At 44.8% G+C, this 288358-nt stretch overlaps 3 protein-coding genes across 10 annotated transcripts in view; 2 read left to right on the top strand and 1 right to left on the bottom strand.

Annotated features, from left to right (window-relative positions):
* LOC129700731 (kynurenine--oxoglutarate transaminase 3-like) overlaps nucleotides 1-86873 on the top strand; it is a 93873-nt gene extending 7000 nt beyond the window's left edge. For 2 of the 7 annotated variants that reach the window (XM_055641360.1, XM_055641359.1), the window contains exons 2-14: nucleotides 1754-1825; nucleotides 44088-44146; nucleotides 44522-44672; nucleotides 45928-46077; nucleotides 46986-47072; nucleotides 49570-49701; nucleotides 51745-51865; nucleotides 54258-54334; nucleotides 54571-54660; nucleotides 63258-63444; nucleotides 72699-72772; nucleotides 86360-86446; nucleotides 86571-86873. In XM_055641360.1, the coding sequence (XP_055497335.1) occupies nucleotides 44088-44146; nucleotides 44522-44672; nucleotides 45928-46077; nucleotides 46986-47072; nucleotides 49570-49701; nucleotides 51745-51865; nucleotides 54258-54334; nucleotides 54571-54660; nucleotides 63258-63444; nucleotides 72699-72772; nucleotides 86360-86446; nucleotides 86571-86621 (1266 nt within the window). In that variant the 5' untranslated portion in view covers nucleotides 1754-1825 and the 3' untranslated portion in view covers nucleotides 86622-86873. Of the gene's footprint in view, nucleotides 1-1753; nucleotides 1826-17455; nucleotides 17519-27151; nucleotides 27465-35958; nucleotides 36122-44087; nucleotides 44147-44521; nucleotides 44673-45927; nucleotides 46078-46985; nucleotides 47073-49569; nucleotides 49702-51744; nucleotides 51866-54257; nucleotides 54335-54570; nucleotides 54661-63257; nucleotides 63445-72698; nucleotides 72773-86359; nucleotides 86447-86570 lie in introns of those variants that run through there. The other 5 variants (XM_055641357.1, XM_055641356.1, XM_055641362.1 and 2 more) reach the window with 5 other exon arrangements.
* A 12335-nt stretch (nucleotides 86874-99208) lies between these two features.
* Nucleotides 99209-125274, top strand: gtf2b (general transcription factor IIB). The gene is made up of 7 exons (XM_055641352.1): nucleotides 99209-99325; nucleotides 112264-112370; nucleotides 115173-115306; nucleotides 118272-118418; nucleotides 118552-118681; nucleotides 122854-123135; nucleotides 124429-125274. The coding sequence occupies exons 1-7, from the start codon at nucleotides 99309-99311 to the stop codon at nucleotides 124560-124562; spliced, it is 951 nt and encodes a 316-aa protein (XP_055497327.1). The 5' UTR covers nucleotides 99209-99308; the 3' UTR covers nucleotides 124563-125274.
* Nucleotides 125275-140335: 15061 nt separating this feature from the next.
* On the bottom strand, nucleotides 140336-259931 carry LOC129700728 (serine/threonine-protein kinase N2-like). 2 transcript variants are annotated; one of them, XM_055641350.1, is made up of 22 exons: nucleotides 259685-259931; nucleotides 205953-206250; nucleotides 194141-194286; nucleotides 186054-186183; nucleotides 170531-170679; nucleotides 170224-170437; nucleotides 168968-169153; nucleotides 166543-166652; nucleotides 163019-163162; nucleotides 162863-162938; nucleotides 162528-162696; nucleotides 159369-159489; nucleotides 157517-157653; nucleotides 156694-156769; nucleotides 156508-156599; nucleotides 154170-154346; nucleotides 153818-153880; nucleotides 151551-151627; nucleotides 148477-148619; nucleotides 148275-148382; nucleotides 145595-145675; nucleotides 140336-142574 (listed from the first exon to the last, which is right to left on the bottom strand). In XM_055641350.1, the coding sequence occupies exons 1-22, from the start codon at nucleotides 259703-259705 to the stop codon at nucleotides 142371-142373; spliced, it is 2922 nt and encodes a 973-aa protein (XP_055497325.1). In that variant the 5' UTR covers nucleotides 259706-259931; the 3' UTR covers nucleotides 140336-142370. The 2 variants fall into 2 exon arrangements, with proteins under 2 accessions (XP_055497325.1, XP_055497326.1); XM_055641351.1 differs by having other exon boundaries at nucleotides 159393-159489.
* Between the last annotated feature and the right edge of the window lie 28427 nt (nucleotides 259932-288358).

The following is a 288358-nucleotide window of genomic DNA, read 5'->3' as shown; positions in this document are numbered from 1 at the left end:
CTTCGGTAAAATTGTAAAATTGTCCCCAGTGTGTAGGGTAAGGCTCGTGTACATAGAAACATAGAAATTAGGTGCAGGAGTAGGCCATTCGGCCCTTCGATCGAGCCTGCACTGCCATTCAATATGATCATGGCTGATACTGCAGGCCAGCCTGGACCTGGTGGGCTGAAGGGCCTGTTTCCGCACTGTATCACTAAAGTCCAAGAAGTGTATTCTCCAATTTCAGGTAACTAACCCACAAACAGCCCCCTTCCCTTCCACTTTTTCCCCAAAGTTCCTGCCCTCCTTTTTTTCTCCTCCCTCCACACTCCTCTCCCGTGATCCCCAGGTAACCTTCCCCCCCCCATCCCCCCCAACCCCCTCCTCTCCTCTCCCACCATGCCCTGACACCAACGTCACAATTCGCTACTTTTCTCTGCTCAAGTTTCACAATTGGCAACACCTTTTGGGCTCACGGCTGCCTTTTAATCTCTGGCCTTTGTCCAACAAACCTGACTATAAAAAGAAAGCCCCTGCGTGAGTTCAGCTATTACCGGCCGTGCATGACCTGCCCCTCCTCTCTTCCAGCTTTCTCTCCCACCTCCCACTGAAATCAGTCCGAAGAAGGGCGGGCACGGTGGCGCAGCAGTAGAGTTGCTGCCTTAAGCCCCCGTCCCACTTTCACAACCTCTGCCGAGTTTGCCCTTGACTCATACTCGCAGCATGGTCGTCACGAGGTCGTACGAGGTCGTAGGTAGGTCGTGATGCTAGTCGTAGGTACTCCTGGCATCAAGTAGGTCGGGGGCGTTTTTTCAACACGATGAAAAATGTCCACGAGTAAAAAAGGTTGTGAATTAGGTCAGCGCCAGAGACCCGGGTTCGATCCTGACTCCAGGTGCTGTCTGTGCGGTGTTTGTCCGTTCTCCCCGTGACCTGTGTGGATTTTCTCCGGGAGCTCCGGTTTCCTCACACACTCCCAAGGTTTGTCGGTCAATTGGCTTTGGTAAAATTGTATACAGTCCCTAGTTTGTAAGATAGTGCTAGTGTACGGGACGGTCGCTGGTCGGCACGGACTCGGTGGGCAAAGGGCCTGTTTCCACACTGTATCACTGAACTAAACTAACGTTAAACATCTGGCTGCAGTTTCAAATTACAAAGCTCATGGAATGGGAAGCGGGGTGGGGGGGGGGGGGGGGGGGTAATATACTGGGGATGTACACACAAAATGCTGGAGTAACTCAGCAGGACAGGCAGCATCTCTGCAGAGAAGGAATGGGTGACGTTTCGGGTCGAGACCCGTCTTTAAACTGAGAGGCAGGGGAGAGGGAAACGAGAGATTTCGGAGGTACACAGAACAAATGAATGAGAGATATGTAATAAAACAACGATGATCAAGGAAAGGTGGAGCCCACAATGGTCCATTGTTGGCTGTGGGATGTATCTCTGACGCCTAACATCTAAAGTCTAAAGTTGCTTCGTGACCCACTGAGTTACTCCAGCACCTAGTGTCTTTCATAGTGTTTGAACCACCACCTCCGCTCAGTCCGCCTGGCCCTACGCGATCTCCCCGCTTGCCAAACACTCTAACTCCCCCTCCCATTCCCACACTGACCAAAGTCTAAAGGGTCCTGACCCGAAAAGTCACCAATCCATGTTCTCCAGAGATGCTGCCTGACCCGCTGAGCCTGATCCAGCATTTAGTGTCTTCCAAATTACTATTGCTTTGCATTAAAGATTTATAGTGGTTGAAACTATTGTGTTTTCCACATTACAGCACTGAATCGGCATCAAAATAACTTCTAAAGCCCCTGGGATATCTGCTGATGGTCCAAGGAACAAAATTAATGTATGTTTTCTAAGTTTGCCTATTTATAGAGATAATTGTTCTTCCATCTGTGTTTGGCATCAAGGGGTGCTTTGGCATGGATGATTCAAATGATTTAAGAGATTAGATTTTACGACCGATGTACAAACTACCTTTTACGAGGATGTTGGCAGGACTTGAGACGTCTGAGTTATAGGGAGAGGTTGGGCAGGCTAGGACTCTATTCCCTGGAGTGTAGAAGGATAAGGTGAATTATGATCACGAGGGGTTATAGGTCGGGTGAACGCACAGAGTCTTTTACCCAGAGTAGGGAAACCAAAACCCAAAAATCAATGTAGTCTCCAATGGTCCCATTTCGTTCTTGGTGCCCCTCCCCCCCCCCTCCCCCCCTCCCCCCTTATAGTTTGAGTAGTGGAGTAAACACCAACTCCACAATAGCCCGTCCATTCAAGGAGTCATTCCCAAACGATTCTATCTGAGGTCATCCAATCACCACAAAGCGATTACTTTGCGCGAATAATGCTCACAAGTTCACGAGACATAGGAGGAGAACTAAGGCCATTCGGCCCATCGAGTCCACTCCGCCATTCAGTCATGGCTGATCTCTGCCTCCCAATCCCATTTTCCTGCCTTCTCCCCAAAACCCTCGACAATCCGTTCTAATCAAGAATGTGTCTATTTCTGCTTTAAAAAAATATCCACTGATGGCCTCCACAGCCCTCTGTGGCAATGAGTTCCACAGATTAACTACCCTCTCTGACTAAAGAAGTTCCTCCTCACCTCCTTTCTAAAAGTGCGGCCTTTAATTCTGCGGCTATGACCTCTGATCCTAGACTCTTCCACCAGCGGAAGCTTTTAAGACTTTTGCCTCCATCACGGTGAGGAGGTGCCTGGTGAACTCACTGTGGTGGATGTTAATTTGTGTTTATCGTGTGTTTTGTTGTTTATTATTACATGTATGACTGCAGGCAACGTAATTTCGTTCAGGCCGAAGGTCTGAATGACAATAAAGGAATCCAATCCAATCCAATCCAATCCAAGCATCCCCTTTTCCACGTCCACTCTTTCTATGCCTTTCATTACGTGAAATGATTTCCAAGTACATTCGCATGGGGCCAGGCCACCACTGATGTTTCAGGACTGGCACAGGGCCAAGTACAATGGAGGCAAAGTGATGACGCTCGTGGTGTGACCTAGCCTCCACGTTACAGCCGGCTCGACTTCCCATCCCCAGTACAGCTGACACTCCCACAGGTCACCGAGACAGGGCCGGCAGCCGAGAGAGATTAGCGTGGCTGCAGCTTCCCAGCGTGCGGTGGTGAAAGGTTGCGGGCGGGTCCGCTGGGATCACGTGGCCCAACCCCACATCAGACCCTGCACATTTATTTATTCAAGGGACAAAATAAACGAGACAGGAAATGTAGTCGTCAGCGCAACATGGTGTGGACCTCCCGCTTCCTGGTGTACGGGGGGCCGGGGATTACAAGGAAGATATAGCTAGCAGCTGGTTATTCTCAATCCACTGCTCTGTAAAGATGCACATTATCTTGACAACTGCCCTGGTGGGAGGGACGGGGAGAGGGGGAGAGGGGGAGACAGAGACAGGGACAGAGAGATCGAGACAGAGACAGAGACAGAGAGAGAGACAGGGGCAGAGAGAGAGAGAGACAGGAGCAGAGAGAGAGAGAGAGAGAGACAGGGCAGAGATGGAGAGAGGCTGGGAGAGACAGAGAGAGACACAGAGAGAGAGAGACAAACACACACACACAGACAGAGAGAGGGAGATGAAGAGAGAGAGACGGAGAGAGAGAGAGAGAGAGAGAGAGAGAGAGAGAGAGAGAGAGAGAGAGGGAGAAAAAGAAAATTAGAGAGAGGGAGAAAGAGAAATAGAAATGGAGAGGGAAAGAGAGAAAGAGAAGCGGAGAAAGAATTAGATTAGATTAGATTAGTTTGATTTGGGTCAGATTAGACTGTGCTGGCCCACTGAAATACTCTACACAGATCAAGATCATTTGCTTCGTATAATTGCACCTGTGCTTTGATCCAGTTTGATATTTATAATCACGTATCAACAATTATGTCAATGGTTTAGGGGCTGGAGGTTTCAGAATTGCAGCAATGGAAGTTGTGACATCCCTCGCTCCATCTTTGCAAGTGTTATATTCATGAGAAGAGCCAGGTTGTATCTGGTTAAAAACAGATCACAAACTATTCAGAAGGCTAGACCATTGTCTCTGACGGGTGGGATGTGGTCTAATTGGGTTTATAACCGAGGCCAGGCTCAGCATGGAGCGCTCGTTGGGTTTATAACCCAGGCCAGGCTCAGAAGAAGGGATGGTAGACACAAAATGCTGGAGTAACTCAGCGGGCCAGGCAGCTTCTCTGGAGAGAAGGAATGGGTGACGTTTCGGGTCGAGACCCTTCTTCAGTCTGAAGAAACGTACCCTATTCCTTGTCTCCAGAGATGCTGCCTGACCCGCTGAGTTACTCCAGCGTTTTGAGTCCATCTGCAGCATTTGACCCTGTGTGTGTGTGGCGTTATGGAAATGCAAGGCAGGTGAAATAAATGTCAAACCCCTGAAAAGGCCTTGCGCACTTGGGCGTTATTTGCGCGACATTTACGCATCGCGTGCGCGTGGTGATGTGCGCAGAGCGTGCATTATGCGCTCATGACACGTGGTGAGACGCGGTGGGGTAGGCAGTGACGTGCGGTCACGCGCGGCGCCCCAGGATTTTGGGATTCACGAAATCTTCGCGCGTGACGCAGGTGGCGCCCAAATGACGCACAAGTGGGACAGGCCCTTAACATTGCAGACCAGGAGTGAAACACCAGTCACCTGTGTGTGTGTGTGTGTCTGTCAGAACCACTTGATTTATCCTGAAGACAGAGGCAAAAAGCTGGAGTAACTCAGCGGGTCAGGCAACATCTCTGGAGAAAAGGTATAGGTGACTTTTCGGGTGATGAGACCCTTCTTCAGACTGAGAGTCAGGGGAGAGGGAAACGAGAGATATAGAAGACACATGAATGAAATTTATGCAAAAAGCAACTATGATCAAGGAAAGATGGAGCCAGCAATGGTCGATTGTTTCATAGAAACATAGACAATAGGTGCAGGAGTAGGTCATTCAGCCCATCGAGCCAGCACTGACCGCCATTCAATATGATCAAGGCTGATCATCCAAACTCAGTACCCCGTTCCTGCTTTCTCCACATATCCCTAGATTCCGTTAGCCCAAAGAGCTCTCTCTTGAAAACGTCCAGTGAATTGGTCTCCACTGCCTTCTGTGGCAGAGAATTCCACAGGTTCACAACTCTGGGTGAAAAGGTTTTTCCTTATCTCAGTCCTAAATAGCATACACATTATTCTAAAACTGTGACCCCTGCTTCTGGACTCCTCCAACATGGGGAACAATTTTTCCTACATCTGGCCTGTCCGATCCCTTAAGAATGTTATATGTTTCTATAAGGTTCCCTCTCATCCTTCTAAATTCTAGTGAGTTTCGATTTATCCTGGTTGCCTGTAGCAGAAAGGAAAGCTCTTTGAAGATTGAGGGGGGATCTTATAGAAACTTACAAAATTCTTAAAGGGTTGGACAGGCTGGATGCAGGAAGATTGTTCCCGATGTTGGGGAAGTCCAGGACAAGGGGTCACAGTTTAAGGATAAAGGGGAAATCCTTTAGAACCGAGATGAGAAAAACATTTTTTCGCACAGAGAGTGGTGAATCTCTGGAACTCTCTGCCACAGAAGGTAGTTGAGGCCAGTTCATTGGCTATATTTAAAAGGGAGTTAGATGTGGCCCTTGTGGCTAAAGGGATCAGGGGGTATGGAGAGAAGGCAGGTACAGGATACTGAGTTGGATGATCAGCCATGATCATATTGAATGGCGGTGCAGGCTCGAAGGGCCAAATGGCCTACTCCTGCACCTATTTTCTATGTTTCTATGTTTGTGCACCATGGCACCAATTAACCTCTGCTCCACTTACGTCAACTTGGAAGACTGCAGAAAAATATAAATACTTTTTTTCCCCTAATGTAAGGTCATGTACGTCAAATGAATTAAAAATAGCAACTGCAATGACATGAATATTAGTGTTGTTGCACCTGCAGCCTCCGGTTCCACAGCAGGATGCCCCAGTAATTGCAGAGAACGGAGGTGGCCATTGAATACACGCAGTGGGATAATTACTATCAAATGCTCAATATGTCGGGCTGAAATTTCTCCCCTTGCCATGTTGGTTACATTGATTCAAATAAAAGCACAAAAAAAAACGCTGGAGTAACTCAGCAGTTCAGGCAGCATCTTAGTTTAGGAAGGAAGTGCAGATGCTGGTTTACGTCAAAGATAGACACAAAAGGCTGGAGTGACTCAGCGGGACAGGCAGCATCTCCGGAGAGAAGGGATGGGTGACGTTTCGGGTCGAGACCCTTCAGTACGATCCCGACTGCGGGTGCTGTCTGTACGGAGTTTGTACGTTCTCCCCGTGACTGCGTGGGTTTTCTCAGAGATCTTCAGTTTCCTCCCAGACTCCAAAGACGTACAGCTATATAGGTTCATTGGCTTGGTGTAAATGTAATATTGTCCCCAGTGTGTGTAGGATAGTGTTAATATGTGGTCGGTGTGGACCCAGTGGGCCGAAGGGCCTGTTTCCGCGTTATATCTCTAAACTAAACTAAACTCAGCGGGTCAGACAGCATCTCTGGAGAAAAAGAATAGGTGATGTTTCGAGTCGAGACCCTTCTTGAGACTTAGTCAGGGGAGAGAGAAACTGGTATGTTAGCATTCATAACAAAAGGATTTGAGTATAGGAGCAGGGGAGGTTCTACTGCAGTTGTACAGGGTCTTGGTGAGACCACACCTGGAGTATTGCGTACAGTTTTGGTCTCCTAATCTGAGGAAAGACATTCTTGCCATAGAGGGAGTACAGAGAAGGTTCACCAGACTGATTCCTGGGATGTCAGGACTTTCATATGAAGAAAGACTGGATAGACTCGGATTGTACTCGCTAGAATTTAGAAGATTGAGGGGGGATCTTATAGAAACTTACAAAATTCTTAAGCGGTTGGACAGGCTAGATGTAGGAAGATTATTCCCATGGAGAGTGGTGAATCTGTGGAATTCTCTGCCACAGAAGGTAGTTGAGGTCAGTTCATTGGCTATATTTAAGAGGTAGTTAGATGTGGCCCTTGTGGCTAAAGGGATCAGGGGGTATGGAGAGAGGGCAGGTACAGGATACTGAGTTGGATGATCAGCCATGATCATATTGAATGGTGGTGCAGGCTCGAAGGGCCGAATGGCCTACTCCTGCACCTGTTTTCTATGTTTCTATGAAAGATGGACCGATTTGTTCTGTACCTCTTCATACCGCTAGTTTGCCTCTCCCGCGACACTCAGCCCGAAGATGGGTCCCGTCCCGAAACGCCACCTATTTATTTTCTCCGGTGATGCCGCCTGACCCGCTGAGATTATCCAACATTTTGTGCCCATCTTCGGCGTAAACCAGCATCTGCAGTTCCTTCCTACACATTTTTACTTGTAGTTTTATTTTGAGTTTTGAGATACAGCATGGAAGCAGGCCCTCGGGCCCAATGTGTTCATGCCAACCACCGCTCACACCCGCTCACACCCGCTCACACCCGCTCACACTCACTCACACCCGCTCAGTGTTATCCCACTTTCTCATCCACACCCTACAAATCAGGGGGACTTTAGCCGAGGACAATTAACCCGAGTTTTCATTGACCTCTAAATTGGTGCAAATATAATGAATTGATTTCCCAGGAAGTGAAGGATCATTAGACACCAGTGGAGCGTTAATTGGCTGATAGTCATTATTCTCTGGCTGGGCACTAATTAAACTTATGTTTGATTCATATTTAATTAAACGCCACACTATAAAAAGGAAGCGATAACTGCTTGAGGGGGGTGCTGAGGAGATTATGAGCATGTCGCCAGGGCAGATGGTTAAACTATGGGGGGGACTGACCAGGGCTAGTTTGTTTTGGAACTTCGAAGGCTGAGGTATAAATATAACGCATAAAATTACAAGATTTCCATTACAGGAAAGATGCACTTTCCCTCAGCAGAATAATTTAGTAAAAGGGGTAAGAAAGAACTGCAAATGTTGGAAAAATCGAAAGTAGACAAAAATGCTGGACGTCCCGGGGCGAGACCCTTCTTCAGTCTGAAATGAGTTCAAGTGTTCACGTTTAAGTGAATTTATTGTCATGTGTCCCTGTATAGGACAATGAAATTCTTGCTTTGCTTCAGCACACAGAACATAGTAGGCATTTACTACAAAACAGATCAGTGTGTCCATATACCGTAACATAAATATATACACACATGAATAAATAAACTGATAAAGTGCAAATAACAGATAATGGGTTATTAATAATCAGTTTTGTCCGAGCCAGGTTTAATAGCCTGATGGCTGTGGGGAAGTAGCTATTCCTGAACCTGGTTGTTCCATTCTCTCCATAGATGCTGCCTCACCCGCTAAACTCAGCGGGTGAGGCAGCACCTATGGAGAGAAGGAATAGGCGACTTTTCAGACCGGAGAAGGGTCTCGGCCCGAAACGTCGCCTATTTCCTTCTCTCCATAGATGCTGCCTCGCCCACTGAGTTCCTCCAGCATTTTTGTCTAGTTAGTAAAATGGGTCATGTTTTTGAGATAAACAATTCAATCCATGGATTACATGGACGGCACGGTGGCGCAGCGGTAGAGATGCTGCCTTGTAGCGCCGGAGACCCGGGTTCGATCCCGACTACGGGTGCTGTCTGAACGGAGTTTGTACATTCTCCCCGTGACTGCATAGGTTTCCCCTGGGGTGTTTCTGGTCTCCTCCCACACTCCAAAGACGTACAGGTTTGTAGGTTAATTGGGTTTGGTAAAGATTGTAATTTGTCCCTCGTGTGTTGTAGGCTAGTGTATGAGGATCGCTGGTTGGTGCGGGATAAAGGGCATGTTTCTGCGCTGTATCTCTAAATTAAGACATGGATCACTGATGCAGCTGGTAGAGCTGCTGCCTCACAGCGCCGAAGACCTTGGTTCAATCCTGATCTTGGGTACTGACTGTGTGGAGTCTTCTAGCCACACCTGTTTCTTATGATGTCCCAAAGATGTGTGGGTTGGGAATTTAATCATTTGTAGAACATAGAACAGTACAGTATAGGAACAGGCCCTTAAGCTCAAAGTGTCTGCGCCAAACATGATGCTAAATTATACCAATTTCTTCCACCTACACGTGAGCTATATCCCTCCATTCCCTGCAGATCCAGTCCCTATCTGAAAGCCTCCTGAATGCCATTCTCGTATCTGCCTCCACCACGGCACGGTGGCACATCGGTAGATTTGCTGCCTTACAATGCTTGCAGTGACGGAGACCCGGGTTCGATCCTGACTACGGGTGCTGTCTGTACGGAGCTTGTGTTAATAATGACCAAATTAAAGACACTGTGAAATGGAGGATCCCTGCATTTGTAAGATTGGCTTAACCTTTGTCTGTAGAAAGTTACAGGCTGTGAATGGCGCCAGCCAGTCTGAGCCCTAGATTGATATGCAGGATGGAGGAAGATCCAGATGTCTTCCCAATTGATAAAATATATGAGGACTCTGCAAAGAAACTTCAAGGTGTTGTAAATGCATTGCTTTGATTGGATGGCTGCAAAGGAATTGTAAATACTGTTAATAATGTTGCAAAGTGTTTTTACTGCTGTTTGAGGATTGGCTGAAGCGTGAAGCCTTGTTTCATTTTTTTACATTACCTGGGAGAATGTTGCATTATGTGATTAATTGACTTCCTTCCAGAAGCTTCTGCAGAAATATTGTATTTGGACTCTGTAATTGGGTTGGGGAACTGTCAATAATAGAAACATAGAAACGTAGAAATTAGTGCAGGAGTAGGCCATTCGGCCCTTCAAGCCTGCACCGCCATTCAATATGATCATGGCTGATCATCCAACTCAGTATCCCGTACCTGCCTTCTCTCCATACCCCCTGATCCCCTTAGCCACAAGGGCCACATCTAACTCCCTCTTAAATATAGCCAATGAACTGGCCTCAACTACCCTCTGTGGCAGAGAGTTCCAGAGATTCACCACTCTCTGTGTGAAAAAACATCTCGGTTTTAAAGGATTTCCCCCTTATCCTTAAGCTGTGACCCTTGTCCTGGACTTCCCTAACATCGGGAACAATCTTCCTGCATCTAGCCTGTCCAACCCCTTAAGAATTTTGTAAGTTTCTATAAGATCCCCTCTCAATCTCCTAAATTCTAGAGAGTATAAACCAAGGTGGTACTTTAAGAAAGTAAGTAAGTAAGTAAGTAAGTAACTAAGTTTATTGGCCAAGTATTCACATACAAGAAATTTGCCTTGGTGCTCCGCCCACAAATAACAACATGACATACAGTGACAGTTACGAATGACTCAGAAAACACTAAACATTAATAATAATAAAACATCAATGATAAAACACCATTGATCAAGCATGTGAACCAACAAAATACCAGATCAAAGGGAGGCTACAGTTTTTTGGCTGTTGAATAGAGCAACTACTCGTGAATAAAAACTGTTTTTATGTCTGGCTGTGGCAGCTTTGACAGTCCGGAGTCGCCTTCCAGAGGGAAGTGATTCAAAGAGTTTGTGGGCAGGGTGAGAGGGGTCAGAGATGATCTTACCCGCTCGCTTCCTGGCACCTTAATGTAATCGATATGTGTGACTGGCTTGTACGGGGCGCCTATAAAAGTTGAGCTATAAAAGTTAGACCCGACTAGGATCCTTGTCGATCTTCTGGAAGGGCGCTTGGGACTGCGTGACCTATTGGTAGTGTCTGCATGCATGAGGCTGAAGGGTTTGGCCAGGCAGAGACAAGGATCGAACCTGCGGTGGTTTAGGTATGGTATGTTGTTTGTTCAAAAAATAAAATGTATTGGTCCAGTGCTTGACTCAGTGTTTTACTGAACTAGGCTTTAAGAGAATATATTTACATTTGAACGTTCTCCCCGTGACCTGCGTGGGTTTTCTCTGAGTTCTTCGGATTCCTCCCATACTCCAAAGACGTACAAGTATGTCGGTAAATTGGCTTGGTAAATGTAAAAATTGTCCCCAGAGTGTGTAGGATAGTGTTAGTGTGCGTGGATCGCTGGTCGGCACGGACTCGCTGGGCCGAAGGGCCTAATTCTGTGCTGTATCTGCAAAACTAAAACAAAAAACACAAAAAAAGAAATCTCTGGCAGGACTTCCAGGCAACCACTGCTGACTATGTGTGTAAAAGAAATGCCGGCATATCTCTAAATGTTACCCCTCTCACCTTAAAGCTGTGTCCTGTAGTCTTTGACATTTGCACGCTGGGACTGTAAAAAAAAAAAGCGTGACCAATTTTTACAGTCTGAAGAAGGGTCTCGACCCGAAACGTCACCTATTCCTTCGCTCCATAGATGATGCCTCACCCGCAGATGTTCCCAATGTTGGGGAAGTCCAGAACAAGGGGTCACAGTTTAAGGATAAGAGTGAAATATTTTAGGACCGAGATGAGAAAAACATTTTTTTTCACACAGAGAGTGGTGAATCTGTGGAACTCTCTGCCACAGAGGGTAGTTGAGGCCACACAGTTCATTGGCTATATTTAAGAGGGAGTTAGATGTGGCCCTTGTGGCTAAAGGGATCAGGAGGTATGGAGAGAAGGCAGGGACGGGATACTGAGTTGGATGATCAGCCATGATCATATCGAATGGCGGTGCAGGCTCGAAGGGCCGAATGGCCTACTCTTGCACCTATTTTATATGTTTCTATGTTTCTATGTTTCTTCAGCATTTTTGTCTAACCAATTTTTATGGTTACATAAATTGCTTCTGGTTTGTACATGAATGTTATAAAGACATAGATTCATCGAGTGATACAGCGTGGAAACAGGCCCTTTGGTCCAACTTGCCCGCACCGGCCAACATGTTCCAACTACCCCCAGTCCCACCTACCTGCGTTTGGTCCATATCCCTCCAATATCTCTCCAAACCTGTCTTATCCATGAACCTGTCGGATAGTCCCAGCCTAAACTACCTCCTCTGACAGCTTGTTCCATACACCCACCACCCTTGGTGCGAAAAAGTTACCCCTCTGATTCCTATTCAATCCTTTCCCCTACATCTTAAACCTGTGACATCTGGTCCACGATACACCTACTCTGGGCAAGAGACTGTGTTAATCTCTCGCCCAGAGAAAGCGAATGGCATGTTGGCCTTTATAACAAGAGGAATCGAATATAGGAGCAAAGAGGTCCTTCTGCAGTTGTACAGAGCCCTAGTGAGACCACACCTGGAGTATTGTGTGCAGTTTTGGTCCCCTAATTTGAGGAAGGACATTCGTGCTATTGAGGGAGTGTAGCGTAGGTTTATAAGGTTAATTCCCGGGATGGCGGGACTGTCATATGCTCAGAGAATGGACCAGCTGGACTTGTACACTCTGGAGTTTAGAAGGATGAGAGGTGATCTTATTGAAACATATAAGATTGTTAAGGGCTTGGACCCACTAGAGGCAGGAAACATGTTCCCGATGTTGGGGGATTCCAGAACCAGGGGCCACAGTTTAAGAATAAGGAGTAAGCCATTTAGAACGGAGACGAGGAAACACTTTTTCTCACAGAGAGTTGTGAGTCTGTGGAATTCTCTGCCTCAGAGGGCGGTGGAGGCAGGTTCTCTGGATGCTTTCAAGAGAGAGCTAGATAGGGCTCTTAAAAATAGCGGAGTCAGGGGATATGGGGGGAGAAGGCAGGAACGGGGGGTACTGATTGGGGATGATCAGCTATGATCACATTGAATGGCGGTGCTGGCTCGAGGGGCCAAATGGCCTACCCCTGCACCTATTGTCTGTTGTCTATAACATCATCTAAGACCCACACCATCCTGGTCACACACTCATCTCACTGTTGCCATCAGGAAGAAGGTACAGGAGCCTGAAATCTGTAACATCCAGGTTCAGGAACAGCTTCTTCCCTGCAGCCATCGGGCTATTAAATACAACATCAAATAAGCTCTGTACAATAACAGTATTATTATTATTATTGTGTTATTTATTGTGTATATATGGTCTAAGGTCTCTCGACACACTGAACTTCTTTCTTCCATTTTGTATTATGTTTACATACTTTGTTGTGCTGCTGCAAATAAGAATTTCATTGTCCTACCTGGGACACAAGACATTAAAACTCTCTTGACTCCAGGTCCATAGTCAGGATCGAACCTGGGTCCCTGGCGCTCTAAGGCAGCAGCTCTACCGTTCTATTTTGTTTTTCTGCTAAATTGCTTTAGAAGATAAAAGACGATTTAGTGCAATAGCAAAGTACTGGATACAAAACGGACAAGAGTCATAATAGATGGACCTCTTTGAAGAAGTGTAAAAGTTGTGGCATTGCAATTTTGTGACACTTGTTCCCTGTGGAGGAATGACAGGTGCTGCCACCTGCTGTGCAGGTGTTGTAACTAACCAACCATTTACATGTGGGAAGACTCGGGGAGATGCAGCTCCCTGGTGGGAGCACAGGATATGACATGTTCCTGGTTGCCCAAACGCTTTTAATTCCCCTCCCCATTCCCACACTGACCTTTGTGTCCTGGGCCTCCTCCATTGTCAGGGTGAGGCCCATGCGCAAATCGGAGAAACATCCGCTCATATTTTGCTTGGGCAGCTTGCAATCCAGCGGTAGGAATATTGACTTCTCTAAATTCAATTAACCCTTGCTTTCCCTCTCTCCCCGTCCCACCCCACCCTAGTCATTGTACTAGTTTCACTGTTGAGTTCCACTGTCTGTATCCACTCATTATCACCTAGCCCAAAGCCAACAATGGACCATTGTGGGCTCCACATTTTCTTAATCATCAATACTTTTTGCATATCTTTCATTAATTTGTTCCATATCTCTCTATATCAACGTCTATATCTCTCGTTTCCCTTTCCCCCGACTCGCAATCTGAAGAAGGGTCTCAAACCGAAACGTCACCTATTCCTTTCCTCCAGAGATGCTGCCTGACCCGCTGAGTTAGTTAAAACAAATGTAGGTCCCTTGCAGTCAGAAACAGGTGAATTCATCATGGGGAACAAGGACATGGCGGAACAATTGAATAACTACTTTGGTTCCGTCTTCACTAAGGAAGACATAAATAATTTGCCGGAAATAGCAGGGGACCGCGGGTCAAAGGAGTTGGAGGAATTGAGTGAAATCCAGGTTAGCCGGGAAGTGGTGTTGGGTAAATTGAATGGATTAAAGGCCGATAAATCCCCAGGGCCAGATAGGATGCATCCCAGAGTACTTAAGGAAGTAGCTCCAGAAATAGTGGATGCATTAGTAATAATCTTTCAAAACTCTTTAGATTCTGGAGTAGTTCCTGAAGATTGGCGGGTAGCAAACGTAACCCCACTTTTTAAGAAGGGAGGGAGAGAGAAAATGGGGAATTACAGACCAGTTAGTCTAACATCGGTAGTGGGGAAACTGCTAGAGTCAGTTATTAAAGATGGGATAGCAGCACATTTGGAAAGTGGTGAAATCATTGGACAAAGTCAGCATGGATTTACGAAAGGTAAATCATGTCTGACGAATCTTATAGGATTTTTCGAGGATGTAACTAGTAGCGTGGATAGGGGAGAACCAGTGGATGTGATGTATCTGGACTTCCAGAAGGCTTTCGACAAGGTCCCACATAAGAGATTAGTATACAAACTTAAAGCACAAGGCATTGGGGGTTCAGTATTGATGTGGATAGAGAACTGGCTGGCAAACAGGAAACAAAGAGTAGGAGTAAACGGGTCCTTTTCACAATGGCAGGCAGTGACTAGTGGGGTACCGCAAGGCTCAGTGCTGGGGACCCCAGCTATTTACAATATATATTAATGATCTGGATGAGGGAATTGAAGGCAATATCTCCAAGTTTGCGGATGACACTAAGCTGGGGGGCAGTGTTAGCTGTGAGGAGGATGCTAGGAGACTGCAAGGTGACTTGGATAGGCTGGGTGAGTGGGCAAATGTTTGGCAGATGCAGTATAATGTGGATAAATGTGAGGTTATCCATTTTGGTGCAAAAAACGGGAAAGCAGACTATTATCTAAATGGTGGCCGATTGGGAAAGGGGGAGATGCAGCGAGACCTGGGTGTCATGGTACACCAGTCATTGAAGGTAGGCATGCAGGTGCAGCAGGCAGTAAAGAAAGCGCATGGTATGTTAGGTTTCGTTGCAAAAGGATTTGAGTATAAGGAGCAGGAAGGTTCTACTGCAGTTGTACAGGGTCTTGGTGAGACCCACACCTGGAGTATTGCGTACAGTTTTGGTCTCCAAATCTGAGGAAGGACATTATTGCCATAGAGGGAGTGCAGAGACGGTTCACCAGACTGATTCCTGGGATGTCAGGACTGTCTTATGAAGAAAGACTGGATAGACTTGGTTTATACTCTCTAGAATTTAGGAGATTGAGAGGGGATCTTATAGAACCTTACAACATTCTTAAGGGGTTGGACAGGCTAGATGCAGGAAGATTGTTCCCGATGTTAGGGAAGTCGAGGACAAGGGGTCACAGCTTAAGGATAAGGGGGAAATCCTTTAAAAACGAGATGAGGCGAAATTTTTTTTACACAGAGAGGGGTGAATCTCTGGAACTCTCTGCCACCGAGGGGAGTTTAGGCCAGGTCATTGGCTATATTTTAGAGGGGGTTAGATGTGGCCCTTGTTGCCAAGGGGGTCAGAGGGGATGGAGAAAAGGGAGGTACGGGATACTGAGTTGGATGATCCCATGATCATATTGAATGGCGGTGCAGGCTCGAATCGAATGGCCTACTCCTTAACCTAATTTCTATGTTTCTATGTTACTCCAGTATTTTGTGTCCATCTACAGGATATGACTCGTTCTGCAAGCAGCACTCCAAGTTGCCGGAGCCTTGCAAAATGATTATTACTTTCTTTTCACTTACTTGCTTACTTGCTTTTCTTGGTTGTATACATGAATCTGAATTTAGAAGGATGAGAGGATATCTTATTGAAACATATAAGATATTAAGGGTTTGGACATGCTAGAGGCAGGAAACATGTTCCCGGTGTTGGGGGAGTACTGAAGCAGGGGGTCACAGTTTAAGAAAAAGGGGCAAGCCATTTAGAACGGAGATGAGGAAAAACCTTTTCACCCAGAGAGTTGTGAATCTGTGGAATTCTCTGCCTCAGATGTCAATGGAGGCCAATTCTCTGGATGCTTTCAAGAGAGAGTCAAATAGAACTCTTAAAGATAGCGGAGCGAAGGGATATGGGGAGAAGGCAGGTACAGGGTACTGATTTTGGATGATCAGCCAATAGTCACAGTGAATGGGCGGTGCTGACTCGAAGGGCCGAATGGTCTACACCTGCACCTATTGTCTGTTGTTTAAATGTTAGACATCAGGCCATAAAGCACAGAACCAGGCCCATTGGCCCAAATTGTCCATGTTAACCAGGATGCCCCATCTTCGCACACCCTCCCTGCCCTTGATGGGCCGAAAGGCCTCATTCTGCACCAATGTCTCGTGGTCTTAAGTACTTATAATTAGGAGTAAGTGCCTAATTATACCTCTACCACTACCCTGTACCCACCACCATTTGTACGAAAAACTTGCCCCTAACGTACCCCTTAAACTTTTTCCCTCCCACCTTAAACCTATGTCGTCAGGTCCATTAGTTTTAGATACATTACTCTGGTGGGAAATAAACATCATTGTAGATACAAGGAACTGCTGATGCTGATGTCCAAATAAAGTCACAAAGTGCTGGATTAACCCAGCAAGTCAGGCAGCATCTGGGGAAAACATCGATAGGTAATATCCTTACTCGCCAGGTAATTCTCACTATTCATGTTCTCCACAGATGCTGCCTGAACTGCTGAGTTTTTTTTTTGTCAAAACATGAACTTTATTCAGAATAAGAAATATATGCAAAATAAGAACTGTGCAAAAACTCTTCTGACATTCTCCGTGCCGACACATACATCCATTAGCGTTGTATGTAGGAGTGTACACAAACACTATCCTTGTGGGCGGCACGATGGCGTAGGGGTAGAGTTGCTGCCTCACAGTGCCGGAGACCTGGGTTCGATCCTGACCACGGGTGCTGTCTGTACAGAGTTTGTACGTTCTCCACGTGACCCGCGTGGGTTTACTCCGGGTGCTCCAGTTTCCTCCCACACTACAAAGACGTACAGGTTTGTAGGTTAATTGACTTGGTATCATTGCAAATTGTCCCTAGTGTGTGTAGGACGGTGCGGGGATCGCTGGTCGGCGCGGATTCGGTGAGCGGAAGGGCCTGTTTCCGCACTGTATCTCTAAACAATCTCTAAACTAAACTAAACCAGGCAGCCTTGCTACTCATGTGGGCCCCATCTGGGGTGATATCCCTTCCCTTGTTTGAGGGGTCTCTCCACCACACCCTGCCTCCTAATCTCCAGCAGCGGAAGGACCCTAGACTGTTACTCCAGCACTTTGTGTCTTTTCTCTTTTACATCACTGCTTGCTGGGCCATGTGGAGTGGAAGTCAGTAATATTGCAATTCCCTTTGGACTACAGCATGCAAATCTCTTATCTAACCATGCAGACATAAATAGTTAATAATTACTCCCATATTTAAAAAAACCCATTTAAGAACGGATTGCACAGAATGCTGCTCTTCCAAAGTTCATGGCAAGATTGAGGACTGCTTGCTTCCATTACCGAGGTACAAATATATTTCACCTGGAAATAATGGCGTCAAGCAAAGGGCTCGGGTTTGGCAGAGACCCTTAAAAATAGCGTAGGAAGGAATTGCAGATGCTGGTTTAAACCGAAGACAGACACAACAAGCTGCAGGAACTCAGCAGGACAGGCAGCATCTCTGGAGTGAAGGAATCGTCGACGCTTTGGGCCGAGGCTCCTCTTCAGTCAGGGGGTAGGGAAACGAGTGATATAGGCGGTGAGGCTGTTGCAGAACTCCCGTTGGAGTGTGGAGGACAACTTCTTCAAGGGAGGCATTACCTTGAGGAGATTTCGCAGTGGAGCAGACAAGATGTGTGGGAAGAAACTGTGCTCAGGTCAGGCTTAGGCTGGCTCGGTGTTTCGTTGGGGGGGTTGGGGAGCGATGTTACCCGGTTCCTCCCAGACACCCAATGGTTTGCTAAAGCTTTAGGAAGTGACATTTTGTCCGGTGCTTGGTGCAAGATTACATGTTTTATTTTAAATGTTTATATCAGACTAAAAAGCTAATGGAAACAATAAAATGGGAAGCTGGAAAGGATGCAGAGAAGATTTACACAGATTTTGACAGGACTCGAGGGGGCCTGAGCTGCAGGGAGAGGTTGTGCAGGCTGGGACTATTCCTTGGAGTGTAGGAGGATTTTCTTACAGAGGTGTGGAGGATCATGAGAGGAATAGACAGGGTGATTGCGCAGAATCTTTTACCCTGAGTAGGAGAGTCAAGAACCGAAGGACATGGGTTTAAGTTGTGGGGATTGAATAGGAACCTCTTTTACACCACACTTTTACACCAAAGGTGGTAGATATATGGAATGAGCTGTTCGAGGAGTAGTTGAGGCTCTTTCTATCACAATGTTTAAGAAACATTTGGACAGGTATGTGGGTAGAAACATAGAAACATAGAAAATAGGTGCAGGAGTAGGCCATTCGGCCCTTCGAGCCTGCACCACCATTCAATATGATCATGGCTGATCATCCAACTCAGTATCCTGTTCCTGCCTTCTCTCCATACCCCCTGATCCCTTTAGCCACAAGGGCCACATCTAACTCCCTCTTAAATATAGCCAATGAACTGGCCTCAACTACCTTCTGCGGCAGAGAATTCCAGAGATTCACCACTCTCTGTGTGAAAAAAGTTTTCCTCATCTCAGTCCTAAAAGATTTCCCCCTTATCCTTAAACTATGACCCCTTGTTCTGGACTTCCCCAACATCGGGAACAATCTTCCTGCATCTAGCCTGTCCAACCCCTTAAAATTTTTTGTAAGTTTCTATAAGATCCCCCCTTAATCTTCTAAATTCTAGTGAGTACAAACCGAGTCTATCCAGTCTTTCTTCATATGAAAGTCCTGACATCCCAGGAATCAGTCTGGTGAACCTTCTCTGTACTCCCTCTATGGCAATAATGTATTTCCTCAGATATGAGAGGGTTAGAGGGATATGGGCTGAACGCAGGAAGGTGGAACCAATGTAGATGGGGCCTGTTGGTCAACGTGGGCATGTTTGAGCCAAAGGGCCTGTTTGACTCTGAATGACCCCGTTAGACGTTGTATGACTCTATGACTCTAAATTAAAGTTTAGTGGCTAAAATGTAAACTAAATATCAAGTAAATAGAAACAACTCCGCTGGTAAAACGCAGATATCAGGATATCAGAGTGACATGGATGGCAGTCAGTGGAGGGGGAAGGTTGAATGTTTGGAAATAGAACCAGGGTCAAATCTGATGATATGCCAGCGATTCGTCTGAGCAGAGGGGAGGAGGAAGTCATTTGGGAGGTTTTTATGGGAACAGATATACTTTGTTTTATCCTTTCATCGGTTTTGCAGGTAGACTCAGTATTTAATTGCCCATAAATAGAACACAGAGTGCTGGAATAACTCAGCAGGTCAGGAAGCATCTCTGGAGAACATGGGTGGGTGATGTGGAGGAAGGGACTGCAGATGCTGGTTTAAAACCAAAGATAGACACTAAAAGCATGGCGTAACTCAGTTGGTCAGGCAGCATCTCTGCAGAAAAGGAATAGGTGATGTTTCGGGTCGAGACCCTTCTCACAGATTGAGAGTCACGGGACTGTCATATGCAGAGAGAATGGAGCGGCTGGGCTTGTATACTCTGGAGTTTAGAAGGATGAGAGGGAATCTTATTGAAACATATAAGATTATTAAGGGTTTGAACACGCTAGAGGCAGGAAACATGTTCCCGATGTTGGGGGAGTCCAGAATCAGGGCATCTGCAGTTCCCTCCCACCAACAATGTTATTTGGGTGTTCCAGGGTTTTGACCCAGCGATGGTGAAAGAACGGTGATATATTGTCAAGTCAGGATGGTGTGTGACTTGGTGGACAAGTGGGTGTGAAAGTGGGATAACATGGAAATAGTGTGTGGATGATCGATGGCCAGCATGGACTCGGTGGGCCGAAGGGCCTGTCTCCACGCTGTGGTGTTCTCATGCTTCTGCTGCCCTTGTCCTGCTGCCTGGTTAGAGGATGAAGGTTTGGACCTTGCTGTAGAGCTACAGAGAAACAGCGTGGAAACAGGCCCCCTCCGGCCCACCGAGCCCGCGCCGACCAGCGACCATCCCGTTCACTAGCACGATCCGACACACTGGGGATCCCGTGGTCAGGATCGAACCAGGATTTCTGCCGCTTTGCTGGCTCTGCACCTCTGCGCTGATGTTGACAGTGAGGGATTCAGTGATTGCCATAACATTTGATACCTGTGAGGTGAGGGGTCCCAAAGCCCCTGTCCCGCATTCACGACCTCTGCCGGGTTTGCCCTTGACATGCTCGCAGCATGGTCGCCTCGTGGTCGTAGGTCTTCGTAACTCTTCCTCACGCTCGTGAGTGGTCTCTGCGTACTCGTGGCCTCAAGTAGGTCGTGGCGTTTTTCCCAGACTGATCAAAAATGCATGGAAAAAACGGAGACTTTTTACTCGTCAGTAGGTCGTAGTAGGTCGTGATGGTAGGCGTAGGCAGTCGTAAGTCAGTAACTGGCCCGAGAAAAACAAAATGCCAACATGACATCATGTGATATATGATATGCCATTTATTGTCACTATACATGTACAGTGAAACTGAAAGCTGCTCGTACTCAGTGCATACATACAATTTTACACAAAAAACAAGAAACAGAAAAACAAAACAGAAGGGAGATGGGGGGGGGGATAGGTGCACAAATTCTACGGCGCTACATACATATATACATATATACAGATGGAAGTCCGTGTTGGGCGGTGTAGTCAGTGCATGTGTGGATTTGAATTTATGGTAGATATAATTCTCGGGAAGCAGCTATTCCTGAGTCTGTTTGTCCTGGATTTGATGCACCTATAGCGCCTTCCAGAGGGCAGCAGGTCGAACAGTCCAAACGCAGGATGGGAGCCGTCTTTGGTGATCTTCTTTGCCCTGCTAAGGCAGCGGGAGGTGTAGATGTCCATCAGGGAGGGGAGAGGGCAACCAATGATCCTCTGCGCTGTCCTGGTTACCCTCTGAAGCCTCTCCCTGTCTGCCATGGTGCAGCTGCCATACCATGCTGTAATGCAGTATGTCAGCAGGCTCTCGATGGACGAGCGGTAGAAGGTAGAAGGTAAGCAGCAGGTTAGAGTCCAGGTTGTGCTTCCTGAGGACCCTCAGGAAGTGCAGCCGCTGCTGAGCCTTCTTGATGACCGCCGTCGTGTTGTCCGTCCAGGAGATGTCAGCCGCGATATGGACGCCGAGAAACCGGAAGGTGTTGACCCTCTCCACACACTCGCCGTTAATGTGTAGGGGGACTAAGTCGGTGCTGTGCCTCCTGAAGTCGACAATGAGCTCTTTTGTTTTCCTGGTGTTCAGAGCCAGATTGTTTTCTGAGCACCAGGTTGTCAACTTCAGGACTTCCTCTCTGTAGGCTGCCTCGTCTCCCTTTGAAATAAGTCCGACCACAGTAGTGTCGTCAGCAAATTTGACGATGCGGTTGTTGTTGTGGGCCGGACTACAGTCGTAGGTGTAGAGACAGTATAAGAGGGGGCTTAGCACACAGCCCTGTGGGGAAACCGGTACTCAACCTGCGAGTGGAGGAGAGGTGGGGGCCAAGTCTCACAGTCTGGTGACAATGTGATCATTTTCCACTCGTAGCTGGTCGTAGTTGGTCTTAGGTGTGGAAGACTGAGGTCGAGGGGGGTCGTAGGAGGTTGTAGACATAGGCGTAGGAGGTCTTTTACTTCGGTGAGTCAACATGACCGTGACATTTTTTCAACTCATCTAGGGTCTTCTAAACTGGTGGATTAGGTTGTCCATGTGGGACCGGCTCCTGTTGGATTTTTTCTTGTTGTGTGTCATCGTGAAAGGATTATTCCAGGATTCATAGAAACATAGAAAATAGGAGCAGGAGTAGGCCATTTGGCCTGTCGAGCCAGCACCACCATTCAATATCAGTACCCACTCCTGCTTTCTCCCATATCCCTTGATTCCTTCAGACCTAAGAGCTACTGTATATCTAACTCTCTTGAAAACATCCAGCGAATTGGCCTCCACTGCCTTCTGTGGCAGAGAATTCCAGATTCATAACTTTCTGGGTGAAAACATTTTTCCTCATCCCTGTCCTAAATGGCCTACCCCTTATTCTTAAACTGTGACTCCTGGTTCTGGACTCCCCCTACATCCGGAACATTTTTCCTGCATACAGCCTGTCCAATCCCTTAAGAATTGTTTATGTTTCTATAAGATTCCCTCTCATCCCTCTAAACTCCAGTGAATACAAGCCCAGTCGCTCCATTCTTTCATCATATGTCAGTCCCGCCATCCTGGGAATTAACCTGGTGAACCTACGTTGCACTCCCACAACAGCAAGAATGTCCTTGTGTTTAAGAAGGAACTGCAAATGCTGGAGAATCGAAGGTACACAAAAAAGCTGGAGAAACTCAGCGGGTGCAGCAGCATCTATGGAGCGAAGGAAATAGGCGACGTTTCGGGCCGAAACGTTGCCTATTTCCTTCGCTCCATAGATGCTGCTGCACCCGCTGAGTTTCTCCAGCTTTTTTGTGTACCAGCAAGAATGTCCTTTCTTGAATTAGGAGACCAAAACTGCACATGATGCTCCAGGTGTGGTCTCACCAGCACCTTGTACAACTGCAGTAGGACCTCCTTGCTCCAGTTGTACAGAGCCCTGTGCGCAGAGGGGGCATGAGTTGGAATTTCTCTTGTTGTGTTTCATCATGAAAGGATTGTTCCAGGATTTCTGATCTGAAATATGAACAGTTTCTCTTTCCACAGACGCTGACTGACCTGCTGAGTTTTTTTCCAGCATTTTCTGTTTTTATTTCAGATTTCCAGCATCTGCAGTTTAAAAAAACAAGAACATTCTTGAACCATGAAATCTGCGATGGCTAGGATTTGATTGACTTTGATTTTGAAAGATACCAGTGTGGAAACAGGCCCGTTCCCCCACCAAATCCACGTCGATCATTCATCATGGACACAAAATGCTGGAGTAACTCAGCGGGTCAGCAGCATCTCTGGAGAAAAGGAGCAGGGGACGTTTCAGGTCGAGACCCTTCATCGACCCACCCGAAACGTCACCTATTCCTTTTCTCCAGAGATGCTGTCTGACCCGCTGAGTTTACTCCAGCTTTATGTGTGTCTATCTTTGGATTAAACCAGCATCCGCTGTTCCTTCCTACACATACCAATCATTAGAGCCAGGATTTTGCCATAAATGCCATGTTCCTTTTCATGCCTTTTTTTTTAATGATTTCACCAGGATAATGCCTTTTTCACGATCGAGTTGCCTAAATCAGCCTTTTTTTGCCGTTTTGTTAAAAGGTCGTGCTATCTTATCTAGTTGTACCGTGATTATTATTACGTTTTCTATGTTAACACGTTATTATTAATTATATTAACACTTAACATAGTATATCTTACAAGAAAATGTCCATCACTGGGGTGAAACAGGGGCGCCACCGTCGGTCATTCATTTGTTCGTGCCGCTGCCCGCTGGCTCAGTCTTCTCTAAGACCTATTTAAGAAAGAACTGCAGATGCTGGAAAAATCGAAGTTAGACAAAAAATGCTGGAGAAACCAGCGGGTGAGGCAGCATCTATGGAGAGAAGGAATAGGCGACGTTTTGGTTTGAGATCCTTCTTCAGACTGATGGGGGGGTAAAATCCTGGCTTCAGACTGATGTGGGTGGGAGGGGAGGAGGGAGAAGGCAAGGCTATCTAAAATTAGAGAAGTCAATGTTGATATCGCTGGGGTGTAGACTTCCCAAGCGAAATACACAAGCTTGTCTCCTCACCACATTTACTGCTGGCTCCAGTCACAAATCTGAGTTTGAGTGATCTGTGCAAGGCATTCATTGAGGCTGGAATTCCACTGTGGAAATTGGAAAACAAATCTCTCAGAGGTTTTTTCGTTAAATACACAAAGGAACATATACCAAGCGAGTCATCATTACGGAAAAAGTATTTTGACAGCAACTTCAACATTGTTGTGCAGAAAATTAGAGATGAAGTTGCATGCAACAAAATATGAATCTCAATAGACGAGATAACCGATGCTGTGGGGAGATATGTTGGCAATGTGGTCATTGGTACACTGGAGGCAGGTCAACCATCAAAGGAGTATTTGTTGACATCAGAAGTATTGGAGAAGTCAAACAGCTCAACTTTTGCTCAGTTGTTTACATCTTCACTTGCTGTACTTTGGCCAGAAGGTATAAAACACGAGAATGTTCTTCTGTTTGTGACTGATGCAGCTCCATACAAGAATAAAGCTGCTCGTGCTCTTAAAGTTTTATTTCCCAAAATGGCTCAAGGACCATAGAATTGGCAAGCACATATGTCGATCGCCTAGTTTCCAATGTCAAGAAAATCTTCCTCAAAGCACCGTCACGTGTGCAGTTGTTTAAGGAAATGGCACCCGAGATTCCACTACCTCCTCAGCCCGTTTTGTCTGGGTGGGGTACATGGCTCTCTGTTGTACTCTACTATGCTGCAAATGTTGAAAAGATAAAATAAATCGTGCACTGTTTTGAAGAAGAAGAATCTGCCGCAGTCAGGATTGTCAGTGAAATCAAGCAGAAAAAGTCCCTCCATCGCGATCTTGTGTTTATTGCAAACTTCCCTTGAGAAACGTGGCAAAACATTAGTGAATAACTTGCAGGTTTTCAACAAAGTAACTGACGATATTCATAAAAATCCTGGAGATGCAGGTAAAGACACACAAGGAAAATGTGAGAGAGTGATTATAGCTAACAAAGATCTTGAAGAAATACAAAACATAGCTAAAGTTCTCAAAGGTAGTTGTAATGTACAAGATATCGTCGTGAATATAGTCCGTAGCTTGTTTCGGGTATGCACCAGTGACCTCAGCTGAGGTAGAAAGACGTTTTTCACAACTGAAACATATTCTGTCTAACAGATGGCATTGTTTAACACCAGATAATTTGAGAAAAATGCTAGTAGTCATGTGCAACCGGGCAACTTTGTCATTTCATGTACAATATCTATATATTATCATTTTTAACCAAATTTTGGTGGTGGAAATACATGCCTTTTTATATCAATAAATACCTTTTTCGTGCCTTTTTAATAATTTTATTATGTCTTTTTGCCTGCCTATTTCAGTTTTTTAGTGGCTAAACATCCTGACTCTACCAATCATCAATCACCCATTCACACTAGTTCTGTGTTATAATCACCCTTTCCCCACCCCCTCCCTGCACCTGGGGGCAATTTACAGAGGCCTTTTAACCGACAAACACGCACGTCTTTGTGACGTGGGAGGAAACCGGAGCACCTGGAGGAAACCCACGTGATCACAGGGAGAACATGCGATCCTCACACACAGAGCACCTGAGGTCAGGATGGAACCTGGGTCTCTGGCGCTGTGAGGCAGCAGCTCCACCAGCTGCACGGCGATTTCTTGCTCCAAGTAAATGCGAACAGAACAAAATATTTAGTCCATAACACAGCTTTACTGCAACTCTCTCAGAGTTAAACTCAGGCCTCATTCATAAATCAAAGATAAAATGGAAATTGAGTGTTGGTTGACCATATCAATCATAGCACACAAGTCTTTCACCTGGTTGACTTGTTAATATTTGTAGTGGCCATTTGGCCTGTTTTGCATGTCACTGATGATGGTATGTGCCTTTAAATTTTAGACTACCCGTTATATCGTGGGTGGGATTTATGACGTGTTTCTGGGCGTGTTTGGAGCTCAGGTGCTTGCGCAGAAGTCTAGTTTTGAGATTAGTTTGGAGAGACGATGGAGAAGGTCTTCGACTATGTCAATGTTACGGAGACACGAGGAGTTTTGTAATGTTTAACGTTGCAAGTTGGAATTCAAGGAAGATTGCAGGAAGAAACTTGGATGTATCTTGCTGTTTACCATCAACAATAAAGGATTTATTCAACAAAAGACTGTGTGTTGAAGCTTTATGAGTGAAGAAGCTCTGACGGTCTCTGAGGAAGCTTGCGTGCGTATTGAAGATATTCATCTTATCTATTCTCATCCAAACAGCGGCTAGAGAATTCCTTATCTGGAAAGATAAGAAAAATCTGCCGCTGCAATATTGAACTTAAACTTTGATGGCATTTGTAGGTCAAGTAGGAAATATTGGGTGGTATTGTGGTCAGATTGCTTGATATTTACCTAGAACACAGAACAGTACAGGGACAGGCCCTTTGGCCCAAATGTCCAGGTTGAACATGGTGCCAAGTTAAACTAATCTCCTCTATCTACACATGATCCATTATTCCTCCATATTCATGTGAGTTTGTAATCTGGAGAAATTAGTTCAAAAACTCCAATGCAGATTTAGAATTTAAATTAACCAACGTGGAATTAAATTAGAAAAAGTAGCAAATCTCAGTAACTATGACAAGTGTTTAAACCAATTCAGATACTATTATTTTGTTCATTTTATGTATATGTACCTGTACATGTTTATATGTATGTACACACACACACACGTTAGTATGCGTGTGAAGCCGTAGCCCCCCGCGCGTTGGGGGAAACAGACCCAGCGGGTCTGCACTTGGTCTAGTATTCCTCTAAACCTGTCCTATCCATGTACCTGTCTAACGGTTTCTTAAACGTTGCGCCAGTCTCTGCCTCAACGACCTCCCCTGGCAGCTTGTGTGACCTTGTGTGAAAAGGTTATCCCTTGGATTCCTATTAAATCTGATGAATAAATCTTGCGTTGAGAAGGGTTAAAAAAAAAAATACGGGGTTAATTAACGTCGTGTTCACGAGGGCTGCGAGGTAGTGTCTCGTCCGCAGCCGCAGCGACTGGTTCATGCACCAGGAAACAGTAATCTCTTCCTGTGGCACTGTGTGCCAATCACACACAACCCAGCACTGACCCAACACACAGTCCATCACCGACCCAGCTGCAAACAACCCAGCGCCGGCCCAGCTCCACACAGCCCAGCGCCGACCCAGCTGTACACAGCCCAGCGCCGACACAGTTGTACACAGCCCAGTACCGACCCAACACACAACCCAGCGCCGACCCAGCTGTACACAGCCCAGCATCGACCCAGCTCCACACAGCCCAACGCCGTACACAGCCCAGCGCCGACCCAGCTCCACACAGCCCCACACCGTCCACACACACACCCCAGCACCACACATAACCCAGCACCGACCCAGCTGTGCACAGCCCAGCGCCGACACAGCTCCACACAGCCCAGCACCGACACAGCTGTACACAGCCCAGTACCGACCCAACACATAACCCAGCACCCACCCAACTGTGCACAGCCCAGCGCCGACACAGCTCCACACAGCCCAGCGCCGACCGTTGTACACAGCCCAGTACCGACCCAACACACAACCCAGCACCACACATAACCCAGCACCCACCCAACTGTGCACAGCCCAGCGCCGACACAGCTCCACACAGCCCAGCACCGACCCAGCACTGCATTCACGCCGAGGGTCACCGCTCCAGGTAGGAACTCGCCACTCTCGCCCAATATCACAACGTTGCCCTTGTATGTTTCGTCCTTCTCTCCCGGGGGTTGCCAACTTTCTCGCTCCCAAATAAGAGACGGAAGGTCAAAATGCGGGACAAATTCCCGTCGGCAACTCGTTGAGCGACTCGGCCGTGTCTGGGTGAATGATGAGTTGGCCCCGGGTGCTGGACTGCACACAGAGCCCAGCCGGCGGGCCAGCTGAGGAGCTTTGGCCCGGGCGCCGGGGGGGCAAAGTCCGGCACCCCATCCAACTCATGGACCGATGATCGGCCGTGAGAACAAGGGGTGGGTGGTGGTGTCGGCGGTAAGCGAATGTCCGAATGTCGGACAGTCCCCTCCACCCGAGTTGCAGCAGGAAAATACAGGACAAGGGCGGACCGTACTGTATGGGGACAAACCAATTTAGCCCAATATACGGGACAGTTGGCAACCCTATAATCTCCCCCTCCCCAAACCAAAGAGCCAGTAAGCACAGCGCTGTAATACCCCCCCTCCTCCCGTATGTGTCATTTAAACCGGATCTACACTAGAAACATAGAAATTAGGTGCAGGAGTAGGCCATTCGGCCCTTCGAGCCTGCACCGCCATTCAATATGATCATGGCTGATCATCCAACTCAGTATCCTGTACCTGCCTTCTCTCTACACCCCCTGATCCCCTTAGCCACAAGGGCCACATCTAACTCCCTCTTAAATATAGCCAATGAACTGGCCTCGACTACCCTCTGTGGCAGAGAGTTCCAGAGATTCACCACTCTCTTGGCCAAGTGTTCCTTCCTCGCTCCATAGCCTAGTTCACGTTGTTCCCCCCTCCCCTCCTCCTCCTCCTCCCTCCCCCCCCCCCCCTTCCCCCTCCTCTCCCCCCTTCCTCTCCCCCCCCTTATCTCTCCCCCCCCCTCCTCCCCCCTCCTCCTCCCCCCTCCTCTCCTTTCCCCCCCCTTCCTCTCCCCCAGTCCTCCCCCCCCTCCCCCCTCCTTCTCCCCCCCCCCTCCCCTCCCTCTCCCCCCCCCTCTCTCCCCCCCCCCCTCTCCCCCCCCCTCTCCTCCCCTCCCCCCCCCCCTCCCTCCTCCCCCCCTCTCTCCCCCCCTCTCCTCTCCTCCCCCCCCCACTCCTCCCCCTCTCCCCCCCTCCCCCTCTCTCCCCCCTCTCCCCCCCCCCCCCCTTTCTCCCTCTCTCTCCCCCCCTCTCTCTCCCTCCCCCCCCCCCCCTCTCCCCCCCCCTCCCCCCCCCTCCCCCTCCCCTCGCTCTCCCCCTCTCTCGCAACCTCTCCCTCCCCCTCTCCCCCCACCCCTCGCTCCCCCTCTCTCTCCCCTTGCCCTCCCCTTCCCTCGGAATCTCTCCCCCCCCTCTCTCTCCACCACTCGCTCCCCCTCTCTCTCCCCCTTTCCTCTCTCTTCCCCCCTCTCACCCCCCACCTCTCCATTGAGCAGGTATCTGTTAATGAGATTTTACTAAATCAGTGTGCTCCACTGTTGCAAACAACATTTACATTCAATATTTTGAAGGTCACAGCACAGGACAGTGCTTTAGTAAAGGTACAGTGAGCCAAGGGTACAGTGTGTTAAAGGTGCAGTGCTTTAGTAAAGGTACAGTGAGCCAAGGGTACAGTGGGCTAAAGGTACAGTGCTTTTTGTTTATATAATAAAGATGCAGTTTAAAGGACACGAGGGAGCAGCTGTTATGAGTCAGATACCTGCTGATTTCTCCCAGCAGTTTCTATTGTATTATACTGGTATCAGATCCAGGGTAAGGCGGGAGAATGACAGTCAGAGCAGTATACTGTTCTGGATGTCAGATGTGGGAGGTCATGGTGTTAGATGGCCCTCCAGACATCCACATCTGCACCAGGTGCAGCGAGATTGGGCTCCTAAGGGACCGTATTAGGATCCTGGAGCAGCAGCTCGATGACCTCGCTCTGATCAGGGAGAGTGAGGAGGTCATAGAGGGGAGTTATAGAGAGGTGGTCACTCCAAAACCACGGGAGAGAGACATGTGGTTCACGTTAAGGAAGAGCAAGGGGCAGAGGCAGGAACGAGTGAGTACTCCAATGTCGGTACACCTCGCAAATAAGTACTCCTGTTTGAGTACGGATGGGGGTGACAGCCTACCCGGGGGTAGTGACAGCGGACGGGCCTCCAGCACAGAGACCAGCCCTGTTGCTCCAAAAGGTAGGGAAAAAAAGAGGGCAATAGTAATTGGGGACTCTATTGTTAGGGGGTCGGATAGGCGATTCTGTGGACGCAGTCGGGAGACCAGGATGGTGGTCTGCCTCCCTGGTGCCAAGGTCTCGGACGTGTCTCAACGCATCCAAGATATCCTTAAATCAGAGGGAGAGGAGCCTGAGGTCGTGGTACATATAGGTACCAATGACATAGGAAAAAAAAGGGAAGAGGTCCTGAAGGGAGGATTTAGGGAGTTGGGAGGAGAGTTAAGAAAAAGGACCAAAAAGGTAACAATCTCAGGATTACTGCCTGTGCCACGCGACAGTGAGAGTAGGAATGGAGCGAGGTGGAGGATAAATGCGTGGCTGAAAGACTGGTGCAGAGGGCAGGGATTCAAGTTCCTGGATCATTGGGACTTCTTTTGGGGAAGGTGGGACCTGTACAGAAAGGATGGGTTGCACTTGAAACCGAGGGGGACCAATATCCTAGCGGGGAAATTTGCAAAGGCAGCTGGCGAGACTTTAAACTAGAATGGTTGGGGCGAGGGACTCAAATAGCGAAAGGTAGTAGACAGAATGGGAGGCAGGAAGCAGAAATGGGAAGCACTCGGACACAAGAGGAGAAAGAAAAAAAAGGAAATAAACAGAGAATAAGAGACGGGGGTTTTCTTAAATGTGCATATTTTAATGCTAGATAGATAGATAGATTTGGATATGCCATTTATTGTCACTATACATGTACAGTGAAACTGAAAGCTGCTCGTACTCAGTGCATACATACAATTTAGCACAAAAAAACAAGAGACAGAAAACAAAAAACAGAAGGGATTTGGGGGGGGAGGGGGAATAGGTGCACAAATTCTGCGGCGCTACATTCATATATACATATATACAGATGGAAGTCCGTGTTGGGCGGTGTAGTCAGTGCTTGTGTGAATTTGAATTTATAGTAGATATAATTCTCGGAAAGCAACTATTCCTGAGTCTGTTTGTCCTGGATTTGATGCACCTATAGCGCCTTCCAGAGGGCAGCAGGTCGAACAGTCCAAACGCAGGATGGGAGCTGTCTTTGATGATCTTCTTTGCCCTGCTAAGGCAGCGGGAGGTGTAGATGTCCATCAGGGAGGGGAGAGGGCAGCCAATGATCCTCTGCGCTGTCCTGGTTACCCTCTGAAGCCTCTCCCTGTCTGCCATAAGAAAGGTGGATGAGCTTAAAGTCTGGATAGACACCTGGAAGTATGATGTTGTGGCGATCAGTGAAACGTGGTTGCAGGAGGGCTGTGATTGGCAGGAAGAAACTAAAATATTCCAGCTTTCGTGCTTTCAGGTGTGATGAGATTGGAGGAAAAAAGGGGGAGGTGGAGGTTGTTTGGGAAGTGGTTGGGGGACTCTTGTGTATAGTTTGGAGATGGTGCTTTCTGGGGTGAGAGTCAGGGGAGACCAATTGTGTCTTTTGTGCGGAAGGCTTTTAACAGCAGTGCTTCCAGGGGCAGGATAGATTGGATTTTGGGGGTTGTTGCGAGGCTCATCTCGGGATTTATTTGGGTGGAATTGAGAATTGGGAAAGGTGTTTCAGGGTGCAATACTATAGGGGGTGTATTCTGACCGCCAAGGTGTTGAACGAGAGGAACGAGTAATTGGGGAGCAAATATGAGATAGAGCGGGTTGGTTTTGGCCAGGACAAGGGGATAGCAGAGATTAGGGAGATCATTCCAGTGGGAGATTGGGAACTTTCATTAGGATAGATTTGGGTGAAACACATCTGTAAAAGGCTGGATGGGTTGGAGTGTTGTAAAATGTGTGCAGGATAGTTTTTTGCAGAAATACATAGAGGAGATACCTATTAGTAGTAAGCACAAGGGCAGTGGGAGATTTCAACTTTCCACACTGACAGGGGAAACACATTCTGAATGGGCTGGATGGGTTGGAGTTTGTAAAAGGTGTGCAGGATAGTTTTTTGCAGCAATACATAGAGGGCGGAGGTTATGAGACGGGACAGGTGGCGGAGGTGCGTTGGGGAGCACTTTGAGTCCAGTGATCACAATACCATTAGTTTCAATATAATTATGGAGAGGGTCAGAACTGGACCTAGGGTTGAGATTTTTGATTGGAGAAAGGCTAACTTTGATGCGATGAGAGATGATTTAAAAGGAGTGAACTGGGACATTTTGTTTTATGGGAAAGATGTAGAAGAGAAATGGAGGACATTTAAAGGGGAAATTTTAAGAGTACAGAATCTTTATGTTCCTGTTCGGTTGAAAGGAAACAGTAAAAATTGGAAAGAGCCCTGGTTTTCAAGGGAAATTGGACATCTTGTTCGGAAAAAGAGGGAGATCTACAATAATTATAGGCAGCATGAAGTAAATGAGGTGCTTGAGGAGTATAAGGAATGTAAAAAGAATCTTAAGAAAGAAATTAGAAAAGCTAAAAGAAGATATGAGGTTGCTTTGGCAAGTAAGGTGAAAGTAAATCCAAAGGGTTTCTACAGCTATATTAATAGCAAAAGGATAACGAGGGATAAAATTGGTCCATTGGAGAGACAGAGTGGACAGCTATCTGCAGAGCCAAAAGAGATGGGGGAGATATTGAACAACTTTTTTTTTCTTCGGTATTCACCAAGGAGAAGGATATTGAATTATGTGAGGTAAGGGAAACTAGTAGAGTAGCTATGGATACTATGAGGTTCAAAGTAAAAGAAGTACTGACACTTTTGAAAAATATAAAAGTGGATAAGTCTCCAGGTCCTGACAGGATATTCCCTAGGACATTGAGTGAAGTTAGTGTAGAAATAGCCGGGGCTATGACAGAAATATTTCAAATGTCATTAGAAACGGGAATAGTCCCCGAGGATTGGTGTACTGCGCATGTTGTTCCATTGTTTAAAAAGGGTTCTAAGAGTAAACCTAGCAATTATAGACCTGTTAGTTTGACTTCAGTGGTGGGCAAATTAATGGAAAAGATACTTAGAGATAATATATATAAGCATCTAGATAAACAGGGTCTGATTAGGAACAGTCAACATGGATTTGTGCCTGGAAGGTCATGTTTGACTAAACTTCTTGAATTTTTTGAAGAGGTTACTAGGGAAATTGACGAGGGTAAAGCAGTGGATGTTGTCTATATGGACTTTAGTAAGGCCTTTGACAAGGTTCCTCATGGAAGGTTGGTTAAGAAGGTTCAACTGTTGGGTATAAATGCAGGAATAGCAAGATGGATTCAACAGTGGCTGAATGGGAGAAGCCAGAGGGTAATGGTGGATGGCTGTTTATCGGGTTGGAGGCAGGTGACTAGTGGGGTGCCTCGGGGATCTGTGTTGGGTCCTTTGTTGTTTGTCATGTACATCAATGATCTGGATGAAGGTGTGGTAAATTGGATTAGTAAGTGTGCAGATGATACCAAGATAGGGGGTGTTGTGGATAATGAAGAGGATTTCCAAAGTCTACAGAGTGATTTAGGCCATTTGGAAAAATGGGCTGAAAGATGGCAGATGGAGTTTAATGCTGATAAATGTGAGGTGCTACACCTTGGCAGGACAAATCAAAATAGGACGTACATGGTAAATGGTAGGGAATTTGAAGAATACAGTTGAACAGAGGGATCTGGGTATAACCGTGCATAGTTCCTTGAAGGTGGAATCTCATATAGATAGGGTGGTAAAGAAAGCTTTTGGTATGCTAGCCTTTATAAATCAGAGCATTGAGTATAGAAGCTGGGATGCAATGTTAAAATTGTACAAGGCATTGTTGAGGCCAATTCTGGAGTATGGGGTACAATTTTGGTCGCCTAATTATAGGAAGGATGTCAACAAAATAGAGAGGGTACAGAGGAGATTTACTAGAATGTTGCCTGGGTTTCAACAACTAAGTTACAGAGATAGGTTGAATAAGTGAGGTCTTTATTCTCTGGAGCGCAGAAGGTTAAGGGGGGACCTGATAGAGGTCTTTAAAATGATGAGAGGGATAGACAGAGTTGATGTGGACAAGCTTTTCCCTTTGAGAATAGGGAAGATTCAAACAAGAGGACATGACTTCAGAATTAAGGGACAGAAGTTTAGGGGTAATATGAGGGGGAACTTCTTTACGCAGAGAGTGGTAGCGGTGTGGAATGAGCTCCCAGTGGAAGTGGTGGAGGCAGGTTCATTGGTATCATTTAAAAATAAATTGGATAGGCATATGGATGAGAAAGGAATGGAGGGTTATGGTATGAGTGCAGGCAGGTGGGACTAGGGGGGAAAAAAATTTGTTCGCATTCAGATTCAGATTCAGGACTTGTAGGAAATGCATTAACTTGTAGGGCCGCGATGGCCTGTTTCCGTGCTGTAATTGTTATATGGTTATATGTTATATATAGGAACAGGATATTCAGCCCACTATGTCTGTGCCAAAAATATCAAGTTATAATCACCTCTGCCTGCACGTGATGCATTTTCATCCATCCCTTGTATATCCATGTGCCTATCTAAGAGCCTCTGAAATGCTACTATCTCATCTGTCTCCACCACCATCCCTGGCAGTGCTTTCCAGACACCCACCACCCTCTGTCTATACAACGTGGCACACACACTTGGATAGAGTGGATGTGGAGAGGATGTTTTCACTAGTGGGAGAGTCTAGGGCCAGAGGGTACAGCCTCAGAATAAAAGGATGTACCTCCAGAAGGGACACGAGGAGGAATGTCTTTAGTCAGATGGTGGTGAAACTGTGTCTAACAATCGGTCCAGCACTGATTCCTGCAAAACAGGCCTCCAATCTGAAAAGCAACCTTCCATTACTATTGCGTAGGAAGGAACTGCAGATGATGGTTTACACTGAAGATAGACACAGAATGCTGGAGTAACTCAGCGGGACAGGCAGCATCTCTGGATAGAAGGAATGTGCGATGTTTCGGGTCGAGACCCTTCCTCGGATGGAAGTCCGAGCCTGAGGAAGGGTCTCGATCCGAAACATCACCGATTCCTTCTATCCAGAGATGCTGCCTGTCCCACTGAGTTACTCCAGCATTCTGTGTCTATCTCCACTACTGTTGCCTGACTCCGTCTGTATCTAAACGATTTCCTCACCCTGGACCCCATGTGATCTAACCTAGTCATGCCTTGACTTCACCCGCCTCACCTGCCAGCCTGATTGCTCTAAAATATATGCCGTTTTAGTCGATCTGATCTTCCTTGCTCCTCATAAGTTATAGGAGCAGAATTAGGCCATTCGGCCCGTCGAATCTACTCCGCCATTCAATCGTGGCTGATCTATCTTTCCCTCTCAATCCCATTCTCCTGCCTTCACCCCATAACCCCTGACAACCTTACTAATCAAGAATCTGTCACTCTCTGCCTTAAAAATATCCATTGACTTGGCCTCCACAGTCTTCTGTGGCAAATAATTCCACAGATTCACCACCCTCTGATGAAAGAAATTTCTCCTTCCTAAAAGAACGTCCTTTAATTCTGAGGCTGTGGCCTCTAGTCCTAGACTCTCCCACTGGCGGGAGCATTCTCCCCATATCCACTCTATCCAAGCCTATCACTATTCTGTACATTTCAATGAGTTACCCCCACTTCCCCTCCGCCCCCCCCCCCCTCATTCTTCGAAACTCCAACGAGTACAACCTTCTGTGGCAAAGAATTCCACAGATTCACCACCCTCTGACTAAAGAATCTCCTTCTCATCTCCCTTCTATTCTGGGGCTATGGCCACTGGTCCTAGACTCTCCCACTAGTGAAAACATCCTCTCCACATTCACTCTACCCAGGCTTTTCACTATTCGGTAAGTTTCACACCCCCCCCCCCCCCCCCCCCCCCCCCTCACCCTTCACCAAAATAAGGCCCAGTGCCTACAAATGCTGATCATTCCTGCGATCATTCTGGTAGACCTCCTCTGGACCCTCTCCAATGCTAACACATCCTTCCTCAGATATGGGGCCCAGCACGATACCTCCTGCACAATACACAATGCTCCTGCCTCCGCCTGCTTTACCGAGCGGACTTGCTTGCTTTAATATCCACATTTGCTTCAGCTTTCTCTCCTGATGCATGCACTGCCTTGTTGGGATGGACATGGTACAATAGGTCCTGCCTTCCACATTAGGCTGTCAAGTCGTGTGAATACCGCTCGGGAATTTTTTCAGTGCAATCTTTTCTATGCGCGAGGCCCGAATTGTAAACGTTGTCAATCCTTTCCAAAAAAACTGCCGTTCTTAATGACACATTGAACCACATTTGAAGGCAGGGTCTCTGTGTGTTTATTGGGATGGCAATGAAAAGAAATGATGAAGGTGTGAACGTGCGTTGATGTCACCTCTTTACATGTCATCAGGAATCCCCCCAATATCTTCACTTCTAAACTGTAGTCACCATTGAGTTGTTTCTTTGGACTTCCTGCGGCAACCATGTATCGCACTTGTTTGCTGAAATGTCTCAAACCTGCACGGAACCACCTTCCTTCCTCAAGTGCCTGCTCAACGTTTTCTACCTCGACGGTAAGCCATCCTTTGTTTATCGCCAAACGTTGTCCTGTTGATGTTTAACGAGACCTTTCGGGCAGTAGCCAGTATTTTACCTGCTATAAACGGCATTTATTTCTGAAGAAGGGTCTCGACCCGAAACGTCACCCATCCCTCCCTTCAGAGGTGCTGCCTGGCCCGCTGAGTTACTCCAGCTTTTTGGTGTCCATCTTCGGTGTAAGCCAGCATTTCCCTCCCACACACACTATTTCTTCATACATCAGCTATCCTGTTATTCCTCCCTCATGCTACCTCATGCTGAGAATCCACTGCCACTTTGGCATTTTGTAGGTCTCTTGCATTAGATTCATCCTGTCCTGAATTTCAGATGTGCTTTACTGTTTAAACACATATGTTTCAGCACGTTGGGCCATTGTTTAAAGCAATTGTAGCTCTGTACAGTTTAAAGCAACTTTACACAAGAAACTGCAGGTGCGGGTTTAGTAAAAAAAAGACACAACGTGTTGGAGTAACACAGCAGGTCAGGCAGCGTCTCTGGAGAACATGGATAGGCGACGTTTCAGGTTCTGAAGAGGAGTCCCGACCCGAAATGTCGCCCATCCATGTTCCCAGGGGGATGCTGCCTGACTCGCTGAGTTGCTCCAGCACTTTGTGTCTCTTTCTATCTATTCAGGTTGGCGTCAAAGATTACACAACAGACACTAATGTGCCTGTCATCTCTTCAGTCCTGCAGGTAAAACCTTGAAAGTAGAGGCATTGAATCATAGATACAGTGTGGAAACAGGCCCGTTGGCCCTACTTGCCCACACCGGCCAACAATGTCCCAGCTATACTAGCCTGCGCTTGGTCCATAACCCTCCAATCCTGTCCTATTCATGTACCTGTCCAACTGTTTTTTAAACGATGGGATAGTCCCACCTCAACTACCTCCTCTGGCAGCATGTTCCATACACCCACCACCCTTTATGTGAAAAAGTTACCCCTCGGATTCCTTTTAAATCTTTTCCCCTTCACCTTGCACCTATGTCCTCTGGTCCTCGATTCCCCTACTCTGTGCATCTACCCAATCTATTCCTCCCATGGTTTTGTACACCTCTATAAGATCTCCCCTCATCCTCCTGCGTTCCATGGAATAGAGACCCAGCCTACTCAACCTCTCCCTATAGCTCGCACCCTCTAGTCCTGGCAACATCCTTGTAAATCTTTTCTGAACCATTTCAAGCTTGACAATATCTTTCCTAACATGGTGCCCAGAACTGAACACAATATTCTAAATGCAGTCTCACCAACTGCAACATGACATCCGAACTTCTATACTGAATGACTGATGAAGACCAGAGTGTCAAAAGCCTTTTTGACCACCTTATCTACCTGCAACTCGACCTTCAATGAACCATGCACCTGTACTCCTGCTCTACAACACTACCTATAGGCCTACCATTTACTGTGTAAGTCCTGCCCTTGTTCGACATCCCAAAACGCAACACCTCACACTTCTCTGTATTAAATTCCATCAACCATTCCTCCGCCCGCCTGGCCAATCGATCCAGATCCTGCTGCAATCTTTCACAACCATCTTCACTCTCTGCAAAACCGCTAACTTTTGTATCATCAGCAAACTTGCTAATCTTGCCCTGTATGTTCTCATCCAAATCATTGATTATTTGCATACTTCTTGTCTCTGAGATGCGTCGACTGGCATAATGGTTTCAGCCAAACCACTGTGATCATCGCAATGCTCTTTGGAATGACGTGGGATAATAAAAATTGCACTTAAATCTAAATTCTTAAGTCTAAGTGCTTACTACTGTGATCTTAGTCCCACTCGATATTGGAAGCCAGGTTGATGAAATGCTCTGGTAAAACTACATTCGAATTGTCATCCTCTTGGGCGGCACGGTGGCGCAGCGGTAGAGTTGCTGCCTTACAGCACCGGAGACCCGGGTTCGATCCTGAACAAGGGTGCTGTCTGTACGGAGTTTGCACGTTCTCCCCGAGACTGCGTGGGTATTGTCCGGGATCTCCTGGTTCTTCCCACACTCCAAAGACGTACAGGTTTGTAGGTTCATTGGCTTGGTAAAATTGTAAATAGTGCCCAGTGGGCATAGGAAAGCGTTGTGTGCTGGGAGGCTAGTCTGCACGGACTCGGTGGGCCAAAGGGCCTGTTTCCACGTTGTATCGCTAAACTAAAAAAAGTCTATTAGTTATAGGTTTCCTCAAACCACTATCTTCTATACTACTCTTAAAATTAATGATTTAGTTCACTTATAATCCAATCCTATATCATTATTATCTGGCGACACTGTCTTGTAATTGTGCTTTCCTTGCCTTGCCCATCGTGGCTTCTTGGTGCTGACAGATTATGTTCTCCTTCTCAAGTCGTGGTCCTGACCTGTGGTTCTTAGTCCTTTGAATTAGTCCCTTAATTATAAAATACAGGGAATGACAATTTATCTGTTTAAGAAGGAACTGCAGATGCTGGAAAATCGAAGGTACACACAAAAGCTGGAGAAACCAGTTTGAAGAAGGGTTTCGGCCCGAAACATTGCCTATTTCCTTCGCTCCATAGATGCTGTTGCACCCGCTGAGTTTCTCCAGCTTTTTTGTGTACCTATGACAATCTATGGTGCTGCAAATGTGTGGGACAGTACTGAATAATACTGAAAGCGTTTATGATTCAACCCAAGACAGATTTAATTTTATTTTGCCTTGGTGGCTTACGTTATAGTGTTTTGTATCCTCAACAATTCCATCAGCAGTTTAGGTTTGTTTAATGTCACGTTCACCAAGGTACAGTGAAAAGCTTTTGTTGCGCGCTAACCAGTCAGTGGAAGGGAAGGACTACACATGTATACAATAAAGTCACCCACAGTGTACAGATACATCTTCTTCTTCTTGCGAGTGGAACATAAACCAAAGGAATAGTTAGATCTCAAGTCGGGTGTTGAGCAGCCAGGTTGTTGTCTCTGTAGTGTCAATGTCTGCCAGGCCCTGAGCTCCATTTGGTGGGTGGTAGAGTGGGCACCCAGAGATGACATGGTTGGCTGGTTAGATACATGATAAAGGGAATAACGTTTAGTTTAGTGCAAGACAAAGTCTAGTAGCGTCCGATTAAAGGTAGTCCGAGGGTCCCCAGTGAGGTCGATGGAAGATCAGCACCACTCTCTGCTTGTTGCGGGGATGGTTCGGTCGCCCGATAACAGCTGGGATGCAACTGGAGGTGTGCGTTTTCTCACTTCTGCACCTCTTGCCTGATGGCCCCATTCTGAATAGTCTCCCACCCGGCCGTGGTGTTCTGGCCGGCGCGGGATCAGAAATCGGCACAGCTGATCCCTTACGGGGCTTGTGCCTTCAGCTACTGCTGGCTCCCGCAACTTCGCGGTCCTCCCCAGCCAGCTTCACTCGCAGCACTTGTGGACACTATTTTGTTCCGCTTCCCCCCCCCCCTGTGTAAAACAGCGTGGGGACAAACATTACCGCAGAGTAAATTACTTACCTGCAGGTCGCGGTTTCAAACTTACCGCTGCGGGGGAACGCTCCACCCCGCCTGTCGTTTCGCAAGCGTGAAAGCGATATGACACGCATGCATCGTGGCGGGCTTCTTCACGTAGTCACTCACGTGACTCCGAAGTAAAATGTGCTGTTAGTGCCCCCTTAAAACTGTCTCGTGAAGGTGATTTGCCTATGTTGTTGTCTAGTTTATTCCATTCCCTTAAGGTTCTTACAAAGAATGAGTTGTTGTAAATATCTGTCCTGGCGAATGGGGTTTCTATTTGCATATCATTTCTCTTTCTTGTTCTCCTTTCTGTTATGGACAGAACTGCCGTAGATTTGGGAGCAGCAGCAGGAGGAGATTAGCAAGAGATCAGACTCATTGGCTCTAGCCCGAGTGGGAGGAGAGAAGTGAGTCAGAGGGGTGAAAACAGTTGAAAAGTAGAAGCCAAACACAGGCAGACTTTACTCAGAACTGCTCCCACAGTTTGAAGGCCCAGGGTTTAGACTCACATCCCCAGATAACAGCAAAGTAAAGAGAAACCCAATGTGTTTGTTCGGCCTCGGTTCCATAGTCGTACAGATTGCTGGTTTAGACAAGAGTCCGCAACTGTTGATGTAAATTGATGTGTGTCTCATGCAATCTTCTCTCAGGATTAAGTATGAGAACCCTCTATGAAAAAACAGGTGTTGGTCATCTGTAGACTTTGTTTCCAATGGTTGAATTCATTGTCTCACAACCAGGCATAACAACAGTCTGTTTCCGAGGCTGTATAGTGCGGCCATACTTAGTTGTGTTGTTCTGCAGTGTATCTCAGCGATTCAATCAATAATAATGAAACCACGAGGCTATTCCCTTTATGTTGTCCCACAAGGTCCATCAATGAACACTGGTTGTCATCCACACCACCGCTGTATCCATGCGCAGTTGAAATTAAATCCAAGATGGCTGCCATTTTACCGCCACTTCATAGACAGGGTTAAAAACACTAAAGAAACCCCATATCGCGATAAAAAACACCACTAACGTTTGCTGAAAGAGTCAAATAAGTTGAATGTTGCACGGTTGAGTTCGGATGGCTCAGTAATTTCCGAAAAATGTCACTCCGATATAGCCTTCCATATCTGCTGACTGTAGCTTGCTGCTGTGTCACTCAAGGTTTCCGCCTGTACTGTCGGCGGCGAAGTAAGTTCTCCAGTGTCCGCAGGGGGCTCACTCTCCAATATACGGCTGAGTTTCGCCATTAAAAACTAAGTTAAACTTCAGCTAAAAAATGTCAATAACAATATCCACGTTTTCACTGTTGCTTAAAAAGTCCACTTCAGTATTGAAATTAACAAAAATCAACAAAAATTGGTCAAAAATGCGGAGCTCCGCAGAGGCACGTCTAGCACTATTAGACTATTGAGGTGAAAGGGCCTGTTGGGCCTCTTTCCACAATCCATCATGGCAGAGTTACTCCAGCATTCTTTTTTGTGTGTCTTCTGAAGAAGGGTCTCGACCCGAAACGTCGCCCAATTCCTTCTCTCCGGAGATACTGCCCAGTCTGACCCGCTTGGTCACTCCAGCATTTTGTGTCCACCGTTGAAATAAAAAAAACGGCCATAAATAAAAATACCGCATAAGCCGCTTCTCCTCCCCCTCCCCACCAAAAGCCCCGCGGCGTCTCACATGCCACGCCGAGTCCACACCGTAGCAACTACTGCCGGTGGGCGAGAGGGCGAGCTCGACAGCGCAGGAATAGGTGCAGAACAAAGGAGCCAGATAACGTTGAACAACGTATACAAGTATCTATCACTAAAATCAACCTGATCTTTTTCATTAAACCAGTTAATCCAAAGTTTGTTTTCAGTGGGTGATATTAGGACAGAAATATGGATTTGAAACTAAATTTTACACAGGTAAGATGATTTGTTTATGTGAGTGTGCATGGGGCAAATGTTATTAAGCCACTGTGTTAGTATTTCTTTGTCACAGTCATTGTAATTCTTTTTAAATTAAAATGTTTAGTTTAGTTTAGTTTAGAAATACCATGCAGAAACAGGCCCTTCGGCCCACCGGGTCCGTGCCGACCTGCAATCCCCACACACAAACACTATCCTACACACGTTGGGGACAATTTACATTTATACCAAGCCAATTAACCTACAAACCTGTACGTCTTTGGAGTGTGGGAGGAAACCGAACATCTTGGAGAAAACCCACGCAGGTGACGGGGAGAAGGTACTAACTCCGTATAGACAGCACCCGTAGTCGGGATCGAACCCGGGTCTATGGCGCTGCAAGCGCTGTAAGGCAGCAACTAACCCACTGTGCCACCGTGCTGCCCGTGTTTGGATGTTTGTTTTGGAGATACAAATTTGAACCCTTCCCCCCCCCACTTCCATGGCAACTGGAAAATGTACATCTGATTCACCTCAGTGTCGTCGTTTGCTGATCTACTGTATTTAAGTGGATAATTAAGAGTCACTATGGACTCTAGACCAGGGATGGGGAACCTTTTCATGTCGGAAGGTCCGCATTTTTATTAGATTTAATGTAAAAGGGTTTATCCAATAAAGTTTTTGTTATTTTATTTTGTTGAATCTGTGTTTGTGGGGGTATTTTAAATACGTTCACTTTTTAAGATTAAAACCTTTTCTTGTCGGGTCTTTGTTGTCGTTGGGGCTGCATATTAATCCAAAAATAAGCCGGGGATTCTGGTGCCGACTCACCCATATAACCATATAACCATATAACAATTACAGCACGGAAACAGGCCGATCTCGACCCTTCTAGTCCGTGCGGACGAACACATAACCCCCCGGGTCCCCCTGGATACCGCCTCAGGGCTCAGACCATAACCCTCCATTCCCTTCGAGTTGCAATCCATATAAGATCCAATTGGATTTTTAAATGATAAAAACGAACCGCCCCCGCGCGGCTGGAATGGCCGCGGGACTCTGCGAGCGCACGCCCACTCTCTAACACCAAGACCCGTGTGCGACCTCGCACCACCCGGCGTGGCTTTAATGGCCGCCCAAACTTGCCAGCCCTTTACTTTGACTCTGACATGTCATGTCCCCTTGTTTGAAGTTTTTTTGGCCTTCCATCACAGCAATGTGATGGATGTTTTGTAAAATGTCAAATCTGTGTCTATCCCTCTCATCATTTTTGTTTGTTTCTATCAAGTGCCCCCCGGCATTTCGTTTGCGCCCTCCAAAGAATAAAGCAATTAACTTGTTATTGTTTCTCTGTATTTAGTTGCTGAAACCCAGAGTCACTATGGACTAGTAAATCTCCTGGGGTACCTTTCATGTCGGTTGATATCCTTCCTAATAATTAGGCGACCAATAAACCAATTAGATATAGGATTATTTTGTTGAATCTTCTTTTACTCTTTGGTATTTTAAATACGTTCATTTTAAGATTAAAATAACATTAATAAAAGACGAACAAAAACATATTAATAAAAATAAAAGGATTTGTTCTACAACATTTGGATTCATTCAAAAGGCCGCACGTAATGGCCTCGAAGGCAACACCCCTGGTCTAGACTCTGGACTCGTATCATCCAGACCCAGTAAGACTGGTAGCTTTCTTTCCTTTAATAACATTAGTGCAACATCTGTTTCACAGTAACCATTACTGATAGTGAGCTTTTATGTTTAAGTAATAACATAAGATTGGAACTAAATGTAAATTCCCAAGAAATAGAAGCAAATAAGGTTCGGCACGGTGGCGCAGCAGGAGAGTTGCACCAGAGACCCGGGTTCGATCCTGACTACGGGTGCTGTTTGTATGGAGTCCGTGCGTTCTCCTGTATGGATTATTCCCGGGTGCTCTGGTTTCCTCCCGCATTCCAAAGATGTACAGGTTTGTAGGCCAATTGGCACAAATTGTAAAAATAATTTCCCCTAGTGTACAGAATAGTGCCAGTGTGTGGGGATCCCTGGTTGGCTTGGACTCGCTGGGCCAAAGGGCATGTTTCCACGCTATATCTCTCAACTAAACTAAACTAAAATGGCGTAGTTGCCAGCAGCATCCTTGTATCTCTCTCGTTATCACACCTTCCCCAGCCAACAATGGGCCATTGTGGGCTCTGTCGTTCCTGAGGTCACCTGTTGCCGGCCCTGATTTGTTCTGGCCTTTTGTCGCCTCCAGTATTTGCCCCCTCCCCCACCCCCACCTCCACCTACACTTTCAGTCTGAAGAAGGGTCCCGACCAGAAACGTCACCTATTCTTTTTCCCCCGAGATGCTGCTTGAACCGCTGAGTTACTTCAACATTTTGTGTCTATCATCGATATTCCTTGCAGGCACATAAAAATCCATCAACAGGACATTCTGCTTAGATACCAGTAAGTTGTGAAGTATTTTATAACCTTTGGATGTCTTTTGGAAGTATTGAAACGTTATTGACTGCAATATTGTTTTTAAAGGGCTTGTGATGGCCTTGTATCTGCAAAATCAATTAAAAAAAAAAACTGTTTTGATTTTCAACTTATAGATGAGTTTATTCAAGCACAAAAACGCAAAGAGGATTGAAGGGCTGGATAAGAATGTCTGGTAGGTATTAACGTTACAATGTCCCAAAATACACCTCACACATGCTCGGATTAAACTCCATCTGCCATTTCTCCACACATTTCTGTAGCTGTTCTCTATCCCACTGCATAGCTTTGTTTTTTAGTCTTGAGATACAACGCGGAAACAGCCCCTTCGGCCCGAGTCCACACCGACCGCATCAGGCTATTAAACATGACATCAAATAAGCTCTAAACAATAACAGTCTATTACTATTGCACTTTATCTGTGTATTAATGGTCTATGGTATATAGACACACGGGATCGAACACGCGGTCTCTGGCGCAGGTAAGGCGGCAACTCTTCCGCTGCGCCACTGTGCCGCCCTGTTTCTGACAGTGTGCTCTGCTTGTCCAGGGTGGAGTTCACCAAGCTGGCAGCCGAGCCAGGTGTGGTTAATCTCGGGCAGGGGTTCCCGGACCTGCCTCCCCCCTCCTACGTGCGAGAAGCCTTGGCCACGGCAGCGGCGGGAGACAACTTCATGCTGAATCAGTACACCCGAGGCTTTGTAAGTCCTGCTCTCTCTCCGCCCGAGGTGCTTCCGTGAATGCTGCCGAGTTCTGGAATGTCGCACTACGGAATCTGCCGAATGATTCTGAATGCAGGCGGCACGGTGGCGCAGCGGTAGGGTTGCTGGCCTTACAGCGCCAGGTTCCATCCTGACCTCGGGTGCTGTCTGTGTGGAGTTTGCATGCTCTCCCTGTGACCGCGTGGATTTCCGCCAGGTGTTACAGTTTCCTCCGACATCCCGAAATCATCTGGGTTTGTAGTTTTAGTTTTTTGATAATAATAATAATAATAATAATAATAATAATAATAAATTTTATTGTCATTGCACATATATGCAACGAGATTTGGAATGCAGCTTCCATCCGATGTCATAACTTAAATAACTAATAAAATTTAGATTTAGATACCCTGAGAAACATGATTTATAAAAAGGATACAGAATAGAAACTCTGCCCACCGAGTCCATGCCAACCACCGCCCAGCCACACACTACGTCCTACCCCACACACGAGGAACAATTTTACCGAAGCCATTTAACCTACAAACCCACACATCTTTGGAATGTGGAAGGAAACCGGAGCACCCAGAGAAAACCCACGCGGTCACGTGGAGAACGTACAAACTCTGTACGTCCAGTACCCGTGGTCAGGATCGAACCAAGGTTTTTGTTTTTTCCATGTTATTTATGTATATTGTGTTTGCACACACCTTCTTGACTCTTGAATATTCCAAGTTCCCCTCTTTTAGTGGATGGCATCCCATGATTTATATGAATTTTGAAGCATATGAATAATCAATATTTCAAAATGTCCTTCAGATTATTTTAAATTACTCAATTTCAGATTTTTTTCAATATACACAAATAGGTCATCAATTGTTTGTCTCCATTTGGACACCTCGGCAAACACATATCATTGAACGACGTTTCAGGTCACCGACAAATTTGTGGCGTGATGTGGCGGTGACGCAGCGTGATGACGTATGACACGCGGTGTTTATTCAAGTGTCGCTTTTTTTTGTCGCGGCTGGATTTTGACATCTTCAAAATCTTTTGGCGAAACAGATATGATGCGTGAAAAAATCGCCAAGTGGGACAGCCCCTTAAGAATTTCATTATTCTATCTGAGACACATGGCAGTAAAAATGAAAATGAAATGAAATGATGAAATGAAAATGATTGAAATGAAACACTCTGGACACTTGATGCTTCTTTGTACTGGTAACTTGTTACTCCATATTTCTGTTCACACAAGGGTCATCCTCCATTAGTGAAGGCACTCGCTGATTTATACGGTCACGTGTGTGGCCGTTCGATTGATCCATACAAAGATATTGTGGTGACCGTTGGCGGCTACGGCTCTCTCTCACACTCCATACTTGGCCTCGTTGACGAAGGAGATGAGGTAAAGAAGCAATCAGTTTGATTTGTTGTTACACTGCTTTTGACTTCCGCCGACTGGTTAGCACGCAACTAAAGCTATTCCGTACACGTGACAATAAACTATGCTGGAGTGCTGTGTGTTTGCGTGGCCGCTTAACGTCTAGTACCCTCGTGTTCTCATACACTTTACTTTGAATACTTTATTGTCACATGTGGCATTCAGTGCTTGCATTTCCAAGGTATGCAAATAGTGGCCACATAAGGGCACTGCCAAAATTACAAAGTATACACAGCATCTGTGCCAGGTCCCCCCCTTCCCCCCCCTCTCCCCCCCCCCCCCCCCTCCTCTCCCTCACCCCACATGGTCTGTCCTCGCCCGCCGCTCGGCGCCCCCATCGTACACCTCCATAAATTCACCCCTCGTCCTCCTGCGTGCCTAGGAACAAAGTCCTAGCTTGCCCAACCACTCCCGGCAGCTCAGGCCCTCGCGTCCTGGCAACATCCTCGTACATCTTCTCCGCACCCTTTCTAGCTGAATGACATTTTTCCCATTGGTTCGAACCTGACCACACGGGCGCTGTCTGTACGGAGTTTGTACGTTCTCCCCGCGACCTGCGTTGGTTTTCTCCGAGATCTCCGGTTTCCTCCCACGCTCCCAAGATGTACAGGCTTGAAGGCTAACTGGCTTGGTATGAATGTAAATGGTATCGGATATTTAAGTGTGCGGGGATTGCTGGTCGGTACGGACTCGGTGGGCCGAAGGGCCTGTTTTCTGCGCTGTATCTCTCACCTAAAGTAAACTAATGATTCTCTGGATTGGATTGCTCAGTGTTGAGCCGAGGATGTGATGCATGTTTAATGCTGACGCTCATATTCCTGGATATTTCCTTCGATTGCTCGGAACTAATGAAGGTTGTTTTAAAATTTCAGGTGATAATCATTCAGCCATTTTTTGACTGTTATGAGCCAATGGTTAAAATGGCTGGTGGGGTCCCTGTCTTCATCTCCTTAAAACCTGTGAGTATTTCAACAAACTTCAACTAAAATTACCGTCCTTTGAGTTTTGAAGCTATGAATTTCACTCAGTGCATAGCCCCACGGCGGGCCGTGGGCGTACCATCGGAGCCGATTCCTTGCCTGGGATCGACGCTCCAACCGCGGCCTGCGGACTTTAACATCGCGTAGCTCGCAGTCTCTGGAGAGACCCAGTCAGGAGGCTCCAACGAGGCAGAAGGTTCGATTAGACCCGACCCGGGTTAGATCGCCCGACGCGGGTGGGCTGAGATTTCCCCCCCCGCTCCCCCCGATGCAGGAGCCCGCCACCGGCTATGGGAGTCAAGATCGTCCCGCCAACGGAAGAATCAAGGCCCCTGACAAAGAAGGGAAGAGGACAAAGCAGGGAAGAGACTGAACTTTTTCTCGCCTTCCATCACAGTGAGGAATGTAGAGGAGTCACTGTGGTGGATGTTTATGTTAAAATGTATTTAGTGCGTTCTGGTGCTTTTTATTAATATGACTGTACGGCAAATCAAATTCCTCGTATGTTGTAAAACATACTTGGCTAATAAAGTAAGTATGAGTATGAGTATTTACATGAGATGAAATTCCTTGCAAATCTTATGGTGACAGAACTATCTGAACTCTATGATGAAGTTTAGAAGGAAGAGGTGGGGACTTCATTGAAACGTACCGAATAGTGCAAGGGCTGGATAGAGTGGATGTGGAGAGGATGTGTCCACTAGGGGGAGAGTCTAGGACCCGAGGCCATAGCTTCAGAATAAAAGGACGTACCTTTAGGAAGGAGATGAGGAGGAATTTCTTTAGACAGAGGGTGGTGAATCTGTGGAATTCTTTGCCACAGACGGCTGTGGAGGCCAAGTCAATGGATATTTTTAAGGCGGAGATTGACGGATACTTGATGGGTGTCAGGGGGTTATGGGGAGAAGGCAGGAGAATGGGGTTGAGATGGAAAGATAGATCAGCCATGATTGAATGGCAGAGTAGACTTGAGGGGTCAAATGGCCTAGTTCTGCTCCTCGAATTTTTGAACGCATTGTACAAAAGGACACCATTTGGCCCATTGTTTGTATTTCGGCCCCAAAATTGTGCTGTTTATGTAGCTCACACCTCCAAGCTTATGGTTTGCAGTCTTGTAAATTCTAAATCTTTAAAGGCTCCTTGATGAAGCTTCTGAACAGTCCTTTCATAAAATAGATTACTGACCGATTCTGTCTAGCGAAATTTTTTTTTGATGTCAATGCACTTTGTACATTCTCCTTGTCTCTGATCAGGCTGGGAGGGGGGGGGGGGGGGGGGGGTTGCAGGAGAACTATATTATTATTGTTGTTGTTGTTGTTGTTATTATTATTATTATTATTATTATTATTATTAAACTTTATTTCGGACTCAAGGTCCAGACAGGGACAATATTACATTAAATACATTGCATATAAAAACACCATAAATACATATAAAATCTTTTTTTTAAATATATTTTTATTAGAAGCAAACATATTATAAACTTTTCATGTATATCAGTCGTACATTATTAATATTATCAATTGTGGATTGATTCTGATTCTAGTTTTTTTTTATAGATAGGAAGTAAGAAAGAGAGAGGAAAAACCCCCACAAATGTCAAGATAAAAAAAAGAATGGAATGATTTACTAATAATACATCATTGGAGATAGGTATAAAGTATACTTTATACCTATATAAATACTTTATATAAAGTATAACTCTTCATCTAATCTAATACATAAAATCTTAGTATATCACTTATAAAAGCATCATAAATTATAAACAAAAAACACAATACATGATTTAAAATCCAGAATAAAAAGAAAAATCAGTGTCCTACAACGAGACAGCGATACCAGTGTCTCCACAACTGGGATTGGTAGCGTGAAGTGTTAAACCTTACCATATAACCATATAACAATTACAGCATGGAAACAGGCCATCTCGACCCTTCTAGTCCGTGCCGAACACGTATTCTCCCCTAGTCCCATATACCTGCGCTCAGACCATAACCCTCCATTCCTTTCCCGTCCATATAACTATCCAATTTATTTTTAAATGATAAAAACGAACCTGCCTCCACCACCTTCACTGGAAGCTCATTCCACACAGCCACCACTCTCTTACGTTTGACAAGTCTCCGATAATCACATTTTTAGAGTCATTTATCCTACAAATTAAGTTATACATATGATTTCTTAGGATAGCATCTCAAGTACTGACTCCTGCAGCCACAAACATGTTACTAGCAGTACACTATCCAGGTTTCCTTAGCAGTGTTCTCATGGCATCACTATAGGCCACCTTTAGTCTCTGCAAACCTGTCTTTCCGTAGTTCGACCACAGGTACGCAGTGTAGATTCCTGTACCTTGATTTTTGTTTCCCTGCTTGTTGTCCCTGTTAGATTTCTCCCCGGCTAAATATTGTGCTCCATTTCCTCATTGCATTTACCTGGATGAAAACTCCAGTATGTTTTTTTTCTTTTTGTTAAGCCGCAAGAGAGAGCTGTGGGAGATGTGGGCGACAGTGGTGACTGGGTCCTCGACCGAGATGAACTTGCCAGTAAATTTAATTGCCGGACCAAAGCAATAATCATTAACACTCCCAATAATCCATTGGGAAAGGTAAGGCATTGGAATCATTTTCTTTGAAATCATTCGGCCCATCAAGTCTACTCCGCCATTCAATCGTGGCTGATCTATCTCTCCCTCCTAACCCCATTCTCCTGCCTTCTCCCCATAACCCATGACACCCGTACTAATCAAAAATCTATCTATCTCTGTCTTACAAATATCCATTGACTTGGCCTCCACAGCCTTCTGTGGCAAATAATTCCACAGATTCACCACCCTCTGACTTAAGAAATTCCTCCTCATCTCCTTCCTATTGGAGTGAATGAATGTTGACCTCTCTAACCTCAAGTAAACCTTGCCGTCCCTCCTCATCCTGGTTCTCCAACCAGTTTGACTGTCCTCCTGATTAAATATTATCTTTGTCTGCTTCGTTGTCGCCTTCCACTGGCTAACAATGATCCATTCTACATTTTCCTTGGAGATTCCTCCCCTTTGATGTCTCATTTTCACACCTTACCCTTCCATATCTCTGCGACTGTCTCCCCCGACTCTCAGTCTGAAGAAGGGTCTCTGACCCAAAACGTCACCCATTCCTTCACCCATCCAGAGATGCTGCCTGTCCCGCTGAGTTACTCCAGCATTTTGGGTCTCCCTTCTTTTTAGTTTTGTTCACTTTCGTTTAGTTTGTCACGTGTACTGAGGTTGTTGCGTGCTAACCAGTCAGCGGAAAGACAATGCGTGTTTACAATCGAGCCATTTACAAGGTATAGATACATGATAAGGCAATAACGTTTAGTGCAAGGCAAAGCCAGCAAAGTCCGATCATAGATAGTCCAAGGGTCTCCAATAAGGTAGATAGCAGTTCAGGACTGCTCTCTAGTTGTTGGTAGGATGATTCAGTTGACTGATAACAGCCTGATAAGAAACTGTCCCTGAATCTGGGGGTGTGCGTTTTCACACTTTAGCCCGATGGGAGAGGGGAGAAGTGGGAGTGGTCAGGGTGTGACTAGTCCTTGATTATGCTGCTGGCCTTGCCGAGGCAGCGTGAGGTGTAAATGGAGTAACTGGCAGGGCGGTTGGTTTGAGCGATGGTCTGGGCTGCGTCTACAATTTGCTGCAATTTCTTCCTGTCATGGATGGAGCTGCTCCCAAACCAAGCTGTGATGCATCCCGATGATTAAATGCTTTCTGTGGCGCATCTGTAGAAGTTGGTAAGAGTTGCTGGTACATGACAAACTTCCTATGCCTTTCAAGGAAGGAGTGGCATTGGTGTGCTTTCATAGACAATAGACAATAGGTGCTGGAGTAGGCCATTCGGCCCTTCAAGTCAGCACCCCCCATTCAATGTGATCATGGCTGATCATCCCCAATCAGTACCCTGTTCCTGCCTTCTCCCCATATCCTCTGACTGTGCTATCTTTAAGAGCCCTATCCAGCTCTCTCTTGAAAGCATCCACAGAACCTGCCTCCACCGCCCTCTGAGGCAGAGAATTCCACAGACTCACAACTCTCTGTGAGAAAAGTGTTTCCTCGTCTCCGTTCTAAATGGCTTACCCCTTATTCTTAAACTGTGGCCCCTGATTCTGGACTCCCCCAACATCGGGAACATGGTTCCTGCCTCTAGCGTGTCCAAACCCTTAACAATCTTATATGTTTCAATGTGATCCCCTCTCGTCCTAAACTCCAGAGTGTACAAGCCCAGCTGCTCCATTCTCTCAGCATATGACAGTCCCGCCATCCCGGGAATTAACCTTGTAAACCTACGCTGCACTCCCTCAATAGCAAGAATGTCCTTCCTCAAATTAGGGGCCAAAGCTGCACACAATACTCCAGGTGTGGTCTCACTAGGGCTCTGTACAATTGCAGAAGGACCTCTGCTCCTATATTCAATTCCTCTCGGTCCCCCATAGTTCCCAGTGGACCCCGTACGCTGGTTCCCTCCCTGTTCTCATCAGCCCCCTCCCACTCACACTGGGTCCCCCTTTATCCTCAGTTAACCAGCCTGACGACCGGGGCTCTGACCTCGGCCCGACCCACGGGGGCCTCTGACCTCGAGACCTCGCGGTTCTTTCACCTTGCGATTTGTGATCGTAGATATTCAAGAAGGAAGAGCTGCAGGTAATGGCGGACCTGTGCATTCAGCATGACGTCCTGTGCATCAGCGATGAGGTGTACGAGTGGCTGGTCTTCAGCGGGCACAAGCACGTCAAAATAGGTAACTCCAAACCCGCAGACCAAACATCGCCCGCGATGATTCTGACCACCATTGCCCCACAAGGCCGTGTTGTCAGCTAGACTCAGTGCTCCATGGTGGCCGACCGTCACATGTGCAAACCTACAGGGACATTATATTTTTTACATACAGTTCGGTAAAGCATTGCCATACCTAAGCACAATCCCCGATTAGCACAAAGTGTACAGAAATCCCCCGCTGAGACAGCGTGCAAGAAGCGCCAGGGTTTGGCTCCATTCCGAAGTTCAGTGCTTGCTCTGGTTTTATGTAGCGTAGTCCGATCCAGGCCAGCCCCAGGCTAATCGTCCAGCGAACCGCCCTCCCTCTCCTTGCCCGTCCATTCAGCCTCGGGGGCTCCTCCCACAGCGGGCCTGGGAGGCGTAGAAGGGGAGGCCCCGCTTCCCACTTCCACCGGCCTTGCTCCTTGCGTCTGTCATCACCACCTCCCTCCTCCCCGATCTCTCTCGTCTCTTCGAGGGACCAGCAGGCTGTGGCTGGGTCCCATACACCCACCATTCTCCCCATACATCTAACATACGCCCATACACCCATGTTGGGTTCCCAATGTTGGGGGAGTCCAGAACCAGGGGCCACAGTTTAAGAACAAGGAGTAAGCCATTTAGAACGGAGACGAGGAAACACTTTTTCTCACAGAGAGTGGTGAGATCTGTGGAATTCTCTGCCTCAGAGTGCGGTGGAGGCCGGTTCTCTGGATGCTTTCAAGAGAGAGCTAGATAGGGCTCTTCAAAATAGTGGAGTCAGGGGATATGGGGAGAAGGCAGGAATGGGGTACTGATCGGGGATGATCAGCCATGATCACATTGAATGGCGGTGCTGGCTGGAAGGGCCGAATGGCCTACTCCTGCACCTGTTGTCACCATTGTCCCCTACACCCAGTGTACACCCCCTACCCCCATCATATACCCACCATTATCCTCAAACACTCACAACTGTGCAGCCAAATTCTGCTTTAACCCCTCTGTAGTTCACTTTGGGGCACCAAGGTGGCGCAGCAGTAGAGCTGCAGCCTTACTGCGCCAGATACCCGGGTTCAATCCTGGCTACGGGCGCTGTCTTTACGGAGTTTATTCACCGGAATATAGCACGTCAATCTTTTGCACCTTAACAACTATCTGTATATATGTATATGCCAATGTACATACACCAATATATCCTCATTTGTATATATTGTCTTAATCAGCACTTTACTACTTTGCACTCTGGTTAGATGCAAAACTACATTTTGTTGTACCTGTACTTGTACTACGTTCAATGACAATAAAGTTGAATCTGATGTCATCTAAAAAATTCCAAGAGCTCTCCCGAGTTTAAAAAAATATCAAACTCGTGGTAAGCACGTAGAATGAACGTAGCGGGTGCGTCGGAGCTCGGGGACGTCTCTTAGCGCTAACGGCAGGTACTCGGGAAGACTCGCTAACGGCAGGTAAGCACGGGAAGATTTTTCAACGTGATGAAAAATGTCCACGAGAGCCCCGAGTACCGACGAGTGGCCGTTACCGTAAATCTCCGAGTTCGAATCAGGGCAAACTCGGGAGAGCTCTTGGAATGAACTCGTACCGTGGGACAGGGGTTTAAGAATGTCATTGTTCCATCTGGGCCATGTGACAATAAAACACTTGACCTTTTGTTGAACTGTGTAGGTGGCAACCGCAGAGGCTGGTTTAAACCGAAGGTAGACGCAAAGTGCTGGAGTAACTCAGCGGGTCAGGCATCACCTATGGAGGGAAAGGATGGGTGACGTTTTGAGTTGGGACCCTTCTTCAGACTGTTTAATAGTTTAGTGGCTTTGGCCTAAAGCTGGCATTTCATACCTTTAAGGTGAGCTTTAAGGAGATGAACAGGGCATGTTTTTTCACACAGAGTGATGGTGGTGCATGGAATGCACTGCCAGTGGTCGTGAAGGAGGCAGATATGTTAGTGGCATGTAAGAGAAACACAGGTGGACATGCAGGGAATGGAGGGATATGGATCATATACAAGCAGGAGAGAATAGTTTCACGGCACAAATAGCTGGAGTAACTTCAGTCTGAAGAAGGGTCACGACCCGAAACGTCACCCATTCCTTCTCTCCAGAGTCGCTGCCTGTCCCGCCGAGTTGCTCCAACCTTTTGTGCCTATCTTCGGTTTAAACCAGCATCTGCAGTTCCTTCCCACCATTTCGTCTGCTACAATGCTCTCTGTTCTAACGTACTTTATTTGCTTCATCCTTTTTATTATTAATGTTTAATGTTTTATGTGTCATTTCTAACTGCCACTGTATGTCACGTTGTCATTTGCGGGCGGAGCACCAAGGCAAATTCCTTGTATGTGAATACTTGGCCAATGAACTTATTCACTCATTCATTTATTACAGCCACGTTGCCAGGAATGTGGGAAAGAACCATCACCATAGGAAGTGCTGGCAAAGCCTTTAGTGTGACTGGCTGGAAGGTGAGTATTTTAAGAAGTTCTTTATTTATCGTGTCTTTTTTAATAATAAACGATGACTTTGAGGCCCGTTAGTCAACGTTCCAAATAAAATCTGCGCCTGCAATGTTTTCAGTGTGTTTGGAAGACCCGAAGTTCTAGATCAATGAAACTATTCATGACATTGCTGTTCAGAATGCTGTAAAGTTGAAAATGGACTTTTATAATAGTCAGGAGCTGTTTATTCTTCTCTCTGGCAGCTTGGTTGGTCTGTCGGTCCGGAACACCTGATAAAACATCTTCAGACTGTTCAACAGAACACTGTTTATACCTGCTGCACTGCTATTCAGGTAGGTGGATTTTGATCTTGTAGCTAACTCTGGCTTCAGAAAACAATTCTGCAGTGATAGAGTGTGGAAACAGGCCCTTCAGCCCAACTTGCCCATGCCGGCCGACATGCCCTGTGATGTTTGGTGGACTGTGTGGAGTGGGAGGACTCGTTGCTCCTCCAGTGCAGCAGGTGGCGCTGTACAGGACAAAGGGAGATGTTTTGTATATAGTTTATCGTGTGTGTGTGTGTGTGTGTGTCCATTTTGACTTGTCTTGCTGCCAATATTGCGTAATATAATAAAGACCTGTGAAGACTCTCATGTTTCATGCAGACGTAGAAAACGAACATGAAATGCCCCATCTGCACAAGCCCCACTTGCCTGCATTTGGCCCATATCCCTCTAAACCTGTCCTATCCATGTACCTGTCTAAATGTATCTTAAACATCGAGATGGTTCCTGCCTCCTCCGGCAGCTTGTTCTATACACCCGCCATCCTTTGTGTAATAAGGTTACCCCTTGGGTTCCCATCAAATCATTCCCTGCTCACCTTAAACCTATGACCTCTGGTTCTCAATTCCCCTACACTGGGCAAAATACTTTTGGCCGATCTATTCCTCTCATGATTTTGTACACCTCCACAAGGTCACCCCCTCATCCCCCTGCACTCCACTGAATAAAACCCTGGCCTGCTCAACCTCTCACTACAGCCCAGTCTCTCGAGTCCTGGCTACATCCTGGTTAATCTCCTCTGAACCCTTTCAAATTTGATAGCGTCTATAACATGGTGACCAAAACTGAACACAATACTCTAAACGTGGTCTCACCAACATCTTACAGAACTGGAATGCGACCTCCCAACTTCTAAAATCAATGTTAGGGATTCCATGATTGGCAACAGGAAATGCCCACCCTCTGATTAGTTCCACTCAGTGTCTCTCATCCCTACAGGTCTATAAATCTCTCTCTGTTAGTTATTTGATCCAGTTAACTATTGAAAACTGTGCAAGAATCAGCCTATTAATACTTCTTAATGCTGACATACTTTGGATCCTACTGTGGTTTTCCGTTGTTCTCCTAAAGCAGTGTCATAGTCAGAGTCTTACAGCAGGGAAACAGGCCCTTCAGCCCAACTCTTCCATGCTGCCTCATTTAAGTTTGCTCATGAATGGCCCCTATCCCTATACATTCTACCAGTCCAAGCTTCAGTGCATCTCTCACCTTGCTCTCTTGCAACCTGGAATCTGCCAGACAACAGATCAATGGGTTTCGCCTAGTCAAAGTTCACTGGGTTAACAATCTTCCAGCACCATTTGGTCATAAAGTCGTAGAGTGTTACAGTGTGCAAAGAGGACCTTCAGCCCAACTTGTCCACACCGGCCAACATGTCTCAGCTGCACTGGTCCCACCTGCCAGCGCTTGGTCCATATTCCTTCAAACTTGTCCTAACTGTTTCTTAAATGTTGGGATAGTCCCAGCCTCAACTACCTCCTCTGGCAGCTTGTTCTGTACACACACCACCCTTTGTGTGAAAAAGTTACCCCTCAGATTCCTGTTAAATCTGTCCCCTTCACCTTGAACCTATGTCCGCTGGTCCTCGATTCCCCTACTCTGGGCAAGAGATTCTGTGCATCGACCCGATCTATTCCTCTCATGATTTTATACACCTCTATAAGATCTCCCCTCATCCTCCTGCACTCCCAAGGAATAGAGACCCAGCCTACTCAACCTCTCCCTATAGCTCACACCCTCCAGTCCTGGCAACATCCTCGTAAATCATCTCTGAACCCTTTCCAGCTTGACAATATCTTTCCTGTAGCATGGTGCCCAGAACGGAACACAATACTCTAAATGCGGTCATCAGACCAACATCTTATACAACTGCCCATCTGCACACTCCCCCTTGACTCCATTTCTATTAACCTCAAAACTGATCTCCCGGTGGCTAAAGCATCTTAAACGGCGAGATGGTTCCGAATCCGAGCAGCTCTGTCCTACACCCACCCTCCATGGTGAGTGAGGAGCCAGGGGGTAAAGGGGGAGACCACCTGGATATTTACGCTCGGGCAGTTTAGATCCCAAAAGTATTTTAACAGAGTAGGGACTTCTCTAATTTCAGGTAGTCCCTGCTTTCTCCTCCCCTTCTCAGCTCTCCCCCAGCCCACTGTCTTTGCCTCTTCCTTTCTTCTTCCCCCCCCCCCCCCCCCCCCCACCAACCCCAACCCTCACATCAGTCTGAAGAAGGGTCTCGATCCAAAACGTCACCTATTCCTTCGCTCCATAGATGCTGCCTCACCCGCTGAGTTTCTCCAGGATGTGTACCTTTGTCTACCTTTGGTATTTGACATGGTATCTGTCCCTAAGGCAGTCCTCCAAACCTTCAATAGATGCAGGGAGAACAGAGCACTTGCACATAAGAGTGTCAGAGAATAAGAAGACATTGTGGCAATAATTATGGTGGCTGCCTTGGGAGGTTTTTCACTCCATCTTGAGATCAGTTTGGATTCCATTTTGGGAGAAATGTTTACACTTTGAACTTTGCTCTGCCTTTCCACCACAAATGAACACACTTGTTTTTTTTTTCAAGAGAAGCTTTGAATAGCCATTTTCTTCAGCTCTTTAAAAAAAAAAAGAGTACGGTATTTGATAAGAAGTATGACAAGCCTGAAATGACGAGAAGTGGATGTATCAGTGAAATGTCTTCCACATTTGCTTCAGTTATGTCTCCGCTGTGCGTGGGACTCCTCAGTGCATTGAGTTTAGTTTAGTTTAGGGATACAGCGCGGATGCTGACCCTTTAGCCCACCGAGTCCGCACCGACCAGCGATCCCCGCGCACTAACTATCCTGCACACACCAGGGACAATTTACACATACACCAAGCCAATTAACCTACAAACCTGTACGTCTTTGGAGTGCGGGAGGATACCGAAATTCTCGGAGAAAACCTACCCGGTCACGGGGAGAACGTGCAAACTCCGTACTGACAGCACCTGTAGTCGGGGTCGAACCCGGGTCTCCGGCGCTGCAAGCGCTGTAAGGCAGCAACTCTACCGCCGCGCCACCGTGGTCGCCCTGTGCGAGTAGCCGTGTGGTGCGGAGTTTGCTTGTGTCAACCGCTGACCTGGGCAAAATCTATTGTCAAAACACTTCTCAGCAGGCTGTGTGATGTTGGGGTGAAGATCTTCAATGCATACACATGTTCAATTGGTGTTGCTTGAGAGATAAGTACCAGGAAGGATACCAGATATCTCTCCTGCTTTTTGGAATAGCAGGGTGGAATGTTAGTGCATCAGTCTGAAAATGCAGGTGGAGCCTCACTTTAATGTGCCATCCGAAAAGCAACATTCAGAGAATGCTGCACTCATAAGATCATAAGACATCGGAGCAATATTCGACCCATCAAGTCATGCTCTGCCGTTTGATCATGACCGATCCCTCTTAACCACATTGTCAGGTCTTCTCCCCATAACCTTTGACACACTTACTAATAAAGAACCTATCAGTGTCCGCTTTAAAAATACACAAATGACTTGGCCTCCATCGTCGTCTGTGGCAATAAATTCCACAGATTCACCACCCTCTGACTAAAAAAATTCCTCCTCATCTCCATTCTAGAACTCCTTAAGAACTGTAACTGAAGATTGAAATGTATTGTTGATGGTGTCTTTCTAGACGAATCATTTACACCTTCAGCACACAATTAAAAAGGGGAAATTGGTTCCTGGATGTTGTTTTAGTTTTAAGTTAGAGATACAACGTGCAGGACAGGTCTTTGACCCTCCAAGCCCACGCTGAATCATCGGTCCCTTATTCACACTGGTTCTATGTTTCTCCCACTTTCCCATCCACTTCCTGCACACTCGGGACAACCTATAGAGGCCAATTAACCTGCAGATCCGCACGTCTTTGTGTGGGGTGTGGGAGGAAACGGCAGCATCCAGAGAAAACCCACACGGTCATGGGGAAGAAACGTGCAAGCTCCACACAGACAGCACCAGGGGTCAGGTTGGAACCCGGGTCTCCAGCGCTGTGAGGTAGCAGCTCTACCAGCCTGCACCCGCTTCCATTGCCTTCTTTCCCATCGAGCACCAACCCAGTTTGTTGGCCTCTAATCCCTGGAGCGAGTCTTGAACCCACAACCTTCTCGGGTCAGAGTCTATCCACCACACAACGGCACAGCGAAAATGCAAGCCTTTTTTTTTCAACAAAAATAAAAGTAATCAATGATTGCAATAATATATACAATACAAAACCATATCAAACAAACCCAGCACCATTATACAAAATCACCCAACTATCTAATTAAATATTCTTAAATACTACACACTTAAAACAACATATATTACAGTCCTTGTCAAAGATGCGTTCCACCCCCCTGCGGTGCTCAGCAGTCCCGGATATCCCCCAGGGTGCCCATGGACAGCACGTAGCCCCTTTCTAGTACCACCCGGGCACGGACGTAACCCCGGAAGAGGGGCAGGCAGCCGGCTCGGGCAGAGCCCTCTTCCTCCTGGATGCAAGCCTTTCTGTGCGGGTTGCACAATTTTGCAGCCTTAAGTCTGGCTGTTATTGCAGATCTGCCCTTCGGATGGCGCTACAGCATAACGTGCGATCCCTTGCTGTTGGCAGGGTTGCCTGGTGGAGGGCTCTGCTTGGGAGCAAGCAGTTGTGGTGAAAATATTACTTCCAACACCTCTTGACAAATTCTTTAGTCTGCAATTTGCAATCTCTTCTTCTGTGAGACAGATACAAAGCGCTGGAGTAGCTCAGCGGGTCAAGCATCAACGGAGAACAAGAATGGGTGACGTTTCGGACCACCATACTCACAACCCGTCAACTCCTCCATGGGAATTAACGTACATCAGGATCTTGCATGTGCAACACAACCAACTCAGAATCAGCGATGGACTATTTTACTTTATCTTAGAGATACAGCATGGAAACAGTCCCTTCGGCCCACCGAGTCCACGCCGACCATCGATCACCCGTTCACACTAGTTCTATATTGTCCCACCTTCCCATCTGCACCCTGCACAATGGGGGGCGATTTACAGAGGGCCGATCAGCCTACAAACCTGCACGTCTTTGGGAAGAAACCGGAGCACCCGGAGGAAACCCACCCAGTCACATGAAGGAGCTGTGGAACCTTTTATGCCCCTGTCCCACTTAGGAAACCTGAACGGAAACCTCTGGAGACTTTGCGCCCCACCCAAGGTCTCCGTGCGGTTCCCGGAGGTTCCCGGAGGTTTTTGTCAGTCTCCCTAATGGTCGAAAGTGGTTTCTGCCTCTTCCATGTTCCGGCGATTATTTCAAAAAATTCAAAACCGGCTGCAACTAAAAATAGGTTTCCGTTTTAAAAATCGGTAATTTTTTAGTCTAAGCCAGTTGCGATGCTAGGTGAAGGTGGTTGCCGGAGGTTGCACTACCTGCACGGGAACCTCCGGGAACCGCACGAAAATCTTGGGTCTCCAGAGGTTTCCGTTCCGGTTTCCTAAGTGGGACAGGGGCATAACTAATTGTCAATCTCCGCCTTAAAAATATCCATTGACTTGACCTCCACAACCGTCTGTGGCAATGAATTCCACTTTGCTGAGACATTGAACTTTACAACAAAACACTAGGGCACTAGAGCACTAGATGGTACCCAGTTTACCTTCTTATACGATACGATAGAACTTTATTCATCCCCGGAGGGAAATTGGTCTGCCAACAGTCTCAACACACAACAAGGTACAGTAAAACTTGAAATTAAAATTGAATTAAAAGATAAAGAAAAAGATAAAGGACAAGTGACTGTTGGCTGTCTGCCGTGTGCACAGCGCCCTAACCAGACTTGGTTACTTACTTACTGCCTATTATGCCTCCTGGCATGTAGGGCAAAAACGACAGACCTCCACTCCTCTGTTCCAGGCTAGCTTCTGGCCACTACCCCAGGTCAGGCCCGTTGTTGTCATTTCCTCCTCTACAGTTCGACACCAGGTGGGTTTGGGTCTCCCTCTTTTCCTTTTCCCTTCCGGTGTCCAGCGCAGGGCTATTGTTGGGATGCTGTCTGGTTCTCTTTGGCTTTCACCATTGACATTCATCCTAGCATCTGCCGATAGCCCAAGGTGTTGATTCCGTCAGTTGCTGTTTCCGTAACATATGTGTTGCACGAGACAGGGTTGTTAGCCCTGTGCTCAACCTCCAACCTGGAGGACCAGTGGATCGCTCTTCGTCCCGCGTCTACCCTTCGACCTGTCCAGCATGGGAGACCCTAACAGGAGACGAATCTCCCGCTGGCACAGCTCTAGGGGGTCACTGAGCTCCCCGACCACGACAAGTTTGCAATCCAACGGGGAGGCCCTAACCGGAACGAACAAACAAACAAACAAACGCAGGTTTATCTTTCCTTTCTTCTCCCCGCCTCCCCCCCACCCCCCCATCAGTCTGAAGAAGGGTTTTGGCCCGAATCGTCGCCTATTTCCTTCGCTCCATAGATTCTCCAGTCATTGTCCATCAAGGCTTCTCCTCCAAAAATTGCCCATGCGTTATTAGCCCACTGCAAACGGTGCAATGATCCAGAGACCACAGAACTCAGAAAAGTACAGAGCAGGAACAGAGCCCTTCCTTCGGCCCACAATGTCTGTGCCGATCGCCACGCCAAGTTAAATTAATCTCCTCTGCCTGAATGCGATCCCATGTGATGTTTCGGCTGAGTTTCTCCAGCATTTTTGTGCACCTTCGATTTTCCAGCATCTGCAGTGCCTTCTTAAACGCAGGCTTATCCCCTGGGCAGAGGATTCTAAATTCGAGAATCCCCCCCAACCCCCCCCCCCCCCCCCCCCCCCCCCCTTCCCCACGCCGGGTCCTCCATTGTTCTTCACTTTATTTACAAGCTCTAACCCATTTTGATATCAGACGGGCCAGTATCTTGGGAGAAACTGTTAGCTCAAAGTGTTAAGTGTATGGATTACATATGGAGGTTAGGGACAGACCAGCCCATTCGATGTGATGCATTTGGTGATAGTTGGATAAGGGTGACAGCAGGGAAAAGTTATGGTAAAGGGGCGAGATGAAGTATATACCTGCAGAGCACGGATTAACGGAGATGAAAGATGCTTGCCATCCATCGGTTGCCCTTGTTTTTGGTATAAGGAGAGGTTGGGATAAAACCGGGATTGTTTTCTCAGGGGCGTCAGAGGTTGAGGGGGAGGGGGGGGGGGGGGGGGGGAACCTGATAGAATTATAGAAAATTATGAGAGGCGTAGATAGGGTGGACAGTCAGAACCTTTTCTCCTTCCCAAAGACGAGAGGGCATAGCTTCAAGGTGAGTGGGGGAAAATGTGGGGCACTTTGCACTGAGTGTGGTGGGTGCCTGGGGTGGTGGTGGAGACAGATACTATAGTGGCATTCAAGAGGCTCCTCAGTTAAGCACGTGGATATAAAGGCAATGGTGGAATATGGATCATCAGGTCCAGAACGCAGCCGCCCGACTCATCACCCACAACAAATCCTGACATCACATCACTCCAGTCCTCAAAACAACTTCACTGGCTTCCCATCTCCCACCGGATCAACTATAAAATCCTGATCCTCACCTACAAAACCCTCCACCATCTGGCCCCCCCATATCTCACTGACCTCCTCTCCCCCTACCAACCCTCACGGTCCCTCAGATCCACATCAGCCGGTCTCCTCTCCATCCACAAGTCCAACCTCCGCAGTTTTGGGTACAGAGCCTTCTCCAGGGCAGCTCCCAGGCTCTGGAACTCCCTCCCCCAACTGATCCGCAATTCCATGTCCCTCACCATCTTCCAGTCCCGCCTCAAGACCCATCTCTTCACCTCTGCCTATCCTTAGCCCCACGTCCCCCTCCCTTCTCATCTGTGCATTATTTGCCTCGTACTGTGTTTTGTATTGAATTCTGTATTTACTTTGTGTACTAGTCATGTCTCTACTATTTATTTCATTCCCCTTATATGTTTTTCCTCTACCTGCTAATTTTTTGTAAGGTGTCCTTGAGACTCTTGAAAGGCGCCCATAAATAAAATGAATTATTATTATTATTATTATTATGAGGAATAGGAGTGGAATTAGGCCATTTGGCCCATCATGTCTACTGCACCATTCAATCATGGCTGATCTATCTCTCCCTCCTAACCCCATTCTCCTGCTTTCTCCCCTTAACCTCGGACACCCGTACTAATCAAGAATCTATCAATCTCCACCTTAAAAATATCCACTGACTTGGCCTCTATAGCCTTCTGCGGCAAAGAATTCCACGGATTCACCACCCGGTGACTAAATAAATTCCTCCTCATCTCCTTCCCAAAATAAAAGAACATCCTTTAATTCTGAGCCTATGTCCTCTAGTTCTAGACGCTGCCACTAATGGAAACATCACATGGGATCGCATTCAGGCAGAGGAGATTAATTTAACTTGGCGTGGCGTTCGGCACGGACATTGTGGGCTGAAGGAAGGGCTCTTTTCCTGCTCTGTACTTCTCTGAGTTCTGTGGTCTCTGGATCATTGCACCGTTTGCAGTGGGCTAACAACGCGTGGGCAATTTTTGGAGGAGAAGCCTTGATGGACAATGACTGGGAACTGACCGTCTTCCACTGTCTTCCTCCAACCAGGAAGCTGTTGCTCAGGGCATTCGGAAGGAAAGGAGCCGGTTGAAGGAGCAGGATTGCTACTTCACGTTGCTGGCCCATGAGCTGGAAGCCAAGCGGGATCGCATGGCTCAGCTTCTCCTCGCCGCCGGGATGAAGCCAGTCATCCCAGAAGGAGGATACTTCATGATCGCTGACATTTCTGCTAAAGGTAAACACTCTTCCTCCCCCCCCTCCACTCCCCTCAAACCGAATGGCAGTGGCCGCTTATTAACTCTCTGTGCCACCGTTTTCAGATTCAGATTCAATTTTAATTGTCATTGTCAGTGTACAGTACAGAGACAACGAAATGCATTTAGCATCTCCTTTGAAGAGCGACATAGCAAACGATTTTTGAAATTAAAAAAAAAAAAAATAGGTGTCCGGGGGGGGGTGATTGGCAGTCACCGAGGTACGTTGTTTAGTAGAGTGACAGCGGCCGGAAAGAAGCTGTTCCTCGACCTGCTGGTTCGGCAACGGAGAGACCTGTAGCGCCTCCCGGATGGTAGGAGAGTAAACAGTCCATGGTTGGGGTGAGAGCAGTCCTTGGCGATGCTGAGCGCACTCCGCAGACAGCGCTTGATTTGGACAGACTCAATGGAGGGGAGCGTGGAACCGGTGATGCGTTGGGCAATTTTCACCACCCTCTGCAATGCCTTCCGGTCGGAGACAGAGCAGTTGCCATACCATACTGTGATGCAGTTGGTAGGATGCTCTCTTGCAGCGGTAGAAGTTCACCAGTGATCTGAGGAACAGATGGACCTTCTTCAGTGGCTTCTCAGGAAGAAGAGACGCTGATGAGCCTTCTTGATCAGAGTAGAATTGTGGGTCCAAGAGAGGTCATCGGAGATGTTGACTCCCAGGAACCTGAAGCTAGAAACACGTTCCACCTCCGTCCCGTTAATGTGGATGGGGGTGTGCGTGCCGCCGCTGGACTTCCTGAAGTCTACAATGAGCTGTTGGTTTCTTGTTTTTAGGGCCAGTTGTTGTCAGCGCACCATGCTGCTAAGTGCTGGACCTCCTCCCTGTAGGCCCGCTCATCGATTTTTTGCTGATGACTGCCAATCACCGTTGTATCATCTGCATACTTGATGATGGTGTTAGTACCATGTACAGGTGTGCAGTCATAGGTGAAGAGGGAGTAGAGGAGGGGGCTCAGCACACAGCCCTGAGGAACGCAGTGTTCAGGGTGAGGGTTGAAGAGGTGTGCTTGTCTAACCTCACAGACTGGGGTCTGTTGGTTAGAAAGTCCAGTATCCAGTTGCAGAGGGAGGGATCGATGCCCAGGTTACCGAGTTTGGTGATCAGTTTTGATGGAATAATGGTGTTGAATGCTGAGCTGTAATCGATGAACAGCATTCTTACATAAGTGTCTCTGTTGTCAAGGTGGGAGAGGGCGGAGTGAAGTGCCGTTGAGATGGCATCCTCCGTACTCCTGTTCTTGCGATAGGCAAACTGATAGGGATCCAGTGTGGGGGGTAGGCAGCTTTTGAGGTGTGCCAGGACCAGCCTCTCGAAGCACTTGGTGATGATGGGGGTAAGTGCAACTGGGCGGAAGTCGTTGAGGCTTGCCGCAGTGGAGTGTTTTGGCACTGGCACGATGGAGGTGGCTTTAAGGCAAGTGGGGACAACTGCTTGGGCAAGTGACAGGTTGAAGATGTCAGTCCAGACGTCTGTCAGCTGCGCAGCACAGGCACTGAGCACGCGCCCGGGGATGCCGTCAGGGCCAGCAGCCTTACGTGCATTAGTCCTACTCAGTGCCACGTACACGTTGTAGGGGGTGAGTGTGAGGGGTTGGTGATCGGCAGGTAGCACAGCCTTGATGGCTGTCTCTAGATTGTCCCTGTCGAAGCGGCCATAGAAGTGATTCAGCTCCTCAAGGAAGGAGGCGTCGCTGGATGTGGGGGTGATGTTGGAGGGTCTGTAGTCCGTGATGGCCTGGATGCCTTGCCACATGCGTCGAGGGTCGGAGTTGTTGTTGAAGTGCTCCTCAATCCTGAGCTTATGGCAGTGCTTGGCCTTCCTGATGCCCCTCTTCAGGTTAGCCCTGGATGAACTGTAGGCTCGAGCATCGCCTGACCTGAAAGCGGTGTCCCGTGCTTTCAGCAGTAGCCTGACCTCGCTGTTCATCCATGGCTTCTGATTCGGGTATATGGTCACCTGTTTGAGGGAGGTGACACTATTGATGGTGGAGTTTATAAAGTCCAGAACAGAGGATGTATAGGAATCAATGTCCGTGTGAGAGTCAAGGGTGGCCTGGGCTGCAAACGCCTTCCAGTCAGTGTTTCCAAAACACTGCTGAAGTGTGAAGTCCGCTTCCTCTGACCAGACTTTAACTGTCCTTACAGTTGGTTTAACCCGTCTGATGAGTGGGGAGTACTTAGGGAGCAGGAACAATGAGACGTGATCAGACTGACCAAGGGGGGGGGAGGGGGATGGCTTTGTAAGCTTCAGCCATATTGGTGTAGACTTTGTCCAGTGTCTTGTCTACTCTAGTGGGGAAGGATACATGTTGGTGGAATTTGGGGAGTACAGTCTTCAGGTTGGAGTGATTGAAGTCACCCGCAACAATGAAGGCTGCCTCGGGGTTGTGCGTCTGTTGTTTGCTAATGGCAGTATGCAGCTCTTTCATTGCAAGCTTGGCATTAGCATCAGGAGGGATATAGGCTGCAGTCACAACAGTGGAGGTGAACTCTCTGGGCAGATAGAACGGTCTGCATCTAACCAAGAGGAATTCAAGGTTAGCTGAGCAGTGACTCTCGATGATGGTGGAGTCCGTGCACCATGCTTTGTTTACATAAATGCACAGACCCCCCCCCCTCCTGGTCTTACCAGAGTCTGATGTCCTGTCCGCTCGGAGTAAATGACGCCCCGATAGCTGGATGGCGCTGTCAGGAACGTCAGTGTTGAGCCAAGTTTCAGTGAAGATCAAGATGTTGCAGTCCTTGATCCGGTTGTGGGAGGTGATCCTTAGCCGGAGTTCATCCATTTTGTTTGCCAGTGAGCGCACGTTGGCGAGGAAAAGGCTAGGAATCGCTGCCCTGTGTGGGGCTAGCTCTAACCTGGCCTTTAACCCACCTCTGCGTCCCCGGCGGTGTTTTCGTACCCGTCGCCGTCTGTTGGTGCTTCTGGTGGGCCGAGCTGGCTTGGTGCGCGCTGGTGTTCTGCCGCTCCGTACCCGTCTTTACTCCTTCAGCCCCGCGGCTCTGCTGATGGTCTCCAGCCCCGGGGCTTACCTGGCGTTCTCCAGCTCCACGGGTCGGGTGGCGGTCTCCAGCTCCACCAGCTCCACTCCACGGGTCGGGTGGTGGTCTCCAGCTCCACGGGTCGGGTGGTGGTCTCCAGCTCCACGGGTCGGGTGGTGGTCTCCAGCTCCACGGGTCGGGTGGTGGTCTCCAGCTCCACGGGTCGGGTGGTGGTCTCCAGCTCCACGGGTCGGGTGGTGGTCTCCAGCTCCACGGGTCGGGTGGTGGTCTCCAGCTCCACGGGTCGGGTGGTGGTCTCCACGGGTCGGGTGGTGGTCTCCAGCTCCACGGGTCGGGTGGTGGTCTCCAGCTCCACGGGTCGGGTGGTGGTCTCCAGCTCCGCGGCGTTCTCCAGCTCCACGGGTCGGGTGTCGTTCTCCAGCTCCGGGACTCACCTGGCGTTCTCCAGCTCCGCGGGACGGTTGGGCTCCGGGGATCGGGTGAGTACCGGGAGTCGGGTCAGGGCCGGGGATCCGGTGAGGACCGGGGGTCGGGTCAGGGCCGGGGATCCGGTGAGGACCGGGGGTCGGGTCAGGGCCGGGGATCCGGTGAGGGCCGGGATCCGGTGAGGGCCGGGGGTCGGGTCAGGGCCGGGGATCCGGTGAGGGCCAGGGCCGGGGATCCGGTGAGGGCCGGGAGTCGGGCCAGGGCCGGGGGTCGGGTCAGGGCCGGGGATCGGGTGAGGACCGGGGGTCGGGCGGGAACCGGGGGTCGGGCGAGAACCGGGAGTCGGGCGTGGGCCGGGGGTCGGGTCAGGGCCGGGGATCGGGCGAGAACCGAGAGTCGAGCGAGGGCCGGGGGTTGGGTCAGGGCCGGGGATCGGGCGAGAACCGGGGGTCGAGCGAGGACCGGGGATCCGGTGAGGACCGGGAGTCGGGCGAGGGCCGAGGGTCGGGTCAGGGCCGGGGATCCGGTGAGGACCGGGAGTCGGGCGAGGGCCGAGGGTCGGTTGGGCTCCGCGGGTCGGATGGCGGTCTCCAACCCCGCGACTCACCTGGCGGTCTCCAGTCGGGTGTTCTGTTGCTCTGATGAGCTCAGACGGAAGAGGGAAATTGTCCAGAAAGTTGTTGCAGCCGCAGGAACCGAAGTCCAGAAGTTCCTGTCGGCTGTACGAGATGAGTACAAGGCTGCTCCGAGTGAGCTCTGCCTGACCGCTCGGTCTCGTGTCGGTGGTGAGAAACATAGGAAATTCTTAAAGGATTGGGCAGGCTAGATGCAGGAAAAATAGACCCCATGTTGGGGGAGTCCGGAGCCAGGGGTCACGATTTAAGAATAAGGCCATTTAGGACTGAGATGAGGAAAAACTTTTTCACCCAGATAGTTGTGAATCTGTGGAATTCTCTGCCACAGAAGGCAGTGGAGGCCAATTCACTGGGATCAAGTCAAGTTTATTCGTCACTTACACATACGAGAAGTGCAGTGAAATGAAAAGTGGCAATGCTCGCGGACTTTGTGCAAAAAGACAAACAAACAAACAACCAAACAAACTACAAACAGAATGTAACAGAATCACATAGAGTTAAGGGAGTTAAGGGCCTGTCCCACTTGGCGATTGTTTTTGGCGACTGCCGGCATCATTGACTGATGTATCAGGTCACCGTAAAATTGGCGACGTGAGGCGGCATGATGACGTGTCGACGTGCGGTGTGTTTTCAAGTGTCTCAACGTTTTTTTTGTCGCCGCTGGATTTTGAAATGTTCAAAATCTTTTGGCGACACTGATATGACGCCGGCAGTCGCCGAAAAAAATCGGCAAGTGGGACAGGCCCTTTAGATAAAGATCTTCGGGCTAAAGGAATCAAGGGATATGGGGAGAAAAGCAGGAAAGGAGCCATGATCATGTTGAATGGCGGTGCTGACTCGAAATGCCGAATGGCCTACTCCTGCACCTATTGTCTATGTTTCTATGTACCAGTCAGATTTGAAACGTTTCCTTCCACTCTTGTGAATGGTGCATTAAAGTAAGAGGTGTTTTGTTACGAGTGGAAAATTGGATTGGTCCCACGGTACACCCTGATCTGCTGTTTAGACTCAACAAACTGAGGGCCCGGCTCGGGATAAATGGGCCCACAGTTCTGGTTTGAACGTCATCCAAAGGTACACGCTGCTGACATGTTGGCAGCGGCCGACTGCCTGCGTCTCTGCTTTTGCCATTTGGATGGAGCGGGAGTTCTCGTTGGGGGGCTGTTGCCAAGTGCAGAGGGACGTTAACACTTTGAAACCTCCAGGCTGCCACACTTCTGTGAGAGGAGCGATAGCAGAGGAGAGAGTGCAGTTCTAAAAGGGATTCAGCGATATCTGAGACGGAGGAGAGAGAGAGAGAGAGAGAAAGAGAGAGAGCTTGTGCATGCTCGGTCCGAAGAAGGGTCTGGAGCTGTTTTATTTTGTTTCCGTGCCTATCTGAGTAAAATGAAAATGGACACTAAAATGCTGGAGTAACTCAGCGGGACACCTTTTCACACAGAGAGTGGTAAATCTCTGGAACTCTCTGCCACAGAAGGTAGTTGAGGCCAGTTCATTGGCTACATTTAAGAGGGAGTTAGATGTGGCCCTTGTGGCTAAAGGGATCAGGGAGTATGGAGAGAAGGCAGGTACGGGATACTGAGTTGGATGATCAGCCATGATCATATTGAATGGTGGCGCAGGCCCGAAGGGCCGAATGGCCTACTCCTGTACCTATTGTCTATGTTTCTATGTTGTCTGTCCATCCCATCCCTCCACAGATGCTGCCCAGCCCTGCTGAGGTATGACAGGCAGCATCTCTGGGTGACGTTTCGGGTCGAGACCCTTCTTCAGACTGAACCCGAAACGTCGCCTGAAATGACACCAGTTCCCTTTCTCCTTTTCTCTGTCCCTGCCAAAATCCTCCAGCATTTTTGTGTCTATCTTCGGTGTAAACCAGCATCTGCAGTTCCTTCCTGCACATGCGCATGGGTTGAGAAAGCTTCTGGGACCCCGGGCTTTATGAACAGAAGCACTAAAGATTAAGACGTTGTATCCAGTTCTGGGATCCAGTGGGAAAGATTTTTTTTTTTTTGAAAGAGCTTGAGAGGGGGTGCAAAGTGAATTATGGGTCAATTCCACCAATTAGGAATTTTAATTGTTTGTTTAGAATCAGGGAGCTGGCTTTTCCAATGGAATTCCATGGAATTGCGAAAGGCTTTGGCTGAAGTATTTAAAATAATGAACAACGTAAGTAAAGGGAATTCATTTTTTAAATTTCAAAATGGACTTTATTCAGGTCATAAATATATACAATACATGAACCGTGTAAAAAATTAATCCAACATTTTCGGAGGCTATACAAACATTCAATACTGTTTACATACATTGCTCAAATTTCACAAATTTATTCCCCACCCTTGCCACTGGCATGGAATCCCTTCCCTTATTTTGAGGGGAGTCTCCACCACACCATGCCCCCCCCCCCCCCCCCCCCCCCCCCCCCCCCCAGTTTCCAGCAGTGAAAGGACCCTAGACTGTGGTCCTCCCCCACCGAGCCTTGGCGTTGGCTGCACCGAGATCCAGTGCGTCCCTGAGACTGTTCCCAGGGACGCATTCAGAGACGGACATCGAGTGCTGCTGGAAGGTCATCGACTCTTTGGTCTGCCCGAGCGTTGTTGACCACCCAGCGGAGCGAGTTGTCCGTCAGGGAATGTTGCCGACTGGCCCGCTCGAGACTGCAGGGGTACGTGCTAAAGGGGAATCATTGCCATGGACGAATGGGTCGGAAACAAGGGAATGGGAAATGAAGCAGAGTGGGCGGGAACTAGTTGACATGTAATGGAGGAGAAACCAGGAAACGGGGAATGCAGGAGGGGGACAGGAAATAGAGGAAGGAGATTGGAGGAGAGTTCAGGGACTTGGATAGAGTGGATGTGGAGAGGATGTTTCCACTAGTGGGAGAGTCTAAGACTAGAGGTCACAGCCACAGAATGAAAGTATGTATATTTATATATTTATATTTATTTCGAGCATGTAAAACATGTTGTGGTGCTTCTTTTAGGAAGAAGACGAGGAGGAATTTCTTTGGTCAAAGGTGGTTTAATCTGTGGAATTCTTTGCCACAGAAGGTGGTGGAGGCCAAGTCAGTGGATATTTTTAAGGCAGAGATAGATAGATTCTTGATTAGTACGGGTGTCAGAGATTATGGGGAGAAGGCAGGAGAGAGGGGGTTAGGAGGGAGAGATAGATCAGCCAGGATTGAGTGGCGGAATAAACTGGATGGGCCGAATGGCCTAATCCTGCTCCTATCACTTATGATCGTATGACTAGAAATGAAAGAGGGTTTGGGATGCAGGGGATGAGAGATTCGATGGCTAGGACTCAGGGAATGAAGAAGGGGGGAGGGGAACTGAAACAAGCGGACAGGAAATAGAGGAAGAGGGGACCAGGGGACCCGAAATAGAGAGGTTAGGAGCTAGGCAGTAGAGGATGGAGGAGCTAAGGATTGGGGAATGGAAAGGGAGGTTGGGAACTAACGGACTGGGAATGGAGGAGGAATCAGTAACGAGGGGACAGGAAATGTCAGAGAGGTTGGGAACCACGGAACAGGAAATGGAGGATAGGAGGGAAACCACGGAACAGGAAATGGAAGAGAGGAGGGGCTCTAGGGGAAAGGGAATGAAGGTGATTGGTAAAAGAAGTAAAACTAACATGAGGATAAACTATTTTCGAGCAAGAGTGGTTAGGGTCTGGAATGCATTACCAGGAATAGTGGCGGCTGATTCAATTATAACCTTTGTCGCGGAAGTGGGTAAATATCCCAAAGGAAAGAATGTGCAGGGCAGCCGAGAGAGAGAGAGAGCCTTGGAAGGCCAAAAGAAACTTATCTCTCCACTGCAGGTGGGACTCCATTCCACCTCCTCCATTCCACCGAGCAGCATTGGACGTGTTCCCACCCGATCCTGAGCCAGTCCAGAAGGAGACAACAATGCTCCCGCCCACACGGACCCCGGAATATCCTTGCCAGGTCTGTGGTGGCGGACAAGCTTGGCAGCCCCTCACTCGGGCTGGTGGTTGGGTGACCTCCAACCGAGGGGGCAGGCATGATGTTTGCACCTCCCGATGCTTGCCATGTTTGACACGTTGGCATGGTGTGTGGATTTTGGATGATGACAGGCTCCTGCTCATTCATGAAGCTTCCCGCCACCTCTTGAGACTGAGATGAGGAAAAACCTTTTCACCCAGAGAGTTGTGAATCTGTGCCACAGAAGGCAGTGGAGGTCTCCAAATTTGAGGAAGGACAGTCTTGCTATTGAGTGAGTGCAGCGTAGGTTCACAAGGTTAATTCCCAGGATGGCGGGACTGTCATATGTTGATAGAGTGGAGCGGCTGGGCTTATACACTCTGGAACTTAGAAGGATGAAAGGAAATCTTATTGAAACAGAGAAGATTATTAAGGAATTGGACACGCTAGAGGCAGGAAACATGTTCCCGACGTTGGGGGAATCCAGAACCAGGGGCCGCAGTTTAAGAATTAGGGGTAGGCCATTTAGAACAGAGATGAGGGAAAACGTTTTCACAAAGAGAGTTGTGAATCTGTGGAATCCGCTGCCTCAGAAGGCAGTGGAGGCCAATTCTCTGAATGCTTTCAAAAGAGAGTTAGTTAGAGCTCTTAAAGATAGTGGTAAGGGGATATGGTGAGAAGGCAGGAACGGGGTACTGATTGGGGATGATCAGCCAGGATCATATTGAATGGTGGTGCTGGCTCGAAGGGCTGAATGGCCTACTACTGCTATTTTTCTATGTTTCTAAAAGGAGGTTATTCTTGGTTGAAACAAAGAACTGCAGATGCTGGTTTATACCAAAGATAGAGACAAAGTGCTGGAGCAACTCAACAGGCCAGGCACCAGCCACAGAGAAAAAGGACAGGCGACCGTTCAGGTCGGGATCCTTCTTCAGGCTACTGGTACATGACCAATCTTCTTTTCTAGTTCAACACTGCTGGGTGTTGGAGCTCTCCTGAGTCACTCAGTCTATGGTTCCACTGCCTTTTGTGGGATACTGTCACAAAGATGGTTTTGAGTTCTAAAATGTTCAAGAAGGAACGGCAGATGCTGGAAAATCGAAGGTAGACATGCTCCAGCAGATTTGAGTTCTAAACAAGGCGCTAATGTTGAGCTTGTCTCAGTAACAAAAATATTGATTTCTTCTAATTCTTTACACAACTCTCTTTCCAGATGTAGATCTCTCCAAAATTGAAGGGGATGAGCCTTACGATAACAAATTTGTGAAGTGGATGATTAAAAATAAGGTAATTCACCTTGGTTTGTGGAGAATGAGGTGAAATGTCATTTCTATATTGGCTATTGCTTGTTATGGCTGTGGTTCTCAACTACGGGATTGTCAATGACAACATTGAACAATCAATAATAAGTTCAAGTTCAAGTTACATTTATTGTCACATGCACCCTTTTTGGTACAGTGAGATTTGAGTTACCATACAGCCATACGAATAAAAAGAACACAATACTCGATAACATGAACATCCCCCACACAGCGGAATCAACGTTTCCCACAGTGAGGGAAGGCAATAAAGTTCAGTAAGCTACCTAATTGTTAGTAATTGCGTCCAGTTTTGGTTTCTATCTGAGGAAGGACATTTTGCCATAGAGGGAGTACAGAGAAGGTTCACCAGACTGATCCCTGGGATGGCAGGACTTTCATATGAAGAAAGACTGGATAGACTCGGCTTGTACACGCAGCAATTGAGAAGATTGAGGTGGGATCTTATAGAACCTTACAACATTCTTAAGGGGTTGGACAGGCTAGATGCAGGAAGATTGTTCCTGATGTTGGGGAAGTCCAGAACAAAGGGTCACAGTTTAAGGATAAGGGGGAAATCTTTTAGGACTGAGATGAGAAAACATTTTTTACACAGAGAGTGGTGAATCTCTGGAATTCTCTGCCACAGAATGTAGTTGAGGCCAGTTCATTGGCTATATTTAAGAGGGAATTAGATGTGGCCCTTGTGGCTAAAGGGATCAGGGGGTATGGAGAGAAGGCAGGCACAGGATACTGAGTTGGATGATCAGCCATGATCACATTGAATGGCGTTGCAGGCTTGAAGGGCCGAATGGCCTACTCCTGCACCTATTTTCTATGTTTTTATGTTTCTAATATAGTCAGTTACCAACCATGCCATATTTTTGCGATGAAACGTTAATCCAAGAACCTGCCAACATCTCTCGTGGAAAAAAAAAAGTTCTAAGACAAAACATGTTTTCCTGATATCCTGGCAAATGTTTCTTCTCTAATAACACCGTGAAGATAGAATATCCGGCCTTGTGCCATTGCTGTTGGCTGGATTCTGCGGCGATGATTAGACTAGACTAGGCTAGAGATAAGGCCCTTTGGCCCACCGAGTCCGTGCCAACCAGCAATCACCCCGTACACTAGCACCATCCTACACACTAGGGCCAATTTACAATTCTTACCGAAGCCGAGTAATTTACGAATCTGTACGCCTTTGGAGTGTGGAGGGAAACCGGAGTACACGGAGAAAGCCCATGCAGTCACGGGTAGAACGTGCAAACTCCGTACAGACAGCACCCATAGTCGGGTCACTGGCTCTGTAAGCCAGCAACTCGACCGCTGCGCCACCGTGCTAGCCCGAGGTGATGAGTACATTACAGGAACTTTTATTGTCAGCAAACCACTTTGCGGTGTCCTCGGGGCAAGTAGGCATAAATTTTAAAATTGCTTTCTAATCCCATCTTAACTTTTGAAAATTGAGGTATGAACTGGGATATAAAGATCAGGCGAACATATAGACCTTAATTGGAGACGCAAGGAACTGCAGATGCTGGAAAAAATAAGTCTGAATGACACACACACAGTGCTGGAGAAACTCAACGGATCAGGCAGCATCTATGGAGAAACTGGACATCGAAGTGTCTGAAGAATTACACAAGTTGCTGGAGTAACTCAGCGGGACAGGCAGCAGCTCTGGAGAGAAGGAATGGGTGACGTTTCGGGTGGAGACCCTTCTTCACATTGATGTCAGGGGAGTGGGCGGGACAGAGATACAATGTAGTCGGAGACAGTAAGTGGTCGGAAAACTGGGAAGGGGGAGGGGATGGAGAGCGAGGGAAAGCAAGGGGAGCCTGAGGAATGGTACCAACCCGAAACATCACTTGACCTTGCCCTCCATAGATGCTGCCTGACCCACTGACTTACACGCCTAGTCACTCCAGCAATTTGTGTTTTGACCTTGGGCGGTGGGTATGTGAATCATAGAAACAGGAGTACAGGATCCACGATCCTTGCAGACATGTAGCTTGTTTACAGATATTTCTTTGATTGCTACTTCATTGATTCACTGGAATTTAGAAGGATGAGAGGGAATCTTATAGAAACATACAATTCTTAAGGGATTGGACAGGTTAGATGCAGGAAAAATGTTCCCGACGTTGGGGGAGTCCACAACCAGGGGTCACGGTTTAAGAATAAGGGGGTAGGCCATTTAGGACTGAGATGAGGAAAAACCTTTTCACCCAGAGAGTTGTGAATCTGTGGAAATCTCTGCCACAGAAGACAGTTGGGGCCAATTCACTGGATGTTTTCAAGAGAGAGTTGGATATAGCTCTTAGGGCTAACAGAATCAAAGGATATGGGGAGAAAGCAGGAACGGGGTACTGATTCTGGATGATCAACCATGATCATATTGAATGGCGTTGCTGGCCAGAAGGGCCGAATGGCCTTATCCTGTATCTATTTTCTATGTTTCTGTTTTTTTATGCTATATAAACATCTATCAATTTAAGATTTTAAAATGTCAACTGATCGACAAACCTCTGGGGAGAGAGTGCTGGATAATTCTGACCGTTTGTGTGAAAATAAACTGCTCTCTGCTTCCTGTTCCCTGCTGAGTGTCTGAGCTCACATTGTAAGAGGGTTTTGCTGGCCAAGAAGAAACACTTCCCCTGTAAGTTTCATTTCAAACCCTTCATTGTTTTAAACACCGGGATGAATAATGTGCTTCAAGACCTTCCAAACACAACAAAGTAACACAAACTAAGTTTAGTAAGCTGTTGGCTTTATTTGATTCCTATACACTGAACTCTCTCAGTTGCCTGGATTTATGTGTGTTTATGCCTCTGGAAGTCTCATGCCACTGGCACAAATTACTAATATCAAGACTTCAACTTCATACAACATAAAACAGGAACTGGCCCTTCAGCCCACAATGTCCGTACTGAACACGAGGCCAAGTTCAAACTAATATCCTGTTCCGGCACATTTGTGGCACATTTCAGCCAGCCATTTTCAAGCGACTAGGACACAGAGTGCTGGAGTAACTCCGCGGGCCAGGCAGCATCTCCGGAGAACATGGAAAGGTGACGTTTCAGGCCGGGCCCCTTTTTCAGACTGGACGTGTAGGTGGCGTTTTGCCATTTTGATTCTGCAGTTCCTTGTTACTACATTTTTGACAACCAGCGTCTGTAGATTCTTGTTTCTACATTTTGACTTCTCCAGAGACCTGGCCTGGCCTGCTGAGTTACTCCAGCATGTTGTGTCCTCTTGTGTAAACCAGCATCTGCAGTTCCTTGTTTCTGCCAAGATACCGGGATCAAATACCAAAATGCCTGGTTCAGACACTTGGCGAACCTTGCCTTTGATGAGTGAATGGTTATGTTTTTGGACAGCTCTTGCTTGTGCTTGAATCCCCGGTATAGATGATTTCCTTCATTGATCTACTCATGGACCTGGCCATGAAAGAAACTGGAATAGATTAATTCTGCTTCAAAATGATCTAATAATCCTAAAACATCATCTTCATCGTTGAAAACATCAGCGGGCACAATGCTATTGTACGACAATGATCGCAACTTCTACTGAAGTGTGGATGGTCGTTGGCTCGCTAGGAGCTCACCATAGAAACATAGATAGAAACATAGAAAATAGGTGCAGGTGGAGGCCATTTGGCCCTTCGACCGCCATTCATTGTGATCATGGCTGATCGTCCCCTATCAATAACCCGTGCCTGCCTTCTCCCCATATCCCTTGACTCCACTAGCCCCTTGACTTCATCTGCCCTTTGACAGGTCTTGTTTTTGGTCCTGCTGGGGGTCCGCAGCCCCCTCCTCACCTGGCAAACCAGGTGGGGGAGACGGTTTAGTTGCTGAACATCTGACCATGGAGCAGGTAGCATGGGATTACATGATACCCGTGGCGGGGGGAACCCCCCCCCCCCCCCCCCCCCCGACCTGACCTGTCGAACACACAACATAACATAGAACACCACAATACGCAAACCGCCCTGCCAGGTTAAACTGGTCTCCTCTCCCGACAAGTGATCCATATCCTTCCATTCCCTGCATATCTATGTGTCCATCTAAAAGCTCATTAAGTGCCACTATCGTATCTGCCTCCACCACCACCCCTGGTAGCACCATCCAGGCATCCACTAGTCTGTGTAAATAAACATTTTGCCCGGCACATCTCCTTCAAACTTTGTCTCTCTCGTCATGAAGCGACATCGTCCAGTCAACTGATTTCCAGTTGAGTCACTCAATCCCACTGTGTTTACAAACTCTTATGGAATTCCACACAAGGATTGGTCATAAGGAATAGAAACATAGAAAATCGGTGCAAGAGTAGGCCATTTGGCTCTTTGAGCCAGCATCGCCATTCAATATGATTATCCAGAATCACTACGCTGTTCCTGCTTTCTCCCCATATCCCTTGATTCTGTTAACCCGAAGAGCTATATCTAACTCTCTCTTGAATACTATTGAATAGGAGCAGAATTAGGCCATTCGGCCCGTCAGGTTTACTCCGCCATTCATTCTTGGCTGATCCATCTCTCCGTCCCAATTCCATTCTCCTGCCTCCTCCCCATAACCTCTGACACCCGTACTTATCAAAATGGCATTTAGGGGCATTGTCCCCCAGTTACTTTGAACTATTCCTTCCTCCGATGTCGACCAATCTGGCCAATATTCGGCACGGCAGCTGGTGATTGCTAGATTTCAGTTTACCAGCTGGAAGATTAACGATAAGGAGGTTTGGGAAGAAAGTGTTTTCGTAAACCTGAAAGAAGCAAAGTATTTTTTTTGGGGGGGGAGGCATCCCAGAAGTACGGGGGAACCAGAGTACAGTGACATTTACTCATAACTCTTTATAAGTGAGAACTGGAATTCGGCATGAGTATACTGGCTATGTCACTTGCTGTTCATACTGAGATCTAGATAAGAATTTACATCCCACCAGCTGGGAAACAAAAATTTAGTTCATTAGATAATCTAGAATTAAAAAGTAGCTTTTGAGAAGAAGTTTACATAGAAACATAGAAATAGGTGCACTGCCATTCAATATGATCATGGCTGATCATCAAACTCAGTATCCTGTACCTGCCTTCTCTCCATATCCCCTGAGCCCTTTAGCCACAAGGACCACATCTAACTCCCTCTTAAATATAGCCAATGAACTGGCCTCAACTACTTTCTGTGGCAGAGAATTCCACAGATTCTCCAATCTCTGTGTGAAAAAAAATTTCTCATCTCGGTCCTAAAAGACTTCCCCCTTATCCTTAAACTGTGACCCCTTGTTCTGGACTCCCCCAACATCGGGAACAATCTTCCTGCATCTAGCCTGTCCAACCCCTTAAGATTTTGTAAGTTTCTATAAGATCCCCCCTCAATCTTCTAAATTCTAGCGAGTACAAGCCGAGTCTATCCAGTCTTTCTTCATATGCAAGTCCTGACATCCCAGGTTACCAGCATGCTGCTTGGATTAAATGGTATTAGACACGAGGAGCGGTTGGACATACATGGATTGGTTTTCTTTGGAATTTCCTGAGGTTGAAGGAAGAACTGATGGAAGTCTATAAAATTACCAGAGGCATCGATAGGGAGATGAGAAAGCGTAGCTTTGAGGTGAGAGGGGCAAAGTAATGGAGATATGTGAGGGAAGTTATTTTTCCACAGAGAGCGGCGGGTGCCTGCAATGCCCTGCCAGGGGCGGTGGTGGATGCAGATACGATTGTGGCTTTTAACCGGCGTTTAAGCAGGCTCATGGATATGTAGAGAAAGGAAGAACAATGGTCCATGTGCAAACGGAGGAGATTAGTTTATCTTGCCATCATGTTCGGCACACACATTGTGGGCCAATGGGCCTTGTTCCTATTCCGTACTGTTCTATGTTTTGTTTCGAGATACAGCGTAGACACAAGGCTTTTGGTCCCACTGAGTCCACTCCGATCACTAATTACCCGTCCAGGGCTGCGTGGTGGAGCAGCGGTAGAGATGCTGCCTTACAGCGCCAGAGACCCGGGTTTTGATCCTGACTACAGGTGCTATTCTGTACGGAGTTTGCATGGGATCTCCGTGACCTGCATTGGTTTTCTCCAGGAGCTCCGTTCCGGTGTCCTCCCACACTCCCAAGACGTACAGGGTTGTAGGTTAATTTGCTTGGGAATATAAGGGCAAATTCTTTTTTTTCTCTTCCCCCATTATGTACTATATTTACATATTCACATACTCTGTTGTGCTGCAGCAAGTAAGAATTTCATTGTCCCATCCGGGACATGTGACAATAAAACACTCTTGACTCTTCTCTCTTGACTAGGTTGTGCCGAGTGTGTAGGATGGTGTAAGTGTGTGGGGATCACTGGTCGGCGCGGACTCGATGGGCCGAAGGGCCTGTTTCCACTCTGCATCTCTAAACTAAACATTGGTTCTATGTTATCCCACTTTTGCATCCATTCCCCGTATACTCAGAACAGTTTAGAGAGGCCAATTAACCTGCAATCCCACTCATCTTCGAATGTGGGAGGAATCCCGAGCACCGGGAGGAAACCCACGAGGTCACGGGGAGACACGCAAACTCCACACAGATCGCACCCGAGATTAGGATCGAATCCGGGTCTCTGACGCTGTGCGGCAGAAGCTCTATCCGCTGCGCCACTGTGCCGCACATCTTCGTAAAGCTAACATTAATAATGGCCAAGGCAATACTGCCAAATTGCTGTAAAGACAAGTTCTTTAGTGAAAGTAATCCCTACCCTCATCATCCCTGTGCAATGACCAACATGTGACTCTGGATTCACAAGATTATAGTTGGCTCAGTGGCATTCAAATTATTTTCATGCTTCTCAGTTGAAGAGCAAGTGGGGATTCCTGTCAAACCTGCTCTGGCCAAAATGGTGTCCAAATCCCAGGGACAAATATCATATAATAAATAAGAGTAAGTGATCGGAGGTAGGCTGGTGGAGTTGAGGCCATCAGTCGGAGAGTGGGCCGACCGGCTGAGGAACGAGGTGTGCAGAAAGTGAAGAGAGCTGGCGAAAGCTCAAAACCCTGGACAGGGTAAGTTGATGGGGAAAGGATTCTTGGCAAGTTAATGTGGGAGACACAAGTGGATGAATGAACAGCATTCTTGTCTGCATGGTGTTTGGATTCCTGCACCACTGTGTTAAGACTGAAATTCATTTTGATGCTGCCACGGTGGGTGTCCATTATAAAATGTTTACAATAATGAGCCATATTTGTACATGTATCGTGAGCTTGCAGTAACTCCAGTGACGGATGGAGTTCACCTTGTCTACATTATAGTTGGCCATTTAGGGCTGATGGCAGAAACCGCAACGAGGACTTGAGTGTTTTTTTTTTCAAAACTTTTTTTTTTTTCAGGATAATTTTAAACTAAGAGCCTCTGTTGTAGTTTCCACATGTCTGGCTACTGAGTAACAAGTCAGAGGTCTGGCTTTATTGCACAGGAGACTATACTGTAAGTAAAGGGAAGATAGATATAAAATGCTGGAGTAACTCAGCGGGACAGGCAGCGTCTCTGGAGAGAAGGAATGGGTGATATTTCGGGTCGAGACCCTTCTTCAGACTGGTTGGGGATAAGGGAAACGAGAGATATAGATGGTGATGTGGATGGATAAAGAACAATGAATGAAAGATATGCAAAAATGTAACGATGATAAAGGGAACAGGCCATTGTTAGTTTTTAAGAAGGAACTGCAGATGCTGGAGAATCGAAGGTTACACAAAAAAGCTGGAGAAACTCAGCGGGTGCAGCAGCATCTATAGATGCTGCTGCACCCACTGAGTTTCTCCAGCTTTTTTGTGTAACAGGCCATTGTTAGTTGTTTGTTGGGTGAAAATGAGAAGCTGGTGTGACTTGAGTGGAGAAGGGATAGAGAGAGAGGGAATGCCGGGGTTCCTGAAGTGAGAGAAATCAATATTCATACCACTGGGTTGTAAATGTGAAATGCTGTTCCTCCAATTTGCGTTAAGCCCCACTCTGACAATGGAGGAGACCGAGGACAGAAAGGTCTGTGTAGGAATGGGAAGGAGAATTAAAGTGTCCAGCAACCGGGAGATCAGGTTGGTTCAGGCTGGCTGAGCGAAGGTGTTCCCCAAAACGATCGCCCTGTCTGCGTTTGGTCTCGCCGATGTATAAGAGTCCACATCTTGAACAACGGATACAGTAGATGAGGTTGGAGGAGGTGCAAGTGAACCTCTGCCTAACCTGAAAGGGAGACTGGAATATGCTATGCGGCCCTGACAGGCAGTCTATAATTCACGATTTACCACCTTTCTTATCACTATCTCACATTGTCCCCGTATCTCTCAGTATCCTAGATCTAGCGATCTAATGGAACACACTTGAAGAAATGGGAGATTTTTTTCAACCCAGGCACAGTGGCGCAGTGGTAAAGTTGCTGTCTTACAGCGCCAGAGACCTGGGTTCGGTCCTGACTACCGGGGTGCTGCCTGTACAGAGTTTGTACGTTCGCCCTGTGACTGCGTGGGTTTTCTCTGGGTGCTCCGGTTTCCTCCCACATTCCAAAGCCGCGCAGGTTTGTAGGTTAATTGGCTTGTGTAAATTGTAAATTGCCCCTAGTGTGCGAGTCAGAGCTAGTGTGCGGGGGTGATCGTTGGCCAGCACGGATTCGGTAGGCCGAAGGACCTGTTTCCACATTGTGTCTCTAAAGTAAACAAGACTAAGATGATCAGGCGAACCTGCTTCTCACATGAGCAGCTGCTGCCCCCAGCTTTGAGATGGCCAGGCATGGGTTTCATAATTTTCAGCAAGACTAAAATAGTCCCAGGCAACAAACTGTTGAATCTCCTGTAACAAAATCGCATCTTTCCCTTAGTGTGGCACCCAGAACCACATGTATTTCGCCAGTTGAAACCTGACCAAAGTTTTCTCAAGTTGGAGCATAACCCACTACTTTTGTATTCAATGGCCCTATTAATGAAGATAGACACAAAAAGCTGGAGTAACTCAGCGGGACAGGTCGCATCTCTGGAGAGTAGGAATGGGTGATGTTTCGGCTCGAGACCCTTCTTCAGACTAGTTAGGGATAAGGAAAACAAGAGATATAGATGACGACGTAGAGAGATAACGAACAATCAATGCAGAACTCTCGCCAGTGAGAGGAGAACTTCTTCAAAGTAGACATACCTTGAGGAGATTTTGTAGTGGAGCAGACAAAATGTGTAGGAAGGCCCTATTAATGAAAGCCAGTACCCCATATGTCTTCCTAGACCATGTTATCTACCTGTATTTCCATCTTCGAGGATCTCTGGACTTGTATTCCAGGGGCCTTCAGTTCATCAGTACTCCCTAAGACCCTACCATTCATGGTTTATGTTGTAGCCTCATTAGTAGCCAACAATACGTCGCTCGCATCAATCGGGTTTGAACACCACGGGCCAAAGAGGAAGAGATGTGACCAAGAGTAAGAGTGTGATTTAAATGACTGTCTAGCCCAGTATTTTCTCCTGACCATCCTCCCCAACCCACTATATTTATAAGGGCGGTCAAGGTGGCACAACGGTAGAGTTGCTGCCTTGTGGGCCTGCCCACTTGGTGATTTTTTTAGGCAACGACTGTCATAGTCGTAGGTCGCCGAAAAACCAGCGACAACCTACGTCATCCTGGCGACAACCTACAACAGCACCTACGCCAGGAGAAGTCGAGCTACGCTCATTGGCATCAAAGCCACTGTCGCCAAAAAAATTTCAACGTTGAAAATTTAGCAGCGACCAGAAAGACGTTACGACTTTTTGCGCGACCGAGGAGACTGCTCCCGGCGACCACTGGCGAACATGTGGCGACAAACTAGTCGCCTGTAGTTGGCTAAAAAAATCGCCTAAGTGAGACAGGCCCATTACAGTGAATGCAGCGCCGGAGACCCGGGTTCGATCCCAGGTACGCGTGCTGTCTGTACAGAGTTTGCACGTTCTCCCCGTGACCTGCGTGGGTTTTCTCCAAGATCTTCGGTTTTCCTCCCACACTCCAAAGGCGTACATGTTTGTAGGTTAATTGGCTTGGTAAATGTAAAAATTGTCCCTAGTGGGTGCAGAATAGTGTCAATGTGCGGGGATCGCTGGTCGGCGCGGACCCGTGGGGTGAAGGGCCTGTTTCCACGCTGTATCTCTAAACTAAACTAATCTAAACTCCACATCTTCACCCCATTTCAGCATGCAGCGAAAATTTCTCCTTACTATATGTGGACATTAGATATACCAGGATACTTGGGGGAATAAAGTGCTACAAGAGACAATCCTTTATAACCTGTGATAATAGTAGATGTGGAGAAATGTGCTGCTCTCAACAAGACCCTCATGGAAACATTAAGCTTTGTGGAAAATCAGAGGAAAAGTGCACAGAATTCTGGAAAATGTTAAATCAATTTTCTAAATGCTCTCGGAAAGGTACACTCTACCACTACCACACTAATCCATTTGGCTTGTGGTCCATTAAAAGTAGCAACTCATAAATACCACGCATTCTGCTTGGATTATATTTGGAGATTCTCACAGCTACTGTCGAGCTGGATACACAGCAAACAGTTCTGTCATATTTTTCAATATAGTCTTTGTCCTCTTTTCCCCTTCATCTCAGAAGGCAGCGAGTAATAGGAGGCAATACACAAAGACCAGGGAGGGTAGGATGTGCGGATGAACTAATCTAAGATATTTGACTCCTTGAAGGGAGAGGGCTCTCCAAGGCCCAAGGTCTCCCCTCCCTAAAGTTCACGGCTGGTCTTCTCCTTTGTTCCTTTTCCATTATCTCTTTGTTCGCTCATCCACAATGCAGAGAACACACTGGAGTGTCTTCAACCTTTTTTGTGTCAAGGCCACCTTCGCTGCTGTTACTCACGCATTCTGTGATCCAAGCGGGTGATTTGCCACGGTCTGCACCCTTTCTCTTGCACCGAGTAAACAAAAGCCTGGATCTTTGGTCGTGCAATTAGTGAGTTTAGACATTAGACTTTAGAGATACAGCAGGGAGTCGGGCCCTTCGGCTCGCTGAGTCCGACCCGACCAGCAATTGCCCCATACACTAGCACCAGCCTACACCCTCGGGACAATTTACAATTTTACCAAAGCCAATTAACCTACAGACGCCTTTGGAGAGTGGGAGGAAACCGGAGCACCCGGAGAAAACCCACTTGGTCACAGGGAGAACGTACAAACTGCCTACAGACAACACCCGCAGTCAGAATCGGGCCTGGGTCTCGGGCGCTGTGAAGGCAGCAGCTCTATCGCTGCGCCACTGCGCTGCCCATAAGTTGCAGAATGGAGTGAAATGGAGAATGAGGAGCAGATCTAGTTAGTATTGCAGGAAATGCAGCCTGCTGGCTGGTGCGATCAGTCAGTGGTCCTTCAGATGCTAAGCCTGGCAAATCAAACCTCCCTGGTGGTCCACATCCCACCTGTCTCCCGAACGCTCCACCTATGTTGTTTGATATTGGTTGTGTAGCTGCCATTGGAGGAACGTGCCCAACACACTTCCGAGTGTGAAGGCATTCAAACGTACTTCTGTAGAAAGCTGTGATTTCCATTCTATCACCCTGGGACCCTTCCCTATACCACGCAAAGTCTGAGCACCAGACCATCAGAGTGAGCATTAATGCTGCAACTTCTTCCTCTATTCACACAAAGGGTGGTGGGTGTATGGACCAAGCTGCCAGAAGAAGTAGTTGAGGCTGGGACTATCCCAACGTTTAACAGTTAGACAGGTATATGGATAGGACAGGTTTGGAGTGATAGGGACCAAGCACAGGCAGGTAGGACCAGTGTAGCTGGGACATGTTGGCCGGTGGGGGCAAGTTGGGCCGAAGTCCACACTGTATCATTCTATGACTCTAATTCAGTAATACCAAATGCTCTGAATAAGGTCCATTCAGATCCAGTTGGCATTCTGTCCTCAAATGTCTTGTTCCTCTATGGCCATGCATAATACATGTTCTCCTCTGCAGAGTTAGATAGAGCTGTTAAAGATAGCGGAGTCAAGGGATATGGGGAGAAGGCATGAATGGGGTACTGATTGTGGATGATCAGCAATGATGACAGTGAATGATGGTGCTGGCCCGAAGGGCCGAATGGCCTACTACTGCACCTATTGTCTATTGTCCTAAGGTTACGGCCAGAGGTCTGTTCCTGGCAACTGTTTGTAACCTGGTCAGCTAAAAAGCAACTACCCAGTAATATCTTTAAATAGAAACTAAGGCCAGCCAAGGACAACATGTTAAACTAGAGTGTATGTTCTATTCTCTTCTATTTCCATCCTGTAACAGACTTTCCCTTTCGCAGCCTGTCTCGTGTTCCCCTCTCGTTCCATCTTGAAACCTCCAACTTTTCCCAGTTCTGACTGAAGGTCATCAACACGAAACAAATAAAAGTGGAGTGCTGGAAACAGTTAGCAGATCAGGCAGGATATGACTCTTTAGAGTCATACTGTACGGAGACAGGCCCTTTGGCCCAACTGGTCCATGCTAACCAAGATGCTCTATCTGAGCTGGTCCCATTTGCCCACATTTGGTCCATGTCCCTCTTATCATGTTCACATTGTGTACATGACACCATGTTCCAAATATTGTACTTGGGAAAAGAAGCAATGTGTAAGAAAGAACCGCAGATGCTGGTTTAAATCAAAGGTAGACACAAAATGCTGGAGTAACTCAGCGGGTCAAGCAGCATCTCTGGAGAGAAGGAATGGCCGATGTTTCGGGTCGAGAGCCTTCAGACTGATATCAGGGCAGGGGGCGGGATAGAATGTAGGCGGAGATAGAATGTAGGCGGAGACTGTAAGACTAGTGGGAGAACTGGGAAAGGGAAGGGGATGGGGATGGAGAGAGAAAGCAAGGGCTATCTGAAGTCAATGTTCATACCACTGGGGTGCAAACTACCCAAGCGAAATATGAGGTGATGTTCCTCCAATTTGCACTGGGCCTCACTCTGACAATGGAGGGGGCCCAGGATAGAAAGGTCAGATTGGGAGTGGGAGGGGGAGTGCTGAGCCACCGGGAGATCAGGTAGGTTTAAGACGGACTGAGCGGAGGTGTTCAGTGAAACAATCACTGAGCCTGCGCTTGGTCTCGCCGATGTACAGGAGTTGACACTTGGAACAGCGGATACAGTGGATGAGGTGCAAGTGAACCTCTGCCTCACCTGGAAAGACTGTTTGGGTCCTTGGATGGAGTCGAGGGGGGAAGTAAAGGGACAGGTGTTGCATCTCCTGCCGTTGCAGGTGAAAGTACCTGGGGAGGGGATGGTTTGGGTGGGAAGGGGCGAGTTGACCAGGGAGTTTCGGAGGGAACGGTCTCTGCGGAAAGTAGAAAGGGGTGGAGATGGGAATATGTGGCGAGTAGTGGTATCCTATTGGAGGTGGCGAAAATGTTGGAGGATTATATGCTGTGTAGGAGGTGGCGAAAATGTTATTGACAAAGGTCAATAATACGGAGAAAACATTTGGAAATTGATATTTGTGCCCTTGCAGACTGAAGAAACTCGGCTGTATGTGAAATCCACAATGGCATTGCACCTGAAACCATTTTTGCCTTCAGTTGAGAATTTTCATTTTCTTTTAGCAATTGGCAGCTATCCCTGTGACCTCATTCATCAGTGATCAAGCCAAGAGTCTCTATGAGAAATATGTTCGTTTCTGCTTTATCAAGGTCAGTCTATTGGTGTTAGCGCACTTTGATGCTGGTTGTTCAAGAAGAACAAATTACATGCATATTTCTGCAAACCTAGTTGGTACATTGCTTAAAGTGCCTGTTTTTCCATTTTTTCTAACAGCAAGATAGTACGTTGGATTCAGCAGAAGCCATTCTGAAGAATTGGAAGTGAAGGCCCTACTCTCAATGAATCCCTGTCATTGTCACTAATGAACACATTAACTAGTGGTGGCCTCAAATTTAATTTCAGACATACTGATCATCTTCACTTCTTTGTTTCCTTAAAGCCTGAACGCATAGGTCAAGAAATGGAAAGAACCAGCCGTTCTGTTAAACACTATTTGGATATGAAACGTCATCTTTTAGATTAGCATAGTTTCTCACTACAGTGGCACATATGGAAAATAAACTATGTACAGTCTTATCCGGCAAACTTCATGAGTTGTGTATCTTGAGTCTGTCTCTACTTCCAATTGTTCCTGTAAACAGGACCATGAATCAATCCACCCTCTACTCAATTGGGATCATTCCATTTTCTTTGTGCAAGGAATCAAAAGTCAAAAATCAAGTGTGTTTAATTGTCACATGCACCGTGAATGGAACAATGAAATTCTTACTTTTCCGCAGCTTTGCATGGACATTAACGCAACAACAACAAAAAATAATACAGTAAGCAATAATACAAGTTATTAGTTATATTAGGTAACCAGACCATAATAGTGCAAGCTGATGTACAAAGTACAACCAATGCAAATTGCATGATAAAGGGTTGCGGTCCGGATTGTGCAGTGTAATTCAAGGGCCTGATGGTTGATGAGTTGTTCTTGAACTTGGAGGCAACAGTACTCAAGCTTCTGCACCTGCTTTAAATCTTCACAGTGAGATGAGAGGGTGGTCAGGATAGTGTGGGTCTTTGATGATATTAGCAGCCAGCGAGCGGTAGGCTGATCATGTATATTGAAGCAACGCTTCCTGTAGATCCCTTCGATGGTGGGTAAAATCAATAGCTCTGACGGACCAGGCATTGTCCCCCACTTTCTGCACTCTCCACCATTCTTGGGTGTGTGATAAAACCAGTCAGTATGCACTCTGTTGTACACCTGGCAAGGTTCGGTCGGTACTCTGAATTGCCTCAAAGGAATGACTCCAACCAGCAAAAACATTTGTAATTTGTTGCCCATTATGTTGAGTTTTAGAACTTGTTGCCACACGGTCATGTTTTGCTTTGATGTCGAAGGCAGTTACTCTCAACTCGCATCACCCCTGGAATTCCGGTCCTTCATGCTGTTTTTCTGGTTTATTTAGGCTAGATACCATACGTGCTAAAAGCCTACTGCCAAGCTGCATCAGAGGGAACTTACAAAAACTTAGGGTAATCCGCCATAGTGTTACGAAAGACACATCATATCTGTCCTAGTTATTTTGGAGTCATTGAAGCAATGGTTGTGCTGTGGATAAAGGGGAACTTACTAACACTTAGGTTTCCAGAAGGCATTTGACAAGCTGCTGTATCAAGGGTTATTGAGGAAAATAAGAGCTTGTTATGCAGAAAGTAACATTCTTGGCATGGATAGAAATTTGACTGGCTAACAGGATACAGAAGGTCAGCATAAATAGCATTTCTCAGGTTGGCCAAATATAACATGTGGCTTGTAATAAGGATTGATGCTGGGTTCAAACAGAAGGTAGTTGAGGCAAGTTAATTTGCTATATTTAAGAGGGAGTTAGATGTGGCCCTTGTGGCTAAAGGGATCAGGGGGTATGGAGAGAAGGCAGGTACAGGATACTGAGTTGGATGATCAGCTATGATCATATTGAATGGCGGTGCAGGCTGAAGGGCCGAATGGCCTACTCCTGCACCTATTTTCTATGTTTCTATGTTCACAACCTCTTACGGCATATAAAAGATGAAGACGCCAAAGACATGGTTGCTAGTGGCACAAACGCAGATAGGAAAGCAAGATATGAAGCGGACATGAAGAGGCAACAAAGTGATGTAAATAGATTGAGTGTGTAAGCCAAGGTCTGGCTAATGGAGTAAAATATGGTTAAAAAAATGTGAAATTGTCCACTTCGGCAGGAAGAGTGCAAACAAAACATTCAAATGATGAGAGTACAGCAAATAATTCGGTAAGCTAATAGAACGTCTTTGTTTATTGTGAGGGGAACTGGATGTCAAGGGAGAGATTATGCAGCAGTTATATAAGATTACATCCAGAGTACTACGTACTCCTAATTTAAGTAAGAATGTACGTGGAAGCATTTTAGAGCAGGTTTAGACTGATACTTTGCTTGACAGGGTTGAAAGGTTAGACGTGCTAGGCCTATATCCAAAGGTGAGAGGTGATTTGATTGAAGTATATGTCCTCCAGACTCAGAAACAGCTTCATTCCCAGAGCTATAGCGGCTCTGAACCAGCCTTGCTGAGTGCCCCCCATCCCCCCTGGTCTATCTCCCTCAGATGGTCACGTCGCACAGTTTCTTTATTTATTTTATTTTTCGACATCGTTTTGAAGCTGCATACTAAATCTCGTTGCACTGATGTGCAATGACAATAAAATATATTATTATTATTATTATATGAGATCTTGAGGAGTCGTAACAGGATAGATGACTGAGGGGCCTGTTTCCATGCTGTATGACTATGGCTCGGTGAGATGGGGCAAGAATGTTTCCTCTTGTGGGTGAATCTAGAGCTCACTTTAAAATAAGGGGTCACCTGTTTACATCCTGAGCACAGAGCTCCCCGAATCTCACCTCACTGGCCAGGATAATGTTAAATAATGCACTGGAGCCCTCCTTCATTGGTCCCAGCCTTTCTTTCAAAGTCACCTGCAATCACTAACCTTTTGATCAGATACTTGTTCACAATGACACGACTTTGGCGGTCACGGTGGCACAGCGGTAGAGTTGTTGCCTTACAGCGAATGCAGCGCCGGAGACCCACGTTCGATCCCGACTACACTCTGTTCAGAGTTTGTACGTTCTCCCCGTGACCTGTGTTGGTTTTCTCCGAGATCTTCTGTTTCCTCCCACACTCCAAAGATGTACCGGTATGTAGGTTAATTGGCTTGGTGTATGTACAAATTGTCCCGAGTGGGTTTAGGATAGTGTTAATGTGCGGGGATCGCTGGTCGGCGCGGACCCGGTGGGCCGAAAGGGCCTGTTTATGCGCTGTATCTCTAAACCTAAAACTAAATTATTTGAGTCCACCAGCACCAAGGGAGTCAATCATGCCTGATCATTATAAAGGAGAATGGGGTGTGGGGGTTTCCCCACACACAGTGGAGGGCACCTGCCCGAGGCTATGGGGCGAGGCAGGAGAATGGGTAACGAGGGAGATAGATCAGCCATAATTGAATGGCGAAGTAGACTTGATGGGCCGAATGGCCTAAATTCTGCTCCCATGATCTTTCCTCTGCTTTTTGCCTCCCCTCCACAGCAGCATTTAAGCTCTGTTGGTGCAGGTTCCCCATGGTATGACACAGTAGCTATAATGTGTATGCACAAGTCCCACCTGAGACTGAAGGATCTTGACCTGAAATGTTTGACCATTTCCTCCCTTAATGCTGCTTGGCCCGCTGAATTCTTCCAGCAGGAATGGAACCGGGGAGGTATCATTTTCCGCAGTGCTACTTTTCACATTTTGAGTACCTTGTACTCAATTTTATTAATATTTAGGAGTTACGCAGTGGGAGCTGTTGCTATATTTGGCATTGTTTAGCTCCACCAACCTTGCTTCTGTGTGGCTTCCCCATCTACCATAATTGACAAAGCCAACAATCACCTCATCCATTTTCCATACCTTTGTTCTCACCCCCTCTGCTGGCCACAACTATGATAGAATTCCGCCTGGTCATCAACTACGAACCTCACAATTTAGATCATTTTCCATCAGATTTCATCAAAGGACAGATCTTTGCACCCCCCCCGATCAGTGTTCTGAGGAGACCATTCCTTGGTTCCCTCTTCCGTTTCAGCCAATCTCTTTCTCTGGGTGCTTTCCAATGCAACCACAGAATTTGTGACGTCTGCTCTTTTATCTCAGCCATTCCCTCCATTCAACGTTCCCTTTTGCCTGGTCTCAATGCCTTCCAAATCTCAACCCATCTGAAGCCCTCCTTCCTGCACCACCTGTATAACATTCTGTGAGTCACTTGTACCTCTTTCCAATCACATACGTTTGTCTCTTCTGCACTGGAGAAACAAAAGCAGGGATTGAGTAACAGCTTCGTTAAGCACCTCCATTCAATCCAGCCAGTACTTGCAATATCTTTTTACTGACCCTCTACTGTTCTATTGTATATATTTCACTCCAGCAAAATTCATTTTTATCTCGTTAATGTTAGCCTTTACTAATCTAAACCTTGCAATACGAATGCCAGTCTTATCCCAGTATTCCCTCGTAGGCGTTTGGCTGAAAACATCCACTTCATTTCCCTTCCCAGCACTGGATTCAGCAACTGCCTTCTTCCCAGTTGGACCAAAGTCATACACAATCAAGGAATTGAATACTTCATTGTCACATGTGAAATCCTTTGGTTGCATACCCAAGCTATGTTAATAGTCGCCCATAAGGGCACTTACAAAGTTACAACCCCCCCCCACCACAGCACCAGATCCCCCTCTGTTCTTTCCCTCCCCCATCACACTGTGACCCCCCCCTAGCCGGGTCCTCCATTGCCCATTGTTCTTCCCCATCCCCCTCACGGTTGCCCCCCCCACGCCGGGCCCCCCCTTTGTTCCTTCCCTCGGCAGCGGCGTCCTCACTTCCACATGTCCGTGCTCGTCCGTCGGTTGGTGCCAACATTGACCGCCACACCGACTGCTCTTCCAAGTCCTCTCCAGACGCCGACCCAGGTCCCAGCCGAGGGCTCTGTCGACCCAGGCGCCGATGGCCGCGGGCTCCGTCAACCCAAGAGGCCCGGGCACGATCTCCCATCCCTCCCTCCATGCTTTCCATTTAGTCTAAGACTTTCCCAATTGATATTTGTGTCATTAAAGTCCCCCAACATCATCTACATGCACATTTCCAAAATGTCCCTGTGGATTTGCTCTTCTATTTCTCTTTGAGTATTAGAGACCCTGTGGAAGATACAGGTGAAGTTTAGGAAGATTGAGGGGTGGCTCTTGTAGCACCATTACTTAAATAGGGCAGCACGGATAAGACAAGGAACCACAGACATCAGATGTGGCAACGTTATTGGAGGGCATTCTTAAAGATAGGATTTACCGGAATTTGGATATTGTATTGATTAAGGATAGTCAGCATGGCTTTGTGCGTAAAAAATAGTATTTCACAAATCTGATTGTGTTTTGAATAAGTCACTGTAGGTGGGAATTTTGTGCTATACCTATACACTGTATCTGGCTTTACTAAAATAGGCATAGAACAGACACAAAATAAAACAGCTCATAAATCAGTGGTGAGTCCATCGAACAAGTTGGTTTATTGAAGGCCTTAACAATGCACACCGAGAGAAATACTCTGAGAGAACCCAAAGTGTTCTTTTTCTCACAGAGAGTGGTGAGTCTGTGGAATTCTCTGCCTCAGAGGGCGGTGGAGGCAGGTTCTCTGGGTGCTTTCATGAGAGAGCTAGATAGGGCTCTTAAAAATAGCAGTCAGGGGAAATGGGGTGAAGGCAGTTACGGGGTACTGATTGGGAATGATCAGCCATGATCACAATGAATGGCGGTGCTGACTCGAAGGACCAAATGCCCTACTCCTGCACTTATTGTCTGTTGTTTTAAATGATTCACAGTACCTACAGCATTTTAATATTCTCATGACGCAATATTCTCAAGACACAATGTTACTTGTAGATTTGAAATAAATCATCGATCAATGGCTCTGTCACCGTTCATTTTGTCTTTCCCCAAAGTTATCTTTAACCTTACGTTTCCTGTTGTTTTGAAACTCTAGAAACTCTGCCTCATATACTTAACAAATAGATACCATAGATGTCAATATTCCTGCAGGAAGAATTGATGGAGTCTACTTATTAAAAAGGCCCTTTTGGGAGACTTGCCTGCTAAAGACAGTGACAAAGAGCAGCTGTGATCTCAAGGTTGCAACGGATAAAGAACCTAGACAGAACTATCCCCCCTCGATAGACAAGGAAACCTGCTTTTCATCAGTGTATTAGTTTTAGCTATTTTAAATAAGGTGTGCTATGAAAACGAAATACATTCACACGTCTATTAATTAGCTTCCTAACATCCTATGTTGACCATTTTCCCCATCATGTTTATCCAGTATGTGAGCTCTCGGGTTAAATGGACTATAACATATTCATCTTCCTTATCATTTCTAAATTTCTGATAACAATCACAAAGAGGTTTGATGAGTGTAGGGCAGCGGATGTTGTGTCAATAGACTTAAGCTAGGCCTTTGACAATGACTTGCATGGTAAGCCAATCTGGAAGATTAGATCACATGGAAGCTAAGGTGAGTTAGCCAATTGGATACAAAATTGTTTTAGAGGAAGGAGGCAAAGGGTGGTGGTGAAGAGTTGTTTTTCTGATTGGAGGCCTGTGATAAGTGGAGTGCGACAGACTTCAATGCGGGGTCCACTGCTATAATTACGATTTGCAGGGGATAAAAGTGGCCTTCGTATCGCTCGGTTTAGATTAGTAATGGAAAATGGTCAGAAAAAAACTATCTGAACAACCATCTTCTGAAGTGGAAGAGGGCTAATGTGGTTAAAATTGTTAGTAAATTTGCAGAGGATACCAACATTGGCGGCTTAAGGGCCTGTCCCACTTGACCATCATTTACACGACGGTCGCGCGCGTCATCATGCTCTAGAGTGCGAGACGTCATTTGAAGATAGACACAAAATGCAGGAGTAACTCAGCGGGACCGGCAGCAACTCTGGAGAGAAGGAATGGATGATGTTTCGAGTCGAGACTCTTCTTCAGTCTGAAGAAGGGTCTCGACCTGAAACGTCACCCATTGCTTCTCTCCAGAGATGCTGGCGGTCCCGCTGAGTTACTCCAGCATTTTGTGTCTATCTCCAATGTCTTGGCCCCACTCTGGGAATAGGAGTGGGGGCAGATCCGGATCCGGATCCACAACGGCCGTGAGCACCAGGCCGAGCTCGGCGATCGTTTGACTGCTTCTGCTGCTATTGGAGGTGAGACGTTGCGTCACGCCAGGGTCTTGGGCCTGTCCCACTTTGGCCGTCTGTTACGCGACAGGCTGGTGGCGCGCGAAGATTTTGTGCAGGACGAAGTCCACACTCCTCCACACCACTCCATGCGCCCATCCCGCGCTACCCACATGCTAGCAGGTCACATAAATGGCGCGCGAATGATGGTCAAGTGGGACAGGCCTTTAAGTAGACAGTGAGGAAAGTTATTGAAGTTTACAAGATCAAGATCAGTTGGGAAGGTGGGCCTTTTCCTCTTGTGGCTTTCCTTGTGTTGGAATGAATGGCACAGTGACCCAGCTCGTAGAGCTGCTGCCTCACAGTGCCTGAGATCCGGGTTGGATCCTGACCTCGGGTGCTGTCTGGGTTCTCCCTTTGATAGCTTGGTTTCCTTCGGGTGCTCCAGTTACCTCCCTCATCCCTAAGACGTAAGGGTTTGTAGCTTAATTGCCCCTAGTGTGTCAGGAGTGGATGAGAAAGTGGCGTAACATAAACTAGTGTAAATGGTGTTCAATGTTCGGCGTGGACTCAGTGGGCCGAAGGGCCTGTTTCCATGCTAAACTAAACTAAACATTGAAGCCATGATCTAGACTTCAGTCTGTTAAAGTGTTATCATTCTGTTTTCCCGTGCTGAGTATTATTTTCAGAGTGGGACTCCAACGTTTCTAACATCTATCTACTCTACCAATGCTAAGGTGCCCAACTGCTGAGGTGTCTGATTCAGGAAACTCTCAGCTGCCCTGTTGCTCTACCATGACTTCAGTTGTTCTTGACCTGGGACATCCTGAGCTTGAGCTCAATCAGCTGGAAATACCTTCTGCACACATGGTCTCTCGATGGCACATGCAATGTTCTGCAGTTCCCACACGTCTCAGAGGGATTGAAAAGAAATGGGCCCCAGTTGCCCATACTTAATCTAGCCAAACATTCTGGTTCATCTTTACAAATCCAGTTAGTACCTTACCTAAATTATTAATTTTAATTAATACTCTTGACCATCAGGTCGTAGGTTTCACTGTCTACTGCTCCCTCCCCTCAACCACTCCTTGTTTTATAACAACAAAACGGTGCTTCGTCCTACACTGCATTCATTTTGTCTTTAGCGCTTCATTTGGCCAGAGCTTGATGGCATGTACACTGAGGCAGCTATAACTCAATTGTTGCTCTCTCATCCCCGAGTTATAAGGTTCAATCATAGTGTCATATAGCATGGAAACAGGCCCTTCATCTCAACCTGCCCACGCCGATCAACATGCCATGTCTAGACTAGTCCCACCTACCTGTATTTGGCCCATGTCCTTCTAATCCTATCCTATCCATGCACCTGTCTAAATGTTTTTTAAACATTGTGACGGTACCTGACTCAACTACCTCCTGCTGCAGTTTGTTCCATATCTCTACAACCCTTTGAGTAAATAAGTTGCTCCTCAAGTTCCTATTAAATCTTTCCCCCCTCATCTTAAAAAATGTAAAAAGCAGAATGTTTGTTAAATTTGTCATCAACTCCACCCAGAAGCTGGAGATGAAATATTGTCAGGCACTCAAATACAACATAAAGATAATGTAATGCTAAGATGGAAACCTCAAGATTAGTGGTTAAACCAGGATCCAGTCGGCTCTCTCAGATCTTCAGAGACCTAGATGCCATTCAAGATGTTGCCTGGATTGGAGCAGTTTATTATTAGTGGAGATTGCAGAGGGCTGTGTTTATGTTACATTGAGTCGTGGAGGTTAAGTGATAACCTGATACTGGTACAAAGTTATGAGGCCAGAAAGGGTAGATAGTAAGATTTTTTTCTCCGTGGTGGAAGTGCCTTGGTTATGAGGCCATATATTTAAGGTGGAGATAAGAGGTACAAGGGGAGGGTGGGATCTGAAGGGGATTTTATTCTCGTGTGGTTGGAGTCTTGAAATTGCCTGAAGGCAGATACTCTCACTGTATTTAAAAAAACATTAAGAAAATCATTTGAATCAAGGCATAGAAGAGTATGAACCTGATGTAGGTAAATGTGATTAGCATGGATGGTTGCAGAATGGACAGAATAGTCAGAATGGATGTGGTGGACCAAAGGGCCTGTGTTTGTACTGTTTGATGTTATGATGCTATGATGTTATGGCACATTTAAAAAAAACTTGATAAACTGGAACCAAGAGAGCAATGGGCTGAAAGTTGGATTAATCAGTTTTTTTTTTTGGCCAGCACTGACATATTGGGCTGGATGTCTATATGAACTTCAGTAAGGCATTTGATCAGGTTCTGCATGGTTGGCTGCTCTGGAAGGTTAAATCACATGGGATCCAGGGCGAGCTCACCAACTGGATTTAAAAAAACAAACAAGGAACTGCAGATGCTGGTTTACAAAAAAAGACACAAAATGCTGCAGTAACTCTAGAAGTCAGGTAGCATCTCTGGGGAGCACGAGAGTTTGGTGCCTGTGGAGGATTAAGAGGGGGAAGTCCGCTACCAATGTAAACGGATTTACACAAATATCCACAGTTGGGAAGACTGAAAACTGCTGAAGCAGAGATTAGAGGGGGAGTGGACAGACCGCACAAGCAAGTAGTGAGAAGAAAGAGATTACAACTGGCCGCCACAAGGAAAGACCTTTTTGCTCGTGGAAGAGTGAATCTTTATTTACCAAATAAAAAGCATATCCCATTTTAGCAGGTTCTCACAACACTGATGTGAAACAGCTATTCTTGAAGCTTTAATGTACAGTATATTGCAGGCGATTCCGTGCAGCAAAGAAAGTCCACATTGGTTAAAGTTATGAAAGTGAAAGCTACAAAATGTTTGAAACACGCTCAGAGTGAAGGTCAAGCTCTCTCCTCCCCTTTGTAAGAAAATATTTAAGGCTGCAGCGGGAAATTGTCAGTCTGGCAATCTCACCCAATGGAGCTGGTTTTGAAATTACTTCATACTAGAATTTACTTTAGAGATACAGTGTGGAAGCAGGCCCTTCGGCCCACTAAGTCCACGCCAACCAGCAATCACCCCTTACACTAGCATTATCCTACACACGAGGGACAATTTACAGAAGCCAATTAACCTACAAACCTGTACTTTTTTGGAATGTGGGAGGAAACCGGAGCACCTGGAGAAAATCCACATGGTCATAGGGAGAACGTACAAACTCTATGCAGACAGCACCTGTAGTCAGGATTGAACCCGGGTCTCGGGCGCTGTAAGGCAGCAACTGCTGCGCAGAATTCTTTGCATGCCTACAATAACAAACAGGATGTTTACGGCACAGTAGCGAATTAGTAACAAATTCTTATCTGCAAAAAACAGCTTTCCATTTACATAGCAGTTTTACTGTCATGATGAGCACGGTGGTGCCTGTCTTGTGTGTGTGTGTGGGGGGGGGGGGGGGGGGGGGGGGGGGGGGGGGGGGGGGGAAGTGCCAGGTATGGTGGTTGATGCATACAATAAATGACTTTTGGATAAACATATGGATATACAAGGAATGGAGGGATATGGATTATGTGCAGGCGCATAGAGTTGACATCGGTTGGAAACTGCATACTAAATCTCGTTGCACTGATATGCAATGACAATAAAAGATATTATTATTATTATTATTATTATCATGTTCGGCACAGATATTGGTGGGCCGAATGGCCTGTTCTTGTACTGTACTGTTCTACATTCATACTGATCTAAAATGGGTGGTGAAAGCTGAAAGAGGTGGGGATAGATTGAACCGCCAATGCTGGTTTACAAAACAATACACAAAGTGGGCCAAAGGTTTGTGTGGGATGACTAGTCTAGGATCCTTCCACTGCTGGACATTGAGAGGGCAGAGGGCAGAATTTGTTGGGGGATAACCTTAAAAAAAATGAAGAAGGTATAGAGTGGGGTGAGGGGCAACACATGAAGATGTTCCCTAAGACCCAGTCGCATTTGGGAGGGGGAAGAAGGGATATCACCCCAGAAAGAGCAGGGAGGGGGGAGGGTAGGAAACACATGCAGGGGTTGAGTTACCCCAGCACTTTGTGTTTTTACAGGTAATTGTGAAACGCCAATGAGTGCAAGGGCCGGCTGCATTCAGGGGGTAGCACATGAAGGGGGGCTGAGTTACTCCAGCACTTGTGTAGGAAAGAACTACAGATACTGGTTTAAACCGAAGATGAGACACAAAATGTTGGAGTAAGTCAGCGGAACAGGCAGCATCTCTGGAGACAAGGAACGGGTGACGTTTCGGGTCTGAAGAAGGGTCTCGCCCCGAAACGTCACCCATTCTTTCTCTCCAGAGATGCTGCCTGTCCCGCTGAGTTACTCCAGCATTTTTTGTGCGTTATACAGGTGATTGTGAAACAACGCTGAGGGGGGGGCATGTTTGTGCATCAAGACTGAGTGAACGGGAGGCGGAGGCAGGTTTGTGGAACACTGACTACAGGGGGAGATCGGTTTGTGCATCAACACTGAGTGCAGGGGGGGGGGGCAGGTTTGTGGAACACTCACTACAGGGGAGATCGTTTGTGCATCAACACTGAGTGCAGGGGGGGGGGGGCAGGTTTGTGCATCAACACTGAGTGCAGGGGGGGGGGGCAGGTTTGTGGAACACTCACTACAGTGCAGGAGGGGGGGTGCAGGTTTGAGTGCAGGGGGGGGGGGGGCAGGTTAGTGCATCAACACTGAATGCAGGGGAGGGGCAGGTTTGTGCATCAACACTGAGTGCAGGGGGGGGGGCAGGTTAGTGCATCAACACTGAGTGCAGGGGGGGGCAGGTTAGTGCATCAACACTGAATGCAGGGGGGGGGGGGGGGCAGGTTTGTGCATCAACACTGAGTGCAGGGGGGGGCAGGTTTGTGCATCAACACCAACAAACACAAACATCTTTGATCAACACTGAGTGCAGGGGGGGGGGGGCAGGTTAGTGCATCAACACTGAGTGCAGGGGGGGGGCAGGTTAGTGCATCAACACTGAGTGCAGGGGGGGGGGGGCAGGTTTGTGCATCAACACTGAGTGCAGGGGGGGGGGGGCAGGTTTGTGCATCAACACTGAGTGCAGGGGGGGGCAGGTTAGTGCATCAACACTGAGTGCAGGGGGGGGGGGGCAGGTTTGTGCATCAACACTGAGTGCAGGGGGAGCAGGTTTGTGCATCAACACTGAGTGCAGGGGGGGGGGGGGCAGGTTTGTGCATCAACACTGAGTGCAGGGGGAGCAGGTTTGTGCATCAACACCAACAAACACAAACATCTTTGATCAACACTGAGTGCAGGGGGGGGGGGGGGGCAGGTGCATCAACACTGAGTGCAGGGGGGGGCAGGTTAGTGCATCAACACTGAGTGCAGGGGGGGGGGGGGGGGGGCAGGTTTGTGGAACTGGGGGCGGGGCCCGGTCGCGTTCAGGCGTTTTTGACGCCTGACGCGGCACGTGACCGCGGCGTTATAAACGGAGGCCGCGGCGCCTCACTCCCTCCCCTTACACCCTCCCTCATTCCCTTCCCTTCCTCCCCTCCCCTCCCTCCTCCCCTCCTCCCCCCCTCCTTTCTCACTCGCCTTACTCCCATCCGCGGCGACTCACTCTCTCACTCACTCTCTCTCCCCGCTGCGGAGACTCATTCCCTTCTCCTCCTCCTCCGCGGCGGCGGCGGGTGCGCGGCGACTCACTCCCCCCTCCCCCATCCATCCATCCGCGAGTCCCTCCCACCCGCGGCGACTCACTCCCTCCCTCTCTCCTCCTCCTCCATCCGCGGGCAACATGGCGTCGTGTAGTCGGTAAGCGGCCGCGGCCGGGCCGACCGGCGACAAATGTGTAATTGTTCTTATCGCCGACGTCGGCTGCGTGTTTATCGCTATCCGACCCCCTTCCATCCGCGGCGGGTTGTTGTAGTGTTTGTGTGTGTGGGGGAGGGAGAAGGAAGGAAGGAAGACGCGCTCGATGGCGGCAGCGCCGTGTTGTTGTCGTCGTCGTTGTCGGCGGCTCCTCTGTGTTGTTGGTCGCTGCCTCTCATTCCCCGCCGCCCCCTCCCTTGTTCACGGCGATGGCGGCCGATTGTTGTAATATTGGGGATTTAAAAAACAGAAGTACTCGCGTGACATCGATGTCGAGTTTGGTTGGGGAGGGGGAGGGGGCTCCGGCGCCATCACGGTAGCGCCGTGTTAATGAGGGAGGGAGGGAGGCCGGCAGCGTGGCGGTGGGGTGGGGAGGGGGAAGCTCTCGCTGAGGTGATGGCGCCTGGAGACCCCCCTCCCTCCCCGTGTGGGTATGACGGGCAGTGGGGAGGGAGAAGGGTTGAGGGGACAGGGAGTGGAGGGGTTGAGGAGGGAGTGAGAGGAAGGGTTGAGGGCACGGTGTGAGGGAGAGGTTGAGGGGACAGGGAGAAAGGGGTAGGGAGTGAGTGAGAGGAGGGGGTTGAGGGCACGGAGTGTGAGGGAGAGGTTGAGGGGGTAGGGAGTGAGTGAGAGGAGGGGTTGAGGGCACGGAGTGTGAGGGAGAGGTTGAGGGGGTAGGGAGTGAGTGAGAGGAGGGGTTGAGGGGACAGGGAGGAGAAGTGGGGAGAGGGCGTGATGAGAGGGGGCAAGAGTGTGAGGGGAGGAGGGATTTGGGTGGGATGGGGTAGTGGGCGGAAAAAGGGGGCGAGGGGCAGTGGGGAGAAGTGATTTGGGGTGAGAAGGTGGGGGAGGGGCAGGAGGTTATGCAGACGGGGGGGGGGGGGGGGGAGCGCGGTCTGAACAAGCAGGAGGGGGTAGGGAAGGAGAGAGGTGGGTGTAGGTGGCATTGGGGGCTGACAAGGGGAGGGCACAGACAGATTGTGCAGGGGAGAATGGGGGTTGGTTGATGTACAGTGCCCTCAATAATGTTTGGGACAAAGACCCTTTATTTGCCTCTGTACAACTTGACATTTGTAATAGAAAAAAAATCACATGTGGTTAAAGTGCACATTGTCAGATTTTATTAAAGGGTATTTTTTATGCATTTTGGTTTCACCGTGTAGAAATTACAGCAGTGTTTCTACATAGTCGTGTTCCCGTCTTCTCCCCATTTCAGGGCACCATAATGTTTGGGACACACAAGTGTTTGTGATTGCTCAGGTGTGTTTAACTGCCTCCTTAACGCAGGTATAAGAGCCCTCGGCACCTAGTTTTTCCTCCAGTCTTTCCATCATCTTTGGAAACCTTTATTGCTGTTTATCAACATGAGGACCAAAGTTGCGCCAATGAGAGTCAAAGAAGCCATTATGAGACGGAGAAACGAGAATAAAACTGTTAGACATCAGCCAAACCATAGGCTTACCAAAATCAACTGTTTGGAACATCATTAAGAAGAAAGAAAGCACCGGTGAGCTTACAAATAGCAAAGGGACTGGCAGGCCAAGGAAGACCTCCACAGCTGATGACAGAAGAATTCTCTGTATAATAAAGAAAAATCCCCAAACACCTGTCCGACAGATCAGAAACACTCTTTAGGAGTCAGGTGTGGATTTGTCAATGACCACTGTCCGCAGAAGACTCAATGAACAGAAATGCACTGCAAGATGCAAACCACTGGTTAGCCGCAAAAATAGGATGGCCAGGTTACAGTTTGCCAAGAAGTACTTGTGGACAGATGAGACAAGATTAACTTGTACCAGTGATGGCAAGAGCAAAGTATGGAGGAGAGAAGGAACGGCCCAAGATCCAAAGCATACCACCTCAGCTGTGAAACAGGTGGTGGGGTGTTATGGCCTGGGCATGTATGGCTGCTGAAGGTACTGCTCACTTATCTTCATTGATGATGATGGTGGTAGCATAATGAATTCTGAGGTGTATAGACACATCCTATCTGCTCAATATCAAACAAATGCCTCAAAACTCATTGGCCAGCGGTTCATTCTGCAGCAAGACAATGATCTCAAACATACTGCTAAAGCAACAAAGGAGTTTTTCAAAGCTAATAAATGGTAAATTCTTGAGTAGCGATGTCGATCACCCGATCTGAACCCAATCGAGCATGCCTTTTATATGCTGAAGAGCCAACTGAAGGGGATAAGTCCCCAAAACAAGCATAAGTTAAAGATGACTGCAATATAGGCCTGGCAGAGCATCACCAGAGAAGAGGCCCCGTAGCAGAAGCGTCCACGTCGCGTGGCTGGAAACTGGAAGTATCCCAAGCTAATTCTGCTACCACCATCATCTATTGCAACAAGTGATGGCTCCCATTGATTGTCACCAGAAGCTTGCGTCCTTTTCAGGACGGACGTTGACAGTGATATTACATTTAAAACATGGAAGATGGACACGAAATACGAAGATCAGAGAAGACACCTAGTAATTGGTGATGTCCATGAATCACAGACTTAAAGCAGTTATTGCCTGCAAAGGATATGCAATGAAATACTAAACATGACTACTTTCATTTACATGACATTGCTGTGTCCCAAACATTATGGTGCACTGAAATGGGGGGAGGGGGAGGGGGACTATGTATAAACAATAAATAAATGACGGGTCTTTGTCCCAAACATTGGAGTGCACTGTGATTATTGTACAGGCGGCAATTTCTGCTCAATCTATGCAGCTGCCTTCACAGCAGAACTCAGCGAAGGTGCTGGTGTAAATCAGCGGGTCAGGCAGCATCAGTGGATGGAATTGATATGCGACGATTTGGGTTGGGTCCCTTGTTCAGCCTCTGCAACAGTCTTGTTGAGTTTGTTATCACACAGCACAGAAACGGGCCCTGTGGCTTGCCACTTCCATGCCAAACTTTCCCTAAAATTCACCCGTTCCTTCTCTCCAGAGATGCTGCCTGTCCCGCTGAGTTACTCCAGCTTTTTGTGTCTATCAAGCTTTTTGCCTCTCCACCACCATCATTTGCCTGCATTAGAAATGTCTGTCTAAATGCTTCTAAGCATAGCAAATGACTTTGAATCTAGTCAGCAGGCTCCACTGGAATGGATGCACTAACAACAAGCAGCTGTTGAGGGTAAATTTTTATACCTGTGGGGGAAGAAGTGCCCAATCATTCTATTGTGAAGTCATAGCAGATGCCGTTTTTAATTGGTGTTTTGAGCAGACAAACAAGACAAAGATAAGAGACCAATTTCAAATTAAAGTGTGCTGACTGACATTGCATTTGTTCTACATTCACGTGGGTTGATTTGTCCTGATGTAATCTATATTAGTTGCAAAGTACATAACGTATATAGTGAGGGACGGAGTGGCTGAAATGACTAAAGAGCCAATAATAAAGTAGACTAAATTGGCGGACTCTGGAAATATGAACTAAAAATAGGAAATGTTGGGGATTCTAAACGAATATGGAGAGAGATCCTGATGTTCCATAACTGAGAAGCTTGTAATGTTGTCTTGGAATGTTGACTTGGTTTCTATCTCCATGGGTACTTGTCGAATATCCCTACATTTAACATTGACTGCATCATTTGCTGTTTGGAGGATTATATTAACTGAAGTTTTATTTAATGATCTTTCTGCAAGTGAATGAACATACAGTTTGAGGGGAGGTGTTCCACTTTGAGTATGGTACTAAGGTTGGTGCAATGTTTTAGTGCCCAGACCTACAGCTAATCTTGTGACCTCTGAACCAGGAACTTGAAATCTTCCCACAGTATCTGGGAAATTTTAATAATTACATTTAATTAGTCACTTTCTCATTAGTCATTAGATCATTTTATGAGATTGCCACTCAGTGTAACTTTGCAGCCAGATCAACTTGGAATAATAATGCAGATGCTTTGCTATGAATGTTGAACTGTTTGATAATCAGTGGATGATCTCTTGACCCTTTGGTCCATCCACCATGTAAAATATTCTGCTGTTATGTTGGAATGCTCGGTTTCTGCCTTATTGGGTGGAATCAGTTGCATAGTATGTATACACATACAGGGTGTATTGCAATTTACGCAACTATCAAGGACAATCAAACAGCTTAAGGCTTAAAGTTTGGATTGGCTTTCGTTTATCATTGTCATGTGTATGGAGATGCATGCAAAGCTTTTTTTTGCCTGCTATCCAGCAAATTGTGCCCTTTATGAGTACACTCGGTAGTGCAAAGGTGAAAATAAACAATGCAGAATATGATTTATCAAATACAGAGAAGGTGTGCATTAAAAAAAAAAAAATTGCTAGGTGGATTGTAAGATCAAGAATTCATTCTTAGCATATGAGCTGCTCTTTAAACTGGCGGAACCGGCTTTAAAGCCCCCGATCACAGAGGAGAGAATAACTGGGTTGTGAGTGGTTCTTGATTATGTTGGCTGCTTTCATAACGCAGTATGAATAAGCGAGTTCGGTATTCCAAAAAACGCAAGGGATCATGGAATTCGTCACGGGTCATTCGAGAATACAAAAACGAACGGGGTGCCTGGTTGTTGGGGAGAGCGGGGTGTAACAGCGAGAGAGAGGGGGCAGATGTGAGTGGGAGACGGGAAAGACTGGACTGGCAGAGAGACGGTGAGAGGTGGGGGAGAGAAGGGGGGTGAAAGACGTGAGTGGGGAGACAAGATAGAGAGGTTTCGGTTAGACAGACAGCCAACGGTAGAGCCATGGCTCGTTGATTCCAGGAGAGTCGAGAAACTGTCCTCAATCGAGAGAATGCAACTTCAGAACCCCCTCGTCTCGACCACACTGGAGATTTCGGTGGACGCAAGGAACAAATGACCTAAAGTTTGCGTTGAGTGAACTAACTTAGGAGCCCTAAAAGCAACCTCTGGTGACCATGCCTGCCACCAAAAAAAATAAATCAAGGTCGAGGTGACCTGCAACCTCCTACCACCTCTCTCTCACGCATATGTTGAAAACTTTCCTCAACTATGAAGAAAACCGGCTTCGACTAGACCTGCGACAAAAAAATTATCGATTTTTAAAACGGCAGCCTATTTTTAGTCGAGACCGGTTTTAATCATAATGAAAAAATAAAAGCAACCTAGATGAAGCCTCGACCATGCGGAAACCAGTTTTGGCCATTACGGAGAGTGACCAAAACCTCCGGAGACCTCATGGAAACCTTGGGTGGCGGGCAAGGTCACCAGTGGTTGCTGTTTGGGTCTCCTAAGTGGGACAGGGGCTTAAGTGATCTTACCGTCCTCGTCGTACACCGCCGTTTTGTGAGAGGTTTGATCCCAGCTTCAACTCAGCCAATGCCAGTCACATTATCTGGACAGGTGGCGGGGGATCAGGGGGCTGATGTGAGGACCGGCGATGCTATGGAATCCTAGCCGGCCGCCACCGCCGAGCAGCGGGATCAAGGAGTCGGCACCCGATAGGTGAGCGGTAGCTGGTGCCTCTCCGCTCGCCGCTGGAAGAACTGACACCTCTACTCCTCGGGTCGGGTGCTGCCTTCTCGACCCCGCTGCTCGGCGACGGCCGACTAGGATTCCAGAGCATCGCCGATGCCTCGCATCAGCTCCTGATCCCCCGCCGCCTGTTCGGATAATGTGACCGACGTTGGCTGAAGCTGGGATCCAACTACTCTCACAAAACGCCGGTGCGCAGCGAGGACGTTAAGACTCACTTCACTCAACGCAAACTTTAGGTCATTTGTTCCTTGCGCCCGCGGACATCCCCTCTCTCATCCCCTCTCATCCATCCCAACCACGGCGCAAAAGTCGCACGGCGCAACCACGGCGCTAGGCCGACACTCCACGGATGGGAGTGTAGGCCTAGGCCCACAGCCAGCGAGGAGGGGAGGCGCCGGCCTCAGCTCGACTCTGCCTGTCCCGCCGGTGGGGTGGGCGGGGTTGAGCTGGAGTTGGTGCTTCGTTTCCGAGCCACCTGCAGGCCTGGGCCGGTACTGTGCATGTGCAGTCGGAATACCGAATTCGCTTATTGCAGACACGGGGTAGTTTCATTATGATGAAGCCGAGTTTTAGTTAAAAATATAAGAAGATATTAAATTGGTTTCTGGGCTAGCTTACAGCTTATATTTAGTGTCAAATTAGGCTTGCCTTAGGTTGCGGTGTGTGTGAGATAATAAATCCTATAACATTGTCTCCCAAGTGAGGAAGTGACGGAGAGGAAGAGAGATATCTTTGAAGTAAGATGCCATAAACCAAATGACCAATGTTTATGGGGAGGAGGCAATAAAGGAAGAGAGAAATAGCCAGTCACATCTTTGTAAACAAATGACCTATGTTTATGAGGGACCAAATGACAGAGGAAGCAGCGAAAAGAGCTAGGGTGGTCTATTTGGAGATAAAATGACCTAAAGCAAATGGCCAATGTTTTTAGTATATCTTGTACCATGTAAACAAAAGGTTTGATGTGATGCATTCTGTGGAAACCTTTTCCTGTACCTCTGACCATGACTAATGTCTGTGGAATGTGCTAAGGGGACAAAAAAAAACCCTATTTAAGGCAATGTAATTCTGATGTTAAGGGAAGGTGGCTGAGCACAGTTAAGTGTCTACATTGGTCACTTAGCTGGAATTCTCGCTCCCTTCCATCGGCCGATGTTAAGTAAAGTTTTGAACTAGTCTACCAAACAGTTTGTGTGGTGTCTGTTTATTAAGAAGCGAACCTGGTTTAGTTAAGATAAGTAGCTTTTTCAATTAAGAACTGAGCTTCATTCACAACTCTCTGCAATTTCTTGCTGTGTTAAGCAGAGCAGTTGCCATAAGCTGCGATGTATCTGGAGAGGGTGCTTTCTGTGGTGCATCTATAGAAATTGGTAAGAGCCATTGCAGACATGTTGAATTTCCTTAGCCTTCTATGTAGAGGTGTTTGTCTGATATCTTGGTCGTGGCATCAATATGGTTTGAACAGGACAAATTTTTGGTGATATTTATACCTCGGAACTTGAGGCTCTCGCCCATCTTTACTTCAGTACCATTGATCCAGGCTGGGGTGTATACACCACTTTGTTTCCTGGTCATTGATCAGCTCCTTCATTTGCTAATATTGAGGGAGAGGTTGTTGCTTTGACGCCATGCTACTTAAGCTCTGTCTTTCCTGTACACCATGTTATCATTGCAAGATCCAAACCATTATAGTGGTGTCATCTACAAACCTGTAATGGAGTTAGAGCAGAATTTGGTTGCACAGTTACTAATGTATAGGGAGATTATAAGGGGTCAACAACGCAGCTGTGTAGGACACAGGTGTTGAGAATTATCGTGGAGGATGTTTTATCACATGTCCTGATTGCAGTTTATGGGTCAGAAAGTCAAAGATCCAGTTGCAGAGAGGGTTGCTGACTCCAAAATCCAGGAGCTTGCAGGAGAGTTGGCTGGAATTATGGTTGTGAAGAAATTGGATTCTGATATGGGTGTCCTTGTTATCCAAATATTTCAAGGACGAGTGCTATGACAATAGACAGCAGGAGTAGGCCATTCGGCCCTTCGAGCCAGCACCGCCAATCAACGTTATCATGGCTGATCATCCTTAATCAGTACCCCATTCGTGCCTTCTCCCCATATTCCCAGACCCCGCTATCTTTAAGAGCCTTATCTAGCTCTCTCTTGAAAGTATCCAGAGAACTGGCCTCTGCCTCCCTCTGAGGCAGAGAATTCCACAGACTCGCAACTCTCTGTGCGAAAAAGTGTTTCCTCGTCTCCGTTCTAAATGGCTTGCCCCTTATTCTTAAACTGTGGCCCCTGGTTATGGACTCCCCCAACATCGGGAACATGTTTCCTGCTTTTGCACCGAGTGCTGGCTTCTGCTGTGCACTATCTGGGAGGCTGGAGCTGATGTGTGCTGTGACCAGCCTCTTGAAGCACTTCAAGATGGATTTCAGAAGTGATGGTCATGAAGGCATGTAAACTTGCCTGCCTTTGACACTGGGATTATACTGCTCACCTTAATTGGCACACATGACCTTTGAAACCTTTGAAGATGGGAGTCTCAGATTAGAATAGTGAGAGTTTAAAGATGTCCACGCATACACCCATAGCTGGTCTGTGCACTTGCGTGCGGTAGCTAACAGACAGAGTTTGGGGATTTTCTAAAGTGCAGAAGAAAAAAAGAATAGTTTGGAATGGATGATTTGTCAATGCTTTATGTGCAGCTCTAATGTATGCAATTCATCAGCTAAATTATGCCGAGCTTAGCCTCTTTTTTGAGAGGACGGTTGAAAAGCTTTCTCTTGGGTTGCATCTCCGCTACATTTGTAGCTAAGTTGTAGCCAAGATCAATACTTGAGTGTCCTGACCTGGAATTCTCCACATAATGCTGTTGGGATAACATTATAGTATATACAGTGCAGCAAAAAAATAAGCCCTTTGGCCCAAGATGTCTCTCAATTTAAATTAATTCCACCTTGCCTGCACATATATCCTTCCATTCCCTGCCTGTTCATATGCATATCTAAATGTCTCTTAAATGTTGTTATTGTGTCTGGTTACACCATTTCCCCCGCACTGTGTTCCAACTCCAGACTCTCTACACCACTCATAATATTATGTACTTCTATTGCTTCACCTCTCGGCCTCCAGAGAAAACAATCCAAGCTTGTCCAACCTCTTCTTGCAGCTAATGTTTTCCAATCCAGACAGCAGTGAGGTAGAGTTCACTGTTGCCATCTCAACAATTCACGATGGGCAATAATTGCGCATGACAACTCCGAGACGGGTCACGCAAGCATGAAAATCTGTATTACTTATAAACTGTATTATTGGTACACTCCACCATTAGTCGTTGAGCCCAACAAATCAAGTATGCCACGGTGATTTTCAGTGTATGCTGAGTTGATCGCATTTGGTAATTTTGGCCCCAATATATCTCTGTAGAAACATAGAAATTAGGTGCAGGAGTAGGCCATTCGGCCCTTCGAGCCTGCACCGCCATTCAATATGATCATGGCTGATCATCCAACTCAGTATCCCGTACCTGCCTTCTCTCCATACCCTCTGATCCCCTTAGCCACAAGGGCCACATTTAACTCCCTCTTAAATATAGCCAATGAACTGGCCTCAACTACCCTCTGCGGCAGAGAGTTCCAGAGATTCACCACTCTCTGTGTGAAAAAAGTTCTTCTCATCTCGGTTTTAAAGGATGTCCCCCTTATCCTTAAGCTGTGACCCCTTGTCCTGGACTTCCCCAACATCGGGAGCAATCTTCCTGCATCTAGCCTGTCCAACCCCTTAAGAATTTTGTAATTTTCTATAAGATCCATTCTCAATCTCCTAAATTCTAGAGAGTATAAACCAAGTCTATCCAGTCTTTCTTCATAAGACAGTCCTGACATCCCAGGAATCAGTCTGGTGAACCTTCTCTGCACTCCCTCTATGCCAATAATGTCCTTCCTCAGATTTGGAGACCAAAACTGTACGCAATACTCCATGTGTGGTCTCACCAAGACCCTGTACAACTGCAGTAGAACCTCCCTGCTCCTATACTCAAATCCTTTTGCTATGAAAGCTAACATACCATTCGCTTTCTTCACTGCCTGCTGCACCTGCATGCCTACTTTCAATGACTGGTGTACCATGACACCCAGGTCTCGCTGCATCTCCCCTTTTCCTAGTCGGCCACCATTTAGATAATAGTCTGCTTTCCTGTTTTTGCCACCAAAATGCATAACCTCACATTTATGTAGAATAGTGTTCAAGAGAGAGTTAGATTTAGCTCGTGAGGCTAAAGAAATCAAGAGATATGGGGGAAAAAGCAGGAACCGGGTATTGATTTTGGATGATCAGCCATGATCATATTGAATGGTGGTGCTGGCTCGAAGGGCCGAATGACCTACTCCTGCACCTATTTTCTGTGTTTCTAATACTAAGATAATTCTCGGTTTGTGGAAAAAAAAACATTGTATACATCCCAGCCTTCCAGCCTCGTAATTTGTTGAGAGGACAGCCGAAGATTTGAGGAAGGACATTCTTGCTATTGAGGGAGTGCAGCGTAGGTTTACAAGGTTAATTCCCGGGATGGCGGGACTGTCGTATGCTGAGAAAATGGAGCAGCTGGGCTTGTACACTCTGGAGTTTAGGATGAGAGGGCATCTCATTGAAACATATAAGATTGTTAAGGGCTTGGACACGCTAGAGGCAGGAAACATGTTCCCGATGTTGGGGGAGTCCAGAACTAGGGGCTACAGAATAAGGAGTAAGTCATTTAGAACGGAGATGAGAAAACCCTTTTTCTCACAGAGTGGTGCGTCTGTGGAATTCTCTGCCTCGGAGGGCGATGGAGGCAGGTTCTCTGGATGCTTTCAAGAGAGAGCTAGATAGAGCTCTTAAAAATAGTGGAGTCAGGGGATATGGGGAGAAGGCAGGAACGGGGTACTGATTGGGGATGATCAGCAATGATTACATTGAATGGCGGTGCTGGCTCGAAGGGCCAAATGGCCTACTCCTGTACCTATTGTCTATTGAAAAGCTTACTCTTGGGTTGACATCTCAAGTTACATTTACAGCTAAGTTGTAGCCAAGATCAGTAATGTGTGTCGGCGGCCACCGTGCTCCGGAGCTTACCACACGGCGACCCGGTAAGGCATTGCCCGCTCCCCGCTGGTATCCCAGCGCTGCGACGCCGCCGACTCCCAACATCGCGGAGCTGGGGCTACGGGCGTCCGACCGCGGGCGGCGCTCGATTTGGAGCGCCGCGCAGCCAGGGGTAGAGTTGCCAGGGTCGGAGCTCCAACTGGCGCGGCTGGTGCTCGCAGCTCCGCGATGTTGGGAGTCGGCGGCCACAGCGCTCCGGAGCTTACTGCATGGCGACCCGGTAAGGCATTGCCCGCTCCTCGCCTCCCCGACCAGGTAGGGGACTAAGAATTAAAGTTTCCCCCTTCACCCCCCCACCACATAAAATCCCTCCAAACTAACTGACTAACATTTAAGCAATGATTTACAATGATTCCCCGGTCTCCGGGGAGGAGGCAGCCGCTCCAGACTTTTCAAGCCGCCCGCGCTACCTACCTAATGTACGCTAAAAATCTTCCATTCGGAAATCCGAAAAATTCCGAAATCCGAGAAGTGTCTGGTCCCAAGGCTTTCGGATAAAAGGTTGTGCACCTGTATTACTCAAGCCCACAAGCCTTTGGTTTGGTTTCTCTGGAGCTTTGGGGGCTGAGGGGTGATGTGATGGAAGTGCACAAAAACAGACATTCTTCTTGTGCAATTGCTTTAAGAAACCAGCTTTCGCACCCTTCTGACTATGTAATTTAAAATAAATATACAGAAGGGTCATTGTGTGGATTTTGCCAATGGCTGTGAAAAGGAAAAAAAAAACATTTGAGTATACCTTTTGAGTTCTGTCAGTGGGGGAAATACTAAATACTTGTTGGTAAGTGTTAAATTACAGTCGCAAAATGGAGGAACCATTTAAATCATTGAAGGTAGACACAAAATGCTGGAATACTCAGGATGTGAGGCAGCATCTCTGGAGAGAAGGAATGGGCGACGTTTTGGGTCGAGACCCTTCAGACATGTCAGGAGAGGGCATGGGACAAAGATAGAATGTAAATTAAATAGATTTAAATCCTTGAGTTGCAGACATGTCAGGAGAAAGAACAATGTACAGCAGAAAGTAAGCATTAAATGTGCATGCATCATGATTGCTATTAAAATGTTATATGATGTGGAAAGGGAATGATGAGAATTCCTGTATTGAACCATCGTAGGTCAGTCATTTGAGATGGGAGGTGCATGTTAAACCAGGTAGTGTGATTGGTAGAATGCAAGTGAGAGGTTCTTCAGCCAAAATAGCTTAGTACTGTGGTTTGATCACACTTTATGTACATCCAGTTCTAGTTGTTGAGATATTAAAAATGTGATAATGATGTCTTGTGCCTTCTTTCCAATGGAAGCTGCGAGAAAATGTGTGGCCAGTGTGATGGAGGTCTTTGATATTAGCTGTTTTGATGTAGCATTTCCTGTAGATCCTTCAGATGGTGGGAGGGGGTCTGTGCCCATTTTGAATAGGACAATGTCCAGCACTCTCTGCAGCCTACTTCGAATTTAGGCTTTTGTGTTGTCGAACCATGCCTTGATGCAACCAGTCAGTATGGTCAACACAAACAGCTGATATAATTTAACATTACCAATCACAGTTGATGATGGTTCTGATCAAATCATGGTTTTAAACAATTTTAATATTACTTTGCAAGTCAATTTAACGTAATATAAGATCATCATTTTTTAATGTAGTCATGCTCAGCTATTGCAGCCTTGAACTTGCTTTTTCAAGTAGTATTGTAGAAGAGAATGTAATTATTTGTGAATGAGAGACTCCATATCGCATGTTTTGAATGGGTTCCTCAAATCTGTTCCTAAATATTATGCTACTTGCAAAGTTTGAAATACGTGGCACCATTTAGGTTTTTGGAATTCACCCTAAAAATATTGAGATTTTTATGTAATTACTATTCCTTAATCTAGCTGATAGCTGAGTGACATGGATCTTCATTGCTTTGTAATTCTGGCATGTCTTATTTACCCCCTTGATACATTTTATTTCCATGTTTTCCCAGATTTCTTCTGGGGTAATGTTTGTATTCAGAGCTGTCCTTTTCACCCGCTGACATGTCACATGTTGGCTCATTGATGCTGAAGCAAATGAAACCTCTTTGACAAAGGCGCATTCTTTCTGCTAAATATGCTCTGCTGTGATTGGCATTGATTAAATTCTGCAGACTAAAGGGTGAACTGGACTTAAACTGTTATTCTGTAAACTGAGGAAATACATGACTTTAAATCAATGGGTTTATTTTAGTTTTGATTATTACAAACAGACATTTGCCATGATATAGTTAGATATTGAAGTTGCTTATTTCCTTTCAGTGGTGATCCGTTGCCTAGAGTGCAGTGTCCAAACCATCCAGATGCCATACTGGTTGAAGATTACCGTGCTGGGGATATGATCTGCCCTGAATGTGGACTGGTTGTAGGTAAAATAAGTCTTTACATTATGTGCAGTGATCTGTAAAACATATTATGAAATCTGTATACACTGTGGCTATTTTTGGTTTTCTTCTGCCTTATATCACTGAGAGTGTTGCTTGAAAGAAATTAAACTTAACTTCCTCCCTTTTTATTTTGGAAGAAAAACTGAAAGTAACATTGCCCTACAGCATGCAGCACTTTGTTGCTCAACATTCACGATCACCTATGATCCACGTTCCTGCTGTTTGGATCCAACCTGTATCTTATCTGTTAATCTGTGTTTGTCAATGCCTGACCTGTATGTCTGTGGCCTTGGAGCTATCTCAACAGCTTTTAGTACCCAGAGATGCACTTTTGTTAACCAAATGTTGCACGACCATGCTATCCTTTAAAACCAGTGATGATGAAGCAACATAATTTGCATTTCTTTTGATTTTTAATTGGTGATATTTTTATATTGGCCCCTATTTTACATTGGGGAGCAAATTGAAGCAGGTGCTGTTTATATGAAATAAACCAGTTTTATTCATAGTTTTATCTTTATACGTGGTTGGCCCACTTTGTTGCTGTCTACTTGCTTTGTTTGTGTTCTAGACAGGGAGTCCAGTCTGGTTTAATGTTGTTTTCTCTCCCTTACAATTGCCTCCAGGCTCTTATCCATTTTCTGGTCTCTGGAGCCATTTTCCAAAATCACTCGGCCTCATATCATATGATTTTTGGCACACGATTCTAATGCAACATGCTGTCGCTTACCTTCATTGTTACTGACACACCAGAGTCTACTTCCAGAACCGAGCACTCTATTTTAAGCTCTGTCACAAATGCATTTTCAGAAGGATATTCTGAAAGGTATTCTAGAAAGGTATTCTGCCAGAGGAGGTAGTTGAGGCAGGTGCTATCGCATCTTTTAAGAAACATTTAGACAGGCACATGATGGGACAGGTTTAGAGGTCAAATGGGTCAAATGCAGGCAGGTGGAACTAGTGTAGATGGGACACCTTGGTCTGTGGGGGCAAGTTGGGCCGAAAGGCCTGTTTCCGCGCGTTATGACTGAGTAAATGTTCATTGCATCCTGCTGTGCAGTGTTACACTGCCACCAACATGTAACAATCCATTAGCAAGACTTTGCAGAATATGTCATTCAAAATCCAGTCTACCGAATAGCAGACCAGCAAACTGCCGGTGATAAAAGCTGTTTTTATAATAACATCAAAAATGAACTTTTGCTTATCTGGAAGGTTGATTTTGAAATATCATTTATGGAAGGAATCATTATACAAATGGTCTTCTGCACATCTCACGAGCTAATATCTGTGACCTTGAGCAGAAAAAAAAATCAGTGTGTCAAAGGAAATGTTGGCTTGAAAGCGCTGCAGAACTGGTTCTGAAAACACGGGCATTTCCATATTACTGCAGCATTACCAAGGGATAATCAAGGTTTGTGATTAATTGTTTTGCGGAGGGTTAAGCAGTCTGTCATTTCCTGAAGGGTCTCATTACGATGCTACACAAACATTTGATTAAAAGAGCATTGTAATGTCTTGCATTTGTCGTCAATTTTGTGTCATTAGTATGCATATGCTTATTGGTTTCCTTTTCAAATTGTAATCAGTAATGTTTCTTTACACAATGTTAGTAGTAAATGTGGAAAGATATAAAGAATTGCTTAAAGCTTATAAATTTGCATGAATGTTTGTCTTACACATGTTCTATTACTGCCTAATAGAGAATAAGGTTTGCATTGAGGATGTGAAAAAAATGCATTGTGTTTAGACCTTGAGTTTACTGCCTGCAAGGCTGTTGGAAACATAGACAAGCAGTGCCTTCATAAACAAACACGAGAATGATTTGCAAGGCCATTGGGGAATGGATTTGATGGTATTCTGCTAGGAGCTAGTATTGATTTAGTTTAGTTTAATTTAGTTTATTGTCACACATGCTGTGAAAACCTTTATTTTGTTGAGTTAGCGGAAAGATTATACATGATTACAATCAAGTAGCCCACAGTGTACAGATTAGTTACAGGATAGAGGGAATAACATTTAGTGCAAGATAAAGTCCGATTAATGATAATCCGAGGGTCTCCGATGAGGTAGAGATCAGGACCGCTCTCTAGTTCGTGATAGGATGGTTCAGTTGCCTGATCACAGTTGTGAAGAAACCATCCCTGAATCTGCAGGTATGTGTTTTCATAATGGCCCAAATTTCTATTTTGTAAAACACGATTCTGTATAACCAAACTCTTTCTCGGATAAAGTAAATGGGAGATTGCCTAAGTCAACTGTTGGTGCCAGCATGAGGTCAAATCTTAAAGTATCTTTGGTTATTGATGCATTTGGCAAGTTGTGAGTTAATGAATATTTAGTTGAAATGGATATTTTCAAGGGATGAGCAAAGTCAAAAATTGTAAATGTTTTAAAAAATTTCCTCATCTCGGTCCTAAAAGATTTCACCCTTATCCTTAAACTGTGACCCCTTGTTCTGGACTTCCCCAACATCGGGAACAATCTTCCTGCATCTAGCCTGTCCAACCCCTTAAGAATTTTGTAAGTTTCTATAAGATCTCCCCTCAATCGTCTAGATTTTAGCGAGTGCAAGCTGAGTCTTTCCAGTCCATTCCTTTTGTGACTAGGTGATAAAATGGTGGCCTTTAATTGAGAAAATTAGAATGCACCTTCCATGCGTCGTCAGAGTGAGTAATGTAAGTTGGGAATAATTTATATTCATGTTGCTCTGGACAGGCCTCCATTTAATAGTTAATTTAGTGTGATTTTCATGCCGGTGTTGATCTTTGCCTCTTTCTACAGGTGATCGAGTTATAGATGTTGGCTCAGAGTGGCGAACATTTAGCAATGACAAAGCAACAAAAGACCCATCTCGTGTCGGTGATGCCCAGAATCCACTGCTAAATGGTGGTGATTTGTCAACTATGATCGGAAAGGTAGGAATGTGACATAAATGAAATGCAAGCAGTGATATCATTTAATAAAACACTCTCCTACTTTGACTATTATTGTTGTAAAATTTCTCCACCACTGAATTATGTTATTGTTTCCATTGAATTGCAAGACTCCCCACTGCGGATGCCTTTTTGTCAATCCGAGATTTGCAGTACATTCCGTGCTTGTTTTTCTGCATATTCGCAGACTTTAATCAGTGTTTGCAGTTGACAAACTTTACTCCTAACACCCCCTTACACTGTTCTGAAATGGACTAGGTTTTGGTTTATTATTGCCATGTCTACCAAGGTACAGTGAAAAACTTTGTTTTGCAGGCTATCCAATCAGATCAGATAATACTAAATGTAAATACAATCAAGGCAAACTCAGTTACTATATGTAGAGCAAAGGGAAAGAGACGGGTTGCAGATCACCATTGTAGTGTTCCAAAGACAGAGCCCAATGTCCTCAGTGGAGTAGAGGTGAATCAGACAGTCCCCTAACTTATGGTAGGGCTGTTCCGAAGTCTGTGAAAGAAGTGACAGAGTGAAAGCTTTGGGATGCACGCTTTAAGCTTCTGTATCTTTTGCCCGATGGGAGTGGGGAGAAGGAATGACCAAGGTGGGTCGTCTTTGATTTTATTGGCTGCTTTTCTGAGACATCGTGGTGTAGATAGAGCCAATGGTGGGATGCCTGGTCTGTGCGATGGACTGGGCTACATCAAGAACAAGAGCTGTTCCCAAACCAAGTGATGATGCTTTCTCTGATGAATCTGTAGACGTTAGTAAATCATTGTTGACATGCCAAGTTTCCTCAGTTTTCTCCGAAAGTAGTAGCGTTGGTGTGCTTTCTTGCCTGTTGGTCCACAACTGATCATTAATTATATTAATGCCAAGGAACTTGAAGCTCTCAGCCATTACCATGTTGGCATCATTGCTCATTGGGACATGTAATTGACCACACTTCCTGAAGTTGATAACTATCTCCTTGCCATTGAGGGAACGGTTGTTATAGATAGATAGATAGCCTTTTATTGTCATTCAGACTTAGTCTGAACGAAATTGCAGCAGTCAACATATAATACAATACAATAAAACAATTATCCTGACTATATCTGTTACTGCTGCTGTGACCTCGGCCACAGTGCTGCCCCTTCATACTATAGCTCTGCCTGTTGTAAAGAGTAACCTTCGTAAGTCACTTAAGATTGATCATCTTGATTTGTGTTAAATGCAATGAAGGGACATGGGGGACATAAAGACATGCCCATAAACATCAAATGTTGAGTTCCTTCATCTGTGGATTACTGTAAACATGGAGCAACATGGAGTTGGTATCTCTATGCTAGCTGTTTAAGTCTGCCGGGCTGTCTGGGAATTGCTGGTTTTACCAGAACTCAGTTGGAAGACTGCAGATTTCTTACAGTAAACCACTGGCTTCCAGTCACCCAGCTTGACAATATCAATTCTTTCCCCATTCCCATCCCATCTCCTGTGATGTTATCTTTGATTACCATTCCTCCCCAGTACTGATCCTCTGTCTAAATCCATAGACCTTCCTCCTTGATATGATCCTAGCTCTCACCCTTGCGATTCCCTCTGACGCAGCAGCTCCATGACTCACGATTGTAAACTCATTTCCCCTTCTCTCCGCCACTCTCTTTGCTGCGTTCATCTTGCTGTCCTTGCCTATCCCCACAATCCTACAACTGATGTCACTAAAGCCCCTGTCCCACTTGCGTGTCCTTGGCATGATAATTACACAACCTCGTGGTCACGTTGAGGCGCGACGGACAAACGAAGGCTGCGTCAGACTTCATGCGTCCGCACAGCCTTCTGGAGTGCGTGACGTCATTTGAAGATGGACACAAAATGCAGGAGTAACTCAGCGGTACCGGCAGCATCTCTGGAGAGATGTTTCGGGTCGAGACTCTTCAGTCTGAAAGAATGGTCGTGACCCGAAACGTCATCCATTTCTGTTTTGATTTTAAAGTGTTGGATAAACCTTTCCATTTATTTACATGTTAAACTGTGTAAAACAAACAAAAGAAAAGCAGAAAATGTAATCTCGCTATAAGTTGTGTTGGTGTAGTCCTCCTTTGTTTTCAGTGTTTCCTGTGGACTTTGATCACTTTTATTGACTCACTTTTATTGATCTTGGGCCAGTATTTTGCATTTGGCATGGCTTTCAGGTGAGGGTAAAAGTTTAATGGATGAGTGGGGCCAGTTTCTTTTACTCAGTGCCGAGTGCCTGGAATGTACTGGTGGAGTAAAGAATGATAGTGGCATTTAAGATGCTTTTGGATAGGCACGCGGATATGCACAAAATGAAGTGATATGGGTCATGTACAGGTGGAGATTAGTTTAACTTGGCATCCTGTTTGACACAGACATTGTGGGCTGAAGGGTCTGTTCCTGTACTTTTCTATATTCTAAATAATGCTTAGAGACAGTCTTCATATCTGAAGAAAGGGTCCTGACGCAAAACGCCACCTCTCTGGGTTCTCCAGTGAATGCTGCCTGAGCCGCTGAGCTACAGAATAATGAAAGGCATAGATAGTGGATGTGGAAAGGATGTTTCCACTGGTGGGAGAGTCTTGGACCAGAGGTCATACCCTCAGTATTAAAGGGCGCTCTTTTAGAAAGGAGGTAAGGAGGAACTTCTTTAGTCAGAGGGTAGTAAATCTGTGAAACTCATTGCCACAGAGGGCTGTGGAGGCAAAGTCAGTGGATATTTTTTAAGGCAGAGATAGACAAATGCTTGATTAGAATGGGTGTCAAGGGTTAAGGGGAGAAGGCAGAAAATGGGATTAGGAGGCAGAGATCAGCCATGAATGAATGGCGGAGAATAGGCCTAATCCTATAACTTGTGAACTCCAGCACTTTGTGCCTTTTTGTGTAAAGCAGCATCTTGTCATTCTTTGTTTCTACATTTTGGGAACGTTACTTCCTTTGCATTCCTTCACAGGGTACTGGATCAGCGAGCTTTGACGAGTTTGGGAATGCAAAATACCAAAATCGCCGGACGATGAGTAGTTCTGATCGAGCAATGATGAATGCATTTAAGGAAATCAGCAATATGTCTGACAGGATCAATCTGCCCAGAAATATAGTTGTAAGTTGGTGACGCTTTTGATTTGCAGCGGTATCGTTCATGTAATTTAATGATCACATGTTTTGATATTACTGTTAATAGTAATCAAAGAACTCTAACTTAATTCAATGTTTTCTTCCCTTTCACTTGTCAGGATCGGACAAATAATTTATTTAAGCAGGTATATGAACAAAAGAGTCTAAAGGGAAGAAGCAATGATGCCATTGCATCTGCCTGTTTGTATATTGCCTGTAGACAAGAAGGTGTGCCACGAACATTCAAAGGTAAGGAGGACCTGGAATTCTAAATTTTCAATTAGTCTTAATTCCATAAATTCTAACTAGCTTTTAATTGGAATTTTTGGTTCAGGTAAAAATAATTATTTTGCTAACAGTTTTTAATTAGACATAACCGCAACCTTGATCCAGTCGTGGACACAAGCTGAATGTAACGGCCATTGCTTCAGAACGTAGCACCGAGTCTTTGGGAATTCAGAAGGAAACTATTTGGTGCTCGAAGCTTTTGACTGAAGAAGAGATGAATGATTGGTGTGAACCGTGGGTTATCATCAACATCTTGTCCTCCATCAAATTTAAGCGGCTTTTAAACATCCACCTTCCATCCCAAGGTCAGAAGTGGACATGCTCATTGGTACACAAAAATGCTGGAGAAACTCAGCTGGTGCAGCAACATCTATGGAGCGAAAGAAATAGGCGACGTTTCGGGCCGAAACCCCTTCTTCAGACTGATCATTGGTGTTTGGTGTTCATCCCCAGCATAATGCCAACGATAAAATAGAACTTGGTGACACCCCAATGGTCGAGAAAATGGCAGATACTCGCACCAAAGGTTCCAGTTAATCATCTCCCTTCTTTTGGCTTCAATTACAACATCAGTGATTTACCATGGGCCACCATAGAACATTGCAGGGTTTTACCATGGATAAAGAGTAGAGCAGTGCTGTGTCATCACCATCAGAGCTTCTCCACCAACTACAAGGCTCAAGCCAAGACTGCGGTGGAATAGAATTACTTTTCTAAAATGGTAAAGGTGTAATTCTTGGTTGAGATGTTCGTTGCTATCCAAGGTGGAAATCTGCTGTATCTCCCCTATCACAAGGAATGGCTTTTCATTCTTTGCGTTGCCCATATTTTTTGACAGCCAAGAGAAAAAGAAAAAAAAATCTGTGAAATGTACTATGGCCTGGGATATGTAATGTCTTGCCAAGGTATTAAGGCAGGCAAGTGCTCTTCTGACTTATGGACAATCCTGACTGATGTCCACACCCCAATCTCCCTGTAATTGAGTGGATAAGAGACCACACTAGTAGAATTTAACAACATAATTACAAGACAGGAATGGAGTAATAGAAGCAAATACAATTACGACTTTTAAAAGACATTTAAACGGATATATGGACAGGAAGGGTTTAGCTGTCAATGGGCCAAATGCAGGCAAATGGGACTAGCCCAGAATGCCAACTTGAGTGGCACGGGCAAAGTGGTCTGATTGACTTGTTGCCATGTTGAACACGACTCTGATGCGCTTCAATGTTACTTCCTGAAGGCTAAATCATAAATTTGTTATCTAAGCTCATTGTAGCAATGTTACAAAATTTTGAGATTTTAAAAATCAAGTCTGCAATTTATCCCATCAGATAAAGCATAACAATAAGTTTAATTTGACACCAAATTCACTTTCATATCTCAAGTATTAAAAAAGTTATGGCCATTTTCATACTCGGAAATTAGCATCTTGTTCCCTATTGATTTTCAATGGACATTACAAAAAAGCTGTGATCTTGGATAGTCAACAGGCCATTTCTTAAGGAAAGATTAACATTTTTAAATAGCCTAAGTGTCCAAAGATTATTCACAAATAATTCACAATATAACATGATTTTTATATCTAATTTACATTAATTTATAGGCCAAATGGAAGGAATTTAGTGTTCAATTGCTGTAAATAAATGCCCATTTAAATCGGCTTTCCAGTGGGTTTCTGTGAACGCGCTGATTTAGAATGTTGACAGCGCGCTGGATTAGTGCCCTCAAATGCCGAGAAAAATACTGCGGGATATAAAAAGCCCAAAATGAACTATTCGCTATAGATAACGTGATATATAGGGTTATATATATGCCCCATTTAATGTAAAAATAAGGTACATACCTTTAATTGTTTGCTTTATAAAACCCTGGGGCTGCGAGATGTTGCGGAATGAGACAGTAATTTAAAATTATCATAACTATATTATCGAGGCCTATAAAACTAATAATACCTTTTGCGACCGGGTCTTGCAGCGATTTTTCGTTAATGATTTACTAGGCTGAACATCTGCGATTAGTACAGCCTAGTAAAAATCGCGTTTTAAACCCGCCCCCTCCAAACAGCGCCAAAATCGCGCAAATGGCTGTGGGCAGATTCCCAATGGCGATTCAGGTAGGTTTTGTAACATACCTACTCATTGTAGGATAGCTATTGTAACAAAGCTACAGTTTGCCCAGAAGGCCCATTGCCATCCTAACAACTCATGGATCACAACTACAAGCATACCCACATCTAGAGAACTCGTATAAAAATAATGGTTGCTGAATTACAAATCTGAAATTTTCAATAACAAAGAAATAAAAATGACTTGGATTGTACCTCTCACGTCACTATGGAGCATTCCAAAGGTTTCAGAAATGCAGCCACTTTTGCATTGTGCACAGGAACTAATTTGCATAAGAGTGAGTTCAACAAACAGCAGGAAGCTAAATGACCAGATTGTGCGTTTGCTGGTGTCATTTGTGGGTCAGAACATCGGGACCACTTCCCCATTGATTGCTCGCGTGTCAGGGGTTATGGGGAGAAGGTAGGAGAATGGGGTCGAGAGGGAAAGATAGATCAGCCTTGATTGAATGGCGGAGTAGACGATGGTCCGAATGGTCTATTTCTGCTCCTATAACTGATGAGCAGTATTGTCTGATATATTTGTGTATATTAGAGGGATGGAATCTGTCAAAACTCCGCTTTGGTTCCGAATCGTAGCTAAAACTGATGTTAACTAGGTTGCCTAGCATTAGGTTTCCCCCTTTTCTTGGCTCAAAGCTGGTTTTCGAATGAGAAGTGGCCCATTAAGCCCCTTTGTCTAATGACCCATGGTTTCTGACACCAAGCATTTTCTCAAGCCAAGATGCTCTGCTTTGAGAACGGCTGCTTGCCTCTCTGAGGTGCGTTACAAGTTCATCAGTCATGCGAGGCTGAGCAAATGGAGTAAGGCAGCATTTTTTTAATTTAAGACCTAACTTTTCCATTTTCTACGCCTGGCCAAAGCTCGGATGGGAATTGGGTGGTGATCTGAGTTAATACTTTTCTTTCACCTCTAGGGCCTGGATTTATATCCAGAGAGATGGGATAGGAGTCTGTTCTCTGTAAGGTCCTTAAAGTCAAATCATTTTGAGGCAGCTCAATCCAGTACTCCGTAGGTATGTGTCTACTGAACAAAATGTTCCTTCATTTACTATGGTGTTAAAAGTGGAAATTGATTAGATGGTGTTTGGATAGTGTACAAGAACTTTGCATCTAATTGATCTATTTTTGATGTTGGTACCAGTATTAAATGGTAGAGTTTAACTTAACTCATACTTGGCTTAGAGCAGGTGTTCATCCCATTGAAACTAGAACAAGGATGATTTAAAATAAATATTTGTTCAGCCGTTTAGATTGATATAACAATATAGTTAAATGTGGTCAAACCTTAAAATAGTTTTTTCATCTCAACTGAACATTATGGACATCACTGGATCTTTGTATCCAGTTAACTGTATTATGTATGCCAGTTACTGTCTCACGTATGGCCTGGTAAAGTAAGCAGCGTTGTATGTTGAGCTGCTGGTGCAGAAGAGATTTGCTGTGGAGGGAGGGGCGAACAATTCTGAATTGTTGGTCTGGCTGACAGTCCAATGTAAGGGATTTCAGCCCCGGAGCTGATCCAAATGGAAAATTCAATGGTTAGTGCAAGCTGAGCATTTGCTGGCAGCCTAACAAGCAATTTCTTGTTCGATGTTGATTTTAAATGATTTTACTGCATCGAACCAATCATGACCATGATGGTAATTTTAATACCCAATGTATGGCGCATATAAATACATTAAATTGCTGCCCACCAGTTTGATATCAATGCCATTAATCAATGCGTTTAGAAATCTTGAGTTCAACGGGTTGTGTAAAGTTGTCCACAGGCTCACTTGTATGGGTCGTTGGTTGTATGGGTCGAGTGCAGTTTCCAAGTGTCTGGAAACTTTTGCTGGCTACTTGCAATTTAAGATAAACATTTTTTTTTTTTTTTTTCTGAGAATCATTTTATGCCCTCATTCAGCTCAGACATCTGAGCTAGTTCATGCCATTGATGCTTGCTGTTTGGCCTGCACCCGCCCCAGTCCATCTATAACACTCTTGTCACTTTTACCGTTAGAAATTTGCGCAGTGTCCAGAATCCCGAAGAAGGAAATAGGCCGCTGCTTCAAGCTGATTCTGAAAGCTTTGGAAACCAGCGTGGACCTCATCACCACAGGAGACTTTATGTCCCGGTTCTGTTCAAACTTGGGATTGCCTAAACAGGTTCAAATGGCAGCCACGCACATCGCAAGGAAGGCCGTGGAACTGGATTTGGTGCCTGGTAGAAGCCCAATCTCTGTGGCTGCAGCAGCAATTTATATGGCATCGCAAGCCTCCGCAGATAAACGGACTCAGAAAGGTAAGTAGTGACCTACTTACCCGTTGTTCAAGACTTAGTGATGTGGGTCTGATTAAAGTATAAAATCCATGAACTTTCAAGAAAATGTAGGGCACACAGGAATGGTCCATTAAGATCCACTTGTGTCGAGACCACCTCTTCACCTCCCGAACTCCAAAAGTAAAATTCAATTAATTCACTGTAACTGATTTTGGATACCATTCTTCTGTATCATACATTTTCCTACAAGTCTATGGATTTTATACTTCACATCATTAATGTTCTGGATGCATATATGTGGCTTGATGGTAGACATGAGCAGGTGGTGTCCAAGAATATGATGTCAGTGTCTCAAAACTGATGTGAAGGTCATTCTGAGGCAGGAAGAAAAAAATTATTGCAGAATATAGTGAATCCCTGGAATCTTCTACCAACGATGTAGACCTGATGGATCTGGAATGAAGCAGATAGTGGCTACGGAGGTACAAGATCTGCCACTCGGGCAACCTTTTCACTCAGTATTGTAAATCTAGAATGAGCCGCCGGGGGAAGCTACGGAAACGGATACAATTGTAACTTCCAAGACATTTTGGCCAGTGCATGGATAGGAATGCTTTAGAGGGATATGGGCCAAACGCAAGCAAATCGGACTAGCTTTAGATCAGGCATCTAGGTTGGTGTTAGAGAGACAGTGTGGAAACTGGCTCCACGGCTCACAGAGTCCGCGCCGACCAGTACATCACCCTGTACACTAGCACTGCCCGACACACTCGCGACAATTTACAATGTTACCCGCGCTAATTAACCTACACATCTGCATGCCTTTGGAGTGTGGGAGGACACGGAAGCACCCGAGGGAAACCCAAGTGGACACAGGGAGAACGTGCAAACACCGTACAGACAGCACCCGCAGTCAGGACCAAACCTGGGTCGCTGCCACTTTAAGCAGCAACTCAACCACTGTAAACTCCTATCTCACCAGGGACTAACTTTACTGTACCACTCTACAGCTTTTTTAATTGCTGTTTTTTTCCCCTTTTTCCTTCCGCCCACAATATTTAATATGAAAAAGAACATGTGTGATTCTGTTGCATTCTGTTTGTAATTTGTCTTTTTGCGCGAGCATTGCCACTTTTCATTTCACTGCAAATCTCGTATGTGTATGTGATGAATAAACTTGACTTGACTTGACTACCCACCCCAACTGGACGATTTGTGCCGAAGGGTCTGTGTCCGTGTTATACGACTCTATGACAGTACTGAAGACTGGGTACGATCATAATCTAATTGTTGCCTTTTTTTTTACCTCTGCAGAAATTGGAGACATTGCCGGTGTGGCTGACGTCACCATCCGGCAGTCCTACAGGCTCATCTATCCACGTGCCGCTGACCTTTTTCCTGCTGAATTTAAATTTGACACTCCAGTGGACAAGCTGCCCCAGTTGTAATCTCAGCCAGTCAGCACAAAATGTACACAGTAATTGTTTTAAAATTCGAAAACCAATCATCATTTCCCCCCTACATTTGAAACAAGTTAATATTAATTCTAATTTTTGAAACCTGCTTGGGTGAATAACTCAAGAACCAATGAGGCTATGGAACAGCTGAGGTTTATGCTCTCCAAATACAGCACATACATTCCCAGGCTGAATTTCAAGACCGTTTGTACTTGCTAGATAATTTGTATATTTGCAAGTTAGGAATTTCTACTTCATAGATCATTACTTTGTATATAATGTGCAAAATGAGGATTTTGTGCTGTCAACAGCTACTAACAGATTGGCTCATTGGCAGAAATCTTTGGTCGAACTCCTAACTTGTAATTTGTCATACCTATATTCAGGTCGGTTTGATCCGTGTCTTCAATAAATGGACATTTTCCTTTTGTTTTTAATCTACATGGACTTCTTGAACTTTACATTTGGTATTTATTGTTAACGATTGGTTGCTAAGCTTAAAAAAGAAAAAAAGATTGCACTTAACATCAGCTTAGTTTCAAGTTTTGGGAAAAAACCTGTAGACTGTTTAGTTTAACCTATGTATTGAACTGCATTTGATTTCTGTTTTGTTGCGAGATTCTAACTGCAAGGAAACTTGCACTGAAGTAAGTGTGCAGTATTTGTGTCCATGAGATCATAAATCGATTATTTTTGAAGGGGAGATTTGTCATGTATTGGTTTTACTGAAAAGAATATCGTGTATTTGTACAGAAAGTAATCAAATGGTTAATATTGAGGGGTCAATTTCCAAAGCAGCAGCTCCATTTTACATCAGTGTTATGTGAAAGGTATACATATTGCTCAAAGTTCCTTTAAACCAACTTAATTTGATCTTTAAGTAGGAGTTAATGAAATCTAGATGGCTTTTTGCAATTGTACAGAGAAATGAATTAAAAAACAAAAACAAATCTAACTTTGTTTCATAAAACTATGCTGGCCAAGTGCTGTTTGTTTCCTTTCAGCTTTCTATCCCCTTGAAACATACATACGTTTGGGAAGCTCTGGATAGATCACTTCATCCAGGGCTTGTCAGCTGGAGTATTGCCAATGCACGACACTCATAAGTCTTCCATTTTGTTGACAATTGGGCCATTGAGAAGCAGATCCTTCAGCCCATCAAGTCCATACCCTCCATCAACCATCCGTATTTACACTGATCCCAAATTATCTCAATTTTATTCCGCACATTCACATCAACGACCCCACTAAGCGAGTTCGGTATCTCGATAAACGCAAGGAATCGTGGGATTTGTCTAAGTAAGGAAGTTTTATTTATATAGCACGTTTTAAGTCAACTCGCATTGACACCAAAGTGCTTTACATAAAATAGATAATAAGTTTCCATACAAACCATAGAAAAAGGTTAAAGAAATAAATAAAATGGACACCACATATTATAGAGTTCAACACAAACGTCCCCCCACAGCAGAATCAAAATTTTCCACTGTGGGGAAAGGCACCAGAGAGTTAAGTCCTCTTCCTCTGTGAAAGACCCGAAGTCGGGGCCCATTTGTGGCCATGCAGCCAGTCTGATAATTTTCAGGACCCTCTTGCCGTGAAGATGGAACTCCGGCGTCGGGTGAAACATTCCTCAGTGGCTTGGAAAATCTGGAGTGGCTGCTCCTCCCCGGAGACCAGGGCACTCGTAGTCCTCAGGCCGCGCCGGTTGGAGCTCCGACCCCGGCGAACTCGATCCCAGGCTCCGCGGCACTCCAAATCCAGCGCCGCCCGTGGCCGGATGCCTGCAGCCACAGCTCCGTGATGTTGGGAGTCACAGCTCTACGATGGAAAGTCGAAGCTTTGAAGCATTCTTTAGAGGTCAAGGGGTTGAAAAAGACCAACCCAATGCAGTTTACGCTGCATTGTGCATGAAGAAGCCCGTGCTACCGACTGCCGGTGAAGAAAAACATCGTCATGCTGATCAATACAAGGAACTCTTGAAATGTGGAGAAAAAATTATTCCCAATCCCATGAGCGAACTGAAAAATGTGTGGCTTGGAGAATCGAAAAGACTAAACTGCTGGCCTTCCACATCCATCGTCGAACTCTTAAATCATCTTGCCAGTTATGATGAGGCAAACCAGCCAGCTACTTCACGGCAGTCTCACCTGCTTAGTGACTACAAAGAGTTGAAAACCCCCACAAATACTTTTCATATTATCCGTCGATAATTTTAGAAATCTTTCATTTCATTCTCTCCCTCCCCCCCCAAAGAAAAACGATAAAAAATGGTGGTTATTCATCGTCACGATCTCGCTCGCTCACTCACTGAAGCATTAAGCGAAACCTCCACAATCATTGTAGTTTTGAATAAAATGAACTATAAATGTACCTAGTGAACAGAATAGAATGCCTTTTATTGTCATTCAAACAGCTTGGTTTGAACGAAATGTCATTCCTACAGTCTTACATTACAAAAAAACCCAAGACCCACACTTGACACAATTTACACAAACATCCATCACTGAATCTCCAACACCTCCTCACTGATGGAAGCCAAAAGTCTTATCTCTTCCCTTTGCAGCGTTGAGGCGACGGACTCACGATGTTAAAGGTCTAGGTGGGCGATGGTAAGTCCCGCGTCTATTTAAGCCACGCCGGGCGATGTTAGGCCCCGCTCCGAGTCCTTTAAACCCCGTGATTCCGGCGGGAGAAGTTTGCCGTTGCGTGAGCTCCGAAAAGCGGTTTCCCACCAGGGACCTGCGAGCTCCCGGTGTTCCTGTCCACCGGGCCTGCGGTCGGAGCCTCCGAAGCTCCTAAGTCGGGCTGCAGCAGCGCGCCACCACAGCTCTCCACGCTCCGAAGTCGGCCAGCTCCGCGACTGGAGCCCTCAGGTTAGTTCCGGCCGGAGGCTGCTGACGGCTCCACGATGTTAGGCCCAACGACACTGGAGACCCGACAGGGAAAAAGTCGGGTCCCTGTACAGGGAAGTGATTAAATGGTTCCCTCCCACATATACACAACTAAAAAATCATCAAAACTAGAATCAAAAACACATTTAACGAGACAAAATTAAGAAAAGACAGACGGGCTGCAGTCGAGCCGCTGCCGTTAGGCGCCGCCACACTCCTGACACTAATAGTTTTTAAAGCAGTATTTTCTTACCACGAAGAAGCAATACTGGAAAGTATGTATCAAACGCAGGTCTGTACACACACAGTAGCTCAGCTGGTGAGAATGTTTATCCCGAATGACCCATGACCTGGGCATGTGCAGTTGTAATACCGAACTTGCTTATTCGACCCCTCCTATATCAGAAGCAATTTGTAGTCTGTAATTAACTCGTACGTTTGGGGATGTGGGAAGAAACTGAAGCACTGGGAGAAAACACAAAACATGCAAAATCCACACAGCACCAGAGGGCTGGAGCAAACCTGGGTAATGGCTGCTATGAGTCAGCAGTATGAGTACCACCACTGTGACTTCTTATTCCCCAAACTGGAACCCAGCACCAGTGATCGCCATTCCCCTCCAATGTGTTCATGAAAAATAATGTGGGCTAATGCCAGAGTGAAAGCATCATCCTGACTAAATGTTAAAGCTAAAGATTTGCATGGAGAACATATGATACCAACATGTTCTTCAGTTTTCCCACATTTGGTGCTGGCCCTCCCTGGAATTTAAAAACATCTAGTCTTGTTCCTTTCAGAAGGGCAGTAGGAGGAAGCCAGGCAATTACAGTGCCCTCCAATACAGGCATTTGGATGGGCAAGGGCTGATTAGGGATAGTCAACATGGTTTTGTATGTGGGAGATTGTGTCACAAATCTGATTGATTTTTTTGAAAACGTAGATGAGGGCAGAGCTGTAGATGTTGTGTACATTGGCATTCGACAAGGTTCCGCATGTTAGGCTGCTCTGGAAGGTTAGATCTCATGGGACTCAAGGAGAGATAGCTAAATGGATAGCAAATTGGCTCCATGGAAGGAAGCAGAGGGTGATGGATGCTTGCTTCTCAGACTGGTGGCCTGTGACTAGCGGTGTGCCTCAGGGTTCGGTGCTGGGCCCGTTACTGTTTGTCATCTACATCAATGATTTGCATGAGAACATACAGGGCAAGATTAGCAAGTTTGCTGATGATACAAAAGTTAGTGGTTTTGCAGATAGTGAAGATGGTTGTGAACGATTGCAGCAGAATCTGGACCGATTGGCCAGGTGGGCGGAGGAATGGTTGATGGAATTTAATACAGAGAAGTGTGAGGTGTTGCATTTTGGGACATCGAACCAGGGCAGGACCTATACAGTAAATGATAGGCCTCTGGGTAGTGTGGAGCAGAGGGATCTAGGAGTACAGGTGCATGGTTCCTTGAAGGTCGAGTCACAGGTAGATAAGGTGGTCAAAAAGGCTTTTGGCACTTTGGCCTTCATCAGTCAGAGAATTGAGTATAGAAGTTGCGAGATCCATTTGCAATTGTACAAGACGTTGGTGAGATGGCATTTAGAATATTGTGTTCATGTTATAGGAAAGATATTGGCAAGCTTGAAAGGGTTCAAAAAGATTTACGAGGATGTTGCCAGGCCTAGAGGGTGTGAGCTATAGGGAGCAGTTGAGTAAGCTGGTTCTCTATTCCATGGAGCGTAGGAGCATGAGGGGAGATCTTATAGAGGTGTACAAAATCATGAGAGGAATAGATTGTGTAGATGCACAGTCTTTCACCCAGAGTAGGGGAATTGAGGATCAGAGGACATGGGTTCAAGGTGAAGGGGAAAAGATTTAATAGGAATCCGAGGGGTATCTTTTTCACACAAAGGATGGTGGGTGTATGGAACAAGCTGCCAGATCAGGTAGTTAAGGCTGGGACTATCCTATTGTTTAAGAAACAGTTGGACAAGTACATGGATAGGACAGGTTTGGAGGGTTATGGACCAAGCTTAGGCAAGTGGGACTAGGGTAGCTGGGACATTGTTGGCTGGTGTGGGTGAGTTGGGCCGAAGGGCCTGTTTCCACACTATCACTCTAGGACTCGATGACCCTGTACTGTACTTTAGGAAAAGGCAGCAAACTGTTTAGGGATAATTTATGTGGCAGAAATCCTGCCTCACTAGTTTATCTTGTTACCGCCTATCATATTCTCCAGAGATGCTGCCTGACCCACTGAGTTACTCCAGGACTTTGTGTCTGTTTTTGTAAACCAGCATCTGTATGCTTTTTCCACAATTTTTACTTTTGTCAACTGATTTGTTTCACGTTTTAATCACAGTCATACAGCATGGAAAAGTCTGAAGAAGGTTCCCGATCTGAAATATCACCTGTCCATTTCCTCCATACATGTTGCCTGACCTGCTGAGTTCCTCCAGAACTTTTTTTAACTCAAGATTCCAACAACTAAAGTCTTTCTCATGGAAAACCGGCCATTCAGCCCATCAAGTCATGCAGACTAGTACTCACCTATCTGTATTATTCGTGTTGCAGCACTTTGCCTGTAGCTTAAATGACTTATAATTCTGTTGTTCATACAGACACGTAAATGCTATCAGTGACTCTAATCTCCTCCACATGCAATCTATTCCAGTAGTTCAGTACTGAGCGAGTAAGGTCCCCCCCCCCCCCCCCCCCCCCCCCCCCCCCCCCCCCCCCCCCCCCCCCCCCCCCCCCCCCCCCAACCCCCAATCAATGTCCAGTTTTATCTATCTCTGATATACACTATTTATGGGACGAAGTTTCTTCTCATAAGACATTTGACCCCAACGAGTCTACTCTGCCATTCAATCATGGCTGATCTATTTTCCCCTCACAACCCCATTCCACTGCCTTCTCCAGGCAACTTTTGACGCCCTTACTAATTACAAACCGACCAATCGCCGCTTTAACCGTGCAAACCCCGCACAGACAGCACCCGCAGTCAGGATCGAACCCAGGTCTCTGTCGCTGTAAAGCAGCAACTGTTGCAGATTTACAATCTTAGTTTCATTTGCCCATTGGATCATGTTTTCCAGCAATACGACCTTAATCCCAAACCAGCTGCACCTGATCTCTTGCCTGTGAACAGAGCTCTTCCTGATTTTAGTTTCAGTTTCATTTACTGTCACATGTACCGAGGTACACTGAAAAGCTTTTGTTGCGGTTGCTATCCAGTCAGCAGAAAGACAATACATGATTACAATTGACCCATTTACAGTGTACGCATACATGATAAGGGAATAACGTTTAGTGCAAGGTAAATCCAGCAAAGTCTGATCAAGGATAGTCTGAGGGTCACCACTGAGGTAGATAGTAGTTCAGGACTGCTCTCTGGTTGTGGTAGGATGATTCAGTTGCCTGATAACAGCTGGGAAGATACTGCCCCTGAATCTGGAGGTGTTGGTTTTCACACTTCTATACCTCTTGCCTTATGGGAGAGGGTAGATGAGGGAGTGGCCAGGGTGCCGAGGCAGCGTGAGGTGTAGATGGAGCCAACAGAAGGTTTGTGTGATGGTCTGGGCTGTGTCCACAATTCCCGGCAATTTCTTGCGGTCTTGGATGGAGCTGTTCCCAAACCTCGCTGTGATGCATCCTGATGAAATGCTTTCTATGGTGCATCTGTAGAAGTTGGTGAGAGTTGTTGGGGACATGACAAACTTCCGAAGCCGTCTCAGGAAGTAGACGCATTGATTTGCTTTAATCTAAGCAACAAAGACAAGGTTCTTTAGGCTGAAACAATAATCAAGCAACAAGTATTGAAAAATGGACAAAATGAGCAGGTACCTTTTGGAAAATAAAACAGTGGCTGGGCCCTTCATCAGAACTGGCAAAGGGGCTGAAACATGAACAAGGTTTCTGTCAGAGCCAGATAAAAATAACCATATAACATATAACCATATAACAATTACAGCACGGAAACAGGCCATCTCGACCCTTCTAGTCCGTGCCGAACACATAATCTCCCCCAGTCCCATATACCTGCGCTCAGACCATAACCCTCCATTCCCTTCCCATCCATATAACTATCCAATTTATTTTTAAATGATAAAATCGGACCTGCCTCCACCACCTTCACTGGAAGCTCATTCCATACAGCTACCACTCTCTGAGTAAAGAAGTTCCCCCTCATGTTACCCCTAAACTTCAGTCCCGAGTTTAATTCTCATGTCATGTATAAAATGCTGGAGAAATTCAGCGGGTGAGGCTTAAGGTTTCTGTCCCATTGCCTGACTAGCCCAGTTCCAACTGCAGATGGAGCTGTTGAGCCCCGCTAGCTCGGCTTTCTCCAAATAATTAGATATTTGTCACACCCTCATTTTTCTTTCATTCCCACCACAACTGACTCATTTGGCTCGGAGGTTTCTTTCTCCTCTGCTGCATCACCGAGCACTGTCTGACCCCAGCGTCACTCAAATCCACCCTAGTAAATTCCCAGCTAGTGAATGCTCCCTTTGCTACTTTCCCAGAATCACCTCCCGCCTACAGTTTCAGACACAGCTCCAGCCTGTAACGCTCTGCATTCCAGGAACTTCACTTCTGCTCACTGCTCCTCAGCCCCCCCTGTCATCACCAGCTATTTACTCAATTGGTCCCAGGCCAACACCAGTTCTCGTATTCACACCACTGTGATATACAGTCATCACCACCTCCAAAACCCTTAATAAACCATCGTTTAATTTCCTCTGCTTCCTTCAACAAAAAGCAGATATACAAAAATGACTAAACCTTACATTTTGTGTGTTGCACTTACAGATTTTTATTTTTCTTAATTCGGTTTTTAAATCGGCCTCGTCTTAAATGCAGAGGCACTTTAGCTCTTAACTTCTGAATCTTTCAATTGTAGCAATTTGCTACTTGCAATAAAATATGGACTCAGAGCCAACATTTAAAAAAATGTCACCAGCGTTTTGCAATGTTGCTTTATTTAGATGGATGAAATGAGAAAACCAAAGGAAATTGAGTATCTAAAACAGACGGAGACCCTCGGACTATCTTTAATCGGACTTTACCTTGCACTATATGTTAGACAATAGACAATAGGTGCAGAAGTAGGCCATTCGGCCCTTCGAGCCAGCACCACCATACAATGTGATCATGGCTGATCATCCCCAATCCGTTCCTGCCTTCTCCCCATATCCCCTGGCTCCGCTATCTTTAAGATCCCTATCTAGCTCCCTAGCTCTCTCTTGAAAGCATCCAGAGAACCTGCCTCCACTGCCCTCTTTGGCAGAGAATTCCACAGACTCACAACTCTCTGTGTGAAAATGTGTATCCTCGTCTCCGTTCTAAATGGCTTACCACTTATTCTTAAACTGTGGCCCCTGGTTCTGGACTCCCCCAACATGTTTTCTGCCTCTAGCGTGTCCAAACCCTTAATAATCTTATATGTTTCAATAAGATAACCTCTCATCCTTCTAAACTCCAGAGTGTACAAGCCCAACTGCTCCATTCTCTCAGCATATGACGGTCCCGCCATCCCGGGAATTAACCTTGTAAACCTACACTGCACTCCCACAATGGCAAGAATGTCCTTCATCAAATTAGGAGACCAAAACTGCACACAATACTCCAGGTGTGGTCTCACCAGGGCTCTGTACAACTGCAGAAGGACCTCTTTGCTCCTGTACTCAACTCCTCTTGTTATGAAGGCCAACATGCCATTCGCTTTATTCCCTTTATCCTGTATCTGTACACTGTGGACGGCTCGCTTGTAATCATTTATTGTCTTGCCGCTGACTGGATGACAAATTGCATAACCGCTGATAACAAAACGTTTTTTACTGTACCTCGGTACACATGACAATAAAATCAACTAAACTTATTAGGATGGCATATCAAGGTGTACACTGTTAGATTTAAGGCTTTTCTACAGAGGCAACATGACTGCAGCTGATTTACAAGGTCCTTTTCTGACTTTAATACCCAATGTTCCCTCAGTCTTGTTTAACAGTGGCCATCCTGACCATTATAAAGCAGAGGTTTTATAAGACAACCGAGGCCACATTTGGAATATTATGAGCAGTATTGGGTTCCATATCTGGCTTTGGAGTGGATCCAGAGTAGGTTCAGGAGAATGACCCTGGGATGATTGGGTTAATGTAAGAGGAGAAGTTCATGGTTCTGTGCCTGTTTCTGCTAGAGTTTAGAAGGATGAAGGGAAAATCTCATTGAAACCCACCGAATAACGGAAGGCCTGGATGGAGAGGATGTTTCCAGTGGTGGGAGAGTCCAGGACCAGAGGGCACAGCCTCAGATTAAAAGGACATAGTTAGAATGGACACAAGGAATTTATTTAGCCAGAGGGTGGCGAATCTGTGGAATTCATTGCCACTGATGGCTGTGGAGGCCAAGTCTTTGGTTATTTTTAAACCAGAGGTTTAGAAACATAGAAAATAGGTGCAGGAGGAGGCAAATAGGTGCAAAGTCCACAGGAGCATTTGATGGGTTTGTGATTAGTAAGGGTGGCAAAGGGTACAGTGATGAGTTTGAGAGGGAAAATGGATTAGCCATGATCGAATGGTGGAGCAGACTCGATGGGCCAAATGGCCTGATTTTGCTTCTATGTTTTGTGGTCTTCTCTGAATAATATTGACTGGCTTGCTGTTGGTATTTGGTTACCATTTACATTTGGAATTATTATCCAAGAGGGGGAAACGAGGACTTTAATTGCTAAATCCTGTGCTGCTGCTGAATAGTTTAGTTTATTGTCACGTGTACCGAGGTACAGTGAAAAGCTTTGTTGCGTGCTATCCAGTCAGTGGAAAGACAATACATGATTACAATCAAGCCATCCACAGTGCACAGATACAGGATAAAGGGAATAACGTTAGTGCAAGATAAAGTCCAGTAAAGTCCGATTAAAGATAATGCGAGGGTCTCCAATGAGGTAGATAGTACATAGTTCAGGACCACTCTCTAGCTGTTGATAGGATGGTTCACTTGTCTGATAACATTCAATAATACATTAATAAAATAAGAACTAATGGGAGAATGGGTCAAATGTCCGTGTAGTGTCAGTTTGACAGCAATGTTAAGGGGCTGTCCCACTTGGGTGACCTAATTGGCGAGTTTAGAAGAGTTTGAAAAAATGACATGCTGAAGAGACCTCCTTCGACTAGTTACGACTAACTTCAGGAAAATTAGACACCGAATAGTGGAGAGTGAAGACGACCTCCTTTGACTATGATGAAGACTATCTACGGCTACCTTTGACTACCCTCGATTACCTACGACTAACACGCTGACCTACTACGACTAAACCTATGAGTAAAAAAAATATCAGCTGAGTTCCTGCATGCTTCATCATTTGGAGTAATTGGGCATTAAGTGGAACTGTTGCGGAATGATTTTACTATTAAGTTACACAATGTTGTTTACCGAGACCTAATTTGCAGTGGGGAAATGTGAAGCCGTCACATGTGGCGCAGCGGTAGAGTTGCTGCCATACAGTGCCGAAGACCCGGGTTCAATCCTGACTACGGGTGCTTGTCTGTACGGAGTTTGTACGTTCTCCCCGTGACTTGCGTGGGTTTTCTCCGGGAAGCTCTGGTTTCCTCTCACACTCCAAAGACATAAGAGGTTTGTAGGTTAATTGGCTTGGTGTAATTGTAAATTGTGTGGGATGGTGTTAGTGTGTGGGGATCACTGGTCGGCGCTAACCAGTGTTTCCGCGCTGTATTTCTGAACTAAACTAAAATTTAGCACCAGCTCAACATGCGAGGCCATGTTTCCTTTAACAATTAACATCCTGATGGATGGACAAATGGATTTGCTGTCATTCACACTTGGTCCATCCATTGCCTGTTTGCTCAGTTATCTCAAATATGGGAATCAGGTCACCAATACTATTTATTTCATAATTTAATTCCGAGTAAAATATAAACTGGTTTGCACAGATACAAAATACTCAGTGTAGAGGGACATAATGCATCTTTCACAATATGGAAGAGAATAATACATAACAAGCAACTTGGATACAAGGAATTGCAAGTGCTGGAATTTTGAGCAAATTACAAAGTACTGGAGTAGCAGCGCATCAGGCAGCATCTATGGAGGGAATTGTTAGGCGACGTCTCAGGTCAGGATTCTTCTTGTTATTTTTTTTTAACAAGCAACTTATCCTCATTACAGCAATGCCTTAAATGATCTTTGCTTCATGATACTTAATTATAAAGATTGCACCAGAAGGCGTTAGCACCTTCATCAATTGGAGTAATTGGGCATTAAGTGGAACTGTTGCGGAATATTTTTACTTTTAAGTTACACAATGCTGTTTATCGAGACTTAATTTGCAGAGGGGAAATGTGAGGCTGTCACATGCCGTCCAAGAGAAATGAGCCATTGGTTCATGAACTTACACCAGATATTTCTTGTTTTCTCTTGCAGAACTCCGATCTCTTGGGCACCACTCAATTCAGTGATGTGTAATTGAATTAGTTCAGTTCGACACATCGCATTAAAAATTCCAGCATCTGCAGTCCCCTTGTGTCTCCAAAGTTCTGTTACCAGGTGGCAGTGCATTTTAATGCTTGCGCCTCATCCTAATCCCATCCGAGTTCCAATTCAAGTTTACCCAGGTCATTTGTTACAATGACCCTGTATTTTACTACTTCCATCCATTTGAAGCTGTTGAAGATGAAGACAAAAATAACAAATGCCTTGACTGGGGCTTGTACCACACCTATCAACATCTCCTTAGATAGACACAAAATGCTGGAGTAACTCAGTGGGTCAGGCAGCATCTCCGGAGAGACGGAATGGGTGACGTTTTGGGCCGAGACACTTTTTCATCTTCTTGGAGGTAGATGGGCTGCAATCATGTGCAACCTACAGCAGGCAAAGTACTGGAGAAACACCACCAACCTGGCCTCTGAGAAACCCTCCACATAGAAGATTTTTCAGCTTGCTTGGAACGTACTGAATGGAACTGGGAGCAAATTGGAGCAGGAGAAGCACTGTTGGCCTGCGAGAGGATTCTGACATTGATGATCCATTACACAGGCCGCATCATCCACATGTTTAGCCCAAGCTAACATAGAAAATAGGTGCAGGTGTAGGCCATTCAGCCCTTCGAGCCAGCACTGCCATTCAATATGATCATGGCTGATCATCCTAAATCAGTACCCTGTTCTGGCTTTTCCCTAGATTCCCTTAGCATGTAACTCTTTTGAAAGCATCCAGTGATTTGGCCTCCACTGCCTTCTGAGGCAGAGAAATCCACAGATTCACAACTCTCTGGGTGAAAATGTTTTTCCTCATCTCAGTCCTAAATGGCCTTCTCCTTAATCTTAAACTGTGAAGAAGTGTTTCGACCCGAAACGTTGCTTATTTCCAGAGATGCTGCCTCACCCGCTGAGTTTCTCCAGCTTTTTTTTTGTCTATCTTAATCTGTGACCCCTGGTTCTGGACTCCCCCAACATTGGGAACAATTTTCCTGCATCTACCCTGTCCAATCCACTTAAGAATTTTTTGTTTCTATAAGATCCCCTCTCATCCAGCTAATACAAGCCCAGTCGACCCATTCTTTCATCCCGGGAATTAACCTGGTGAACCTATGCTGCTCTCCATCAATAGCAATAATGTCCTTCCTCAAATTAGGAGACCAAAATTGCACACAATACTCCAGATGAGGTCTCACCAGGGTCATGTACAACAGCAGTAGGACCTCCTTGCTCCTAAACTCAACTCCTCTCGCAATGAAGGCCAAAATGCTATTGGCTTTATTCACTGCCTGGTGTACCTGCATGCTTACTGTCAATGAATATATATTGTAAACTGGGGTTCCAGCACCAAGCCCCATTAGTCACTGCCTGCCATTCTGAAAAGGACCCGTTAATTCCTACTCTTTGCTTGCTGTCTTCCAACCAGTTCTCTATCCATGTCGATACCCTACCTGCAATACCATGTGCTCTAACTTTGCACACTTGTGTGGGACTTAGTCAAAGGTTTTTTGAAGGTCCAGATACATCACATCCACTGGCTCTACCTTATCCATTTCACTTGTTACGTCCTCAAAAAATTCCAAAAGATTAGTCAAGCATGATCGCCCCTTCATAAATCCATGCTGACTTTGACCGATCCCTCTACCACTGCTTTCCAAATGCGCTGCTATAACATCTTTAATAATCGACTCCAGCATCTTCCCCACTACCGATGTAAGGCTAACTGGCCTATAATTCCGGTTACCTACCGCACTCCAAAGACGAACAGGTTTGTAGGTTACTAGGCTTTGGTAAAGATTGCAAATTATCCCTACGAGGATCGCTGGTCGGCGCCGACTCCGATGGCCGAAGGGCCTGTTTCCACGCTGTATTTCGAAAACAAATAAACTCGGGGGTAAGGGAACAGTTTCAGGGGAAGTGGAGTGGAGTTCAGCGGCTCTGAAGTTGGGATGAACAGCACAGTTGATTACTGGAGCAAAACACGAAAGAAAGCAACAGCGTCCAGAACAGTTGTGCTAACAGATGAAAGCCGACACGTAGACAGACATGGCCACTGTTAGCACAAGTGCAAACAAGCTGCTTGGTGGTGTGAAGGAAATGGAGCTGTTGGTCAAACAGGATAATATTGGTTTGCTTGGCCCGGTTAAGTTTCACTGAATAACTTGGGAATAAAGTACAACATCTTGGTCAAATAAATAGTCGCTTAACATTAGTGGTGTTAATCAAGCTAAAAGGCACCTTCACACTTCAGGATAACCAGATCAGGCAGCGCCTTTTGCAGATGATTTGTTACATGGTTGTAACTATCAAACGCATTGTGCTTTATTTTAGGCAAAGGTAGACAATCTGAGGTCTGAAGAAGGGTCTCGACCTGAAACATCATCCATTCCTTCTCTCCATTGATGCTGCCTGTCCTGCTGAGTTACTCCAGTATTTTGTGTCTATCTTCAAATCGACCGGTGAGATTCTCAAGAGGCAGGGACCTTTACAATGAATGAATTGATAGGAAAATGTGATATCAGGGAAGAGAGGTGTAGGGCAGCAAGGAAGGACATGATGCGGGGCTTCATTGGTAATCAGTATAGGTCAGTGTGGCAGGAATTAAAATCTGTGCAAGCTTTCAACTTCACAATGAACCAAAGGCGGAAACAGCCACAAATCTTTTTCTTCCACATTGCTCGATCTACCCTATCTTCATCTACACTGCAAGATATAGAGGGGCTACTTAATATTTTCGAAAATCCTGAAGGTTAACAGAAGAGACTTATTTTTAAGAGAGTGTAAAACTAGTGACTATAAATACAGCAGAAGATATCAATAATATCATAGATAATAAAGTGCTGGAGTAACTCAGCGGGTCAGGCAGCATCTGTGGAGAACATGGATAGGTGACGTTTCACAGAGTGCTGTGGTAACTCAGTGGGTCAGGCAGCATCTGTGGAGAACATGGATAGGTGACGTTTCACAGAGTGCTGTGGTAACTCAGTGGGTCAGGCAGCATCTCTGGAGAAAAAGGATGGGCTAGGTTTCAGGTCGGGACCCTTCTGTAAAATCTTCAATAAAATCAATCCTGGTGAAACTTGAACAAAATGCAATTAGAATGTGGTACGGTACCTCCTTTAATGCGCTGGAAAGCCACGGAAGAGAAATAGAAGGCGAGATTTGGGAGGAATACACAGATTTAGGGTGGCACAGTGGCAGCTTGTAAAGCCACTGCATCACAGTGCCAACGACCTAGGTTCAATCCTGACTTTGACTACTGTCTCTGAGGAGTTCGCACGTTCTTCCTGTGACTGCGTGAGTTTCCTCCGGGTGCTCGTTTCCTCCCACATTCCAGAGACGTGTGAGGGTGTAGGCTTTTGTGAAATTGCTCCCAATTTGTAAGGATTACGGACATTTAAACTACAGTATGTTAGTAGGTTAATTAGCCATTGTAAACTTGCCCCTTGTGTAAGATGAGCAGTAGTTTCTTGGAGGAACATTGAAGACAATATGGAGAGAATAAAGTTGGATTAGATTAGTGTACATGGGTGGTTGGTGGTCTGTGTGAACTTGCTGGGCCTGTTCCTATGCGGGTATCTCTCCAAGTCTAACTAATGTCAGACGTTTAGGTTTGTAGGTTAATTGGCTTGTCATAATTGTAAATTGTCCCAAATGTGTGTAGGATAGTGTAAGTATGCGGGAAGCGCTGGTCGGCGCAGAGTCGGTGGGCGGAAGGGCCCGTTTCTGTGCTGTATCTCTAAATTGAACTAAACAATGCATGTCAAATGGACTAAGTAGGCTGTATCTATGCTGAAATGTTTTTTTCATTAGAATTTCCCAGAGTAACTTACGGCACTTGAAAACTCGAGGACTGCAGGCACACGGGACCAGCTTCTTAACTCAATGCAGCTGTAGCTACGGGAGGCAAGTTTTTCTGAGTAGATACCAAAATGAGAAAGCACCCATTTACAGACCGTTACCATTTGTGGCGTTAGGCCGCTGATTTATAATGGTGCCAAGATCGGGTTCATTATCCTGCTGGAGCAGCGAGCGCAGGTTGCAGTGATCATACAGCAAGTAAACAGGCCCTTCGGCCCAACCATCCACGGCGACCCCGTGATGTCTACTGACCCGTATCCTTCCAAACCTTTACTGTTCAAACAATGATCTAAATGTTCTTTAAACGGTGTAATTGTCCCCCCCCCCCATCTCTACAGCTTCCTCTGGTAGCCCCTTCCATTTGCCCAACCACCCTCTGCGCGAATCGAGGGGGGAATTCTATATTTATCTTCAACTCAATCATCGCGGGGGTTTGCAGCGATCCGTACAATTCCCATCTGTCAAAGCAGAGCCAGGAGCCAGGACACCGAAAGGAGGAATAATTTAAAAAAAAGCAGCTCAAGTAAAAAAATAAGAACTGTATTGCAGGTACACATAAAAGAGGACCACAAAACAAAATACCCTACTTAAAATGTTTTAATTTTGTGCATTTATATGTAATGACTGCAAAACCCTTTTCAGTGTTTCTCAACTAAAGATTCTGTTGGGCGGTTGCAATGTTAATGCATAGTAGTGTACCATTCCAAAACATGTTTTCTTATTTTCTTACAAAGTGCCCGAGCAGCCACTTTATAGTGAATATATCATGTAAAATATTCTTAATAAACCAAAATCAGACTAAAAGATTTGTTTTTAAAAAAATGGACAGAGATAAAAATTAGTGCTTTTGAGCTTATCTCTGTATTTCCCCCGCCCTCTACGTCATTAATGATTTCATTTTCTTTTTTTAAAAAAAGGTTTTTTTCTCTCTATACACTTTGGAAACAGACATTTTCTAGCTGTTTTACTTCTTTTTAAAAAAAACTATTTAAAACTTTCATTAATTAATCTTGCTTATTTACATGAACTGTTCTTTCTAAAAATGTACATTTGCTGTTCCAAATATTGCAGTGTTTATTGCTATAGTCACTTTCTTGCGACAGAAAGGACAGGATAAAGTGAGGAATGGAACACAGTAGCTTATGTTTAAATTACGTGGCTGTTTTTTCATGTGCAGTTTTTTGACATGGGTTCCGCTGTTAGCAGAAAAGCTTTTCCTTACACTTGAAAACAATCAAACTGCTTTTGATAGTCTGTCGAGCTTTGCCGAGTCATTGCATTGTAATGGTCCAACACTTAGAAGTCATATTGACCGACTATTTTTCAGAACACGGTTTTTTTTTTTTACATGGCCACTATGTACTAAATGTGAACACTATAAAAATCTGTGTGAACTTTAAAACTAAAATACAATTATCAAACTTACAGCATGTATACATTTCCATAAGAACTTAGAAGCTGAGAGTACGGTTGTCATGTACAGCAGATAATATGAAATGATCCACTGGATAATGTTACAAACTATAAAAAAATCTTGCGTTCTTTGATCGGGTACATCGTAATTAATAATCCATGTTACGGAAAGTTTGAGTGTGAATGAAAGAAAAGGATCGCACTGATGACTAGTTCCTCACACTTCAGGAGTAAGACTTACAAACAGACATTAAAAAATAAAACTAACTTTCTTTTCATGAAACTAGTGGGCCGATCGGCCGGTGCCCCACCATGTTACATACAGATCCAGGAGCACAATGAGGTGGTGTTGCTATTTGGCAAGTGGCTTTGGTAGGCTTTCAGTACCTGCAAAAGATCTCTCTTTCTCTCTCTCTCTCTCTCTCTCTCTCTGGAAGCACTTAGTGCTGTCTCACAAAGTTAAGGCATATTGCAATTCTACACAATAAATACAATTAAAATTTACAGTATTACGGTAAGGCATCAAATTAGATTTTCCATAATCTGGGACCAAATGTTGTGCCAGGTAATCAGTTTGTTTAAAAAGCACACGTGGTTTGGTCAAACACAGTAATTCTATCAGCAGTCAAGACAGCTGCCCATATGCCCAGAGTGACCATACTGTAGTGTGTTAGCACCTCGAACTGCAGTGGTAATACGGCAGAGAAAGTCCTTTTCAATTTTAGCCCAAGGAATGATTTTTTTTTTTTTTTTTCTTTAAACAACACCCTCTCCTAATTTAAGGCAACTATCATTTATAAAGTGAACAGGTCATAGTAAGAAGAGAGTTCCTGTAGTACAGTCACATAGAACAGTGCAAGTCTACATTGGAATTTCCTGGCATTGTCCAGAAGGAGCGCATCAAGGTGACGTCCAGCAGAGGGGAGGGAACTTTCCTGATGGCCAGAGGGGCAAAAAGGCTTGACGTTGCCACTGTTTTTTCAAAGAGCTTCATTTAGCATGAAATTGGAGGACTACAGATGGCACAGACTGCAGTCGGAGACTGGAATCATCCGTTATTTGTCTCAATCAGGGCTTCTCTGTGAGCTACAGTCAGCTATGAATTCACAGTTTCTACTCCATGAAAGTTTGCTTGTCGCATCTAACACCAATCTGCTATGTAATCAAATTCCTTGAACATTCCCTGCTCCTCCTCAACCAGAATCCTTGGTTCCCGGGGTGGTGTAAGAACTGGTGCCTCTGAGGTAAATTCTTCATCAAAGTTGCTGACGTCTTCCCGATCTTGGATTGTGGGCTGGAATGGGGGTTTTACTTTCCTCGTTAACAAAGCATTCCAATCAATAGCCTGCAAGGAGGAAGGGAATAGGTAGTTAGGAATGTTGAATAAACACATCCACTTGGGCACATTTAGTAAGGGATGGAAACATAGAAAATAGGTGCAGGAGTAGGCCATTCGGCCCTTCGAGCCTGCAGCGCCATTCAATATGATCATGGCTGATCATCCAACTCAGTATCCTGTACCTGCCTTCTCTCCATACCCCCTGCTCCCTTTAGCCACAAGGGTCACATCTAACCCTCTTAAATATAGCCAATGAACTGGCCTCAACTACCTTCTGTGGCAGAGAATTCCACAGATTCACCACTCTCTGTGTGAAAAATGTTTTCTCATCAAGGTCCTAAAAGATTTCCCCCTTATCCTTAAACTGTGACCCCTTGTTCTGGACTTCCCCAACATCGGGAACAATGTTCCTGCATCTAGCCTGTCCAACCCCTTAAGAATTTTGTAAGTTTCTATAAGATTCCCCCTCAATCTTCTAAATTCTAGCGAGTACAAGCCGAGTCTATCCAGTCTTTCTTCATATGAAAGTCCTGACATCCCAGGAATCAGTCTGGTGAACCTTCTCTGTACTCCCTCTATGGCAAGAATGGCTTTCCTCAGATTAGGAGACCAAAACTGTATGCAATACTCCAGGTGTGGATGCAGCAATGTAGAAGAATTATCACCCTGCATTCAGGTGGATGTAATTCCCACGCCCCAATGTCTTGGTTGATGCCCATACACTGACTAGAACTAAGAATTGTTCCGTTAACTTCTAGTTTATTTCACTCATCATGTCCTCAAGTTCAGCATTGGTGCTTCCCAATTGGATTTCCAAGAAGCCTAGCCATAAAACCACTGAGGAACCATCAACTAGCAAGGGTTCTGTGCTCATGTGCACCGGCTAACATCTATATGATAAACACGTCAGATCACCACAGGACCGCAAGCCGCACAGTTTTGCAGCAGGTTTTGGACCATTGAGTATATGAAGAGCAAGGCGGATATCCGGAGAGCAAAGTAGCCGAGAGTTAACATTTTGGGGCAGAAAAATGACCAAAGATGAAATCAGCAGTCTCAAGACATCATAGGACCTGTATCTTGCTCAGTAAAGTCCAATGTAAGATAGTCCGATGGTCTCCAATGAGGCAGATAGTAGTTCAGTACTGCTCTCTAGTTGTGGCAGGCAACTGAACCATCCTATCACAAGTTATTCCCTTTATCATGTATCTGTACACTGTAAACGGTTCAGTAGTGATCATGTATTGTCTTTCTGCTGACTGGATAGCACGCTGCAAAAGCTTTTCACTTTACCTCGGTACATGTGACAATAAACTAAACTATACTAAACTAACTAATCTTTCCCTATATCTTGCTTTAAATATTTTGGTCATGTTTCTTCCTTAAAACGTTTACCCAAGATTGACATGCAGAACAATCCAGCTACATTCAAACTTGCATTTGGTATCTTATGGCCCCAAATTCACCCCAGGAGTGTGACTTCAAGAATACTTTAATGTCTAACACCGACACAGCCGTAGTGGTACTTGGTCTACAGGGGCAGGAGCATCTGCACACCCCAGACTTTTCAAAATCTTCTCAAGCATTTTTTTCAAAGTAGAAAACCTGGTATTTTACTTTGTATAACATAAAAACACAGAGTACAAATAACTTGCTCAGGAGAACTCAGGGAAGGAAGAATGGCACTGAATTCAGGAGTCACAATGCCTCAAATTCCTAACTTTAGTGCCTTGGACATAATATTCTAATGGGCCTGTCCCACTTAGGCGACTCTTTAGGCGACTGCCAGGGACTAGTTTTAATGGAATTCACCTACGACACCTGGCGGCAACCTACGACAGGACCTATGTCAACCAACGACAGCACCTACGTCAACCAACGACAACAAGAACTATCGTAGCTGTTGCCGAACATTTTTCAACATGTAGAAAATTTTGCGGTCATAGAAACATAGAAAATAGGTGCAGGAGTAGGCCATTCGGCCCTTCGAGCCTGCACTGCCATTCAATATGATCATGGCTGATCATCCAACTCAGTATCCCATACCTGCCTTTTCTCCATACACCCTGATCCTTTTAGACACAAGGGCCACATCTAACTCCCTCTTAAATATAGCCAATGAACTGGCCTCAACTACATTCTGTGGCAGAGAATTCCACAGATTCACCACTCTCTGTGTAAAAAAATATTTTCTCATCTTGGTCCTAAAAGACTTCCCTCTTATCCTTAAACTGTGTCCCCTTGTTCTGGACTTCCCCAACATCGGGAATAATCTTCCTGCATCGAACCTGTCCAACCCCCTAAGAATTTTGTAAGTTTCTATAAGATCCCCCCTCAATCTTCTGAATTCTAGCGTGTACAAGCCGAGTTTATCCAGTCTTTCTTCATATGAAAGTCCTGACATCCCAGGAATCAGTCTGGTGAACCTTCTCTGTACTCCCTCTATGGCAAGAATGTCTTTCCTCAGATTAGGCGACCAAAACTGTACGCAATACTCCAGGTGTGGTCTCACCAAGACCCTGTACAACTGCAGTAGAACCTCCCTGCTCTTATACTCAAATCTTTTTGCTATGAATGCTAACATACCATTCGCCTGTAGTCGCCCAAAAAATCGCCTAAGTGGGGCAGGCCCATAACATTAACTTAGCCTATTCATACTGACTCGAAGCGTTGGGGTATAAACTCATGTCTTCTTTTCCCCAACTCTCTCTAAATTGTTTTTAAGAATGTCACATAATGTTCATATTAAGTCTTACTGTCTTTTGAGGCGCGTGCAGGGGTGTGTTAGCATGACTTGTATTCTGATGGGTTTAGTTCCACAAATGCTGCTTTATATTGAGTGCCTGGCCAGTAAAAGTCTAACCTAGAGTTATTTTTCCCTCCGATCCACCTGAGGAAACAACTACAAAGTCGGTGCTTTTAGAACCATTTAATGCCACATGCAAGTAATTTACCCAACCACTCTTTTTATCCACTTGCTCTCCAAAATCACAGAAGTTGTAAAACAAAACAAAAAAAATCCTTACTCGGAAGAATGTCTGCTTCTTTACATCTTCTGCATCTCTCTCGCTTGCTCCTAGTCGCCGTTCTGGGTTCCTTCTAAGAAGCTATTAACAACAACAATGCCAATCAGTGCTTAAATCAACATTTTGCTGAAAAAGATCTATTGCCCACAGGTAGAAATACTGTTTAAAACAAATTATAAACAAGTAACTAATTGGTATTAGAAAATTGTCTTTTCTGGTTGGAAATATTTTTTTATTGAATACAGATTTTAATAACCTTATAGTTCCAAAGCCACTGTTTGGTTAAATTTATAGGAAAGTTGTCTGTTTTTTTCTAGTACGGTTTACAACAGTAAAACAAAAGCAAAGAATTTACATATTCCAACAGGTATTTCTCAAATCTTGTCAAATATTAGTCAGGTCTCATTGCAGGATTGGGATTTTTTTTTACCCAAGTTTCCCAGCACGTATCTGTACACTGTAAATGGCTCGAATGTAATCATGTATTGATTGGCTTTCCGTTGACTGGTTAGCACGCAACAAAAAGCTTGTCACTATACTTCGGTACACGTGACAATAAACTAAACTCAAACTCAACTCATTCAACTGAGACGATTTATCAACTCTAAACATTGCCTATCCATTCCCTCCGTTAATGCTGCCTGCCCCCCGCTGAGTTACTTCAGCATTTAATGGTTATCTCTGGTAATGAGATGATATCACAATCCCATTGCCACCAATTGCACAAACTACTCACATAGAACAACTGTTCTGAATCTGTAAGAAGGAACTGCAGATGCTGGCTTAAACCGAAGTTAGACACAAAAATGCTGGAGTAACTCAGCGGGGACAGGCAGCATCTCTGGAGAGGAGGAATGGGTGACGTTTCGGGTCGTGGCCATTCTTCAGACAGCTCAGAATCCATGACTTCAAAATTAAACTTGGTGATCATAAATTTATGAAATGATGACTAATTTCCAATCCTAATTCCAAAACTAATTCAACTCCCACCCAAATTGGAGGAGCAGCACCGTATATTTCATTTGGGCAGTTTACACCCCAGCGGTATGAACATTGACTTCTCCAATTTCTTGCTTTCTCCCTCCTTCCCCTCCGCTTCCCAGTTCTCCCACAGCCCACTGTCTCCGCCTTTCCCTTTCTTTTACCCACCCCCCACATCCGTTTGAAGAAGGGTCTCACCCTAAAATGTCACCCATTCCTTCACTCCCTAGATGCTGCCTCATCCGCTGAGTTTCTCCAGCTTTTTGTCTACCTTCGATTTTTCCAGCATCTGCAGTTCTTTCTTAAAAATTTCCAATCCTGTGTAGGAAGGAACTGCAGATGCTGGTTTGGACCGAAGATAGACACAAAATGCTGGAGTGACTCAGCAGGTCAGGCAGCATCACTAGAGAAAAAGGAATAGGTGTCGTTTCAGGGCCAAATCCATCTTCAGTCAATTTGCAATCCTTTTTGAAACAGTCCAGTTGACGAGTCACTCCGTGGTAGATCTCAATGTCAATCTGCATCACTAGTATATCATGTCAACTATTCCGCTCCCCCGCCCCCCAAGGTGCTGCCTGACCCGCTGAGCTCCTCTTGCAGTTTGTCATTTTGCTCCATACTCCAGCATCTGTAATCAAGCTACATGTAACTGAAAGCCACGATATGAAAACACTGGGGAAGGAGCTCCTCTCCTGGCTGTTTCTCAATGGGATGGAAGTATCTCGGCCACAAGACAAATTCATATTGCCTTGAAAAATCAGAGTCCATGTGGTAGAGTCAAATGGCTCTTGCTACATAAAAGGCCATTAGACATTGATTGTTTTTATGGATGGACCTCATGTGGAAATGTACGATCGACAAACATAATTACTTTCTCTAGAGTTATGTAAATACACAAATTGAGAAGTCAATGTTCATTTGATAAGCCAGCAAGGGATAAATTTAAGAGTAGCTCTGCTGATCTAAGCAAGTTATTTAAATCTTGGCCACATCATGTGCCCAGTAATAGAAACACTATGCTAAAGAAAATCAATAATAGAAGTTGTAAAAATGGACATAATTGATAAATCAAAATACATAACTCAAGACACTAAATCAAGCTAAACACAAACAGGAGGTATACCAGTACTAAGCAATCTACATATAGTGAATGAAAAACTATTCATGGCTATACAAGGAACTGCAGATGCTAGTTTACCGAAAAAGGCACATAGTGCTGAAGTAACTCAGCGGGTCAGGCATCATCTCTGGAGAATATGAATGGGAGACGTTTCGGGTCGGGACCCTTATTCAGCTGTTCCCCTGAACTTCTATACAGACAATAGGTGCAGGAGTAGGCCATTCGACCTTTCGAGCCAGCACCGCCATTCAATGTGATCATGGCTGAACATCTCATATACGGTTATTGCGTACAGGCAATGCTTTCTTATTTTAAAATATACCTGGATAACCTTTCCATCCTATCATTCAGTTTGATGACTACTAATTTAAAGAGTTAAAAATAAGTGTAGGAAGCAGGAAGCCAAATAATGTAAGCATACAGATATAAAAACCTATGCCATAATAAAAGAATATAACCATGATAATAATAATACATCTATCTGCGCGGTGCACATTTCTACGTATTTAAAATAAATGCAGTTTTGTCAATAAAATGGTGGTTATGTATTTTCTTCTCGAATTAATCATTGCGACATACCCGTCTCATGATGGAGATGGAATCTGTGGATAAGAACCTTGGATATCGCACTTCATCATTCACAATACTGTCAAAAACCTCTTCTTCGTCATCTCCAGGAAAAGGTGACTAACAAGAGCGAGAAATAAAGAGAGGAAAATGATTTACATTGTTAAATGTAAAGTGGATTTATACAAGAGTCACCCTAAGCACGCTCTCTTACCTCGCCAACTAACATCTCATAGATAAGAACGCCCAGTCCCCACCAGTCCACTGCCCTCGTGTAAGATGTCTCGGTCAGCACCTCCGGAGCCAGAAATTCAGGAGTGCCACAAAACGTGCTCGTTCGATCACCAAAACCCATACCTGAAATTGATGATGACAAATTAATAGTCAGCATTTTCTAAATAGTTTGTGTCGTGTGCAGCTGTATCATTAAAATGATTTAAAGCAACAGAACACAATAAATTAAGTTATTCTATAGAATTATACGTGTATATTTACTTCGGAATACAGAAAAACCACACGGAAATAGTTTGAGGCACAAAACTAATAAATGGTCACAATAGGCATTCAATGATCTTAATCTTCGTTTTGCCGCATTCACCACAAACTCAATCCCAATTTAGTATCGCTGTGGGATGAATGTACAATAAAATATAACAGAGCAGTCGGGCGGCACAGCGGTAGAGTTGCTGCCTTTCAGCGCCAGAGACCCAGGTTCGATCCTGACGAAGGGTGCTTTCTTCACGGAGTTTGCACGTTTTCCCCGTGACCACGTGGGTTTTCTCTGATATCTCCGGTTTACTCCCACACTCCAAAGACGTACAGGTTTGTAGGATAATTGGCTAGGTATTATTGTAAATAGTCCCTTGTGTGTGTGGGATAGTGTTAATGCGCGGGGATCGCTGGTCGGTGCGGACTCAGCGGGCCGAAGGGCCTGTTTCCGCCCTGTGTCTCTAAACTAAACAAAAAGAATCAGTATATATCCTTCAGTTCTAGGGCGTAAAGCCAACCAGCAACATTATTAATTGGTGCCTGACCCAATAGATTAGATTCTGTGGTTCACCTCTAATTCTAACCCTCATTGAATAATCCATCCAAACTCCTCTGGAAACGTATAGGCCTCCGGCTTTGCAAAATACAATACTGAATGGTGTTTAGAATCATTTTATGGCTCAATTTTAAAACTTTGGTAATCAATTCAGAAAATGATCAAATAATCACCATGTCATCCAAACTCTGTTCAGCATTGGGATGAATTTCATTCTACTAACTTATTGCTTCTCTTTCGTACTGCTGCTTACAGCTGGCCATCTGTTAGGAATACAGGTGCACAACCTTTTATCCGAAGATCCAAATAACGAAAACCTCCGAATAGCGACATTTTTTCAGTCCTTGAAGAAAGGTCCTTGAAAACGTTCACCGAGGGCGGCCCTCAGAGGTGACAGCGGAACCTCCGGTCGGTCCTCGAAGAAAGGGGAACTAAATCCCCATTCATAAAAGAGGTGAGGGTATATTGCGCGGGAGGGTTAATAATTGACAATCTGCTGCTGCCTGCCCGCTGAGTTAAAAAGTTCCCACGGTAGACTCACGATACACAGTATATCGTGAGTCTTGCGTGGGAACTTTTTAACTCAGCGGGCAGCCAGCAGCAAATTGTCGCTCCCTTCAGTTTCACCCCACCTACACCCCCCTGCTTCCCGGCCATGTGTGTGACCCCTTCCCTCCCCTCTCCAGCTCCCCGCGCATTGCACCGGCGCGGGGGCTTTGCACTGTCTTCACGTTGGAGCCAGTGCCAGTCACCGGAGACATCAGGACCAACGGGACACCGACCCCCAGGCCCACTGCAAGCACGGAGAACCCAGAGACCCACAGCTAGCAGCAGCCCAGCCCCGTTCCAATTCCAGAAGAACACGCTCTCCGCTGTCCCCGTAGGGACAGCTGATGGCTCGGGCTGTGACGTCTCCGGCCACGGTACAGGAGCTGAGACTGGGAACTGTGAGGTTGTTTGCAGTTGCAGAGGGAGGGGGCAAGGGCGGTACAGTTCCCAGTCTCAGCTCCAGTCCAGGGGGGTGACCGGAGACGTCAGGACCAACGGGACACCGACTGCAAGCACAGAGATCCCATAGACTCACAGCCAGCAGCAACTCTAGCCCAGCCCCGCTCCAACTCCAGAGGAACCCGGGTTGCGGATGGGGGGGCGCAGCTCGGGCTGTGGGCGAACTGCCACTTGTCGCTGTAGCGGCGCATCGGGGAGCGGGTTCCTGTTGGTCCTGACGTCTCCGGCCGTCCCCCTGGACAGGAGCTGAGAGACGTCAGGACCACCAGAAGCCGCTCCCCGATGCGCCGCTACAGCGACAAGTGGCAGTTCGCCCACAGCCCGAGCTGCGTCCCCTCATCGGGACACCGACCCCCAGGCCCACTGCAAGCACGGAGATCCCAGAGACTCACAGCCAGCAACAACTCTAGCCCAGCCCCGCTCCAACTCCAGAGGAACCCGGGTTGCGGATGAGGGGGCGCAGCTCGGGCTGTGGGCGAACTGCCACTTGTCGCCGTAGCGGCCCATCGGGGAACGGATTCCTCTGGAGTTGGAGGGACAGGGAGACACAGCGGCTTTTGAGAATGGTGGGCAATCACTTCCAAAGTTCTGCCCACACAGTCAGTACACCTCTCCTACACTTGTCTCCCGCACTAAGATCATCTCGCAGAGAATGATCCCAGCCTAACCCTCCCTATTCTCTCCTATTCTGCAAGAAAAATCTACATTGAAGACTCAAACTCGCGATCGAGTAACTGCCGGGATCGAGGCGCAAACTCGCGACCTTGCGGGTACGAGCCGAGCACTCTACCACTGAGCCAGCCGTTAAAATCTACGCTAAAAATCTTCCATTCCGAAAGCCGAAAAATTCTGAATTACGAAAAGTGTCTGGTCCCAAGGCTTTCGGATAAAAGGTTGTGCACCTGTAGTAGATACCAGTACTTGGCATTCATTCTGAATGGTGGGTTCTGTACTACTCCGTAGAACGTTACAATAAGATCATATTCAACTTATATTGTGGATGATTTTAATTCTAAAAATATCGTGACCCGAATTTAAATTTTAGGTTATTGTTATCTACAATGCACTTACATAACAAGGAGAGGCCAACTGAACAAACTAAATAAACAAGGCATTTTGTTCTAGAACATTCGCAATATCTGCACTGAAATGCAGAGACATTTTAGGATTATTGGGTATTAACATTTTAAATGATTCGAATTTTTCCAGAGAACTTCAAGAACATGAGTACCTACCTTCCTTACAAAGACCAAAGTCAGCAATCTTGACATAGCCATCACTGTCCAGCAACAGGTTATCTAGCTTTAAATCTCTGGAAGATGATAAGAGATCTGCATTAAATTATTATCGTCGCACATTTGCTGAATACCTGGAAAAATTACTCAAAATATTGCTAATTAATGGCATCAGGGCTAGGGGGAGAGGAGCAAGGGCAAGGTGTACGAGATGGTATTTTCTCCCACAGTGAAGCTCACATGCGCATTGATGGAGACCATTTTAAGCATGTCTCACTTTGTGAACAGCACTTTGCCATATAACATCAAATTGATATAGGTCAAATAGTGGCTTGCCACTGAAAGATGCAGCACAGGAAGCCGTTTATTTCATATGTGATAGGAGCAGACTTTTGCCATTCAGCCCATCAACTCTACTCCTCCATTCGATTAGAGCTGATCTATCGCTCCCTTCTGCCTTCATTCTTCTGCCTTCTCCCCATAACCCCGGCACCCGTACTAATCAAAGCCCAGATGCATTGACAGAGTTACCCAATTAATATTATTCCCCTCTGACGAAGGCTCCCGACCCGAAACGTCGCCTATCCATGTTCCCCAGAAATGCTGCCTGACCGGCTGAGTTACTCCAGCACATTGTGCTTTTTCAAATATCAGTCCCATCCTCTATTCCCATCACCTTGCAGTATTTCCCTTCAAGCACTTGGCTAATTTGCTACTTGAACGTTACCACTGAATCTATGTTCAACAGATTGTGGGCCACAATATCAATGCAGGGGACTTTCATGCTGTACTATGATTCAATTTTAAAAGCAACCATTTTGTTCCGCTTTCAGGACATTTATCGATTTTAAAATCATGCTACCACTATTCCTACATCCCGTAGATTTTAATTTTGTTAATGTCGATATCTAATATTGCCAAATTGGTTTTGCACTTAATCAATGTCTGCAAATCTCATCTATTAAGTCAGTAAATCACGATGTGCCTTTAACAAATCATTACAGCTGTTCCCTGATAGTAGAATAATGAAAGGCTTGGGTAGAGTGGATATGGAGAGGATGTTTCCACCAGTGGGAGAGTCACATAGCCTCAGAATTAAAGGACGTTCTTTTAGGAAGGAGATCAGGAGGAATTTCTTTAGTCTGAAGGTGGTGCATCTGTGGAATTCTTTGCTATAGAAGGCTGTGGAGGCCAAATCATTGGATATATTTAAGGCAGAGATAAATAGATTAGTACGAGTTTCAGTGGTTATGAGGAGAGGGCAGGAGAATGGGGTTAGGAGGGAGATATAGATGGTGGAGTATACTTGATGGGCCGAATGGCCTAATTCTACTCCTATCACTTATGATTTTATTATTCTTTATATATTTTTTTGGCGACATTATCATTTAGTTCCAGTTTACTGTCTTTCAAAAAAAGATACAAAGTGTTGTACTAAGTGGGTCAAGCAGCATCTCTGGAGAACATGGATAGGTGACATTTCAAGTGGGGATTCTTCTTCACATCTTGCTGTTTTTGTAAGTTTGCTAAGGATAAAAGCTAGTTATTAGCCCCAGATTCTTTCTTTTAACCGATATTTCAATGGTCTGCAACGTCTACAAAGATGACAATGTAAAGGAATTACTCTCAAACTCCAAATGCTATTATCCAATTTTCGCAATATATGGACACAAAACTTACTGCAACAAAACCTACTGTTAGCAGGTACACAAAAATGCTGGAGAAACTCAGCGGGTGCAGCAGCATCTATGGAGCGAAGGAAATGGGCAACGTTTCGGGCTGAGTTTCTCCAGCATTTTTGTGTACCTTCGATTTTCTAGCATCTGCAGTTCCTTCTTAAACACTTACACTTACTGCTATCAGATTAATTTGATCATAAAAGTGCTAGGAAAAACCTGGTGCCCTGAAATGGGAGGGGGGGGGGGGGACTATGTATAAACACAGCTGCAATTTCTACATGGTGAAACCAAAATGTATAAAAATGGCCTTTATTAAAATCTGACAATGTGCACTTTAGCCACATGTGATTTTTTTTCTATTACAAATCTCAAATTGTGGAGTACAGAGGCAATTAAATAAATGATGGGTCTTTGTCCCAAACATTAGGTATTGTAGCTCTCCCTTAATCTCATGTGATCAAACCTTCCAGAGCAGCCTACTATTTGGAACCTTTTCAAAGACCCTGCTGAAGTTCATATAGACTATGTCTATGACCCTGCCCTCGTCAGCCTTCTTAGTTAATTAACAATAATGACTGAGTTACTTACCTGTATACTATCTTGTGTTCGTGTAAATACTGCAAACCAAGGACCACGCAACCAGCATAAAACCTGTTGCAGAAAAGTCAAGTTGACAGTACTGTAAACAAAATGTTGCTTTTATTTCAAGAGCACTCTCGTGAAATTTGGTAAATTAATGACAATACATGCAGATAAAGTAGGTTGTTTTTCTGTTCACCATTTTAAACCATCGGCAGTAAGGTAAACAGCAATTGATGAAGATTAAACTGGGAATTAATATTGTAGAAGAGATTTGCATTCAATATTTACGAGTGGAATTGACACTCAAATGCACTGCAAAGCCAGCCATTATAAACCATGCCTAGGAATGAATACTTACACAGCCCTGGGTTCAGAGAATACATCGGCATGAATGTGCATCATCAAATCTCCACCTGGAGCATACTCCATTACAAAACATACATGATCTTTGGTCTGAAAACAGGCAAAGAGATTGACCAAAAATGGATGTCGGACATTGTTCACAGTCTCAAAAATTCTCTTCTCACACATAAGGCTGCAAGTGAAGAAAGGGACAAATAAAGTTAGTTTTGCACTTCAGGATTGAATACAATTCAGAAAGCAAATAAATAAAAATGCCATTTACTATTGTGCAAGACAATTTTTAGATGCTGGTAGTTTGAAATATATGCATTGTACAGCTCGAGGTGGCTTTCAACAACAATTTACTTTAACTAAAGTTGTTGTAATGAAGCTGCTGCTCAAATGCAAGTAAAACCTATGAGTAGAAACACAGATGGACACATGTTGCTTCATTTAAAAGACTGCTGTACATTCAAGTCAAGTCAAGTCACATTTATTTATATAGCACATTTAAAAAACAACTCTCTTTGACCAAATTGCTTTACATTTGTTATAAGAATAGTATAAACAAACAAACTACATACATATATACATATAGCCCTCGCTCAGTGGACGTCAGGAAAGGCTTGGGAGTATAGATAAGTCTTTAGTCTTGACTTAAAGGAGTCGATGGAGGGGGCAGTTCTGATGGGAAGGGGGATGCTGTTCCACAGTCTAGGAGCTGCAACCGCAAAGGCGCGGTCACCCCTGAGCTTATGCCTAGACCGCGGGATATTCAGCAGCCCCAAGTCGGCCGATCTGAGGGACCTGGAGGTGGAGTGGTGGGTGAGAAGACTTTTAATGTAGAAGGGGGAAGCCCATTGAGGGCTTTGTAGACATAGAGGAGGGTCTTGAAATGTATACGGAACCTCACAGGGAGCCAGTGGAGAGAGGCCAGGATCGGGGTGATGTGGTCCCTTTTTCGGGTGCCCGAACATTAGTTTAGAAAAAATAAGTGTAGATAAACAAATCTCCACTGTTTAGAATGGAAGACAACACTATGATGTGATGGGCATAGTGCAATTTTTAGGATCAGCCTAAAGGCACTTATTCCCATAACTTTCCAGTTGATGTTATACTATAAGTACAAAGTTTACAAGAAAAAACATAAGTCTTAAAATAAATCAATTAAGGTCACGTTCACCACTGCAGCATGAAAGATGTTTTCCTAAAGTGTTAGAAATGTTCACACGAATGACAGGGCCCTGGGGAGTGTTGTAGAGCAAAAGATCTTGGAGTGGAAGTGCACAGTTCCCTGAAAGTGGAGTCACGGGCAGAAAGAGTAGTCAAGAAGGCTATCGGTACATAACCCTTCATCAGTCAGGGTATTGAGTCTGGACGTTGGGAAGTTATATTACAGTTATACAACGGTTTTGAAGACACATTTAGAATATTGCGTTCCCCTGCCATAGCAAGGATGGTTTACGAAGGAACTGCAGATGCTGGAGAATCGAAGGTAGACAAAAGTGCTGGAGAAACTCAGCGGGTGCAGCAGCATCTATGGAGCGAAGGAAATAGGCAACGTTTCGGGCCGAAACGTTGCCTATTTCCTTCGCTCCATAGGTGCTGCTGCACCCGCTGAGTTTCTCCAGCACTTTTGTCTACCGTAGCAAGGATGTTGTTAAGCTAGAAAGAGAACAGAGAAGATTTACAAGGATGTTTCCAGAACTTGAGGGCCTGAGCTATAGCTAGATATTGGGCAGACTAAAAATCAATTCCTTGGAGCACAGGAGGTGGAGAGGTGATCTTACAGAGGTATATCAAATTACAAGGAGAATAGATAGGGTGAATGTACAGATTTTTTTTCCCCAGAGTAGGGGAATCAAGAACCAGAGGACATAAGTTTGTAAGTTGAGAGGGGAAAGATTTGATAGGAAGTTGAGGGTCACCATTTTCACACAGTGAGCGGTGGGTATATGGAACAAGTTGCCAGAGGTAGTTGAGGCGGGTACTATTGCGGCATTTAAGACATTTGTACAGGTGCATGGATAGGAAAGGTTTAGAGATCGGATAGGAAAGGTTTAGACATTGGATGGAAGTTGCATACCAAATCTCGTTGCACCTATGTGCAATGACAATAGAATATATATTATTATTATTATATTAGAGGGATATGGACCAAACGTTGGCAGATGGTATTAGTGTAGATGAGGCATCTTGGGCAAGTTGGGCTAAAAAGCCTGTTTTTGTGTTATATATGACTCTAAATGTAGCCACTTATTAATTAGAGGGTAATGAAGTCAAATTCTAAGGACCTCTTTGAAAGGTATTACCCAAACGGATGAGCTGCATAATTTCAGTCGCTACAAACTTACCTATCTACCTCATCACGAGCTACAATATCTCCTTTCTTCAAGGCTTTGATCGCAAACATTTCACCAGTGACTTTATACTCCGACAGAAGAACCTGTGTTACAAACAAATTAAAGCTCCATTTATTCTTCTGCCCCAAAACAAACGCAGAAAAAGTAAAACAGCAGCTTTCCTCATTTTAGGATTACCTTTCCAAAGTGTCCCCTGCCAAGCACAGCAACACACCTGAAGTCCAAGAGACTGAACTGGAATCGTTGCTGTATTCTGGAGAATTAAGAAATAAACATTTAAGTAAAAAGACGTCATTTATTCACTTGTTCAATTTGCAGGTGTAGATCAGATGAAAAGAAAAGCGACAGGGGTAAAAATGAACCGATATACGAACAGTAGCCATAATGTAGGGTAAGTGGGGGAGGTGAGGAGGGAGAGAAGGAGAGGAGGGGGCGGTAGGGCGTGGACTGGGGTTACAGAGGGAGGGAGGGAGTGACTGAGGGTAGGGGAAAGTAGAGGAAGGGAGAGGTGAGGGAGGGAGGGGGGGGGGGGGGGGGGGGAGAGGACAGGGAAAAGAAGAGGGAGCTGAAGACGAGGGGGGTGGGGGGAGTGCTGGGGGCTGAGGGGGGAATGGAGAAGGATAAGAGTAGGAAGAAGGATGGCGAGGTAATGAGGCTGCTTTTGTTTTCTCTGGAATGAAGGAGGCCGGAGGGGTGAACCGATGACAGGATATTAATTTATAACTAGATTGCCAGAATATTTCTTCCCCACAGTAGAGCAACATTTTGGAGACAACTTGCTGCCTGAGGTGGTGGTGGAGTCAGATACAATCACCGCATTTAAGAGACATTTGGACATCCATTTAAAGGCATGGTACTGGCCTGATGTGGGCAAATGGGTTTAGTGTAATTGGGCACTAAGGTTGGCATTGGAACGGTGGGCTGAAGGCCCATGTCTGTGCTCTATGACTCAATGACTATAACAACGCGCTTTTGTTGATAAAAAGACAAAACTAAATACCGCTTATCTTCGGACTGTGGGAGTGTTCGAAAGTCGAGTTCTGGGTGGGGTAGCACAGGCACAGATATGATATTGTTCTCAACATTTGAAACCATATTGTTCCTATCGTTCAGAAAATCAAACGTTGAGAGTGCTTCCTACAAAAGACAAAAAGAGAGTCAGCATTATTCCAACAAATAAAAAAAAATGTTACGTACAGACTGTGCCATGAAAGAATAGAAAATGTGCCACAAACAGATCTCCCAACAGATAGTAATTTGAGTGCCAAACGGTGCCATTAAACTCACCAAACCCCAAGAAAAGTCTTTAAGAAGGAACTGCAGATGCTGGAAAATCGAAGGTACACAAACATTCTGGAGAAACTCAGCGGGTGCAGCAGCATCTATGGAGCGAAGGAGATAGGCAACGTTTCGTGCCGAAACGTTGCCTATCTCCTTCGCTCCATAGATGCTGCTGCACCCGCTGAGTTTCTCTAGCATTTTTGTGTACCCAAGAAAAGTCTGTACTTTTTGCTTTATAAAATAGGCAGGTTCCCTTTTGGAAATGGCTTTATATTCAGGGATACACAAGCAAAACAAAATGCCATTCATAGAATTATGAAGTCAATGGTTGGGCTTGGTGTAATATTGTCGACCACATTTAAAGGGATAGAAACATTAAAAATTGGTGCAGGAGTACGCCATTCGGCCCTTCGAGCCTGCACCGCCATTCAATATAATCATGGCGGATCAGACACAGCATGGGAAAGATTTACTGGGTTGAAGATTTTCAATTACGTAGAGAAGCTGGAAGATTTTGGGGCAGGACGGGAGGTCTGGAGAGCAAAACCATGGAGGGTGGGGAATCCAGACAGAAGATCGGGGGATGGGGGCGAGGGGAGAACCCAGTATATATGGAGGGCAGAGCCAATGGAGATAAAGAGGCAGAGACATATGGGGTGGGTGTTTGGTATCTGGAGGGCAAAGCCAAGGGGGCAAGGAGGTGGGCTTCAGAAGGCAAGGCCGAGGTGGGATGGAGGGGAGGGGGGGAAAGAGGGAATCCAGAATACTTAATTGAAAACGTTGATGAAAATGGATTCCGTCAACAGTGGACTCTGATCAATAGCCCATCACTTCCATTCATGATAGAGAGTGGAGCAGTGTTCCCCTCGTTCTATTATTTAACATCCCTGACCAAGAATACAACCCTTATAGATACAGGGGACTGCAGATTCTGGTTTATAAAAAAAGCCACAAAGTGCTGGAGTAACTCAACATCTCTGGAGTCTGGAGAAGAATCCCGACCTGAAACGTCGCTTATTCATGTCCTCCAGAGATGCCTCCTGACCTGCTGAGCTATTCCAGCATTTTCTATCTTTTTTTTTAAAGGAATAAGTCCTTATAGTGTTGAAGACACAACGGCATAAGTAATAAAATTAAGGAATACACCCACCAAAAAGTAATCAACTCTGCAATTACAAAATGCACAGTCCAGAGTAGGGGAATCGAGAACCAGATGACATTGGTTTAAGGTGAGGGGGGAAAAGACCCTGGGGGTTAACTTATTTTGTTTTACACAAAGGGTGGTGGGTATATGAAATGAGTTGCTGGAGGAGGTAGTTGAGGCAGGTACTATCACAATGTTTAACAAACATTTAGACAGGTACATGGATAGGATCGGTTTAGAGAGATGTGGGAGAGACACAGGTAGGTGGGACTAGTGTAGATGGGGCATGTTGGTCGGCATGGGCAAGTTCAGCCAAAGGGACTGTTTCCATGCTGTATGCTTCTATCTATGACTCTAAAGCAGCCTGCACGATAAGATTCCATATGAAATCAAACCTTTCCCTCTCAACTATGATTCAGGTTCCTACCTGTACACCATCAGGGATCCTTACTTCTGTTGTGGTTGCTCCATTTTCTCCAAGAGAGGAAGCTCGGGGTGGTGTGAGTGGTGGTTCAGATTCAAATTCTAGTTTCCCTACTGGCAGGTCTCTGAAAAGTATTGCAATTCACACATTTAGTCACAATGCTACGACCTTCGGACATGCAGCAAAAATTTAAATTAGAAACCAACACTGTAAATAAATGAGCTCAAATGAACATCAAGGAACCGCTGTTGCTAGAAATCGGAAACAAAAATACTGGAAGAACTCAGACGATCAGACAGCATCTACAGAAAGAGAAACCGATTTAATGATTCAGGGCCAAGACCCTTTCTCAGTATGAAATATAAGCTACCATCCCCTTTCCACAATTAGCTCAGATACTTTAAGACTGAGCCATTCTACCTTCTGTAAGTGGACTTGACTAATATGTCACATTCACCAAATATGCTGGGGTCAAGGAAAGAGCGTTCACGTCGCGGCCCTGTCGCCACCAATCTTTCCACCACCACGCACAAGGAGCGGCAAGACAGACACCATTGTATGCGGATGCTCAGATGTGTGTTCAGCTGTGGCTGAACAACTTCTAATCTTGCGTGTGGACCCGACAAGAAGAAGACCAAATAAGCTGCATGGTGCAAATCTGCGCACTCCAACACAAAAACATCCTCTTCTTCTCCTTGCCAAGGACCAAAATAGTTCCACTCTCCTAGCGCTTTAAACATTTCAAGTATAAATGCACCATTCTGATGATGTATTTTACAGTTCAAGGAAGCCAGATACATAGACAGCAGCAGTAGGAACAAATTGCACGTAGAAACAATGCATCAACACCTCAAAACATTTTTTCCTTAAACCGAATCCCAAATTTCCTGAAATTCCCCAACTGCGCACGTGTGGATACCGGGACCACTGAGCATGCGCAGGGAGACGGCGTCATTTTGCGTCCCTACCCCGTCACCATTTTCAATGGTGACGCGGCTGATGGGCTTTCCCCAACTGCGCAGGCGCGGATGGTCATAAATATACTTTTTTCCCCCCCAAATCATCCCGCGGGCCGGATTGGACCCCTTCGCGGGCCGGATGCGGAAATTTCCCGAAATTATTTCATTTCCCTATAATTACCCGAAGACAACCAGAATTTCCCGAATTTCGGGTAATTTCCTTCACAGCGTAGAAGAGAACTCTTAATGTCGAAGAGAACTCTTAGTTAGGAAAAATATCCTGAGGCTGTTGAGAGATACAGGAAAACAGAGACACTCTCGAAGATTAAACGGCAAGTAATTCAGGTATTTAGTAGTTGGTCAGATACCCAGACACTACTTTTTTTGCTGGCAGAGTCCAGTACAAACAGGCAAAATAAAATGTCAATTAATCCAACGGAGTACTCCTTCAAAGGAAATTGAAACTCCAGAACAGAGGCCCTCAAAAGCTGCTGCAGGTTAAATTAATTGAATATTTACAAACAGGGCTTGAATGGCACACTCCAATTCTTACATTCCCTCCTACGCAAACAAAATAGTCTCTCAAGAGTGTAATGAATGTTTGGAATTCTCTGCCGCCGAGGGCTGCGGAGGCCAGATCATTGGATATATTTAAGGTGGAGATGGATAAATAATTTAATGATCGAGGAATTGAGGGCTATGGGGAACTGGCACAGAAGAGAATTTGAGGCCAGGATAGATCAACCATGATCACATTGCATGGGAGGACAGGCTTGGGTACACTACTCCTGCTCCTATGGGTGCTATTCTGACTGGCAGTCTGTAACCAGTCGTGGTCCACAAGGATCAGCGGTGAGAGCTGCTGGTGATATGTAGAAATGATTTGGACAAAGGGAGACATGGTGGCATAGCGGTAGAGCTGCAGCCTCACAGCGCCAGAGACCAGGGTTCAATCCTGATTACGGGTGCTGTCTGCGGGTTTTCTCCGGATGCTCCAGTTTCGTCCCACGAGCCAAAAACGTGCAGGTTTGCAGGTTAATTGGCTTCAGTATAAAATTGTAAATTGTCCCTGCTGTGTAGGATTGTGCTTGTGTACGGGGTGATCGCTGGTCGGCGTGGACTCGGCGGGCAGTTTCCGTACTGTATCTCATCTAAAAACGTAGCCTAAAAAGGGAGACTGCAGATGCTGGAATGTTGAGCGAAACTCATAGTGCCACGAAGTTACTCCAGCATTTTGTGTCCATCTTCGGTGTAAACCAGCATGGCACGGTGTAAACCTTCATACACATGCTTCGGAACTAATGACATCTTTTGGAAGTTCAGTCACTGTTTAACATGGTAAACATGGCAACCAATTGATACACAGTGAGGCTTCGGGCAAAACTATGAGAGAACATCTATTTTAATATTGGTTGAGAGCATGTATGTCGGCCAAGAGATCTCACCATTTCATTTTCAATGCTGCCGTATGACCTTCACATTCACGAGAGAGCAGGTTCTACTGAAGTCTTTGGAGTGGGACTCCAACCCACAACCTCTGACTCAGTGGCCAGAACTCAGCCAAAGTTGATTCACTGAATTCCTCTCAGCCCACTAAGTGAATCATGATTTGTAGACAATATGCTCAGTTGTATTGCCATTGGATGCAAATGATTGGAAACTACAAGTAACCCGTATAGTACACAGCTGTTCTTTCTTCAATTGGATAGGTTTTTAAAAAAACATAGAGGCTTGGTTGCAAGCTCGAGTCACAAATAGCTTTTGGCAGGGATCTTAAGACAGAATGAGGTTTACTTTCTCCCAAACTGACACAGGTGGGGCCGTGGCTAAAAATTCATCAAAGCATAAAGGCGAATAATAAAAGTACAGTCTCTGGCCTCCATTACTTTCAATAGATCAGCTCAGGGGCATTTCCTACTGAGACCTGATGAAAATTGCCCAAAAATAAGACTGCTATCCGGTAAACAGATCAATTTTTTTTTCCAGGCAATTCGGAGCACATTAAGACTTTTCCCACTCCCTCAATTTTTACATCAAAGGGAAACAACTTAATTAAACATTTCCTCATGACTTTAACTCTTTATACAAATCAGACGCAGTATGTGAAGCAGAAAGTTGGTGCTTCGTAAATAGTTTTTTTTTTTTTTTTAATTCAATTTGTTTTCCACACTTTTATTTTAAATAGCAGAGAAAATATACGTACCCAGTTGAATCTGTATTTTCTGTGTGAGGAACAGCTGGCACAGCTGCAGGGATAGAGGCTGGAGGGCTAAATGTACCAGAGTTATTTACTGTAGGAACAGCTTTCCTCATCAGTCGTCCCCATGTGGCAATATTAATATTCATTTGGGGAGCTCGAAGGAACGTTTTGCCTGCAGTGATGAGAGAATAGAGCATGAATATTCCAACTATTAACCTACTTGCAATGATTTTACAAGTCTTATCCTAATGTTCACACCCTCTTCGCCAGTGTTTTGCTGCATCATAATTAACGAGGTTAAAATTAAATTAGTGTCTATTTTTGGTTTAAATTATTACCTTGCTGTTTTGGAAAAATCTTCTTTTGCCTTTGTAGTTTTGGTCGCCTTTCGATGACTGGATTGTAGAAAGTAACCTGGAAAATACAGGCGACTTTAATCAGGAAGCAAATGCAAGAAAGAGGCAAAGTGAATTATGATATGAGTTAATTCGTACCTCTGCAAAGAGAGTGCCTTGTGGCTCCAGATACAGGCACATCCCATGCCTTTGATTGTCCAGAAAGTCTTCTAAACGTAGAAATTTCACAGCACAAAGGGAACGCCAGTCACGCCAATAAACCGACATCTCCAGTTCACGGGACTAAATAAAAGATTAGAATCGGTTAACGGAGGAAAAGATACTTCTCACAATTCAACAGCTTTGAAAATTCAGCAAAACCTGCCCTCACATGAGGAGCAATTTTGAGAGGAGAAAGGGCTTTTTAAAAAAAAAATTTTTTAAAGCCGGCGGGAGAATTGAGTGAAAAGAGTATGTTTTGATTGAAAATAAACGATTGGGGGACATTTAAAAAGCACTGAATTTGATTGTTAGCAGAAGAGACAGAGCAGCCAACAAAAGGAAGGGAAGGGTTTAGCGGAGAGGCCTATTGGGAGAGAGGCTACGTTGAGGCTTTGGCTCAAAAGGCTTCAGCGAGAGGGCTGAAGAAAGGTTAACCTCAGGTTAAAGTGCTGCCTGTTTTTCCGTGTAATTCTTCCTCGATATTTGGGGGTCCTTGAGATGGCAGGTGGGACATCAGGTGAATTTCCAGCGCCCCCCAGGACCACACCTGCAGTAAGTGCATTCAGCTGCGGCTCATTAAGGACCGTGTTAAGAAACTGGAGCTGCAGCTGGATGACCTTAACAACTGTTTGCTTTCATATGTCGGGGAAATGAGTGTAAGTCAGGAAGTCATGATGCAGCTGTGTAGGACTTCGCTTAGGGCCTATTTGCCTTATAGTGCATGCAGTTCGGATCGCCCCATTACAGGAAGGATGTGGAGGCTTTGGAAAAGGTGCAGAGGTGGTTTCTCAGAACGATGCCTGGCTTAGGGATTATTAGCTACAGGGAGAGGGTGCACAGACTTGGATTGTTTTCTTTGGAAGACTGGAGGTTGCGTATAGGAGTAAAGAGGTCCTTCTGTAGTTGTACAGGGCCCTGGTGAGACCACATCTGGAGTATTGTGTGCAGTTTTGGTCTCCTAATTTGAGGAAGGACATCCTTGCTATTGAGGCAGTGCAACGTAGGTTCGTGAGGTTAATCCCCAGGATGGCGGGACTGTCATACGATGAAAGACTGGAAAGAGTGGGCTTGTATTCACTGGAATTTAGAAGGATGAGGGGATTTTATAGAAACGTATACAATTATAAAAGCACTGGACAAGGTGGATGCAGGAAAAATGTTCCCAATGATGGGGGAGTCCAGAACCAGGGGCCACAGTCTAAGAATAAAGGGGAGGCCATTTAAAACTGAGATGAAAAAAAACACTTTTTCACACAGAGAGTTGTGAATTTGTGGAATTCTCTGCTACAGAAAGCAGTGGAGGCCAATTCACTGGATGAATTTAGAAGAGAGTTAGATAGAGCTCTAGGGGCTCCTCCTAGTGGAGTCAAGGGATATGGGGAGAAGGCAGGCACTGGTTACTGATTGTGGATGATCAGCCATGATCACAATGAATGGCGGTGCTGGCTCGAAGGGCCAAATGGCCTCCTCCTGCACCTATTTTCTATGTTTAACTGTTGCAGGAAGGCCTGATAGAAATGTCAAAAATTATGAGAGGCAGAGATAGAGTAGAAAGTCAGACCTCTATTCCCCTGGATGGAATAATCAAATGCTATAGGGTATAGCTTTAAGAGGGGCAAAGTTTCAAGGAGATGTTTTTTTTTTTAACACTGGGTTCCTGGAATGTGCTGTCGGCATTGGTGGTTGAGGCACTATGATGATTTAAGAGATTTTTGTATAGGCAAGGAATGGAGGGATACTGATTATGTGCAGATAGATCAGAGATAGTCTTGGTATTATGTTCAGCACAGACATTGTGGAAGAGGGGCCAATTCTTGTGCTGAACTGCTAAATGGCAAGCTTCTTTAGTAATGGTGGAGTTCATCCGAAAGGATGGCGCAAAACTGTATTCTTCAAAAATAAAGCACACCCCTGGGGATTTAGAAAAACATATGCAATTTGACCTCAGTTCTATCATTTATCTAAAGAGAGGGCATCTCCATAAGCATGGCTAATGGTCCAGTGATTAAACCACACACTACTCTAACATAAGATGCCAAGATTCTCATTTGCATCAGAAAACATCCCCAAGGAAAATTTAATAAATATTAATGAAAATTACTTCTACACTCAATGTTACAAATTTATTATTAAAGAACTTTGTTGGATCTCACATTACCTAGTTGCTCAGAAACTGAGATTTCCAAATGATACTATATTTTCAACTGAAACTCATTTAGACATTTGTATCCTGCTTGTCAAAATTTGTTTGCTATAGAAATGACACCATTTAAAATCAGAGTACACATTTCATGGATGCAAAGTGTTCAACTCGGCCCTTCCCATCCAAACCACCCCCTCCCCAGGTACTTTCCCCTGCAACCGCAGGAGATGCAACGCCTGTACCTTTACCTCCCCCCTCGACTCCATCCAAGGACCCAAACAGTCTTTCCAGGTGAGGCAGAGGTTCACTTGTACCTCCTCCAACCTCATCTACTGTATCCGCTGTTCCAGGTGCCAACTTCTCTACATCGGCGAGACCAGGCTCGGCGATCAGTTTCGCTGCATACATCCGCTCAGTCCGTCTTAACCAAGCTGACTCAGCACTCCCCCTCCCATTCCCAATCTGACCTTTCTGTCCTGGGACTCCTCCATTCTCAGAGTGAGGCCCAGCACAAATTGGAGGAACAGCACCTCATACTTCGCTTGGGTAGTTTACACCCCAACGGTATGAACATTGACTTCTCTAATTTTAGGTAGCCCTTGCTCTATCTCTTCACCCCCCCCCCCCCCCCTTCCCCTCCCACTTCTCCCACTAGTTCCACTGTCTCCGCCTACATTCTATCTTTATCCTACCCCCTCCGCTGACATCAGTCTGAAAAAGGGTCTTGACCCGAAACTTTGCCAATTCCTTCTCTCCATAGATGCTGTCTCACCCGCTGAGTTTCTCCAGCATTTTGTGTCTGTCTTTGATTTTACCAGCATCTGCAGTTCTTTCTTAAACAGATAGTTCAACAGAGCACAGGTACGATGTGGAGGAAGGAACTGCAGATGCTGGTTTACACCAAAGATAAGACACAAAAAGCTGGAGTAACTCAGCGGGTCAGGGAGCATCTCTGAAGAAAAAGAATACGTGACTTTTCAGGTCAAGACCCTTCTTCAGCGATTCTTTTTCTCCAGGGATTCTGCCTGACCCGCTGAGTTACTCCAGCTTTTTGTGTCTATCTTCAGAGCACAGGCGCAGTTAGATTTGATCTTGAAAACTAAACACTGCTCAATTCATAGTTGGTTGTGCGTAAAATTCCTTGACTGATTTAGGCTTGCAACCAGACCTGGATCTAAATACCAAATGGCGTTATTTGTTCATTTACAATTAGACACGCATTAAAACTGCAACAATTAAATCCCAGCTTAGTGTTTGTCCTTACTAATAAGGCAATGCCCTACTTCCAGCAAGAATGGTGGTGCAGTCCCTTGCTTACCCGATCGAGCTCTAACGTAAACTTCTGATCCCATGACTGATTGCAAACAGGTTTCCAACTGGTCTGTCCAACTACCGTATTATCCAGCTTCAGTACTGCTCCAATCTCATCTGCACAGAAACAGTCAATACTTTGTTAGATGTTGCAAGAGGATTTGGAAATTTGAGGATCTCTCTAGCAACGTAACATTTCATAAATTAGAAATATAATCCACAGAACTCAATAAGGTCAAACCTCAGCCTCCTACGTTCCAAAGGGAAAAGTCCCAGGTTATTCCATCTCTTCCTATAACTCAGTGACCCACTATCAGTGCTCGTAATGAAAACTAGTTACACAATCTGCCCTTAACTTTAAGCACATCACCAGAGCTGCCAAGTTTTGTCAGAGCATTTCAGTATTCTAGTACCTGAAAATCAGTATTTTGCTGAGGAAATCAGTATTTATACGCGATGCCATTTTGATGAAAATGTTTTTGATTTTTATGTGTGCTCATACCCAGTACAAGAATGCATCTTTGCTACCAATTGACATGTCTTTTATGCACCTTACTTGACAGTGCATTAATTGCCATCTCTTTGTATACTTCTGTTTGAACGGCTGCTTCCTGCTTTTAACACCAGATGATGATGTAGAAGCCTATTTGAAAGCCTCCCTCACTCCCTCGCCCTCTCTCCCTCTTTCCCTTCCTCTCTCTCCCTCCCTTTTATTCTCCCTCCCTCTTGTTCCCTCCTTCCCTCTCACTCCCTCTCTCCTTCTCCTTCCCCGAACAGTCTGTGACCCATAGCGCTGTGGCCATAGCGCTATGTGTAAATGATCAAAGCTTACAAAAATCAAAGCTATGATCAAAGCTTACAAAAATAATCACCCAGATCTTGAAATTTAAAATACTAATAGATTTAATCTGCTATCATTTTTAGAGATACAGTATGACTTTTTATATCCTTGCATTTTTTAAGAAGCAAGATGAAACAGGAAGTCGGACTGATTTTAAAAAAAAATCCGTATTTCACTAAGCAAATCCGTGCATCCGTATTCTTATCGCATTTCCGTACAAAATACAGAAAATCCGTACTACTTGGCAGCTCTGCATCACCCCCAGCAACTTTCCCCAATAACGTTAAACCAAACACAAGCAAGCTAATCATGAATTCTTCCTCCGTGCAATAAAGTGGTTTACCAGATTTAGGGGGTATAGCTGCAGGGAAAGGTTGGACAGACTCGTGTTAATATTGTTACGTCCCACAGTAAATGACAGAACCCTGGAAAGTATGACAAAACAGAGAGATCTGACAGTACAGGTGCATGGTTCCCTGAAGGTGGTGAATCAGGTGGACGGGTTGACGAAGGAGACATGAGGAAGTGTATTAAGGACAAAAGTTGAAACATCATGATGCAGCTGTACATGTTGTAGGTGAGGTCATTCTTGGTGCACTGTGTGCAGATCTGGTCGCCCAGCTTCAGGAAGGATGGCGATAAGTTGGAAACGATGCAGAAAACATTCACTAGGAAGTTACCTGGGAGAGGTTGGATAGGCTGGGATTTTTTTAAAATTTGTGGAACATAGGGGGCAGAGGGGCAACAGTATCGAGAAGTACAAGATCATGAGAAGCATGATTGCTCATCAGCCTTTTTCCCCCAGGGGAGAGGATTCCAAAACCTGAGGGCGTAGGCTGACTGTGAGGGGGGAGAGATTTAAGAGGGACCTCAAAAGCTACTTTTTTCACGAAGAGCATCATCCGTATCTGCAATGAGCTGCCGGAGGAAGCTATACAATTACAACTTTTGAAAACATCTGAACAGATTTATGCATAGGAGGGGTTTAGAGGGATATGTGCTCATTTCAGGCAAAAGGGACCAGCCCTGTATCCCAACGCGGTGGGTGTGGACAAGGTGGGCCAGGGGGCGGGTTTCCACACAGTTTGGCTCTACGATCTTTTGTTGATCCCACTTGAAGACACGCTTTTGACTTGTTTGCTAGTATAAAATGCCGAACAAAACTGCTTGCATGTACAGTTTAAAACAAATTGGTTTAACTTCAATAAAATGTTATTTTTCATTTTAAAGCTGCAATATCCTCGAGTCCAGACACTAACGATTCTGATACTAAAAAATGCTAACAAACATGCCATTTGTCACCTGCTGGATAAGACGAGGAGGGGAAAGGAATCACAATTTTATGCTATGGTTACCTGGCTGCAGGGTGCACAAATACACAAGCCAACATGCTATCCTTTTTTTTTAAACTAAGCCTAATCTCCTTTGAATATAATGCAACTTACTGCAGAATTAAGTTCTGAAAAGCCAGCAAAGTCCTTAAAATCTTCTGATGCTGAGCAGCTTTCGGACTAACAATGCATCTTCAACACACCGCTGCAACTACCTACAGTATGTTGTTGTTTCTTAAGAATATGGAAGTTTACTTAACTGGACAAGTCTTCTGTTTTGATGGGATATCGACTATTCCCACTTCTGCTTTTACTTGTTCTGCTTATGAAGGAGGATCGGGTTTCATTTGGGCTCCAGCCAGGTAAAGGAACAAACGTGTTTTTTGAACGACCAGGAACAGTCTCCAGCAGGTCTTGACATCCCATGAGCCTAACTTCCAGGCTACCTGTTGACAGTGAATTAGTTATATCTCACAACACAAGAATGCCAATGAATATTCCTGTTTCAGCACAGTTAACATCACAACAGAAGATATTAGATCATTCAACGGCACAGGGGCGACACAGTGTTGCAGCATAGAGTTGATGCCTCACAGCCCCAGACCTGGGTTATATCCTGACTAGGGATGCTGCCTGTACGGAGTTTGTACGTTCTTCCTGTGACTGCGTGAATTTTCTCTGGGTGCTCGGCTTTCCTCCCACACTACAAAGACGTGCAGGTCTGTAGGTTAATTGGCTTCGCTAATTGGAAAAGTGTCCTTAGTGTGTAGGATAGTGCTAGTGTACAGGGTGATCGCTGGTCGGTGCGGGCCCGGCAGGCTGAACGGCGTGTTTCTGTGCTGTATCTCTAAACTATCACAGATCTGTAAAGAAATGTATTTGCAAAAATATCCAAAGATGAATGACAAGGGTAGGGCTGTGAATAAAGCATTTGATAAGGTACTTTATGGTAGACTGTCCCACGGGACTGAGGCAGAAAAGGATACAAAATTGGCCTGGTCATAGAAGACTGATGGAGAGGGGTTTTGTTGTCCGTAGGTAAGTGGCCAATGGTGTTCCAGAGGGATCAACACTGGGTGTTCTGTTATTTGTGATGTATATAAAAATGATCTTGATGAAAATGTAGGTGGTCTGGGCAGTTTGTAGACGAGATGAAAAGAGGGTGGAATTGTGGACAGTGAGGAAGGCAGTCAAATGATGGAGAAGGATAGTGCCACATGCACAGAAACAGTACCACTTCTACTCCCAGACCCCTCTGCTCCACATAGGTGGGGGCAGGGTTTGATGGGCAAGTGATTGCAACAAAGGCCAGCGATTAAAAAAAGGAAAGCCTGAGATAGGTTTGAAGAGATGAGGATTGTAAAGCCACATGGAGGGGGAGCTAAGCAGCAAGGGGGTGGGTTAGTGTGTGGAAGGGAGAAATAGGTGAGAGTCTATGTGGGGGCACAGGGGGCTTATAATTGCCATTATTCCACTGTAAACATCAATTTGACAGTACAATATTTGAAATGCATACCAGTTAATGCAGCCGGTTTGGATAACGTGCTGTACTGATTCTGTGGGTAAATCACACTGTGACGAGGACTGAGAGCTGGTGATGAAACCATTGATAATTCATCTTTGATAATACTGCACTTTGGATGGTTTTTCGGTAATTCACTCAATCTTTGCTCCAATGAGTATTTTAAAAGATCCAACTTTTGGCTTGATTCATTGAATCGTGCTTGTGCCTGATTGAGAAAGGAAGGAAATAAATTAGCTAAATGTAATGGATATTTCCACTAATGAAGATATCATCATTTTTTGTAATTTTTTTTAATTACCTCTGAAAGTGCTTTCTTGTCAGGAACCTTTCCAGAGCCAAGGAGTCGCATGACGTTTTTTGCTCCCTCCGCTACTGCGTATTCTATTCTGAAGTGATGCCTAAGCTCTTCCACCCTAAGTTCCAGGGGACTTATTCCAGGCTTTGATGCTTGAACGAAAAACACAATTGTAACAACAGTTTCAATTTGTTACTGAGCAACCCCAATGCTGCAAAAAGGAATCAGGAATTGTGAAATACAAAATACACCGTAGCCAGTAGGGAAGTTGCGAACTAAGTCTGCTTGCAAAAGCAGTTAACTTATGTAAGCAGTAATATTTTGTACATAAGTGCCTCTGAGCAATGGAGCTACTTATCATTCATGAATTCATATTTCCAAACAAAAACAGATTATTGCGAAATTAAGAAAATAATGCTCATAAATAAATCGCCTTTGGAAACACCCAAGTAGGAACATCTATTGATGGCCACTTTCTGGTAACTTAGCTTGAGCATTAAAGGTAGGCTACTTCATCAAAACAACCAACAAAGGCTGTTGTTCTTATCTTTGATGGTTGGTGGAGGAAAGCTTTTGCTCCATGGAACAAATACCACAAAGTGGGTTAACATACGATGAGCGGTTGACGGCACTGGGCCTCTCTATTTGCTGGATTTTGAAGGATGAGGGGGATCACATTGAAACTTACCAAATAGTGAAAGATAGCCTGTATAGACTGGATGTGGACAGGATGTTTCCACTAGCGGGGGAGTCTGGGACCAGAGGCCATAGCCTCAGAATTAATGGACGTTCCTTTAGGAAGGAGATGAGTAGGAATTTCTCGAGTCAGAGGGTGGTGAATGTGTGGAATTAATTGCCACAGAAGGTTGTGGAGGCCATCAATGGATATATTTAAGACGGAAATAGATAAGATTCTCGATTAGTACGGGTGTCAGAAGATATGGGGAGAAGGCAGGAGAGTGGGGTTAGGAGGGAGAGATAGATCAGCCATGATTGAATGGCGGAGTAGACTTAAGACAGAATTCCTCCAAAGCCACACTCAGCAAAATCAATAACCCCACTCTCACCATCGACGGCACCACTGTCTCCCCATCTCCCCAGGCCCGCAACCTTGGCGTGATCTTTGATTCCACCCTCTCCCTTGAGCCTCACATCTGCCATGTCATTAAAACCTCCTTCTTTCATCTCCGCAACATCTCCAAACTCAGACCCTCTCTCACACCTCCCGCTGCTGAAAGACTCATCCATGCCTTCATCTCCTCCTGACTGGACTACTGCAACCCACTTCTCCTTGGCATCAGCTCCACCTACATCAACCGACTCCAACTGGTCCAGAACGCAGCCGCCCGACTCATCACCCACACCAAATCCTGGCATCACATCACTCCAGTCCTCAAACAACTTCACTGGCTTCCCATCTCCCAACGGATCAACTACAAATTCCTGATCCTCACCTACAAAGCCCTCCACCATCTGGCCCCCCCATATCTCACTGACCACCTCTCCCACTACCAACCCTCACAGTCCCTCAGATCCACATCAGCCGGTCTCCTCTCCATCCACAAGTCCAACCTCCGCAGTTTTGGGGACAGAGCCTTCTCCAGGGCAGCTCCCAGGCTCTGGAACTCCCTCCCCCAACTGATCCGCAATTCCGTGTCCCTCACCATCTTCCAGTCCCACCTCAAGACCCATCTCTTCACCTCTGCCTATCCTTAGCCCCACGTCCCCCTCCCTTTTCATCTGTGCATTGCCTCATATTGTGTTTTGTATTGAATTCTGTCTTTACTTTGTGTACTAGTCATGTCTCTACTATTTATTTCATTCCCCTTACATGTTTTTCCTCTACCTGCTAAATTTTTGTAAGGTGTCCTTGAGACTCTTGAAAGGCGCCCATAAATAACATTTATTATTATTATTATTATTAATAATGGGCTGAGTGGCCTAATTCTGCTGCTATCCCTTATGAATATTAAATAAAATTACTACTAGCCTTTCATCTAAAATTTGCAAATTCACACCAGGCCTGACGCTGACTTCAAAGCCTTCCACGCAATTCTGCTCAGCATTACACTGGATGACGAATGGATGGGTCTCTACCCAAAACATCACCTATTCCTTTTCTCCAGACATGCTGCCTGGTCCGCTGAGTTACTCCAGCTTTTTGCGTCTATTACAATGGACAATCCATTTCTACATGCAGTAATAAATATTTGAGCTAAACAGGGAAGTACTTATGTTGTGAAATGTTACTGATATTTATTTATTTCCTCTAGCCAGGATATTAATAAGTTCTCATTCACTGCAGCTCCACCGCTGCATGGAGACTCTTTCAATAACCCAGTGTTACTGTTGAAACAGTTAATCGGCATTGTCAACAAGTATTTCTCAATACTTGTTTGTGTCCTGCTTTGAATATTTGAGAGGTGTAGCATGTTTTTGTTTCAGCCCACACAAATCAGCTCACTTTTGCAAATTCTAAAATGCGAAGCAGGCACTAGTGTTTCTTAAAATGTATAAGTCTCTTGACAATCCTTTGAATAATCAGCAAGCCCCGAGTCAAAATATTGTACGTTAAACGTCAAAAACAAGTGGAAAAGATCATGGATTCTCATGCGTCATGGGCAGCAGTGAATGAATGCTGACTCAGTTCTGGCAAGGTTCCAACTCTAAATAACAGACACCCACAGAACCCAGGGGGAGGGGTGGAAAGATTACAACAGATGCATTTAAATAGCATTGTTGCAAATCTCGTTAACAAGCTAATGCATCAAACTGGGGTTGGGTCCCGATCCGAAATGTCACCTATCCATTCCCTCCAGAGATGCTGCCTGACCTGCTGAGTTTCAACATTTTGAGTTTATCCTAGTCTTCAAAAACAGTTGAGTAATGTCACGATTAATGTTCTTTTTAAGTGGATATTTTGTTGAGCAGAAATATTTTCAATTAAATAAACTCAAGCTGAATTATGTCATAGGTTTTAAGCTATTATGCTCTTTTTTTTTAAATCTTGTTGGACATGCACAACTTTGTTTGCAATAACAATGCCTATTCTTTCTCCCACTAAAACACTGATAATCCAGTAAAAAGATTAGGTTTCCCTTACAAACCAATTTCTTATGCTTCACAATTAGGTTTGAAAGAGCCATTTAAAAAAAAGTGGATATCTATAGATCATGATATTCAAACAACACTTTAAAATGCTTCACATGAGGGGTTGTAAATCAATTTCATATAATGTTTGTTACATCACTAGGAAGCAAAGGATCAAACTTTTTCATCTTCATCTTTTGGAAAGTGTACATGGCAGCGTAGTGTAGAGTTGCTGCCTCACAGCGCTAGAGACCCAGGTTTGATCCTGACGATGGGAGCTGTCTGTACGCAGTCTGTACATTCCTCCCGTGATGGGAGCTGGTTTCCTCCCCACACCCCAAAGTCTGTACGTTTGTAGAAACATAGAAACATAGAAAATAGGTGCAGGAGTAGGCCATTCGGCCCTTCGAGCCTGCAACACCATTCAATATGATCATGGCTGATCATCCAACTCGGTATCCTGTACCTGCCTTCTCTCTATACCCCCTGATCCCCTTAGCCACAAGGGCCACATCTAACTCCCTCTTAAATATAGCCAATGAACTGGCCTCAACTACCCTCTGTGGCAGAGAGTTCCAGAGATTCACCACTCTCTGTGTGAAAAAAGTTCTTCTCATCTCGGTTTTAAAGGATTTCCCCTTTATCCTTAAGCTGTGACCCCTTGTCCTGGACTTCCCTAACATCGGGAACAATCTTCCTGCATCTAGCCTGTCCAACCCCTTAAGAATTTTGTAAGTTTCTATAAGATCCCCTCTCAATCTTCTAGAGATTCTAGAGAGTATAAAAGTCCAAGTCCCTATCCAGTCTCTTGCACTCCCTCTATGGCATAATGTCCTTCCTCAGACAGACCCTGTACAATACTCCCAATTGGCTGGGTTAATTGGCTTTGGTAAAGATTGTAAATTGTCCCTAGTGTGTAGGATAGTGCTTGTGTACGGAGTTTGCTGGTCAGCATGAACTCGGCGGGGTGAAGGGCCTGTTTCCGCACTGTATCTCTACACTAAACTAAACGTGGTGGGTTACTGACGTCTTGATATTCTGTGATCATTCTCACAAAGTTATTTCCACAGTGGTACTTTGCACGGAGTTCCAATGTTGATGAATGAGCTGCCATACATTTTGCACACCAGTCTGGTTCAGTCTCTCATCTCACCTCTGGAATACAGCTTTAGTCTAAGTTTACGTAAGGTCGACAGAGTTGAATGGTCCTGGCAATGGCGACCATTTGTGATCGTCACTTAATAGCGCTGTCAATAACACCACTTTGCTGATGCTTGAGCAGGAATTGGCCCAAGAGGATTTGGCCTGCTTTATTTGAGCAGGGCATAATTACCTGTCCCACTCTACGAGTTTACCCAAGAGCTCTCCCGAGTTTGAAAAAAAAATCAAACTCGTGACAATTACGTAGAATGTATGTAGCGGGTACGTCGGAGCTCGGGACGTTTCTTAGCGGCTCGTAACGCTAGCGGCAGGTACTCGGGAAACGCTGTAAGCTCGTGAAGTTTTTTCAACATGTTGAAAAATGTCCACGAGAGCCCCGAGTACCTAGAAACATAGAAAATAGGTGCAGGAGGAGGCCATTCAGCCCTTCGAGCCAGCACTCCCATTCATTGTGATCATGGCTGATTGTCCCCTATCAATAACCTGTGCCTGCCTTCTCCCCATATCCCTTGACTCCACTAGCCCCTAGAGCTCTATCTAACTCTCTCATAAATCCATCCAGTGACTTGGCCACCTACGAGTGGCTATTACCGCAATTCTCCGAGTTCGAATCAAGGGAAACTCGGGAGAACTCTTGAACTACCTCGTACAGTGGGACAGGCCCTTAACAGGCAAGAGGAGAGCGTTGTAACCTGTTGTATCAAACGCATGAAGTAGTTTCTTTGTATCATTATAACTCAGCACACAAATAAGCATGCTCACTTCTGGTCATTGCTTGGATGGGAGACTATCCAGGAACATTCGAGCAGAAATAGGTTTGCTGTCTGGAGAAACAAATGATCTAACAGGCAAATTGAATTCAATGAGGATTTCAGTCTCACTGTATTTGATATCCTTCCTTCTCTCCGGAGATGCTACCTGTCCCGCTGAGTTATTCCAGCATTTTATGTCTACCTTGGCTGTATTTGAAAACTGTCCCTACAAACTGGACCAGTAATCCAGAAGCTTGGAGTAATGATCTGGAGACAGGAGTTTAAATCCAGGCAGCTGGAGAAATTTAAATTTAATGAAATAAATGTGGAATGTAAAGCTAGTTAGCAGTGATGGCGACAACCCAAAACCTGGATTAGTATAAAATCCTTTTTTTTTTTTCACTCAGCCCTGTTACTGTCCAAAATAATCTGGCCTGTGTAAGGCCGACTCGACAGGCACAAGGAGTTAATTCTTCACTACACTCTCAGCAATCTGCTTTACTGTGGCAAAACTCCAAAACTCGACGGGCCGAATGGCCTACTCCTGCACCTATTTTCTTATGTTTCTATGTTTCTAAAACTATTACAATAAGCAACGCTTAAAAAATTAGATTGACCGTACAACTTCTCAATGGGCACCAGAACTGACACAGTCACAGTGTTTAAGAAGGAACTGCAGATGCTGGAAAATCGAAGGTAGATAAAAATGCTGGAGAAACTCAGCGGGTGCAGCAGCATCTATGGAGCGAGGGAAATAGGCAACGTTTCGTGCCGAAACGTTGCCTATTTCCCTCGCTCCATAGATGCTGCTGCACCCGCTGAGTTTCTCCAGCATTTTTATCTACCCGACACAGTCACATCCAGACTAGTCAACAGTGCAAAGTTGCCTGGGAATGTGCCAGATTTGGAAGAGCTGTGCCACTGGTTAAGCAAGAGCTGGACAGACATTCATACCCAGTTAGGCATTCATACCCGTTGCACATCAGACAGGCCCCCTCACTGTCCATCTTCAAATCCAGTGTTAAAACACATTTGTACGCCCTGGCTTTTGACCATGCCTGAGACTTTGCTTCTGTTTGTGGTGTTTTTGATGTTTCTTTATTTTACAAGTCTTTTCCTACTATTTCTTTTGATTGTTATTTTTGGTGTGTATTAACTTTTTTGTCAATGGTTAGTGATGTACAGCACTTTGTTGCAGCTATGTTTGTTTTTAAAGTGCTCTATAAATAAAATTATTATTATTATTATTATTATTATTATTATTATTATTTAATCTAACATTCCAGACAACACCACCATTCCTTCTTCCACTCCATCACATAGATGTGCTGGGGGGAATATGGATTGAACAATATAAGTTCCCCTTAATATGTTGGTAAGTGATAGAATATGAGCAGCATTGATAAGAACAAAGGGAGAATAAAATGGGATTGTGTAAGATTTGTTTGAATGTTTGTCCGATGTATCGCTTGGAACTCGATGGACCAAAGGGTCCGTTTCTGTACTGTACCTTCCCATGACTAGTTAGGCCGTTCAGCCTCTCAAACATGCTCCCCATTCAAATGAATCATGACAAATCGAATAGTCCTCAACTCCACTCTCCTGTTATTTCCACACTACATTTGATTCTCTTCCTGATTTCAAATCTATATCTCAACTTTAAATATATGCATGTACGCTGTCTCGACAATTCAAGAGATTCACAAGCCTTCAAAAAATTCATCCTCACCATGCACAACCTCTTATTCTGAGACTATGCCTTCTGGTTCTAGACTCTCCTTTGAGGCAACACCCTTTCAGCATTCACCCTGGCAAGCCCCCTAAGAATCGTATATGCCTCAATAAGATCGTCTCTTTTTCTTCTGCAAACCAGTGGTCAGTTACACAACCCGTTTAACCTTTCCTAACAATCCTTCCCATATCAGGCATTATTACCCTAATGAACCTCTCTGAACCACCTCCAATGAAATCAGTTTTTCTTTAAACAGACCAAAACTGTTGGCAGTACTCTAGGTGTAATCTCACTGGCGCCTTGTGACAATTTAGTGTAGTGCCTTGTTACACTCACTAATGCCTTGTTACAACTCTAGACGTAATCACACTAGTGCCTTGTTACAATTTGATGAGATTTCCCTACTTTTGTACTCAAAACTCCTCGCAGCAAGGCCCAAACATCAGCTTTTTCGAGCTCCTGCTCCACCCGTGTTCTAGCTTTGTGATTCGCATGCAAGGACCCCAACCCATACTGCACAATTTTCTGCAGTCCGAATTTGTCCACTTTTTCATTGTTTTTCTCCATATAAAGAATCTTTTATTCTAACTTCCGAAGTGAACAAGTTTACATGTTCCCACATTACACACATTTTTCCACATTATGCACATTTTTGTTCACTCACAACCTATCAGTTCTCTGTGTAGACACAAGTGCTGGAGGAACTCAGCGGGTGCAGCAGCGTCTTTGGAGCGAAGAAAATAGGCAACATATTGGGCCGAAATCCTTCTTCAGACTTCAGTCTCTCTGTGTAAACTGTTTATACCCTCACAGCTTCCCACCTACCCGTTTGTATTGTCTGCCGATTTGGCTACTGTACATTCCTTCCTCCTAGTCATTCATGCATATTGTACAAGTTTTGTTTTCACTACCAACCCAAGTGGAACTCCTCCCACTGGCCACAGATTGCTAACATGAAAATGAGCCCCTTGGCCCTCTTTCTACTCTCTGCCAGTTAGTCGGCACTCAGTCTGTTGTATACATTGCCGCCAACACCATAGGCGCTTATCTGGTGACAACCTTCTGGGTCGTACATTACCAAATGCCTGCCTCCTGGAAGTTCAGATATAATCAATCTGTTTGTTCCCTCCATCTATTTTGGTTGTATTTCGCAAAACACAATAATAAATTTGTCAGACACTTCCCCTTCATGGAGCCACATTCATTCTGCTTGATAAGATTACGATTTTCTGAAGGTGCTCCCTCTTCCCTAGATTCCAACTTTTTTCCAATATATATTGTGTTAAATGGCCAATAATGACCACGTTTCTGCCTCCCTCCCTCTTTGGTAGAGGTTTTCCAATACAATACTTCACCAGGATTTTTGGAAGATTACTAATCTTGGCAGCCACTTTGTTTTTGATGTGTGATGCAAGCCATCTGGGCGAGTGGACTACGCAGCCTTTGGCCCTGCTACTTTGCTTAATACTTGATGGTGATGATATTGAATTCCTCTCTGGCATTATTCAGTGTTAATAGCATGCTTATAGTATCTTCTATCGTAAATACAGAACGGCAGATTCTGGTTCATACCAAAGATAGGCACAAAGTGTTGGAGTAACTCAGCGGGTCAAGCAACATCTCTGGAGAAAATGAATGGGTGTTGTGAAGAAGGGCCCCGACCCGAACGTCAACTGTCCTTTTTCAGACCCGCTGAGTTACTCCAGCACTTTGTGTCTGTCTTCAAAATATCTATCCAGCTCCTCTATTTTGTTGTTACTTATAACTATCTCCCCAGCCTAACTCTCGAAAAGGCAAATGTTCCTTCCCATTTTACATATTTATAAAAAACTCATTATCAATTTTTAATTTCCTTGCTTGTTTGCCTTTATGATTATTTTCCTTTTTGTTGTCATCCTTTGTCAGATTCCGAATTTAAACCAGTCATTTGGTCTACTGCTAACCTTTACCTCCTTGCTCTTAACTTATTATCTTCCTTAGCTTCCTTGATTAACATAGACATAGAAACATAGAAATTAGGTGCAGGAGTAGGCCATTCGGCCCTTCGAGCCTGCACCGCCATTCAATATGATCATGGCTGATCATCCAACTCAGTATTATCCTTGGTTGATTCCTTCCTTCCTTTCCTTGAGGGGGACAGACATTCTGGCAGGCAGGTTTGCTAGTGCTACACGGGTGGGTTTAGACTAAACAGTGAGGGTTGGAGTCAACAACGTGGAAGCGTATGCGTCCAGTTAACGGGAAAGAGAGTGCAGGAAAGGACACATTTAAACTAACAGGGCAGGGGTATGGGAACTAATGCAAGGAGACAGAGGGCCATAAAAGGAGGACAGAAGCAAAAGGCAGAAGGGAGATAAGAAAAGCAAACCTGAAAGCTTTGTGCCTTAATGCGAAGAGCATTCGTAATAATGTGGACGAATTGAATGTGCAATTAGTAGTTGAGGGATGTGATATAGTTGGAATTACGGAGACATGGCTCCAGGGTGACCAAGGCTGGGAGCTAAACATGCAGAGGTATTCAATATTCAGGAAAAAGAGACAGAAAGGAAGAGGAGGTGGGGGGGGGGGTGTTGCTGGTTAAAGAAAAGATTAATGAAATAGCAAGGAGAGACATTAGCTTGGATGCTGTAGAATCGGTATGGGTAGAACTGTGAAATAGCCAAAGGTAGAAAATGCTTGTTGGAGTTGTATACAGGCCACCAAACAGCAGTAGGGAGGCTGGGGATAGCATGAAGCAGGAAATTAGTGATGCGTGTAGCAAAGGTACAGCAGTTACCATGGGTGACTTTAATCTACATATTGTAGATTGGGCCAACCAAATTGGTAACAACTCTGAGGAGGAGGATTTGCTGGAATGTATACGGGATGGTTTTTTAAACCAATATGTAGAGGAACCGACTAGAGGGCAGGCCATCCTAGACTGGTATTGTGTAATGAGGAAGGATTAGTTAACGATCTTGTTGTGCAAAGCCTCTTGGGCAACAGTGAACATAATATGGTGGAATCCCGCATTAGGATGGAGAATGATACAGTTAATTCAGAGACTAGGGTTAAAGAAAGGAGGCTTTGAAGGTATGAGACGGGAAATGGGTAGGATAGACTGGCAATTTATACTTAAAGGGTTGACTGGAGATGCAATAGCAAAGATTTAAAGACCGCATGGATGAACTCCAAAAATCGTTCATTCCTGTCTGGTGAAAAAAATAAAACGTGCAAGGCGGCTCAACCGTGGGTAACGAGGGAAATCAAGGATAGTGTTAAATCCAAGGAACAGGCATATAAATTGGCCAGAGTTCAGCAGCAAACTGGAGGACTGGGAGAAATTTAGAACTCAACAGATGAGGACAAAGGGGTTAATTAAGAGGGGGTGGAAGAGCATGAAAGAAAGCTTGCGGGGAATATAAAAACTGACTGTAAAAGCTTCTTTAGATATGTAAAAATGACCCTAAAATTTTGGAAAGGCCCTACGGCCCCCACAATCAAAATGTGGATTATAGAAATGACGGAGACCTTAAACATGGAAAGAATCAGATTTTCCCTGTTGGATAAACAGGAATTATTCGTTGGAACATGGTCTCCTTTTATTGATTACTTAAAGGGTCAGAATAGTTCAGCACAGGAACCTGACTAGCACCCGGACTAAAGATTGGATGAAATGCTATACTTCGAAATGTACGAACATATCTCGAATGATGTTTTTAAACTCTAACAAATTTTTCCATTCTTCTTCAATTACCTCTTTCACTCCTCTTCCTTTTTTTTTTATTTTAGTTTTCTTTTTCCTTCTTCCCTCTCTCTATTTCATCTATCCCTTTAGCTCTATCTAGTTATAAAAAAAAAACGAAGAAAAATGCAAAAAGTATTGGAGACAATGTAATAATAACTGACAATATTATCAATTTAAAAATGATGTAACAGTAATGATGTAATAGATCATGTACCTATCTCCAATAATAAAAAAATTAAATAAAAAAAAAAAAAAAAAAAGATATGTAAAAATGAAAAGATTAGTGAAGCCAAATGTGGGTCCCTTACAATCAGAGACAGGTGAATTTATAATGGGAAACAAGGAAATGGCAGAACAGTTATACGAGTACTTTGGTTTTGTCTTCATTAAGGAAGACACAACCTCCCAGAAATAGAAACATAGAAAATAGGTGCAGGAGGAGGCCATTCGGCCCTTCGAGCCTGAACCGCCATTCGATATGATCATGGCTGATCATCCAACTCAATATCCCATCCCTGCCTTCTCTCCCTTTAGCCACAAGGGCCACATCTAACTCCCTCTTAAATATAGCCAATGAACTGGCCTCAACTACCTTCTGTGGCAGAGAATTCCACAGATTCACCACTCTCTGTGTAAAAAATGATTTTCTCATCTCTTATCTTCTTATCCTTAAACTGTGACCCCTAGTTCTGGACTTCCCCAACATCAGGAACAATCTTCCTGCATCTAGCCTGCCCAACCCCTTAAGAATTTTGTAAGTTTCTATAAGATCCCCACTCAAGCTTCTAAATTCTAGCGAGTACAAGCCGAGTCTATCCAGTCTTTCTTCATATGAAAGTCCTGACATCCCAGGAATCAGTCTGGTGAACCTTCTCTGTACTCCCTCTATGGCAATAATGTCCTTCCTCAGATTTGGAGACCAAAACTGTACGCAATACAGTTGGTCCCTATGGACCAAGGATCTAGTGGGAGCGAGGAACTAAAGGGAATCCACATTAGCCAGGAAATGGTATCATGTAAACTGTTGGGACTGAAGGCAGAAAATTCCCAGGGCCTGATGGTCTGCATCCCAATGTACTCAAGGAGGTGGCCGTAGAATTTGTGGATGCATTGGTGATCATTTTCCAATGTTCTCTCAACTCTGGTTCCGTTCCTGTGGACTGGAGGGTAGCCAATGTAACTCCAATGTTAAAGAAATGGAGGGAGAGTGAAAACGGGGAATTAAATACCAGTTAGCCTTACATTAGTAGTGAGGAAGATGCCCTCTCCCCTCCCTGATGGACATCTACACCTCCCGCTGCCTTAGCAGGGCAAAGAAGATCATCAAAGACAGCTCCCATCCTGCGTTTGGACTGTTCGACCTGCTGCCCTCTGGAAGGCGCTATAGGTGCATCAAATCCAGGACAAACAGACTCAGGAATAGTTGCTTTCCGAGAATTATATCTACTATAAATTCAAATTCACACATGCACTGACTACACCGCCCAACACGGACTTCCATCTGTATATATGTATATATGTATGTAGCGCCGCAGAATTTGTGCACCTATTTCCCCCCCCCCCATCTCCCTTCTGTTTTTTGTTTTTTCTGTTTCTTGTTTTTTGTGCTAAATTGTATGTATGCACTGAGTACGAGCAGCTTTCAGTTTCACTGTACATGTATAGTGACAATAAATGGCATATATATATATATATATCATTGAGTCGATTATTAATGATGTTATAGTCGTGTATTTGGAAAGCAGTGACAGGATCAGTCAAAGGCAGCATGGATTTATGACGGGGAAATCATGCTTGACTAATCTTCTGGATAATCGCTTACAACTACAAGTATCGTCTATTAACATACCCAAACCATCTTATTTTAACTCCTGCTCATCCTTCCTATGTCTCAAAATAAGGACAGGATGCACGGTTTCAACCTCTCCCTAAAACCCCTCTCACACTGAAGCCGACTGACTCAGAGTTCCTTTAGCAATCATTTTTTTGCTCCAGATTACAGCATCTGCAATGTTTTGTGTCTCTCGAAATAAACGAGCCTGGAAAGATACGACTTGGTGGAATTCCAATGATCAGTTTTTGGCCCTCAATAATTTACAAGGAAAAGTTCCAGCAACTGAAAACTGGGCACCCACAAGGCACTGTACGGCACCTGCAGAAGAATTTTATCGGCATAACAAACTGTATGCACATGCCCCATTCCATCATTATCATGCCGAGGCACTCGCCCTAGTTCAGTGAAGACTACGTCTGATAATACACCAAGCACAACTAAAATTTAGACAGTGGGGCTCCGACCTGAAACGTCACCCATCTTTTTTCTCCAGATATGCTGCCTGACCCACTGAGTTACTCCAGCAATCTGTGTCTATCTCAAAGTTAGATGACACCTGGCGAAGCTACAATTGTAAGAAGGCATGAAAAATGTAGCAGACGGGCCCATCAATAGACCAAGTCCAAATGAGTTTATTGTTATGTGTCCCTGATAGGACAATGAAATTCTTGCTTTGCTTCAGCACACAGAACATAGTAGTCATTTACTACAAAACAGATATACCATTGTATAAATATATACACAGATTAATAAATAGACTGATAAAGTGCAAATAACAGATAATGGGTTATTAATGATCAGAGTTTTGTCCGAGCCAGGTTTAATAGCCTGATGGCTGGCTGTGGGGAAGTAACTATTTCTGAACCTGGTTGTTGCAGTCTTCAGGCTCCTGTACCTTCTACCTGAAGGTAGCCGGGAGATGAGTGTGTGGCCAGGATGGTGTGGGTCTTTGATGTTACCGCCAGCCTTTTTAAGGCAGCGATTGCGATAGATCCCCTCGATGGAAGGAAGGTCAGAGCCAATGATGGACTGGGCAGTGTTTACTACTTTTTGTAGTCTTTTCCTCTCCAGGGCGCTCAAGTTGCGGAACCAAGCAACGATGCACCCGGTCAGCAAGCTCTCTACTGTGCACCTGTAGAAGTTAGAGAGAGTCCCGCTTGACAGACCGACTCTCCGTAATCTTCTCAGGAAGTGGAGGCGCTGATGAGCTTTCTTATGTGCTGCACCAATGCTACATGATGGTGCAGCACAACAAGTGGCACGGGAAAGCCAAAAGTGTTTGAGTGGGCGAGACAGCTCTAGGAAATACATTAAATTCTGATCTTGTCAACTACGTCCACACCAAATTAGAACCATTAACAACCAAACTAAAAAGCAGATAATCTTTAGCCAATTCAACTCACTCCACGATGTGATGAGATATATCTGGGAACATAGGAGCAATGCAAAGGTTATGGATCGTGATCATATTTTGGCTATAATGCTAAAAACATGCTCCAGACCTAGTTGTACCTTGCATCCACCTTACAAATGCTAGCTGTCAGGGTGTTTGTGTAAACTGGTGGTAATCTAGATTACAACACTCTGCTGGCTCGAGTCAAAATTCCAGGATAAAGAAAGATAATTGTAATTGCATGAAATTAAAAAATCTCAAGTCTCAGAACATCAAATGAAGTTTCTCATGGCAGAATTATGAACCCAACTATCTTTAGCTACTTCATCGTGACGTTTCCTCTATAAGGTCACAAGTTGACATGGTTACCGATATATGACAAGGATTGTAGTGTATTCCATTCCTTATCTGTAATGAAGCAGTCTGTGCCATATGTTGTACAAAATGGATGAGATTCATGCTGAGGCTGATAGGCAGCTAGGAACATTTACACCACACACAACCGTCAGAAAATTGACTTCCTTCAATTTTTTCATAATCAAAAAAAAAATCAACAATAAATGCTGATAGACACAAACTGCTCGAGTAAAGGGCCTGTCCTACGAGCATGCGACCTGCATGCAGCAAGCGTGACCAAACCGGAAGCGGGGGCCGCGCGGAGGTCGAGTGATTGACGTGAAGTTCGAGCAAAGTCCGACGGGCGTGCGCAGCGTCAAGACGTGCGCACGGCGTCGAGACGCTGTGTATGCCGTGGTGGTGCGTACGGTGTCGAGGCGACTGTGGGCCAGCAGGCCGTTGCCGCGCGGAATTTTTGAACACGGTCAGTTTTTCGGAGCCCTGCGCGATGTCGGGACCAGCTCCACACAACTCCATATGGCTCCGGCGATCGAAGTGGGACCGGCCCCGCGAGGCCGTATGGCTCAAGCGACCACGTTAGGTCGCGCTTGTCGCATGGAGTCGCATGCTCGTGGGACAGGCCCTTTAGGTCGCGCTTGCCGCATGGAGTCGCATGGTCGTGGGACAGGCCCTTAACTCAGCGAGACAGGCGGCATCTCTGGAGAGAAGGAATGGGTGACGCTTTGGGTCGAGACGTTTGAAGAAGGGTCTCGACCCGAAACATCACCCATTCCTTCTCTCCTGAAATGCTGCCTGTCCCGCTCAGTTACTCCAGCAGTTTGTGTCTCTCTTCGATTTAAACCAGCATCTGCAGTTCTTTCCCAAACAATAAATGCTGGCATTGTTTGCAACTTCCGGATTCAATTAATTCAATTGTAAATATTAAACATATGATCTCAATAGAAGCAAAATAGAGGCAAAAGGAAACGATCAAATGAATGACATATATTTTGTTTAGGTGCAAGGGACTTGTAGGCGTAAAACTGCTTATAAGCAGATGGAAATACATTGGTGTGGAAATGATTGTTTAGAAAACGTGAGACGGTTGTCTAGACTGAAATCTGGCAGATTGCCGTCTATTTCCCGAGATTGGATAAACCAAGCTGGTATCATCATCTGGAGTTTAGAAATGCCAAAGACGATCTCTGGTTGATACCTAGTTTCTAGAAGGCGTCAGTTGCCACAACTGTCTTCATGGGAGACTTTTACCCTACAAATGCATAAATATAAAGGGCTTTGACTAAGGCTTTTACATGCCTTTATTATTAATTTTGGAAGAACAGAAAACTTTTATCTCAGAATCTTACCGTGTCAAGGCAGAACTGGAGTTAATCTTAACATTACAATTTACAAGATAACAGTTTATACATTAATACCGTCACATAAATATATTTGGCTTATAACCCCAGTCCAACAATCAGATAGTAATCCTTTCTCTTACCTATTCCATCTGTACTTTCAAATACCGTTTCACTTGTCTGCGTAGATTTAAGAATTTGCATCCTTATAACTTCTATTTTTGTTTTACTATCTTGAAGCATTTGTTGAGCTGCAGCTAACAATTTTCTATCCTGGAAATTAAAAGTAGAGTTTATACCAAAAAGTTAAAAAAATATATATTTTTACACAGCTTTTTCAAAGTTTGACGAATACATTATATGAACTGACAATATAGTAAAGAGCTTTATATCTGTATAGATCTAACACTCTTCCGATAGCAGTGCATTTAGATTTTCTTCTGTCGTAAAAAAATAACACCAGAGCCTCCATAGTGTAACATCAGAACTGAAGTGCTTATACACCAGTGCTGAAAAATACCTGTATTTGAATCAAGTAACATATTAGCCTCCTTGCCTTCATCTCATTGACAACCTTTCAAAATTATGAATTGCAAATCCGAACATACAATGAGATGCCATAGAAACCACCACATTCCCTGCAAATGTAGGGAATCAAATAAAAACTGATAACACTGAAATACGCAGCAAACCCGAATCCGTAAAGCAAAAGGTATGATTAGAAATGATTCTGACAAAGGGATGCAGCAGAAAGGTTCGCTGATCTAAAGCAGATCTGCTGCACTTCACAGGTTTTGTTTGCCGCTCGCTGTTGTCGCCTGACCCAAGAGCTACAAAACACCAAACACCCATTTGTTCATAACTCCAAAACAATCAAAAAGCATGTCGTTGCTGCTAAATCATATAATTTCCACATTATCGACACAAAGCTGATTTTAGTTCAAAGTGAAAACCCATTCTAAAGTGATGTTATTGGCTGTATAATTTATCTCTGGTGCCAGGGATTAATCCAGCAACAACTGCTTTCAACATATACTTATCTTTTGATGTTAAACGAGAGCTATTAGCTGGAGAAACTGGTTTTCAATGGAAACCCAAATCGTACGATCCCAACTTTATCTTGTAATTTCTTTGCATCAGGGAATGGCAAGACTTAATGTATTCCCATACTGAATTTTACGAATATTACAGAAAACAAACAGATGTTTGCGAATATTACAGAAAGCAAACATCTGTTTGTTTTCTGTAATATTCATAAAATTCAGTACTCTAACCCTTCAGCCACATCAAGAAACCTGCACTGCCTTTTAATAGAACAAGTCAGGAGGAAATGTATAATGTTTTAACACTCATTTAAACAGAACAGCTGCAATTTAAAGACCACCCTTTCCTAATACAAAACTAAATATGCAACAGAACCTCAGAAAATGGACCGGTGCCCCAGATGGTATACAGTGCCCTCCATAATGTTTGGGACAAAGACCTATCGTTTATTCATTTGCCTCTTTACTCCACAATTTGAGATTTGTAATAGGGAAAATCACATGTGGTTAAAGTACACATTGTCAGACTTTATTAAAGGGTATTTTTATACATTTTGGTTTCACCATGTAGAAATTACAGAGCCCCTCCAATTTCAGGCACAATAATGTTTGGGGCACATGGCTTCACAGGTGTTTGTAATTGCTCAGGTGTGTTTAAATGCCTGCTTAATGAATAGAATAGATAGAATTGCCTTTATTGTCATTCAGACCTTACGGTCTGAATGAAATTTCGTGCCTGCAGTCATACATACAATAATACAATAATAAACAACAATAAACACAAATTAACATCCACCACAGTGAGTCCTCCAAGCACCTCTTCACTGTGATGGAGGCAAAAATCTTAGGGCTGCAGTCTCTTCCCTCCTCTTCTCCCTCTGCGCTGGGGCGATACCCCACCGGGCGATGGTATAATCAAGTCCCGCGGCTCACCGAACCCCGCAAACGGGCCGGCTCACACACCGCGGCCCGGGGTGGTCGAAGCTGCCACGCTCCAGTCCAGCGGACGCAGCCGCTGGCCCACGGCTGAACCCCGGACTCAGGTCACCGCCGCCAGAACGCCGTCTAAGCCACCGGAGCACCGTTCCAGCCCCGAGCCGGGTCGCCCTCATGTAGGTATAAGAGAACTCACAGCACCTAATCTTTTCTCCAGTCATTTCATCACCTTTGGAAACTTTTATTACTGTTTATCAACATGAGGACCAAAGTTGTGCCAATGAAAGTCAAATAAGCCATTATGAGAAACAAGAATAAAACTGTTAAGAGACATCAGCCAAACCTTAGGCTTACCAAAATCAACTGTTTGGAACATCATTAAGAAGAAAGAGAGCACTGCCGCTTACTAATCGCAAAGGGACTGGCAGGCCAAGGAAGACCTCCACAGCTGATGACAGAAGAATTCTCTCTATAATAATGAAAAATCCCCAAACACCTGTCTAACAGATCAGAAACACTCTTCAGGTGTGGATTTGTCAATGACCACTGTCCGCAGAAGACTTCATGAACAGAAATACAGAGGCTACACTGCAAGATGTAAACCACGGGTTAGCCGCAAAAATAGGATGGCCAGGTCACAGTTTGCCAAGAAGTACTTAAAAGAGCAACCACAGTTCTGGGAAAAAAGTCTTGTGGACAGATGAGACGAAGATTAACATATCAGAATGATGGCAAGAGCAAAGTATGGAGGAGAGAAGGAAATGCCCAGGATCCAAAGCATACCACCTCAGCTGTGAAACAGGGGGGGTCTTATGGCCTGTGCATGTATGGCTGCTGAAGCTACTGGCTCACTTATCTTCATTGTTGATACAACTGCTGATGGTAGTAACATAATGAATTCTGCAGTGTTTTGACATATCCTATCTGCACAAGTTCAAACAAATGTCTCAGAACTCATTGGCCGGCAGTTCATTCTACAGCAAGACAATGATCCCAAACAGGTTACACAGAAAAGCTGGAGAAACTCAGCGGGTGCAGCAGCATCTATGGAGCGAAGGAAATAGGCAACGTTTCGGGCCGAAACCCTTCTTCAGACTGATCAGGGGTGGGGGTGGGTGGGGACAAGAAAGGGAAAAGGAGGAGTAGCCGGAAGGCTGGAGGGTGGGAGGAGACAGCAGGGGAGCTGAGGAAGGGGAGGAGACAGCAAGGACTAACAGAATTGGGAGAAGTCGATGTTCATGCCCCCGGGGTGCAGACTCCCCAAACGGAATATGAGGTGCTGTTCCTCCAATTTCCGGTGCTGCTCGCTGTGGCCATGGAGGAGACCCAGGACAGAGAGGTCGGAGGCGGAGTGGGAGGGGGAGTTGAAGTGCTGAGCCACCGGGAGGTCAGCTTGGTTATTGCGGACCGAGCGGAGGTGTTCGGCGAAACGATCGCCCAACCTCCGCTTGGTCTCACCGATATAGATCTGCTGACATCTAGAGCAGCGGACGCAATAGATGAGGTTGGAAGACATGCAGGTAAACCTCTGTCGCACCTGGAACGAATTCTTCCCTTCCCTCTCGGTCCACCCCCTCCCCGGGCACTTTCCCTTGCACCCGCAAGAGATGCAACACTTGTCCCTTTACCTCCCCCCTCGACTCCGTTCAAGGACCCAAGCAATCGTTCCAGGTGCGACAGAGGTTTACCTGCATGTCTTCCAACCTCATCTATTGCGTCCGCTGCTCTAGATGTCAGCAGATCTATATCGGTGAGACCAAGCGGAGGTTGGGCGATCGTTTCGCCGAACACCTCCGCTCGGTCCGCAATAACCAAGCTGACCTCCCGGTGGCTCAGCACTTCAACTCCCCCTCCCACTCCGCCTCCGACCTCTCTGTCCTGGGTCTCCTCCATGGCCACAGCGAGCAGCACCGGAAATTGGAGGAACAGCACCTCATATTCCGTTTGGGGAGTCTGCACCCCGGGGGCATGAACATCGACTTCTCCCAATTCTGTTAGTCCTTGCTGTCTCCTCCCCTTCCTCAGCTCCCCTGCTGTCTCCTCCCACCCTCCAGCCTTCCGGCTACTCCTCCTTTTCCCTTTCTTGTCCCCACCCACCCCCACCCCTGATCAGTCTGAAGAAGGGTTTCGGCCCGAAACGTTGCCTATTTCCTTCGCTCCATAGATGCTGCTGCACCCGCTGAGTTTCTCCAGCTTTTCTGTGTAACCTTCGATTCTCCAGCATCTGCAGTTCCCTCTTAAACAATGATCCCAAACATACTGCTAAAGCAACAAAGGAGTTTTTCAAAGCTAAAAAATGGTAAATTCTTGAGTGGCCAAGTCAATCACCTAATCTGAACCTAATTGAGCATTCCTTTTATATGCTGAAGAGAAAACTGAAGGGGACTAGCCCCCAAAACAAGCATAAGCTAAAGATGGCTGTAATACAGGCCTGGCAGAGCATCACCAGAGAAGACAGCCAGCAACTGGTGATGTCCATAAATCGTAGACTTCAAGCAGTCATTGCATGCAAAGGATTTGCAACAAAATACTAAACATGACTACTTTCATTTATATGACATTGCTGTGTCCCAAACAATATGGTGCCCTGAAATGGGCGGACTATGTAAAAACACTGCTGTGATTTCTACATGGTGAAACCAAAATGTATAAAAATGGACTTTATTAAAATCAAACAATGTGCACTTTAACCACATGTGATTTTCTTTCGATTACAAATCTCAAATTGTGGAGTACAGAGGCAAATAAATAAATGATGGATCTTTGTCCCAAACATTATGGAGGGCACTGTAAGTGAGTACATACATCGTCTGTTGTGATAATGAACCAGATGTTGGGTCCATGCAGATTATAGCCCAGGCATCATTTGGGACAATTCATCATAGATTAAGGAAAATGGTGGAAAAAGTCATAACACTTTCCTTTTTAATTCATGTTTAATAACCCCCCAAAGAATCATTCCTATGTTGAGATATTTGTTGATACTATGTGAGAGCTTTCATCAAGATTTTTTGGTTACACAGAGAGCAATGGGGGCCAGGAATGCATTGCCTGGGGTGGCGGTAGAGGCAGGTTATGGTAGTGGTGTTTAAGAGGCTTTTAGATAGCACATGGAAGTGCAGGGAATAGAGGGATATGGATCATGCTCAGGCAGATGAGGTCAGTTTAACCTGGCTTCAAGTTTGGCACAAACATTGTGGGCCAAAGGGCCTATTCCTGGGCCTTTCTGTTCAATGTTCTACAACCCAGTGTTGCACAAAATATAGGCAGTACGATGGCAAAAGAGTCTGCAGATGCTGGAAGCCAAAAAAAACAGAACACTGGAAGAACTCAACAGGTCAAGTTCCGTACTCAGTAAACCAACCAAGCATAGACTAGGCTTCTTATTTGCAAAGCACCTACACTCTGACCACAGTTGCCATCTTCAGCTTCTCCTTCCCACTCCCACATTGACCTGTCTGTCCTTGGCTTCTGTCATTCTCCTAAGTGGCCGCAAATTGGAAGAACATATCATCTTCCACTTGGGTAGCTTACAATCCCAAGGTATGAATAAAGAATTTTCCAATTTCTGGTATTCTCCTCCTACACAATCACCCATCCACCTGAAGTAGGGTCTCAAACCAAAACGTCACCCATTTCTTCTCTCCAGAGATGCTGCCTGTCCTGCTGAGTCACTCCAGCATTTTGTGTCTATCACTTATCTGCCTAGTTGTCTTTCCCCGTGTTCAGCTTTCCCAAACCCTTCCCCCAACAAGTTTAATGTCTATCATTTCCTCTCCATTTGGTTCCATCTACCCCACCAACCCCACTTCGTACTGATACACACTGGTAGTTTTCTTCTTCCCTGCCAGTCCTAATTCAGGATCTTGACCCAAAGGTCAACGCACATATTTAGCTTTACAGATGTTCCTTTGTACAGAGTTTTTGTTTTTTTGTTAAAAATCAACATCAAGATCGCCAAAGGAGGAGAGAGAGCAAGTACTTTGAAATGCAAAATAACAAACTGAGTATTATTGATGCATTCCGAAAACTCTTCCAAAAAATATCTAGGTGATGTTATTAGATGTTATTAGAGGAAAATAAAATCTCAAAATACCTGGCACTTTTAATTTTTAGTACTTAGTTTGTAGTGTATTTGCCAGAGCAATGTTGCACTGAGGTAACTTTAAAATATTAAATCATGTTCACTATTTAAAAATGCTCACATATCATTTGTGTAAGCACCAGGCACCACCTTGGAACAACTGTTCTCCATAAACAAGTAGGGCAGGGGTGGGCAACCTACGGCCCCCGGGCCGAATGCGGCCCGTAACCCGATATCATCCGGCCCGAAGGCGTGTTTTTTTTCCATAGTAATCCGGCCCACAGACTTCCTTCATCTCGGGTACCTCCCGGGCCCGAGGCGCCCAAGCGCGGTGGCGCAAGGAGGCCTGCGCTGGCTGCCGCAATTGTACCGCATCCTGCGCAAAGCCGCCAGCACGGCCGCGCACCTTCTGTGTCTGGGCTTCACTGTCGTGATCGGGGTTGTCAATAGGCCGGAGATGAGAGAGTATGAGTATTTGAGTCACTGCCTTTAGGACAGAGCCAAGGTAATGGTCCGTAGGTGCGCCATGTTCGTGAGCGCCCGTAACTAGGGGCCAGTGCTCTGGTGGCGTCCTCAAAGCGGCGGGATCTATGTGAACACGTGGTAGATGTGGCCCGCCATCCGCTCACAGACATGCGTCCTGGCCCTTTATGCAGAACAAGGTTGCCGACCCCTGAAGTAGGGGATAATTTAACAAAATGTAAAATTGTAGAATTAAAGGGAAAAACATGAAAATGTTCTGGACAGAGGAACCTGTGGTAGTCAATGAAAGTGTCTTGTGAGCAGTCAGTGTTACCGTCAACGAGGTGCTGAAGGTACAATCGTGTATGAAGGTAGACAAACCTCCAGAGCCTGATCAGATATATCCAGGGACGTTGTTGGAAGCTGAAGAGGAAATTGCGGGAGCCCTGGTTGAAATTAACGAGTCGTCTTTAAATCCAGAGAGTGCCGGAAGACTGGTGGGTGGTAAATGTTGTGCTACCATCCAATAAAGGCTGCAGGAAAAATGCTGGGAACTATAGGCCAGTGAGCTTAACATCTGTAGTTGGAGAGTTACTAGAGAGTATTCTCAGGGATAGTATATATAGGCATTTAGACCGACAAGGACTGATTAGGAATGGATCGGCAAGATTAGCAAATTTGTAGATGATACAAAAGTGGGAGGTTTTGCAAATAGTGAAGATGGTTGTGAAAAATTGCAGCAGGATCTTGATCGATTGGCCAGGTGGGCTGAGGAATGGTTGATGGAATTTAATGCTGAGAAATGTGAGGTGTTGTATTTTGGAACGTTTAACCTGGGCAGGACCTACACAGTAAATTGTAGGGGTCTGGGTAGTGTTGTAGAGCAGAAGGATCTATCCATGCAGGTGCATGGTTCCTTGAAGGCGGAGTCGCAGTAGATCGGGTGGTCAAAAAGGCTTTTGGCACATTGGCCTTTATCAGTCAGAGTATTGAGTATAGAAGTTGGGAGGTCATGTTACAGTTGTATAAGACTTTGGTGAGGCCGCATTTAGAGTATTGTGTTCAGTTCTGGGCACTGTGCTATAGGAAAGATGTTGCCAAGCTGGAAAAGTTACAGAGATTTACGAGGATGTTTCCAGGACTATAGGGTCTGAGCTATAAGGAGAGGTTGAGTAGGCCGAGACTCTATTCCTTAGAGCGCAGGAGGATGAGAGGTTGATAAAGATAAAGATCATGAGAGGAAAAGATCGGGTAGTGTCTTTTGCCCAGAGAAGGTGAATCGAGGACTAGAGTTTAAGGTGAAGGGGAAAAGATTTAATAGGAATCTGAGCGGTAACCTTTTCACACAAAGGACGGTGGGTGTATGGAACAAGCTGCCACAGGAGGTAGTTGAGGCAGGGACTATCCCAACATTTAAGAAACAGTCAGACAGGTATATGGATAGGACAGATTTGGAGGGATATGGACCAAATGCGGCAGGTGGGACTAGAACACCAAGTACCACAAGTTGTGACAGTGCTGTACAAACTGACATTAGCAGAACAAAGCATTCAGTACAAAATCGTGTACAATTCTTATTTGAGAAATTATGACAGTAGCACTACTTAGACCAGTCGAAAATAGCCAGACCAGTACACAAAGTGTAATATTTAATTGCAACATTATCTCTGTAATATTGTGGGTACATTTCAGCACATTTACCCACCTTTGAAGATCCATTCGAGTACATCTGGATCATATTCTCAGCTCCCAACTTCACTTTCAGCTCAATGTCCAATTGTTTCTTCAAGGCAGCAATGCGGCTATGATTTGTAGACTCAGGATTAGGAGTATCTGGGGTTCGCGGGCAATCTGAAATCATAAAGGACTTGTGTATGGTACTCCAAAAATGTCTTGTGCTGGACAACAAACTGTTAATGAGTGGCTGTCATTCCTTTTTTTAAATTAAATTATCTCTAACACATTACTCTGCAGTTTCAAACCAGGGAATTATATTTGCTGGATTTAATTTTTCTTTCCTTAACCAATGAACAAGATATTGGGACTTAAATTCCCTTAAAGAAAAGTGATAGAAGTTCAAGCACTTTCCAGATGTGCAATTAAATTTCCATCCAACATCTTGTGGATATCAAACTTAGCGATCGGGTCTAATGCTGACTTCATCTAGATCAGATGGAAAGTTGGGTACAGGTTTGGCTGATGGTATTTAATCCGACAAATTCCAGGTGATGCATTTTGGAAGTCAAACAGAAATAGGGCAGTTAATAGATGGGCACGAAAAAATATTGATGAATAGTACACAGATCCCTGAAAGTGTCGATATCGATAGAGCATGGTGAAGGCGGCAATTGCATACTTGCCTTCATAGGCTAGCATGGATGTGGTGGGATGAATGGCCTGTTTCTGTGTTGTGCAACTTTGTGACGCGATGACATTTGGGGCATCATGGTGCTAGTTAGATTATATTTGGAATATTGTGTGCAGTTTTGGTCGCCCTCCTTTAGTGGTGGGAAAGGTGCACGGGGGTATTCACCTGGATGGGAGGACTTTAGTTTTCAGGATAGATTGGAGAGGCTGGGGGTGTTTTTCTTTAAATGAAGGCCAAGGTGGACAAATGAAGGAGGACAAGTTCTTTAGTAACTTGTCAGTTTCTTTGTTGAACTAAATTAAGGCGTATGTTGCAATCAAAAGCGCATGAACAATTGGTTGGGAAGAAAGCCAAACTGTAAGAAAGACGACTGTGATAGAGGAACATAAAATTATAAGAGGTAACTAGAGGACATAGTTTGGCCTCTTCACTTACTCTGTAAATGTCCTTTAGGAAATTCCTACACAATTTATCTACGCTGCCTTCCAATGTGTCAGCTGCAGACTGAGACAGATAGCTTTTCATTCCTAGATCCAAGTTATTAAGTTTCAAAACGTAAATTCGGGGCCTAACTGCAAATCTTGAGATAACCATGCCACATTCTGCCCAGCAGAATGGCCCAGCAGAATGTATTCTTTATTCCCTCTCATTTGCTCTCCCTATCTCCCAAACATTTAACAATCCAGAAGGCGATATGCCTTCTTAATTGCATCCTGTCCAGCATTCTGTGCTTAAAATACCTTCTCAAGATTCAAGAGTTTATTGTCATGTGTGGACAATGAAATTCTTGCTTTGCTTCAACACGACAAAATATAGTAGGCATGAAAACAGAACAGATCAGTGTGTCCATATACCATTATATAAATATATACACACATGAATAAATAAACAGATAAAGTGCAAATAAACAGATAATGGTCTATTAATGTTCAGAGTTTTGTTTGAGTTGAGTTTAATAGCCTGATGGCTGTGGTGAGGTAGCTATTCCTGAACCTGGACGTTGCAATCTTCAGGCTCCTGTACCCTCTATCTGAAGGTAGGGGGAGATGAGTGTGTGGCCAGGATGGTGTGGGTCCTTGATGATGCTGCCAGCCTTTTTGAGGCAGTGACTGCGATAAATCCTCTCGATGGTAGGGAGGTCAGAGCCGATGATGGACTGGGCAGTGTTTACTACTTTTTGTAGTCTTTTCCGCTCCTGGGCGCTCAAGTTGCCGAACCAAGCCACGATGCAACCGGTCAGCATGCTCTCTACTGTACTCTTGTGTTACTTTTAGTTTCCCGATGTTTTCCGTAATTTCTTCCCTTTCGCAACTTTGGGGAAGAAATAAACAAGGTACAGATTTTGCCATAAAAATAATATGCTGGAAACACTGAGTAGGTTAGGCAGCATCAAGGGCAAGAAAAAAAAGAGTCACTGTTTCAGAACAGAACTGGGAAACTACAGAAAAACATGTAAGTTTAAAGTTGCAGAGAAAGTTGGGTGGAGAGATAGGGCAAAAAGAATACATGGAATAGTGGGAGGCCGGAGTTAGACATGGTTGCTGTGAGGACAAGTTGCAGTCAATCAGGTAATGGTGGCAATTGGCCTTGACCATGGTCGGAAACCTAGAAAGGTACAGACAATACAGAAATGAAGCAACCCATGCCTGCATGAAGAACGGCCTAGACTAATCAGGAGCACAATGGAATTCCCCTGGATAAGTACAGTGGCAGTAATTCTCATGAAGCTCAATAACGTCAGGAGAAAGCAACCTGCCTGAATCGCACCCGATCAACTGTCATAAATGTTCGTTCCTTATACTAGCAGTGGTTTTTCTGTGTGCAGTCTATGAAACGCACTGCAATTATTTGACCAAGCTACTCCAGCAGCACCTCGCAAGCCCGTAACTTCCAGCATCAAACAAAACGAGACTGCGTTCCTGATGTCCTTGCTCCAGCATATTCTCCTCCAAGTCATACACTACCTGGACCAAGAAATATATTGCTTATTCTTCTGTGTGACTGGATCTAAATCTTGGAACATTCTGCCCAATAACCCTGTACTTTCACTTGAAGGACGGTTGCAATTCAAGAAGGTGGCTCACCATCACCACTTAGTCACAGAATTCAAATGACATTTTGATAAACATATGGATATGCAAGGTATGGAGGCATATAGATTTGTGCAGGCAGGTAAGAGTTGGTCTTGGCAACATTTTTGGCACAGACATTGTGGGCCGAAAGATCTGTTCTTGTTCTGCACTATTTTATATTCTAACTCAGAACCATTAGCGGCTGGCAATAAAATTGATGCCAGCAGAACTGAGAACCCAGATCTAAAAAATGAACACATAATTTTCCGGAGATTTCATACAATATATCCATTTTCCTAAACACCAGGAACCAGGTCATCAATCAGGCAGCATGTTTTGAGGTGAGGCGAATATAGATTTGCACAAATAAATGTAGCTTTGATCAAGGCTGTGATTATGGTGAAGAAATCCTGGGTAACTAGAGAAAATGCGAGTCTCCAAGCTTCCACAAGTAACCATAGTTTGACCACTAAGTGGGGGTCTATTCGTAACATGTCAATGTACGGTCTGGTTCTTATACTGGTTCAAAGCAAATATCATATGTTTTCATAATGTAACGCAGAAGAGATGGCAAGGCAAATATAGGCTCTCTATAATAGACAAAAATACAAAATCAGAACACTGCTGTAGTTACAAGTCAAAATGTCATACAGCATTGAACTGGGCCCTTTGGCCACACTTGTCCACACTAATCAAGATGTCCATTTAAGTAGTCCTATTTGCATGCATTTTACCTATATATTCCTCCACACATTTCCTAACCATCTGCCTGTCCAAATGTCTTTTAAATGTTGTCATGATATCTACTATGTCCACTTCCTCCAGCAGTTTATGTATCATATATGTACCACCTCTGTGTGAAAAAGTTACCCCTCAGGTTCCTCTTCCATCTTTCCCCTCTCATTTTAAACCTTTACCCTCTAACTTTTGATTCCTCTAACTTGGGGGAAAGACTGTGTGCATTCCACCCAATCCCAACCCCAAGTTGGAAATAGAATCAGAAAATGCTGGAACCACTCAGCAGGTCACCTAGGATCTGTGAAGAGAGAGACAGCATCTCACGTTAAAATTTCCCATCAGATCGCATGCCTTGAAATGTTTAGCAGATGCTGGTTTAAACGGTAGACACAAAATGCTGGAGTAACTCAGCGGGATAGGCAGCGTCTCTGGAGAGAAGGAACTAGTCTGAAGAAGGGTCTCGACCTGAAACTTCACCCATCCCTTCTCTCCAGGGATGCTGCCTGTCCCGCTGCGTTACTCCAGCATTTTGTGTCTATCTTTGGCTTGAACTGCTAATGCCCCTGTCCCACTTAGGAAACCTGAATGGAAACCTCTGGAGACTTTGCGCCCCACCCATGGTTTCCGTGTGGTTCCCGGCAACCACCTTCAACTAGCATCGCAACCGGCTTCGACTAAAAAATTACCAATTTTTAAAACGGAAACCTATTTTTAGTTGCGGCCGGTTTTGAATTTTTTGGAATAATCGCCAGAACATAGAAGAAGCGAAAACCACTTTCGACCATTAGGGAGACTGACAAAAACCTCCGGGAACCGCACGGAAACCTTGGGTGGGGCGCAAAGTCTCCAAAGGTTTCCGTTCAGGTTTCCTAAGTGGGACAGGGGCATAACTGTTTCATTCTCTCTCCAATAAGTGCTGCATGAGCGGTTGATTCCAAAATTTTACACGTCTTTCTTCGATGGAATAAAGGTAACATACATTAAGCAAATGAGATTTGTTTATAAAAAGGCAGATGTGTGAAATCTGATTCCAAGTTTTGAGATTGATAACAGAAAACATCCTGTACAGGCACAACCATAATCATACCATATTTTTATATATACAACCAGCGATGTATACACCATCCTCACCATTCTCAGTTTGACCTCCTTTTGCAGGTACGTGTCTATCATTCCAGTCATTGAGAATAAAATCTGCTGCTATGACGTCTCTAATCACTGATATCCTTATGGGCCTGTCGCACTTAGATAACTCTTTAGACGACTGCCAGGGACTAGTTTTAATGGAATTCATCCACGACACCTGGCGACAACCTACGACAGCAAAAATTGTCGCCACTGTCGGCGACATTTTTTCATCATGTTGAATATTTTGCGGCAGTCGTCTGTAGTCGCCCAAAAAATCGCCTAAGTGGGGCAGGCCCATTAGAGTACAGTCTATCTTGGCTTATCCATATTTTATCCACCTGCTATCTGTGGTGACCACAGCCAAAACATATCACATTCCACTTGTTAACAACACCCTGCTTTCATCTTACTATCACCTTTCCCAATCCTTCCACTGTGCCTTCAACTGTGGACAGCACATTGTTTCTAATTACACACCATTGGTTTGGATGAGTTTCTCAGCTGATACTCGATCAATAAAACCTCTGGGGTGTGAGATTGCAACCTTCACGTGCAACCTGTTTCGACGAAAGCAATCAACCCGGCGTGCACAATCAAATAAGATCAAATAGAACAATAGAAAATAGAACAAATATGGTAACATGCATGCCCTACGCAAGAAGAAAAATAAAACCTCTCCTCAGCCAAAAGCTCAAGCTGTATCAAAGTGTTTGCAACCACTGCATTCTATTTGATTCTCACCTATGATGTCAAATCCATATCACTTCCTTCGCTTCGACTTACACAATACGTCATATTTGCATGCAAGACTCAAATCTATTTACTGAAAACTACTTTATGCTTTTATTATACCCAGACATGGCTATTTCAGTGCTCTCCTGGCAAATCTCCCATTTCCCAAATGCTGCATAGTTGAAGTCATCAAAAAAAACTCTGGTGCTTACATCTTAGTTTGCATCAAGTTTCTTTCACCCATCAACCCTGTGCTCACTGACCTACAAACACCCTGAGTTTCTAAGTGTATACGGGCTTACAAATTCCTCCGTTTCCTGACTTCTTGGTCTCTTGTATATTTCCCCCCACTATTAATATTAAACCACTCACTATCTATCCCTATCCCCCCCTCCGATACCCCACTTTCAAACTGCCATTCTGTTTACTTTTCTTTTGGACTCCACTCCAGAGGTTCAGCATCCATGTTTTGTTTCCATCAATGTAAAATTTCATGGGTAAATTCTATATTAAAAGCCGGCATCTATTGCAATTGATTGCTTTTGTAACAAGTTTACTTATTGCTAACACCAAACCTCTTGCCATTTAGTTAGAGAGCTGGCAGGTGTTATACTTCAGATTTTACTACCACTCTTGCAGCATAATCACTGCTTGTTGGATTCATTGAAATCTTTACTGCTGGGTCAGCATGAATTTTAGTGAACTGGAAGCCCTGGGGAATCCCATTAGAGAGACAAATCCACGCAGCTGTGTTTACAGTGCTATTTATTGCTACTTCAATTTAGAATGGAAACTTCTGTCATCATTGACTGGGATTCTCTTTTGCTTTAAATGGATTTTTTTCACTCAAAATACAGATCACATAGTTGCTGTCATTGGACTCATTCACAGTTACTTTGAATGGCTCTATCTTTTGTGAAATGCACTACAGGTCATGTTGGTGGTTTTGTTACAACAAACATTTCCTCTTTCAAAGTAAGAAAGCCAAAGACAAGGCCAGACAGATGTCTGGGTTTTGTTGAAAACGCTTTTTTTTTTAAACGAAAAGAAATGTGAAATAATGACTGCCATTTGAAAACATTAATTAGATTTAATGATACAACATTTGAGGGAGAGAACATGATATCAAAAAACTATAGAAAAAAGTAAATTTTACACATCTGGAGCAATATGAAAGATAGACCTACAGTTAAATCTCAAGATTTTCTGGTTGGGTGATTGGCCTGTGCCTGCTTAAAATGAGCACTGATGGTTGACACAGGGCAAGATATGTTTTAATCCATCAAAGAGATCTTTGGGAGTTGCTGTCTCACAAAGGCAGTCAGCATCATCAGAGACCAGACCCACTTCACCCTGGCTACATATAAGTTGTGCTGCTGCAAGTAAGAATTGAATTGTCTCATTTCGGGAAATATGACAATAAAACACTCTTGACTTGACTATTAATTTTCCAAGTTAAGAAAATGCACATTAGTAACAGCTTAGTGACAAATTGTTTCGATGGGAAAGTGCTTTCCAGAGGAAAGTTGTTGTTGAGTGTTTGGAGAAGCATTTAAAGAACTGACAAGATGAACATCAAAAATAAAATTGAAAAAGGAGAACCAATATCCAGCCAACGGCCATACTTCATATTTAAACTTCAGCTTCCAAGAAATTTATGTTCATTTTGTCTACTCAGCAAAAACGAACATCTTTTTTGGCTGAAGAGATCAATGAAAGTGCTACATCATATAAACTTTGCACTGAGTACTAGTACGATTGAGGGTAAATTTCAGAAAATACTTCTGTGAAAAGCCCAATGTAAAACGGCAGCAATCTAAAGCCTGAACAAGGATTTCCTGTTTTATTCTGCTTACAATTTGACAGTAATGTTAGCAGTAAAAAGTAGATTAACATGTCTTCATTTAAAGTCAATGCAGTTTAAACAGCCTCAAAGATCCGCCATCTGGTTTCTCAATCGTAAAAAGCACTATCAGCAATCATGTGTACACTATCCAAAGACATACTACTTAAACTGGGGACAGGAAATTACTAAAAGACAGAATTATAAATAACTGTAAAAAAAGATGTCTGTTTGATCAAAGCATTTGCATGTAATATTGCTTTTGTTTCAGTAAAATGTACAAAACATTAAAAAAAAAATTATGATTTGTGATTGGAAGCCTGTGACCAATGGTGCACTCAGGGATGGGGGCTGGGACCCTTGTGATTTGTTGCGATCTGGATATGAATGCAAGAATGCATGATTAATGCAAATTGGCAGATGCCACAAAAATGGATGGTGCTTATAGAAAAGCCTTTGGCTTTAAGGAACTAGATTTAATGCAATTTTTCAGGTGGGTCAAGCAATGGCAGATAGAAATTAATCCTAAAAATGAGGTAACGCACCTTAGGAGGAATAACAAGGCGAATACTGTTAATGGTCGGGTCTTCGAAATGTTGACTAGTTTTACCAAAACGTTACTGTGAGGAAGACAGTCAAGGATGATTGCAAGGTTTGTGAACTTTGGATGACAGATGATATTCCAAATTTAGTTACAAAGTAAAAGGAAACATATGTAAGTTTAGAAAGTTAAACTCAGAGAGTTTACATGAGGGATACAGAGCAGGAGAGAACTCAAATGGAAAGTATAAACTTACATATGCTGAGTAGAAAAGTGTGTTCTACTCAAACAGGGAATCAGGACAGCTAAATGGGACCATGAAATGCCTTTGGTGAGTAAGAAGGCAAGGTGAGGGCAAGACCATTTAAGGAGAAAGGGGGGGAAGAAGGGCCTGGACCCAAAACGTCACCCATTCCTTTTCCCCCAGAGATGCTGCCTGGACCGCTGAGTTACTCCAGCATTTTTCCTATCTTCGATTTAAACCAGCATCTGCAGTTCTTTCCCACACGTTCAAGTTGGGATGTTATGTTACAGTTGTACAAGACATTGGCGAGGCTACATTTGGAGTATCGTATTCAGTTATGGTCACCCTGCTATAGAAAATATGTTGTTAAGCTGGAAAGAGTGCAGGCAAGATTTACGAGGATATTGCCAGGACTCAAGGGCCTGCGCTATAGGGAGAGATAGGGCAGGTAAGAATCGGTATTCCTTGGAGCACAGAAGGATGAGGGGCGATCTTATAGATATATGATAAGACCAGGAGGATGAATAGATAGGGTAAATGCAGAGTATTTTACCTAGAATAGAAGAATCAAGAACCAAGTGGACAGAGGGGTGAGAGGGGAGAGATTTAATAGGGACCTGAGGGGCAACTTTTTTCACACAGAGTGTGATGGGTATATGGAGTAAGTTGCCAGTGGGGGTAGTTGAAGCAGACACTACAATATTTAAAAGACATTTGGACAGGTACATGGATAAGAAATATTTTAGATATGGACAAAATACGGGCAATTGGGACTAGTGTGGATGGGCATCTTGGTAAGCATGGGCATGTTGGGCCAAAGGGCCGTTTTCCATGCTCTATGACTAAACAGTGGTAGAGAAATCAACCATTAACATGTGTTATGGCCTCAGCTAGAAACAAGCACGGGTGGATGAGCATTTTTGCTGCCCTTGTCCAGCGTGCTAGAGGCCTAGAAAGCAAAGTAAATTCTCTCTAACGAGTTGTAGTGTAGCATTCATAAAAGTAAGAATTGAAGAATATAACGTCTTCTTTGAAAATAAAAGTGGAGAGTAGGGGGAAACTAGAAAAGTGGACAACAGGTTTGTCTTCCGGCTATGCTACCTGGCAACCTGCCAAAGTGCAACATTAGCTCAGACCTAAGTATACTATCTAGGTTTGTTCTATCAACCAGGAAATGAAGTGTAATGAATACAAATTAATGCCATCGCAGTATTCTAAATATTATTGTAAACTCAGTACTAATCTAGAAATTACTGTTGAAACAAAGTGCCCATCACCATGTGCCTGGTTACACGAGGAAGATCTATAAATACAGTGCATACTTGGTTGCATGACAGAAAACATTTTTGACTTTGAACAAATGGTTTTACTGAACATTTGCTGCACTTTTAAGACTGGGCAGATGAATAGCAGTGTGTGGGGTGGCCAGTTACTCGTGGAAAGATAAAAGGGTTGATGTATTTTGTTGTCAGCAGCAGGCTCGCTTTTGGATGCGGCTCTTGCCAACTCAGCTCTCGATTGCCATGTGATAAGAATTTACCCAGCTGGAATGCAAATGCGGAGAAGCAGCGGTGAAAGGCAAGCACAGCAGCTCACTTATAACGTTGCAGAGTAAAAACACTGCTCCGTGCAGCAGCTGTATAGAAATTAGTCCATAATTTCAAATATTACAAGAAGGAGACTGTGGGAAGCTAGAGAGGAAATTGCAGGTGCCCTGGGTGAGATTCATGAGTCGTCATTTAATACGGGTGAGATGCGGAACACTGGAGGGTGCCAAATGTTGTGCCTCTATTTTCTAAGGCTGCAGGGAAAAGCCTGGGAGCTACAGGCCAGTGAGTCTAACATCTGTGGACGGAAAGTTACTAGAGAGTATTCTGAGGAATAAGATATACCAGCATTTAGATAGATAGGAACTGATGAGGAACAGTCAGCATGGGTTTGTATGTGGGAGATTGTGTCTCACAAATATTAGTGTTTTTTGAAGATGTGACCAAAAAGGTTAGATACATAGACAATAGTTGCAGTAGTAGTACATTCGGCCCTTCGAGCCAGCATCACCATTCATTGTGATCACGGCTGATCATCCACAATCAGTACCCCTGCTTTCTCCCCATATCCTTTGATTCCGCTAGCCCTATGAGCTCTATCTAACTCTCTTTTGAATGCATCCAGTGAATTGGCCTCCACCGCCTTATGAGGCAGGGAATTCCACAAATTCACAACTTTTGCGTGAAAAAGTTTATCCTCATCAGTTCTAAATGGCCTACCCCTTATTCTGAAATTGTGGCTCCCGGTTCTGGACTCCCCTAACATCGGGAACATGTTTCCTGCATCTAGCGTATCCAATCCATTAATAATTTTATATGTTTCTGTAAGATCCCCTCTCATCCTGATGGGGTTGATGAGGACAGAGCTGTAGACGTATATATGGATTTCAGCAAGGCATTTGACAAGGTTCAGCGTAGAAGGCTTCTCTGGAAGGTTAGTTTGTGTTGGATCCAAGGAGATCTAGCTGACTGGATAGAAAATTGGCTTCATGGAACGTAGCTCAGGGTGATGGTGGAAGGTTGTTTTTCAGACTGGGTGTCATAGTGGTATGCCTCAGGGTTGAGTATAGAAATTGGGAGGTCACATTACAAGATATTGGTCGGGCCACATTTGTGTTCAGTATTGTGTTCAGTTTTGGTCACCCCTGTTATAGGAAAAATATTGTTAAGCTGGAAAGGGTGCAGAAAAGATTTACAGGGAAAGAGATTGAGCAGGCTCGGACTTTATTCCATCGAGAGCAGGAGGATGAGGGGTGATTTTATGGAGGTGTACAAGATCATGAGAGGAATAGATAAGGTAAATGCACAGGGTAGGGGAATCGAGAATCGAGGCCATAGTTTCAAAAGGTCATAAGGAATAGTAGAATTAGGCCATTTGGCCCATCAAGTCTACTTCACCATTCAATCATGGCTAATCTATCTCTCCCGCCTAACCCCATTCTCCTGCCTTCTCCCCATAACTTCGGACACCTGTACTAATCAATAATCTATCTATCTATCTCTGCCTTAAACATATCCATTGACTTGGTCTCTACAGCCTTCTGTGGCAAAGAATTCCACAGATTTACCACCCTCTGACTAAAAAATTTCTCCTCATCTCCTTCCTAAAAGAACGTCTTTTAATTCTGAGGCTATGACCTCTAGTTCTAGATTCTTGTAGCGGCACCAAACGTGGTGAATAATCAGTTGCTTTATTCAGGTGTTACATGTAAGTTTGGTCCACTAACATCATTGTCGTTGCTGCTGTGGCTGAGCGAGGGTGTTGACTCGAGCTCAGCTACCTGTTGACTGGGCTGATCGCAAGATGAGATATGCTTATGTAGCAGGACACTCTCCCCTTAGCCCCAGACGTCACGTGACAGCCTTCGTAACTACTGACGAGGGTTCGACCATAAGTGGTCTGTGTATCAGCTGACGCCACACTCTCCCATTAATGGAAACATCCTCTCCACATCCATTCTATCCAAACCTTTCACTATTCTGTATGATTAGGCTTAAGGTAAGGGGTGGGAGGGATTTAATTGGAACCCGAGGGGCACCATTTTGTTTTACACAAAGGGCGGTAGGTATAGGGAACGAGCTGCTGGAGGAGCTAGCCGAGGCAGTTACTATCACAACATTTAAGAAACATTTAGACAGGTACAAAAATAGTATAGGTTTAGAGGGATATGGGCCAAATGCAGGCAGGTGGGATTAGTGTAGATTGGTCATGTTGGTCGGTATAGACAAATTGGGCCAATGGGCCTGTTTCCACGCTGCATAACTCTATGAAAAGTACCCTCAAGAAACAACTGCATCATTTACCTGCCAGCTCAGGATCATTCACAACAATGTGCGCGTTCAACTCTTGCAGCTCTTGGTGAAGCTCATCTAGTTTTTTGTTCGACTTTTTTAACATATTTTCCACATATGCCAGATTCTTCTTATCAGTTGTGACTTTCTTGAGGTTCTCCGCTCCTTCCTTAATTTTAAGTTCCTTTCGTATCTCTCGTTTGATCGAATCCTTGATCTCATCCAGCCTCTGTTGCACCATGGTGTCAGACAAATCCAGGTTCTGGCACAAGTCTAGACACTCCGACACTGGGTGACTTCGCCCATCACCCTGCAAAAGGAAGAAGAGTTTTTAAGTAATCAGATTATAATAAACACTTTATTTCTGACAATGCAAGCAATGTGCACAAATTTTTTTTTTTTTTTTAAGACAAAATACGACACAAGTATGTTTTCCATTACACCTAACCAGATAAACCACTTGGCACTGCATAAAACCACAACTGCAAACAATATAGTCAGCCATCCCACATGAGACAGAACTTCAAACACAATATAGTTAGAAGTATAAACATTTATTGAAAAATAACTGCAGAAATATTACAAGTGATCATTCGCCAGTGTAAAAAGTTCAAATATGCTGTTTCTTAATTTCAGATTATTCTTTGAAAGGACTTGACTGGCAAAATATAACAGATTTTAATTAACCAACCATAAGGAAACCATCAAATACTGCCAGTATAACTACAAAGAACCTACACATTAGCATGTCAGAATCCTGCTCAACCCAAAAATAAATTAATGACCTGATCTGCGGACTGTATTTTGACTATCAGAAAAAAATGCTGAAAATACTGGTGTATCTGTTATCATTTATGGCAAAGCACATCATTTCAGTTCTATGATGTTTTGATAGTGAATTTGTAGCTGGGAGAATGGGAGTTGTCAACATTTAAATTCAAGGAGGTACTAAGAGTCATAAAGCTCCATTGCACAGAAACAGGTCCTTTTGGCTCAATTTGTTGTCTATGGCAATCATGTTGCCTAACTGAGTTATCCCACTTCCCACCACAAAGCCCTGCATGGAACTTGGTCTTATACAGCGTTGCTCTTAACGCAACCACAACATGGTCCCCAGCAAAGACTTTATCACTTACTCTACGCAGCTAATGAACAAACATTGCCACTTATGAGACAGCCTTGAACAGGTTATAGATGAGAAAAGGAGGATGCCGTCGTCATCTGTTATACTGATGGAAGCTAAAATTAAGTCATTGTTGTCACGACAAAAAAATCATCAGTGAAACGCATTGTTCAAGCCCCACCTTTCTGAGAGCACATGGTTGGATGCCCTTCAAACAGCCACCCCACGGGATTTCACAACCTGACTCCAAAACCTGGATATCAATATAGATGTTACTGCTCCTGCCATGTGATAAGATTACGAGCAGACCACACCCGGCTTAGAAATGTGGGGCTTAACATGTACTGCAAAAATGTGGGAAGTTAGAAAATAATAAAATCAGCATTGCTTTTAGTTGTCACGGCTCAGAATAGTGGAAGTAAAAGCCTTAGTTCTATCTGTACCAAAATTAAATGAAATGACATAAGTTATACAACAGCTAAAAAGTAGTTGAGAAACTATATTCTCTATAGTAGTTGAGAAACTATATCAGCCTTCCCAAGAAAAAAAGTGAAGACTCGGATGAAGAAGAGCTGTGTGCGATTAGTGACAAGTGGACTTTTCAAAGATGTTTTGAAAACACCCTGGTATCTTTCTCTTTGCTCTACTTTGATTCGACACCAGGCAAACAAAAGCTTTTATTCGTATCTTGGTACAAGTGACAATAATAAACCTAAACGTATTAACAATATTAACGGGGTGGCACAGCGGTAGTGGCTGCCTTACAACGCCAGAGAATGGGTTCGACGTGGGTGCTGTCTATACTGAGTTTGTATGTTCTCCCTGTGACCATGTGGGTTTTCTCCGAGTGCTCCGGCTCCTCCCACACTCCAAAGATGTATAGCTTCGTAGGTTAATTGGTTTTGGTAAAATTGTAAATTGTAGTGTGTAGGATAGCGCTAGTGTACGGGGTGATCGCTGGTCGGCGCGGACTTGGTGGGCAAAGTTTCCGCACTGTATCTCTGAAGCCTAAAACTAAGCAGTCTTAATTATCTTGTGGAACATTTTTTTTCATTTGTCTCAGTTATTACTTGATAGAGTACATCTTTGTTGGGTAAGGGCTAAAAAACGTGCAAAGCAAAGGTGAGTATATAGTCCTTAATAACTCAGTCATGTTCTAACTGAAGGGGGGGGGGAAAGAAGATTTCAGGAGCAAACCCGGATCCAGTACCACTATAGATGAAGTAAAATATCCTTTGCCAACTTGTGGGCAAAAGCACCAAACGGAAGTGAAAAATTCCTTTTACTGACATAATTTTAGGAAAACAATTAAGATGATTCCAAATTTTGATAAGTCAGTACTCTTAAATTCAGTAAGGGGAAAGGAATAAAATTGACACTAGATAAATACAGTTGTTTTTGCTTAGTTAACTCATGGTTAGGAACATGATTACAATTCTTCCACTTGTAAGACAAAACAATGGGTAGTGACAGACTATTCCTCTCCAAAGGGAAGAGACAATGAGTAGTGGCAGACTATTGCTCTCCGAAAGGATGAGAACCCATTCACCCATTCCAGAAATCTTATCTGCAACTTTTCTTGTAATGGGTATTGGTGAGACCACACCTGGAGTATTGCGTACAGTTTTGGTCTCCAAATCTGAGTAAAGACATTCTTGCCATAGAGGGAATGCAGAGAACTTGTCCACACCGGCCAACATGTCCTAGCTACACTAGTCACACCTGCCTGCGCTTGGCCCATATCCCTCCAAACTTGTCCTATACCTGTCTAACTGTTTATTAAACGATGGGATAGTCCCAGCCTCAACTACCTCCTCTGACAGCTTGTTCCATACACCAACCACCCTTTGTGTGAAGAAATTACCCCTCCGATTCCTATTCTGAGGAAGGACATTCTTGCCATAGAGGGAGTACAGAGAAGGTTCACCAGACTGATTCCTGGGATGTCAGGACTTTCATATGAAGAATAGACTCGGCTTGTACTCGCTAGAATTTAGAAGATTGAGGGGGGATCTTATAGAAACGTACAAAATTCTTAAGGGGTTGGACAAGCTAGATGCAGGAAGATTGTTCCCGATGTTGAGGAAGTCCAGAACAAGGGGTCACAGTTTAAGAATAAGGGGGAAGTCTTTTAGGACCGAGATGAGAAAAACTTGTTTCACACAGAGAGTGGCGAATCTGTGGAATTCTCTGCCACAGAATGTAGTTGAGGCCAGTTCATTGGCTATATTTAAGAGGGAGTTAGATGTGGCCCTTGTGGCTAAAGGTATCATGGGGTATGGAGAGAAGGCAGGGATTGGATACTGAGTTGGATGATCAGCCATGATCATATTGAAAGGCAGTGCAGGCTCGAAGGGCCGAATGGCCTACTCCTGCACCTATTTTCAATGTTTCTATGTTTCTGCACATTTCCTAGTTTATACTAAAATTTGTTCAGTCACCACTCATACGTTCTGACTTATTTTGGTCTCTTAAAGTGTACAATTTAAAATACTCTCCAAATCTCTGATATCTTCTACATCATCCAAAACACCACGTATATGCTGTTGAATTTCCTCCATAGCTTTCCTCTGCTCACCTATGGCCCTTAATAAAAATGTCTTTGGCTTTAATTTCTAAATTAGATTTTATTATCTTCCTTAGCTTTAATAAGGCATCTCAAAAGATATTTGTACATGACCCTTTCATCCAGGCTGCACTTGATTCCAACATAGAAATACATTCACTCTCCCTCGGGATATAAATCCTAACCAACAGAGCTATGAGAGTATATACAGAAGTACTGTACTGATTTAAGACAACTGCATGCCACCATCTCCGAGGGCAAGAAATATTGCCTTGACACTGATGTTGGCGTCCAAAAATGTGAATACAATTTAAAAAACGTAAACTGATGCTGCAAGTTGTTTATTTTTCCTTTATTTTGTTCCCTGTTCATGAGTACTGTGTAAAAGTAGTCAATTGGACAATAGGTGTTTTATGAACCTGGCAAGCTGAATCTGGGAAACATCAAAGCCGAGCCTAATTATCACCTTTCCTGGCATGCGAGTGTGACCAATATGTAATAACACCACACCACATTCCTCCTATCATCCATACTCCATTGTAAACTTCTATTGCATAAAGCTTAAAACGACTTCCCAACTTTGCTCTTAGTCTGCCCATCACTAGTTCAACTCCAAGCCCCATGGACATTCAGCGTATTCAGAAGAAAAGGATAACGTGGCAGGTTACATTTCTGTATTATTATAAATTCTGTAAAGTTAAGTGCTTTTTTTTTTTAAACCTTCTTAACTTCGCTACTAAAGAGTGTTGACCCCAAATTCACTCTTCACTGAACAGCCTTAATGCACCTTGACACCAAAGTTGGTTAAGGCACTAAGGACTATATATATTTAGTATTCAGTAAAACTCCAGTAATCTGCTATCCAACTAATTGGAAAACATCATGATTTAAGCAACTGACTCACTCGTGGACTCTTCCATGTTCTCCTACACCTCACTGGGGCTCTCACTTCCCGCACTTACCCAAAACTCATGGGCCGCCACTTACAATGCTCTTCTAAATCCCGCCTGCCCTCATATTCTGCGTTCTTGAAATTCATTGGGACCCCCATTTTACCCCTTCCTCGAAAACTCACCAAGCCCAATTACAGCATACATTTTCAACTTACTAGGTTCGCTGGGAAACTGATTTAGTGTGTTAAGAGGATTAACACCCAACAGTCTATAAATCTGACGGTCTGGTACCACCAATATTTTGAATGTGCCATGTTATGGGAGTTTTATTTAATATTCCCTTGACTTTCACCAATGTAATAGCACAAGGTAGGCAGATCTACTTCTGTACAATGTCTTTCATATCCATTTCACTATAGCCTCAAGTGAATTATATCCCACTCAAATATTTTCTCAACCATAATCACTTTTGCAGTGCAAGAAACATCACAGCCAATTTGCATATTATAAGCTTAGACAAAAACAAAGAGGACCAGCAGATTGGTTTGGTATTTCTGATGATATTTGGTTTGGTATTTTCACACAGAGAGTGGTGAATCTCTGGAACTCTCTGCCACAGAGGGTAGTTGAGGCCAGTTGGCTATATTTAAGAGGGAGTTAGATGTGGCCCTTGTGGCTAAGGGGATCAGGGGGTATGGAGAGAAGGCAGGTATAACTCAGCCATGATCTAATGGCGGTGCAGGCTCGAAGGGCCGAATGGCCTACTCCTCCTGCAAATAAGACAATGACACTGGGGATAACTCCCCTACTCCTTAAAATAAGCAATAGGACAGTTGAGAAAGCAGACTCGATCTTTATCTCATTCAAAAGATAGTGCACGATCAAGAGAAACTACTGAGGGAATCCCACAAATGGGCAACAACCTCGATGTTTTTTGCTCATGCATCTAGAGTTGTACTCAAAACCTTCCTGACTCAGGGAGTTGAATATTATCAACTCAGTCATAGTTGATATTATCACAAAGAAATTCAACATTTGACTTGGCTCCTTAATTGGTGCACTACAATATACTGAGTCAGACCCGTTACCACGGCCACGGTTGTTTAAAAATGTTTACATCCTTTTTATAAACCTGTCAGAATAAAAATAGTGTTTACGCTTCTTAGAATGTAATAATAATAATAATACATTTTATTTGTATAGCGCTTTTCAAGGACTCAAAGTCGCTTTACATGGTGAGTCAAGAACAAAACAAAATAGAGCAGTAAGACAGAGATGCAAAGGGGAGGGGGACATGGGACTAAGGGTACGCAGAGGTGAAGAGATGGGTCTTGAGGCGGGACTGGAAGATGGTGAGGGACTCAGAAGTTCGGATCAATTGTGGGAGGGAGTTCCAGAGCCTGGGAGCTGCCCTGGAGAAGGCTCTGTCTCCAAAAGTGCAGAGGTTGGATGTCAGAATGGAGAGAATGTAGAACAAAGAGGTTAGACAGCAGCTTTTAGGAAAGAGTTAAATCAAATTATATGGCATCTCTCAAGACCATAGATGTACCATGTCACAACTAATGAAATACTTGAACTGTAAACAGCTGAAAGCAGAGCAATGCAGCAGCTAAATTATACCAGATGGTCTCTCAAATGGTAATGAAGCAAATGGCCAGATGTATTTTAATGATCTTGGCTGTGAGGTAAAGATCAGCTAGGTTTCTACAGAAAGGCTGAATTTTAAAATTGGACCAGGGCAGTGACTGACTGCACTGGCCAAGATAGGAGAGATTCCGAGCTCAGGAGACAAGATTGGGGAAATTCATAAATAGGACTTGGAGAAGATTTTAAATTTGATATGTTATAAAACATGGACCAAATAAGACTTGAGCATAATGAAATGTATAAAAACCAAAGAGTAGACCAAGCAGTAATAGAACAGAAATGCCATTGCAGTTAGACACAAAATGCTGGAGAAATTCAGCAGGACAGGCAGCATCTCTGGACAGAAGGAATAGGTGACATTTCGTGTTGAGACCTTTCTTCAGACTCCATTCTCTCCAGTGAGGTTTCTTCAGACTCCATTCTCTCCAGTGAGGTTTCTTCAGACTCCATTCTCTCCAGTGAGGTTTCTTCAGACTCCATTCTCTCCAGAGAGGTTGAGTTACTCCAGCATTGTGTCTACCCTCGGTGTAAACCAGCATCTGCAGTTCCTTCCTACACAATGTCCTTCTTGTGATGAACAAATGTACAGTGGTTTCACAGGGGTGCAAAGTGACAAAGCATTATGTCGCAAAGCCGGAAAGCTGTGGAATTAGCACGTTCCAGAGATATGATGGGGTGGGAGATTGCAACCGTCACGTGGTCCGCCCTGTTTCAACGAATGCAATCAACCCGGCGTGCACAGTCAAATAAGATCAAATAGAACAAGTTGTCCTACAACTTTAGGCTGTGCACGCCATACGCAAGAAGAAGAAGAAGAGATATGATGAACTAATTTATCTAATTAGACATCTTTGGTTCTAAACCATCTTTGGTTCTAAACCGATCATGGATGATCAGCCATGATCATATTGAATGGCGGTGCAGGCTCGAAGGGCCGAATGGCCTACTCCTGCACCTAATTTCTATGTTTCTATGTAAACTTGACCACTCGGAGAAGGAGATTCTGGACAAACAAATCACTGGTACATTGCCAACACAACGATAAATTTCAACAACTATTTGTAATTATTAAATTCTAATACTGTTCTCTTGACCATTGTTCAACTGGGAACCCTATGGGGTTAGGAGGGAGAGATAGATCAGCCATGATTGAATGGCGGAGTAGACTTGATGGGCCAAATGGCTTAATTATATTCATATCCCTTATGATCTTATAAAGGAATCAATTGGAGAAAGCTTCTTCCAATTACCCCTTATCTTTCTGCGGTTAAGTGTATCACACGTTGGTTCTTCCCCATTAGCTGAAGTGACATTTGAACAGAAAGCTTAATATATCATGTTCCTATTACTCATGTATTCTAGTTCTATAATACTTATTGTGGCACACCCTGCAACATATGCAGCGAGTTGTGGTTTTCTTTGTTCTCCATTCACCTTGTTTGGACTGTACAGCAGGTTTAGATTATTGTGGTTGTAAAACTGACTGAAATGGGTTTTTTTCTATCTGCAACTTTGCCTAAAGACCTTGGTTGATACAAGAGAAATGTTCTGTCGGAAGTGCAAGTGGCATAAAAAACGAAAGGAGCAGGTTGATAACTCAGATCAAACTTATATTTTCCCATCTTTAACTGTCTAAAGACCTTCGTTGATATGATAAAAATGCCCTGTTAGAAGGGGAAGAGGCATGAAGAATTAAAGGAATAGGTTGATAACTCAGAACAAAAGAGCGGCATGGTGGCACAGCGGTAGAATTGCTGCCTTACAGCGCCAGAGACTCGTGTTCGATCTTGACTATGGGAGCAGTCTGTACAGTTCTCCCCATGACCAGCGTGGTTTTTCTCAGAGATCTTTGGTTTCCTCCCGTACTCTAAAGACGTACAGGTTTGTAGGTTATTTGGCTTGGTATAATTGTAAATTGTCTCTCGTGTGGATAGTGTTGATGTGCAGGGATCGCTGGTTGGCATGGCCTCGTTGGACCGAAGGACCTGTTTCCGCGTTGTATCGCTAATCTAAACTAAACTAAAAAAAAAATGCTAAACAGAACAATCTGAATAAAATTGTATGTTACAAGGACATTCTGTATTAATGGATCTAATTTGGTAACATATAATGTTTAAGAAGGAACTGCAAATGCTGTAAAACCCTTGCCTATCTCCTTCGCTCCATAGATGCTGCTGCACCCGCTGAGTTTCTCCAGCATTTTTGTGTACCTTTGGTAACATATAAACCTGCACTTTAAAACAGACAGGAAATTGAACTAGTCGTGCCAATTTCAATGTCATTGACTAATAGACAATATAGTGGTGTTTAAGGGGCTTTTAGATCGGCACGTACGTGTGCAGAGACTAGAAATATGGATGATGTGCAGCTAGAAATGATTAATTTAATTTGGTATCATGTTTTACACAGATTTCATGGGCAGAAGAACCTGTTCCTCTGCAGTACATTTCTGTTAGTCAGTAGAATTCTCTCTTGGGTCACAGTTAAGGATTCTAGATACCCTCTGTGGACTAGGGGACGGAAATCCAAACAGCTATTCTAGTGCAACACTGTGCGCATGTGACAGAGACATTCTTTTTTTTCAGTGTTTGTTGCAGGGAGACTACATTTTTCTTTGCAGATGGACATGTTCTTTATCTCCTATTCCACAATAGCAGCTGTGATAGTGGAGCTGAAGTGGTACTATTTCAAACAGGAGCAAGGAAGTTATCTCCAGGGCCTGGGTAATATTTTTCATTCAATCAACATCACTGATAAATGGATTCATTTTGTTTCTATCAGTTGCTGATAGGAGCTTGTTGTGCACAAATTGCTGCTAATGTTTTCTTCTACATAGCAATAATTACACTTCCAAAAGCACCATAGTTAACAGTTTGAGTACGGAGTTTGCGGAAGTCTGTAAATAATGCAAATAGTTTACCAGATTTGTGTTGGGGGAAAAAAAAACGTTCATGTACATATCCCAGAAATTGAGGAAGAAAATGCAGTAATATAATTACTTTGTTTTGTAATAATCAACTGATTATTTGATAAGCTTGAACTGGTTAATCATTTAGCAAATCATTGCATATAAACAATTCTATCAAGCCATCTATATCGGTGAGGAAACTTGCTGCCAAAAATAACAAAGCCACACCATGACTTACACTATGTTTTAAATAAAGCGCATGTTTCTTCAATGACTCACCGGTGAATAGAACAGGGAAGTCCCAGCCTCACAAGTTGGATCCAATAATCTGACTGTTCTTAATCAGCCCAACACAAAAATTTGCTGGAACATCCCTGGGAAGGAATGGTTAACTAGTATCGTTACTTCCAAAAGATATAAACTGCAGAGGCTAGATTCCTGAAATAAAATTAGAAAAGCTGGACATGTTCAGAAATATTTACCTCTCATGTTTCTCGGTTCTAAAGAAAGGTCAACGACCTGATATGTTAAACTCTGTTTCACTCTTCATGGATGCTGCTAAGCCTGCTGAGCATTTCAAGCATGTTTTGTCTTATTTGGTACTTCTAAACTATTATGCAATAATCTTTGTTCGAAATGACTTGGGCATCACGGGATTAGATGCGGCTCTCCCCGACTCGATTAGAATACCTGCCAATATTCACTATTCATACTTCAGAACAAAATCTAACTGGGGGAATTGAAAGTGACCACAATTGAAACACAGTCTGCGAAACCTTTTTTTTCCAGGAGGGGTCATCGGACAAAAATACAAACTGATTTTTCAATCATTATCATAAACATGATCGAAAAAATCACAAGGTAAACCACTTTTGCCTCATGCTATTTCACATGCCATTTCAATCCTTTGATGGGACAGCTGCCTTATAATCACTCTTATGCTAATTTATTTTTTAATCTAAACTCGTGAAGAATATGGAGTCAAAGGCAACACTTATAAGCTAGTAAAACCTGAACATCACACATTCCTTGGAAACTGGTTTAGTATGCTCCTATTGCAACACATGCCCAAACAACTACAAACCAATTTGCCGTAGACGAGAATCAATTCACCACAAGGGGATATGTTAAAGAAAAGGACCTTGAGATTATAATCACTATGCTGTTAATTCAGCTGCTTTTAAACTTACATAGCGTTAAGACAATTAGGAAGGTGAACAAAAGGCTGATGGAGGAAGGAACCATTGATAACTTGGTCAATTACTAGAATCAAACAAAATGGAGAGGCCCTTGGGCTACCGACTGTAGCAACCACCGAGTACGCATTTACACTAATTCCCCACATCTCCCTTCAGATTCTACAACTACCCTTACCCTTACACACTAAACTGAAGCACTTGGGTGAAAAAAGTCCTAGTTTAGTTTAGAGATTCAGTGTCCTTCAGCCCACCGACCAGTGATCCCTGCACACTTACACTATCCTACACACACTAGGGACAATTTTTACACATACACCAAGCCAATTAACCTACAAACCTGTACGTCTTTGGAGTGCGGGAGGAAACCGAAGTTCTCGGAGAAAACCCATGCAGGTCACGGGGAGAACGCACAAACTCCGCACAGACAGCAACCGTAGTCAGGATCGATCCCAGGTCTTCAGTGCTAAAAGCGCTGTAAAGCAGCAACTCTACCACTTCGCCACCGTGCCACCCCTTACATGGGGAGAAAAGTGCAAACTTCAAACAAACAATGCAGAAAGTCAGAACCGAACCCAGATCACTGGAGCTGTGAAGCAGCAGCTCTGTGGGCCACACAACTGCACTGCCCAAATGACTACAATAGGAAGGATTTGTTTAATTAGTACCGGTTCTATCGGGTTCCTTGTGCAACGTACAACAAGGTCGACAAGAATTAAAGATGGGAGGGCTCCGACGGAATAATACAAATGATCGTTCCCATACAATCAAAAAGTTGATCCAAATTTCAGAAATAACCAATGGCATTTTACGGAATCAAAGATTAAAGATTAAAAATTTTGTACACTCCAACACCCAGCACCCTTCAGATTCTCACGTGCCACACTTAACATTTTTCCAGAGTGAACCAAGTTTAAATGGAGTCCACAAAATCGAATCAGGGAGCTTCAAGTGAGAATGGGAAACAGAGCCTCTGCAAACCCAACATGGAACTATTGGGATTTCCCAACAGGTGGATAGCAAGTTGCAGGATCTTTACAAGATCAGCAGATTAAAAAACCTTAGACGTGGAAACACATGTCAGGTTAAGAGTACTCAGCCTGAACAATCATCCTTTGTACAAAATGAATGAATGAATGAATTGTGTGTGTGATTTAATACCCACGAGTGAGAAATAATTGCACGACCCTCAGGACTGGAAACTGAACACCAGTTAAAAAGATCGGCAATAGTATAGGGTCCAGGGTAGAAGTGAAGGCTGAAAATCACTTAGATGACACAAGCAGAGGTAACCAGGCATAGGGGTATATATGGGCAGAACTATGAGGAATTTAAACAGAAATGCTGGAAGAACTCAGCCAGTCATCCAGTATCTGTGGAAAGAGAAATCAGTCAATGTTTAGGATCACCAACCCTTCCTCGATACATGGTAGAGGATCTAATAGTTTTTGTGTAAATGCTAAATGTTTCTGATCATCCCACCCCGTTCTGTCAAATTCTGCAACCACTTGGGGTTGCACAATTTATTAATACATAAATCAGACAAGCACATAGTAAGGATAGAGCAGTTTAAATAAGTAATTTTAACTTCCACGTAGGTTAGAATCAGTTCAATTTTCTGAACTTCATTTTAATAAATGGTCTTTTAATGAATAAGAGGACAAGCAACATAATATTTATTTATGCACAATGGGTCAGATTTAGCATTTAAGCATTAATACAACTGCACTTCAAGATTTTGAATGAAATGAAGACAACCAAGTTTTTTTTTAAATTTCGGAGACACAATGGCATGAACATTGATCTTTTCAATTTCAGGTATCCCACTTGGTATGTTCATTATATCACTAACACCAACGGGTCTCTCTTCCTTTGTTCACATGTATTCTATAGTCCAGATAATCCTCTAGCCCAGCGCTACCAGAGTGTCGCATTATCAGAGTTTTACTATATTCGATCAGACACCAAACTACAAAAGTCAGTAGCCCCTAAATTCTTCTCCCAGTCTGTACAAAAGGGCCTGTCCCACCAGCATGCAATTGCATGCGTCTAGCGCGACTGAACGTGGTGGCTTGAGACGTACGGTCTCGCGGTGCCGGTCCCATTTCCAACCACGGAGCCGTCTGGAGTTGTGCGGGGCTGGTCCCAACAGCATACTCACCAATCAGCTGGGCAGGAGGCGGGCCGACTGAATTTGGACGTCGGGCGGTTACATCATCACGCAACGGCACGCCAGGCGGTGACGTCATCGCGCAACGCCACGCGCTAGATGTACACCATCAAGACACTGCGTACGCCCATCGAGGCGCTGCATACGGCCTCAATGTGGCTGCGGGCCGACAGGCCGTTGCCGTGCGGGATTATTGGACAATGTCAGTTTTTCGGAGCCCCGCGTGACGTCGGGACCAACCCCGCACAACTCCATACAGCTCCGGCGATCGAAGTGGGACCGACCCCGCGAGGCCGTACAGCTCAAGCGACCATGTTAGGTCGCGCTCGCCACATGCAGTCGCATGCTGGTGGGACAGACCCTTAAGTCTATTCTCAATTGTGACTGCAGATGGAATTTTACAATCAGGCTCAGTTGTGCAAGCTTCCAGGTAGGTGGGGCAAGGTTGCCATTAGAAAGCAGTTCAGTAATAGCACTTAAGCCCTGTAGTTAGTTAGTCATTGCTCTGGGGCTGTAATATGGATGATTATTAATTGAAGGGAAAATGAAGAGCAATGCCTGGGCAACGTACAAATGTCAATAACAAGAGACAGATTCTTCAATAGGCGGGAGAGAAAATAGTAAAACAACCAACACTTACTATTTAAATGTTATACAGAACAGAACTGTACTTCATTGAGGCATTAAACCAATACTGTCTAAATTATTTCCAGACTGAAAATTGCTATAAATAAAATGCAAAAGTCCTCCAAAAGTACTAGTTAAAATTCAGAACAATATAATTTCATACTAATATAACTTGCAATTTTATTTTAAAATCTTTGAAACATACCCTCATAACTTAATCATGATTTATGTCATTTAATAAAATTAAAACTAAACAGTATATTTAAACATCTCCTGTATGTCATGCTTCTGCAAAACAGAATCTTTGAAAAGATTTCAGTGAATCTCAAAACCAGGCTAATCTACAATCATTGGAGAGAGGTGACAATCTCCTTCTGTCTGGTGGGGCTGTCTAGATCCCTGGATGGAGATAAGGGAGGATGCGTGGGGACAGGTGCCACGCCTTCTATGGCTGCGGGGGAAAACTAGTCATCTACTAATTTGCAGAGGCCCATTATTTTAAGCTCCCAATTAGAGTTGGTGCCCAAAAATATGAATTGATACAGTATTTAGGCAAAGCAGTAAAAGTTATGGAAGATTGTTCGCCAACGGTGGAATTGATTACACACTGCTAAGTCCCATTTGCTTCTCATAGATAGTTCCTTCACTCCAGCAACTTCAAGAGATGGATAATAAATTCTAATCATGTCAAAATCCTAAGTTTTATAATTCAGTGATAGGAACCAAATACTGTGGACGTATTAATCTGTTTTTGAGGATTATGAGGACAGCACAAAATCACAGTCATTCAACTGCATTATCTCTAGAGATAAATAAATATCGGTGATCTCTTAGGCAATAATAATAACTGAAATCAATGGCATTCATGAGCATATCAGAACATTAAGTACAAATGTGCAGTTAAAAATGATACTGTCTAGATAGGGCTCTTAAAGATAGCAGAGTCATGGGATATGAGGAGAAGGCAGGAACGGGGTACTGATTGGGGATGATCAGCCATGATCACATTGAATGGTGGTGCTGGCTCGTAGGGCCTAATGGCCTACTTCTGCACTCCTAGATCCCTCTGCTCTACAAAACTACCCAGAGCCCTACCTATCACTGTGTAGGTCCTGCCAATGTTAGACTTCCAAAATGCAACACCTCACATTTCTCTGTATTAAATTCCATCAACCACTCCTCAGCCCACCTGGCCAATCGATCAAGATCCAGCTTCAATTTTTCACAACCATCTTCACTATCTGCAAAACCACCCACTTTTTTAATCATCTGCAAACTAATCTTGCAGTGTATGTTCTCATCCAAATCATTGATCAGAAAGTAGTTGATCATTGCTCAGCCTATTCCAGTGGAGTAATGCGTCTGATTCTTTATATTCAAATACATCGAGTGGCACGATCTTCTCATCTGAAAACGCAGTGAAGTCTAATTCAACACAGAAAGTTTGTTTTAAAAAAAAATTGTGATAAGTAAATATTAATGTAAGTATAGAGCCATAAATCGATGCAGCGTGGAAATATGGTTCCACTGACCATCAGGCCGACCATCAAGCACTTGTTTTAATCAATTCTACATTAATCCCATTTATTTTATTCTCCTCGCATCCTCTAGCTTTGTTGAGATTCTACCACTCGTCTACACAACTAGGAGAATTTTACAAGTGCCAAATAATTTACTGACCCACAAATCTTTGGGACATGGGAGGAGTTGTGCTGGTGCTGGGGAGCCACCAGAGGAGGTTTATGAGAATGATACTAGGAATGAGTGGTTTAACATATGATGAACGTTTGACAACATTGGGCCTCTTTACTCGCTGGAGTTTAGAAGGTTGAGGGGGAACCTCATTGAAACTTATCGAATAGTGAAAGGAGTGGAGAGAGTGGATGCGGAGAAGATATTTCCACTAGTGGGAGGGTCTAGGACCAGAGGTCATAGCCTCAGAATTAAAGGACGTTCCTTTAGGAAGAAGTTGAGGAGGCATTTCTTTAGTCAGTGGGTGATCTGTGGAGTTAAGAAAATAATGCTCATAAATAAATCGCCTTTGGAAACACCCGAGTTGGAAGATCTATTGATGGCCACTCTCTGGTAACTTAGCTCGAGCATTAAAGGTACGTTACTTCATCAAAACAACCAACAAAGGCTGTAGGTCTTATCTTTGATGGATGGTGGAGAAAAGCTTTTGCTCCATGGAACAAATACCACAAAGTGGGTCCACATACGATGAGCGTTTGACAGCACTGGGCCTCTCTACTTGCTAGAATTTAGAAGGTTGAGGAGGGACCTCATTGAAACTTATCGAATAGTGAAAGGCCTGGATAGAGTGGATGTGGACAGGATGTTTCCACTAGTGGAGGAGTCTAGGACCAGAGGTCACAGCCTCAGAATTAAAGGACATTCATTTAGGAAGTAGATGAATAGGAATTTATTTAGTCAGAGGGTGGTGAATCTGTGGAATTAATTGCCACAGAAGGCTGTGGAGGTCAAGTCAATGGATATTTGTAAGGCAGAGATAGATGATTAGTATGGGTATCAGGGGTTATGGGGAGAAGGCAGGAGAGTGAGGTTAAGAGGGAAAGATCGATTAGTCAGAATTGAATGGCGGAGTAGACTCGATGGGCTGAATAGCCTAATTCTGCTACTATCCTTTATGAAACTGGAACTCTAAGAGAAAGCCCATAATGTCACTGGGAGAACATGTGAATTCCACACAGACAGCAACCAAGAGCAGGACTGAATCCAGGTCTCTGACGCTGAGAGGCAGCTGCTCTGGTAACTATGCCACTATGTGGAGTCTACTTCAATACTTTTTATTCTTCCATCTTTCCATTCCTAATCCGATTTCAACATTTCATCTGATATTGGTCAGCAATTCAAATTTCCCCTTCTGGCTTCAGATGTTCATTGTTATTTGACAATCCTTCCATCTGATTAATTAAGCTATACAGTCTGTCAAAAGGTTATTCACCTAAAATGGTTCATTATGCCACAGCTGCTGCCCGGCTTGTTATTTCCAGCATTCCCTTTTTGTTTTAATAGCATAACTACTTGTCTTTGTTCACACAGGCTCTAGACTCCAGGTAAAGATCCAAGTGCCTTTTCACAATCTCCATTGCAGCAAACTGCGGTGCACACTCAGGCAGAGATAAGTATAACAGCCAGCACGCACGGTTTGCTTGCTAGTTGCAGGTAATTCTGTCTGTATAAATAAACCAAACCTAACTTAATTGCATCAATTAGCAGAATTAATACATTACAAATTACCTGCAGATGGTGCAAGAGGTTGACTTTCAATTGAGACATTTCAAATATGTTGCTGGCATTAACCAGGGCAAATTTTAGATTCTAAAGTTTAAGACTTAAAACTTTTGGGTTTGACGGGAAAAATTAAACTGCTTCCATGCATCTTTTCCCCAACTAATGAGATAAACAGTAAAATGATTACGAATGAATATTCCGACTGCCATTCCAAATTATTAAAATAGTGAGAACTATAATTGCAGGAACCCCCTGCATTACAGAGAGTTGCGATCCTAGAGTGGTCCGTTTCGTGATTTCCCATATCGCTAAGTTGTGTCACCTGCACATGCTACAGGAGACACATTTATTTGCACCAATGTCCATAATGCAGAGGCCACCTCCAGTTTCAAAACTTTAAATGGTCACACAAAATGTGTCATCACTTTAAAATTCAGAAGCTTCAATAAAAATCCAAAGACAATGGCCATTCATGCGTGCTAAACATACAGAAATGCACAGAATTACAAAATGGGTAGCTCAGAAAAATGACAATCAACTCGTTTCAGGTCTATACGAACTCCATCTCAATTCGACCAATTCCTCTGTCTTTTCTGGCAAAAACAAGGGGGCAGATTATTATCTCAATGGGGTAAGGTTAGGTAAGGGGGAGGTGCAGAGAGACCTGGGTGTCCTTGTACACCAGTCACTGAAAGTTGGCGTGCAGGTACAGCAGGCAGTGAAGAAAGCGAATGGCATGTTGGCCTTCATAACAAGAGGATTTCAGTATAGGAGTAAAGAGGTTCTTCTGCAGTTGTATAGGGCTCTGGTGAGACCACATCTGGAGTATTGTGTACAGTTTGGGTCTCCTAATTTGAGGAAGGACATCGTTGTCATTGACGCAGTGCAGCGTAGGTTCACGAGATTGATCCCTGGGATGGTGGGACTGTCATATGAGGAAAGATTGAAAAGACTAGGCTTGTATTCACTGGAGTTTAGAAGGATGAGGGGGTATCTTATAGAAACATATGAAATTATAAAAGGACTGGACAAGCTAGATGCTAGGAATCTAATGCAATTTCTCCCAATGTTGGGCGAGTCCAGAACCAGGGGCCACAGTCTTAGAATAAAGGGGAGGCCATTTAAGACGGAGGTGAGAAAAAAAATATTTCACCCAGAGTTGTGAATTTTTGGAATTCCCTGCCACAGAGGGCAGTGGAGGCCAAATCACTGGATTGATTTAAGAGAGAGTTAGATAGAGCTCTAGGGGCTAGTGGAGTCAAGGGATATGGGGAGGAGGCAGGCACAGGTTATTGATAGGGGACGATCAGCCATGATCACATTGAATCGCGGTGCTAGCTCGAAGGGCTGAATGGCCTCCTGCTGCACCTATTTTCTATGTTTCTATGTTTCTTCACAGCCTTACAAAGCCAAGCACTGGAAGAAGGATTAAGCCGCTGTCCCACTTTCCCGAGTTACTCACGAATTCTCCCGAGTTTTCTCCTTGATTCAAACTCGGGGATTGTCCGTAGCGAGTCCGTAGATATTTCGTAGCGGCTCGTAATGCCAGCCGTAGATACTCGGGGCATCAGGTAAGTCGGGACTATTTTTCAGCATGTTGAAGAATGTCCACGAGTAAAACAAATAGCCCCGAGTACCTACAGCTGGCATCTCAGAATCAAGGGGAAAACCCGGGAGAATTCATGAGTAACTCGGGGAGAGTGGGACAGGGGCTTTAATATGGATGGAAACCCACTGGTCAGTATGAACGTGTTGGCCTGTTTCAGTGCTCTGATTTTTATGACTCTATTAATTTGCCCTTTCAGCATGTTTATAGTATCTCAAATATTTTGTGTGTGCAATGAATTGCTAGCTGTCACATGGTAAGCTCAGTTAGAGAATGAATGTGCAGGAAGGAACTACAGATGCTGGTTTAAACCGAAGATAGACACAAAATGCTGGAGTCACTCAGTGGGACAGGCAGCATCTTTGGAGAGAAGGAATGGGTGACATTTCGGGTCAAGACCCTTCTTCAGACTCTCCGATCTAGTTTCGGGTCGAAGGTCGAAGAAAGGTCTCGACCCGAAACGTCACCCATTTCTTCTATCCGGAGATGCTGCCTGTCCCGCTGAGTTACTGCAGCTTTTTGTGTCTATCTAGAGAATGAATGTTCCCCACCAAGACATAGGCTATCCTGATTTGGAAATCTGCTTCAATTATTTAATTGATCACCATCGTGTAATACCCTTGCAAAAACACTTCGAAAGTGCATTCACAAGAAGAGCTGCAGGCAGGCTGCCAATACCTTTGGTGATGGTCAAAGTATGTTGTGAAGGACAGGGATAACCCATAAAATAGTCAAAAAATGTTTTAAAAAAAATTAACAATACCACAAAGAAAACATTTCTTCCCTGATCTTGTTTAAATTTCTAAATTATTTGAATGCTAGCTAAGTCTATTCTATTATACAAATATTAAGGATATTCTTTTTAAACATTATTTAATAGGGATCTCTTTTGACACATGCTTTGGTTTTTCACATTTTTATTCATTAGCATCACTAATTCAATTTCTCATTTTTTGGACAACTTACAAAAGGCAAAACACTGTTTGAACCTGGAATGCTGTAAAGAGAAATTGCTGGAAGATTCAATAGCATAATCAACATCTGTAGAGAAAACAGGCAGAGCTAATCTTTTTAAGAGCGTGGAAACAGGTCCTTCGGCCCACCTGGCCCGCACCGACCAACGATCCCTGCACACTAACATTATCCTGGGGACAATTTACATATATACCGAGCCAATTAACCTGCAAGCCTGTAGAAACTCCGTACAGATCAGCACCCGTAGTCAGGATCAAACCCGGGTCTCCGATGCTGTAAGGCGGTAGCTCTACCGCTACGCCACAGTGCCACCCAATGTTTCAAGTTTATTAAAATGCTTTTGCTTTGTGTCTACCATTTCACTAGGTTACACCCACCTGCAGTCTATTTCTATCCTGCTCTGTGCATCATGCCAGCCATTGACAAACTTGCAAACTGTGTTCCTCAGATCCAAGTCCACATTGTTCATATATAAGAAAAGCACGGGCCTGAATACGTCGAGTGACAAATCTACTTGAGTGCAAAATAATATGTTACATTTAAAATATAATCCACAGGTACATTTTGAATCCAAAACAAACGTGGTATTAATAAAACTTAAAACAGGTAATCAAGGTTAAGGGTGACTGCCACTTTTCTACTGAAACATTACTGCAAATGATTAATTAATTTGCCTTTCATTCTGTTTAATAGTTGGCTGCAGTTAAATTCATGCACAACTCCACTTAAAATCAATATAAAAATCACCATGTTTGTTCTCAAATAATTAAATTTCCATAAACTCATTCTGGGATTCACATTTTTGGGTAAGATTAAGCATTGTCCTCATGAAATAATAGCAATAATCTAGAGTGTGGAACAGAATGGGGCATTGTGAGTGTGTGGGATAACAGACTTAGGGATCCATTTGATTTTGCAAAGTACAATTGGGAAAGCCAAAAGAATGTCAGAGAAATCCATCCCCAAGGTGACAGCTTCAGTAGCTTACAGCAAGGCAGGGATATAGGCACGTAAATGCAACGAACTGCAGATTCTGGTTTACAAAAAAATACACAAAATGTTAAAGAAGCTCAGCAGGTCAGGCAGCATCTCTAGAGGACTTCAATAGGACATGAAGGGCATGAAAATCAGTACACACAGAGGTTCAAATGTAAACTGAGTGGGGGAAGAATCCAGCTCCTAGGTGCAAATTTTATGATTAAGTGCAAAGAAAGGATCCCCTTCAATATGAAAGTGAAACATAGTTCAACTTCATGTAATAGGAGCAGAATTAGGCCATCCGGCCCATCACGTCAACTGCGCCATTCAATCATGGCTGATCCATCTCTCCCTCCGAACCCCATTGTCCAGCTTTCTACCCATAACCGTTGACACCCGTACTAATCAAGAAATTCATGTGCACTTGATTTGCATCAAAGTCTCAGAATCAAGGGTGGAGCAGAAATCAGCAAACAATACAAGTGAGGGTGTAGGAAGGAACTGCAGATGCTGGTTTGAACTGAAAATAGACACAAATAGCTGGAGTAACTCATGTGAGGATGTTGTCTGACCCGCTGAGTTACTCCAGCTTTTTGTGTCTATCTTCAGAACAAGTAAAAGCCCTGTCCCACGGTACGAGTTCATTCCAAGAGCTCTCCCGAGTTTGCCCAGATTCAAACTGAGATTTACGGGAATGGCCACTCGTTAGTACTCGGGGCTCTCGTGGACATTTTTCAACATGTTCATACGCAACTCCAACTCCATGCGCAACATGTTGAAAAATGTTCACAAGTCTTCCCGTGCTTATCTGCCATTAGCAAGTCATTCCCGAGTACCTGCCGTTAGCGTTACGAGCCGCTAAGAGACGTCCCCGAGCTCCAATGTACCCGCTACGTTCATTCTCCGTGCTTACCACCAGTTTGATTTTTTTTAAACTCGGGAGAGCTCTCAGAATGAACTCGTACCGTGGGACTGAACGCCGGTGCTACCTGGTCTGAATCAGACACCAATTAAACTTGCTAAGATGGTTTGGGAGGATTCAAATGAACAATTTAAAAAAAGGCAAAAATGGAGCTGCTGAAATATGATAATTACTAGAATATTGCACAGCATAAACTACCAATTAAACATAAGATGTCATTTTATGCTCCAATTTTGTAATAAAACTAGACGGCCGTTGGACCCATTGGGTCCCTGTCACACGGAAGTCCATTCCCCCAACGCAATATTCCACCAAACTGCACATGCGCGGATGCCGCGTTCAAAGTTTTGCCATTGACGGCAGAAATTAAGTTAAAGTTAATAAAGTGAAGAGAGGACCCGTGGAGGCATTTGTAAAATGGAACAAAACTGACCCATGGAGCCCCCATTGTGCCCCCATTTTGAGGCCAGGCAAGTACAGGCGAAAGGGGGAAAAAATGGCAGTCTGAAAATCGGCAACGTCGCCAATTGCGCATGCGCGGCTGAGGACCCCTTGGGTGCCCTTTGTGATGCCAGTCAAGTAAAGATGGCAAGTGGAGGCGCTGTTTTATTTTTTTAAAGTTTTAAATATCAATAACTTGTAAATTAACACATCAATCTGAACAAAAACTGCTACTGCACATCCCAGGGCAATGGTGAGTAAAGTGGGCCTAAGATTGTAGCGTTATCGTGTACCATTTTTGCAGAGGTTCAGGAACAAATATAGGTACAACCAAATATACAAACAAACAAACAAAATGAGAGTTTTAGTAATATAGAGATAGATAGATAGATAGATAGATAGATAGACAGATGCACGATCATTCATCCTGGTTTCCAGATTTAAACCCTCAGCTGCATTTGCTCCATCCTTCATTCTGTGACTTTGATGCAAATCAAGTGCACATGAAGTTAAACAATGTCATATTAATGTACAGACTATTTTAATTCAAAATGCAAGTGACAATTGAATTCATAATTTAAAATATCCCAGCAGAAATTCAAAAATATAACATTTGAAATTATTTTTTGCGCATTGCTAAATTGCTTTTTATTCAACAATTCTTTCCAAATTATTATTTCACAACAAAGAGCAACTTCTCATTTCTCAAGAACTACCTCAAAACAAAGATAGACCCGATAACAAAATCCACCGCGGCTTTCTATGCAGCAGCTCAGCTTGTAACCAATCTAAGACCATGATCTCAAACCCAACAACAAGCTAAAGCAGCAATCCCAGTGCATCTGCATGCCAACTTACATTGGATACCTCTAATAAATATGCAGTACTGAGTCTGAAGAAGGGTTTCTGCCCGAAACATTGCCTATTTCCTTCGCTCCATAGATGCTGCTGCACCCGCTGAGTTTCTCCAGCATTTTTGTGTACCATGCAGTACTATCAGTTCAGTTCAGTTTTATTTGTCATATGCAGGTTAACACAAGGTCAACGGTACAATGAAATCAATGCTATTTCCGCAAAATCCTCCAAAACAACTTGCAGTAGATGAGGTAATGTCAGTCTCCTTAAACAGCGGCCCTTCTCCGAACGCCATCGTGGCAAGAATCTTTCAGTAGGATTGAGAAAACACTTCAGGTGTCCCCTTAAATTCTCATTGAAACAAAACATTCCTACTTCCTCTCAGTCTGAACTGCTCGAACTGGAGAAACATCCAGGAAGGCATGTGGTGGCCAAGCAAAATCAGTGGAAGAACCGCACCATGATCCAAATAATTCACCCACCCATTCACGCTGCACCTATGCTATTTGTGGCAGGTTCTGTGGATCCAATATTGGGCTTAATAGTTACCTCAGAACTGTAGAATTGTTAAGGATGCAATGCATAGTTCATCCCAATAAACTGACTAGAGAATGACTGAGCAACTACAATATTTTGCCATTACTTTTCAATTATGTCCTTCCAGTTCATGGAATTTACGAGAACCAAAATCAGCCAGAAACTGCCAGGAAAAGCAGGTATGAAATTTGATGGGAAACATGACGTTTATTCAAACTAATCACAAACTGTAAGTTTTCCTTGTTGGTGTAACTTGATAGCAATCAATCTCTGGCTTTACCGACTTTTAATTTTATTTTAAAGCATGGATCTTTAGTTCTGAATTCATCCATAAGAGCAAGCATTCTCTCCAGGTTCACCCTGTCTAGACCCCTCAGAATTTCAAATTTCAGTCAAGTCGCCCCTCACTCATATATAAACACCAACATTATTAGCTTTCCCAATTATTTGCAGTATCTGCATACTAGTCGAGCATGAGGACACCCAGATCTTTCTGCATCTCAGAAACTCTGCAAACTTTGATAATGTTGTTAATATACTTTCATTTTGGTTTCCTACTAAAAAGGACAATCATATTTTCTCACATTATATTCCATCTGCCAGATCATTGCCCATCGACTTAATCTATGTCCACTTCACATCTTAACTTCCTGCCTGCAAACACATTTAGCAATAACACCTTTAGTTTCTTCACAAAGCATGGTAAGAGGTTGAGGCCTCAATGCCAACCCTGTATCACACCACAGGTTACATCTTGCCAACCAGAGAGGGATCCATTTATGCCTCCTCTCCATTTCCTATCAGACTGCAAATCAAACATTCACATCATTGTTATTTCTTATATCACAAGTCTTTATCTTCCACTATAACCTGATGCAGTATCATATTAAATATTATTCACAGCACATCTCATTTCTTCAAAGGCATTTTATAGTGCCTTTGTGCAACTCACATAAAAAAGATTTCATTTATACACCACCTTGGAAACCCTTTTCAGTTTATCCAAAGATGATTACAACCCATAAAATGCTTCTCAGAGGAGGCTATCATGGTAATATGAAAAATATGGCAGCCAGTTTGCACAATGCAAGTTCACATAAATAATATCACGATAATGACTTGATATAATGATGTTGATCGAAAGATAAATATTGTCTTCGAAGTTGAAGTCAATTTCCTGCACTCCCTTTGAGCCGTGTCATGGGATCTTTCATGTTTATTTGAGGCTAGCACTAGCTCGACAAAACCTTAGAACTGAATAATGAATTATGAAAGGATGATAGATGCGTAGAACCTTCTCCCACAAAACAAATGATGCCGGCTCAATTAATGGCACAATCTGAGACAAGGATAAGAAACAGAGGCAGATGGATAGAGTTACGAACCTATGACTACATTGAATGGCAGAAGCTCAAAAGGCTGAATGGTCTTCTGGTCTTACGTTCCGTGTACTGGACCTTCACATCAATAGTGCCAAATGCAGGTAGGTCTCTTGTTCCAAACCTGTGAAATTTTATGATTCTGCACTGTGATAGGTGCATTTCTTTACAATGAAAATGCATGAAAGCTGAACACTCTCAAATCAAGCGAGTCTGAACAGGCCGGTACACAAAAATGCTGGAGAAACTCAGCGGGTGCAGCAACAGGCATTGTGAGTAAAGGCCCAACCACTTCCCATCAGTGGTGGGGTTCCCAAACACAGATCCTGCTCAGCAACTAACAAAAACCTGTTAGATACACTAAATTTTCAGCAAGATCTACACTTTACATGCCAACCTACCACTAACACCCGCTCGCACCATTATAGAAGAGACTGAAGGGCCTGTCCCACTAACACCATTTTTTTCGGCGACTTGCCGGCACCCGTCATAGTTGTATAGAAGGGACTGAAGGGCCTGTCCCACTAATGCGATCATGTTGCAGGGTGGCGCCTGTATGGTAGTCGCCCAAAGAGTCGTACATTTTTCTGGTCGCCGCTGGATTTTCAACATCTTGAACATTTTCGGCAACCTGCTGCGACTGTGACGGGTGCCGGCAAGTCACCGAAAAAAATCGCGTAAGTGAGACAGGCCCTTTAAAGTAAATGTCCATTAACATTACATAGATACATAACAAAGGAAGAAGCAACTGGGAAATAACACATGAATACTCAAATGTAAACATCAGCAAAGATCTGATAACGATGTCAATGCCTCTTACTCGTTTAGCAATCTTTCCACACCCATCTGATGTAGCTTATATTACATTTCTGGGAAATATCACAAAACAACATTTTTTTTTGCATTCGTCATCAATTTGACTTCTAACTTTAATGTGACAGAAATCAACCTGAATGACATCTATCTTGCTAGCTATACACAAGCAATCAAAACTGCATTGAGGCCGACAATTCTGTATAAGGCAACAGGAAGATAACCTTAACAGGGTAAAAAAATCCAAATCAAATAATGCAGGCTTGCTAAAACACAAAGACTTCTTATAAAAACTTATGTTGTGGCAGTATGGATTGCAAGGGGAAAAGGCCACAGCATTAGCTTTGAATGTACACAAATAAAAAAATTTGCTTATCTCATAACTGTAGATCCATAGCAATATAGGCTTGTATTTCTATTTATTGAATAAGGAAGCTAATTACAGTAGTACAAGCATGGGGAACTAAAACATAAATGACTGTCTTGAAAAATGCCACTAAAGTTAAACAGTCACAAAATACTGCAGTAACTCAGTGGGACAGGCAGCATCTCTGGAGAGAAGGAATGGGTGACGTTTCGGATCGAGACCCTTCTTCAGTCTGAAGAAGGGTTTCAACTCAATGTCACCCATTCCTTCTCTCCAGAGATGTTGTGTGAGTTACTCCAGCATTTTGCGTCTATCTTTGGTTTCAAAACAGCATCTGCAGTTCCTTCCCACACATTTCGCCTGCGCCACTAAAGTTGATTTGCCAAAAAAACATTAGAAAGGAAACAAGTTCCTTTGTTTTACTCTGGAAACACCAGTGAAAAAGGGTACACAGTATTTCTGCCAGCATTAACAATGGCCCTCTCCCAACATTAACCCCCCTCCCAACACTAACCCCCCTCCCAACACTAACTAACCCCCCCCCAACACTAACCCTAACCCCCCCCCCCCCAACACTAACCCCTCCCCCACACTAACCCCCCTCCCCACACTAACCCCCCCCTAACCCCCCCACACTAACCCCCCTCCCCCACACTAACCCCCCTCCCCAACACCCCCCTCTCCCCCCCACTAACCCCTCTCCCAACACTAACCCCTCTCCCCCAACACTAACCCCTCTCCCCCAACACTAACCCCCTCTCCCCAACACCCCTCTCCTAACCCCTCTCCTCCCCACACTAAAACCCCTCTCCCCAACACTAACCCCTCTCCCCCACACTAACCCCCCCCCCAACACTAACCCCCCCCACACTAACCCCCCTCCCCCACACTAACCCCTCTCCCCCCCCCCCCCCCACACTAACCCCCTCCCCCACACTAACCCCCCTCCCCCCACACTACCCCTCCCCCACACACTACCCCCTCCCCCCACACTAACCCCCCCCCCACACTAACCCCCCTCCCCACACTAACCCCTCCCCCACACTAACTAACCCCCCCCCCCCAACACTACCCCCCCCCCCCCACACTAACCCCCCCCCCCAACACTAACCCCTCTCCCCAACACTAACCCCTCTCCCCAACACTAACCCCCCCCCCAACACTAACCCCCCCCCCCAACACTAACCCCCCTCTCCCCAACACTCCCCAACTAACCCCCCTCCCCACACTAACCCCCCCCTCCCCAACACTAACCCCCCTCCCCAACACTAACCCCCCCTCCCCACACTAACCCCCCTCCCAACACTAACCCCCTCCCCACACTAACCCCCCACAACTAACCCCCCTAACCCCCCCCCACACTAACCCCCCTCCCCACACTAACCCCCCCCTCCCCAACACTAACCCCCCTCCCCACACTAACCCCCTCCCCCCACCCCCCTCCCCAACACACTAACCCCCCTCCTAACCCCCACACTAACACCCCCTCCCCAACACTAACCCCCCTCCCCAACACTAACCCCCCTCCCCAACACTAACCCCCCTCCCCAACACTACCCCCCCCCACACTAACCCCCCCAACACTAACCCCCCCCCCACACTAACCCCCCTCCCCAACACTAACCCCTCTCCCCAACACTAACCCCCTCCCCCCAACACTAACCCCTCTCCCCACACACTCCCCCCACTACCCCCCCTCCCCCACACTAAACCCCCCCCCCCTCCCCCCACACTAACCCCCCCTCCCCAACACTAACCCCCTCCCCCCCCACTAACCCCCTCCCCCACTAACCCCCCTCCCCAACACTAACCCCCCTCCCCAACACTAACCCCCCCCTCACTAAACACACACTAACCCCTCTCCCCAACACTAACCCCCCTCCCCAACACTAAACTCCCCACACTAACCCCCTCCCCAACACTAACCCCTCCCCCCCCCTAACCACTAACCCCCCTCCCCACACTAACCCCCCTCCCCAACACTAACCCCCCTCCCCAACACTAACCCCTCTCCCAACACTAACCCCTCTCCCAACAGTAACCCCTCTCCCCAACAGTAACCCCTCTCCCAACACTAACCCTTCTCCCAACACTAACATAGAGTAAGAAAATCAGGAAATCTTTGCCTACAAAATCCCTCAACCACCAAATTCAGAAAGAAAGATGAAGCCATAGAGCAGGGGTCGACAACCTTTTCTGCCTAGGGGCCAGGACGCATGTCTGTGAGCGGATGGCGGGCAACATCCTTCACGTGTACACATGGATCCCGCCCCGAATGGCAGGCATCAAATCACATGTTCACATAGATCCCACCCCATCGAGGACGCCACCCGGAGCACTGAGCTCAAATACTCATACTCACTCGTCCCCGGCCTACTGACAACCCCGATCCCCACAGTGAAGCCCAACTTGTCCATGCCGCCATGATGCCCTATTCTTTTACCCACCTTTGGCCCATGTCTCTCTAAACCTTACCTATCCATGTAACTCACCATGCATCTTTCAAAAACTATTATAGTACAGGTGCACAACCTTTTATCCGAAAGCCTTGGGACCAGACACTTGTCGGATTTCGGACATTTTCGGATTTCCGAATGGAAGATTTTTAGCGTAGATTAGGTAGGTAGCGCGGGCGGCTTGAAAAGTCTGGAGCAGCTGCCTCCTCCCCGGAGACCGGGAGAATCATTGTAAATCATTGCATAAATGTTAGTCAGTTAGTTTGGAGGGATTTTATGTGGTGGTGGTGGAGTGGGGGTGAAGGGGGAAACTTTAATTCTTAGTCCCCTACCTGGTCGGCGACTCCCAACCTCGCGGAGCTGTGGGCTCCGTCCGGCCGCGGGCGGCGCCGGTTGGAGCTCCGACCCCGGCAACTCTACCCCTGGCTGCGCGGCTCCAAATCCATCGCGGCCCGCGGCCAGACGCCCGCAGCCCCAGCTCCGCGATTGTTGGGAGTCGGCGGCCACAGCGCTCCAGAGCTTACCGCACGGCGACCCGGTAAGGCATTGCCCGCTCCCCGCTGGTATCCCAGCGCTGCGACGCCGCCGACTCACAACATTCGCGGAGCTGGGCCTATGGGCGTCCGACCGCGGGCCGCGCTGGATTTGGAGCGCCTCGCAGCCAGGGGTAGAGTTGCCGGGGTCGGAGCTACAACCGGTGCCGCCCGCAGCCCCACCGGCCACAGCGCTGCGGAGCTTACTGCACGGCGACCCGGTAAGGCATTGACCGCTCCCCGCCTCTCCGACCAGGTAGGGGACTAAGAATTAAAGTTTACCCCTTCACCCCCCCTTCACATAAAAGCCCTCCAAACTAACTGACTAACATTTAAGCAATGATTTACAGATGTTTAAGCGTCTCCCCGGTCTCCGGGGAGGAGGCAGCCGCTACAGTAGTACAGACCTGGGTTGACCGTGGGTCGTTTCGGGTCAAGTTTGGCGCCAAACGCGAGCTTTGGTGCGCAGACGACATCCTGGAAAAAATGGCCGGTTTTCGGAGTTTTTCGGTTTCCGGAACTCCGGATAAAAGGTTGTGCACCTGTACCTGCCTCAACTACCCCCTCTGGCAGCTTGTTCTATATACCCACCACCCTCTGAGTGAAAAAGATTCCCCTCAGGTTTCTATTAAATCTCGCTTCTCTCCTCTAAAACCTATGTCCTCTGGTTCTTGATTCCCCAACCCTGGGCAAAATACTGCATTCACCATATCTATTCTCCACGTGAGTTTTGTACATCTCTATAAAAATCACTGGATATTCTGGAAACAATTCTAAATTCATAATTTAGGTTTCTCTTTTGATGTCTAAATCAGACAGAAGAACGGTGTCAACCCACAACATCACCTGTCCATGCACTCCAGTGCCGCTGCCTGACCTGCTGAGTTACTCCAGCATTGTGTCATTTTTTGTGAAACAGCACCTGCAGTTCCTTACCCCAATGCAACCAACAAAAAGAGTTTTAAAATGAGAATCACCATTTCCCTCAGTGTAATTGCTACTTGCAAAATTCACATTGAATCATTCTCTCCAAAAAGGGATAACCCACCATGGATGCAACAGCCTTTTCATGTTTATGTGCAAACAAATGCTTGGTAGTCAATTGGTATTGTTTACTACTCTGTTAAAAATGCCAAGGTACATGACCCACAGAGAGATCAAATAACATCAAGCAACGAATCTGAGAACAACTCAAATTACATTACTTAACATAACCCATTAGGCGCAGGTAGGAATTAAATCTTCTCGGTGAGGGAGTGCCTGAGAATACATTTATAAAAAAATATTGATGCTGTGAAGGTGTGGGATTCAATTCCATATCTCTGCCTGTTCTGAAAATAGTTGCATAACATTACTCGAATTTAACCAACTTGAATCATAGCGAATTTAGTAATCACATTTATCACGATTCATAAAGTACAATGAAATTGTCAATGATAGGCATGGTTAAAATGGCAGATGCAGATCATAGTTAGCTGTGTAGATAAAGCTCTTAAAGATAGCGGAGTCAGGGAATAGTGGGAGAAGGCAGGGACGGGGTACCGATTGTGGATGATCAGCCATGATCAAAGTGAATGGCAGTGCTGGTTCGAAGGGCCGAATGACCTACTCCTGCACCTATTGTCTATTGTGTAACACCCACCTATTGGCCTCGCAATGAACCACCTTTATCCCGGCCCATTTCAATCCCAATCCACTGCCCGAGTTTCAACAGTACACCCACAACTTATATAATTTTCTTGAGTCACTAACAATGGGCTGGGTTGTATGGAAGAAATACAGACAAGCAGTATATCTTCTAGATTGTTAACAGCAGATCCTACTCTATTATGCACTCCTTCTGGATCCAGCAGGATTTTCTTCAAATCTAATTGTTGAGTTTAGTTTATTGTCACGTGTACCGAGGTGCAGTGAAAATCTTTTGTTGCGTGCTATCCAATCAGCGGATACGTGATTTCAATCGAGCCATTTACAATGTGTAGACACATGATAAGGGAATAATGTTTAGTGCAAGGTAAAGCCCGCAAAGTCTGAACAAGGATAGTCCAAGGGTCACCAATGAGGTAGATAGTAGTTCAGGACTGCCCTCTGGATGTGGTAGGATGATTCAGTTGCCTGATAACAGCTGAGTAAGAACTGTCCCTGACTCTGGAGGTGTGCGTTTTCACAACTTCTATACCATTCGCCTGATGGGAGAGGGGAGAAGAGGGAGTAGCCAGGATATGAAACGTCCTTGAACATGCTGCTGTTATGCCGAGGCAGTGCGGAGGTATAAATTGAGTCAATGGAAGGGAGGTTGGTGTGTATGAGATGGTCTGGGCGGCGCCCACAATTTGTTGCAGTTTCTTGCGTAATGGGACCAAAGTCTGACCTTGTACCTTTCGAAGAGTCCACCAGGGACTACACTGGAAGTTGGACAATTTTATACTGGACAATGTTTATATTAACCAAGCCAATTAACCTACAAACCTGTACGTCTTCAGAATGTGGGAGGAAACCAAAGATCTCAGAGAAAACCCACGCAGGTCACGGGGAGAACGTACAAACTCCGTACAGACAGCGCCCATAGTCAGGATCAAACCCAGGTCTCCGGCGCTGCATTTTGCTGTAAGGCAGCGACTCTACCGCTGCGCCACCGTGCGACAGAAAGTGTATGTTGTGCCTAAGGAATAGGTGGGCAGTTTGTGACGTAGCGTGCTTCGTTAGTCATTTATGCAGTATTTAGTTGGTCTCAAGTCACGGCTCAGCCTTCAGTGCTGTCCTGAATGTTCCTTCTCGGCATTAAACTGTGTGGGCTCGAGACTTTCAGGAATCAATGTGTTGAAAATTTTAGAAGGTGGTATTGAAAACACCCTTGATGCTTTCTCTATCCTTCTTCCGTGATAGGACCTTGAACCAATTATCACAAGTCTGGAGTTGGGCAGGTGAATGAAATGGAGCTGACCAAATGGGATGTAGGACAAGGAAAGGATGCTGCTGTTGGTTCACTTATCCTGCCGATGGATTTTTTCATAGATCCTGTTGGCAGCATCTCTGAAGTCCAAGTCTCAGAAGCAATGGGAAGTAATGGATCACTGCAGCCTGACAGATCTGCAGAAGTGTCTGGTCTCCTGTCACTTTGGTCTTTATTGCCATACGATCAAGGCCTTGCTTTGTTAAGTTGATGTGGTAGATGACTTGCACTAAACTTCATATTAAGAGAAGGTAGACAAAAAGGCTGGAGAAACTCAGCGGATGAGGTAGCATCTATGGAGAGAAGGAATGGGCGATGTTTCGGGCCGAGATCCTTCTTCAGACTGCACACAGGCAACATCCACATTTCAATATAAAGTTTGGGAATTGGAATAATAGGCACTCCTTTTAATAACAACGTTGAAGGTTGCTCCAACATCGCATCCGAGGAGTTCAGGTGCTTTGGTATGGACATCACCATCCTAAATAAAGCAAGGAGGTAACGGATGACAAGTTTAAAGAACAAGCTTGTGGGTAGGCCTTCATCTGGATGGGCAAATGAGAAAAGAACACAGTCTTCACGGAATGGAAATTGACGTCAAGGATAAGTTTGCAACTTCTGCTATGGAATAAGTGAATGCCTCATGACCTGAAGCTCACTCTTAATTTGAAACTAACACATTAAGGTCACCAGTGCACATGATCAAACCTCAGAAGCTATAGATGAATTCAAGAAGGAATTCTACTCCAAGCGTGGAAAGAATCTTGGTACACATTCCACACAGAAACAATGCCTGGGTGGGAAAGAATGCAACCCTCTGGCAATGCATAAACTGCAAGGAAAGAATAGGGGAAGTCAACTCCTGACAAAATGCTTACAGCACAATCTCGTTTTCCTTTTGTATACCTTTTCTCCAGAGATACTGCCTGACCAGCTGAGTTTTTTGTGTCTATCTTTGTTTTAAGTAACACCCATGTTCCATTAAACAGACAAGCATACGATCTCATGGCAACAGGTAATCTAGGCACTGGATCTGCGACAGACAGCAAAGGTGGCCAAAGACAACACAAGGCTTAATGTCTATGGGACTGATCACTGATCTGCTTTGTTATCTTCATCAATTGTCACCAAAACACAATCAAGAATACCAAGAGCAAAAGTAAATGTTCTGACCAATTGCCTGTGAGGTGCTATTGACTTAGCTAACAGGAGCCGCAATGTCTACCACATCTGCACCACCCCTGAACTACATACTTAGATTATATTCCACAATTAAAACACGGGGAGAGGCACTTGGTTTCATTTCCAAAATAACAAAGATTGATTTGACAAGAATGACCAGATGATCCAGGTGATAATTAATTGCTAACACAAGATACGCCTGGATTGATCACTTACTAGCCCCAAAGAAAATAAGCAGCCCTACAGACATCTAAAGCCTATGTACAACAACAAAAATGACTTAATCCAAATAGCAAATAGTGGGCAGAAAGGTTGCAGGAGATCCAGTAAAGGGCCTGTCCCACTGTATGAGGCAATTCAAGAGCTCTCCCGAGTTATTAAAAAAAAAAATCTAACTTGTGGTAAGTACGTAGAATGTACGTAGCGGGTGCGTCGGAGCTCGTGGATGTCTCGTAGCGGCTCGTAATATTAACGGCAGGTACTCGGGAAATGCGTGAAGTTTTTTCAGCATTGTGAAAAATGTCCACGAGAGCCCCGAGTACCTAAGAACGGATATACACAATACCATTTATTTGTCACTTGAACCTCATAGAGGCTCAAATGAAAAGTTGTTTCTGCAGTTTCTTCTAAGACCCAAGACACAACACAATTTACACAGACATCCATCACAGCGCATCTCCTCCTCGCTGTGATGGAAGGCAAAAAAACGTATCTCTCCCCTGCACTCCCCATTCCCCTCCCGATGTCATATTAACGTCATTCTCCGAGTTCGAATCAGGGGAAACTCGGGAGAATTCTTGAATTACATCGTACAGGGACAGGCCCTTAACTCACTAGCACCCACAACAAGCATTGGTTCTGCAAGGCCCAATGCCTTTTCCTACTGCGAACAAAATTCAGAGGCACAGGAAAGAGACAAGTCAGCATGCAAAAGAATCTCCTCAACTGCAGACCGTCCTTGACAGGAATACTCTTGATTGCATTCTCACTTTCTCACTCCCAAATAAGGGGCAAGAGGTCAAAATACGGGACACATTCCAGACGACAATTCATTGACCGACTCGGCCGTGGCTGGGTGAATGATGAGTTGGCCCGGGTGCTGGACTGCACACAAAGCCCAGCCGGCGGGCCAGCTGAGGAGTTTTGGCTCCAACTCATAAACCGATGATCGGCCATGAGAAGGAGAGGTGGTGGTGTCGGCAGTAAGCGAAGGTCCGAAGGTCGGACAGCTGGCCGGGCTTCCGACCGACGGGCCCTCGGGTGAGGCGCTGCTACTGCACTCCATGGGCTGCACCATGTCGGGACGGGCGAGGCGGGGCCGGACGCGGCGCTCTGACCCGACAGTCCCCTCGACCTGAGTAGTAGCAGTCAAATACGGGACAAGGGTGGTCCAGTACGGGACAAACCAATTTAGCCCCAAAAAACGGGATGTCCCGGCTAATACGGGACAGTTGGCAACCCTAAGCCTGCCAGCAAACCCAAAAATAAGTTAAAGTAACCACTGAAAGACCCAAAATTCTGGAGTAACTCAGTGGCACAGGCAGTATTTCTGGATTGAAATGGGTGACGTTTCGGGTCAAGACCGTTCTTCAGACCTGAAATGTCACCCATTCCTTCTATCCAGAGATGCTGCCTGTCCCGCTCAGCTACTCCAGCATTTTGCATCTATCTTCAGTGTAACCCAGCTGGTCTTTCCTATTCAAAGCAACCACATGCCAATTTAAAAACCTTATGGAAGAGACACTTTCCTTGCTGAAGTTTTAAAACTTGGCAATGAAGAACTTCAAGTCATAAATCTCCAAGACCATGGCCCACAACTGTGAAGAGGGTGTATTTCAGTATATTTCAAGAAACCACAGTGATGCCTTAATTTCAAGCTTTTACCATAACTATTATGGATGAAAAAAATCTACAGTAACTATTTGGGTTATAATGTAGTATTGATGGTAATGTCAATAATGAGAAAGAATATCTACGCTTATGGCTGGATCTAGATCAATTGGGAAGGTGGACAAGGAATGGCAAATGAAATTGAACTCTGACGTGTGTAAGTTCTTGCACGCTAGTTCTTGCCCATGTCAAAAATAGGGCAAGACTTGCACAGTAGATGATCAAGTCCTGGAGAGTGTTGCAGAACCGAGATCTGGGAGTACAGGAGCATGGATTCTTGAAAGTGGTGTCAGGTGGACAGAGTGGGTGAAGAAGACATTTGTATGCTTGCCTTCCATTGAGAAAGGCATTGAGTACAAACGTCATGATGCAGTTGTAGAAGTTGTTGGAATAAGGTGTGCAGTTCTGGTCACCCAGCTAGAGAAAGGTTGTCATTAAGTTGGAAAAGATATACCAGATTGTTACCCTGGGCTTGTGGGTTTAAGTTGTAGGGAATAATTGGATAGGCCGGGACTTTTCTCTTTGGGGCCTAGGAGGCTCAGGGGTGACGTTACTGAGGTGCACAAGATCTCGAGGGGCATGAATAAAGTGAATGGTCACAGGTTTTTTTTGGAATGTAGAGGATTCCAAAACTACAGGAGAAAGAGGTGAGAGGAGAAAGATTTAAGAGGGATCTCAGGGGCAACTTTTTTCTCTCAGAGGATAGTCCACATCTTGAACGAGCAGAGGAAGCTATACAAACGGATAGAAGCAGAACTTTGTAAGTGCCCTTTATGAGCGACTATTTACATACCTTGGGTGTGCAAGCAAAGAATTTCACTGTGACTTGTCACATGTGACAATAAAACATCCATTCATTACTTTTAAAAGACTTTTAAAATGGATAGGAGGGGTTTGAATGGCCCAGTATGCTAACTTAGTCAGCATGGTCAAGGTGGGCCGATATAACTCTATGATTTTAATTTAGCCTTCAATTCAAATGCAGTAATTACAGAGAGACCTAGCTCCCTGGTGCATGCTGAAGGGCAGTCAGTACCAGGGTTGCCCTGGACAGCCTCTTCCCAGCGAAGGAGCAGCTGCTCTGTAATTCACACTGTGGAATCAATCCATTTAGAGGGACAGCTGACATGATCTTCACTGCATGACAATTCCAACAGAAATGTAGGGAGTAACACCACTAGACATGGGCCTTTTCAAACTAACTAAAGCATTGCCAACAGCAGAATTGTTGCAGCAGCTGCATTATTTGACCAAATGATGCCAGCACTACACTACAACCTGGCTCTCAATATCAGTAGGACCAATGAACCGATTGTGGACTCTGGAAGAGGAAGGATGAGGACCCACAATCCTGTTTATATCTACGGGATGATGGTGGAGAGGGTCAAAAACGTCAAATTCCTGGTTGTGCATATTTCCGAAGGTCTGTCCTGGACCCGGGCACACTGATGCAATTATAAAGAAAGCACATCAACGCCTCGACTTCCTGAGAAGTTTACAGAGATTTGGTACATCAGAGAGGATTCTCTTGAACTTCTGCAGGTGTACAGTAGAGAGCATATTGACTGGTTGTATCATGGCCTGGATGGCAACTTGAACGCACAGGAGCGAAGAAGACTGCAAAATGTTGTGAACACTGTCCAGTCCATCACCGGCAATGACCTCTCCACCATCAAAGGGATTGACTAGATCAAAAAGGCAGCCAGCATCGTCAGAGATCCTCACCAGTCTGGCCACACATTCATTTCACCCTTGCCATTGGAAAGAAGGTACAGGAGCCTGAAAACTATAATGTTCAGGAACAGCTCCTTCCCTACAGCCATTAAACACTACAACCTCAAATAAGCTCAGAACTACATAGACTATTATTGTTATTATTGCATTATTATTGTGTGTGTACGTATATGTGCATTTGTATTTGTGAGTATGTGCATATACACACACACTGAACTTTTTTTTCCCTCCCGCTTATTATTTTGTTTACAGTGTACTATGTTTACATATTTTGTTGTGCTGTTGCAAGTAGGAATTTCATTGTTCTATCTGGGCCATATGACAATAAAATACTCTTGGCTTGACTCTTAACTCTCTTCACCATGACTGGTGACATGCCCATCCCATTCTAACATGCAGCAGCCAAAGTGGCACGGGAAGTCTGTACAATTAGGATTAACTGCATCACACAAACACACCACAAAGAAGGGGGCCAGTGAAAGCCGGGGAGCGCTGGCTGACTTTCACACCCGCAATCAAGAGGAAGGTAAAACGGCTGGACAGGGTACGGTAAGTCCTCTACCATATGTTTTGGGACCCGCATGCATGTAAATGAAACCTAGTCTAGTATTTTGTTGCATATCCTTTGCATGCAATGACTGCTTGAAGTCTACGGGAGCTAGGGAGGGGGGGGGGGGGGGGGCTGAGTTTCTCCAGCTTTTTTGTGTAACCTTCGATTTTCCAGCATCTGGGGGGGGGGGGGGGGGGGGGGGGGGCACCCATCTTTAGCTTATGCTCATTTTGGGGACTTGTCCCCTTCAGTTTTCTCTTCAGCATATAAAAGGCATGCTCAATTGGGTTCAGATTGGGTGATTGACTTGAGCACTTAAGAATCGACCATTTTTTAGCTTTGAAAAACTCCTTTGTTGCTTCAGGGGTGTGTTTGAGATCATTGTCTTGCTGTAGAATGAACTGACAGCCAATGAGTTTTGACATTTACCCGTCGGTTTTGCTTGATCCTGAAAACTCCAATGAGCCAATCAGCGAAATAACACCCAGGTGAGGGCAGCGATGGAGATTGCCTACGGCTGCCCTCGACTGCCTGTAACTAAATAGCGACCCCACTCCACTGCACTACGAGTTAAAAAGAACCATACCAACCAAATTTTACTCACGGAAAATTTTTCAACGTGCTGAAAAATGTTCCGCCACCTAGCTGAGGCCACGAGTATTCGGGAACTTCCCTCAAGCATGAAGGAGGGTTCCAGCGACCTCATAGGACCTCCTAGGACCACGTGTCGGCATGCTGCGAGTTTGAAGGTCTAAGACACTCTTCTAAACTCGCAGATTAGGTCGCCCAAGTAGAACAGGCCCTTTAATCTTCATCTCCTCTGTCCACAAGACCTTTTTCCAGAACTGCGGTTGCTCTTTTAAGTACTTCTTGGCAAACTGTAACCTGGCCATCCTAGCTTTGCGGCTAACCAGTGGTTTGCATCTTGCAGTATAGCCTCTGTATTTCTGTTCATGAAGTGTTTTGCGGACAGTGGTCATTGACAAATCCACACCTGACTCCTGAAGAGTGTTTCTGATCTGCCGGGCAAGTGTTTGGGGATTTGTATTTCTAATAGAGCAAATTCTTCTGTCATCAGCTGTGGAGGTCTTCCTTGGCCTGCCAGTCCCTTTGCAATTAGTAAGCTCACCAGTGTTCTCTTTCCTCTTAATGATGTTTCAAACAGTTGATTTTGGTAAGCCTAAGGTTTGGCTGATGTCTCTAACAGTTTTATTCTTGTTTCATAGTCTCATTAATGGCTTCTTTAATTTTCATTGGCACAACTTTGGTCCTCATTTTGATAAACAGCAATAAAAGTTTCCAAAGGTGATGCAAAGACTGGAGGAAAGATTAGGTGCCGAGAGCTCTTATATTTGCATTGCGGCATTTAAACACACAATTACAAACACTTGTGAAGCCATGTGTCACAAACATTATGGTGCCCTGAAATGGGGGGGATTATGTATAAACACAGCGGTAATTTCTACATGATGAAACCAAAATAAAAATACCCTTTAATAAAATCTGACAATGTGCACTTTAACCACATGTGATTTTTGATATCACAAATCTGAAATTGTGCAGCACAGAGGCAAATAAATAAATGATAGGTCTTTGTCCCATAAATTATGGAGGGCACTATATATATCTGTCTCCAAAGAAAAGAAAATAGATAGAACACCTGACATTCCCACTAATAACACTATTTAATATGTGGCCAAATTCATCAATGAGCAAGAAGAGTATCATCTGACTTAATTAGCATACAAACAAGCAAATAAAAACGTATTATTTCTTTCCAAGTTAATACTTGCACATACGCAGTTCCTGTAATAGTCCAAAATTCTGGACGATCAAAAAGAGGCGATTAAAAGTTTGATCAAAGATATGGGTTTTAAAGATGGGTTTAAAGGTTGTTTTGATTGGGGGTTTATGGAACAAGTGCAGCTATCAAAAAGAGAGACAAAAGAGAAAAAGAGGCATACCTGAGGCCAAACAGATGCACGGGTAAATCAAATTATAGACAATAGACAATAGGTGCAGGAATAGGCCATTCGGCCCTACATTCCACAATCCGTACTCATGGCTGATCATCCACAAACTAGCCTGGTTGAATTATCATAGTACAATGTGGAGATGACAAAGTGCACAAAGATCTCATGGTAACAGAATAACCTAGGCACCAGCCCACCTTCCAAAGCCACAACCTGTACCAGCTGGAAGGACAAGTCAGCAAAACTGTGGGAACACCACCACCTGATAATCACCCTCCAAGCCACTTGGAAATAGATCACGGTCCCTTCACCGTCACTGGGTCAAAATCCTGGAACCTTACAGCATCGTGGATATACCTGCATCTTAAGACTGCAGCGGTTCAAGGCAGCAGCTCACCAACTCCTTCTCAAGAGCAATTAGGATGGGCTGGCTCAATCTGCAAAGCCCATATCCCTTGGATGAATTAAGCAAAAGGTTTTCCTCCTGCACCAGTGTTGCCGGTTTCACATGATTGGCTGCAAGCCAAATGTAAAATTGAGACTTGCTAAATCTCGCAATTCCATCCCACCCCCACTCCAACCTGAACTCAACAATTGCAACATATTCAGATTTGACTCCAGGAAGAGGTTCAATCCTTACACCTTTACTATCGCTGCCTCCTTGGTAAAACAGACTGTAGTTGCTGGAAGTGCCAAGAAGATTTGAACAGCGGGAATATTAGCCGTGGTATCAAGCGTTGCAAAAATGCCAAACAAAGAAGCCGACTTGTTTTGAGCTAGAACAAGGAACAAATTTAAAATCACGGGAAAAAGGTAAACAAATGTTTTGAATCAGCTGGCTGTAAAGTGGCTAAACATCTGTGCAGAACCCTATTGGTGCAATTCAGCGATTTTCAGCAAGACCTACACATTGTTGTAATCACCCAGTATGGAATCAATGGATAAGGTTGTTTGTCCAGTGTGAATCAAATTCCTTGTATGCTCAAAACCACTTTACAGCTCAAATGCACAAGATAAAGAAGTTACAATGCACTTCAACCAACATTGCTTTGCTCATATCTAAACTGTTTGAATTTTTGGACTTTAAAGTGTTGCCAAGTGGATTTTATAGTATTAGTGGACAGGATATTGTTAGGATTTTAGTAATTTACAGATATACAAACACTAACGTAGTAGTTGGCAGTCTTCAAACTCTTATATGCTTCTGAATGAACTGATAACTTTCGAGAGAATTAAGTTAAAATCTACTCAAAATAGTAAGTTGCTCCCAATTTTTGTTTTGTACACTAAACAACCAAGAGTATTTTTGTAATTTTGTGTTGGGAGAGAGACCAGCCCAAAGCATTAAATCTGTTTCTCCATAAAGAAGCTACCTCACCAGCACTGGTTTTCTATTCAATCATTCTTTTTACTAATTCAAAACTTTCTCATCACAAGTTCACAACTGTATAATAGTGGAAACCTTTCTCTATTATCACAACCAAATGAGTGTTTGTTTTAAGAAAGAATTGTGCAAGTAATTAATAAATACATCAAGTGACAGAGGAACGAAATAAAATACGAAAACACTGAAAACACACAGCAGATCTGGCACCATCTGCAGAAAGAGAAACAGAGGCATCATTTCAGGTGGAAGACATGATGTTGCCTATCCCGCTGAGTGTTCCGAGCATTTTTCATTTGTATTTTAGATTTCTAATATCTAGTTTTTTTTTAATTTTCATTGACTGGCATAGAAAAGAAAGTAGATAACACAAAGCAGAGAACATAATTCCAGATAAGAATTAATTTGAAGCATATTACAACACTTTAATATGAGATGTACAAAAAATACCAGAAGCCACTTTGAAAGGTCATCAAACAACCGAGATTCAATTACTTCTGTATTCAAGGATCACTGAATGGAAAAAAATAACTTCAATATTAAACTTCATTCTATGCAGAAAAATAAAAATCTAGATACAGAAGCTGGCAAACCATTTACAGCACACGAGCCCAGTTAACCTCCAGCTGAACGTCCATTATCTGTGCTTTAATATCTTTCTTGATTATCTGCCAGGATTAGTATAGGTTAAAGCCTCTCATAATAGTTATATCACTGATGTGAGGCATACCCACTCCTGCTTTGACAGTAAATTCACAGTTACAATGGTAAGTGAATACAGAGAATGTACTGATCATTTCTGAAAGGGAGATTCTTGGTTCTTGGTCCTCCAAAATATTCCAAATGGAATTTAAACTGGAGGTGGTACACCATCTGCCCCCTCCCCCACCACACTCTCTCCTCCCCTCCCCCTCCCTCATCTCCCTCTCCCCCACTCCCCCCCCAACTACCCCACCCCCTTCCCTCTCTCCCTCCGCCCCCTTCCCCCTACCCCTCTGTCCCTCTTCCACCCCTCCCCCACCCCCCCCTCCGCACTCTTCCACTTCTCTCCCATTTACCCCTCGCCTATTTCCTTCGCTCCATAGATGCTGCTGCACCCGCTGAGTTTCTCCAGCACTTTTGTCTACCTACGATTTTCCAGCATCTGCAGTTCCCTCTTGAACATAGTTATCTAATTGTCGTTTAAAGAGGCATGTTGGTAATTTTAATATCTAAATTTACTTTTTGGTTTGTTTGGTAGAACTTTCTCTATGGAAAATGTTCAAATGAAAACAGAAATCAACCATCAGTTATCAATTTATTATATCCCGCTAAAAAATCCTGCTTGAAGCTCTTGCAACACCACCTAAGCGTTGCCTGCTATTAATTCTTTGCACCTTCCACAGTTACTGTTTTCAGCTTGAAGTATGGTGGAGAAACTCAGCAGCATCTATGGAGTGAAGGAAATAGGCAACGTTTCGGCCCGAAACGTTGCCTATTTCCATCGCTCCATAGATGCTGCTGCACCCGCTGAGTTTCTCCAGGATTTTTGTGTACCTTCGATTTTCCAGCATCTGCAGTTCCTTCTTAATCACCTTGAAGTATATTGTACTGTGTCTTTCTACTGAACATCTTCACCCATGACTCTGGTTACTTCTGTTAATATTAGCAATGTTACAAAAATTTTGAGATTTAAAAAATCAAGTCTGCAATTTATCCCATCAGATAAAGCATAACAATAAGTTTAATTTGACACCAAATTCACTTTCATATCTCAAGTATTAAAAAAGTTATGACCATTTTCATACTCGGAAATTAGCATCTTGTTCCCTATTGATTTTCAATGGGCATTACAAAAAAGCTGTGATCTTAGATAGTCAAAAGCACATTTCTTAAGGAAAGATTAACATTTTTAAATAGCCTAAGTGTCCAAAGATTATTCACAAATAATTCACAATATAACATGATTTTTATATCTAATTTATAGGCCAAATGGAAGGAATTTAGTGGTCAATTGCTGTAAATAAATGCCCATTTAAATTGGTTTTCTAGTGGGTTCATGTGGAACGCGCAGGTTTAGAATGTTGACAGCGCGCTGGATTAGTGCCCTCAAATGCCGAGAAAAATACTGGGGGATATAAAAAGCCCAAAATGAGCTACTCGCTATAGAAAATTATAATTATAGGGTTATATACATGCCCCATTTAATGTAAAAATAAGGTACATACCTTTAATTGTTTGCTTTATAAAACCCTGGGGCTGCCAGAGCTTGCGGAATGAACGAGAGCTTTTAAATTTATTATATCTACTCTTCGAGGCCTATAAAACTAATAATAGCTTTTGGGACCGGGTCTTGCAGCGATTCTCCGTTAATGATTTACTAGGCTGAACATCTGCGATTGGAACAGCCTAGTAAAAATCGGGTTTTAAACCCGCCCCCTCCAAACAGCTCCAAAATCACACACAAGGGGAGGGGCAGATGCTCAGCCACGATTCAGGTACGTTTTGTAACATACCTATTAATATGGAATCTATTCAGCATTTATCTTCATTTTTCAGTTATATTGATCAAGGTATCGTTCAATTCCCCACTTAAATCCTGCACGTATAATAACCTGTTACGGCAAAGCACAGTCAGTACTTCCTCTCCAGTCCAAACATTTCACTGCTAAATTTCTTCATTACACCACCTTCTCATTTTTATTTCCCCAAAGGTTTCCTTCCCTACTAACAACCAATACCACTTTGTCCAAACTTTTCCTCTTTGGACATTTTATGAGCACTGACTCCACTCGTTCTCTCAAAACAACTATCTGTATGCCTGAAATTGTTTCTCAAATTCCTTGCACTGTCTTGACATCCTTTAATTTAACCTGTAACACATCTTGGCTATTTTTTTTTGAATGAGAACAGTGTTCAATCTTTCTAACAATTCCAATCAACAGATTCAAGCTAGATAAAGCAAATTTGATATTACGGTAGCGTTGTGTTAGAACTACTGCCTTTCAGTGCAACCCGGGTTCAATTTGCAATGTTTTTTTCTACACCTAAAGCCCACCTTCATTCGTTTTCCCCTTCTAAATCTTGTCCCTTTTCCTTCAGTTAAAGGATAACCTTAGATTATCTCTACAGGTGCTTTCTGCTTCTTGAATCTTCACTGTCACCTTATGGGCCTTGCGATTTATCGGCAAGTCTATATTTGCATTCCGTTGAAACTCTTTCTTTCACAACTGACAATGCTTTTTAGGCATTTGACCTCTTGATTGAGGTGTGCCGTTTTTCATGCAGGCATGTTTATTGTACCACAGTTTTATATAGTTTCTGTATCACATGACTGACCTTGGCAGTTCATTTTGAAACAGGGACTGCCTTGTTATTGTTAGCTTAATTTATTTAATGCGCTCCTTTTGAACACAGTTACTATTACTATTTAAGAATTGTTTTAGCAAAAAAAAAAGAAAACAGCATGGATTTCCTTGAGAGGAAAATGATGTTTACCTCAACACTGCCTTTAAGTCCCATGCAAATCCACTAAATCAAGAATTCAATTGCAGGTTAATCCTGAATTTCTTTTGGAGCCATTTTATTTACATGTGTACAACTGGTATTAGTGCATGATCCATATAATCCCGAGGGAGAATCAGAATTATACTCTGATGCTTCTTCCCAAGTAGTAAGCTACTTATGACGGCGAGTCCCTAAATTGATAGGTCAGGAAGTTTTGAACATACACCGTGAAGGCGATAGTAAGCGCAAGCTCTGGTATGAAAGAAATGTGTGGGAAGTAGAAATCACCAAGGTCCTTGGTCAATAGTCTACACATGAATATGGAACAAGAACAGTATCAGGCTACAATAATCCCAGCATCTGAAGTCCCTTGTGCCTCCAGGACAATATCAAACTAGGCTATCAATGCCCAACAGTTAAATATATGAAGAATAGCCACAGGCAAAGCACTTGACTGTGATGCGTTTGTCATCAAGTGCATTCATCTTAGAACTGTGCAGTATGTCAAATCTCTAATGATATGAGGGGGGGGTGGGGGGTGGGGGAAGAGGAGAGAAAGTTTCTGGAAAAATACAACTTAAAAAAGCAGCTTTTGGCACAGACTTCAAACGAAAATAGATCGCAACATAAAAGATATATGCACACAAGAGCAGTATAAGCGATACAAGTTCCTTCATAGTTCCTTGGCTTTTCAAAAAGATAATTGCCAGTCTAATCTTGGCCGCAACTCCATTTTTTGTTGTCTCGCCTACATAATAGTTTATTTCTCTAAAGTCTTGAAAACTATCTTAGCTGCTGAAATTTGGGGAGGGTACCAGAATATTGGGAAACAGACAACATGACCCTCTCGTTCAAAACGGAAGATGGAGAACTCAAGGCCAGTTGGTTTATTTGTTGTTGACAAGATGCTGGAGTCAATGATCAAAGAGGAAATAACGAAATCATTTAGGAAAGCTGAATATAATCAGAGATGGGGTTTTTTCTAAAAAGTAAATCATGTTTGACAATTTTGATCAATCGAGGATACAATAGGAAGGTTCTTAGAAGGTAAACCAGACATCATCCATTTTGAATTCCAAAGGGCATTTGACAAGGTGCCACACAAGAGGCTGGTGCGTAAATTAAGAACTCAGGGTATTGGAATAAATTAATGCCTTTCAGACCATAACGAGCGGAGTAACCCCAAGGGTTCTGGGCCCCCAATTGTTTGCCATTTACAATAATGACCTGAAAGACGGAATGCATTGCAAGATATCCAAGTTTGCCAATGACATAAAAATAGGTGGAAGGTTATTCTATGATGAGGACATTATGATTTTGCAACAGGATATAGATAGACTGTATGATTGGGCAAAAGAATATGCAAAAAGTTTAATGTGGAGTATTGCGAAGTCATGCACTTCGGCAAGGAGAGTCAAAAAGCGGATTAAAGAAGAGCAGAGGGGGAGCTGCAACTGAGTGAAGTTCAGAGCGATCTAGATGTTCTATTAAATGAATCACAAAGTTATCAGACAGGTCCAATAGCAATTAAGAAGGCAAACAGCATTTTGGCCTTTATCGTCAAGGGTTGGAGTTTAACAACATGGAGGTTTTGTTACAGTTGTACATAGTGTTGGTGAAGTCATATCTGCAATATCGTGAATAGCTTTTGTCCCCTTACTTTAAAAGCCACATTATGGCATTCGAGACAACCCAAAAGAAATCCACCTGGGATGCCGAAAATAGACCCAAAATATTGGAGTAACTCAGCGGTTCAGGCAGATTCTCTGGAGAGAAGGAATGGGTGATGTTTCGGGTCGAAGAAGGGTCTTCTTCAGACTCTGAAGTTAAAGGTCCGAAGAAGGGTCACCTGAAACGTCACTCCAGAGATGTCCCGCTGAGTTACTCCAGCATTTTGTGTCTATCTTCGGTATAAACCAGCCTCTGCAGTTCCTTCCTACATATTTCACCTGGGATGTGACAGTTGTTCTATCAACGTGGGCTAGATAGTTTGAGTCTGCATTCCTTAGACTTTAGAAGAATGATCTAGAGGGGACTTGACAGGGGTGATGTTGCAATGTTCTCCCTATTGGGAGAGCAAGGGGACAACGCTACAAAGTAAGGGACTGGTCATTTAAAACGGAGATGTGTAGAAATGTCTTCTCTAAGATGCAAATGAATCTCTGAAATTCTCTGCCAAAAGTGATGCAGGCCAGATCATTAGATATATTTAAGGTGGAGGTTGAAAGAAAATCAAAAAATTAGGAGTTATGATGAACAGGCACAGAAGAGGACTTCAGACATCAGACTGATTGCACTGAATGATGGGGTAGATTTAAGGGGCCTAATGGCCTACACCTATTCTTATTTTTTGTGTTGTTAGTATTGCATAGACAACGATACAGCATCCATAACTCTTTGGGAATAGAATAGGAAAGATTTTCTTTCAGATAACTTTATCCCAGTTTTACACACATTCATTCTATATTCTCTACTGGAAGAACCATTCTTTCAACATCATCATCCTTCATGCCAAACCACTTCAATACCCAATGTGCATCAATATGTATATCTTCCATTCATCAAAGCTCCAGGAAGCACTCTGCATTATTTATGTTTAACACCTTTATATCTGTAACAATCTACGGAACCTTTTCTCCTCTGAGGCAAATATATCCTTCCTTAAAGGGCAGTGGAACATAGTGCTCCTGACTATATAGTCATAACAAAACTTCTCCACCTCTGTTTTCCTTTTAATAAAGGCTAACATCCCACTAACCATCTGAATGTTTTACTTGTGTAGGAAGGAACTGCAGATGCTAGTTTAAACCAAAGATAGACACAAAATGTTGTATGAAGGAGCGGCAAAGTCTGAAGAAGGGTCTTGACCCGAAACATCACACATTTCTTCTCTCCCAGAGATGCTGCCTGTCCCGCTGAGTTACTCCAGCAATTTGTGTCTATCTTTGAACTTTTTACTTCTCTGTTCCTGTATGGCCCATATTGTTTTGCTTTCTTCCACACTGCAATCAATTTTCTCTGGTATCATAGTGAATAAGATCGTACATCTCCACATAATTGCCAGAGATTTGCTCACAACAATGCTGATCTACTATTACCCAATTACTCTGGTTGTTCTGTTTTCTCCCCATATTCCTTGATTTTGTTTTACTATTAAGATACAGATCTATTGCCTCAAATATATTATTGACATAGCTGTCACGGGCTACTGTAGCACAGAATTCCAAAGGTTCGCCACCCCTATCTTCAGCTAAAAGATCTATCCCATATCTTGAGGCTGTGACCATTAGTTATGGGCTCTCAGTCATCGGGAACGCCCAGCCTACGTCTAGTCTTGTTACAAATGACTTGGCTTGTATGAGAACCCCTCCCATTCTCCTTAATTCCAGTGAATAAAGACCTAATCAACCCAATCTATCTTCAGATGACAGTCCTGCAACCTCTGGAGTCAGTCTGTTAAGCTTTCCTTGCATAATTTCCAAGGCAAGAACATCTTTCCACAGAACAGGAATCCAAAACTCCATACAGAGTGGTACCAATGCCCTGTACGGCTGCAGTAAAAAAATTATTTCTACTCAATTCCTCTTACAAAAGCCAACATACCATTCATGGTCCTAACTGTTTGTGTACGTGTGAGACGGAACTGCAGATGCCGGTTCAGACCAAAGATAGACACAAAATGCTGGAGTAATGCAGCAGGACAGGCAGCATTTCTGGAGAGAAAGAAGTGCCTGTGTATGTGAGCACTTGAAATCAACGACTCGTCTACAAGAACACCCAGGTCCGTGGTACATTCCCTCCTTCTAATTTACCTCAATTCAGTTAATGTCTTTGCTTTTTGGAACTAAAGTGTGCAGCCTTGTTTAAACGGATTCTGCTGTGCATTATTCTGAATCGCCCAAGTTCTCCTTAATCACACTAGTGCCTCTTTGCACCCTCATAACAGCTCATATCCCCCCAACCACCCCATTCTGCATTGTCTGAAACTTGTACATTTCCGAGATGTATTGTGTCAGAACCCCACCCAATTTAACTCGCATATTATTCTTCATGATAATTTTCATGCTAACTAATTATTGAGACACGAGGTTTGCTGTTGGCTTTGAACATCCACTAAGCACCCTTCCAAAAACAAAAAAAAACAAACATAAATCTTCTGCACTTTAAGATCACCATCATAAATCTTCTGGCAAATTTTATTGAGTCAAGTATGACATTTAAAATAAAATTCTTGTGTAACTAAAAATTATAAATAGTTACGAGCATGATGCTACCAACACAAGTGCTGTCTGCATATATCAAAGGTTCATGGGTCTAACTGAATTCCACCTGCCTCAAGAAGGGTCCTGACCTGAAACATCATCTATCAATTCTCCTCCACTGATGCTGCCTGACCCGCTGAGTTACTCCTGTGGTTTGTTTTTCACCCAATGTCCTTTCCATCTTTTCCAAAGAAGTACAGATAAGCATGAATCTCCTGCTAGCACGCACGGGAATTGTGGTAAAGTTCAAGAAAGATGGGGAAATACACAACTAGGTTTTTCACTAGCGATGGAAGTCACTGCTCCTGTGGTACCTGGAAACTCACTCCGGATAAACATTTCACAAGGTACAAGCCTGTGGATTTGCAAGAACTTTCTGCCACCCAAATAAAAAGCTATTAGCAGGTCCAATTCCACTATCTGCTGCCACAGAGGAAAAACAATCACAAACATAAATGTTTCTCATGCCACATGACAGGAAGATTTTTCTCTCCCCCCCCCCCACCCCAACGTAAGATTCTGACATTAATATTAGTTGAAACATCACCTACTGACTGGAAATGGTTGATTACAATATAGCACACACTGTGTAATACTCATGTACATTCATTGAAAGGACATATTCACAAAGCCCTGCACTGACTGAATTTACTACAGGATAGGCTCCAAAAACATTAGGTCATGCAAAAGTTTGAATGGAAACATTTCAGCCCTTTTCAAAAATGATGTTTCCCTGGTACAGATTTACTTACTTATCAATCTATAATGATTCTTGTATATCTGTATGTGGAGAGACATTAAGTATTTGCTCAATTTTTTTGACCTTTGACAAACATTTATTCCACCATTCTGATCCACCCTCCTTCCAGATGATGAGGTGGAGCAGTAGGTGGCCTTAAACACCCAATTAATAAAGTATCAACCTCCTGATTCAAGGAGTTAGCATTGAACAAAAGATATCATATTCACTAAAATAAAATTTCCGCCTTCCAAATCACGGGGTGTTAAGAGTGCTAATTAACAACTCACTTGCTTAACCATATAAATAAGGCAAAATAAAGCACAATTCCTGCCAAATCTGAAAATAATGATAGTAGTTATTGTACAGCGCACGTATCACCAAAGTGATACACAGCAGGCACATGCCGTCAGGATAGGCAAGGTAGGCACTGCCGACCCTGACTAAAATCATAAAATACAAATAGTAAAGGCACTGGAGAATTATGCCTACCTAAGAGATCGATCTCTTAGGGAGGCATAATCCTCCGTGCCTTTAATGCGCATGTAATACAGGAAAGTGTGTGCCGCCCACGTGCCGTGGACGCTGCTTCAAGCCGTCAATTTCAAGCAGAGCTGAAGGCAGCTGAAATTCTGCCTTTGCAGCGTGGACTGTGTACTGTGCATGCGTAGCAGCCTACTGCGCATGCGTAGCGCAATTTGCTGTAAAGTGGGAAGCGGCTGTAAAAGGACAGCGCCGCTGGGGGGGAGAGTTCCTTACACAGCGTGTGGGGAGTCTGGCCAGTGGTGAAGTTGCAGGAGGGCAGGAGCGTTGAGAAGGAGGGGGTCGGGGGTCATGTCAGATCCAGCTCAAGAGCGGGTCAGCGGGCAATGGATAACAGTACAGCAGGCGATGGAGCTTACTCCATCTGTTAGGGCGAGTAACGTCAATTGGTCCCTTGTTCGCGCTGACACAGGAGTGTCCACTGCCCGCTGTCCTGTTATCCATCGCCCGCTGACCCGCTCTGCTCTATGATCTTTGCTCTTGAGCTCGTCCCCTCACTGTTCAGACGGAGAGCACTGCCAGAGGTGAGCAGGCCGGCAGAAGATGCTGAGGTCCGGCGGCCGCTCGCAGCCACCCGAGCTGCTTCCCTCCCCGGCCAATGCTGTGGCTCTGCGCCCGGAGCACCATGGCAGAAGTAAGTGAATGAGTTTAAGAAGGAACTGCAGATGCTGGAGAATCGAAGGTACACAAAAAAGCTGGAGAAACTCAGCGGGTGCAGCAGCATCTATGGAGCGAAGGAAATAGGCAACGTTTCGGGCCGAAACGTTGCCTATTTCCTTCGCTCCATAGATGCTGCTGCACCCGCTGAGTTTCTCCAGCTTTTTTGTGTACCTTAAGTGAATGAGTTGCTGGCATGATCCCCGACCCCCTCCTTCTCAACGCTCCTGCCCTCCTCGCAATTTTACACCTGGCCAGACTCATCACACGCTGTGAAAGGAACTCTCCCCCCAATTGGTCCCTTGAACTAGTATTGTCATTCAATAAGATCACAACTGATTCAACTTGTCCCGGTGTGCTCCCGTTTTACCCCACCATCTCTCCACCTGCCATCACCCTCCACCCCCCACCCATTCAGTAATTCAGAATGAAAGAGATTTGGAAACCTTGGGCAAATTGAATTGATACTTTCTTTATTTTTATTCTTTGTTTTTACAGAGAGAACAATTTGCGCATGCGCGGTTTAAGATTTTTCTAAAAGCCGACTGACTGCCTACCCCGAGTAATTACTCACGGCACGTGCCTGTACGAAGCCAACCATGTCATCTCTGGGTGCCCGCTCTACCACCCACCAAATGGAGCTCAGGGCCTGGCAGACGTTGACACAGAGACAACAACCTGGCTACTCAACACCCGGCTGGAGATCTAACTATTCCTTTGGTTTATGTTTCATTCGCAAGAAGAAGACCAACGTGTAGGAATGAGAACTGCAGATTCTGGTTACTACATAAAAGGATACTAAATGCTGGAGTAACTCAGCAGGTCAAGCAGCATCTCTGGAGAACATGGATACGTGACGTTTCGGGTCGGGACCCTTCTTCAGACCCTCTTCCAGCTTTCTTCTCCCCTCCGACAATCAGTCTGAAGAAGGGTCTTGATCTGAAACACATCCTAGCCATGTTCTCCAACGACGCTGAGTTACTCCAGCACTTTGCGTCCTTTTTTCTCTCACCAAAGTGACTGGCTCACCTAAAACATCTACCCTTTGGGTGAAATCTAAGATTTACTGGTTAAAAACCAAACTGTTCTTGGAGCAGGTATCTGCAACCTCTCTCTGTGCCTCCATTAAAGAATATTAAAGAAATGAGAGACTTGGGGGTGGGCAGCAAGCCAAGAATTCAACAACAATTAAACAGTTTTCCTTCATTCACCCCTCCTCCAGTCGCTCATATTAAAGCAAATTCTTACGGCCTGAAGGTCAGGCTCCTCTGGACTGACTGAGCTCCCAATTTTCTTTTACCCGAAATAAAGCTTGTAGTGAAAAAGAATGAAACCTAAAAATAGCCACACAAACCCACATGCACATAATGGCAAACAAATAATACTGAGACATCAATGAACTCCCCGAAAATACATTCTCCAACCAGGAGCTCAGAGGGAGGGGGGAAGAATGGAAGGGTGTGTGGAAAAGAAACGTCTTTCTCATTGAATTATTTAGTGTACAAATATTATAGGCAAGGAGAGAACTCCTGTTAAGATTACTGCTGCTCCTACAGTACTTTTCTTGCAGCTGGACTTAAAACAAGCAGGCTATATACACATTTATACACACGACAAAGTCTCGATCGGAAACATCCCCATCCCCAACAAATGCTGCACGACCTGCTGAGGTTCTCCAGCAATTTGACTTTTACTACATGTAAATAATTGATTTTTCAAAAAGAGTGAGGACATTTTGCCTGTCAATATCCTCAAACTGAAAATGCCCCCCTAAATCCAGTCTCTCTTTCCCAGTCTGCCTCTCGTGTGGTTGGAGTATGATCACCCCAACAGTCCTACCACATCCTCGCCAATATCTTTTGTGCTCCCACCTTCTCAGATTTTTCTTACTCTTCCTCTCTCAATGGGAATGGCCAACCATCACCACTCATTCACTCTCACCCGCTCCTCCTCTGCTGATCCCACTCTTGCACTCCGCCATCCCACTTCGCTTACTTCTCCCCCCCCCCACTTTCCCCATTCCTTCTCACCCCCACCTTCCCCACTTCCAACACACTCTCCACCCTCGTTCTCTCCCCACTGGCCCTCCTTCTATACTCCACTCTCACCCTCTTCCACCTCCCAACTCCAACACCCCCCCTACCCCCTCCACTCTCCTCTCACTCACCTACACTCTCCACCTCCTTCCTCCACTTTTCTCCTACATTTGCCCCTCTAACTCCCTCCCCCCACTCCATTTCTCTATCTTCCCCCTCTCTCCTCATCCCATCCCACTTCCCTCCCTCTCCCGTCCCTTCTTCCTACCACCCATTCCCCTCCCTCTACCCCCTCCCACTCTCTCGCCTCCTCCCCCGCGTCTCAACTCTCCCCACTTCCCCTCTACGGTCCCCATTCCACCACACTCCCCTCCCCCCCCTCTGCTCCCTTTCTCTTCACACCCCCCCACTCATTCCTCTTGCCTATTCCCCTAGCCCTCTTCCCACCCTACCCTGCTCTCTCCCCCTCCCGTCTTCAACCAACCTTACCTCCATTCCAATTCCTCCCACATTTCCCCCTTCACTCCTCTCCACCACCCTGACCCCTTCATTCCCCACCCTCGCCGCACCCTTCCTCGCCTGTCCCCACGTTTCCCCCCTTTTTTTCTCCCTACACTCTATCCTTCTCCCCACTCTTCATTCCCCTTAGTCCCCAATTTCACCCTGCCTCTTCACCCCACCCCACCCCCGTCCTGGTCCGTCATCCCCCTTCCATTCCTTCTTCCTCCCCATCCCTTAATTCTCCCTCCTCGTCTCTTCATTCTCCCACCACTCTTCTCCTCCTCCTATTCCCCTTTCCCACCCACCCTTTATTCCCCTCTCTCCTCCCCCTTCACACACCTTTCTCTTCATGCTCCCTATCCCCACTTTATTCCACCCTCTACCTTCATTAACCCTCCCCATTTCACATTTCCCCCCTCTACATGCTCACCCCTCATACCCCCTTCCCCTCAGTACACCCCATTTTCCCCCCATTTCTTTCCACACCCCCCCCTCTCCCTCCACCCCCTCTTATTCTCCTCATTTCTCCCCCGCCTTTAAGCTCAGTATACCCTTCCCCCCTCTCTGCCTCTCCCCCTCGTCGCCACCTACTGTCCCCTTCATTCCCTACTTCCCCCCCCCCGTTCTTTAAGCTCAGTACACCCCTCTCCCTCCCCGTCGTCTCCACCTACTCTCCCCTTCATTCCCCTCCTTTCCCCACTCTCCCTTCCCCTCAGTACACCACTCACCCTTCATTCCCCACTTTCCCCTCAGTACATCCCTCCCTCCACCCACTCCCCCATCTTCATTCCCCACTCGTTTCACAACTCTCCCTCTATCTTCATTCCCCACTCTCCCTGCCCTTCTTTTCCTACCCCCCCCCCCCTCCACCCACTCCCCCCCCTTTACACCCCCTTCCCACCCCCTCCGCTCCCTCTCCCCCTTCATTACCCAACTTCCTCCCTCTCCCTTCATTCCCCTACCCCCACTCCCTCTACCCCCACTCCCTTTCTACCTCCCCCTTTCATTCCCTACCCTCTCCATTCCCCAATCCCTCTTTACCCCTACTCCCTCTCCCCCTTCCATTCTCCATTCCCTCTTTCATCCTCCACTCTCTCCCCAACTCCCTCTCCCTACTGCACCCTCCACTCCCCCTCTCTCCTCCACTCCACCACACCCACTCTCCCTACTGCATCCTCCACTCCCTCTCTCCCCCACTCCACTATCCTCTGCGCACCACACCCTCTCTCCCCCAACTCCCTTTCCTCTCCCCCACACCCTTTCCTCTCCCTCTCTACCTACTGCATCCTCCACTCCCTCTCTCCCCCACTCTCCTCCCCAACTCCCTCTCCCCCCCAACTCCATCCTCCACTCCACTCCCCTCTCCTCTCTCTCTCCTCCTCCTCCTCCATCCTCCCTCTCCCTCCACTCTCCTCTCCTCTCACTCTCCCCTCCACTCCTCCTCCCCTCTCCCCCACTCTCTCCTCCCTCCTCCCCTCCCTCTACTCCTCCTCCTCCTCCTCTCCCTCCTCCACACTCCACTCCTCTCCTCCTCCCCTCTCACTCTCCTCCTCCCCTCCACTCCTCCTCTCCTCCTCCACACTCCACTCCACTCTCCTCCACTTTACCTGCACAGGCTCCGCCGCCATTTTGCCGGCACCCTCCGCCAGTCTGGCTGTCGCTGGCCGCCTGTCCCGGGCCGGTTGCCGGCGCTGCCCGCTCGGCGCTCCCACCGTGTTGTCGATGTGTGGGGAGAGGCTTTGGCGGAGACGGTGAGTGTTGTGAGAGCAGCCTGAGGCGGCGATGGCGGCGGCGGCGGGTGGGCGAGCGGAAGGCCAGGCCTCTCAGCGCATCCCGGGCCGGGCCGGGCGGGAGGACGACGACGACGACCCCCTCCCTCTCCCCCCTCCTCCTCCTCCTCCTCCCCGGGCAGCAGAACCCGATCCTGAGGGCAGTGTTAGTCAGCTCGCCATCCCCCTTCCTCTCCCTCTCCAGCCACAAACTTTTTCCTCTCTCTCTCTCCCCTCACACACACTCTCACTTCGGCCGAAGGGCGCTCGCTCTTTATTCTCTCACACACTCGTTTCTTCTTCTTCTTCTACTTATTCTTTCCCCCTCCCCCTGAGGAGGGAGGACGGACACGAACCGAGTGTTTAAAGCGCCAACCTCCGCCCTCCGAGGAGCGTCCGCCCGCCCGCCCGTTCCCAGCGTCATGTGATCCGGTGCTCCAGCCCCAACCCCCCTGTGTCTGTCCCTGTGTGTCTGTGTCTGTGTCTGTCTGTCTGTCTGTCCCTCCCTCCCTGTGTGTCTGTCTGTCCCTGTGTCTGTCTGTGTGTCTGTCTGTCCCTGTGTGTGTGTGTCCCTGTGTGTGTGTGTGTCCCTCCCTGTGTGTGTGTGTGTGTGTGTGTGTCCCTGTGTGTGTCTGTGTGTGTGTGTGTGTCTGTCCCTGTGTGTGTGTGTCCCTGTGTGTGCGTGTGTCCCTGTGTGTGTGTGTCCCTGTGTGTGTGTGTCTAACCCTGTGTGTGTGTCTATCCCTGTGTGTGTGTGTCCCTGTGTGTGTGGTCCCTGTGTGTGTCTGTGTGTGTGTGTCTGTGTCTGTCCCTCCCTGTGCGTGTGTGTGGCTGTCTGTCCCTCCCTCCCTGTGTGTGTGTCTGTCCTTGTGTGTGTGTGTGTGTGTGTGTGTGTGTGTGTGTGTGTGTGTGTGTGTGTGTGTGTGTGTGTGTGTGTGAGTGTGTGTGTGTGTGTGTGTGTGTGTGTGTCTGTGTGTGTGTGTGTGTCCTGTGTGTGTGTGTGTGTGTGTGTGTGTGTGTGTGTGTGTGTGTGTGTCCATGTGTGTGTGTGTGTGCGTGTGTGTGTGTGTGTCTGTGTGTGTGTCTGTCCATGTGTGTGTCTGTCTGTCTGTGTGTGTGTGGGTGTGTGTATGTCTGTGTGTGTGTGTGTGTGTCTGTGTGTGTGTGTGTGTGACTGTCCCTGTGTGTGTGTGTGTCCATGTGTGTTCTGTCCCTGTTGTGTGTGTGTGTGTGTGTGTGTGTGTGTGTGTGTGTGTGTCTGTCCCTGTGTGTGTGTGTCCCTGTGTGTGTGTGTGTGTGGCCCTGTGTGTGTGTGTCTGTCCATGTGTGTGTGTTTCTAATATAGAAACATTGAAAATAGTTTTAGGAGGCCATTCGGCCCTTCGAGCCAGCACCGCCATTCATTGTGATCATGGCTGATCTGCTGTGTCTGTGTCTGCTGTTTCTGTGTTTTTTCTCTCCCCCCCCCCCCCCCCCCCCTTTCTGTCCCCCCCCCACCCCCTCCGTGTATGTCTGTCCCTGTGTCTACTGCTTCTGTCCCTCACTCTGTGTGTCTGTCCCTCCCTCTCTCCCTCTGTGTGTGTCTATCCCTCTGTGTCTGTCTGTATCTCTGTACGTGGCTGTGTGTATTTTTGTCATTCGATGTGTGTGTGTGTGTGTGTGTGTGTGTCTGTCCCTCTGTGTGTCTTGTGTCCCTCTGTGTGTGCCTGTCCCTCTGTGTGTGTGTGTGTGTCTGTCTGTCCCTCTGTATGTGGCTGTGTGCGTCTGTCCCTCTGTGTGTGCACACGTGCCTGTGTTTCTGCATGTGTTGTCTGTGCAGATGCCTCTGTGTCTCTGTAACTGTGCGTCTGTCCCTGTGCGTCTGTATCCATGTGTGTCTGTGTGAGAGAGAGAGACAGATAATACACCCAAGAGTGTATCTGTGCAACATTGTCATCCTGTGCGCGAGTATTTGTGCAACAGCGATTGTGCAATATTGTCCTTCTAATATTTGTGCAACAATGCGAGCCCAATATTGCCTGTCTGTGGACGTATCTGTGCTTGTCATTCTTATACATGAGTATTCGTGCAATAATATGAGGGCAATACTGCCAGTCTCTACACAAATGTTTGTGCAACAGTATGAGTGCAATAGTCTGTGCAAAATGTCCATGCAACATTTTCATTCTGTGCCCAACTGTTATTCTGAGCGCAAAAGTGTGCAATACTGCAGCCTCTGCACAAGTATTTGTGTAATGCTTTCAGTCTATACATGTGTTTGCGCAAACATATGAGTGCAGTTCTTCTGTTTGTGCACGTGTTTGTGCAAATGTGTGCACGCAATATTTGAAATACTGTCAGTCTGTGCAAAGCTGTGAGTGAAATCTCCACCTCTGCACAAGTATTGGTGCAATACTGTTAGTTTGTGCACAAATGTTTGTGTAAAAGTGTGAGTGCAATACTGTAAGTCTGTGCAAGAGTGTGTGTATCAGGTATGTCTAGTTGTTTGTCTAAGTGTATATGCATGTTTGTGTTTGGTCTGTATGTAAATGTGTGCGTGCGTGTTTGTGTCTAAACATAGGTATGTTTGTGTGATGGACTACGCTGCACTTACAATTCTTTGCAATGTGTTGTGGGCTTGGGCAGAGCAGTTGCCGCTGGATAGAATGGTTTCTATAGCGCATCTGTAGAAATTGGTAAGAGTCATTGGGGACGTGCTAAATCTCCTTTGTCTCTGAGGAAGTAGTGTGGTTTCTAGCTATAGAGTCAATGTGGTTGGACCAGGCCACATTGTTGGTGATATTTACATATATGAGCTTGAAGCTGTTGAACGTTTACATCTCAGCACCATGAATACAGACTGGTGATAGATGCAAAATGCTGGAGTAACTGAGCGGGTCAGGCGAAAATCACAATCACAATCAGGCATCTTTGGAGAAAGGGAATAGGTGACGTTTCGGGGCGGAACCCTTCTTCAGAACACGAGGTTCCAAACCGAAACGTCACCTATTTATTTTTTTCATGGATGCTGCTTGACCCGCTGAGTCACTCCAGCATTTTGTGTCTATATTGAGTACAAACCAGCATTTGCAGTTCCTTCCTACACATGAATACAGACTGGGCCATGTACTCTAACACAGTTTCTGAAGTTGCTGACCAGCTCATTTTTGACATTGAGGAGCGGTTGTGGTCTTGACACCATGCTGCTGAGCATTTGAACTCCTTCCTATTCTCCCTTGTCATTGCTTGAGATCTGGCCAGTTATGATCGTATCATCTGCAAGCTAATAAATGGAGTTATGAGCAGAATTTGATTGCACAATCGTAAGTATGTAGAGAATTGATGTGTGCCATGACCAGCTTTTTAATGCACTTTATAAAGGGAGATTTCAGAAACGCTAGACGGTAGTCATTAAAGCATGCTCCCTAGTTTTTTTTTAATACTGGATTATAACAAAGAGGGACCGTTGGGACCATTGATAAAGTATCATTCATAATGGTCTTCTTAATGAATAAGTTTATTGGCCAAGTATTCACATACAAGGAATTTGCCTTGGTGCTCCGCCCGCTAGTGACAACATGACATACAGTGACAGTTAGGAATGACACATAAAACATTAAACATTACTACAAAACATTATCGATTAAACATGTGAATTAAATAAAATACCAGCAAAAGGAGGCTACAGATTTTTGGTTATTTCGTAGAGCTACTACTCGTGGGGAAAAAAGCTGTTTTTATATCTGACTGTAGCAGCTTTGACAGTCCGGGGTCGCCTTCCAGAGGGAAGTGATTCAAAGAATTTGTGGCCAGGGTGAGAGGGGTCAGAGATGATCTTACCTGCTCGCTTCCTGGCCCTTGCAGTGTACAGTTTCAACCAGTCCCTGCAAGCCTGTGCTGTCCCTGCCTGCTTCAAAGTCTCCACTATTGTCCCTGTACCCAAAAAGGCAAGGATTACTGGTCTTAATTACTACAGGCCTGTCGCTCTGACCTCTGTAGTCATGAAGACCCTTGAAAGGTAAAAGCAGGTTGGAACGGGGCGAGGTTAAATATGTCCACAAATACTCCTGCAAGTTGATCCGCACAGGATCCGAGGACACAACCGGGTGCTCTATCTGTGACAAACACTATTTCGTGGTTTCACTCTCAGGAAGGCCGATCTGACATCTGCAATGGTGACTTTGGGTACAGATACATCCAAGGGTGTTGGGGTGGGTGATGACATTCTGCTGAACCCTCTGTTCAAAACTAGCATAGAATGCTGTGAAGATGGGCACAACATGATGGAGTAACTCAGCGGGACAGGCAGCATCTCTGGAGAGAACGAATGGGTGACGTTTCGGGTCGAGACCATTCTTCAATCTCAGAGGTCTGAAGAAGGGTCTCGACATGAAACATCACCCATTCCTTCCCTCCAGAGATGTTGCCTGTCCTGCTGAGTTTCCCCAGCATTTTGTGTCTATCTTCGATGGAAACCAGCATCTGCAGTTCTTTCCTTCACATACATAGAATGCATTGAGTTAGTTGGGGAAGGATGCATTGTTGCCGGCGATTCAGCCTGTCTTTTGCGCAAGACTGCACGTTTGACCATGGCTCTATCTGTGAGTCTATATGCAAACGTTTATGTCCCTCTAACTCCCTCTTTCCTTGTCAATATCCCCACCTATAACCAATGTTTACACAGAGGTTAGATCAACTCCTTCCATTCCAATGTGCCAACTCCATGAACAACCTATCTCTCTTTCATTAATAAACTCCCTATGTTGTGTAATCGTCCAGGGCCTGATGCTCCCAAAATATCCCTCACTTCACAGAAAATGTGTTTTTTTTAATCTGGCTCCGCCAATTCTCCACTCTTGTTATAAATAGACAATAAGACATTTGTTTTATTAATTGTTTTCTCTGTTCTTCCTCTCCTTTATCCTCTCCTCCCTAACTTGTAAACCAAAACCAAGATTCCATTCACTCAAGCCAAGTATACTGCTTTTTTTATTGGTGATGAAAGGGTGTTGTTAGTGTGGTAGTGTTTGACTGTTTGCAATATAAATCCGATTAATTTAAACCATGACAGTTCTTAAGTGCTTAGTGCACAACACCTCCATTCAGTACAGTATACAATTCCTCGCCACTGTAATTTTCATCCCACTGTCCTCTCCACCCCTGGGTCACAGTTTCAATGATGGTTAACTGAGGAATAGCACCTCATCTTCCAACTTGGCGCAATGCCGCTCTGTGAGTTTCACAGAGGCACAAGAGACTGCAGATGGTGAAATCCTGAGCTAAAATCAAACTGCTGGAGGAACTCAATGGGTCAGACAGCATCCGTAGTTGGGAGAATAGAAACATAGAAAATAGGTGCAGGAGTAGACCATTCGGCCCTTCGAGCCAGCACAGCCATTCAATAACATCAGGGTCAGCCCATCCATTTCAGGTTGGGATCCTTCTTCAGACTGAATGCTTCAGTCTCGAACAATCAAACATTCCAGTCGTATCTCATATTACCAGTTTTCTATCTCTCTCCTCTTTACGTATTTAAAACTTCATTCAACTTCTCCTCCTTACTTCTTCCACACATACCTGTGCCACTCCCTTTTAGCCAGCACCACCATTCTCTCTCACAGACCTCCTCTTTGGTTCTCTTTGTTCCTGCAATTTAAATCTTGTTTAATTTCCAACTTTTCCCAGCTTCCATAAAGGATCATCAAACAAAACATCACTCTTCAGTCTGAAGAAGGGTCCCAATTCGAAACATCACCCATTCATGTTCTCCAGAGATGCTGTCTGACCTGCTGAGTTATTCCTGCCAGCACTTTGTGGTTTTTTTTGGTAAACCTGCATCTGCAGTTCCTTGTTTCTATCGTTACAGCACAATGGCAAAATCTTCTCAAGGTATGTGTAAGAAGGAACTTAGACAATAGACAATAGGTGCAGGAGTAGGCCATTCGGCCCTTCGAGTCAGGACCACAATTCAATGTGATCATGGCTGATCATCCCCAATCAATACCTCCGTTCAAACCTTCTCCCCATATCCCCTGACTCCACTATCTTGAAGAGCCCTATCTAGCTCTCTCTTGAAAGTATCCAGAGAACCGGCCTCCATTGCCTTTCTGAGGCAGAGAATTCCACAGACTTACAACTCCCTGTGAGAAAAAGTGTTTCCTCGTCTCCATTCTAAATGAATTACCCCTTATTCTTAAACTGTGGCCCCTGGTTCTGGACTCCCCCGACATCGGAAACATGTTTCCTGCCTCTAGCGTGTCCAAGCCCTTAACAATCTTATATGTTTCAATAAGATCCCCTCTCATCCTTCTAAACTCTAGAGGATGCAAGCCCAGCCGCTCCATTCTCTCAGCATATGACAGTCCCACCATCCCGGGAATTAACCATGTAAACCTATGCCGCACTCCCTCAATGGCAAGAATGTCCTTCCTCCAATTGATGCTGGTCTACACCAAAGATGGTCACAAAACATTGAAGTAATACAACTGGTCATGCATCATCTCTGGGCAAAAGGAATAGATGATGTTTTGGGTCGAGACCTGAAGTGTCTATCTCCTCAAGGTATGCCTGTTTGAAGAAGTTTACTTTGGTTCAGTTTAGTTCAGCGCGGATACAGGCCCTTCGGCCCACCGAGTCTGCACTGACCGGCGATCCTCGCACATTAACACAAGCCTACACACACTAGGGCCAATTTACACTTATACCAAGTATACAAACCCAAGCCAATTAACCTACAAACCTGTATGTCTTTGGAATGCGTGAGGAAACTGAAGATCTCGGAGAAAACCAATGCAGGCCACGGGGAGAAGGTACAAACTCTGTACAGACAGCACCCGTAGTCGGGATCAAACTCGGGCCGCCGGTGCTGCAAGTGCTGTAATGGGCAGCAACTCTACCGCTGCCGCCCTCTCTGTCCTCCTCCTCTCTCTGACGGGGGTTCTGCAAGGCCCTCCCTCACTGCTCCCCCTCTGTGTCGGTCTGAAGAAGGCTCCCTATCCGAAACGTCACCCAACCATGTTCTTCAGAGATGCCCGCTGAGTTACTCCAAAAAACGTCTGCAGTTCCTTGTTTCTCCACAGACGCTGACTGACTTGCTGAGTACCTCTATTTCAAACAAAAGGAAAATTAAAGAATATGCCTGTACACCGAAAAATACAGTTTATAGACATACAGCACAGAAACACCCCCTTTGGTCCACCATGTCAATGCCAAGCTGTTTTGCCCATTTACACATCCCAATTGCCTCCATTAGATCCATATTACCAGGACAAAATCTCAATGGTGAGAACTAAGTTAAACATTACGAAGTAGAAACAATGAAATGCAGAGGCTGGTTAGTACACAAAAGGACACAAAATGCTGGAATAACTCACCAGGCCAGACGGCATCCCTGAAGAAGGGTCTCGACCCAAAACGTCACCTATGAAACAAGGGAAGCTGCCTGACTTTTGAGTTACTCCAGCACTTTGTCCTATAAACATTACAACTTTAACCAAACTTTCAAGTGCTGCAACTGCAACTTTTGTCCTGTTAGTAAATACTGAAAGCTGTGGGCCTCCAGGGAATGGATTTTTATTTGTGAGCAGATCCAATTGTTTGCAATTTAAATTAGATTACAAATTTAAGTGCAGCTTTAGATTTAGACAAGCAGTTGCGTTTGGATTAATACAACTAATATTGGTTTTGTGTAGTTTGGGGATACAGCATGGAAACAGGCCCTTCTGCCCACCGAGTCTGCGCCAACCAGTGATCACCCCCTACACTAGCACTATCCTGTGCACTAGGGGCAATTTTACTAAAACAAATTAACCTACAAACCTGCACCTCTTTGGAGTGTGGGAGGAAACCAGAGCACCCGGAAGAAACCCACGCAGGTCACGTGGTGAACGTACAAACGCCATACAGACATTACCCTTAGTCTGGATCGATCCCGGGTTTCTGGTGCTGTAAGGTGGCAACTCTACTGCTGCACCACCGTGCCACCCTGTACTGTACTGTTTAGTTGGTAGCATTAGGGTGCAATTGATGAATTAAAAATAAAACCCTCCAACTGTTCAAAAGCTGAAATAAAAACAGATTGTGTTCATGATATTCTGCAGCAGAACGAGCATTTGACATTTCCTTAAGACTTTTAGATTTCAAGATTAAAAATGTCTAAATGTGCAGGAAGGAACTGCAGATGCTGGTGTTAACCGAAGATAAGACAAATTTCTAAACTTCTGTAGCAGATCTATGAAAATTGTAAATAGGATTATCTCCAATATTTTTGCACTCAATGGGAGGAATTCTACGCCAAATAATTCCCAATTACCAGCTAAAATCTTAATGAAAGCCAATAAACGGATAAAATCTTACACATTTTTACTTTATCTATAAACATGACTGCTGTTTCAGCATTGGGTTGAGAGTAATATTTGGAATTAGCGCATGATTTGGGATTTAATATTTTTCCTCTCTGCATTTATTTGTTACTTGGAATAGTTTTGCTGCATCAATCTATTATCAAAAGACTGTCTGTAAGAGGACTCTTTATTTACCCTCTTCAGTGATACAATGTTCTCCATTGTGAATGCAGAGGAGATTCACCATCTGGTCTTTGTCTGTTTGTGCCTTGTGGTATGAAAGCACAAAATGAACTGAGATAAACCAGTAGATATCACGACAATAATTTGAACTTTAATAATGTGTTGAATAGGCAAAACAACCTAAGGCGCTTTACAAAAATAGTGTTGAAAGAAACGGAATCAGGACCACAAACAAAAAAAAGAAGAGGTTTTAAAGAGGTTTTATTGGAGAAACACCAACAGATTTAGGTAATAAGTTCTAAGTAGCCAGGCTTAGAAACTAAAATCACTGCCGGGAATGATAGGGGGTAAGATAAAGGGCAGATGTTCAAAGCTGAGGTCATATGAACTACAAATGCAGAGTGAAAGTTAAAACGAAGTTAAAAAGGTGGAGTCGATAGATGTCTCCAAAAGATTTGAAGATTAAGCCAAGAATTCTAAATGTCAATGTTTGGAACAGAAGCGGCAACAAATTTAGCTGTACAAGACCTTAAGACACAGGAGCAGAATTAGGCCATTCGGCCCATCGAGCCTGCTCTGCCATTCGATTGTGGCTGATTTATTTTTCCCCTCTCCATGCTCCTGTAACTTATGAGACCCTTACTAATCAAGAACCTATCAATCTCTGCTTTACAAATAACCAATGACTAGGCCTCCACAGTCATCTGTGGCAGTGAATTCCCACTCATTCACCCATACATTTACCACTCTCTGGCCAAAGAAATTCCTCCTCATCTCCTTTCTAAGAGCATGTCCTGTTATTGAGAGTTTCTGACCTCTGGTTCGCGACTCTCCCACAACTGTGAGATCCCCCTCTCATCTTTCTAAACTCCCAGGGCCATCAATCGTACCTCATGCATTAACCCAATCATCCCCGGGATCATTATCATAAACCACTTATGGACCGTCTCCAACAGCCAGCACATCGTTGCTCAGATAAGGAGCCCAAGACGGCTCTCAATATTCCAAATGTGGCCTGACCAGAGCCTTGTAAAGCCTCAGTATTACACCCTTGCTTTAATATACTAGTCCTGAATGAATGTGAGACAAGATGTGGGCCGCTGCTTATGGACAGATCAGAGGTTGAACAAATAGAACATACAAGAAGAGGTTTTGAATGAGTGAGTGAATGGGCTTGTACTCGCTAGAATTTAGAAGATTGAGGGGGGATCTTATAGAAACTTACAAAATTCTTAAGGGGTTGGACAGGCTAGATGCAGGAAGATTATTCCCGATGTTGGGTAAGTCCAGAACAAGGGGTCACAGTTTAAGGATAAGAGGGAAGTCTTTTAGGACCGAGATGAGAAAATCATTTTTTACACAGAGAGTGGTGAATCTGTGGAATTCTCTGCCACAGAAGGTAGTTGAGGCCAGTTCATTGGCTATATTTAAGAGGGAGTTAGATGTGGCCCTCGTGGCTAAAGAGATCAGGTGGTATGGAGAGAAGGCAGGTACAGGATACTGAGTTGGATGATCAGCCATGATCATATTGAATGGCGGTGCAGGCTCGCAGGGCCGAATGGCCTACTCCTGCACCTATTTTTCATGTTTCTATGATGCCAATAATAATGAACGTGGCCATGAAAACACCTTGGGACTTTTTACATTGTTGGAGATATAATAGAAATATCTAGCATTATTATTTAGTATCTCTGCAAGATGAGTGTATGAGCATGGTAGTTTGGGAAAGAGCAGTACAATTTGTGCACAATGTCTCCCCAGGCCAAATAATGCAAGTAAACCCAGTGTCAAGATGTGTAGGAAGGAACTGCAGATGCAGTTTATACTGGAGATAGACATAAAGTTCTCAGAGTAAGTCAGCGGGTCAGTCAGCATCTCTGGAGGAAAAGGATGGGTGCGTTTCAGGTCGTGACTCTTCTTCAGACTGAAAGTAAAGAGCTGGAAATGAGAGGTGGGAAAAGGACAGAATCATCAAAAGAATTATTTTAAAACCAATAGAGTGAGATATTGGAGGATTGTCACAAAATGCTGGAGTAATTCAACTTTGGTATATCTTCGGTATAAACCAGCATCTGCAGTTCCTTCCTGCAGAGGTTGGAGGATTCTTGGCTTCAAGCCACAATGCATTGCGGGGCTAATTGAGGGCAAGAGAAAGGTGGCACTGCAGTTGCTGCCTCACAGTGCCAGACACCCGGGTGCGATCCTGACTGCGGGTGCTGTCTGCACGGAGTTTGTACATTCTCACTATGACATGCGTGGGTTTTCTCTGGGTTCTTTGGTTTCCTCCCACACTCCAAAAATGTACAGTTTTGTAAGTTAATTACCTTCAGTAAAAATTGTAAATAGTTCCCAGTGTGTCATATAATAATAATAATAATAATTTTCTTTATAGAGCACTTTAAAAACAAACATAGCTGCAACAAAGTGCTGTACATCACTAATCATGGTACTAGTGTGATCGTTGGTCGGCATGGACCCGGTGGGCTGTAGGCCCTGTTTCTGGCTGTATCTCCAAACTAAATTAAAAACAAGAGGATGAGAATAATTGTTAGGTAAAGCCAGAAGATGTACAAATTAGGTTATTTTTTGTGTAATATTGATGCTCCTAAATAATGAGAGATGAGAAATACTTTGATCATCATTCCTCTCTCATACATTTGTGTTTCTAGACAGCCATAAGGTGGATATGGATGGTGAAGGGCATTGTTATGTTATGTGCTGACTCATCCATTCTGTAAGGTGCAAAAGCGCCTCGCTGATAAATAATGCAAAGTTTATTTTATGTCATGAATCTTTCTGAACGATAATTGGAAACTAAAAATCATGCATTGCAATTAAAGGACTACTTAAAAAAAAAAAAAAAAAAATCCTTGAAATTCTCTATTGGAGAACTGACAGGAATTTTTAAGTGTCGAAAGCTCCAGTAAAATGGAGGTTGGCAGTAACAACTAGTTTTGTGACTGCAAACATTTAAAGTGTAGTTTAACAGATCAAAATCTTCAAGTGATAAGTCTTTATCTTAAATTGTGTTTAGGTGTTTTTAAAATTCACGAGGACGACATGGCTTATCATTTGAAACCGATTAAACTATTCTTCATTGATTTGTAATATCCCATGAAGTAAAATTCATAAAGATCATCTAAGGGTAGAATCAGTTGCAAACTCGTACATTTGCCACATAATGATACACCTAAATGCCTAAATCCCCCCCAAAATCTACAAAAGCCTTGGTCTGAATGCTTAAAGCAAACTTCTCGAATCTAATGAAAGAGACAAAATGCAGGAGTAACTCAGCAGGTCAGGTAGCGTCTCTGGAGAACATGGATAGGTAACGCTTCGGGTCAGGACCCTTCTTGAGAACCAATCTGAATCTGAAGATCTTGAATGTAATGTTGACCCCCGCCTGACCTTGTCAAATGTCCTCTCTGAGATTAAATTCATTTTCCTTTCACAATAATGTTACAAATCCAATTCTTATTAATCCTGAATTCGACATTTGCTGCTTTGCAATTGCACAGTGAGTTCAGGTAGTAGATACATGAGGCAAGAGATTTGGAAGTTTGAAAGCACACACCTCCGTATTCAGGCACAGTTTCTTCCCAGCGGTTATTAGGCAACTGAACCATCCTCCCATCAGCTAGAGAGTGGCCCTGACCTCCCATCTACATCATTGGAGACCTTTGAACTATCCTTAATTGGACTTTATCTTACACTAAATGTTATACCGTTTATCCTGTAACTGTCGACTGTGGACGGCTTGATTGTAATCATTAGAGTCAGGATGTTTAGGCACTAAAAAACTCTGAAACAGGCAGGCAAAAGAGCATAATAAAATTACAAAAAAGGCACGAAAAAGGCAATTATTGATTAAAAAAAGGTATAAAAAGGCATGTATTTCCACCACCAAAATATGGTTAAAAATGATAATATAAAGGTATACTCATTAAATGACCAAAGTTGCCTGGTTGCACATAATTACTAGATTTTTTTTTCAAATTATCTGGTGTTAAACTATGTCAGACAGAATATGCTTCAGTTGTGAAAAACTTATTTCTACCTCACCGAGGTCACTGGTGCATACCCGAAACAAGCTACAGACTCTATATTCATGTCGATATCTTGTGCATTACAACTACCTTTGAGAACTTTAGCTATGTTTTATATTTCTTCAAGATCTTTGTTCGCTAAAATCACTCTCTCACATTTTCCTTGTATATCTTTACCTACATCGCCAGGAACTTTCCAAATATCGTCAGTTACTTTGTTGAAAATCTGCAAGTTATTCACTAATGTTTCGCCATATTTCTCAAGGGAAGTGATAGCTTGTGGGAAGTTTGCAAAATTGGAAGCAATAAACACAAGATCACAGTGGAGGGACTTTTTCTGCATAATTTCATTGACGATCCTGACTGCAGCAGATTCTTCTGACTTCTCCAATACTTCCGATGTCAACAAATACTCCTTTGATGGTTGACCTGCCTCCAGTGGACCGATGACCATATTGGCAACATATCTCCCCACAGCATCGGTTGTCTCGTTTATTGAGATCTATATTTTGTTGCATGCAACTTCATCTCTAATTTTCTGCACAACAATGTTGAAGTTGCTGTCAACGTAATTTTTCCGTAATGATGACTTGCTTGGTATATGTTCATCTGTGTATTTGTCTAAAAAACTCTGAGAGATTTGTTTTCCAATTTCCACAGTGGAATTCCAGCATCACAGATCACTCAAACTCAGATTTGCGAATGGAGCCTGCAGTAAATGTAGTGAGGAGCCAAGCTTGGGTATTTCGCTTGAGTAGTCTACACCCCAGCGGTATCAATATTGACTTCTCTAATTTTAGATAGCCCTTGTCTTCTCCTTCCTCCCCCTTGCCTTCCCAGCTCTCCTTCTAGTCCTACTGTCTCCACCTCTTCCTTTCTTCCCCCCCCCCCCCCCCCACATCAGCCTGATGATGGGTCTAGACCTGAAACGTCACCTATTCATTCTATCCATAGATGCTGCCTCACCCGTTGAGTTTCTCCAGCATTTTTTGTCTACCTTCGATTTTTCCAGCATCCGCAGTTCTTTCTTAAATAGATCTTAGAGAAGACTGAACCAGCGGGCAGCGGCACGAACAAATGAATGACCGACGGTGCTGCCCCCAGTTTCGCCCCGGTCGTGGACATTTTCTTGTAATTTATACTATGTTAACACGTTAATAATAACATTAATATCGTCAAGTCAAGTCAAGTCAAGTTTATTTGTCACATACACATACGAGATGTGCAATGAAAGTGGCAATGCTCGCGGATTTTTGTGCAAAAGACAAACAACAAAACAACCAAACAAATTATAAACACAATCATAACACACATATTCTTTTACATAATAAATAATAGAAGAAAAAACGTTCTGTAGAGTTAGTCCCTGGTGAGATAGGCGTTTACAGACCGAATTGCCTCTGGGAAGAAACTCCTTCTCAACCTCTCCGTTCTCACCGCATGGCAACGGAGGCGTTTGCCTCACCGTAGCGGCTGGAACAGTCCGTTGCAGGGGTGGAAGGGGTCTCTCATGATTTTGTTTGCTCTGGAGTTGCACCTCCTGTTGTATAGTTCCTGCAGGGGGGTGAGTGAAGTTCCCATAGTGCGTTTGGCCGAACGCACTACTCTCTGCAGAGCCTTCTTGTCCTTGGCAGAGCAATTCCCAAACCAGATGGTAATGTTACCGGACAAGATGCTTTCCACCGCCACTGCGTAGAAGCACTGGAGGATCCTCGGAGACACTCTGAATTTCCTCAATTGCCTGAGGTGGTAAAGGTGCTGCCTTGCCTTACTCACGAGTGCTGAGGCGTGTGATGGCCATGTCATATCCTCAGAGATGTGGACTCCCAGATATTTAAAACAGTTCACCCTATCCACAGGATCCCCATTTATACTCAATGGAGTGTACGTCCTCGGATGATGTGCCCTCCTAAAGTCCATGATCAGCTCCTTCGTTTTTTTGATGTTCAAGAGGAGGCTGTTATCCTGGCACCAGAGTGCTAGATCAGCCACCTATATTAACGTGTTAACATAGAAAACGTCACTGTAATCACAGTAGAACAGTACAACCAGAGAAAATAGCACCATCTTTTAACAAAACGGCAAAAAAGGCAGATTTAGGCGCTTGATCATGAAAAAGGCATTATCTTAATGAAATCACCAAAAAATATATGAAAAGGCACATGGTATTTATGGCAAAATCCTGGCTCTAATAATCATGTATGGTCTTTTCACTGACTGGGTAGCACGAAACAAAGAGCTTTTCACTAAACTTTGGTACACATGTTAATAATAAACTTAGCCAAACTAAACTAAACCAAACTTAGCTGAATTAAACTAAGCTAATCTAAACTAAACTAAGCTAAACTGAACTAAACTAGATTTGTACAATGCCATTTTCTTCTTTCGATTACTGGTCTCTAAACCTTCTAAGGCTCCAAGATCATAAATTCCCTCTCCATATATGCAACCTTGCTCTCTTCTGCTAAGATTATCCTAATGGGCCTGTCCCACTTAGGCAATTTTTCAGGTTACTGCCGGCGACTGTCAAGTTGTAGCAGGTCGCTGAAAAAACCGGCGCCTGGAACAGCGACTGTCAGAGTGGAACAAGCACACACATCGCTTCCTTCACCAACCAGTTATGCTAGTGGGGGACAGGACAAGCGGGGGGAGTGCTGTCTGAGTGAAATTCACATGGTGCAAAGCCAATGTGATACAGCTACACACCACGATGAACAGGAAGGTTGGTGCTGTAATTAAGACGGTGAAAGCACAGTGTACAGGAAGGGTCACTTAAGTCCTTTAAAAGAGGAGAGGAGAAGGGGGAGATGGGGTGGGGACACCGTTTAAGAAGACAGATACACAGCTGTGAAGTTCGGCAGACATTATCATTACCGGTCGGTTATCCTTGGTTCTGAAAACTACTGTTTACGTTTTTTCCCCCAATGAGCCAATGAAATTTATTGGTCAGCACCGGCTACAGCCTACGAGAACCAACGTCCTCCTGGCGACCCGCTACCATTGCACCCACGGCACGAGAATACTCGCTACTCTCCATGGCGGCAAAATTCTGGTCGCCGCTAACTTTTGTACATATTGAAAAATTAGCGGCAACCAGAATTAAGCCGCGACAAGTTACGAGAATGCGGGAACTACTCACCACCATGCAGGCGACACCCCCGGCAAACATGTGGCGACCTCATAGTCTCCTGTAGTCACCTAAAAAGTTGCATGTGGGACAAGCCCATTACAAAAAACATCTCTTGGACAAGCTCCTTAAGGGCACAATGTTCGACCAACATCCAAAAATCTTTTTTTGAGGCATGTTTTCATATTTTGTTAGGTTTTGATTCTATAAAGCAATATGGAATGTTTTACTATCTTAAAGATGCTAAACAGATGCAAGTTGTTGCCGCACAAACACACTCCATTCTTTCAAACTGTTTATTGGATGCTAAATGTAAAATGTGCCTGTGTGTGTACTTTCATATTGATGTGCTGCATTGTAGAATCTAAACAAATATTTTAAAGTGGAAAATATAAAATCGTTACTTCAATAATTGAAATGGTATACAACATGATGAGTGGGGCATAAAAAAAATCAATTGGGTCAGATTTGTAATTATAAATAAAATTGAATAATTGTTTTGTGTCAAAAGTGTTTGACTTAATGTTTCCCAGAAAGCAATTGGAAAATATTTATTCTCATTAGACAAGCTTGTCCAGAACAAGGGGTCACAGTTTAAGGATAAGGGGGAAATCTTTTAGGACCGAGATGAGAAACAAAATTTTCACGCAGAGAGTGGTGAATGTCTGGAATTCTCTGCCACCGAAGGTAGTTGAGGCCAGTTCATTGGCTATATTTAAGAGGGAGTTAGATGTGGCCCTTGTGGCTAAAGGGATCAGGGGGTATGGAGAGAAGGCAGGTACAGGATACTGAGTTGGATGATCAGCCATGATCATATTGAATGGCGGTGCAGGCTCGAAGGGCCGAATGGCCTACTCCTGCACCTATTTTCTATGTTTCTATGTTTGATAGTTTGAAAATGTCTTGGATTCCCAATTGCACCTGAATGCATTACTGAGGGATCTAGAAACATAGAAACATAGATATTAGGTGCAGGAGTAGGCCATTCGGCCCTTCGAGCCGAAGGATCTCAAACACTTTGTTCCTGTTTAGTTCAGTTTAGAGATACAGCACGGAGACAAGCCCTTCGGCCCACCGAGTCTGCGCTGACCAGCGATCCCTGTACACTAGCACTAACCTACACACTACTGACAATTTAAACTTTACAATTTCTACCGAAGCCAATTAGCCTACAAACCCATACATCTTTGGAATGTGGGAGGAAGGCGGAACTCCTGGAGAAATCCCAACGCAGTCTCAGAGAGAATGTACAAGCTCCGTAATGATATCACCCGAAGTCAGGATCGAACCTGGGTCTCTGGTGCTGTAGGGCAGCAACTCTACCGCTGCACCACCATGCCCTCCTGTGGTCTGAAATAGAGACCACACAGTTCAGAGCCCAGTCAGAGCCACTCAGGACATTTAAACAAAGTCTGGCATGTAGCATTTATTGGAGAGACAGAATCAGAAAGAATACATTGAAATTCGTTTGTATGCATCTCAGTATATTTGTAAAAAATTCCTGTAACTATTTACTGGAGCTTGCACACACATTTTACACACAGAGAGTTGTGAGTCTGTGGAATTCTCTGCCGCAGACGGCGGTGGAGGCCGGTTCTCTGGATACTTTCAAGAGAGAGCTAGATAGGGCTCTTAAAGATGGCGGAATCAAGGGATATGGGGAGAAGGCAGGAATGGGGTACTGATTGGGGATGATCAGCCATGATCACATTGAATGGCCCAATGGCCTACTCCTGCACCAATTGTCTGCCAGATATGTTAGTATAGATACTGCCTTTATATTTGCAATGCGGTGCTCTTTCCTTTCTCAGCAGGAACCATGAATGCGTGCAAAGCCATGTGCGTGAAAACACTGGATCAATCTTATAGCCGGTGACCTTGTAGAGCTGTACAAAATCACGAAAGGAATAGATCGAGTGAACACACAGTCTCTTGCCCAGAGTAGGGGAAACAAGAACCAGGTTTAAGGTAAAGATTTAATGGGAACCTGAGGTGTCAATTTTTTTGCACAAAGGATGGTGGGTGTGGAAAGAATTGGTGGAAGAGGTGGTTGAGGCAGGTACTATCGCAATGTTTGAGAGACATTTGGACAAGTACATGGATAGGACAGGTTTAGAGGGATATGGGCCAAACATAGGCAGGTGGGACTAGTGCAGAGCAGACATGTTGGACGGTGTGGGCAAGTTGGGCCGAAGGGCCTGTTTCTACATAGTTTGACTCTACGATTCTGAATCGATACTTGCACATCTTGTAAACCAAAGTAACTCCAGATGCTGGTTTACAAATAAGGACACCAAATGCTTGAGTAACTCAGCGGGTCAGGCAGCTTCCCTGGATAACATTGGAGAGGCGACATTATGGGACGTGTCCCTTCTTTCAGACTTCAGGCAGTACGAGTAGTGTTGTGGCTGGAAAACTATGTTTGAATCTCATTCTATCTCGTCAGCATTTTTGAAAACTTGTTTCGAATTTCTACTTATACATTTCCAGTTGCTCGTGAAATTTGTGGGATACGGAAGGAATGGCCGTTAAGTCCAGTGGATCATTAAGTCCAATAGGTACAGGTTTTTCAAGGTATTTTTCACCTTAACTTTTGGCTCACCTGAAAGTACTTATTCATTCTTGGGCACAGTCCCACACCTCTTTTGCAATCATGTTCTGCATTTGGATCCAAGCATTTCTCTGCATTAAAATTACTTTCGATTTTAGAGATACAACGCAGAACAGGCCTTCAGTCCACAGAGTCCACGCCGACCAGTGATCACCCCGTACACTTGGGACAATTTTACCAAGGACAATTAACCTACAAACCTCCACGTCTCTGGGATGTGGGAGCAACCAGCGAAAACCCACACGGTCACAGGGAAAATGTACAAACACCAAAGCCAGATAGAGTCATTGAGTGATAAGATGTGGAAACTGGCCCTTGTGCCTAACTTGCCCACACCACACCGAAGACTACGTAAAGCAGGTCTCCCCACTACACACCTACGGACTTTTTATAGGGGGACAATCGAGAGCACATTGACCTACGGCATCACTTCCTGGTTCGGGAGCTGCAAGGCGTACAAATGGCACCAACTAGACAGGATTGTGAAGACCGCCAGCAGGATTATTGGTGCTCCACTCCCTTTCCTGCTGGACATATACAGGAAGAGATGTATCAGCAGAGCCATCTCCATCATCAAGGACCCCTACCACCCATCGCATCACATATTCTCCATCCTGCCATCTGGGAAGAGGTACAGGAGCATTAGCTGCAAAACCAGCAGGATGCTCCTCAGCTTCTTCCCGCAGGCTCTAAGACTGCTGAACGGACTTTGCCCCCTGCCAAAGTATCGCGCACCAACCACCAACCTGGACACACTGCAGCAGAGCCACTGTCGTGCCGCTGCCGATCGGAACGCCTGTTGAATGTTTAGTAGAGTGTTAAATTTGTTCATGATATATGTATTTTTATTTCTATTTATTTTTAATGCACACTGAATGGACACTGGTTGAGCAACGTTTTTTTGTTTCCTCTGGGTATGTGAATACTCAGGAAATGACAATAAAGATATACAATACAATACAATACACTAGTCACACCTGCCTGCGCTTGGCCCATATCCCTCCAAACTTGTCCTATACCTGTCTAACTGTTTATTAAACGATGGGATAGTCCCAGCCTCAACTACCTCCTCTGACAGCTTGTTCCATACACCAACCACCCTTTGTGTGAAGAAATTACCCCTTCGATTCCTATTCTGAGTAAGGACATTCTTACCATTGGAGTACAGAGAAGGTTCACCAGACTGATTCCTGGGATGTCAGGACTTTCATATGAAGAAAGACTGGATAGACTCGGCTTGTACTCGCTAGAATTTAGAAGATTGAGGGGGGATCTTATAGAAACTTACAAAATTCTTAAGGGGTTGGACAGGCTAGATGCAGGAAGATTGTTCCCGATGTTGGTGAAGTCCAGAACAAGGGGTCACAGTTTAAGGATAAAGGGGAAATCATTTAGGACTGAGATGAGAAAAACATTTTTTACACAGAGTGGTGAATCTCTGGAATTCTTTGCCACAGAATATAGTTGAGGTCAGTTCATTGGGTATATTTAAGAGGGAGTTAGATGTGGCCCTTGTGGCTAAAGGGATCAGGGGGTATGGAGAGAAGGCAGGTACAGGATACTGAGTTGGATGATCAGCCATGATCATATTGAATGGCGGTGCAGGCTCGAAGGGCCGAATGGCCTAATCCTGCACCTATTTTCTATGTTTCTATTAAATCTTTTCCCTTTCACCTTGAACCTATGTCCTCTGGTTGGATAAAAGTTAGAGGTGAAAAAAACAGAAGGTGTGAGATGAAAAGATTGAAGATTTCTGAATTGTGGAGCCACAGGAAAGAATATAGGTGGAAGGGGAGGTGAAAGAGGGAAATGGATGTGAGTCCAGGTGGGGCACAAGGGGGGGGAGAAGGTAGCATTGCACGACGGAAAAAGGGAAGGGAGGGGATTGTTAGAGGTTACCAAAAATCAGAGAATTCAATGTTCGTAGCGTTGAGCAGTAAGCTACCCAAGTGGATATTTTTAAGACTTAGATAGATAGATTCTTGATTAGTGCGGGTGTCAGGGGTTATGGGGAGAAGGCAGGAGAATGGGGTTAGAAATAGATCAGCTATGATTGAATGGCGGAGTAGACTTGATGGGCCGAATGGCCTCATTCTGCTCCGATCGCTAATGATCTTATGAGGTGCTGTCCCTCCGGTTTGCATCAATCATCCGTTCACACTAGTTCTGTGTCATCCCCCTTTCCCATCCACTCGCTACACCTTCAGGGCAACTTACAGAGGCGAGTTAATCTCCAAACCCGCACGTCTTTGGGATGGGGGGGAAGCACCTGGAGGAAACCCAAGAGGCCGTCGTGGGGAGAACGTGCAAACACCACATCGACAGAAAAAAAATGAAATGAAATGAAATGATTCAATTTAATTGTCATTGTCAGTGTACAGTACAGAGACAACAAAATGCATTTTTAGCATCTCCCTTGAAAGGGAGACACAGGGCGTCGCGGTGTGCCCGCGCCTGCCGGCCAAGATCAGGATGTAAACTGGGTCTCTAACGGCGTGAGGCAGTGGCTCTACCAGATGGGAGAAAAGTCCCTCTTCCTGAAGCTGCTGGGTTATGACTTTAGGCTGCAGTATCTCCTGCCCAACACTGGTAGTGAGAGAAGAGGACATGGTCCCTATAGTGAGAATCCTTGATGATGTCACCAGGAATGAGTAGGTCAACATATGATGAGCATTTGTTGGCACTGGGCATGTATTTGCTGTAGTTTGGAAGGATGAGGGGTGCCCTCATTGAAACTTACCAAATAGTTAAAGGCCTGGATAGAGTGGATGTGGAGAGGATGTTTCCACTTGTGGGAGAGTCTAGGGCTAGAGGTCACAGACTCTGAATTAAAGGACGTTCATTTAGGAAGGAGGTGAGGAGGGATTTCTTTAGTCAGATGGTGGTGAATCTGTGGCATTCTTTGTCACAGAAGGCTGTGGAGACCAAGTCAGCGGATATTTTTAAGGCAGAGATAGATAGATTTTTGATTAGTACGAGTATCAGGGATTACGGGGAGAAGGCAGAAGAATGGGGTTAGGAGGGAGAGAGAGATCAGGCATAATTGAATGGCGGAGTAGACTTGATGGGCCAAATGGCCCGATTCTACTCCTAACACTTATGACCTTATAATGTGCTGTTCCTCCAGTTTGCGTAATGAATGCTGCTGTTTTCTAGGATGTGGAAGAACGTTGGTAAGGAGCCACTAGAGTTAATTTTCTACTCCTTCTCAGAGAGGTCTCTCTGACTTAACGTTTATAACAGGTGGACAGGATCCTTGTTTGAAATCCATTCCAAGAAGCAGTGATGTTGCAGCAGCTCTCTCAATAGCAGATTGAAATGTCAGCTAAGATCTTTGTGATTAAGTCCCAGGGCAGGACTTAAACCCACCAACTTCTGTCCAGGAAATTAGAATGCTTGGACTTCACACGTCAATGTGTGCGCTCTATCAAGCCAAGTCTAAAATGATAGATAATACTTCAATAATACAAGTTAAAATTTAATCAAGTGCTAGGATGAATTGATTTTTGAGATGTAGCTATTTGTGGATTAAATCACTTGGAGATATAGCTGACAAAATTGGAATTAAATCTGGCATCAGTGATATATTTCCAACATGATGAATGGAGTTTCTTCAACAACCCACAAATTGAATTTCTCTCCCCGCCCCACCTTTCTAATAGAAAGTCAAACTACTGCCTTTTTTTCTTGCACGGGTTCTGATGCAAACTCAAATATATTGTGCCAACATATCCACCAAGGCTATAATGGAAAATGGGGAAACTCAGTTGCTTTCTTTAAACTTTTCCATCTCTACTGAATATTTTTTTTTTGGGGTTCAAATTCCACTCGTTTCCAGAGCATTTTTCCAATGTCCTGTCTTAATATCCAGCCTTGATGGTAACATGAGGGAAGATTTACCTCTCTGCATTATTTACCCACTTTTCAGTAGATTAGAATCACCATCATGTGGACACAGCCCAGACCATCACACAAACCAACCTCCCCCCCCATTGACTCCAGTCAGCGGCGTTCTGGCGTTCCGGTGGCGGACCCGACTTCGGAGGCTCGGCCGCGGGCCCAGTGGACGACATCGTCGGGAGCTCGCCGGTCACAGGTTGGTGACCTGTTTTTCCGGAGCTCCCGCAACAACAGCTGCGTCCGCTGGACTGGAGGGCGGCAGCTTCGGCAGCTTCGCCCACCCCGGGCCGCGGAGTTTGACCCGGCCCGTTCGCGGCGCTTGGATTCAGCCGCGGGACTGACTTACTTACCATCACCCGGCGGGGTCACAACATCGGAAGCCTGGATCGCCTCAACGCAGAGGGAGAACAAGGAGGGAAGAGACAAAGACTTTAAGACTTTTTGCCTTCCATCACAGTGAGGAGGTGCCTGGTGAACTCACTGTGGTGGATGTTAAATTTGTGTTTATTGTGTGTTTTTGTCATTTTTATTATATGTATGACTGCAAGGCAACAAAATTTCGTTCAGACCGAAAGGTCTGAATGACAATAAAGGATAGCAATTTTTCTTCTTCTTCTTCAGTTATACCTCAAGCAGCCTCATCGAGGCCAAGGATGCGTCTCACCCCGGCCACTCCCTCTTCTCCCCTCGCCCATCAGGCAAAAGGTATAGAAGTGTGAAAATGCACACCTCCATCTTTCCAGCTGTTATCAGGCAGCTGAACCATCCTATCAGCAAATAGTGAGGAATCCTGGGCTACAACCTACCTCTTTGGTGACCCTTGGATATCTTTGATCAGACTATACTGGACTTTATCTTGCTCTGAACGTTATCCCCTTTATCTTGTATCTGTACACTGCGGATGGCTTGATTATAATCATGTATAGTCTTTCCGCTGACTGGATAGCCCGCAACAGAAAGCTTTTCACTGTACCTCGGCACACGTTACAATAAACTAAAGTAAACAAATGAACTAACCGCTAGGAATTCTTGAGCAGAAAATCATGTATCATAATCATAATATGTGTGTTATGATTGTGTTTATAATTTGTTTGATTGTTTTGTTGTTCCGCGAGCATTGCCACTTTCATTTCACTGCACATCTCGTATGTGTATGTGACAAATAAACTTGACTTGACTTGACTTGATAACAGTGTTTTTATTTGCATTCAATAGCCCAAGGCAATTATAGGAAAGTATGGCAACGTAGCAAATAGTTACTGTCTCAGCCAACAATCTCAACTTGCTCATTGCTGCCCCTAAATAAACATTTATATCGCAAAACACAAAGTGCTGGAGTAACTTGGTGGGTCAGGCAGCCTGGATAGGTGACCGAAAACTGAAGAAGTGTCCGGACGCAAAACGTCACCCATCTATGTTCTCCAGAGATTCTACCTGACATGTTGTGTTACTCCAGCACTTTGTTACTGTTAAACCAGCATTTTCAGTTAACTGTGTCTATATAGCAAGTATGACACGAAAGAGGCAAATCATTTAATTGTGGTGAATCTCTGGAATTCTCTGCCACAGAATGTAGTTGAGGCCACAGTTCATTGGCTATATTTAAGAGGGAGTTAGATGTGGCCCTTGTGGCTAAAGGGGTCAGGGGGTATGGAGTGAAGGCAGGTACAGGATACTGAGTTGGATGATCAGCCATGATCATGTTGAATGGCGGTGCAGGCTCGAAGGGCCGAATGGCCTACTCCTGCACCTATTTTCTATGTTTCTATGTTAAATAGTTCTGGAATTTAACTCTTAATTTAATTCCATTGTTCTGTCTCAACTTGTTCTATACTTCCATGGGCAGCGGCAACCTTCCAAGTTCTTCTGTAAGTTCACCATCTTTCATGTGTGATCCTGGATCATTCTGCACTTGCTCATGATCACCAGTTAAACATCGTTTTTATCCACCGTTCATGCACATTTTTCTGGATGCGTTTTTTTTTGATCCCGTACTTAAATGATTTAGTTGTAATTACTCTTGGTACTACCTTTTTCTAACACTGGCTTACTGTACTAAATCCCAGTCTTTTTAATCTTTATGGCTCCGTGCCATTTATATACTGTACATAGTTATTATATCAGTAAGACATTGAATACCTGGCCACTCTCTCTTCTCCCCTCTCCCAAATGTGAAAACGCACACCTCCAGATTCAGAGACAGTTTCTTCCCAGCTGTTATCAGGCAACTGAATCATCCTACCAACAACGAGTGAGAGGTCCGGAACTACTATCTACCTCATTGGTGACCCTCAGACTATCTTTGATCGAACTTCACTGGCTTTATCTTCCACTAAACCTTATTCATGTTATTGCCTTTATCATGTATCTGTACACTCGGTACACGTGACAATAAAGTAAACGCAAACTCAACTGTGTTCCCACATAAAACAAGTCGTTCCTGCATCCGGTAGGCGGCGCGGCTCTGGCCAGCAGCGGCCTCTGCAGCCTGTCCGCGTTTTTATTATTTTTTGTCTGTGTTTTTATGTAGTGTTTGTTATTTTATGTTGGGTGTGTGTGTGGGGGGGGGGTGGGGGTGGGGTGGGGGGGGGGGGGGGAACTTTTTGAATCTCTCCCTGCACTGAGACCCGACCTTTTTTCTCGTCGGGTCTCAGTCGTCGTTCTCTGAGGCCGTAACGAGGAGCGGCCTCCAACAGGAAGAGACCGGGGACTCAGGTGTCGACTCACCTCACCGTCGCGGAGCTGGCCGGGTCCGGAGCGGTGGAGGAGCGCTGCTGCTGCTGGTGCTGTTGCTGCTGCTGCTGCTGCTGCTGCCGGAGAGTCGGAGGCTCTCTACAGGTCTGCGGACGACGGCGCCGAGCCCACCGCTCCCTGGGGGGGAGACCGCTTTTCGGGGCTTCTGCGGCGGCGACTTCTCCCGCCCGAGTTGCGGGGTCGAAGAGCTCCTGGAGCGGGGCCTGACACCGCTGCCCCGCGCGGCTGGAATGGCCGCGGACTCTGCGAGCGCACGCCGGGGGCACCAACACCAAGACCCGGTGTGCGACCTCGCACCACCCGGCGTGGCTTCAATGGCCGCGGGACAATCGCCATCGCCAGCCGGGGGCTATGACTTTGACTCTGACATCGGGGGGGGGGAGAGTGCAGTGGAGAGATACGTTTATTTGGCCTCCATCACAGTTATGTGATGGATGTTTATGTTAAATGTAATTTTGTTGTGTCTGGGGTCTATTTGTGTGTTATGTATGGCTGCAGAAACGGCATTTCGTTTGGACCTCCAGGGGTCCAAATGACAAATAAAATTGATTCTGATTGGTTGCTGTTCAATGTTAAGTGGCTTGTAAAATCATATCTAGAATGGGCAAATATATTTGCATAGTAATACCTGAAATGTTCCCTCCCGCTAAGAGGGAGCATGTTTGATAGTCCAGACAGGGCTAGAAACTTAAGTTGAGATAACGAGAACAAAAATTCTGTAGATAAATATACCGTTGATATTAATGAAATTTGCACACACATATATTTCCACCAGAAACCACTTAAAGACTCGTGATTTTTTTTTGCTCTTTCTTAGTTCAAGGTCATTAAGATAAATGGTAGCTACTAATGTTAGCACAGTTGTGATCATTAAACTTGCAATGTTCCTGGTTTGTATGTCTTAATACCATAATACACAGTGCACTGGCAATGTGAACATAACAGGGAATCATTGTGCAGGTTCACAGCCTGGTACATGCCCTAGTTCATCATTGAGGAGCCTAACTTGGTTTAGCTTAGCTTAGTTTCGAGATACAGCATGGAAACAGGCCCTTCGGCCCACCGAGTCCATATTGACCATTAATCACCCATTCACACTAGTCAAATCAAGAGTGTTTTATTGTCATGTGTCCCAGATAGGACAATGACATTCTTACTTGCTGCAGCACAACAGAATATGTAAACATAATACAAAACGGAATATAAAGGTTCAGTGTGTCTATAGACCATATATACACAATAAATAAACAGATATAGTGCACTAATAATAATACTTATTGTTCAGAGCTTATTGACTAGTGCTCTGTCATCCCTAAGATAGACACAAAAAGCTGGAATAACTCAGCGGGACAGGCAACATCTCTGGAAAGAAGGAATGGGTGACGTTTCGGGTTGAGACCCTTCTTCAAACCTTCTTCCTCCCTCTGTTATCCCATTCCCTATAAACTACGGGGAAATTTTACAGAGGCCAAGTAACCTACAAACCTGCACGTCTTTGGGATATGGGAGGAAACCGGAGCACCGGGAGGAAACCCACACGTTCACACAGGAGAGCATGCAAACTCCACACAGTTAGCACCCGAGGTCAGGATTGCACCCGAGTCTCTGGCACTGTGAGGGCGTAGCTCTGCCAAAGTCCCTCCCTAATTTCTTTCCAATTTTAAAAATTATTTTGAGTCCAGTCGTGCTTGTTGTAGAAAGAAACAACATATAAGACCTACAGAGGTTTACGCTGTCAATTTCTATTCAAAATGCCCATGGTATGCTCCGAAGATGTTAATCCTGTCATACCCATTAAAGTGAAGTTGAGGACAGCAGAACCCAGGTGATCATTTAAGTTAAACATAGAATTTTATTTCTGCAGTGGAGGCTGTAAGTGGCTTTGCAGGGAAAGCAGACCACAAATTAGATGCTTTTATGATTTCTGTTTGGGGAATGTAATCTCTGTGTAATTTTCTAAAACGATGTGTAGTGCAAAAAAAATGTACATAGAAACATAGAAACATAGAACATAGGTGCAGGAGTAGGCCATTCGGCCCTTCGAGCCTGCACCGCCATTCAATATGATCATGGCTGATCATCCAACTCAGTATCCTGTACCTGCCTTCTCTCCATACCCCCTGACCCCTTTAGCCACAAGGGCCACATCTAACTCCCTCTTAAATATAGCCAATGAACTGGCCTCAACTACATTCTGTGGCAGAGAATTCCAGAGATTCACCACTCTCTGAGTGAAAAATGTTTTTCTCATCTCGGTCCTAAAGGATTTCCCCTCTATCCTTAAGCTGTGACCCCTTGTCCTGGACTTCCCCAACATCGGGAACAATCTTCCTGCATTAAGCCTGTCCAACCTTTTGAAGAATTTTGTAAGTTTCTTATGCACCATTCCATAAGTTCCTCTTAATTCTATTTATACAACTTTATCAGTACAACCTTCTGTTCATTGTTCCCTCATGCACTCATCCACTTTTCCTCTTAAATAGGATGAATCCAGCATTTAATTTAATGAAGATAGACACAAAAAGCTGGAGTAACTCAGCATGTCAAGCAGCATCTATGACAAAAAGGAATAGGTGACGTTTTGGGCCGGAACCCTTCTTCATACTCTGGAGTAGACTCAGGAGTCTGAAGAAGGGTTCCAAGCCGACACGTCACCCATTCCTTTGCTCCGGAGATGCTGCCTGACTTGCTGAGTTACTCCAGCATTTTGTGTCTATCTTTTACACTAGGTCTTGGGATCGTGTAAATCTTGTTTATGACCAGGCCATGCAGAGTGGGCCCAGGAATAGCCCCGGGCACACACACACAAACTCACACACACAAATTAATTATGCGTAATTTATACATAATAAAATTCTAAAAGAAAGAAGGCTGCAAAAAAAAACAGGACATTGGCACAAAAACAAAATTAGGAGAAAACAAATCCATGGTAATGCAAGAAATAAGCCGTACTGTTCAGTTGTTGAGGGGGTATTAGGTTTCTGTATGTTGATGCAAAGTAGAGCAGAGGGATCTAGGAGTACAGGTGCATGGTTCCTTGAAGGTGGAGTCCCAGCAGATCGGGTGGTCAAAAAGGCATTTGGCACTTTAGCCTTCAGCCAGAGTACTGAGTGCAGAAGTTGCGAGGTCATGTTGCGGTTGTATAAGACGTTGGTGAGACCGCATTTAGAGTATTGTGTTCAGTTCTGGGCACCTTCTTATAGAAAATATGTTGTCGAGCTGGAATGGGTACAGGGAGGATTGATGAAGATGTTGCCAGGACTAGAGCATCTGAGCTATAGGGAGAGGTTGAGCAGGCTGGGGCTCTATTCCTTGGAGCGCAGGAGGATGAGGGGTGATCTTATAGAGGTGTATAAAATCATGAGAGGAATACATCGGGTAGATGCACAGAGTCTCTTGCCCAGAGTAGGCGAATCGAGAACCAGAGGACATAAAATTAAGGTGAAAAGGGGAAAGATTTAATAGGAATCTGAGGAGTAACTTTTTCACACAAAGGGTGTATGAAACAAGCTGCCGGAGGAGGTAGTTGAGGCAGGGACTATCCGAACGTTTAAGAAACAGTGAGACATG

The sequence above is a fragment of the Leucoraja erinacea genome, chromosome 10 (assembly GCF_028641065.1).
Source record: "Leucoraja erinacea ecotype New England chromosome 10, Leri_hhj_1, whole genome shotgun sequence".
NCBI lineage: Eukaryota > Metazoa > Chordata > Chondrichthyes > Rajiformes > Rajidae > Leucoraja > Leucoraja erinaceus.
This window is presented reverse-complemented; position numbering and strand designations above follow the sequence as displayed.

Excerpts from the sequence above, each read along its gene's own strand:
- LOC129700728 (XM_055641350.1), bottom strand. The coding sequence starts at position 259,705 with ATGGCGGCGGAGCCTGTGCAG. Across the intron at positions 162,697-162,862 it reads GATTTTTCCAAAACAGCAAG|GCAAAACGTTCCTTCGAGCT; the intron begins GTAATAATTTAA and ends TCATCACTGCAG. Across the intron at positions 148,383-148,476 it reads ATGAGATGTTAGTTGGCGAG|TCACCTTTTCCTGGAGATGA; the intron begins GTAAGAGAGCGT and ends CGCTCTTGTTAG.
- gtf2b (XM_055641352.1), top strand. Across the intron at positions 118,682-122,853 it reads TGTGCCACGAACATTCAAAG|AAATTTGCGCAGTGTCCAGA; the intron begins GTAAGGAGGACC and ends TTTTACCGTTAG. Across the intron at positions 123,136-124,428 it reads AGATAAACGGACTCAGAAAG|AAATTGGAGACATTGCCGGT; the intron begins GTAAGTAGTGAC and ends TTACCTCTGCAG.